Here is a 242,898-nt window from a genome sequence, read left to right as displayed (position 1 = left end):
ATGACTGGAAAGTGGCAAAAGTGCCCATTTGCAAAAGGCAAGGTGGGTGTGGGGAACTACAGGTCAGTCCCCAGGAAGGTGATGGAGAAAATTCTCCTGGAAGCCATTTCCACACACTCGAAGGACAAGAAGGTGATTTGGAATAGTCAATATAGATTTAACAAGGAAAATCTACTATGAAATGGCTGGCAGTGAGGGGCAGGGGACCATGGTGCCTGTTTGTCTTTACTCTGCTGAGGCTTTGGACATGGTCTACCATAACACCCTTGCAGCCAAATTGGGCAGATATTTACTGGATGTATTATAATGTGGGTGTAATTTGGTTGAAGCACCAGGCTTAATGAACAGTGGCTAGTCACTTGTGGCGTTTCTCAGCGTTCAATACTGGAGTCAATCTGCTTACAGTCCTCACTAACAACCTGCAGGACAGAGTAGCAAACACTCCCAGCAGGTGACACCAAAGTGGGGGGATTATTCAAATACACTGGGAGGCAGCACTGACACTCAAGAGGGGTCAGAACAGGACATCTGATGCTGAACATCAAGCTCTAAAACACTGTAGGTCTCTTATGCTGAGGTGTCCCTGCTTATCGTGCTACCTATAACTCAATGGAAGGCTCAAGCAAAAAACTATTTTTTATGAACAAAATGAGAAACCTAACTACTAATCTAAAAAGCAGTGCTGTCACCGGCAAGGATCAAACTTGTGGGTAGATATTAGTGAACTCATCAGTTCTTAGAGGCAAAATCTACTTGTGTCTACCAACATATACATTTTCTTTCCCACCACTTAGAAGCTCAGAAACAAGTCTGCCCCTGGGTAAAATCAACATATAAAAATATGCTAGATCAACATATATACAACTATCACATGCTGAAACAAATGTTTATTTCCCTGCTTTTTATGCTCTGATGTTCAACTTGAAATGGAAATGCTGAAGTTGTTCCAAATATTACACCTGTTGTGAGTGCCAATGCCCATTTTTACATTTTATGCTTTTCTTTCAGTCTGTAGAAGAGCCCTACAAAGTGATGAAAAGTAAGATGTAGTGACACTAACTCAAAAGCTAAACAAACTGAAGAAAGAAAGAGAGAGAGGACATTCATATAATAACTGTGTTTTGTAACTGAGCTGCGTTCTAAGGCCACAGCATTCTGTTGGGGATTTTCCAGTCAGAAAGATATAAATACAGGCCGTGTAGGACAAAGACAGCCAATCTGGTATTTCCAGAAAATGGTAAATTTATCATATCGTGTATGTACAGCACGCACAAATGCACCTTTGGAGATGAGTCAGACTTACTAAGTAAGCATCTGTAAAACCAGCTGTACTGCATAGGTGTAATGGATCATTTCAGTTCCTCCCAGGAGTGTTAGACTTGGTATAAAAGAACATAGAAAAACTTCCTGAAAGCACATCTTCCTGCATGGTGTCACGCAACCTGTGCCTGAGTACTGTGCACATGTTCAGAATTTCACATGTCAGGCAAAGGGATCTAGAACAACTGCTTGTGTGCAGCAGCATCACACTATAAGGAATAATTATGTTTTCCAGAACAAGTTTTCACTTATCCATTGCTTTGTATAATTTTCTTTTTTCTTTTTTCTTTTTTTTTTTCTTTTTCTTTTTTTTTTTTTTTTAAATTATTTTATTTATTTATTTTTTAATGTGACTTGTTGGTATTGTTTTAACTAGGTTATAACAGATCTGTGTCTTAGATGTGTTTGCCTAATTCTTGTAACAGCAGGGCAGCAGTATTAAACTACTGAGTATTCTCTGGTCTCACCATACACAGTCAGGGTAATGATACATGCAGCTGATATAGGTCTATGTGCTCCTATAATTACAAGGTGCTAGCTATGTCTGAAGTGCAGTAGCTGCTGTAGCTGCATTTTAGCTGCTGTAGTTGCATTTTTGGTGTACTTGGGCTACTTTTAATTTAGTAACAGTTTGTGGTCCTACACTGACTCATGCAACAGTAAAAGCTACCCTATTCTATTACATATTCAGGGTCCTCAGTTATTTCACACTTCTGGGGCAGGAGCATCTGGCCCCAGTGGATTCACATTACTTTTGGTCTATCTCAACATACTGAAATTATGCTGCTGATTGCAGATCTGGTTGTTTCAATTCCTTCTGCATTGTTTTAGCTGCTTGTGAATGCAGAAACACAGTTACCAGCTAGGGAAAGTGTGCTGTTATTGTATCAGCTTCCAGTGAATGAGGTAAGACCACATTTGTCTTTATAACCAAACAGGCTTTTAATTTGGCTCCAGTTCTCACCCAGGCATGTGTACTGCAGTGCCTGCTGCAACAGTGTGACAACCACACACCGGGCTACTTCCAGCTTGCTCTTTCCCGTACCAGCCTCTTTGCATTTTGTCCTATTTGTTTGCTAGGTAGTCAACACCCTTACTCTTTCTTTATTTTTGCCTTTTCTTTCTGATTGCATGGATCTTTAGGTCTGTATTTGCTTTGAAAAGAAAAATAATCAAACGTGCTGCAGATCTTTACTCACACAGAAAAACTCTAGCATGAAGAATAACAATGAGGAGAGTGTTTCATTCCCCTCTTCCATTTCTCAGAGTTGACCATCAGCATCATACAAGATGGGATGACAGCTAAAGGCTCAACAAAGGCTTCTTTTCTGAAAATATGCTGTTATACAAGCTTATACAAATTACAATATATATCTGTAAGGCAATGGATGATTATCAGTACTTGGTAATCCAAAGTGCACTCCCATTTTAACCTAGGAACGGACAAGCATTCTGGGAGAAAACCGAGACTTTGGCCCTCTGTTTGATACCACTGGAATGACTGAGGGCCCTTTCTGCCCACCTCTGGCCCCCTCCCCTCCACATCTCTGCATCCCCCTCCGGATGGCACAAACCACACTGCAATAAAGGAGCAAGCTGCGCTTTTCCTTATCCTCACCCGCCACCGTTTCCCCCCTATCCATCAGCAGCCGTGGCGAGCCACCGCCGGCCCCTCCCGGCTTTGGACAGGAGGAGAAGAGCCCTTCAGGCTCTGACCCCTAACAAATTCCCCTACAGTCCCCCAAGCCCGGCAGCACGGAGCCAGCCCGGGAGCCCACGGGCAGGCACCACCGGGGGAAAGCGGGCTTCCCCGCTGCCGGGAGTGCCTCCCTTCTTCCCTTCTCCCTCTGGAGGGAGACACAGTCCAGCTTTTGGCTGCCGGCGCCGCCGCGTCCCTCCTGCCCCTACCCTGCCCCTGCCCCTGCTCCAGCCGCCGCGACCCCTGCCCCGCGCCCCGGGGGAGCCGCCGGGGCCCCCCTGCCCGTCCCGTCCCCGTGTCCCCGTCGCGGGGGTCCCGGGGGAGGCGCGGAGGTGCCCGTCTCCTCCCCGCCGCCTCCCACGTGTGCGTGTGCAGAAACTTGGGAGCCCCCCGCCCGCTGCCCGGCAAGGGAAGGGTGGGCACGGGAGGGGAGGGAGAGCCGAGCCGTGCCGAGCCGAGCCGTGGGGGCGGGCGGGAGGCGGCCGGAGCCCCGCTCCCCCGCCAGACCCTCGCCAAGCGGGCTCGGCAGGGGGGTGACGAGCGGAGAAAGGAGAAGGGGAAGGAGCAGGAGCAGGAGCAGGAGCAGGAGCAGGAGCAGGAGCAGGAGCAGGAGCAGGAGCAGGAGCAGGGCGGGCTCCCCCCTCCGCCCCCCGGCTGGGCGGCCCCTGCGCGGTGCTGCTGCTGCTGCTGCTGAAGGTGAAGCTCCGGCTCTCCAATTACTTTTCCCAAGAGGGAGAAGGAGGCAGCAGGAGGGGAAGGCGAGCCGTGTGGGGAAGGCAGGCCAATCAGAGCCGCGGTAACGGAGGGATTGCTGCAGGACGCCGCGGGTTTTCCTCCCGTCCTCCGCCGCCGGGGCTGAATCGGGACCGCACGCAGCTGGCGGAGGGGCCGGAGCCGCACCGGGCTGCAGGACTTCCTCGCCCCACAGCCAGCCCCTACTTCTCCTCCTCCTCTCTGTGTTTTTTTTTTTTATTATTTTATTATTATTATTTTTTAAATACTCCGAGCCACTTCGAGTCTCCCCTCCCTCCCCACGCACTTCGCCCTCCCTCCCGCATCCCCCCAGCCGGATTTCCCGCTCCGTTCCCCGACAGCCGGGGGACAGCCGGGCACCGACGGCCGCCTGCCTGCCTGCCCGCCTGCCTTTCCCCTCCGTGCCGAGCCGTGCCGAGCCGAGCCAAGGGGAGCCGAGCCGAGCCAAGGGGAGCCGAGGCGGGCGCGGCGCCGCTCCATGCCCCCGGGCGCCGGCGATGCCGGGGCGGTGAGGCCGGGGCTCCCCCTCGCCGGGAGGCGGCCGCTCGCGGGGTGCTGCCAGCTCGGAGCGGGGCTGCAGGTAGGTGAGCCGACAGCCGCGGCGCCGAAAAGTTGCGGGAGGCCGGCTGAGGGGGGCAGCTGCCGCCCTTCTGCCGCGTTTTATTTCTTTTTTTTTTTATGTATTTTTTTTTTCCCTCATCGCTTGAGGTCCTCTTATTCGGGCGAAGTACCTCAGCCGCGGGGGCTGGGGGAGCCCAGGGGTCTGTCAGCCCGGCTGCTCGTGTGGGGAGGGTGGGCGCTTGCTCGCTGCACCCCCGGGGACTTGGGGGTTTGGAGACCGGACGCTTTGTCGGACGGCTCCAGACAGGGGTTAAAAGAGTGTGGAGTCGCTTTGTGAATCCTTTAGAAAAGGAGCGATAAAGAGATGGCTCTTGACTCCCTTTCTGTGTGTAGAGCTCCCCAACTTGTGGTGTGTAGGGCGTGCAGCCCCTCTGCGTGGCTTTCTTTCCATTTTAGGGAACTCATTTACCTACTAAATACACCACAGGCTCGGTCTTCTGCAGTGAAAAGGCTCTTCCCTTGCTCCATGCCATTTATAGCTTTGCAAGAGTGAGTTTTAAAATAACCCACTTTGTTCCCTTGAACTGTAGGATCGGACACCCCGTTACCTGGGCGAAGGATAAAGAGCAGTAGCTTGCGCTGCCTTGTTAGGAGTTGCCTTTCATGTCTCTTCTGTGTGGTTCATTCTTACCAGGAGTTAAAATCATTGCTTGAAGCACTTGAAATTATATGTGTACTTACAGTTGTCTCGTTCCAGCTTTTGCTCGGATATTGTCAGTATTTTTTGAAGGCACGAAGCACTTCACTGCCACCACTCTCCCCCCAGTAGGCTCCAGCTCTGTATTTAAGGAACCGGGCTTTGACTCCTGAAGAACAGCCAATTTGAATAATAAACATACTCAGCCCCTATCCCTGGAAGCCCCATAAAACATTCGGGGTCTTAGGGTCTTCTCACAGCACTGGATACATTTAAATGACTATTGACTAAATGATAATTGTTATCTGGTTTCTCTGTCTTACCAAGTGGTTTCAGACATTAGCATTCAGCCTGCTGTATGTTTAACACTTCAAAGCTGCTTTATGGGCTGACCTAAGTGATGTCAAATTGATAAATTAAGATTATTTTCTGTAGCATAAGGTACACACGAAAAACGAGCAGTTCAATGGTACTGTGAATACAGCTGAGCTGAAGTTGGGAAAGAGCATACTAAGGCATTTTTTTCAGGGGTTGCAAGGGTTACATCTGTTACACTTTTTCACAGTAATTGCACAGTCATTTCATATTGATGTCTCTAATTTATTTTGTGCGTAATTAAAAGTAGTAAAGTAATTCATATAAACTTCATTATGAAAAAATTATTTTGGGGAGCTGATACTGCTGAGGCAATATTGAAAGCTATGTGTTTTTTGGTTTCATAAAGTCCCGATTCCCCAAACTACAGTACTGCTACTGTTATAAATGTAAACTATCCAAGTGCCATAATTTTAGTGGAAAGCTTGGCTCGATTAGTTAATTGCAGATCAGGATTACTGTTCAGTGTTTCCACATGTTGTCTGAACAGAAGGGGGTTTTCAAAAAATGTGGTATTAATTTTAGATATGCTGCTGGTAGTGGGTGACTTTGAGATAAAATCTTGACTCCTGTCAGACAGTTTTAATCAGAGAATGACGTCTAATATGGCAGTGTCTTTTATCATACCAGATATGAGACCAAGTAACCTTTTTCTCCGTCTCTTCCTATGAGCAGAGAGATCTCATGTAGGTGCTTGTGATGCACTTGAGAATTCTGGTGGGGAATACATGAATAACTAGTTCTGTGCGGAAGTAAGTGGATGTGTCTACAGATGGGTATTGGAGATTGCTTTACTGGCAACTTGCAAAGTGATGATTCATTGAACCCCGTCTAGATTTACATAAAGCAAATAATACTTTACACTGAATTGTGACAGCAGAAAAACATGTAGCAGTCAAGAAGTTCCGTAATTTCATCACAGGTGATGACAGGCTTGATAAAGGACCTCTTTATGAATGCAGGCTATATGTTTCTGATGAGCAAAACATACCATGGAATTTTTTAGATCTGAGCATCTTTGCACTTAAATTTATTGCTGGCTGTATTGCTACTTGCCAACCTGTGTGAGGCATAAATAGTGTATTAGCAATATATTGCATTAATTATATCGTACGTTTTACTTACTATAAAAAAGTAATAGAAAAATGCTAACTAGTTATTGTGTTAAAGGAAATCACTGACTTTGGAAGGCAGAAAAATCACATTACCTAATACTGTACATCTACACAAAAATGAGATCACCATCTTGAAAAACTGTTCTGAATAGTACAACTATCAGTGAGCAGGCAGTTCTATGTCCCCGTTTTAACTTCTGCAGTATTTTATTAGAAATGCTTCATTAAGTCACGTTATTCTGCAGCTGTTTGTTCACTGAAAATTAAAACAAAAATCAGGAAGTTTATCCAGCACAGCAGTAGTATTCCCTTTGTTATGTACTGAAAGTTCAAACAACAACAACAACAAATCCTTTAGCCTCACTGTGCCAGAAACACTGAGTACATTCTATTTTTTTGATATATGGATGGCATTTACTGATGCAATTCATCAATGTATTTATTAGTCAAACGTCATCTAACAAAGAAAATAAATGAAAGTAAACAAAGACTGCATGATGATACAAAGGCTACAGCAAGTGAAGACTCCACAAATCTAATTAATTTATGTTCAGTCTCATATTTACAGTCTGTATTTAAATATCTCATTCAAACGACATGTTTGTTGTCTTTCTCCCATTGATTTTCTAGTACAGCTCCAGATAATTCAGGTAGCAAGTGCTTTTCATTTGAAAATGCATTTTCCATTTTTCTTTTGAAATGCTGAATTTTAAAGGGATTGAGACAAAAGTTGGGTTTGGATGAATATAACAGAAGGGTCCTCCTGTGTCAGCAGAGCTCAACACTGACCTGTCCCCATTCATGACAATTTTTATGTGTTAAGAGGGGCATCCTCAACTGATGTGGATTTCCCTTGCTCCATTGAAGTAGTTGAAGCTCTGACATTTTAAAGCAGCTGGAGATTTGCTCCATTATCTTTAGATCACTGAATTTAAGTGTGCCCTTAAAAAAGGATTTCACTTACTTTTTTTAGGGTGAGAAAACATTTACATACTGTATTGAGCTTCACAGAATCCATTGTAAGTGGATTTGAAATAGTTTTTAAATACAGAAGCACAGCACTGGAGCTGTTTCAGCAGGGAATTTGGCCCAGTTATTCAGTTTTGTGAGCCATCAATATATACTTCAAAACATTCCTCATAACTAAGTCAGATTTATAAAACTCATCAGGCATAGGAATGAATGTGGCAACATCAACAATAATGTCATTCATTTTCCTGATGACAGCTACAGAGCTGTTGCCTTTTGCTCTGCGTACAACTTGGAAAGGTAGTGATTTCTGTGCTTTGATTCTTTATACGCCCTTGCCAGCCATTCTTATTTACCATACAGAGTCAGTTATTTATCAAAAGAGAAGACAAAATAATAATGGCCACCTAATGTACTTTTTCCTACTGCTACTGGAAAAAGAGTCACATTTTTAAGATAAACAGTTCAAGGCACTTTATAGAGCTTCTTTCATGCAGTGTATTTTGAAAAACACTTTCAAAGAAGAGAGAAAAAATAAAGACAATGCTTTACAGTACTAGTTGTGGCAGGACAGTACATACTCAAATAAAATGGGAAAGAGTCACTAAAAAAAGCTTTTTTAGCTTTTTCTTGTGTTCTGCTAGGTTGGAATACTGATTTGTAGAAAGCATTGTAGCAGTAGCTATTGCTTGATGTAGCACTAGAAAATGCTTTGTATGGATTTAGAATCAATCGTGTATATAATTGCATGTGTAAAAATTGGGAAGTTGGGTTTGTCCCTTGTTTAAAGCTCATCAAACCTCATAATCTGAATTATGTTACATTTTTGAGTAACCCCACTTCACATCTTGCTGATCTTGTAATAGGAAACCTGCACACCGGTCTCACGGCACCAGGACAGGCTTGCATACAGCCTCCTCTCCTGCAAGCATCCCTCTAACAATGCCGGGGGGAGAGCCATAGTACAGGGAAGCACACAGATGAAAGCACATACAGTTTTTTTTTTTTAGACTGTTAGTTGTTTGGTAGCCTATGCTTAAATCATGAATGTGAGCGAAGGCTGCAAAAGGTGCTGTAGATTGCCAAATGTTGCAGGCTAATAAATGCATGAGCATGGCTCAACAAACCTATTCGGTTGTATAAATAACAAAATGATTAAGAAACGGGTTGCTTAGTATGAGACATTTTTGAAATAAATAACCAAACTTTTACTTTTGGTAGTATGCTGGCCTCTTGCTGTGTGGAAAATTTGTTGCCTCTGTTGTAATATTAACAGCCACTATTGAAGATGAGGGACGGGACTAGATGGACCATTGGCTTGATCCGATAAAGCAATTTCCTTTTTGAAATGCAAGGAGGTATAATTGCAATAGTCTATATTTTGACTGGCTTATTAGAACAAGACTGTAATTGTCTAGCATTCTGTTTTTGCTTTTTTTTTTTTTTTTTAAGAATGATATAATGTATTTTAAAATAAATCTCTCAGTAACATGCAGTCTCACACTAGCTCCTTTGGAGACAGGAGCACAGACCTGACAAGTCTCTCACATTTACAGTGATGCTCCCGTGTTGGATTTTTCCTCATGCTCCCCCACTGCAGTTTCTGCAGCCCATATTGATAAGAGAGCAGTGGCCTCCAGCCCACCTCAGCACAAACTGGTTAGCTGTGTGGTGTATGGCCCTTTGCTTGTCTCTGACTTGTCGTGTCAAGGGATGGGGCAGAGGACAGAGTGCTGCCCCTGGATCACCAAGTGACTTTTCATGCTCCTCTGAGCACCTTTTTATGGGGCACTCTTCCTGGTTACAGTCTCTCCCCGTGACTTCTCCCTCACCAAGTGACACCATGTGTGAGAGAACCTGTCCCAAAGCCTCTGATGTGCAGGCTGGGTGCCTCCTTATGCATGGCCACACAAATGGGGGATATGTGAGCACTGGCTTAAAACCCCACTCTAGATCCCCTTTCATTTGAGACTTCTCTTGTGTTTGTTCCTGTGTAAGATATCCATTTGGCCTTTTGAGTTCTAGGCTCAACCTTAAGTCATCGTTAGCTGGTGTATCATTGAACTTCATGACATGCAACGTACATCACAATGGCTTGGTAGCTCTCAGTAAAGATAATGGTTTTCCGTGCTGTTTGTATGTACCAGTCTTTGAAATTTGGATCTTTTCCAGCAACGGATGAGAGTTGGTACCATCTGAAGCTTGTTTCATGTCTTATCTGAAATGAGTCAGTAGTCTTCGTTTGGATTTTACTGTACAACTGTCCAAGCCACAAAAGTCACCACTGGCAAAAATGATGATGTGCACCTGCTGTGTGCACAGCAAGGCAAAAACCGAGCTCTGATCAAGCAAGGCATTTCAGCTGCAAGCATGTAGCTTCAATGGGACTAGTCAAATTAATTATGTGCTTGCAGACTTTTCTGAAGCGAGCCTGAATAAATGTTGCTAACTGCTCAGAGTGATCGGTGTTGAAGGCATGTGGGTGGGGTGCTGCTGAAACGGCTATGTTTGTGTCTGTATTCTGGGTATAAATTTAAGACTTGAGCTTTGTTTCGATGGATTGTCAGCCCTACACCTTCTATAAACATCCAATCCCGTTATATTCAGAACAGAGACCGTATAACAGCAGGTCATTTTCAGAAAGGTGCAGCAAGTACCTACCCTGTATTATAGCATTAGAAACTACAATTACAATCATGTAATTCTTCAAATGTGATGTTACTGGCATGACACTGAAGTAAAATATCACTTTCTGACGAAGTATATCAGGCTATGGTATTCCTGCAAGAAATGAGGTCATGTTTAAAGCTTAACTACAGAAGAAGGATCTGTTTCTGAGCCATAGCAGGAGAAGAATAGTCTCTCAGGACTGTGTTACCTGTGTTTATTTAGCTTTGATTTTTTTTTAATCTATATATTATAACAAATAAGCTATATTTAAATAAGATGGTAAATTTTATCTTGAGGTCTGGTAACTGTAGTAAATAAAGTGAGATAAGTTCTGGTATATAAGTTTACTGGAATCCAGACAAGAAAGATCGTATTTGTATGCTAACATAACATGCTATAAATTCAGATACGATGTTATCAGCCAATATGGTTAATGTTGCCTGACATTTCTCATTACATGATCCTGCTTTTTTTTCTGTTCAATCTAAAATCACGAGGGATATCGCTTACATTGGAATTAAGATAATACTTCAAACACACAGCCAAAGTGTCCAGACCTTCATAACCAAGGCATTACACTGGTATTTGTGTAATGTTCAAAGAAATAAGTAGCCATGAATCCAGGCGCTGGCTGAACTCCAGCCATAGGAAATGTTTTTTCCCCTCCCATGTGGATTCATTCTCCTTTATGGCAACATGATTTTATTATTTTCTGATTATAAACATTATGATTTGATAGAAGTATTCTTGGTGATTGTACCCCAGTTTTTCCTTTACCACAGGGATAATCTTGCGGTCAAAAGCTAACAAAACAAATAAAAGTAACTCTGGGTAACCCTTTTCCTCTTTTCAGATGCATGTGCTTCATCTGGGAATCTGAACCCACATACTGCTGTGCTCAATACATCACTTCATGCTTTTAGATGACTGTATGAGGATGTATGGGGCTTTAGCCCTCATGTTGTGGAGGTCAGCGTGGCCTGCATGGCCTGATCTGGTTGTGACCAAGCTGGTCATGTGCAATTGCACAGCTGCCTTGTTCCATTCTGATCATGCTTGCATCCTTTCATGTAACTGTTGGGGTCACTGCTTGTGTGGAAATGTATTAGGAGAAAATTTGAGCTTAGCTCAGCCTTTCTGAGCTTTCACTTTGAGGCAGTGATGTAATTTTTTTATTTTTGTTTTTAGCAGTGCAATTATTCCTACATGTTTCAGAATTTCTTTGGCATTGCTTTGATTTGTTGCATCTGTTATAAATACATATTTGATGTCTGGCAAATACACACTTCACACTCATAAAATGAAGTATGCTTTTTAAAGCAACTTTTTTAAAGCAACTGCTTTTTCAGAGCAACTGGTACATAACAGTTACTATGTTTTCTTATCAGAAGACAAATTATAGAATTGCTAATTATTCACCTATATGAATCTTAAATAAAACCCTGTGTGGCAAAAGTGCTGACACAGCTATCACAATAGCTGCATGAATGCACTCTCTTCAATAATCTTGTTCTCATTCCCACTTTAAAAACTGAACCCACAGCAATGACACTTGTATTCCCCTCTTCCTCTTCATCCACCCAGACACTCATCACTTAACTTTTTCTCCTCTAGGTCTCCTTGCCTGTCCTTTTCTCCTCATTGTTCATCTCATCTGCATTGGTGTCATATAATCTTTCCGAATGTCAAGTAAATGTAGTCTGCAGTCAGTATTACCAAATTGCTTTCCTGCCAAAAAAGTCTCTTTTCATATGCCATGACCCATCATCTCACAGTTAGCTGCGAGTCATTCTGATTCCCAAATTTACAATATATTTTCTATTTAATGAGCTATTAAACATTATGCACTTTTAAACTTCATCTTTTCTGACTAACTGCATTCCTCCTGATAATTAGAGCTTTAGAGAGAAACAATTAATTTGGAACCAATTCTGCGATAGAAGTGACATTATTTATATAGCATTCCTCCATATCTGTGCTCTAGGGATTATCTCATTAGCATATATTTATATTTGGAAACTCCTTAAGACCATTATGTCAGTCCAATAGCCACCACGTTGTCATCGATAATATAGACAAGACTACTGCATATGCTATTTTAATGTGACACACAAAACGAAAATAGATACATGGAAGGGTGAGTAGTTTGGTTTTGTTTTGACTAAATTAAAAAAAAAAATCAGTTTATGTCCTTCCTCCAGCTCAGGAGAACATTTTGAGAAAAACTTAAGTTAAACACAAGCACATACAATATTACATACATATTGCACGGAAGTGGTCATTTTGGAATTGGTATGTTATTCCCATGTCTTTTTTTATTAATGGTAATATTCAATTTGTTAGAATAATTTTTCAAATTAAGTAGATATCTAATAAGAATTTTGTAAAAATTGCAGATTACTCAGTGATGATGAGTGAGTTCAATCTTTGTAGCTCATAGCTTACATTACATTAATGTATTTATTAAATCCAATAATGTCTACTAGTTCGGGCTATATAATCCTGTTTCTGTCACTGTGGTTAATTATATCTAGTTAATGGATACGAACTAAATGCTGTAAATGCATATGCATTCTGCTAATAGCTTAGCTTGTGACAATCCCAATAACTTTTCCATGAATTCTAATCTTTTTTTTTTTTCCTCTGCTACTTAGAGTTACACTTTAGCAAAATATGAAAATGATTGACAGAAGGAAACTTTGTCCATGATTTTGCCATGGCAGCAGGTAGAAATGTACATTTTAAAGTCTTCATCTTTCAGCTTTCAACCCTGTGTTCAAGTAGCAGTAACTGTAAGTCTCTAACAGCCTTCCTTTGTTGCCTGCCAGAGCTTGTGCCTGGTTCTCACAGTTACTTTGTGGGAACAATACCAAAAATATTACTGGGGGAAATTTCTTTTCTCTGAATCAGTAAATACTATCAGTAAATACTACCATATTAAATACTGGGTTAAAATGAGTGCAATATACATATGGTACATGATACACATAAGGACACTCTAAGTTCACTGCTTATCTGTTGTGTATTTTAGATGCCTTTCCACTCTCTTTTGAGTGAATAGTTATGTGCACAGTTAAGTGATTCAGTAGACAGCTTCACTTCCCTCATTTCTCTTGAAGCTGGACTGTTTTGGTCCAGCACTGTTTCAGTTCAGTTGCAAACTTTTCTGGTTTCTTGGCAAAGTAACATGACAGGCCTGATTCTGTCACCTGAGGTATTTCTCACCAGTGAACAATTGAGGTGATTCAAAGCTGCATTTATATATATTGCATATATTTTAAGCAAAATATATTTTATACCCCAAAACTTCTCAGCAGTTAAACAAAAGGATAAAAATCTGAGTGTACCAAATCCTACCTAAACTTTACTATTTTCTTGGAAAAAAACAACAAATCATTGTTTAATCCTTATGTCCACAGCTATTCTGAGTTGTATATTTCAGTCTCAGTATGTCCTTCTGTCAGCATCATAACTCAAGCATTTATTGGTTACTCATGGCCCCCTTCCTGGAGACAAAATTTGAAGCTGTTTCTTTTAATTTCTATAGGTAGTCTGGTCTTGACCAGAAGGTCTGTATTTATTAGGACCTGGAAATAACATCTTTCAAATTACTGGCCCACATACCGTGACTTTAAAGTTACTGCCTCTGCATGTATATATCTGTTCTTTTTATTTACATTTGGCACTTCCAGTTGCTTACAAAAAATCTTTTATGTCACAGTAAGTATAACAATCCTAAGAAAGCTATTAACTGCTTATATTTGAATAGCTATGTGACATTCAGAAAATTAGTGTGTATCAGTCTACATTATCATCAGAAACCTAGAGAGAAACATGCATAATTTTGCTGTATACACAATACACTACTGATTCAGCAGTGTGCTGTGGAGTTCAGATCACAGTAATGATAGATTATAAGGATTTAGAGAGGTACATTTCTGTTATACCGCCTTCGGGGTTGTTGTACCATTTTCTTAGTTGGTCTTTGCCACTGGATGATGAGTCAGGCCGATCATGAGGGTTTCAGGTATTAGATGGCTGCTAGTTTTGAAGGCAGAGCCGATGCTGGAACTCACTGCATAATGTTGGCTCCCACAGTGTAATTGTTTCTAGTAGAAATTATCATTTTTAAATCCTTGTTCTCTTTAGTCTGTTCTTTCTCCTCATCTCAGGAGAATTCTTGAACTCATTTAATTGTCCATGAAATAAGAAGCCTGTGACTGGAGCCCGCTAGAAAAGGAAATTGCAAAATGGGCAAATACTTCCTCTGTTTTGTTTTGATCAGTTGCAGCTAAGGTTCTCCAGTGACAATGGTCTTGATAAAGACATTTAGTTTTTACCCAGCAGTTCTCTTGTGAAGTTGCTTTATTAAGGAACTTTAGGTCTGTCCAGAGCCAGAGAACAAGTAGGAACAGGCTCTAACTAAAGAAGGATATCAGAAAGTGAGACAGTGAGAAAAACGCTGCTTGCTTTGTCATATTCTTTCCATTGTTGGAAATGATGGTGGTAGACAGTGTGTCACGTAATGTTACAGGAGGAATTACGTAATGCTAACACTTGCAGGTATTGAACAGTTGTTTCCATTTCGGAGGAAAGAAACTGTCCCTGACATCTGCCTTTTGTTCTATTTCTATTTTGTTCTCTTTTCATGTTTGTTGAAGTAATTTCATTTGTGTTTCCCAGAAAACTCTAACCATACATTGGAGAAAGAAGTGCCTGCCTACAACTTTTCCATGGAACCCTGGTTTGTTCCAGGCTAGTTCATTCTTAACCGTTGTAAATACTGTCTAGCACTAAAGAAGACAAGACCATAATTGGAGAAGAGGAGAATGAGAAAGAAGAGATTGTGCCTGTCCTTCCTTTTTTAATTTAAACAATCTTTAACTTAGGCTCCTGTACAAGAAACACTTAGAAAAATGAAACCAAATCTTTTTTTTTTTTTTTTTTCCATTAGATGTATTTCCAGCTTTATTTTTCTTTGACTGTGATTGAATGAAAAATTGTCTTTGATCATTACCTTCATACTAACAGTTAAGAACTGTATACTTAGAAATACATGCTTCTACAAAAATTGGATTTCTAAGTTAAATTAATAGTAATGCTGGCTTACTTTAGCACTGGTGTAATAATAGAGCACAACTTCTTGCTTTTCTCTTTTTCTGGGCTTACCAGCATAATAATTTATAGTAGTAATTTTCTACATGAGTTTTAATTTACCAGTTAAGTTTCCAATAAACTTGTCATGATTTCTGAAGTAAGCCTATTTTTCTTCTCTTTACTATCTGGGAGAATTTCTTCCCATCTCTGAATAATTTCAAGTCTCTATTACTCTTTGAGTGTAGCTATTATTTTGCCAGTCCATTGTACACACAAACCTTCAACACCAGGATTCCTTGGCAGGTCTAAATGGTCTGCAATTAGTTATGAATAAAATTATAGTTATTTTTAATACTAGGAATCAAGTATAGCAAAATATAAAATGGATTTTAAAACAGGGACTCTCCTCTCTGTCTTACTTTTCAGTTTCTCTCTTCCAGTTGGTAGCCCAGGTTGGCTTGGCTACTGCAGTTGTTCTAAAATTGATGTAACACAGTAGTTTTTCAAGAAAAAGTTAAAGGGCTTCAGCAGCAGGACAGAGATGCATCTAATTTTGTAACTGATAGCAGTCCTGTTAGTGTTGGTTATTAAAATAGCATCATATCTTTTCATGGTTAACTCCATGTGTTCAGTTTCTCTGCTAGAAGTTGAAATCTGAAGGGATTTCAGCCTGAGTGCCACATAACTCCTTTTTAATTTTGGTCTCTGAGGTGATGAAGAAACCTGAAAACCTGCTCAGATGGCCTAAATCTGTCAGAGAAAGGAGAGTGGAGCCCTTCACATAACCATTGCAGATACTCTGAAATTCACTCTGTGAATCTCAGATAATAAAAGCTGTTGGGGTGGCTGATTGTGATTGAAAAGGTGAAGGTGGAGTCACCTTTCCGCATTTTCAACACTAATAAAATTTGTAGCTGGAATTTATCTTTTAACTGATATGAGCAAGTTTGGAAGCTGGAGAACAGCTACAATTGTGTTTTATCATCATCTTTTGTTACTTGATTGGCCTGAAAATCTTCAGTGATTAAATTTTATGATTTGGAATTATACAGCTAGGTGTAGCAGTAGTCTCATAGCACTATGTTTCTTTGCCTGTCCAAAAGTATTGCTGTATTGTTTGAAGTTATTCTTTTTAATTTTGAAGCCTCTGCTCAAAAACATATTTAATCCCCTGGTATTTTGAGAAAAGTAATAACAGTACATCATCAAATAAAATTCTTGAGCAAGCATAAGGAATCTAAAATGAAAATTTTTCTAGACATCTTCCTTTCTTCAAACAAACAAATAAAACCCCAAACGAGTTACATGGGATTAAAAGTAAATTGGCCTTTAGTTGTGATTCTTTTTATTGCTACCTAAAGAACCTTTGCAAAGATACATTCAGAGCTGCAATTTCCTAATTTAAGAGTAATAGAAACAACTTCTTCAGCGACTTAAGAGATGTGCCAAGGGTAAAAATCTTTGTGTGTTACCTTTGTGATGTTGTAAGGTCCAGTGCTACTTGTTTTTTGATGTTGGAAATTTGGTCATAGCCTACTAAAGGGGACATTAGAGACAGGATTCAAGTTGAGACTGAACCTAAAATATGTTTCTACTTGTAACTATCTACTTGTGAGGCAGTTGCTTTAACTTCATAATCGAGGGAGATCTAGGGTAGGTTCAAGTGCATAACATCATTTTAAAGACTCTAGAGCATCTTGTCTGGCCTCCAAGCGCTACTCAAGATGGGTGCAGAACATGATATGCCTTGCCAATTCCTTCCTTTGAGGCATCTCAGCTGACACAAGATGGTTTTGTTCAAGTACCTGAACTGCTGAATCCTGTCCCTTATCAACAGATGTGTAGATTGATTCTACTTGCCCTAAAAGAGATACCTACTTTGTATCAGCTGAACTGTACTTCAAGTCAAAGTCATACTTTGCCCTAAACTTGTGATTTAACAGTCGGTAGTGAGCATTTTTATATGTGTCAACGTATCTAAGATACTTGTATGGGATTTATAGTACTGTTTCAGATCAATAACATGAGACTCATGGGCATGACAGATATTGTGTTTAGTCAATTCAATTAAGTACTTACATTTCAGTGCCCAAATTTAGGTGTCTTAATCTTGAACTGAATCCTGTCGCAAGACCTGAAGGTGACATGAAGAATAATAGCATCATAGACAGCAATTACAAAATTAATTAATCTGGGGGACAATCTCTGCTAAAACTTTATTTTCATCTCTTTCTTTGTATGTTATTTAGTGATATAATCTGATGAAAAATTCTAGCTAGTGAAAAAGTACCTCCACACTCAATTCAAGGTCTGGATCTTCATCTGAGGTTTGAAAAAGCTCACAAAAAAGCTACAACCTGATTAGCAAACTGGGTAAACTAGATTTAATGTTTCTGATAATTCCAAGAGGAATGAACAGAGAATAACTTTTTAAAAGTATCTCTGGAAGGGGTGAATTCAGCTTTCATTCTAAATCATCAACTGCATGACATTAGTTAAATTTTATTTCTGAGGTCAACTTTTGTTGCTGAGAGCATTGTGTAGAAGGATAGTTAACTTCAGAACAAGCATTTATTGTATTGCAGTGTAATAGGTGGAAATGAGAGGAAGAGTTTCCACATGAATGAATAAGTATATAGTGAATGAGGGTAAAAATCTACTTGTGGAGTTTTAGAGCAATAAACCAAATGCATAGTCTTGAAAGAGGTATATTCTATGTACACTACTTTTGTGACAGTGGCGCTTACTTGAACCAGTCAGGAATGTGGTGCTGCACAAATATAAAATGAAAGATTTTGCTGTTATCTATTTCAGTTCAGCTGCAGGACTGACTGCTGCAAGAGAATCTTCTAGTCCTTAGTCCTCATGACAGCCGCCTGCCAGTGGGTCTATAGCTGTAAGTCTTAACATTGTCCCGCATGCAGCAGTGGTCCACATACCTTGAGCTAACAGGATTAAGAAGTATATAATTGCCAATGTCTACTAGTATTTTAACAAAACAAACACTGAGACTGTTATAAAAAGTTTCTTTGTGGTTTTGATTTTCACATTAGTGATTTGACTGTGATTCATTAGGTTTCTTTAGTCTGGCTGTTATGTAGAATATAGGTCTACTGGCATCAGTTCCCAAAGTGTTATTGCCCTCATTGGAAATAGACAGAATCAACCTACAGAACTGGAATTTGAAAGAAAAAAACAAAGCAAAACAAAACACAAACATACACACTACCACCACCAACAAAAACAAAAACCAGAAAACAAAACAACTCTCCTTTGTCTATAATCAGAGTAAATAATGCAAGAAGTACATCTTCTTTAGTACTTCTTAGATTATTAAACTCTTTACTATAGAACTAGAGAATCTTATATATAAGAAGTAGTTTTGCTCGTCATTTCTCTTGTGAAGGGATTCTTAGGGTAGGCAGCAACAGTTGAAGTCACTAGGTTGAAAAAAATGCTTGCGTCCCAACCCTGACATGATGAGGCAGTGTACCCTCTCTCCTCATCCCATATCCTCATTTTTTCTTCCACAGTATTCCTCTCTTCACTCCTTCCTATCAGCAAAATAATTTTTGACTGCATTTTAAGTTGGTGAGGATCTTCACGGCTCCTTACTATTTCTAGACTACTAAAAACATGTCTTGATTTTCCCAGTATCTCTATTTGAGAAGCTGTTGTTGCAGGTCACTTCTATTAGCAGAACGTCAATATGTGACTAATTAGAGATGAAACGTCCAATGAGTATTGAGTAATGTAGTTTTCTAACTTTCTAATTAATGGCAAAACACACAAAAATGTTAATTATGGTTGGAAAGATCCTATGTACCATTTTGTGAAGAGTTCTTTTAATTTTAATTGCAAGAAATGATGCAAATAACTGAAGATAAAATATAAGAAAGAAAAAAAGTTTTCTCATGCCACAGATAATACAGATATAAAATATTTTATAGCATGTAAAATTGTAAACTCCTGCAGGAATTCGAGAATATTAATTCTCTCAGGGAATAAACATTATGCTTCTTACATACTTAGCAGCCTCCTTTTAAATCAACAACAACAAAAAAATCTAGTATATTATTTGTGATAATATGCGATAGCTGTTATTGGAGGTTTCATAACTAATGACCTAATCTGTCTTTAAATGTTAGAGTGGATAGATATACCTAGATTGATGGATACAGTTTAAAACCCTAGGGCCTGTCTATAATAGAAAGAATTAGTGTCAGCAATTTGTACAGCTGAACTGATGCTGAACACTATTTAGGCAAAAATGAATGAAGAATGAACTTTGTTCAGCCCTATTTCAAAATAACTGTTACAGGGTTTTAACCAAGCCATAAGCCCGCATTTGTCTGGAATGCCCATGAACAGTGTGATAACAATTTTAAAACAAGACATCTAATGGTATGTAATAAGGCAATGCTACATCTGCTTTGGGCCTTTTTTTTTTTTAATTTATTTTTTTTTGCTGAGTTCATACAAAAACATTTCACAAAAATGAGTACAAACAGCTGCCCAGCAGGACTTGTGCAAAGTGGAACATTTCTGCTGAACTCACTTCATTCCACTCTTTATGTCATAAATGGGATAAAAGTACTTCAAGGTTTTAACACAAAATCATTTCTAAGAAGCAGTTCACATGATGTATACATGCATATATACCTGCTGTAAACAACCACAGGCTTTGAAAATGAACAGAAAATGAAAAAGATTTTTATACTTTTTGACTGTTTACATGGTGGTTTTTGTAGGACCCATATTAATGAGAGTGTATATAGATTGTATTTGTAGTGAATATCTGCCAGGAGTCACTTTCTTTCATATTCATATATATTCATATATATATTCATATATATATTCATACCTATATTCATGTAAGTCCTTTCTCCATCTTAAGCTGATTTCTCTGTTAACTTGAGTTCATTATTTGCATTAAATTTGAAGCAGTAATTTTGTAGCATTTTGCAAGTTTTATTTAATTTGCTGTACAGATGCATTTATAATTTTGTAATAAAACAGGAGAGAGCTAACAGAAATTTGGAAGCCCTTCTAATTTGGTTCAACATTTTTTTCCTAACAGACGTTCCCAAATGAGTACATTAGCATCTTTTCCTGGAAGAAATTTTGCTACTTTTAGTTCTGAATATAGCTCATCTTCTTTTTCATAGCAGTGTAGAAGTGAGCATCAGAAAAACTCTCACTATAATCTTGACTTTCATCCTATTTCCACTCTAAACACAGACCAAGATGTCTGCTTTCTGGGGAGCTCTCTTCATTTTTTGTAGTGTCCAGCTGACATGCTTATGCTGAGCTACATCAGCAGTACTGCTTAGTGCTAACAGGAATGAAACTTCAACAGGAGGACACAGCAGATTTTACCTTGGGTGATGCAGATGTCTTTCTCAGAGCCAATAAACCCAATCTTACCTCTCCTTCCAGTCAAAGTATTTTTGGACATTTTTGACATTTTGCACATGGTACTTTATGTTGGGGATATTCAGTCCTTATAGCTTCCATTGACCTCAGTTGTAATTTGCAGTTCTGCAACTCCAAGTAGAAACTTTCTATAAACAGAAATTAAGATAGCATGTGTAAATTGCAAGACAGCCTGCATAACTTACTGTCATTTGTGCATGTAAAAAGATTATGTGCATACAACAAAGACCCATATGCTAAAAAAGCAACTCTGTATTTAAATCAAATTCCACAACTAAAATCAAATTTCATCTACTTGTAACACTGTCTGCCCTGAGGAGTCCTATCTCAAATCTGTATGAATCCCTTCTCTGCGCTAAAGAAGCAGACATTGCCAGATCAAAATTTTGAAAAAGTACTGGAGATACAGCTTACTCCTTACTGACTGCCTTTACCGACTGCTTACTGACTGCCTTTGCAGTCATGAAATCCTGGAAAAATGAGATGAACCTTAACAAGGGTTTTGTTCAAGTAGTCCACTCCAAGAAACTGATCCCCATCTCCAATCTTCACCAATATAATGTGTTTGCATAACTTTACTATAATGATAGATGCAGTGGGTTTTAATTCCAAAGACTTCCGCAAAACATTCCCAAGAGTAAGCAGTTTGCTGACTACAAGTAGTGTTGTGTGCTTAATTCCTTCCTTTCCGTCTTTCCTTCCTTCCATCTTTCCTTCCTTCCATCTTTCTTTCCTTCCGTCTTTCTGTCTTTCTGTCTTTCCTTTTGTCTTTTTCTCTTTCTCTTTTTCTCCCTCTCTTTCTCTTCCTTTCTTCCTTTCTTTCTCTAGCATTTAATCGAAAAATTTGGCTGAAAGCCAAATGTGATTTAGAACATTTTTATGTCTCAATCACCGAACAAGCTGTTTTAAGAACTGCATCCTTAATGCACAGAGGATGAGTTGGCATTTCTAGTTCAGATTAGTTAGTTCAGCGATTGTAAGCAATTCTCAAGTACAGGTGACAAGAAAGACCTTTGCCTTGGCATTGTAGTCAGAAAGCTTAGTTAGCCAGGAGACACTGTCACGTCGGTGGAGGCTCATCCAAAGCTAAGAATCACTGTGGACTTTGGATGCTTGGGAGAGCTGTTACAGCTCTGAGATATAATGATGTGGCTCTTTAGTGCTAGATTTGATATTAGATACATTTTTAGCTGTGACATTTACTGTTTCAATCCCTGGTAAACCAACCTTGAAACAATGATCACATTAGCTAATCCCAACAGTATTTGAATCCCTTTTTCTAAACTGGACAAAGCTATCATGACAGCTGTATACTATTCTGAGAACCAAACCTGAGTTTTCTGCAGGGACTTTTGATCTGCTGACATAAATATGCCCAAGCTTGGGCTGCAGGCAGAAGAATTTCAGCTGATCAAACTTGCTTATTTTTCTGTAGTTCGGGACTATCGCATCTTGGCCCTTGATATGTACTGAGTTGTTCAGAATTCTACAAAGGAATGCTTTTATGACCTTGCCTGAAATTATTGAAGATGCTGTTTCCACATCACAGTTTTGGAGAGCAATTTTCCAAATTGTGGAAAATGAGAGTTTGGATAGCTATGCTAGTCACCTGTGATGACCTGGACAATTTGTACTGACCTGTTTTAATTTTAGAGGAAAAAGTATCTCCTTTTACAAATCTTACCTGGCTTACGCATTGCATTTGATTTCATGGTATTGCTGTATTGTTGATGCTTTTGTATATAGGAAGTTTGCCACCTATGTCTGGGGATATATATGGTACCTCACGTGCAGCAGAGCATTATCGAGCCTTAGTGATCACTCACTCAGACTGGAGCACCTCATGTTGTAGAAAGATTGGTGAATCAGGCTTCCCTTTCTTTTAGGGCTGAGCTGGGGTTAGTGTGGTTTGAAGGGCTGAAACTTGTCCAGAAACAGTACAGAGGAGTTGTGTATGAAACTTGTTCTTTTACATAGGACCAGTTAAGGTTGAAGGAAAACATACTCCATTGGAGACAGTGTCTTCCATTTGGGAGCTGCTTGGGGATAGCAGACTCTTGGAAAAATGACTTGGAACTCTCCATAAGTACCCAATACTGAGGAATACTCCAGTGCAGTATGCAACTCCTGTGCTCTGTCTGAAGGCAAGTAAATGCTTTCATCTTTACATTGTCAATTAAAATTACCTACTTCAGTTATAATGTGTCCTTCAAAAGGCGTACAGAGACAATGTCCATGAGATGGGAGTTTGTAGATGAAGGTCACTCCCATGTTAACATAAAGCGTTTTATAGTAAACACAGGGGTCAAGCAATTGAGTCTGTGCATCTCAAAAAAGGTGATAGATAGGACTGTGACAACATTAAATAAATAAACAAACAAAAAACACATAGTTTTTCATTTCAGAGCTTAAGTCTTGTTTTGAGAATAAAATCTGCCCTTGATGGTTAACTTGAAACAGAAAAGAAAAAAAAGCAGTAAGGGTGCTTTTTTTTTTTTTTTTTCTTTTTTTTTGACCTTTCCCACTTCATACATCTCAGCATAATGCTGTTTACAATGTAAATATGGTTAAGTATTTTAGGAACAAGAAGCAAGATCTCAGGTTCTGGAAGGAACTGAAAAATGAAGAGAAACTTTTGGCTGCCCTTCAAAAACTTCAGATCCACAAAATCTTAGATCAATGAGCTTAGCTCATCTAGAGACTTCTAAAAGAAAGTGCTGTATGTATGGATCTGTGGTCTAAGCAGAGATGTTTTCTGAACCACGCCTGTGAAAAATGGATCAAAGACTAGATTTCATGATCTGCTTTCTTTGACTGACTAAAATAGAAGACTGTTCATAACAGTTTTGTTTTGTTTCTCTTTTCAAAAAGTATTTTGTCTGTGATTACAGGGAAGTTACTTAAATTGATATTTCTTTTTTGTAATATCCTAGAGGAAGAATTAATATATAACTTTTTTCTTTACTTGGATATTTTGAGGACTTTTAGTTGTAAATGTCAAAAGAAAATTGCCATGCCAATATGAATTACCTGTAATAAGCTAATGTTGATTAGATTTTTTTTCTTGTCTATTGAAATGCTGTGATTTACCTTCTTTGGTTGTTACAGAAGGGAAGAAGAGCGAACTTCTGTTTGAGTGCTCTTGGGGTATTTATTTGCAACTCAGAGTCTCTCCAAAATGCAATTTGGGGTGTGGGAGAAGTGATTTCCAAGATGACATTTGTGTGTGAAGCCAAACAGATGACAGAGCCCTTTTCACTGTCACATTGAGAACTCACTGAGAGCTGTTGCAAGGGCAGTATGACAGAAACAACTCTGTCACCATAAGTGCTGGTGATTGTGCTCACACTCAGCTAGCTGCTCCCCGGCATGTGGGATGCCCAGGACTAAGGTAAGGGTTTGAATAGACAGTGCATTGCTAGCTACTGGAAAGAACACATGAAGGTTAAAAAGAGTCATGGGGGAACGGAGGGAGCAAGAAGAGTACAAGGTCCCGCACATCAGTAGTATTTGCTTGGAAACATTTTCCAAAGTCAATGAAATGTATTAGTATATAGATTAGAAATAGGGGTTGCAGATGACTCAATTTATTTTTGCAGCGTTTTTATTCCTGAACATATAAATATGTAAGATGTATATGGACACGTAAAAAAATAAATGTCTAAAGTCATAGCTGCCTGTAGAATTTGATGGAAATTGGAAGTGCTGAAGCAGAGGTGTGTCTGGAGGTGTTCTCTTCTCCCTCCCATAGACTACTCACGTCAGCGTAAGCTGCTTTGCTCTCTCCCCACACAGAGCTGACCTTGTTCTGACTGGCCTTGTACTTTCTCATTTCTTTGTCTGTGTTAAAGCCAGCTGGTTCTCTCTATGGAAATTCACAGCTAGGACCCTTTCAGCAGATGTCTACATGGCTTCAGCAGCTCTTTTCCTCTGCCCTTCTGTGGCATCATTAGACTTTTACCCTCACATTACAAAGTGAAAGCTGGGTCACTCAACTTTCTTGAAATGTGTTAGCAATTTGAAGGCTATTTATAGATGGACTTCAGAGCATATGGAGTGAGCATAGCCTGAGTATTTATGACCTCCAGATCACTGCTGTTTCTTCACTCAACAATCAGACTTACGTAAGACTTTGTAGCCTTTTATTTTGGAACAACGATCTGTCCTGGTGCATATTGTGATTATACAAGAAGGTTTTCTACTGGAAACTGCAGATAAGTTAGACTGCTTTCCAGCAGCATACCTTCACAATTTTTGCACTGTTTATAAAAACATGATAACTGTGAGAAGGGCACTATTTGTTCAGTGTGCAAGAAAGACTTAAGATAGGCTTAGGAGATGGTATCACCTGTGAGACAGACTGAAAAATCAAATAATAGCACTGTCAAGTGGGTGCAGCAAAGATGTCTCTATCTCCGCCAGCTTTGGTAAAAAAAATAAAAAAAAGATAAAAAAATGATGGTATGTACTTGCTACATTTATTGCATGTTATATATAATAAAAGAATGTTTGATGATTTAGCAAAGGGCAGGCTCAAATCACACCAAACCAGGTGTTCAGACCTCTTTTAGAACACCTTGCTCATGCCAGACAATGAGCAAAATTTTGCTTGGCTTTTCAGCCTCCAAGAATGACTAGGAAGCTTACCCTTTAATGTTGTGGTGTGAAAGTGGTGTCAAGAAGCTTACTACCTTGTACAGCTCAAATTTTACAGCTATGCTTTCTGGCAACTTGTGTCCATTTAAAAGACCTCAGACTGACTTTTGAATCCTCAGGTTTCCAAGCATCCATCATGGGCCTTTCAAAATGTTCTGTCTGCAGAAGTAACAAGACTTTGAGGTCTTGGTACAAATACAAATCTGGGCCAACCTTGTTTAGACCATTTCAAATCAAAATTTTTTTTAAGTTTTGTTACCGTTAGCAAGAATCTCAACAAAGCTTCATGTGACAGTCTTTCTCTGATTATACTCATTGGAGAAAGAAATAGCTTTGTAAATGGACAATAAACCCAATGGCATAGTGTACAGTAGCAGTAGTAGTAGTAATCATAGTAGCTGTGATTTTTTTTTTTTTGATTAGTATATGATTTTGATGGGCATTTTCAGTGTCTTATATAGCTTTCATTAGAAGATATCTGGGTAGAGGAATGTTCTATATTCAGAACTTATGAAATATTCTTCCCCCGGTATAGGGGAATATCCTTGAGAGTATTTTTGAGATAGGAAAATAGAGTGGCTCAAGACTGCTGAGTCTAGATAGGACCCAGATTCCTTTTATGGAGTATATTGAGTGAGATTCTCAATGAAAGCTAAAAATGAGAAAAAAATATATGAGAAAATATATGAGAAAAAATATATGAGAAAAAAAATGAGAAAAAAAAATCATAACTACTACCGAGAATATCAACTCTATTTCATGTTCAAGCTTTGGGAATTTATTATTCTGATAGGAAACCGAATAAAAACCCATTCCTTAAAGTTTTCCTCCAAAGTAAAAAATCTATTTTGGACCTCAGCAAGAGGTTTTTGAGAGAAGAACAGGTGTCTTGACTAACGTGGCCTTTTGGTTGTGAGAGGTGCTTAGGTTCAGGTTCATTTAACGTGATCATTCTGGAATGGGAGACTGTTTGCGGAAAACTGTTGAAAAGGCATTGTGAAAGGACTTCTTTCCCTGGTTAGTTGCTTGCCATCTGCCTGCAGTGTTATGACCATTTGTAGTTAATTATTCCTTCAGGCTCACAACAGATCCTGTACCTTCCAAGGTGATGCTCTGTGGAGGTTATGGTTTCCTTCAGGCACTAGGCAGAGCATGTTCTCATAGCTGGGGATCTCATTCAGACTCCTGTAATTGAAAATTTTGTCATGACTCCTAGGTATTTGTCTCATATGCTTAGCAATGTGGGTTGTAGGTAATATATTGCAACTTTCTTCCAAGATTGATTGGCTTTTTGTTCACTTTGGTGTTATGATTCAAGGTGGTGCTATTTGATCTCTGCTTACCTGAGCTTGCATCTTAACTACCTGAGAAACCAGTAAGACAAAAGGTGCAACAGACTGCAAACATTTAACCCAAATAAGGGTTCCTGTGACCTACTGTTTCCTCACATAATAAAACTAGAAAATGAAAATATTAAAGATGGGAGCCTGAGTGGTCTGTCAGAGGAGTCCTGACATTCATCTTGATTTAAAGATGACTGTTACAGGCAAATGTCATGTGTAATTTATGTTTGGAAGGATCAAGCTTTGTAGTAGGACATCTTTCATGCAGGATTGATCAGCTAAGAATCAGGAGACTTTGAAGTGTCCTGGTTTGAACAGAGCACTGAAAGAGAATGAAAGAAACCCCAGAGCTGTTGTGGGAAAGAGGAGAAAGGAGCACAGAATCGGGTTGGGTCTTGCAGGGAGGCAGTTGATGTTCTTTGCATGGTTCAGGTTGAGCTGCAGAACTGCTCACTGCAGGATGTTGTGGACTCTGAATGTTTACAGTGCTTTGAAAAAGACTTGGCACTTCCATGAAGAACACTCCACCAAGTCTTATTACAATAACGCCCTCTCTGCCTGATGATTTTCATGAGGTGCAAATTGCTCACGTTCTGGGGAAATTATCACTCTAGGTTTATACCCTGTTACAAGCTCTACATAAAATTATGAGGCACCTGCTGCTGGCTGGCAACAGTTAGAAACTATGTACTGGAGACGTGCTTTCAGTCTGACCCTGTATGATTGTTCTCATGGCCTGGCAGATTGGGTTTCAAGAGTGAGAAATTTGTGAAGAATAAATTTCCCTCTGGTAAGCAGAAGGACTGTCTCATGTCAGCTTTTTGTAGATTATGAAATAAACCGAAAGATCTGATTAAACCGAAAGATCTGAATCAGAACTGGGAATTATATGTTTTCTTGACAAGAGAGAATAGAAAAATGCCTTTAGCATTTTTATTTTATTATTTTATACATACATATATATATATATTTTTTTTTTACCTGAGAAGGGTGATTCCTGGTATATTTACAGGTTGCACTGGACCAAATTCACTTCCCCTAATGTCTCAGTCCAAGATTTGACCCAGTAGCAGCTGTTTCATTGGAGAATCTGTGAGCTTGATGTTTGGGAGAATTTTTTCAATTTCTCTTGTTCCTCTAGATAAGTGTGAATGTGAGGAATGATATGGATACAACACACGACCTCTACAACAAACAGGATAAAAAGTGTTATGCACCTTCATTGATGTTTCAGCTGTTGATTTTCTCTAGTAATAAAATGATTTTTGAATTATTTTAAATGAATCTTACCGGGTACTTCTTTTTAATGATGGATTTTAAGCACAATTCAAGGTGCCCATTTAAACTGATAAACTCTTGCTGTTTCTCCACTGCAAATGTGATTCCTGTTAATTATAATTTCTTCAAAACTTTGCATCGATCTCTTTTTCAAGGTTCCATAACTGACATCAAAACAAACTCAAATCAGAAAGTATCAACCACAAGTGTGAAAAAATCTCCCACTGTACACAGAGGTCCAATTTGAGAAATACAAAGCCAAAATGGACTTTTTAACAGAATGCTAAGGTTAATGAAAGGTTATCTGTTTCAAAACAGGTTCTAGAAAGCTTACTCTCAAGTTTTTATTCTGCTCAATCAAAAGTGGGTGGCACAAAGATTTTGAAATATTTGTTCTTAGTGACTGGGGTTTTAAACTTTGCATTAAGTTTTTGTACTTTTTTTTTTTGGTGGAGAAAATTTTACTTTTTTTTTTTTTTTGGCCTTGAATACAGTTTGTCTAAATACAAATCTAAGCTTTCATTATATCTAACTAATAAGAATCAAAGGTTAGTAACCTTTAAATACTTTAAATGTATGCTTGAGGGAATCATTGCTGTCTCTGGGACTTAGCCATGCAACTCTTACAGAAATCTTCCAATGGACTTGGGAAAACACCACCACAGGAGTGACCAGAACAAGCAGGCACAATTCATATGTGTATTTCTCATTTATGTACACCATTATAATATTATTGGTATGGAAGGACATTTACCCATCTCATCCTAGAGTGAATTCCCTTCAGAGCTTGATTTAGCTGAGATTTTTTTTCCCCCAGTCTTTTACTGTTTTCTGTCATGGTTTTGCTTTGTCAAACATCGGATTACCAGTAAGGTTCCTCTATAGATGTCATCACAGGAGTGCGACTTCCAGGTGACATTTTGCTAATCTTTTATGAGTCATTACATTTGTTTTGACTTGCTCTCTGTATAATCATTGCAGAAGAGAAAAATACTGTTGAGTGTAATGTTTGCCTCACCTCTCCGTCAGCCTTTAAATGCAGTCCTTCAAAAAGGGAATGATAGAAAAGATCAGTGAACAGCAGTATGAAATAATGTAGCAATGATATTTAGAGATTGTAATTTACACAGTGTAGCCTTTTCATTTTACATATCCGGAAACACATTTTCACCTGATTTACAGGTTCAGTGATATTGTGTAAGGAGAGGCTGAAATGGGAAATGGGATGCAATCTGAGAAACAGATTCATTCGGGGATAAAAGGGTAGTTTTGAATTAATTTTTTTAAGGTAAATTTTTAAGGTAAATTTAATTTTTAAGGTAAATGTCTTCATGAATACATGGAATGTTCTCATGTTATAGAAATGAAATTATTTGATTTTTACTTTGAAATTACATTTTTCTTTTGAAGTGACCTGAATTCTAAAATGGTTGAATAACCTGACACCAAAACTATAAAAATCCCCTTGTGAGTCTGATGAAACTTCTGAGTTTATACAGAATTTTTGTAGGTCTTTCTTGTTTGCTGAACAGATTTTTTTTTTAAATTTTAATTTCTTTGACCTCTTTCTTTTATTACTTCTAGTGTTTGTTCAGACTTACTGAGGAATTTTATTTGATACATTATGTGGGGCCTGACTACTTTATCCTATTTAATAAAAATATAAAGGGATTCTTTTTTTCCATATATGTGAAAATCACACGTGATACTTTATTTATTTATCTTTATTCTCTCTCTCTCTCTTTTTTTTTTTTTTTTTTTTGGTGATTTTAGGTATCGATGCAGATGAAGTAAGGAATGAACTCATATATATTCTGGAGTTACTTTCTAAATGATTCTCAGTCTCTCTTGACAGCTACTACTTTATTTCTGAAGGAGGAGGGGTCAGAAGCACCTCTTCCTTCCCAAAGAATTGTGCTGCAAGATGAGAAAGAGTTTTTGGGAAACATAGGTGGCAAACCTATAATTAATTATTTAACCATCTTACCTGCCAAACTTTTCAAAGTAAATTTTCTCATACAATAAGTATGATGTGAATAATTCAACCCTGATAGATAGTTTTCTGTAAAAAGTACCAGTAATTTGAATAAGCCCAAATTACAAATCATCAAGTCACTTTGCAGCATCTGTATTTTTCTTACCATTATGTAGGATTGTTGATATGTATGTAGGATTAAGACAAGTTCTGCGAATCTTATGGACAATAATTTTCCACAGTAATATTTTTATCTGCGATGAAAAGTAGATCCTATGGGATTCCACTAGAAACAACACCACTGGATTTTTTTTTTTTTTTGAGAACTCTCATTTAATCAGTTTTTTAATCCAGTTAAGATGTGCTAAATTGATTTTGTGTAAAGCATTTTCATCAGAATGTCAGTCAGTGCTGTGTCAAAGGTCTCATGGATGTCCACCTATGTTATATCAACTAAAGTTGAAAATACCCAGCTTCTGCAGATATATTTCTAGTCTATAAGAAATTTAATTTGGAGATATTTAATGAGATTGGATCTAATAAAATCTACTTTCTGACTGAGGACTTGATCAAACATCTTTAAATCACTTCCAAGCAGACACACCTTACCATGGCAGCTTATGAATCCTGAGAATATCTCATCGTTTATACAGAAGTAGTAGGGACTGTCGACCTTTCCCTTGTCTTTGTGCATTCCTTCAGGAAAACTCAAGCCATGTTAATCAGAAATAGCATAATGTACTGAAAAACTGTTATTATTTTTGGTGACTGACATGCTAATTTTAAACATGGTCATACGATGAAGCCACAGCAAGTCTTGGTTTTCTTACCCCTGCTATCAGAGTGATTACAAATGGTTCCAAAGTGTGTTTATCAATGTGGTGATAGGTGCTATATATAAATATATATATGGTGTGCATTGGCTAACCTGTGTTACATGTTCCTGTCTGTTTTAGGAAGTGGTTCACCTAAGATTGCTTTAAGCTTGGAATAATTTATGCCAGAGTCCTAAATTTCCCCATATGTTAATATTCCCTGGCTTTAAGCTGAGCCACATTATGGGTTCCTCTTCTTGTGTGCTGCTACAGAAACAAGGGTTAGGGTACACTTATAAATTATGCTTATTTTATAAAAGTCATCTAAACCCTTTGAGCTTTCTATGCAATTATTTTCAAACATGCACATGAACGTGTTTGTGAACACATTTAGGAAAGGCTTCTTCTCTGGTACTTATATTTACTGAATGACAGAATAAGATGCCTCTGTAAAGGGGAAGAAAGCAGATATATTCTTCTGCACATTATTCAAACTGACAGAAGAATCACTGAAGAGTCAAAACCTGTCACATCATATATGAATTTAGACTTATATCTATCTGACCCATTTGCACCCATATCTGTATTAAATGTTTCATAATTCTTACAGACATTTTGGTTTTAACTAATCTGTCTTCAAAGCTTTCTAGTTCCTTGTTCTCTAAACCTGAGAACTTCTCTGAATTTCCCTGACATAATCCTAGACATATTGAAGAGTATAAAACTGTTGATTACAGAGGCTGTATTCAACAGCTCCTTTTGTCTACCTTCCTACTGAGGTATCGCTGCTAAAACCTGAAGAAATATGTTTGTACTTCAGTACAATAGATGAAAACTATCTGCAGACTAATGTTTTTCAATGATAACTTCAATATTGTTGTGTCAGCATTGCTATTCTAGCATAAAAGATAATCTCATCCTTCCTGAAACTTCTGACATATTAATAAAAGCAAACCAAGAGAAAGAAAATATTATTTACTCTTCAGGAGACTCTCTATCTTACTTGTTGTGTTTAATTTATGGTACAATTTACAAATAAAGATTACATGCATCTATATAGACCAGTCAAATTGTTTTCAAGTAGTGGTCTGTACAATTTGTCATTTTCATACACCTGATACAGTGTATGTCCTGTCGCTAGCATAACCTGATTACAATTTTCTACGGGGGCAAAAATAATTGTTAAAAAATCTTAATATTTGAAGTTAAAAAGTGTTAAAAATATGTAGTTTAGTTTATTATTATTCTCTGTCAGGTTGTTTTTTACTTTTCTTTCTCCTTAATTTTCTTGTTTCAAAATGTGGATTCACTGCATAATCTCCTGTTTCACAAGAGTGTGGAAGGCAATTAAGAATAATTTTGGTATGGTTTGGCTCACAAAAGCCTTCCCCTGAGATAATTTCAACATGCTGAAAGCAAGCTCTGATTCTTGGCAGCAGAAAGAATTGAACCTTTTAAAAAAGCAGGCTCCCAGTAAGCACAATTAAGTTATTCGACCAAGCGAAGGTTGAATTTAGCCTCTCAAATAAACAATTCTGCCAGCTGCATCAGTACTGCATCGGTCCCAAATTCCCCCTTCTTTGATCTGGCATGGCAAATCCATGAAGAGGAACTGGTGTGAGTCTGTGTGTGTTTTATAGTCTGTCAGATGGAGGATAGACCAAGGCCAAACTCCAGCGCTCCCTGGAACATCAAGGGGACTCATGCAGAGATCACGGGGAAAACAGAGTTTGCCTCTGAAAATTATGTGTGTATTGTCACTTGGGGTCTCTGCTTCTCACCAGGCCATTATGTTCTTCTTCCTGCATTTTGCTTTCTTTTCGCTATCTTTCTCTCCTTTCTTCTGTGTTGAGACTTTTCACCCCTTCCCCTGGTGTTGTTCCTGTACCCTGTGACTGGAGTAGCTGGTGTGGTTGGCACGGTACTACGGGTGGTGTCTGTCTGACACCCAGGAGAAAGCAAGGGGCAATGAGGTAGTCTCTGCCTCAGGTCCTTGTGCAGACCCAGGAAGCCACAGTTGAGAGGGCCTCCAGCTCTTCTTCCCTTCGGCTGCTGTATAGACAGAGAGAGAGGGGCCAGGTGACAATGTCCCTGTCACTCCAACGATACACACAATAGTTACATGCTGCTTCGTTAACGTTACAACTTTTATGGCTGGTAATACCGTTATCAGTCTTTATATGATATTTGTAGAAAAATAATAGCTGTGAGTGAAATAAGTTGTTTGTACCTCTAGTGTCTCTTGATGCTATATTCTTACTGTTTAACAATGTTAAATCCTCACACATAGGATTCCTATATTCAAATACCTGAAAGAATTAAGCAGCACTGGGGCCTGCAGGTCTACATCGGCACAGGAAAGGCTCTTGGTTCTCCCTTGGTTCCTTTCCTCCTCCATGAGCAGCACTCATTTTGGACAAAGAAACTCCATTTTGAGTTAGAAGGAATTTTCAGTGAAACTAGAAGGAGAGAGAGAAACTAAGAAACTGAAGTAGCCGAATATTTATTCTTGAATATAATTTTACTAACAATTTTACTAATATTTTGTTAATTTTGTCATTTTGTAATTTTGTTCCATCCCTGTTTTCTAGTGAACACTCATTATTCTTAGACACCACATAATAAAGAAGATAGATCTGACTGAACATAGAGGAGTGTACAGTAAATCTAAGCTTCTGTGTATGTGCCCACTTCCTAAAATGCTTTTGAGAGAAGCAAAAACTCAGCAAAGTACACCTCTGTAGTTACACATAACCACAGTAAGACAGTATGCAAATGCAGTGTAGGACACATTGTCACCTAGTATTTAGGTATCCAAAAATCATTGCTATTTTTCTTAAATCTATCACTATTTCAACACCCCAGACAGCTATATTAATCCTTCCATGGTTTTTCTTACAGTCAGTAAAGACCATAGGCACATCCAGAGGGCAGTTCAGAGCATTCACAGTAGGTGTCCCTTTTTCACCCTGCAGATGAGCTGTACTTCATCCTCATCAGCCTTCAGTAATAAATCTTTTCATTACAGTGAGCTGCTGAGAATGTCTTAAGTTTTGAAGATGATTTTATGTGCTAGCTTTGTGTCACTCCAAAATAGTGACCACCTTTCTCTGTATGAAGGAATGCCTCTTATTTCATTTGTCTTTTGCATCTGTAAGAGGAAACCTGAGTCAAAGATAAAGTTTTGCAGAGCAGCACTAAGCAATATAACTGATTGATTCTTTTCCTTTAATTTTATTTAATATTTCAACCTGAAGAATTCTTGTCTTTTATTTTTTTGTGGTTAAGTTTTGTGTGTTTGTGTGTGTGTGTGTGTGTGTGTGTTTGTGTGTTTGTGTGTGTGTGTACCTTCTACCTAAATGGTTAAATGCAGGGATAAAAATTATGTTTAAAAAAACTGTAAAAAGCAAAAGTTTGCCAAATGCAGTCATTTGCCAGTTTAATTTTAAACATTCAGTGGATATTTTGCATAGGATAGAATACAGTAGGAGATTGTCTTCTTCAGATGGGATGTGGAAATTCCCAGTGGCCTTAATAGAGGCACTGATATTTCCATTTGATTTCTGCAGTCCATAAAATGAAGCTGACCCCCCCTCCTATTCATCTTTATGGCAGTATGTTTCTTGAACTGCTCAAATGACTGTTACAGGAGGGTTTCAAGGGCATGTGACAGAAATGGAAAGAGAAATTGGATCCTTTTTCACTAAGGACAAGGATTAGGCAAGAGTTTCAGAGAAGAACTGAGGTAGAAGATTCCACAGATTCCGAAGAAGATTCCTCACCAGCAAAGAAAGGACTTAGTGTAATATTATTAATACTCACTCTCATGGGAGACCTCTGAGATGGAGCATCAAGACAGTCCTGTGTACTTGATCTGAGGCAGCAATAGCTCACATCTACCTATCACCCATCCAGGAACGTGAGAGGATCCCACATTTAAACAGCATACATATAAGGGAAATGCAAGAAGATGAGTTTTGAACATCTGTATTTCCAGAATATGTATAGTTCACCTAAAAGTATTGCAAATTGAATTGTGTATCTACTTAAATATTTTGTGTCCAGACATCATTTTATTCCAGGTATTTGTCATGGGGATAAATAGTACATAGAGAAAAATATTTGAGGTTTATTGGCTTAGACACAGGGATGCAAAGGTAACAGAGCAGATAAACTCTAATATTGGGTTGAATGTTACAATTTTTACCTGGTTGAATTTATTTCAAGGTTGTGATTATGTGATTATGATGGTGATTGTGACTTAATAACTGTTAAAAAGTCAGAATGCTCCAGATAGTGGGAGGAAGATTTGCAATTTCCAGAATGAATGAAAAATAATTTTACATGAATTGGTGAAGATTGCCATACAGCTTACTGTCGTTTATCTAGAAGAAGTTTCTTAATTGCTCGTTTGTAAGATGTGTTGAGGGGTATATAATCCTAGCATGCATTCCAAGAATTCTCAAAAATTTTTGGTTGTTAATAAATGTCAAAATAAGGAAAAAAAGTAAGGTGATCATTGAAGTAAAATCTGTAGTGACTGATCTTTATGAATACAAGAAAAAATTAAAATTTCATCTAATCTTGGAATAGAACAGATGTGCACCTTGGTAGTGCAAAAGGTCATGTGTATTCTTCCTTCTCTTTTAGCCAAGTAAATAACTAAAGAGTTTTTGAAAAGGCCATCAGTTTCTTCATGGTCAGTGAATCTTCAAATGTGGAATATCCAGATGTTTTTCAGAGGTATCATTACCAGCCAGCTGAAAGGGGAGAAATCTGTCCATCTGTGTGACTGTTTTCAAAATAGCAACAAAATTTAGGAATATTTGGCAATATATAAAATGCCAAAATGGAAGTATTTGAACATGGATGGTGTATTCTTATTTATTAATGCTAATTTTAACTTAGAGAGACATCACTCTGTTTTCAAATTAGTATAATTTATTTTCTTCTAGCTATTTAACCAACTCTCATGTGCTGTATTCTATCAGAAGAGTATCAGAGGTATTGGAAGGTATCAGAGATATTGGTTATCTCTTAATCTTAGGATCATAGGCTCATAGGATAATTCAGAGGTCTCAGAAGTCCACTGCTGCTCAAAGCTGGGTCAGGTATGAAGTCAGACTGGGTTGTGCAGGGCTTTATCTAGTCTTGTCTTGTTAATGCCCAAGAAAGTAGATTGCACAACTTCTCTGGGCAATCTGCTCCACTGCCTAACTACCTCCTGGTGATTTTTTTTTTCCTTAAATCCAGTTTGAGCCTCTCTTGTTTCAGCTTACGCCCGAGGTCTCATCCTCACACCATGAAAAGCTTGGCTACATCTCGTTAACCTCCCTGTAGGCAGTTACTGGCTGCTGTTAGGTACCCCCAAAACTGTCTCTTTTCCAGGCTAAAGAAGCCCTGGTCCCTCAACCTCCCCCTGCAGAGCAAATGCTCAAGCCCCAGCCTCTGTGGGGGCCCTCTGCTGAACTCATTCCAGTTTGTCCATGTCTTGTATTGGTGGCCCCACACTGGAGACAGATAAGGCCTAGTGAGTGCTGAACAAAGGAGGATGATGCCTTTCCTTTATCTGCTGGCTGTGGTCCTTCAAATACAACCCAGGGCACGTGACTGGCCCATGCTCAGCCGCCAAACGAGGCCCCCAGGGCTGCTCCCCAGCTGGTCTCCCGCAGTCTGAGCTGATGCAAGGGAGCTCCCCTCCCTGGGGCCATGCTCGGCTTTTCTCCTTGCTGAGTTTCATGAAGTTCTTGTCAGATCATTTCTCCAGCCCACCTAGGCCTCTCTGAATTGCAGCCTGGCCCTCCAGTATATAAGCTGGCCCTCCACAGTTGGGTGTCATTTGAAAACTTGAGAGTCTGTTCCATTGCCTCCTCCAGGTCACTGATGAAAATATTGAGCAGGGCAGGTCCCAGACTAGTCCCCTGCAGTACTCCATTTCTTACAGGCTTCCAGGCAGGGTAAGACACATTAACCACTACCCTCACAGTCCTCCAGCTGCCCTGTGGAATCCCACCATTCAATCCATTGAATAATCATCAGTCTGCTTGCCTGGAGTCCAGGGCCTGTGCTTGGCTGTGCTCCTTCCTCACTCCTAGTAGGATTTTGGACCCCACTGTGGCGTGGTCACTACAACCATAGCTGCCACTTGACTGTTAGTTTCCAAGTTGTCTCTTCCTTATTAGTGAATAGCAGATGCTGGCAAGCATTGGCCTGCCTGTCCCACCCAGTACCCTGACACCTCCCGAAATCTTGACCACTTGTGTTCTGCTGTGTTGCCTTTTCAGCAGATGTCAGGGATTCTTGAGTCATAGAATGAAAAATTTCAACCGTGTTTCTTCATCTACTAAGATACTTCATTTTTCAGTTTTTAAGACATGAAAATATAGAGACATGCCTCTTCGAGGAAATTGTCCCTATAATTCTGCAATGATTCGCTGCAGATGTGGTGATATGTTTTCCTGCTCAGTATTTGCTTTTGTATGCTAGGAGGTGATAGGTTCCTTGTGGAATTTTGAAGAATTTTGAAGGTGGGAATAATGGAAAACCACTTCCTATGTCTGAATGCTACTTCTGTTGCTTCTACATTATGCAAGGAATCTTTTATTATATAATTATAACAATTATGATCATATATACATTGAAGTTTGTGTCATAAGGCATTCACTTAAGTGCGGGTAAAGACAAAGAATCAGTTACAAATCATTTGTCCATAAATGTAGCTTTTCTCCAAAAATGAAAAATGAAGACGAATTTCATTCTGTGGTATAGATAAGTTCTTAGGTCTGGCCTTAGATTTTGATTTCATTTAATGATGTAATGTTAGCCAATAATCATTTCTGTCAGGTTGAAACTTTGTAGATATCTGATCTCTGTAGATCTCCTTCATATGAGGAGCAGAGCGTAGACAGGTTCAGCAGAGCAGATATGCTGCATCGAGAATCTTATGCCATCAAATATTTTGTCCTCAGACCCTGATTCTCTCAATTTTTTAAACATTGGGGAACAGAATATGGTCAGTTCCAGCCTCAAATTCAGCAGTGAAACTAATGTTTTCCCTATGTAAACAGACTTGAATAAATTGCAGATACCAACCAAATATTGATTCTGTTAAGACTGACTTTGAAATTGATTTCATTTGTCCTTGTAAAGGGCTTTATGATCAGATTTAAAAACAAAAATATATTAGAGCTGATAACTAACATTTAAAATAATAAATTGAAGCTTATGATAATATAATTGTATATTTGAGGGTGGCAGAAATATACATTGGAGAGAAACGCCAATAGTGTTTCAGAATCTCTTAAACATAATATCCATCATTTTTTATTCATAAGAGGTCATCACCATATTCCCTTGTTAACATCCTAAACTCCTAAACTCTTAATAGCATTCTAAACAATTGTTGGATTCATTGTTGTTGCTAATTTGCCATTTTTAATAGGAGATTGTTATTGCTGGCTAATAAATGTTTCATGTTTGGAAATTTGTTTCTTTTGCTGATCTTTTCATTAAGTGAAGTTGCTGCTTAAAGTTGTTTTTCTGATGAACATCCTTTTTTTCTCAGGGTGATGGCTACATTATTAGTCTTGTTGAGTTGGATTATTAAAGGGTTTTGAGTGTGAGGAAGGAACAGTTCTCAGGATTCTTGGCTGAGCAGGTATATTGCAGAAAAGTAACATCTTCAATGGAAACTTTGAAGAAGCCTTCCAGACCATTGTGTTTTGTGAAAGCAATTTCCTCGATTTTGTAAGAACAGATTTCAAACTGTAGTGTTTTGGTAGAATCTCCTGTTTTACTGTAAGAATAACTTTGTTTCTGGTCACAAACCGATCTATCTCTATGTAAGTTGATAGGGTGCATGTTTAATTCTATTTATTTATTTATTTATTTTTTCCCTGAGTATAAGAGTGTTTCAGCTTTTGGGCAAAGCTAGTTTGTTTTTTGAGAGAGAAAAATTCAAGAGGCCAAGCTGATGACAAGCCAGAATTGTACATGGCACTGCTTTACATGCTAAATTTTTCCTACAGCTTGAGTATTGACTTAATTTGCCCTTCACAAATATGCACTCTCTGTTAATATGTTGTTTACAATGTACTAATGTTCCCACAAAGCCCACTGAAGTAGAGCAAATTGTCCCATTTCATTAGTACAGGGTTCTAACTTTGAATAATTTTATTTCATATCAAATAGCTTTTTAGCTCTGCATCGTCAATGTAACCAGTATTTATTGTTGTGTAGAACAAGTTGTTGCTGTTTCCCATTTGTCATCTTTCTGCCTTGCTGACTCACTCCAGCCTTTATTTTCTTGTCTCAAATCATTCACACACTCCTAAAGGGATTGCAGCTAAATATAAGTTTACCTTTATGTTTAATTTTCACTCTTTTTAGATATCACATGCAAGTGGAGTCATGCAAAGCGTTGGCTCAGGATATCATCCAGATACAATTTCTGTCTTTATGTAGAGAAGAATAAATACTTTTTTTTTTTTTTTTTTTTTATTTCTTCCGTATTTACTCTGTTTAGGACAGATGAAAATTGCATTTCTTATATAATTACATGTCATACAGGAGCCATGGGCACACTGTCTTTCCAGAGACGAGGCCAGCACACTCGTAACAGGTAGTGTTGTGTTTTGCAATGTCTCCAGGCTGGTTCTCTGTCTCTGCTCTGTAGGTGAATGTTTATGGCATCAATGTGTTTATGTCCTTTGGGGAATGCAAGCTCATTTGATATATAAGAAGCGAATCATATGCTTAAAGTTAAGAATGTGTTTAGATGAAATTAATAATTACGAATGTGTTTAGGTGTTGGCCTGAGGTGTGTGTGGAGGCAGCCTGAGGAGATGTTTTCTGTCAGCCCTGCTCTCGCTGTGTGTATCTGATAGTCCTGTAGGAAAACACGACAGAAATTCTAAGTGTAATGACCATATATTGCCACTAGATGGTAATGTTATATGAGATTAAGTATTTGTTTTGTACGAGGGAATGCTGAAGGGAAGTGGACCTTTGATGGCTGCTAGTCATGTGGGAAGGTGCCAGTGGCTGCTTCTGAGCGAAGTGCAGATGGCCTCAGGAATAAGGCGTAGCAGTTAATTAAACCATAATTTATGATTTTGTTTCATGTTATTTGGAGGATTGGTTGAATAATGCAAGTCATTGCAATTGAGTAACCTCACTATATATGCTAGCAAAGTACTGGAAAATGGGAAATGTTTTCAACTGCTATCGTTGTTTTCCACAATATTTTACATAATGTTGTCCACTCATGATTTCAGTTTAAATGAACACACATCTCCCGTCTTTGAACAAGTGGGAATATTTTCACAGAATCATAGAATGGCTTGGGCTGGAAGGGACCTTAAGGGTCATCTAGTTCCACCCCCCTGCCATGGGCAGGGATGCCACCCACTAGAGCAGGCTGCCGATTTTCTTCAGGAGAAGTATGAGAAGGGCAGGTACCAGTACTGAGCAGGAACATGAGCAGTTATGACTTTCAACCTGTGTGAGGCAGTGATATATTTATATGCTACACATCTGCCAGTGCATTAAAACTTCCTAAAAATCCAGTGGGGGACATATGTGTGATCTATTCCATTGCTTGGCTGTTTCTTAAGGAAAAAGATAAGAATTATCAGTTGTTAGTTGTTTGGTTCTTAGGATGCTCCATTCTGTGAAGCACCAGGAAAGTCTGCACAAACTGTTTTATCTCACTGCTGTGTGAAAGGCATTATTCACTTAGCTTGGGATAGGGAAGCAGTTCTCCTAAGCATAGCAGTGCAGGCTGCTGCCTCCATTTGAAAAAAATCTAAATGAAAGGTGGAGATAAACATTTTGTAGTTTTTGCAATAGCTTTGAAACTTCCTTACAGCTTTGCTTTCTTAAAAATATTGAGAGAAAGCATTTAACTTCAGCTGATTTGGGGTTTAAATTGCTTTTTCATGCCAGGCTTTGTTTGGAAATCTGCTGATTTCCTGCTTGAGTCAGAGGCAGATGTATTGCGGGATCTCAGTGCCGTGATTGACATTTGTATTTTTCCTGTGTTGTTGCTGTGGCAGTGCTACAGTGCCACAGTCAAAGACCAACTCCAGTTTTCATGGGGACTGCATGAACCCAGAACAAAATAAGGTACCTGCCTCAGATTTCATATTAGTTTATGTATTTAAATACAGTTTTCAATGCAGAAAAGTGCCAGTAAGACGAATATTTTTTAGTCAAGCTCAGCCCTCCCTGTGTCCCCCCCAGTCACGAGCAGTTCACTCTAATCTTAGGGGAGATGCATGTGCAGAACTTGAAGTCGCCTAAGAAAAAAGTGGAGCTCTTCACACTTGCTTCTATGTGAAGATTTATTTTAAGTAGACTCAAAGGTGTAGCATGCTTATAATCTATGCAAAACTAAACCCTAGCTTTTCAGAATGCTTCCTTGCATGGATGGCAGTGTGCTCCAGAGTTGCCCTTATCACCATATAGTTGGTCTTCCTCCCTTCGTTCCCCTCTGGCATGTGGTGCTGCCTTAAATGCACCTTCCTGCCTGCAGTGAGCATCTGCAGGCTGGTTGGACAGGTGAGCCCTCAGGGCTTGTCCACATCCTGCTGGCAATGCTGATGTGACACTGATGGCTTCCCCTCTGCATGGTGGCCAGGTCTGATCTTGAGAAAGGCCACTGGGATGCTTAGAGAGACCATGTGGACATAATGATTTCAAGTACCACACACAAAACAAGATTTAAAGGACTGGTCTGCCCACAGTTATATATCACTCCAGTTCTTAATCCATTGGAGGACCTGGCACAGGAAACTCAGTATCAAGCTCTGAATAATTACTAGGCTAAGATGACCTGCAGACAGCAAAGTCCTAAACAGAAATGCTGCATCACACGGTGTTGCATACCAACCTGTAACAAAGATATATTTCATGTAAAAAGTCATTATGAGTATTTTAGAACATGAAGGCCACTGGGATTATCAAATATCATCATATTTGTTTCCTACATAATTTTCATCTTTTGTTTTCTTCCTGTTATTTTTCCCCATCTATTGGATAGTGCTTTTTCTTTTTCTCTGGATTTTATTTTGCTTCACATTTCAATTAATTTCATGATAGTGTTTGTAAACATTTGAGAGCAAAAATGAAATTTGCCCTTCTTCTGTTTTACTGGAGGAATCCAATATTTTAGATCATTTTCCACTGTTGAACAGAGATGAATCATAGTTCAGAAGTAATGCCTGAACAAAGTCAATGGCCATTTCTGAATATGTATTTGTTCTTTAAATGAGTGATTTTTGGATTGACTTTTATTTTATCTTTTAACTATGTGCCTCTGACAGGCAACTGTAATAGGTGAATTTTAACCAAAATAGCAATGAATGTAGTGAAAGATTGCACTTCTGATTAATATAATGATACAATTCAGTTCTACCAAAAGACTCTCAGGAATACAATTATTTTAAGTGTATTGTAAAAAAAAACAAAACACCAAAAACAAAAAACAAAACAAGAACAACAAAAAACCCCAAAACAAAAAACCTTCCCCAAAACAGATCTCTTTCTTTCTCTTTCTCTTTCTCTTTCTCTTTCTCTTTCTCTTTCTCTTTCTCTTTCTCTTTCTCTTTCTCTTTCTCTTTCTCTTTCTCTTTCTCTTTCTCTTTCTCTTTCTCTTTCTCTTTCTCTTTCTCTTTCTCTTTCTCTTTCTCTTTCTCTTTCTCTTTCTCTTTCTCTTTCTCTTTCTCTTTCTCTTTCTCTTTCTCTTTCTCTTTCTCTTTCTCTTTCTCTTTCTCTTTCTCTTTCTCTTTCTCTTTCTCTTTCTCTTTCTCTTTCTCTTTCTCTTTCTCTTTCTCTTTCTCTTTCTCTTTCTCTTTCTCTTTCTCTTTCTCTTTCTCTTTCTCTTTCTCTTTCTCTTTCTCTTTCTTTCTCTTTCTCTTTCTCTTTCTCTTTCTCTTTCTCTTTCTCTTTCTCTTTCTCTTTCTCTTTCTCTTTCTCTTTCTCTTTCTCTTTCTCTTTCTCTTTCTCTTTCTCTTTCTCTTTCTCTTTCTCTTTCTCTTTCTCTTTCTCTTTCTCTTTCTCTTTCTCTTTCTCTTTCTCTTTCTCTTTCTCTTTCTTTCTCTTTCTCTTTCTCTTTCTTTCTCTTTCTCTTTCTCTTTCTCTTTCTCTTTCTCTTTCTCTTTCTCTTTCTCTTTCTCTTTCTCTCTCTCTTTCTCTCTCTCTCTCTTTCTCTCTCTTTCTCTTTCTCTTTCTCTCTCTCTCTTTCTCTCTTTCTCTTTCTCTTTCTCTCTCTCTCTCTCTCTCTCTCTCTTTCTCTTTCTCTTTCTCTTTCTCTTTCTCTTTCTCTTTCTCTTTCTCTTTCTCTTTCTCTTTCTCTTTCTCTTTCTCTTTCTTTCTCTTTCTCTCTCTCTCTCTTTCTCTTTCTCTTTCTCTCTCTCTCTCTCTCTCTCTCTCTTTCTCTTTCTCTTTCTCTTTCTCTTTCTCTTTCTCTTTCTCTTTCTCTTTCTCTTTCTCTTTCTCTTTCTCTTTCTCTTTCTCTTTCTCTTTCTCTTTCTCTTTCTCTTTCTCTTTCTCTTTCTCTTTCTCTTTCTCTCTTTCTCTTTCTCTTTCTCTTTCTCTTTCTCTTTCTCTTTCTCTTTCTCTTTCTCTTTCTCTTTCTCTTTCTCTTTCTCTTTCTCTTTCTCTTTCTCTTTCTCTTTCTCTTTCTCTTTCTCTTTCTCTTTCTCTCTATTTCTCTTTCTCCCTCTCTCTCTCTATCTCTCTTTCTATCTCTCTCTCTTTCTCTCTTTCTCTTTCTCTCTTTCTCTTCTCTCTTTCTCTCTCTCTTCCTTCCTTCCTTCCTTCTGAAACCTATAAAAATGTGACCTAAGAACATTCCATGAAAGCTTTCTTAATCTGCAGGACAGTTCAGTACATTTATGTTAAATGATATTAAAACAGACAATAGTACAACTCATATATAACCATTATTTTTTAACAGACATATCACAGGTATGTGCAGTCTTGGTAATTATAAATTAGATCTCCAGTGACCAGCAGGGAGCTTAACAAAGGCAATAAGGTAAAACCCAGTAATTTCAGAGTAACTTGCTGACTATCCTTAGTAATTAAGGCTGGAGAACACTGCATGTTGTGACTGAGGGAAAGGGAAGCTTATTTTCCACATTTTCCATGATTTGCTGGAGAAGAACAGCAATAATTAAAAAAGATACTTTTTTTTTTTTTTTTGGGAAAGCGAAAGCTCACTCGTAGCCAGTCTGTTCTACAGATGTGTTCTGTGATAGTTGTTTCATCACCATCAGTGTTTTCAAAATATCTCAGTTAGCAAGAGCCTTAGAAGTTGTTATGACCCACATTGCATGGAGTCCTTAGGGATGCTCACGCTCAGATTTCTGTTTTACTGTTCTCTGATGCTAGTGCTAAGCTGTGCATATCCAAAATTTAAATTGAGCTTAAAAGTATTAGTAGTAATAAAAATAATCCTTCTAAATAATCAGACTGACTGATTGAAGGACCTCAGATATTGCCTGTGACTTCTAGTTTGATTCCAGACTTGCCTTTGATATTTTGTAACTCTTTTTGCTCAACCTGCCCAAAAGTAAGATCTATTTTCCCTTAGTGCGTGTGCACTGAAAGTGTACCATGTATTCCCTCTGCAAGTTTAGCTACTGTGTTATTATACTGATAATATCAACAGCTTTGATTTATATTCCTTTAGCAATACTACCTTACTTCTTGTTTGCTTTCTTTACTACAACTGGATACTTGGCTAAGGGCTTTAAAGGATTTTTCTGTAATAACTTCCAATCTTTTTTTATGCCTCAGAATCTTTCTTTTAGCTGATAGTCTGTCAGGTTTGTTCTTTGTTCCAGGGCTTGTCAGTCTGCATTCATCTACATTTGCTTTTGGCAAGACCAAGGTCTTAAATGATAGAAATCTTTTCCTCTTCAATTCTGTTTTCTGTATGATATGCTGTGGCTCCTCATCTAATAACACTTACAGGCTTTGAAATCTTCCCTTTTAAAAGTGTTGTCCAGGTCTTTAAACACAAGAAAAAGACAAAAAAAAAAAAAGAAAAAGGACAAAAAAAAAAAGAGAAAATAAGGCATGCAGGGACACATCTTTGGCTTCTGTAGCATCTTTTAATTCTACTCTTGTTAAGCCTAGATAAGAAGACCTTCCAGACCAAAACGTGCATTTTTTTTTCACTAGATGGTCCACCATTTCTTTTTTATGCTATTCTTCCTTCACTATAAGGATCATGTCTTTTGCTGTAAAAAGCACATCTCAGTGTAGCATACTTTTTTATTTTTTATTTTTGGTCCTAATTCAACATAACATATAGGTCCCTTCCTAACTGACTAGAATGCTCAAATGTATTTAACATTTCTTGAATTCTGTGGAGTGAATGGACTTGGTAAAAAAGCTGAACATGTGCCTGAAGGTCCTTCTGGTGCCTTATTTGAAGCCTGTTGTGAGGACCCTGCAGAGCCATGTTGCAGACATGGTGGGGACAGGTTTGGGTATCTAAGCCCACCCTGTCCATGTGGGAACAACACGCTGCTGGGACATGTGGTGTAACAGAGACTGGCCTTGCTCAGCCCAGGTTGTAGACAGTGTCTTTTCCACGTTGGTTATATATATGCTAATAAATAAGATGGGCTAGAGTCTGTGCTTTGGGGAGGCAAGTGATGTGATTAAACTCATCCTTTCCCATTAAACAGGGTTTGTCATCCTTCTTATTGGGAACACAATTGGCCTGGGCATTGCCTGGAAGACTGCTGGTTGGCACAGGCCAAGACCCTGCCACAGTCTTGGCCTGTGCCAATGCTGAAGCAGCGACAGTGGTTGTGGGACATCCCTTGAGCCACTCTTTGGTCCTGTTTAGGTTCCTGGAACAGAGATGCTGTGGCTGCTCCAGGCGTTGGTGTCGTTGGACTGCTCTGGTCCTCAGGGGCACTATGGCTTGCATAGGGGAAGAGGCCTTCAGCTCTGTCAGCCTGGCACCTAGCCTGGTCTGAGAAAATCTCTTTAGCCAAACAGTGGAGTTTTGGGGGTAGTGTAACAGGGTGGGAGGCAGAAGCCAATAGGATAGAGAGCTAAAACCCTCTGATTTTCCAAGAAAAATTGGTGCCTGCTTTTTTTTTTTTTTTTTTTTTTTTTGTATGTGTGTGTGGTTGCAGCTTTTATTACCAGAGCCAAGTTAAATAGATGTGCAAAAAATAGGTTTATTTCTCACAGCTTAGACATGTTATCTTTCTTATCATAAGGTGTTAAAAAAGTTTGCTGAATGAAATATCTTACACTGAGGATGAGACAATGCTTATCCTTTGTTTCTAGGAAGGTATTTTAAACACCTGAGAACAAGAATGGATATAAACTGTGAGAGGTCTCTTGCTCAGAGATATTTCTACTTGAATCTTTTACAGCCCTTCTGAATTCTGCCCTTTGGCCTCCTTCCAGTTCAGTGGATGTCACAGTCCTACACCAGGGAAAGCTTCACACTGCTCCATGAAACTTGTCAAATAATTCTCCAGATAAAATATAACTGACATTCTTTTTCACTGCCTCTTTTTCACCCTGTCAGAACAGTCAGAGCGGTGATCAAACCATCAAGCCAGTGGCATGGAAACACACCATGCTGGTATTTTTGGCATGGCCCAGAACATCCTTTCCTAGTAAGGCACGTGGAAGGGACATCTGGATAGAGACTTCTTCCCATCCTTTCCTGAGAGATGACCAGTGCATTGCAGGTGATGCCTTTAACTAGGGTCTCACATGTCCACCGTGACCATTATGTGGAAGGCCTGTCGCAGCTTGGGCACCTTCCCCGTGTTTATCTTGCTCCACCATGCACCTCATAGGTCACTTTGGATCATCTGTCAGATCACCTCTGAGAGAGAGGGAGCTGCGTTCATCATTCCTTAATGGGAGGGATGAGCAGAGTGTGGAGATTGCCTGAGATTGCATTATTTTTTTTTTTGTCTTACCAGATTGTGGTGGGCATTGGATAGACGTTGTGCATCCTGGTTATTCCTGTGCTGCCCATTTTAATCTCATCTGTCACTCTCTGGTGACAGATGAACCTCAAGCATTCCAGGCCATATTTGTGCAGCTGGTTCATTCTTGGGTTGATCACCTTTTATAGCACTTTAGCCCTTATCACAGAAAATGTTCCTCATTCCAACAAATAAATGGAGGGCAAACAGTAGGGTGGCTTTGGGTAGCTTAGACTGAAATCTGAAACTTTTAGGCAGAAGGTGAGTACTGAGTTACTTGCTTGATTATCCCCTTAGCAAGAAGAGAAGTCCAGAGCAGCATGTTGTGCCTGTAGTTGAATCAGCATGAGAGCTTCTTGTTTCTGAGAGTGCCTTGCAGCACTGCGCTGCTGCCACTTGAAACCCTTCTTGTGATGGTGTGGAGTGTGTCCCTTCTCCGTAAACCTACCCCTTTTCCCACCAGCCTTCATTTTGGGAAATCAAAATTGGATAGCTGTGCTATTTCACTTCCTTGCTGTCCCTCTGTCTCCATTGCTTTCCTTGGTTTATTTGAGGGTCCTTTACCACAGCAAGGAAGCAATTGCCCAGACTTCCTTGAAGTGCCAGTGATCTCTGGGTCTCCAAAAGGTTAGCTGGGGAAGTCCCAGAAGATATTAAACAGTTTATGTAGCACTAAACTATGGAAGTCTGCAGGAAGGGAAGAGCTGGAAGATGAGATTACGTGAGTTCTTGCAGTCTGTGCTGTCAGTAAATTTTTATAGAGTTGAGATTTATTCTAGTGTCAACCTCGTGTAGCTGTATATAGTGGGGGCAGGATGCAATAGCCTGTCTAAATAAAAGCTGGCAGTGTGTAAAGCCACTCCTGATTTTTATTTTTATTTTCTTTTTAGTCCTCAATGAGTGTCTCTTCATAGTACTTTTTCATTTTTAGCCCCTTTCATGCTGTTCTTCATCTGAGTGATCCTGTACATGTTAATTTTTACTAGAGGAAGATAGTGGGAGACAAATATTTAGTCAAAACTCCTTTTGTTTGGCAATGTGCAGAAGTGATGTGTCAGTTAAGAGAGAAAAACATAGCAACTACCAGTCTCTTGCTTTTTTTTTTTTTTTCTTATCCTTTTAGATGTGCTCTTTGCTACCTGATCGATTGATGTTTGTTCCTGAAGCCAGCTAGAGGAAAGCCCACCCTGCCATCAGGGTGCTTAGTGGGCTGCGGAGGCATACCCCTGGCAGCCTGGCCTGAAGGCAGCATCAGGGACTGCTGGGGTAGGAGAGAGAGAAAAATGTCTGATGTGGCATCCCACGGCCATCATGCAGCGATGTGCAATTCCTTCTCACCAATCACACAAAGCTCTGCAGCTGTAGCACCAGGGAGTTCCTGTGAGCTGGCAATTGCAGAAATGATTTCTTACAGAGTGCAGCCCTTCTGCCAGCGTACAGACACAGTCTTAGCACAAGGAAGATGCTTTAGAAGTAAGGCAAGCAGCGCTGCAACAGAGAGCTTTCCTTGTGAAAGCCTATGTATTACCTGAAATAATACAGAGAAAATGTACGAAAAAGACAGAGGAGTTCAAATGGAGAATCTTCAAACAAGGAGTGGTGTTTATACATAAGCTGAATATGCAGTGTGAAACGCAGCCAGAGATTTTGATACATTTTGCAATATACTAAGTAGAAATCCGAGATTTTGAAATATTTTTGGTCTAAGGTAGAACTACATAGTTTAGACAAACTTGAGTGTTTCTCAGTACGCTTGGAAATTACGGCAATTCTTGATGTTTATTTCAGATTCTCTGCAGACAAATGCCGTAGCAGGAGCTAATATGTAGTCAAATTAAAGAGGAATTTAGTGAGAAAAGTAAAATATATTGAAAATGGAAGGGCCTGGTATTTTATTAAGAAACTCTAAATATATGATATGATCAGAGGAATGTATGACTTGTTTAGAAAAGAAAAATCTATATTTTAAAAAAATACAAAGGAGAAAATAACTTCAAATTAAAATCAGCATCGTGCAAGACAGAGTTACAGATAGAAAATTGAGAAGAAACATCCTGATCTGCTGAAGTCTAGAAGGAAAAGCATTAGCAGCATTGGCATTACAATGATCTTTTAAATTAGCTGTAAGCTCACGTAAATTGAATTATCAGACTTGATGTAGGGAAGAAAAAATAGCAAGTTCTGATTAACTTGTGCTGATGCTTTCTCTCAGCCCCAACTCCAGAAAATATCTAGCAGTAGTGTTAGAAGACATCCTCACAAATTTAACTAATTTAACTCCAAGTCCGCAATGCTTTATTCATTTACATGATCAGAGGATCAGCTCTCACACTATGTGTGTGTGCTGTGTTTCTTGTTCACATATGAAAAAAACATTCTTTTTATATGACATTGAATTTTCTCACAGTTTTCTAATGATCGCAGCTTTTGTTCCCAGCAAAAAGAGTCTGCCTTGCAAAGAGTTGGATAGAATAACTTTGTTTAATAAGATTTATTTTAAGGAATATAAACACATCTGCCTTTACTCACTCAAAAATAGACTTTAAAAACAAACAAAAACAAACAAACAAACAAAAAAAAACAGAAAAAAGAAGCTTTTACAATCTCCTTTTTCTTGCTTTCTCACCGGATCAGAGCTCAGAGCCAGCCAAAGACTCCCACTGACTGAAGCAGCTGTAGAGGCTAAATGAAGTTTTAAGGTGAACACTTTAAAATGAAGCTGGCTAGGAGGTTCATAAAGCAATTTGAACTCTCAGTGTGTGCATGTGTACTGCATAGGTAACAGTATTTTACCCATTATCACCTCAGAAAAAACACTGGGAGCTGGAGAAGTTTGTTCAGACATTCTCATGAAGAGATAGGGTATATATATGTCTGGACTTTCTTGTATGTTTTCTTTCGAAGTTTTATCTGGTCACATTTTGAATACTTTAAAAATATGTCTGGGATTTAGGGACACCAAGTAACGCTAGCCAAATATTCCTGATCCAGCTGCTGCACATAAGCATTACATAGCTGTCTCCTTTGGGACTCTGGACATAGAAACAGTTATATCTGAAGCTTCTGAACATCTAGGCTGTGTTGTACAGGCACCCACTTTAAGTTTGACACTTCTGGAAGGTCTTCTGTGCTTGTACTATCTAGTCAGTTTATGCATGTTCAATAGTTTTGATTGCTCTAATTCTGTATACAGAAGTTGATTTTGTTCCCACTGTAGTCCTCAAATGTTGCTGTAAACATCAAGGGTCAAATTCAAGTACTATACCTTTTCTGGATGGAAGAGTGTTTTTTTTATTATTTTATTTTATTTTTTTTAGGTTAGTCTTTAATTTAGTGTGGTTCTGATAATTGGGCACTCAAGTTCTCAAGTTAAAAAATAGTTTTCAAAGAAATTGTGTTCAACATAGCAAGTGCATTTATTTCTATAACTGGATCATTCATTCTGGTCAGCATCTTGCGGATAATGGAAGCTCTTTTCTTACATAGAAATGATGTGTTTGCTGGTATTGTCTCACATGATGTAGGTGCTGTCAGGAATAAAAAGTATTATCTTTTCCCTGATCAGCCTGTCCCAAGTGGCCTGCATTTCTCCTGACCTGGAAATGAAATACTGAAATAAAAGTATAATTCAGTAATGAGTTAATGTGCTGTAGATTCATTACTATTTTTGCAGAAATTATTCTCACTTCATTAGCTTGCTCTCCCCTTCCACCCATTTTTATAAGAATTATTATGGAGCCAGAACTTGATTAGTGCTGCCTTTGTCAATTCAAGTTATTAATGACTAGTTAATTCTCTCAAGGAATCTATTTTCACTGTAGCAGTATTCATTTTAAATCATTGAGCCTCATGTTTAAACATTTTTAGCACTTACTTTTCAATTATGTAGCCACAGTAGAGTGAAAAAAAAAACAGCAAAAAAACCCACAACCTTAATACTTCCTTAAAGGTGACTTGAGAAACATGAATGATTTATATCTTATTTTTACAGCTCTAAAAATAGTGCCCAATGTTACGCACTGTATGGGATGTAGCTCACGAGAAAACAAAGAATAAGTGATATTCTAGTAAAAAATGTGAATATCAATTCTGTAGAGGGTCAGAAACCAAGCAACTTCTTATTTAAAAAGAAGCTCTCTACTCCTCAACTAGTAGTGGAAATGCAAAAATGTTAAGGTGTTTTTTTGGTTAATAATGTAAATCTTGTCAACATTTTCTTAGCTCTTGGTAGTGCTAGAAGACATCTTTTCCTCCTAAAATTTGCAGGTAAGAGCATCGGTTGTATGTTTAGAATGACCTGGTACATAAAAATAACTGTATTATACTAAAAGTGACTGGAAATTTAAATATGAATCCGTGAGCAGATAATGTCGGACAAAGTAAAGTAGGGCAACTGCAGGGTGAGTTGTCTTTTTCTTGCATCTTTGTGGAACTACAGTCAAGAATAAATAAGTTTTGTATACTTTTTGGAAGTTTCAGACTGACCTATTTGCACTTTGTATACTGCGCATGAACGTGGAGAAGAGAGAAAAATAGAGCTCCCTGCAGAATGTGTGTGAGAATATGTGGCAGATCTCCAGGGAGTGTTTGTATGGCTGTAGGAAAAAAATGCATAGTCTGGGGAGGGACTAGGACAGGTGTCTGAGGAGAATATTTTCTTACTAAGCCTTTGCATTACAGTGCAGAAGGACCAAAAGTGACTCATGAGGATACTTCGTGACAAAGTCTACAGATGAGAGCAGTTGGAAATCTCTTTCCTCACAGCACAAGGGTAACCGGTCCTATGAGAGAAGTTATAGACTTTGTATTTGAAATATAGCAATGCCTGGGATAGTCTGTTTAGGACTCACTACCTCTTGGGCAGCCTGATTGAGCAAACATTGTGGAGATAGTGCTCTCTGTGTTTCAGAAGCTCCATCCTGTGGCCTTTCTCTGGTTACGTTAAAATTTCATCTGTCACTGCTGGAGTCACTGCTTAAGATCCCATGGTTGTCAAACTCTCTCAACTGGCTCTGTGTCCTTTTCTGTGTCATTCAGAGAAATGAAATAAGTGATTAAGTGCATATTTTTAGTTACTGACTGCAGGATCAGATAATGGAAGGTTGCATGGTGTTTTAGGAAATCATCTGCTTTCAGGCGTTGTTAAAAATACCTATTTCCCCAATTTTTTTTCAGTCTTCTCATATTCCTTAGACAAATTACATACTCACAATGCCACCCCCTAATATTTCATGAATTGGTAGTAAACGTTAAGGGTGTTCTACCGGGAAGATTTGCTTGTCTGATAAGGAGGGACATTGTAAATGTACTGCAGCCATGGAGAATATCATGACTGAATAGGCTGGTATACTACTACTACTATTTTCTTTCTGTCCATTGCTTGCTGATTGTTAATGTCACAGTTTTGGATATACCAGCCAAATTAACAGAATTCCCTTGCAACTGTTGAACTTCAACTACGTAAATGGTACATCTGAACTCTTTTGCATGATTTTTTTTTTTTTTTGCTATTCACATACAGTGTATCTAGTATGAAATTTCATTCATTTTGTCAATTTAAGCTGTTTTCCACTCAAAAATTTTTAACCTGCTAGATTCCCTATACAAGTAGGACTTTTGGTGGTATATTTGATATAGGATAGTGGTGATATCCAATATAATTTTAAATTTCTGGGGTTTTATCTACCTCCATAGAATGCATCAAGGCAAACAGATTATGTTGTCAATTTTTGACAACACGATGTTAAAGCCACTGGAACTGACTGTTTCTGAAGGATAGCTCCATTACTTACCTGGACTTTTGAGATTAGCTTTACTCAATGGCAAATTCTTTTTCTTTTTCTGTCTTAATTCATTTCTGATTTGTGTTCAAATAGGCTATGTGCTATCTGAACCAATTCAAATTTTTTGTAATATTCCCAATATGCTTTTTATCAATAGCTATGCTCTACAAAGTTATCACTGTTTTCTAACTCCCTCATCACTTTTTTTCTAGCTATTAGTTGGGATAAATTTGTTCCATGTTCAGGATTTGTCTTAATTTTGTCTCCTTTTTAATATTTTTTTTTTTTTGCTAATCATGTTTTTAAAATAATTTATTCTTCCCCTTATTCAAGGATTAACTAATTTGGTTTTCATTCTCTCTTCTCATTTCTCTCATGGATATTTTACAACTGTGCATATTGCTGCCTATATAAATCACCATTTCCCATTTTCAGCAACATTTCTTTTTATCCTCAAACCTCCAATCAATCTCTCTGAAGCTGAACTGATCTTCTTGTTGAGCACTTATGGAATAAAATCCTGTCCCTATTGAATTCAGTGGGAGTTTTGTCATTCGTGTCAATGACTTCAATGCTCCACTCACAGTTAACATGCATTAGGTTTTAATTATAATGCCTTTTAGGCACCTCCAGCTTTCTTTGTGCTTCATAGCTTTTAATTACTTCCTAGTGAGCACACTATTTACTCCTCTTAATTCCACTCAGCTTGTGTTTTCAAATGCTTACCTTTTCTCATTGCTTGTCAATACACCGGAGAAGGATGATACCTTAGGTAAACATAAAGATAGCCAAAGGGGAGTTATGGCAAACATTTAAGCATTGCTTTTGCACATCACTATGTGAAGGCAACATACCTATTAATTTTGGTGGGCTTTATGGGAAACTGGGACTTCTGCATACCTCCCAGTAGTGGAGTGTAGCCTTACAGAACATGATTATCACATCTCAAACATAAAGTGATAACCTGATTAAGGATAAAGAAATAGAAAAAAAAAAAATATATATATGTCTGTGACACACCTCATGGTCCTAAGATAAGGAACTTCTAAGCTTTTGTTGCTATCTCTTCTAAGATATGGTAACAAAAATGATAAATAACAATTGCCTATCAAAATAAGACAAAGTGAACTTTTAATCACTTGCTGTTTATCACTGTTTTAATAACAATATATTTACCAAAATACTATGGCTTTCTAGTATTAGCTCATTTCTTTTTAGCCTTTCACATAGCGTTTAGACACTTTTGCTACCTACATTTCTATAGAAATGTTCCAAGTTGAAAGAACTGATGAATTTATAGGCTCTCTAAATAAAATAAAATAAACCTGAATCACTGTATTTTTTTTCTGAGTTTTCTCATGGCTGGTCTACAGTTCTGAAGTACATGAATGAAACTAGTAAGAGAAAGAAGATGCTTTTCTACCTTTATCTGTGCTTCTCATGATCATATGGCTTATTTCTTACATGGGACAGTATTTGTCATTTCTTGCATGTCTATATTACACCTGAAAGAAAAAGATCTGGCCTTATTGGTTCCTTCATGTTCTGACTTCCAACATTCCTTCTAGTTTACTGCATGAGACAATACTGCCTTAGGTCTTGAAAAGGACAGATGTAGTAATGTTAAATTTATTTGAGCAAGATGTCCTTCTAAGAAACAGAGCTGCTGGGAGTAGCAGATTAGTATCTTTTTGCTATGACTTGTAAAAAGGCAGAGGAATAATGTCAGGAATAATGATAAGTGAAAGTACTTCCAGTACTTCCAGTGGAAGGGAATATGTTGCCTGTAAATGTCTAAGCAGAAGAAATGACATTGGCTCATGGTAGGTCAGGTAAGTCCAATAATAAGTATAGTAATACAGTGACGTTATATTCTTTTTAAGGAACATAGTAGTTCTAAAAGGCTTTGTCAGGATCTGTCCCAGAGAACTGAAAGGTTATCTAGAATTGCCATATATTTCTCAGACTTCAGAACAGCGTTAAGTAATTCTTGAAGAAAATTTTCTTGTGCAATGACAAAAGCAACTATTCCCATGGAGAATTATTATTATTATTATTATTATTATTATTATTATTATTATTATTATTATTATTATTATTATTATTCTCTAAAGTATTGCTGGTATCTGGAGCTCCATTGCCTGCAGCCATTCCATGGTCCTGGGGTGTCCTGTCCCTGTCCTGGACTCACTTTAGAAGTAGAGAGGAAAGTATTCTTACAACTCAGTCTAAGTACAGTTTTGACAACAGTCAGGTGAAGATAGCTATCTTAAGAGTGAGCAGGCCAATAGTGCATTCCCATTTGCTTCTCACCATGGTTGGTGCTCCCTAGCTAATTCATTTTTTCAACAGAACTAATATCCCCTTTGTCTTCTTGTCTTTGCAGAGTTTAGTTTTTGACAGTCCTGAGCCATACATCAATCACTTTGCCTTTTAAGTACTAAAACATCAACATCAATATTCTGAGATTTCAGCTTTCTCTTTGATGACTTTTCTTTTCTGATGGATAACATTAGTTGAGTCCTCTGAGTTGAAGCCATTGTGTGGAAACAGCTAGAATTAGGTCACTACAGAATGTGTAGTTACTGTTATTTTTTGATTTTTTTTTTTGTGTGTGGTATTGGTAAAGGTGACTTAGCCTCTCTCCATCCTTCCCCATCTTCCTTCAAAACTAAGGAAAGAGATTCCTAGCTAGTTAGAGAGGCCTATTTCCTGGAACTGAACCCCTGGGAAAGAAAATTCCACTGTGATGCCTGCGTCTGATGCTTGATAAAAGGAAACAGGAAACACTAAAGTACTTCTTATGCACTTAGCTATAACTAGTGATAACTGCTTTGTGGAAGCAATTCTGAGGCTTTAAAATTCCCTTGTTTGCCTCTTCTAAGCTATTTCTGGTATCTGCTGTTGCTGTTTGTTAAGGGAAGCTGCAGATCCACTGAAAAAAAATCCTGAAAAAATGTCCTGGGGATTGAGAGGAATAGGGGGAGACTTAAAACATCTGGATGTTGTATTTGCTTTAAAGAAGTCATCTGATCCCTCTTTACTAGCTGGGGGCAGCTGGGTTCTGCATATGGGCTGTAAGAGGAAGCTTCTAGTGAGATGACTTTTTTTTTAAAAACGATTCATACACACTTTCTAGAGTTTAGAATAATTTATTCCTCTGAATGTTTCTTTCTGGGACATGAGGACCTCAGAATACTTCCCAACTAATGGACTGGCTAAAAATCATTCTTGGGAAAAAATTATTTATCTACTGCAAGGAAGGAATTTGGTACACAGAGGTGAGAGAGGGCAGGTATAGACCAACTCTGTCATTGAGCCTAAACCCATGCAATTACTGGGGATTACTGTAATTATTACAACAGATGTCTTGTTCAGAGGTTCACAGAACAGCTGTCTCACAGGATCTGATGTCTGCAGGACATCTGCTGTGCAGACAGTCACATATCATGGACCACAAAACGATTCCTACTGTTTTGTAACAAATGCCAAGTCAAGACCAAAGCAGTAAAAGAAGAAACATGGAAAACTACAGTGCTGCAGTAAAGAAAACGAGAGAGATTGAAATGATTGCCCATGTTCTGTGTCTCTGGGATGTCAAGGAATTTGCCAGCTACAACTGGTCCCAGAAGACAACCACATTGTCAATAGTACAGTGACATTAGCTGATTCTTCTGGAGAAAAAGTTCAAATTCCTTCTGATGTGTAATCTGAGAGTTGTATGAACTTGCTGTGAGGTAGTAGCATCCATGCTATTGGATCCTCTCTGTCTTGTTTTTAACTGGGGTGAAACTCCCAATGATTCAGGAAGAAAATTGAACGGTCCCTCAAAACGAGTCCAAAGTCATGCCAAAGTAGGACCCAGCTCCCTTGATTTGCAGTTTTAACTTCCCCCCCATCTCTCTGTTAATATACCATCCATCTTCATTAGTGTGAGATATCTATGGTTGAAAGCTGTCAGAATTACCTAGCAGCACAATTTCATTTGAGAAATTACTAATATCAGCTCTTTTATACTGTTGTCCCAAGTCTAGATCCTCACTAATGAAATGACAAAGACTCGTTGGCAATGTCAGCACTTTAGTTTATTATTTGTTTGCATTTTTTCCTGAAAATTGAGAAGTTATAAGCACTAAATTCTGCTCATATAAATGTATTTTAAGGAAATGATACAGAAGAATATTTTGTAGGAAAGTCTCATCTAAATCTTTTTCTTTGTCCCGTGAGCTGGACACTATATACATATACATATACTATATACATCCAGGGCCTGTTTAGCCTGGAAAAGAGAAGTCTGAGGGGAGACCTCACCAGTGTGTATAAATATCTGAGGGAAGGGTGTCAAGAGGATGGAATTGGTCTCTTTTCAGTTGTGCCCAGCGAGAGGACAAGAGGCAATGGGCACAAACTGCAGCACAGGAGGTTCTGGCTCAATATGAGAGGGCACTTTTTTACTGTGAGGGTGACAGAGCACTGGCACAGGTTGCCCAGAGAGGTTGTGGAGTCTTCTTCTCTGGAGATATTCAAAACCTGCCTGGATGCCATCCTGTTCAATGCGCTCTAGGTGAGCCTGCTCGGCAAAGGGTTTGGACTAGATGAACTTCAGAGGTCCCTTCCAACCTTGGCCATTCTGTGATTCTGTGATTCTGTGATATAACTCCATATACTGCATGTCATTGAACATAATACTTGGTTTAGTGTTCTTTTACGTAAAGACAAAATATTACATTAAAGAAGTGTCCTGTTTTGTTCTTTAAGGTTCTGGATGTTTAAATACACCGAGGAAGATTTTTTTGTAAAGTATATACTGGAAAATGTGCTTTAAAATAAGCAGTGCTATGGCTGGATGCAGGCATCTTTTTATCAGTTATTTTGCAGGAAAGAGGGCCCCAGGTGCCACTCTGGTATCTACTCACACGAGACAGAAATCTTTTTAGTTTCCTGTCTTCATGACAGTCAGAAACCTTGATAAAACCTGGGGCTCTGAGTTCAGAGGAGGTCCATGAAGCTAGCAGGGAGCTGGAGCACTTGTTCTGTGAGGGAGAAGATGGAAGAATTGGCTGTGCTCAGCATGGAGAAGCGATGGCCTCACAGGATCCTCACAGCAGCTGCAGTCTGCCTAGTGGAGCCATTAAACAGAAGACAGACCCAGGCACTTCACAGCGGTGTGTGGTGGGAGGACAGGAACTAATTGACAAAAGTTGCAACATGAGGCATTCTAACTGGAAATGAGGAAAGACTGCTCCCATCACGACAACCAGGTAGCGGAGCAGGTTAACCAGAGAGTTTTTGCAATCTCCATCCTTGGAGGTCTCCAAGATCTGACTGGGTGAAGTCCTGGGCAATGTGGTGGGACTTTGGGCCCAGCCTTACTTTGTGCAAGAGGTTGAAACAGAGATTTTCTGAGGTCCCTTCCAGCCTGTGTTACTCTATGGTTTATGAAATTCTTTCTCCCAGATGTAAGTGTTTACCTTCAGCCCCAGGGTGGAGGTAGAGATACACGCAGTCCTTATCTGGGCCTAAGCACCTCAGTCCTTTCCAGGACTAAAACCGGTGTCAGCTGCTTATTTTAAAACACAGTCAGATATGTTGTTTGTGCCATTTTATGTTGCCTTTTATTGTTAAGGCACTTGCCTAAGTGGGAGACTTTATTTGAGGCCACTGGTTTCCTCAGGCTGAGGAGGTTCAAATTTACACCTCCTTTGTTCCAGGAGACTACCCTTACCCTACTGTCATAAGCTGGGTGTACCACACACCTTTTCTCTTGAAGCAGTGCAACTGCACAGCTGAGAATGCAAAATCTGGGGATTAGAGAGAGAAGGAGCAAGAGCAAGTGAGATTTGCAGGTGAGTTACCACTGCAAGGACTGTCAGTTTGGGTTGAGTCCTGGGTTCCAGTCTCTTTCTCTTATGCTACATTTGACTTTTAGCTGGTAGCTAATTATTCCCACATATATATGCACTTATGGAAGAAAAATCCGTCTTCCAATCTAATACCTTGATATGGAGCAATATCAGTCTTTTCCCACTCAAACTGCAATTTTTGTATAAAAATGATTATGGCTCCTTTGCTTTGGTGAAACTTTCTGTTGTTATTGCATATTTGGCTTCCTATAGACACTTCCTATATCATACCTCTAACAGGAGCAAGAATGCTTTGTTATGGAAGTCCTGTTCCTATCTTGCAACTTTCTTTCCAATCAAGTATTTAATATCCCAAATTATGTATAGTGATTGCTGGTGACCAATGGTCAGGCCACATTCTCATAAGTATTGCTGGTTTTGACCATGAAGGACACTCTCCTAGAACATCTGCAATATTCTTGGTGTCTTCAGAGAAAGTAATCTCAACTCTCAGTGAAGCCACTGCAGGGCAGCCAGCTGTTTATCTTTGTTTTCACTTGTCAAACACTGCTCATGGCTTCATCCCCAAGAAATCCTTGGGTCTGTTTGTTTTGCTTGGGGAACAGAATGTCTCCACTTACTGAGAAGTACTAGATAGAAGTAGTTTCATTAGAGGGTGTTAAATTTTATAGTTCCTTCATTACATGTGTCAGATTAGTAGTAAGAAAGTGTTTTAAATGGTTGACTTTAATTAGAAGAATGGTGAAGTCTGCCAACAACAATAATCCATTTTTGGTGACCAAGTGTTTAAGTCGTTTAGAAGTTATTCCATTTATTCTTAACTATATTTTCATTTATTGAATTTTAATCTGTTTGGAAAAACACCAGTCCTAATGGTATGCTTCATGGATCATGAAATATGTGACAGAATATTTAAAATATATATTTTTTTCATTTTCTAGTCTCTGCCTTTTGCTATTACCTTCTGTGATGCTTTTGTGTCATTTGGTACATCTGATCACAAATTGTCATACTGCTCTTAGATTTACCATTTGGTAATATTTGCATCTGTTACAAAAACTCCTTTTTACAGCCTTTGAACCACTGCCAGGCTGAGACCTTGATCAGCAGTAAAGATACAGAGATGCCGATTAATTCTTTTGTCATCTCAAGGGCTGATTACTGTAATTCACTCTTTTTGGGACTTTCAGCCCATGCTGTTAAGAAATTACAACAGACACATTATGCTGCCATGAGGATTCTCTTAAAAATGAGATTGTTTGAATGCATTACACTGATTATTAAATTTCAAAAGAATCTGAATTTAAGTAGAGAATTCATATTAATTATAAAATGTATCTTAGGGGATCTTAGAGCATTACCAGTATGAGCCTATCATGTGAGTAATCATTTTGTTCTGATCTTTCCTGTAGATCATCCATTTCACTGAGCTGTCCTGATGAAGTCTATTAAGATTTGTACATCATCAAGAGAGCAAATTATCTATTGATACTCTCTAAACTGAATCTGCATTGCTTTTCAATCAACATCAAAATGCTTTTTATTTGCTTGAACATCTGAATAGCAGGTTTTCCTATTCCTGTTTTTAATTTGTGAGTATAGAATTATGGGCTTGATGAATCTTCCTGAAAGATGATTAATAATAGATATTGAAATTCAACAAATGACTGTCCAGATTGGATGATAGTTTTGAGTTTTAAAAATTAATAAAAGACATAAAAAGTGCTATTTTAATATTTTTTCTCCAGCTATTTAAAGTTTTGTCAGAAAAAGGAGAAATATGTATATTTTTTCTTTTGAGTAACTTTGAAGCATAAAAAAAAATTACATGGGTAAGAAAATCCTGTTTTTTAACTATCCTAAGCAGAATAATCAGAGTGGTTTTAGCAATATGGGTAATAGTGCTAACCTGTTTATGTATGCCAATCAGCACCATCTAATTAACAACCTTGTGTTAGCAAAGTCTTTTTTTCATTTAAGAGGAAGCTTGAAGCTCTAAAAAGTCAATTTAAAATGTCGTTTTCAAAAGGAAAGTGGCTTATGCTTCATATTATGCTGATTAGATGAAAGCTTTCCATTCTAATGTATTCTTGCATACTTATTTTTTGGTCACTTGAAAAAATAAAGGTCTAGAGCAATGCACAGATTTTGGAAAAGCTTAAAGAATCCACTCCAGTGGATTCACTGGATCAAACATAATTCTGAGACTTTAGATTTTAGCTTGGACTCTATAGCATCTCACATCAGTCTACTGTATCTAAAGAAAACATCTACTGTATTCTCGTGGTGTGTGAAACATATTAAGTCATAACCTCAAAGAAAAAAAAAAAAGAGGGAGAGAGAGAATATACACACAGATAGGCTCCAAAACATGGTTTATGCTGAATAACTAGTATCTGGCCTTTTTTTCCCCTGTCCCAGATAGTGTGAGGTGAAGAACCAACAGAAAAAGATGGCCATTTTTCAAGTCTTTTGTCTGTTGAAGAGAATGCTTTATTTGCACTGAAATGAAGAAGGAAGTGAAGTGTGGGAGCTGGGTTTGCCATGGAGAGCAGGGCTCAGAGAAAAGGTAAAGACTTAGAGCCACACTCAAAGGATGGGATGTTGCTGTATAGATCTCTTCTCCGGCTTTAAGCTCTGAGATGAGTTAAAAGATTTTCCAAATGGGTTGCTATTGGAACCATAGAATATTTTCTTTTTCTAGCTTGGTTTCCAGCCTGGTAGTCCAGGGGTTGTCTTGTTAAAATAAAAATATCCTATTCTGTAAAGTATTGTATAAGTCTTAGTAAGGCTGGTAGATGGGATATCTTATCTCTCCAGAGGTAACTAATGCAAGTAAAGCCGAATACATAGGCATTTTGATCTGCTTAGATGTATTTAAGCACCTTGTGTGCTGCAGGGAGCTCAGGGCCTTGCTGAGCACCATGGCGGTATGGGGCTTGGTCAACTGAGTCAGGCTGCTAGTGCAGCAGGCAGCAGAACAAGACAAACAAACTTATTTTAGAATAGATAATCTTCCACTTACAAGAAAAATATTTTCTTCTCTTGAATTTGGCATTTAAAACTTACTGAAGACAATAAAAAGACTCATTGGGGGACCCTTTGACTGGGTGGTTGATGTTTCACTGCTTGTCTACTTTGTTATTTTTGGGCTGTAAGTTCTTTAAGGCAGAGAACATATTAATTTACTTTTAGTTGAGTGTTCTGTGCTTTTTATGGAGATTAAATATGATATTTGAAAGGATTATTCTGTTCACTAGTGAAATCTGTTTTTCAGCAAAGTTAATGTTGAGGTTGGCCTATGTAAGAGCTGTGGAATTTGATTTGAGGACATAATGTTTTGGTGAATGTCTAGGTTTATTATCATAGATTTATAATATAAATTAGTGATTTCATATCTGCCTTGGTCATTACCTAGTTTAGGATGTTAATATCCTTTCATGTTTTATTTTACTGTTATCTAATTTGACAGCATTCCTGAAACTATCAACTAAACTATTCAACTAAGTTGAAGCAAACAAGTTTCCGTGTCCCAAATTCTTGAAAAAACTGTTTCTCACAAAATAGCTGACATCACTCTGCTTAAAATACTTTTTAATGTTCATTATTTATTTTATAAATGTAATAAGTAAAGGTTAACTTTTTAGCTTATGTACTGTGGTAATGCTATGTGAAAAAATTCCTCCCTCTCCCCCCCTGAAAGTTTAGATACTAAGACTGTGACCTATTCAAAGTCATAATACATTGCTGTATAGATATATGCCAATCTTTCTTAGTGCCATTAGGTCTTGTTCTGGTTCAGTCATTTCATTTGCTTTTACACTTTGTAGAATAGAAGTGAAAAAAGTTGGATTTATTAGCATTTTGGGTCATTTATTTTGTTTGGAATACAAATTAGGCAGGATTGTCATTGCAGAACTAGTTGAAAATTGTCTCTTTAAACAGACAGTTTGTAGGTCTGCTCAAATAAACTATTCTTTGACATCATATGTCCTTCTACTGGCTGATTTGCTAAGCTACTTAATTTCTGCTTCAGTTCATTTGACAGCAGTGTGTGTTTTCAGTGACAAAAGCTGTAGACTTGAATCCTGCTGACAGTCGCGTTGTATCTGTACATGCCATTGTAGCTCTGTACTTAGTTGAATGATGCAGATGAAGTAAGAGCAGAGGATTGTGGTCATTAACTTTTCTTTAGTGTTGTCTAACTTTTTTATTGTTTAGTCTTGGCAGAACTTTTGCTGTATTGCAGTTCATAGCACCGAATTAAGGAGGTAAAACTTTGCCCTGATATGCTGAATCTCATCACTGAATAATGGAAAAAAAGGTACAGAATTATATTGATGAAAGAGGTATGCTTGCAGCTGCGTAATTGAAATAAAATTCCTTTTCAGCTTACACAGTATCAGTGGTGTACTGATAAAGGTTATGTTTCCTGTCTGGGAAAAGACTGAGTGTAGTAGATGATGTGCAGCTGCCCTTTTTTATGGAGATGACAGTCTGGGAGGCTCCCAAAGCTGATGGAGCAAGTGTGTCTCTGTCTCACTAAGAGGCTGTTCTACCTTCTGAATGTAGAATAATTTCTGTGTAGTCATTGGTACCTTTTCAGATCTGATAGGAGTCTGTTGTGTTTCACTCAGTGTTGAAATTATTTAGAATATGTTCAGAAATTCAGAAAGGTATAACATACAGCAGCAAGTTTCTTAAATAGTGTCCACAGTGCATGTTATATGAGACTATTTGACAGCTTTCAGTTCTTAGTTCTATTACAAAAGACCACATTCTGTTCTAAAATAATACTTTTTAATTCTCATGAAAAAGTAAGTCACCTGTTTCAGAATGGCTGATGCAGTAAAACTGAGTCTCTTGTACAGTGGAGCTGGAATAGTATTCTTCAGCAAAAGGATAACATTTCCAGGTTCACTTGAAGCTGTTGAATTTCATGGTATGCAGGGTAGTCTAGCTGCTTGTAGAAGGGTACAATGGGACAGGAGCAGTTCCTATTTTTGTGATTGAATGGCTTTATTTATTTAGTCTTGGGTTTAGGCTATGAAGACTGTTCTTATGCTATTCTAGTTTTTACAGTAGTATGTTTTAGTTGATATAAAGGTGCCTTATTTTATAGTAAACATAGTTTAAATTTACCATGTTTCTCTAATGCTCTCCAATTATCCCTATACCTAGTAAATACAACTTTGAAACATCTTCAAAGTTACTTCTACACCACAAAATTGTCCTTTCATTTGTATGGAATTATGAAATAAAAGTTACTAAAGCATTTAAAAACCTTGTACTGTTTCCTAATATTTCAAACAATTATTTGGATCTCAGTGTCCTTGAAGTAATATTTTTTTACATCCATCATTTTTTCCATTTGTTATATACTAGGATCTATAGTTGAACCGTGGCAGCCTTAGGGCTATGAATGTAATCAGGCACTATAGAGGAGGTAATTGAGTTATGAAGCTTGAAGTTTTTAATGGAGTTTTATTTTTTTTCATAGTCAAAAAAAAAAAGAGAAAAGCCATTGACATACATAACTAGGGCTGTGATTATGAGCTATTAAATAAAAATGAATATAAAATGCTCCTACTATTATATGTCCCAATGCTACAGTTAAGCCCTGGGTAACATGGCTCTTTCTGAGGAGCAGCAATTCAGAAATTTCTGACATTCCTCTTCTAAGATGATACCAGTACTGTCAGACCTGTCTTTATTCAACCATGTTCAAAAGTTATTTAAAAGTTGTAGAAGTGAGTATCCCTGGGGATGTTCTTGGAGAAAAAGGATGTTAATTTTTGGGGTGCAGGTTGGACAAAACTTCAGAACATCTTGTTCAGTTTTGTTTCTTACTATCTTCTAAATAATACAATCTGACCAAGTGACTCAAATAACTATAATCCAATGATTTCAGAGCATGTGCTGAATTTTCTCACAGTAGAAGAAAATTTCAGAATTGCTTTATTTATTTGTAACTACATTTTCTAAGGAACTGATGTACCACTCATTTGCAAAACTTAACTTTATGTCTGGAGTCTAACTTTGCTTGTATCCCATAAAATTGTTCATTTGCATCATCCCTCTTTGTGAGTATGGGGCTCATATGGAGGAACTTCTGACTTGTCTGTAGAATTGTCATCTGAACAGGGGATATAAGAACAGCTACATTTTTTTTTTTTGAAGGTACAGTTTCTCATGCCCAGTGGTCAGCTTATACTCAGTTTCCAAAAAAGATTTTTATTACCTTTTATAAAATAGTAATCACATTCCAAATATAGCTCTGACATTTTAGTGATTTACAGTTCATTAATGATCCTTTCAGTACACTCAAATCTTTGGCCAAATATATCTTATATTAAGGCAATGTCTTTGAATTTGTGTGTGAGAGACAGGAAGACAGATAAATAATCAATTTCTGTAGCCTAGGTAATCATTTACCACAGCCTATCTCAGTGAATATTCAAGAAATTGTAATAAGTTCTTGTTAAGTTGTTATTTCCTTCACAGCAGTCAAAAGTAGATGATAGACATTTTAGACAACAAGGTCCTTGCTTTGGCAAAATAACTGAAATTATACCTTGAGGTAGCTGCATAGTGTCATGATGATGAGTGGAAGAGATGCTGAATGAAATGAGAAGAAATAGATTTTTGTCATGAAGTACTCTCTTACGGAATGAAGAACGTAAGATATTATTTGGCTAAAGTATTTGACTGGGAATCAGAAATCAAGCCCAAATTCCCCAGACCAATTCATTTATTGCACAGTGTTTAAAGTAAGGAAACAGGACATAAGGGGACTGACTGGATTATCATGCAAGCTCCACAGTATAGCATCTTTCCCGTTAATTGATTCTTCTCAAGGGGAAAGCCTAATTTCCTTGTTCTTTGACTCCATAGTTGTAAAATAGGATTAACATTTTCCTTCTTTATGGGGGGAAGGAATGTGGGAGGATACCTTCATTAATTAAAGCATTATGCTTGACAGAAGAATGATGAAAGTCAGACCAATAAACAAATTGGTAAGACCTATTAATATAAACTAAGTTTAAATAATTCAAATGCATATAATATGCCTGACTGTCACAGTGCAACTGTGTCTTTTACTGAACTACTGGATTTGGCTGGTAATTTTAAATTTATCCATGAGCCTTGCTGTGTATTGAGACTATGAGAACAGCTGTAGTGGGTCAATCCAGCTTCCTCAGTGGATGGAGAACTGTGAAAGAGCAGAGAACAGGACAGTCTTTCACATGTCCTTTCTGCTAGTATACCCTTGCAACAGTCTGCATTTAGGGACTTTCTGTATCAAAGATTGCATCTTTGAGTTTAATAGGCTGTGATAGTTTTCCTCCATGAATTTATCTAAATGAATGCATATAAGCTTTAGATATCTATATATCCTGTGACAGTGATGTCCATAGCTATATGCTCTGTCCAAAGATTGTTATTTGTATGTTTTTAACATTGTCTTATTAATCTGATACTTATTTTTTTTATTAGTTATGAAAAATAAATGGGTGATAATTCCATATTCACTTCTGTATGTCCCTGAAAGCTCATAATTCTTATATTTTACCATTGTTTTTCATAAAATCATACATTTAATTTCAATTTTCAGTTTCACTGGAGAGAATGGAGAATTCAGGAACTATAGAAGACTGCCCTGTTAAACTGCATACCTTTTGAACACAACAGGGAAAAATGCAGTTTTGTTATTTCAAGAGCTGAAAGGAGATAGTTCAAAGAGTGTAAGCAAACAATGATGAGAGTGTGTTGACAATGCATGAAATCTCTGATGTGGATTGCTTCATAAAATAAAATGATTTTTTCAGGGATGCAAAGGTGGCTGTTAAAACCGCCAGTTATAAACTCACAAGAGAAAAGAATCTTCCTTTGGTTTTAGCATTGCTCCCCAGCTGAAAGAGCAATGAATGATTTTTGATGAACATCTTGTAGTGCGAAGGAGCATAACAGAAGCTATCCTGATGCTGGTAAACTCTTATTATTTCATTGCTGCTGTTGTTGTTTGTTTGTTTGTTTCTGATTCTTCCATCACTTTTTGTAGGAAATTAAAATAAATTAATAGGAGGAGAGATTTTTAGATGAAAAGAGTAGGATTCAGGAAACCAGACTGACAAAATTGGTACTTTATTTACACAGTCATGTAATATTTATCAAAGAATAGACTATTACAACCTATTTCTATATCCACTAAAGAATGAATTATTATCTGTAGAGTGAATGCCCCAGTGGAAACAATGGAACTCTTATTTATTGTGCACACCTTAGGCCCAATTAAGGAATTAAAGTGTTCAGTTTGGTTCCACCTTATAGACACAGCTCTGCGCTGGTTGTGTTGTACTGTGTGCTGTGGGAACACCAGAAAGCACTCTGCATTGGAAAAGTTGTGGTTAAGTCTTCTGCAATTCATGAGAGAGGAATGGAGGTGCTGAAATCTGTCTGCTGCTCTCTGAATTGCCCTGGATTGAGGTCTTCTAACACTGCAAAGACCGTTGCCTGTGAGAAACCTTTCTAACAGGTTTGGAGGGATGGATATGTTGCTTCCTGCCTTCCTGGCTACAGAGAAAGTCAGCACCAATGTGGTTTATTAAAATGAGCAATTGCTTTCTGTAAATAAGCTCCTCAAAAGTCCCATTACTTCCCTGGGTGTAAAGAGGGAATTAATTAAACAAACTCCCATCTCAAATGAATGATGGAGCTCCTGGCACTTAACAGGTGATAGATGTTTGTGCTCCATTTCATAGACAGAGTGAAATACTCAAATTAATGAGCTCTTCTTTACTAAAATAAATAGACTGGATACTTGAAAGTGCTTTTATGAAAAAAACAAATACTTGGAATGAAAATAGCTGGGAGATGGAGACAGTCTTTCAGTTGAGCTTATATTTATGGCTGAGTTCCCTAGAGGGAGAACTAAGTCAACTGACGTTGTAATCTTCTGGGAACAGCTCTGGAAAAATAAAGGTAAGACATGGGATTGGCCTGATCTTAGAGCACTTGATATTCTTTATGGAACTTGTGAAAAGCTTCCTTGAAATACAGTCACACATAGGACCTTACGTTGTAGCAGTCAAACAACCATGCCTTCCAACTGGAAATATCTGCCCTGGAAATAACCACAAGTGTTAAGAGAGTGCTCTCAAAGGAATAGCACTGTTTTTGTTGTGCTTACAAGTAAACACCCATCAGTAGTGTGTAGGAATAGCACTGCAAACACGAGTGTGATATTTGAATGATAGCCTCTGGCGTGGTAGCAGCATTCAGTACCACAAAATTCACTGCAAATCTCCAGAATTCAAACATGGAGATGCAATTTCCATTATGTATTCATTAAGGATTTATTTTGTTGGCACATGCTTGTTTTTTTATTCCTAAACGTTGCTCAACATTGTTAGGATCTGGCTGATAAAAACAGTGAGATGTTTCTGTACAGTGTCATGTACAGACAAGCTCTAAACCAGATGCCTTGCTCAAGATATGATGTCCTTATTCATGTGAGTTCTTTAAACAATGCTAGCCCTTCAGCAAACATCTCAGAACAAACACAAATACTACAGGGAACTCAGCCCCTGGTATTTCTAATGTTAAAAACAAGCATATAAAACAAATAACGAGGGAAAAAATGACACGCACTCAGCAATATTAAGAAGTTATCTTTGAATCGCTTCAAGAAACTTAGTGTATTTGTACCTCTTGGATACATGTTTTGCAGCAGACTCAATTCCCTGCTGTAAATGAGTTTCATTTTCTTTTTCTGTCTCTCAATATTTACATGTCTACTTCACAATACATCATATTCGTATCTAAACCTAATTGCATGTTTATGTATTAATGGTACTTATATGACCCACCTTTGTTAACATGGTATTCGTGTTTTACAATTTTACTTTATTCTATAAGATGTTTGTTTATCTTACTATGCCTTCATAACAGCCAGTTTTATGGTTGCAGTCTCCATGTCTGGCTGAGTTTCATAAAGTTCTGTAGAAAACTTGCAGTAGTTTAGAGAACTATAGCAGATTCTTCTAAATTGGCAGCTTTTGGCCCAACCAATGGACCATCTTTTCTTTCCATTTGTAATAACGCTTGTTTCTCAAGGCCAAGGAAGTTGAAATGACAAAGCTTTTACAGACTACTGTGCTGTACTGAAAGTAATGTACAGGAAAGTGTTCATAATACGTGACATAAATTATTCTACATCTATTTTCTGTCTATCTATATTTTTTTTTATATAAAAGACTACTGAAATACAAATATGGAACTCTCTCTTATCAAACATGCAAAAAAGCTCATCAGGCATCTGTTACCTCTGAAAACACCTCAATAGCAGACACTTTGTTATCTCAAGGAAAAGGACATTTTACAGGATGAGAACTGAGATGGCTGGCATTGGCAAAGTATCTTGCTGAAAAAGTACTGAGCAATATTCTATTAGATAAAATGAGAATTGTTTGAAAGACCTGGATTTCTGTCAAAATTAGTGATGAAAGGGGTAGAAAATTAGATGACAGGGCAGTGTCCTTGATATGGTACTTTCATTGCAAAGACGGAGAGGCTGGACAAAGTGTTTGTTCAAGTAGGTGCAACAGAGAGAGACAGATTGTTAGGTGCAGTGGTACACTTAATTAAAACATTGCAGCTGTTCCATTATTATTTCACCTTCAGATATGACTGCTTTATATAATACATATTTAAGGGAAGCTCACAGCTCTTAGGATCATAGGGTCACAAGATAATGTAGGCTGGAAGGAATCTTAGGAGGTCAGCCAGTCCCTTCCCAGTCTAGGCTACTTCCTTCCCAAGGGCAGTGCTTTGCATTTCTCCTTATTGAATTTCATGAAGGTCCTTGAAAGACCAGTCAGACCTTCTCCAGCCTGCCTGGGTCTCTCTGAATGGCAGCCTTGCCCTCCAGCATATCAGCTGGCCCTCCACATTTAGGTGTTGCTTGTAAACTTGAAGAGACTCCACTCCAATGTCCCCACCAGGTCAATGATAAAGACGTTAAGCTGGACAGGTCCCAGGATAGACCCCCACTTCTTACTGGCCCCTAAGCAGGGTACAACCCATTAACCATTACCCCCTGAGCCCTATCATCTCAGCACTTTTTTACCCATCTTGTCTGAACCTCCAGACCATAATGTCCTAACTTGTATACAGGAGTACTGTGGGAGACAATGTTGAAAGCCTTCCAAAAGCTGAGGCAAATTACATCTACTGCTCTCCCGGTGTACATATGCAGCCATTTTCACCTTCACGTTTTGTGAAATTTTAATCAGAAAACTAAACTATGATGGAGTTGTTATGCATATGTGGACACAAAGAGAACACAAACAGTGAGGATGTGGCAAAGGGCAACTCCTTTTGCGAACAGACCAGCCAGTTCTGTTGTCTGACTTCGTCAGTTCAGCTGGAGAAACCTGTGGGTAACAACACTTAGCACTTAACACGTGTGTTTAACTGTTGAAAAGGGCTGTGCAAACATTAATTTATCCTTCTAATCAGTCGTGTTGGTTTCCCGAAGACAAGACTGGTTTTAGAAGATGGTCACAGAATATGTGCAGTGAAAACACATGCAGAAGAGCCAGTAGCAGATCTACAACTTTGTTAAATTGTGAATCAGGCTAAAACATTACTAGAGTTGTGGTTGAATAAAGATAATCCACGCTCAGGCAAGTGATTAGCTACAACATTACAGGAGTTGTAGTAAAGTAGAGATTATTTTTTATAGCTGGTGTGATCTTTGAGTGGCAATTGATATCACATTGATACTCTTGGTGTATGCTTAAGGCGATAACTTAATAGCTCCTAGAGAAACAAATAAACAAACATAAAATAAGGAAAACTAATAGTTTTCCTGGGTTATTGCATTACTAGGAAATAACATACAGAACTTTTAGCTAGAACACGGATTTCTCTTAAAAAAGTAGCCATGATGCAACAGATTGTCTCTGCTACAGTATATTGGGATTTCAAAGAAGTCTTTTGCTCTGTATCAAGAATTTTCTTCCCAGAAAAGGTAAACCTTTGAATGCTTCCCAAAATGTTAAACCCTCTCCAAATTGGATCCATTTAAAATACATGAATGCTATGAAATGCTATATTGAAATGCTATGATACTTAATCCATTTTAAAAATATCTGTCAGGTTCTTCAAGAAATGGATTGATCTAAAGAAAGGGATTGTGCCTGCTGAATCATATGATGAGCTAGGTTGTGACTGAAAGAAGCAAGGGATGAATTTTCCTTTTACCCTCCAATCTGAGAGGGAAAAGTGGATGATGCTTAGAAGAACTCAGATGGCATAAGAAGGGAAAAGTGGTTCATTGAAAGAGCTCTCATTTATAGCATTGGGACCTGCAGATCTCTACTCAGTAAACAGCTGGCTACCTTGGTGTTAGTGCACAGTCACTTTGTGTAATCCAAGAGAAACATTTGAGATTCCCCAGTTATTGCAAAACCCAAACTTGTGTGTGGTCTTCTATTGTTACCTATTGTTTTTATTATTTTTTCACTGCATTGTTTTTGTCATGTGATGCTAACTTGCTGGTTTAAGATAAGTTTTCCATTCAAATTGACAGTTTTATTCTGTATAAATATGCTGTGTGAAGCTGTGTGAGGTGGCTGTTAAAGAGCAGTGTGACGGTTCTGCCTAGGAAGTGGCCTTTGCCCCATTCCCTCACTAAATGCCTGGCTCTTGTATTATTCTTCATAGCTGACTGTACATTGATTGCTATGTGTAAAGACATCCTAATTTAAGTACAGGTAATGTGTTTTGAAAGGCAAAACTAAACAAAAAAATATACTTTTGCTTAATAAGCCTGCTGAAAAATTTTGTGACAGACATGTTGAGAAAGAGATTAAAATGTACATCCCTTGGGTAATGTATGAGGGTGGCATTTGCAAACTTGTATGCTAGAAGGGTTAGTGCTTATCAGCTGGAAATGTTCTGTATATCCTGATGGAAGCTAAAATGCTGAAGTAGTGGCTAGGTTTCTTTTCACTGCATCGGAAATAAAGAAGATTAAGAAAAAATGTAAGGTGAGTTAGCGTGTGTGCGAAGAATGTCATTAATTGTCTTGGTGGTTTGCAGACAGTCCTTTACAGTAATTCCAGTATCACTAGTAGAATATTAATGGCATGCTGCTTTGACCTGCTATCAGTCATTGTGATTTGCATAACATTTGCATAGTATTTTGCATATCACTCACATCTTAATCACTAGATTTTATATTGCTAGAGCAGTGGATTTAGAGAATGACTGTAGTAGTGTTGCTCTAGAGAAAGAGATCACTTTTCAAGTTTTTTTTCTATTATTTTCCAAAATATTTTATTACAATGTTTTTAGAAAGTGAATGTTATTTTTATCATGATTAATAGCAAATGCTGGATAGACTATATCGATATAGTTCACTGTTAGTCTCATTCTTAGTTCCAGTGCACAAATAAACCACAAGCTGATGATTCTTGGAGATCATTATTATTTAGCTTTGGCTTCCTGTGAAGTAACCTCTTGGGACCTACGCTCAGAAGCCAAGACTACGTTGGAGAGTTTTTAACTTTGTCTGGCCTCCTGAGCTGTGGGCACACTGCAGGCCTCTGAGCGCTGACCCTGTGCCTTGGGAGAGCTGAGCATGGGCTTACTGTGCACAGGTAGATCTTAAGTGCACTTGGTCATGACCTTGTCTCATTGCTCAGACCTTGTAAATAAGAATCTGGGCTTGTTCTAGCTGTACTTAAGTTTTTGATCTCTCTATATTAGTTTGTATTAGTCTGTTTTTTTTTTTTTTTCTTTTTTGTTTTTTCCTTGACAGTAGGAGTAGCTTACCTTGAGAATGGGTTGACTGTAATAGAATGTGCCACAATTCTTGAGACACCAATCTCAAGGACAGCTTTTACATTTAGTTAAGTAGTGATGGGGTGATGGCTCAATGTGTAGTACTTCGCTTTGACCCTGTGTATCTAGATTTTTACAGGGATTTGTTATGAGTATGTACTGGATATGTTGTGAGTAGGTCCAGAGTGGCCAGAAATTTCATTTTACTTCAGTGTGAGGGAAAATTATCGCTGTCAGAATGCCTTTCTTCCTGACTTTTACAGAGTATAATATACAGCAAATTTGAATTCCACTGGCCTATGATAAAAATCCTGGTTGTGCCAGGTCATTGCATCAAATTCAAAGAATGTATATGCTGAAGAGATTACCTGTGAAGCATTTATTTCTTTTTAGTTGAAAGGTTACATATATTTGCATTGACATGATGGGGTTTAAGTTAATGTAAGTGCTTTTATAATGTCAACAGACTATTTTTTCCCCTTCTATTAATTTATATATTCTAAAAGAGCTATTACAATTCTCAGTGGAGCTGTCTCCTGGAGTTCCAGTGACATCAAAGCTGTTTTGTTGTTAATAAACTTTCCTCATGGCCAGGCTTTGACATAATGAAAGTTTCCAAAGAGTCTTTTGTCTTTCAATGGAATATGCATGAATACTTTTCAACCATTTTCTTTTTAAATAAATTTTTCCATCTTTATTTAAAGAAATATATTTTTAAACATCCCAAAAGACCTCTCCTTAAGCAATGTCTGCATTTTTTTTTAAAGTCATTGAAAGAGATTTGTTACACAAATCTTGCTTTGCATTAGTTGATAAGAGACATTTTACAGTGCAGCCAGCTATTTTTGGTGCCTAGTATTGGAGGTACTTTTAGTAGGCCATATATATACTTCTGCTGCCCTTATTCTGAACTGCTCCCCAGTTAGCTGGGAGGTGTCAAGAGCAGTGAGGGAAATTAGACTTGAAATGAGTGTCTTCTTTCTTCTGCCAGCTCCACTTGTATCACTGTTGTCTGGATAAACTTTTTCCATGGATCAGGAAAACATTGTCCAAAGATTACTTCTTCTTTTCATAGTTCAGAACCAATCACTTTTGGCTGGCCCAGGCAGGTCTTAAACCCTGGAAATGCTTGTCCATGCTGGTCTTTTCAGATGGCTGCTATATGTTTGCAGGCTGCTACAGGTCATCTGCTACCTTCAAGTAGTTGGAGACTCCATGCCATTACCAGTTTTACTATTTTTGTACAACTATGCAAAGCAGTTACAATAATAATTCACTTTCTAACCTTATTCAAGCAGTCTTGTGGTAAGACTGGGTGCAAAAAAAAATGGTTATGCTTCATGTTTTGCCTTAAATCAGGCAGGCTGCATGGAGGAAACATTACATTACACAAGTAGGCCTTCAGGCAGCACCGGGGTGGACTGACATACTATTAGTGGTACTATATTGAGTTTGCATTTTCAATAGGACTTTCAGCAATCGTAGTGAAAATGGAAAAGAAGGGAAAAAAAAAAACATGCATTGGCAGGTTGGGAGTGTTTTATTTATATGACTAAAATTTTGCCAGGAAAAGTTAAATTACATCTTTTTTGGGGTGTGTGTGGGGTGGGGGGCGGGGGGGTGGAAGGCACCTAGAGAAAGGATTAGCAGCAAAAAAGATAGGTGTGACAGCAGAGTCAGTTTAACCTCAGAACTCAAACTGTTATTCCAAGATCTGATGTACATAGTGGATGTGAAACTTCTGTATTCAGAATATAGTAAAATAGCTTTTCTTAGTATTAAATAAAAAATTTATATGTCTGTCTTATAGCATGGTTGAGCAAAAGTCTCCAGTCTGCTCCCACAGGATTTGCTCTCAAGCTTTTAACAATTTTTTGTCTTATTTTGAAATATTATAAATGCTACTTTTCTTTTTCTTTTTTTTTTTTTTTCTTTACAAATCCCAAAAGGGATAAATTTAGAACAATATTAGAGTATTTAATTTTAGAACATAAACATGCCTGTTTAGCATAAAAAATGAATTAGAATGGATCTACATTTTCACCAAGATGGATCTTGCATTGAAACAATGATAGTTTTTTTATGAAATTCTGAATACCATTGTAGTAGAGATTAAAGTAATATAGAATTACATTTTTCCTGTTTAATTTCACAGAATTCATATTATGTATTTGCACAGCTCTACTTTGCTCAAATAATTACCTTTAATTCAGATCCAGTATTAACTGAACCAAACATCATTAACAACACTTTAGATTACAAATACTAATTTAATAAGGCATGATGGATTCATTTAACTCAGCACAGTCTTCCTCTTTGGAGAGTTTACTACTTTGTTTTCAGTTTGCAGAGGCTTGTGGCAAAAATCAGGAATAGGTCATGCATGGTTGCTTACTGGTTTCTTAATTAGTAATCCATTTGAATTGTTAATAGCTTTGCATTTGCAAATATTGTATCTCATTTTGCTGAGGAATCGTCAGCGCAGATATTCCAGAATAGGCCCACTAGGGAACCAATAGAAATGAAATTCTGTGTAATCTTGCAAAACATATTTGTTGTATTCTGTGGTCACAGTGAACATTTTGCATCGTAGCCTTCTGGTCTGTTTTTCTGTGACACTTGGGCTGACATACAATCAGACTGCCAGTCTGTATCTTTAAAGATGGTGCTATCATTCATTGTGGCTTTAGCTAGGACGTATTAAATGAAAAAAATCTTGCTACAGGTAGGCTAAATATGTAATCTCTGTTAGCTTTTTCATTTCTACTAAAAAAAGAAAATAGAGTGTTATCAGAAAGAAAGCACCCATAGCGGGGAAACATGACTACATTGCTTACTGTTTGAAAGCTTTCTTAGAGCATCTTCCATTGCATTGCTGAGAAATGCACACGATGATTTTGCATGGTATTGAGAAGCTAGCTGTTGTGTCATTCCAAGTCCTACATCTTGTGGACAAAGGTTGGCTGCAGCTTCACGATGTACACAACTGTGCTGGACCTGTGTGCCAGCGGCACTGCAGGGCGCTCCTGCAGGCAGAGCTGACCCATGTGCTCAGTGCAAAGCAAAGCAGGATTTGGGAGCCCATCCAGCTGGCCACCCATGGACTCTTGTACAGTGTGGTAAAAGGCAATACCTACGGACTAGCAAAATGACAGCCTACTTACACAGAGGACACAGTTAAATTAAATGCTTTAGTGTGTTCAGGAAGAAATCCCATTCTAACATGAAGAATCACCAATATTTATTAACTAGAGAGAATAATAATTTTGTCTTTTATTAAGACAGAGAAATAAGTAGAGTTGAGATGTATCACCTGAACTGGTGATAGACGTTGGTCTTGTTTAATGTTAGTTCATTGGATCATGACGGAGGTACAGAGTATAACAGCACTGCAGTGTGCTCACTCAGCACTTGGTCGAAGGTTTAGTTGAAGCTCAAGCTGCACAGATGGGTAATAGTTGAAAGCACAGATGGAATTTAAAGAACAGCAAATTCAGTGGGAAAACTGCTGTATTGAAGAGAGGGCGAAAACTGAATGAACCAACAGCTTGAGACAGAAATATTCAGATCCAGCTGGTTATTACACAAATTATTTCAGCCTCTCCTAGTGTATAAACTGTGAAGACGACTGGCAAATATTTTAGAAGAATTGGCTGCTTCCACACTGTTCTCTTAAATAAGAAGTGCCTCTTATCTTAATTAAAATCCTTTTTTTTTTTTTTTGAAGTGTTTTATTGGGAGCTAATGGAAGAGAGAGACAAGAAAGGGCCTAAAAAGCAAGGCAGAACTAAGGCACATGAGTAGAGCAAAATCAAGTGGCTGTAGATCTTAATCCCAGGATTTTTTAATCACAAAACTAAAAGACCAGCCTGCTGAGAAAAAAGTGGGGAAGACAATTTGCTGATCTCACCAGTCTGCAGGTCCTTCTTGTGTTGAGAGCTTGCCCCCTAGCAGGACTGATTTCTGCCTGAGCGTTTCAACAGCAATTTCCTTGCACAACCTCCTGGTAGAGGCAGAGCCCAGAAAAATGTCTTGCTACCCGTTCCCGAGAAGAGCAAGAGGAAGAATAATCCCAGACAGTTTTTAGCTACCTGCTTTTTACCCTGAGCTGTGTCCACTCATTAATCCTTTTGCATGTACCTGCTTTCTGATAATGCCAAAATTAATTTGTGTCTGAAGTGACTTAATCTCATGCCAGTGCACTGTAGATTTTAGTTCTCAACTCTTTTTGTTACCTGGGGATCTGTTTAATTTAAACTTCCCAGTCAACTTTAGCTGAAAAGTACAGTCCCTCATTGTAATCAAATAACTGTGCTAATGTTTACTTTCTGATTGTCCTATCACATTTTTTTTTTAGAAAAGTTTCATTCAATAAATAAATAAGATCCGTTAGGCAAAAAAAAGTAAAGTTTGATGAAAATTTGTTTTCTTAGAACATTTACATATTTTATATTATTTTGCAGTTCAATGGTTTTCTAATATTTCAGTAATAAGTATGTGGAAGATGTTTTTTAGCTAAGCCATGGAAAAAAGAAAATTATTTTTGAAGCACTAAATTCCATATATATGAAATTCCAAGAATAATGTGAGATCCATCATTCAGAACAGGAAGAGAAGCTCAGCAATAAATTTATTCCTTCAAGCACTGATTTAAAAAGAGAAAGAGAAGACTAAAATTATATAATCAGATGAATTAACACTGTAATTTATTGCTGTGCTTTGATTTCTCTCCTGCTGCTAGAGATTGTCTCATAAGTGAAGTCTCTGTGGTCGAGCATTTAAAGCCAGAGTTTTTGAGCCTGAAAGTTTTTTTTTCTTCAAAGTTATTTGATTTCTATACATTTAAACTTTAGCTTATTTAAAACACAGAGCTTTCAAGGTTATTTGCTGAGTATAACTAATTTTGTATGCATATTTTCATAACAAAGATGGCTAAGAAGTGTAAAAGCCCCAAACAAATGATTCTGCATCACAGTATGTTAATGTCCTATTTCAAATAAACGTTCTTTATGACAATGTTTCTATGGAGCCCTGCTGTCAGAGTTAAGTCTTTCTTCACAAATTAGAAGAAAAAATATTAAGTTGCTAAGGATTTTTGTATTAGTTTATTGGATCTAATACTGTGGAAGAAACAGTTTCTGGTTTCTATCTTTCTATAAACTGGGATATTTCTTCCAGAACTACATTGAAATTTACTGTGACAGTTTATCATTTTTTTTTCCCTGTAAACAGTGTTTGCTATTTTTTCAACATTAGAAGCAATGCCATTTTTGTGGAGTTGGTTTGTTGGTAGTATGGTAGCATTACTGCCCTTTATGGTCATGATGAAAAAAAAAAGAAATGTTTTTAAATATCAAATTTTAACACTTGTAAAAATGACCCTTTTTTTCTTTTTCCAATCTATTAGGGCTTTTTTATCATAGAGTTTATACTTCCTATCAGATAATAAAGAAAGTGAAGACTGTTTGTTTTCTTTTTGAAGGAAATGTTGAAGCTGACAGGATCAGAGAAGAGCTGACTTTTGAAAGTATCACAGCATGTGATTGTACCTTCCAGCTAAAAGTTTATGATTGAAAACAGAACTGGAGAGGACCTTGCAAGGTCATCTTCCAGGATTTAATAGGGGAAGATCCAAGCATTTATATCAAGGATCTGTTGATTCATTTTCAGGACATAAGATAATAATGGTGTTTTCAACTCTCACAAAGAGTCCTCTGAGCATCTAGAAGGAGTCTGAAAATGAAAAAAAAAGAAGTGCTGGTGCCATCCAGGGAAAGAATTCTAATCCTGCAAGGTTAGCATTTGGTAAAAAAACATTTTGTAAGGGTGCCAGTGACCTAAGCTAGTTTTGTCCATGCCAACGTGAACATTTCTGCATGGGACTGCTCGGAGCTGTGCAGACATACTGCGGGGTGGTAGAGACAGCTTCTTTGATGACTTAGAGTGATACCAGAACTATCTGTAGCCAAACATGGACAGTTAGACACCACTGCCTCCTGCTCCCTGTGTCACTGTGGAAAATTTCCTGCCTGTACTAGCCCAGGCTGGACTCACTGACCTTTCGCTGGATTTGGTTGCACTTCCAAAGAATCACAGAAGCACAGAATCACAGAATCACAGAATTGAAGGGGTTGGAAGGGACCTCGAAAGATCATCAGGTCCAACCCCCCTGCCAAAGCAGGCTCCTTAGAGCAGGCTGCCCAGGTAGGCGTCCAGACGGGCCTTGAATATCTCCAGAGAAGGAGACTCCACAACCTCCCTGGGCAGCCTGTTCCAGTGCTCTGTCACCCTCACCATGAAGAAGTTCTGACACTGGTTTTAAAGAAATCTGACACTGGTTTTAAAATGGCTGTTGTGGTGCCTCAAAGTAGGAGTGGTTTTCTGCTAAGCATTATTCTGACTTGCAGAGTAATGTATGGAGGTCCCACAGTGTGAATCTACATCTGCCTGACATTTAGAGAGTAGACACTTGCAAGAAACATTCCTTAGCAGAAGCTGACTGACCCAGTCTCATTAGTATAATTAGATAGCACCATCATTTATCAATTCCAGTCATCAGCTCGTAAGAAAATAGCAAGGAATTTCTGCCTAAGAGAAATTGATTGGAACTGGCTGTTAACGCTTTGATAACAACTGAAGCAGAAGCTTTATAAATAAACTGGTCTCCACTGTCCTCTGCTAAACCTGACTGTAAGAAAGGGATTGGGTTGAATGAGGTTAAAAACTCTACAAGGCATTTATGTTAATAGGCTTTTGGCATGTCAGGTTCCCCATATAGCTGGTGGGCAGTGTTCAGCAACTCATGAGGACAATGGAAAATGCTGATGCTGGTCAGCCACCAGGCTTTCACCCTTGGTGCTGGGGTCTAAGAAGAACCATCTTTTGCTATTAGTCATACAGTTGCTTTAAGGGACACAGGAGCCCAAAATTAGATGACATGAATAAACAGAGTTGCTCCTGATTCGCCTGCTATGAATACAGCACATATGACTGCAGCTCCCTTGCTGTACAGGAATTCTGGCCACCGACGATGAGTGGCTCTTTCTGTAAACCATACAGCCTTCCTGACTTCTGTGATTATTTATGAGTTCTATTTCTTTTCTTTCTTTCTTTTGTCTTTTTTTTTTTTCCTTTTTTTCTTGTTGATGGCAACACAATATCATCAGCTGTTTCTCCCCTATTTCTGTGCTTTCACTTCGTATTTTAAATATCCTTTTTTTCCACAATCTTCTTTTGTCATAGTTGAAGAGTGACAAAAGAAAAATGAATATGCATGAAGTATAGAGGTACATTCTTTGACGTTTTCCCCTGCATGGTTGAATATCATTTCTAAAGTCCTATTTCCTTCTCCACTGGATTGCAGGGCAGTACTTCCTTGTTCTCACAATCCTGAAACAGAAAATAAAAGACTGTCCTATCAGAAAAAGTTTGATGTGCCCTTAAGGCCTACTTGTGTGAAGTAACCCAATTTAAAAGTCATAATTCTTACTAATTTCTTAGTGCAAGAAGAAAAGTCCCTGATTCCCCAGTCTGAGTAAGCTAACAGTTAACAGCATGTATATGGAGCAGGGATGTTGGCTTGTGTCCTTTCAACCAACAGGGATGTGTCCTTTCAACCTACCAAGCAGTTTCTGTCACATTCAGTTCTGACTTGGGCTGTGGAAAGGAGAGGTCTCTAATGGAGAGCACTGCAGAGCTCCCATTTTTGGGGGCCATCACAAGCAGCATCAAAATGCTGTCACTTCCGTGATCTTGTCTTTGTTAATATCTACACTGAGCACTGAACCGTTTGGGAAACCACAAGTGATTCTGTGTAGGCCTGTAAATTTTTGCTCTTTCCTCTGCTTTTCAAAGGAGCATCAGGGAAATACTGTCTATCTTTTTCTATCAAATTTATTTTTTTGTTTAGTCTGAGTACCTTAAATTTTTTTTTTTTAGTCATTCTCTGATTTTCCTTTCTGTAGAAGAAACAAGTGCCTTCCACTTGAGCTGTGTGGTGTCAAAGTTCTCTCAAGGTACAGAAAAAAAGATTAAAAAATATGTAACTTTCAGTCTTCTTTTGTGGTACAAACCCCAACTTTTTCATCCGTCAAGTGTTTTGTAATTAAGTGTTTTAAGAAGAAAAGGGTATATAGGCTTTGAAGTAATTTGATAAATCAAGGAGGATGGGAATTCAATGGGTTTTAAATATAGGCTTCAAGGAGCTCTTCAGGGATTTTACCAAGGGTGGTTTTAGTGGAATGCAAACAATTGATATAACTGACAGGGGTTACACAAGGATAACTTTATATGTTGTATGTCCCTGAAAATAAGATTTTTAAAGTATATTGGAGATAAAATGATGAAGTGTCAAAATCACATCAAAGAATGAAATATTTTGATAAGATCAGCAATCTGTGTGTAATTATGTTAAAAAAGTAGAAAGTGTTAAAAAACATATAACTTTCTCTTAAGATTAAGCTCATCTTTAGCAATTGAAATCTTTTTTTTTTTCCTTTTTTTTTTTTTTTTTTTCCTATCTGTATTTACAGTGTGCTAGGGCTTCTACTGTTTTGTCACTGATGTACCTGGATTTTTTGCCATATATCATTTTTACTATATTTAACAGACTTAAAGAACTTTTACAAAATAACTTTATTTCTGCCTGGTTTTGGAAAGGTGCAATAGACAGGTGACCCTAGTGCATTCTGCTTTCCTGGTTTTAAAAAATGTTACCAAGAAAATGTTTTTGCTACCAAAGCTACAAAAGATTTAAAACATTGTTAAGTTTTCATATTGATGACAAATAACTCATAAATTCCAACTTTCTATAATATTAGAGATTAATATGAGAGAGCTCAACTTTTCACTGTCCATCGTTGTCCTGCTTTTGAATGTACAGCTACCCCATCCATGGAAGCGTTCAAAACCAGGTTGGGTGGAACTTTGGGCAGCTAGATCTAGTGGAAGGTGTCCCTGCCCATGGCAGGGGGTTAGAACTAGGTGGTCTTTAAAGTCCCTTCCAGCCCAAACCATTCTATGATCTATGATCTAAATCTACTTCCCCAGTGAAGCAGTGCTGCTCTGTGAAAAGGGATATAAGTGTTGTAAGACCAGGACCAAATCAGTAGATTAGCAATGAAGCCGTATCTTGTGGAGAGGGGGTTATTCTCCAGATTGACTCCCTGTTTCTTATAAAGGTTACACATATAAACAATTGCTGAGTAATATGTACTGGAAGCAGACAATAGAATCCAGGATTTGAATTTGCAGATTATGTGCCCACTGAGGGATGGCAGAAATTTGGATGCAGGGATTTTGTAGTTGTCCCATTGTGACTAAGTTGATTAAATGGTGTCCTATTGTTGACATAGACATTAGCTCTTTTGGAAGACAAGTAGGCATTCCCCTGCAGGCTGTCTGCATCTTTAGGTAATTAATCTTAAAATCTTATGTGCCTACATTATAACTCGTAAGAAAAATAGTAGATGATATCGCTTTTTTCTGATCCAGTTATGGATCATATTCAAAGGACACTTTCTACAAAAATATTTAATTACAAATACCTGTTTTTCTGCAGATAGTTTCTAACTGATCCAATAAAATTATAACTCCACCCTGTAGTCACTGACTTGCTATTCCGGTAAAGGGCATGTGTGTCCAGAAGTGACATCTTGACATCAGCCAGTCTGCATTTTTGGAAGTAAAGCATATGGTGCTTGTAAAAGGGGTTCAGTTATCTTTCCATGTACTTTCCATGTATACATATTGAGTTTGGTGTAGTAACTCCTGACAGCAAAGTAAAATATATTTCTCTTCACACTCTAATTCTGTTATTCCATCTTTAAATTGTTCTTTTTTCTTTTTTTTTTTTTATTATTACACAAACTATTACACAATTACACAAATAAGAAATTTTGGAGGGTGACTCTTTATCAAGTACTATAAATAAAATTCATTTTTTAGATCACTATCCCTAGAAAAAATGTTGTGAAACAGTTTTTGTGAACAGAAATTTGTTTTATAAGAATGAAGAAAATAGTAGCTTTTATGTAAACTAATTTATTTATAGTCAGAAACAGATTTCCCCAATCAAAGAGCAGCTTTACTTCTTATTGCAGTTTTAAAATGTGTTTTTGACACACACAAAATGTGTTAAAGAAGATAAACTATCTTATATCTTAATCTAATGTCAAAAGAATACTATTTAGAAAAAAAGTGTAATTTAGCAGTTGGAGACATGTGAAGCCTAATCATTTGTATTCACATTTTTCTCAGCAACCAAAAGAAAATGACCACATTTCTCAAACATTGTTGAAATGGTCCAAATGTTTCATAAACTCTCTGAACTGAGAGCGTCGGCTTAATTGTTGTTAATAAATATGAATAACCAATTACATTTCTGGTATATTTGTTCATTCCATGCTGCCTAAAAATAATCATGGAAGGACATATTCCTAAAAATATTTCTACTGTTGTTATAAGACTATAAACCACCTTTTGACCATTTTGAAGTTGCTTTGGAGAGGACATCAACTATGACTTACAGGAGGAGATCTGAAGCATGATAATTTGTGTTGTGCCAATATAAAATTTGTATGACCAAAATACTTAAGAGACCATTAGTAATGATAGCTTTTTCTCAGTAAAGTAGTAATTATTGCATGGTAATAATATCTCTCTGCACATTTGAGAGCAGTTCTCGTTGTATTCAGACTTCCTATTAGCAACATAAATTTTAGTCAAAAGCATTAGCCAAAGAGCTCAGCTTCTATAGATACAATATCCAGATACTCAGATGTTCCCTGCTCTCAGCAGTGTTCATGCTCCGTCTTTCATAGGAATAGTGGAAACTGCTGGTTGTCAAACGTTTAAGAAAACAGAATATCCTACTTTGGTTGTCTAACCAGAAGATGATTTCATCTTAAACTCTGCAATTTTGGTAATTAATTGTCCACAACTTCTTCTGCTTCTCTCATGCTCAAGGTGGTGCCGTAGTGATGGTTGACAGCTTGGTAGCTTGTCAACCCACTGAAGCAAACTTTTAAAAAATGTGCTTGGTACTAAAGTGGAATTAATGTTTTGTTTGCTATAAAATAGTTGCTCAGGAGCCATGATTATGCAGAGAAATTTACAGTGCAGGTCTCTAGTCTTTCTTGAGTTGTTTTATTTCTGCTGACTTTTTATTTTTATTTTTATGGAAGAAAACTCAGGTCAGAATTTTACCATTGGTGTTTCAAGATGTCAAACGTCTGAGAAAATAGTATTTAATCATTGTCAAAGTGCAACTAAGAGACAAATATGTCATATTCCATTTGCTGAATATGCAGTGTAATTCAATCTTCAGTATTTCTTCTATTTAATTGTGCACTGCGACCTCTATGTAAATCTGTAAACGGCTCTCCTGTGGCTATGGAGATTGCTTTGTACAAGTCACCTTTATAGCACTGTATATTGCTTTTGTACCCCAACTGTTTAAAGTACATCTTCCAAAATAAAACTAGAAGAAAGAAACATCTGACAAATCCTCACCCTAGAAAGGTTAGAAACCTATATTCTTTCCATTTTATTAGCATGCCTTATCCTGGCTGGATTGTGCAAACACTTCTTGCCAACTCCAGGGTGCCTGAGTGACAAAACAATATGCCAAGACTTAATCTTTTTTCTTATTATGAAACAGTTATAGCTATTGCACAGGTAAGGTTGAAGCTAGCTTCCATTACAAACCTGATCTACAACTCCCCATCAACTACTTGTCCCCAAAACAAGCCATTCCCTGTGAAACTTCACGTCACATCTCATGCAGAGTTAAATATTTCTATGAAGACTAAGAAAAGAATACAAAAAAGGACTTTTAAACTTACAAAGCATGATTTTAAACTTACAAAGCATGATTGTCTGTTGCCCTGAAGAGGTGAACAATGAACATGTACCCTGAGTTTGTATACATACTGGAATTGGAATTGCTAGCCCTGTTTATTGTAAGATTCCATAGTAAGTCCTATCATAGAACTTCTCAGTTTCTTACAGATTAGATTAATGTTTACTGTCTTGAGTTTTATTTCAGCTTGATGTTGGTGTTTATGCATTGAGCTATGTGGAAATTGTCAGCCAGCTCAACACAGTTATGGAGAAGATGGGCACTTGTGCAGCAGATTGGCCCTTAGTTTCTGTAAAATATTAAAATCAAATTTTGGCATATGAAATTAAATGTAAATGACACTTGGACCAAAGCAATTTCTCACAAAATGTTTTAGAAGAGGAACGAATGTATAGTGGTCCTGAGGTTTGTGTGTAATGTCCTTTGTTGGCATGGGCAGAGAATAAGCATTGTGTTCTGCTTTGTGGAGTTTACAGCAGATTTCAAAGGGTCCGTGTACATAATACTGGAGGTAAACTAGCTTCTAAAAATATTCAAACTGTAATTTATAATAGCTTTATGTTTAATATCACAGTTCATACATTGTTGCAGAAAACTATATATGAGATTCTCTTGCTCCTACAATTGTGATGTGACATCACAATGACAAATGACAAATTGATGGTTTCTTCTGAAGCTCAGAGATTTCCTATGGATTAGCTGGATGAGAACAGTAAAGATAATTTTCAGTCTGGATTTGAACTCAGTACCGAAGAGCTTTTGCTCTTAACCCTCTGCGTCACCTAGCTTCTCATTAACAACTGTTCTGTAATGCATATATGAATAAGACTCTTGATATCATTCTTCAAAATCTGTTCCATGTTAGACTAAAAGAATTCTCAGCTTTTAGCTACTCAGGAAATATCAGCTATCTATCATCTTCATACATTTAATTATGCACGCAGCTATTTTGCACAAAGGGATAAAATAAATCTCTTGTTATGTTGTAGTACTGAGGAAGACAAATAGCAGAAGATATGTCTCCTTATGTGCTTGGAATGGGTATATCATGAAAATTATCTAAACCAAATAATAACAAATACACCAAACTGGGTCTTTTACACAACTCAATATACAGATATACTGCGGAAATGTAATTACTGTGACTGATAATAGCAGCCATTTATTGCATGTCTTAGGGAAGCAAGACACGTATTGCTTGAATTTTGTTTGGACATATTAAGTATTAATTCACTGATTTTTTTGTACTGTTCTATTTAAACGTTGATGGTGTGAAAGGAGATGGTCTTATCTGGGCTGAGATAAAAACAAAGCTCATAAATTGGTTTAAAACTGTAAGGTGTAGCAGACTGTGATCTTGGGATGACACCACTGGCAAATAAATGTTGAACTGTAGTTCCCTGCCTGAGAAATTAAGACATGACTTTTTTCTCCATTAACTTTACTGTTCATGTACATTAGAGTGGAATGGTACATTTTTAACAATGGGAACTCCTCTTTTTGTCTTCTGTACATTTACTGAACTAATTTATATCTTAAAAAATGTTTTACCATGAAAAATTCTTGTTCTACTATTAAGTTGAACTATGAGGATATAATAAAGTATACGTGGGAGATTCTCTTAATTTCCTTAGTGCATTCAGAGATCAATGTATCTTCTTCAGGATTTCAAAAGTTTGAATTAATTTATTATTTTCTTATAAACTGTAGTCTTGCTAGATTTAATGTCCTATATTTTCCTTGCTATTTGTAAAAGACAGCCCCAGCGAAGCTTGTAGGTGTCTGACAGTGAAATGCGAACACTCAACAATACACTTACTTTGCTTGACAGCATCTTTAGATAATCTAAACATTTCCTTTCAGAAAATGTATAACTTTAATTGTAGGGCCATGAAAGCCTCCTGGGCAAGGAATTAATTTTCAACATTGCAATAAAAAAAAAGCAGTGCGTGTGTCAAGGGTATGCGACTCTTTTGTTAACTGGGAAAATTTTACTGCAGTGTTTGTCTGCAGCAGTGTACTTGCATATCTATTCTGCAGTGAAAATACAATCCTCTCTTCAGAGGACAGATTTAAAGGATTTTTTTTTTCAGAATCTCAAGGAAGTGGTGAAAGGGAATTTTTAAAATGTCTTTCTAAAACAGAACTCATGGGCTTTGTTTATTTTTCACTAGTTGGGAAACCTCTTGTCTTCAATAAGGCATTTTATCTAAGAGAGGCTGAAGAAGAAGGAAATGAAGCACTGAAGAACGACATTAATATAGTTGTTTCCCTCTTTGGGCAGGGAAATATCTAGTGACTTTTTTTTTGTGTGTGTGTGTGTGTGTGTGTCTGAAAAAATTTTGGGATCTGTGTCAAGATTCTGTGTTTGTAATGATTTGAGGTTTTGCCTTTTTCAATATTTAGATATGATTATTTCCATAGTGTTTTTGAAAGGAAAAATACAGGCAAGACTGTCATTAGTTTTGTAATAATGAAAGCAGTAGTCATTGATTTGAGAGGCATCCAGATGAATCTAAACAGGAAAACAATTTAAAGTGTAAAGCATAAATTAAAGGAATTTATTTTCTATTTACTTTGTTTTCATATCTGTAGTCTGGAAAGTGAAGTGTTAGTGTTACTAACTGAATTATGTTAGTATTAACTAACACAATTTTAAGTGATTTTGAAACCTGGATATGTGAAAGAGGGAGAATATATATACATACATATATACACACATAAAAATTAAGTCAGTATTTAGTTAAGATAGCAGGTTTATTTTTGAAAAAAATAAGTTGTGAAAACTCAATAATGTTAGCACCGCAGTTCCTAATATTTAGGTATACCCTTCACTATGAAGATGTTTTACTATGGCTTAAAAGTTTTTCATATATATCTAACAGAAAGGACTTTTAAATTCATTCATCCAGCAGAGTTCACCTAACCAGTGCCAGAGGAGATTGGTCCCAAAACATGATCCTAAAATAATGATGGCTCAGTTTGGCTGCCCTTTTGTTGCTTTCTCTCTTTTCTTCCATGCAAAAGAAGAAATGTTATTGCTGACTGAGCATTTCCACATTTAGCAAATAAAAGGCAAATTACATCAGTCAGCTTCATCATGCCATGCATAAGAATGTGATAGCATGGTGATTGCTGTTTGATCCATCTGCATATTATGATTCATGTTAATGACACATACAAATGTTCTGATGAAGAGGAACTTAGTGCACAAATTCATTTAAAAGACTTCCTCCAAAAGTCTCATGTTCTTTCAGTTCTTGAAGATTTTTGTTTAACTAGAACAGTGATACCATGAAGTCAGTTCATCATCTGGGATAAGTCAATTGATAATTCAATTGATAAGTCAGTTGCGCAGAGGATAAGGATCTGCGGGTGCTGATTGATGCTCTCCTGAACATGGGCCGGCAGTGTGCTCAGGTGGCCAAGAAGGCCATTGGCATCCTGGCTTATATCAGGAATAGTGTAGCTATCAGGACCAGGGAGGTGATTGTTCCCCTGTACTCGGCTCTGGTGAGGCCACTCCTTGAGTACTGTGTTCGGTTTTGGGCCCCTCACTGCAAGAAAGACATCGAGGCCCTGGAGCATGTCCCAAGAAGGGCTACGAAGCTGGTGAAGGGCCTGGATCACAAGTCCTATGAAGAGTGGCTGAGGGAACTGGGGTTGTTTATTCTGGAGAAGAGGAGGCTCAGGGGAGACCTTATTGCTCTCTACAACTACCTGAAAGGAAGCTGTGGGGAGCTGGGGGTCAGCCTCGTCTTGCAGATAACTAGTGATATGACAAGAAGGAATGCCTTCAAGTTCCACCAGGGGAGGTTCAGGTTGGAAATTAAGAGAAATTTCTTCTCAGATAGGGTAGTCAGACATTGGAATGGGTTGCTGGGGAAGGTGGTGGAGTCACTATCTCTGGTGTTTAAGGAAAGGTTGAAGGTGGTGCTTGGGGACATGGTTTAGTGCATAATATTGGTGGTAGGAGGATGGTTGGACCAGATGATCTTGGAGGTCTTTTCCAACCTTAATTATTCTATGATTCTATGACCAGTAGTCTCGCATTCACTATCACACATTGATACAATTGAAATCCAATTTTCTCAAGGGTTTCTGCACCTTTCCTTCCATTCAGAGAGTATTATCCTTTTAGTTATTATTCAAATGTTACCCTATCCTATCCTATCCTATCTATCCTAATATATTCTAGGATATTATCCTAATAGATACCTCCTATATGTTCAAGGCTGTAATTTACATATGAAGAGCAGTTGTTTGTATATAAATTTTGGTTAACCATTAAAGAATGCGAATATGTCTCCAAACAGTATTAAAGGCTGTGGGACAGCGTGCAACTTCTGCACACACCGATGCAGCATTGCATGTGCAAAACGGCTGCCCTGGTGTGAGAGGGAGAAACCTGCCCTGTTGCAAGGCAGCACGTGAGGTGCCCTGGCTGCTCTTTCTGTGATCCTGCAGAACGTTTCACTCTTGGCATGATCTAAAGAAGCAGAGGGGAACAAACTGGAAGGTGGGAAGGCTGTTACCTACTTCTCAGCTCTTGTGTGACCACCCCTGCTGGCAGCAGAGAAATGACTGTTGCTACAGCAGAGGTATGAAAATGGAAACTATTTTAAATGCAAACCTTAATCATTAATTAAATTGATAAATAAAAATGCCTCAATGTATATTAGAATAAGGCTAAATTCTGTCACACATTTAATTTGATTTGACATTCTAGTTCTGAAATTATTTTTCAATATTTCATTTGTTTGTTTTTAATTGCATAGTAATAATATTTAAACACATTATACGAATAATATAAAGAGCAACTTTTTTTTTTTTAAGGCACAGAAAGTGGCAGTTTCTTACTTGTATATTATTTTCTTTGCTTTTTGAATATTTTAAACTTTTAAATAATAAGATATTTTTGTAGGTGCATTATGAAGTGAAATAGTCTTTAATAAGTTACTAATCACAGCAGATGTTTAAATTTTTTTGATTGATTCAACATGAATTCATAAATTGGTTAGTTACTCTGCATAGAAAATGTTCTGCAAAAAAAGTTTTCCTGGCAAGTTTCATGGAGCTGTATTTACGCTACACAGTATTTTTCATTCTGTATACAGCACATATAGTTGTCACATTCCAAAGCTCTTGTTAAAAATAGACTCAGTCTAAATAAAGTGATGAGATTTTTATAGCTGCCATTAATTTTTGTGAACTCTTTTTGCAGTTGGGTGGCCAAATATTTCTTTCTATACTGATACGTGCAGACAATCTTAATAATCTGACCAGTACAGGATACTAAACAATGTGTGAAAATGTGTACTTCTAATCTAGGTTTTATTATTGCCTTGTTATTTATAACTCCTATGGATTCTTAGGATGGGAGAATGGATTGTTCAGTGAAATAGTAACAGGATTTGAAGACTGTCACTTCTGGGTCATTGATTTATGTCCCAGGCTAGATTGGCACTGTCTAAATAGAGTTATCACCTCAGTGTTTTGTTTGGCCTATGTGAAATGCGTCTTAAATTTTTAGTGGAAAGCTGTTCAAGTCACAAAAACACCATAAACTTTTGTGCTAATTATGGACTTTGCAGTTTCAGCAAGGAGGCAGAGGATCAAGTAGACATTGAAACTCCCCTCACATGCCTGGTGAATGATCTTTGTTAAGACACTTTGTCAGTATATCCTTGACAGTCACACTGCTGTCACCATGCCAAAACCTGTTCAATTGGTAATGAAAAAACCTTCAAGACTCAAACAACCACAACATTAATTTAAAAAAGCTATAGAAAACTTTTAGGACTAGAATTTTCAACTGCATAGAAAACTATTATCCCTCAAAGACCTGGGAGCTGGGAACCTCAAACTCAGTCACCTCAAATGGTTGATTATCACCTGTCTGAATTCAGTGAAGAACCAGTAATGCATGCCTACACATTTATGTGTTTGTATCTGCTTCATTACAGACTAATGCAATATAAAAGGTTCACTGGATAGAAACAATTCATGCTGAAACATGATAAAAGTTCTACTCCAAATTTGCCCAGGAGTGTATTAAATACAAGAGTAGTACCTGGTCCACTGAAGAAGGCATTGCATCTTATACCAGCTAGATCATAACATAGTAGGAGAAATATTAAAGCTTTCTTCTGAATTTTCTAAAGCTGAATTAGCCTGGGGAGCAAGAACGTGGATCTGACTGGAGCACTCCCTAAAGGAGGTTAATTACCTCTGAGAAGACAGAGCCACACTCTTCCTGGAGATGCACAGTGGTAGGATGAGAGACAATGGATGCAAGTTCCAAAATGAGAAATTAGGCTTATGTAGGAAGAATTACATTTATTGATTTATTTATTTTGCCAGAAGGATGGTCAAACAGTGCAATAGATACCCAAGCAATGGCCAGTTTTGTAAATCAGGATGTATCTTCCTGTTGGGCTGGCAAGAAAAGGAACAGCTCATGTCATGTGCTGTAACCTTGCAATACTTCTCCTTTTATTAAGGCACAGGGTCTTCCACTGTTGAGTCATCTGTGCTGTGGTCTTAGTGGAACACATGCCCTGGTCTTGATGGAAACATCATGTCCCTGAGTGTTTCACTGCTGTTGTGTCCTTGGTTATCAGTACAGGCCGTACTTCTTTCAACCCTATTCTTCTGTTTCCTCTGGTACGCACTTACACATATTTGAATTCCACTTAATTCAAAAGCAGTATAATAATCCTGTTACAAATCTCTACAGGTGTAGTTCAGGGCATGTGTGTTCTGCTGGGCAGGAAGGCAAAACAGAGGAAAATACAAACTTTTGAGAGGTCTTACTTTGAATTTTGTATGTTCCTGTGGTATGTAGAAAAGGACTTTTACACTCTATGAACATGAGTAGTGAGCATTTTCAGAGAATAGCTCTGGGGCAAAAAAACTCATCAGTGCTGTGCAAGGTGAATCAGTTGCATATTCAGGACTTGACAGTCTTCCAGTGGACATCAGTGATTTTTTTTTTTCTGTAGAATTGGAACACAAAAATGCAATAATATTTCACATTGCAAACCAGAAGGCAGACTCTCTTTTCTCTCCTTAAACTTGAAAAATGCTGCATTTTTTACAGTTGTTTCTCTAGCTGATTCATTTTGCCAATTAAATCACATCTTGTAGATGCTACTATCATATTTACTACTATATTTACATTACCATCTCTTTTTATTGTGTAAGCTACTAAATTGATGATTGGCTCTTTGAAATTAATTGTTTATTACCTCATTTGGGTATTTCTTCTCTATCTTTTTTATTTGCTGTAAGTCACCAAATTGCCTCATTTTTATGAAAGCCAGCTTTTAACAGAGGCTGGTTTGTTGGTTTCATTAAATAAAAGACATTAAATGATTACTGCAGTTGTAGAGAGTTATACAGTGTAGCTCCAACCTTTACTGAGTAAAACTTACTACATTTGCAAAATTTTGCTAGTTAAATCTGTTACTAGCTTCATCAGCTGGCACTGCAATATACTGGCAAAAAAATTAATTCTGTTGGGGTACTGCAGTGATAAAGTACATAGCATAGAGTCTTTTGGAGAAAACAAAGCTCAAAGGGAAATACACTGTGGCTTGTGTTGCTCCTTGCATTTTTTTTTCCCACCTGCGGTGTTGAATGCTCTAGTATTTTTTTTTAATGCCTTGAGAAGATTTTTGGCTGTACATTTTGTATAGATCTAAGTGGATTTCCCCCCATAGGTTTTATCTTCGCTAGGGACCTTCAACCTCTGCTAACAAGCCTCTCTTTTTAGGTCACTGTGCAACACGGGATGTGGCAGGGCCACTTGGGGTTAGAGAAAATAGTTGCTGTAGCAACAAAATTGACCTGGTCACACAACTGGGGCTTCTGAACTGTAAATTACTTGTATTTCTGAGGCAGTTGTGTTGGGTGAATTCCCCAGGGCAGTGGTTTGCACAGGTGAGGGGCAGTTCCTTGGGCTCAGCACTGCTGCAGCCCACATGCAGTTGCCTCCTCATGGGGTTGTATCCATACTGCTGTCACCTCTCATGGTCTGAGCTGCCGTTGAGATGTGCTGTGGAGCAATGGAAGGGCGGGGCCATGGTATTATGGCTTGAATAAAAGAGAAGGGATGCACCGCCTACCTGTTGCTTGGTGAGCAGACACGAATGCTGTGTGTGTGCATGTGAAAGGTGTAACACTAAATCTCAGTCAACACATCCTGTTTCTCCACAGGTCTGTTTGAAAAGATTTGTCACTAAGACAACTCTATATACAGCTTCTGGTTGGAGATTCAGCTTGCAGTGTGAGCAGGGCTAGCTCATGACTGCTTGCAAAATAGATGTTTCCCATACTGAGCTTACTGAAGATGTTTTACCTATTTTGCACGCAGATAGAAGACCTTAATCTCCTGGAGTTGCTGTCAGAGTATTTTGTGATTACACTGAGGTACCTTAGAATAACAGTTAATCATGTTCAGCTCTCAGGATGGGCTCTGTGTTGCTCTCATCACATTAAGGGCTAACAAGGTGATTGTTTTCTCTCTGAGCTCCTTGTTGGACTCTGCCTATTGAGATTGCTGTTTCCACTCCATTTGATAGCCTTAAGCAAGCCTTTGAGTTGCTGTCCGCACCCTTCTTTGGTTTGCCTGAGGCAGCAGGTGCAGGAACAGTGACTGGAGCTGGTACTGTGGGTGCTGCTGCTGCTCTGACCCTGCTGTACAATTGAGTGGTGGTGTTGGGCCTTTGCCCAAGATATTGCAAGAGATTCTGTTCCTCTTCTTGGTGTTGATCTCAGTTTTCCTTTTTAGCAAGGTGTTTAGAGGTGTTTGCTAATTCAATGAGGAGAAATGCAAGCATTGCCCCTGAGAAGGAAGCTTCCCTGTGTGGGACTGGCTGGGGAGCAAGCAGCTTTCTGGGGCCCTGTTGGGCAGCTGAACATAGGCTGGCTGTGTGCCCTGGTAGCAAGGATGGCCAACAGCCTCCTCAGCTATGTGAACAGGGGCACAGCCAGCAGATGGAGATCATCCTCCTTTATTCAGCATTCATTAGACTGTGTCTAACTGTGTCCAGTTTCAGGCCCCCCATTAACAGAAGGACATGGACAACTTAGAGTGAGCTCAGCAGACCACCATGATGGCTGGGGCTCAAGCACTTGCCCTGAGAGGACAAGCTGAAGGACTGGGTCTTGTTCCACCTGGAGAAAAGGTGGCTCTGGGAGAAGCTAACAATAGTTTGCCAGTACCTACATGGAGGTTAATGATAAGATGGATCCAGGCTTTTTGGGAGACTGGGAGATAATGGACATTAACTAAAACAGGAAAGGTTCAGACTGGACTTAAGGAAAAACTTTTTTCACCATGAGGCTGCCCCAAGAGGTTATGTTCTCTGTTCTTGGTGGTCTTTAAGATCTGACTAGATGAAGCCCTGAGCAGTCTTATCTGACCTTTGCTTTGAGGATTGTGCTAGAGACCTCCTGATGTCCCAGGGCTAAAATAACCTTTCAAGGAGGGAAAGGAGGGCAAATGAAGATGAAGAGGGAAACTGTGCTTGTATATCCCATTTGTGCCTAGGCCACCAGATATGGCTTTGACATGGTGTTGCCATTGCCTATGTCTTGGACTATTTTGCTAGTCTGACAGACAGTTGCTTTCATAAGGGTTTAACCCTGTGGATGGCTCAGTGAAAGTCTGTTTCTTGGAGGATTATTGATGATTCTGAGGAAGCTAGGTCCTAATGAACTCATATAAAAATATGACACGATTTTGTTTCCTTTTATTCTGCGTCAGTGTTGCAACCTTCAGGTCAAGCAATGTTTCCAATAGAGGCCAGCTGTTCTCCAGCCTGGGACTGGCTGGCTGTGGCTTTGCCATAAAGAAGAGGGTGGTGTATTTTTCTGTGTAGACATTTATTTGCTCCCATGCTTTTTTTTTTTTTTCTTTTTTTTTTCCTGCTGTTTTATTACCTGACAATGCTGTATTCTGTTCATTCTATGAAATATTTTTGTTCTCCAGTACTGTCTTTTGCATGCCTGTGCCTCAAAAATATACCTTTTACCTAATCAAATACTTTGCAGTTCCTTTAATGCTTATGGATCATGGAACATTAGGCAGCAAATAAGGGCTGTCTCTAATAGTGCAGAATGAATGGTCCTCCCGCTGCAAGGCCTCACTTATCACTGTCATAAAAGAAGCAAAACAATATAGCATGGTGGGCACTGTTTTTTTGCCACTGAAAGAAATCAGCAAGACACTTGGAACAAGAGTTGGGGAATGAGAGAGAGCCTTGCAGCTGTGTCACAGGTGTTATGTACTCTGTGAAGAAATACAGCTCTTTTCACAGGGACATGTGAGTACAAAGCTTTGGCACCTGTATCCTTGTGAAACCTCAGCTGCTTTTGGTAAGGGCCAGGATGGAAAAACGAGAGGCTAAGAAAGGAGATGGCTTTATTTTTTATTACATAAAATCTCTCTGGTCAGAAGTCTTTTGGTTTTGATGAAAAAAGTGCTCATCATTTGTATATTGCTGTCCTGAAATTCAGAAAACAAAATAATAGATTTATTTTGGAGGCTTTTGATCCAGTAATGCTTTCAACAATCTTAGGAAACAGGTTATACCATCACGTGGATTTGCACTAGAGGATACAGAATTTATTTGATCATGTTTCAAATGTCTAACCTGTAGATAACTTTTTCTGATTTTGACAGCCTGCAGACAGAACAAAGGAAACAAACAAAAAACAAAACCAAGCCAAACCCCCAAACAATTGTTAACTTGTGTCTCAGTGATCATTGAACAGATACCAATGCATTTTTTTCAGCAATCAGTTGACAAAATTAACTCAAAAACAACCAGCAGTCTCTAGCTATGAAATATAGTAGTGTTTCCTTCAGACTGCTTTCATGCTGTTTTAGACATCAACTTCACTTGAAAGAGGTTTTGTCAATACACATCATATTAAATGCAAGTAGTGCTGCACACATTTTTTTTTCTTTTATTTAAATTAATTTTATTTATATTCAAGGCTGCATTGTTTTCTAAGTATTTTTGTAGGTAATTTTTAAAATCTCTCCTCTCAATTAAAGACAAACTAATCTGTTCCTTTATTTCAGGGAAACCTATGATTCATTATATAAAACAGCAATGATACACGTTCGTTTCAACAGAAGTTCTGTTTTTCTCAAAATTAAATCTTATCAATGAAAGGGTTGGTTGGAATTGCCACTTGCTTTGTCAGAAGGATTCTTTCTGCTGTTGTTTATTTTACTTCCATAGACGTGTTCACATGCACACAAACACATTTACTTCATACATATGATCCTGACTTTAATAGAGTTACAGTCTAAAGAAATGATATTGGATGGTGCAAACTACCTGAATTTTCCATATGTGGAGCTGATCCTTTATAGGATCTGATTTTCAGGCAAATATTTACATAGTTCTAAGCTCAAATTTATGATTCAGTTCTCCAAAGCACTGTTAAGTTCTCACCTAAAATAGGATATGAAGTGTAATAAAGAATGAATCTTTTACTGTTTTTCGGTATTTTTTAAGAAATATAGAGTTCACTTCCTTCAGTGTTAAATTTTGTCAATGTTGAATTCTTTGAACATCATCTTATCTTGGAAAAAATATACAATTAGATGCCTAATATAATTCACAGTGTGCTCTGATATAAAACAAGAAATCCCAACAGTTGCTTAAGTGTTATACAAATAAAAACAAGGGTTAATTGTATGAAAGACAATAATATTGCTTATGAAAGTCAGTTATGACTTTCCTCTGGCCTATGGATTCTGCATATTATTTGCATTTTAATCACTAAAGTAAATACTTCACTACCATTACTATAAAGTTTTTAGAACAAACAAGCTGGAAAAGATCTCATAAGAAGACTTACATATCAAAACATCATCAATAATATATAAGTTAGAGTAGATCAGAGTAATTTTTTGATGAAATATTTTTTAGTTGGAAAACAATGATGGGACTGAACTCAAACTGTCTGTGAGAATTTCAAAATTGTGGAAACATCCCTTTTTGCCATTTTATTTATGAAGATTTTAGTTTTTCTTAGTTGACACAATTGTTTTGAAATGTGTATTTATTATATTGTAGTATCAACAATGGAAAGAGAATTTAAAATTGAAATATTTTGCCTTGCCAAAATATGTCCTCTGTTGGCATTTTCAAATTGCAGAAGATATTTGAAGGTTTGGCCTTTATTCTCCTGTCTATTGAAGAGGAAAGCTGTTGAAATCATGAATGTTTTTGTGCAGTAGGAAATTAGTTTCCTATTGTTACAATACATGAGAAGAGACAGCATGCAGCTACCCTAAGGAATCCGCTGCATGGATAAACACGAGGGGAGCTTGAGGCATGTGTGGACACTGCTTTCCCCAAATGTTTGATGCTTCTTGTTTATTGTTCTTAGGTATTTCGTGAGCAAACATAAGGTGAATAGGCAACTGATGATGGGAAAAAATGGGGATAAAAAAAAGGGGTTGAGGCTCCAAAATGGATTGAATGGACACAGAAGGAAAGCAAGAAGCAGACTATGTCTGAGAGAGCCCATTGCTTCTAGAAGACATCTGAGAGTGTTTTGCTCAGAGAGGTGAGGCAACTAAGGATCCTTGCCATTATTTATTTCCTCCTGATGGTGTTGATCATCAGCATGCCAGAGGCAGGAGGAGGTGCAGTGATTTGTTAGGATCCCAGAGAGAACATAAGATGAAGAAGTGAGGAGACCTGCACAGCCTGGGTATCTTCAAGAGGATCTGGAGATGCGGGAAGGGAGAAAGTGACCTGGAGCTCATGAGATATATGGGTCAGGGTCTTTGTCCAGTGAATGGATATGAGTCAGGAATCTCTGAACCACTCCACAAAAAACACGCCTGTGCCTTCAGTTTTGGGGGGTTTTGCCCAATGATGTTTTGGCATGCCATGGGAAGGCATCTAAGCAGAGGCTTAGGGAATTACAAATTCTTTGCCAGTAGAGGGGAAAGCAAAGTAGGAACTTATGATAAATGAGTGTTGTTTGGAAGAAAGAAAGAGAGAAATAGAGGTAGAAATTTAGGAATCTGCCAGGGGAAGCTAGAGGATATGGCAGGAGACAAATATATTGTAATATAGAGAAAGTGTGGAACATAAATGTAGAAGGAAAGAGAAACAAGAAATAGGTGTTAGAGCTAGGGTAGAACTCTCCAGACCTACTCAGTTAAGTACAGAATAATAGAAACTAAGAACCAAAAGGTGTCTACTAATGCATACCCCTGCTTCAGCGCAAGGTTATTGCCTAACAATGTATACTTAAATCATTTACAGTACTATATTTCTGGTGAGATTTCAGGAGAAGCATTCAGCATAATTTTAACAAGTACTATACTGTCTAAGAGGTCTTTCTCCTTGGATGGGCACAGAACTACCTTCAGACATTATATTTTTTATTGTCTTGCAGCAGCATCCATAATTATCTTTCCAAGTGAAATTAAAACAAATAAATATGAAACACCTTCACTAAAAATCTTGAGAAAGAATACTTGTTCAATGCAATACCTAGAGAATTTAAGCTGTGTAAGTGATCCAAATGAATAACTGAGAGAGCAAAGAGGATTATAATAGAACAGAAGTGCAAGCATATACTGTTTAGAATGAATTCTGTCCAGGCAGAGCATTACTGTTTGCTGCAAGAGAAGAAATTTCCTTCCTTCCCTCCTTCCTTCCTTCCCTCCTTCCCTCCTTCCCTCCTTCCTTCCTTCCTTCCTTCCTTCCTTCCTTCCTTCCTTCCTTCCTTCCTTTCCTTCCTTCCTTCCTTCCTTCCTTCCTTCCTTCCTTCCTTCCTTTCTTTCTTTCTTTCTTTCTTTCTTTCTTTCTTTCTTTCTTTCTTTCTTTTTCTTTCTTTTTCTTTCTTTCTTTCTTTCTTTCTTTCTTTCTTTCTTTCTTTCTTTCTTTCTTTTTCTTTCTTTCTTTCTTTCTTTCTTTCTTTCTTTCTTTCTTTCTTTCTCTCTCTCTCTCTCTCTTTCTTTCTTTCTCTCTCTTTCTTTCTTTCTTTCATCTTGAGTATTTATGCTTTTAGATTTGATCTTCATCAAATGAATTACTATAACCTTTGTAAACAAATAGGAAAATCAAGTTGTGTTGTTATATATGCCAGTGAGATGAATCAATAATTACTGCAACCTCTAGATTAATTTGCTTTCTTCCACCGACTTGGTCTTTGGAGGAAAAGCAGATTAGCCCTTGATTACTAGAAGTTGAGCAATTCACAGTGAATAATTTATTTGGTAAATAACTTATGACTTAGAATAATTTATTTCCCTAAATGCATCCATTATATTTTGTACAAGGCTTTTATGTGAACAATTTTCATTCTATAGAATATTCATAATTGGTTATACAATTTCCATAATTAGATAAATTTGTAAACTGCAAGCAAGATAACAGATCAAGTTATTCAAGTCTCTTTGCCCTGTTATTAGATGCCCTGCTATGACAGAGGCTGAGAAAAGATGGAAATCTGAACAATCAATAGGAAGTCTACAATCTGGGTCCAAATTAAACAATTTCCATTAGTTTCTTGCTATTCCATGTATGTATTTTTGCTAACAAATATTTAATTTCAACTTGTACCTGGCCAGCATGGATAAATGTTTGTTGCAACTATGGAGCTATTTGTGTGATATATTTGCTGTTTATATGCAGGTGCTTAAGGAAAATGTTTACTACTAGTATTGAACAGCTTTTGTGGTAGTTTTGGCAGCTGCTTGTAGTGGCTGAAGCAGCAGTAGAGTGGTGGAGAGCAAGGACAGTGTGTGGAAAAGGAGCACAAACAAGAACTGTATCTGAAGGACTACTTCTTAGATCAGTTTTGTTTAAGGCAAAATAGAGGCCTGGAGAGAAGCATGGGCTGGTAGGTGCCAATGATGGTGAAGATCCAGAATAACTTTGTGGTTTCCAAGTATGAGAGTAACCAAGGCTGTCTTTAATATTTCTGGAGCTCAGCATGAAGCCATACACCACTATGAGAGCTCTTAAATTTTTTAGGAGTATGTGGTAACACTGTCCGGAATTGCTACCATTCATATTAGTCTGAAGGTAGCAGTTAAATTGTAGGTAGATATACAGTTTAAGCTTGATGGGATGGATGTATATGCTGATAGAGAAACCAGTACTCAAGCACTGGTTCAGGCATTTGTAGATTTGAGAATGTGTGATTGCAGAATTACAGTAGATAAAACCCTGCTGATAAAACCCTATACATATGAGTTTGTTAACAGAAAGATGTAATTTTTCATTGAGCTGCAAGGTACAGTTGATCACATTTGCAAGGTACAGTTGATCACATTAGAAGACTAAATGATCAAACTTTTTTTTTTTTTTTTTTTTTTTTTTTTTTTTAGTGGGAGAGGTAGGGGAGGAGAAGGAACTCAGTTCTTCATTTGGTGGACATTAAAGTGTTGTGATTCTTTCTGCTGTTCTGGGTGAAGCAATGACCTTTCACTATCTTGATTGAGTCTTGTTATACAATTGGATTGAGGAAAAGGGTTGCTTAACTGTTACCTGCACCCTGGGTAACTGTGCATCTGGGAGAATGTAAGGGAAATGGTGCTACCTACTGACAAAGGTAGGATTTTCTGAACAATAGTGCCTGGAACTATGACTGTCTGACGTGTGTTGCAAAATACCTGGGAGTGCAGAGAAAGCTTTACTACAGTTTGAGAAATAATTTTGGAGACTTTCCAAGACTTACAGGTGACCACTGAGATATTGATGCAAAATTAAAATCTCTAGGGATATCTCATCGGGGATATTTTTTATTTCTGTTTCAAGCAAGTAAGAAGATTTAAAAAAATAAGTAAAATTTCTTTCATTTATATTTAATATTTATGGAAATATCATCAATCATGAAGCAAGTATATGAATGCTTCAGGGACTATATCACAAATTGTTCAGATGTCATTGAAATGTTTTAAGTATGAGCACACTTACCTAATGGGAATTGGCATAGCTGACACTTAATGACTGTACTCATACTATTTTCTTCATGTGTTATTACAGGATTTGTAAAAGAACTAAAGATGGTCATGAGATGTTGCACAGCTTGTGACAGGAGCTCATCTTCCCACTTCAGACTTTATTTATTTTCATAATGTTTTGTGTAGCTTCTCTTGCTTGACTTATGAATATTTCATGAAGAAAATCAAGGAACATTTCATGTACCTTTAAATATTTTTAAATGAAAATTTGTTCATATGAGATTATATTTTCCTTCTTGGGAATTTTAATGGCACTTTGTACAGATTTTATGTCAGTTTTATTAGATTAAAAAATAATCAGACTGAAACTAAAAGTAACAATGAAAATACTTTTATTGCCCTCAGAACCTATGCAAATATACTGAATTAGAACAGGAAAAAAATAAACAGCTAACTGTAACAACAAGTCTATATCTTAAACCAAAAATGTCTACTAAAATGGTTTGAAACTAGCAATTAGACACTTAGAGGCAGAACGGAATTTGCAGGGCTGAAGACTTTCAGCTCACAAGAAAGAGCCGCCATATGCTCTGTGCTTAACTGCCTCAGAAGAACCTGAAGGTATGAAATGCATTTAGCTTGGATGGCTGCTGATGCTGGGGAGTTGCTTGGAGAGATCTGTATGGGTTACTGATTAAATTTTGGAAAGTTCTCTGCATACAGGAGTGCAGGATCTGAAAGCAGTGATGGCACAAAGCAGAGGAGAAGATCAAACTCTATTGCTACAGCTTCATTCTGTTCATGACAAATATGTTTTATTTTCCTCAATTCGTTACCTCCCTTTATTTCCTCACCCCTGAGACTCTGACCTCTCATTCTCATACCTCTTTGTTTCTTTGAGAATTTGAGGAGTTTGTCTCTTGTCGTTCCATTTCATTTTTTTCTCTTCCTTCTCCTACAATTAGCCAGATACTAGTTTAGGTGCCACGTCTTTGGAGTTCTGGCCTAGCTCACTGCAGTTCCTGTGGAAAGCAAGAGGCACAGAAAGAGAGCGAGTCTGTTCCATGTCACTAAAAATAATTTTCCTCATATTTTTTCGTATACACCCTCAATTTCCACTGTCTACACACTTTTGAACTTTGTTCATGTGAATTACTACTCTTGCTGCTGAACTGAAGTACCCTGAGGTGCATGGTTTGTTTTGATATTGAGAAAACTGAGCAGTTAAGGCCACTGGTGGTTTGAGGGGAGGAGGTGAGTAATTGTGCTTGAACGCCTTACAGTGTTTTGTATTTTGGGCAGTGTGTAGCTACTCCCTGTGGTCAGAAAGCAAAGAAGGTGCCTGTCTAGGAAAGCAAAGGGAAGCACTGACACTGATGTCATTAACCAGAATAGTTCTTCTAACTTCCTCTCATAATTGGAAAGACTATCTCTTCTGGACTGAGTGACAAGGTTAGTTTACTCTATAGTGTTTCAAGTACTACCGAAAAATTTCGATAGCTAAAAGTCCTGAATTTTTTGTGAAGTAACTGTCTTACAGCAACTGCTGAAGTTACATATTTGTCTTTTTACAAAGAGTGCAAGAAAGCATACTGACTGAGCTCAATTTGTTTATTGATTAGGGGTATGAAGGCTGTGACCAAGCAGAGACATTTTCATTTTTCCTTTGGGATGCTTCACTGACTGAAATAGAGAAATCTCTGCATACAGTTTTACAAATCCTATATATATTTTGTTTATAAAATGTAGCACTACAGATTCAACTGCTGATTTGAAAAGCAAAAGCACAAGGAGGTACTACGTGCACAGATCATCCAAGTTTGGTATTTGTTTCGCAGTCTTGAAAGGGTAATATGAAACCACAAGATATACAAATCGTCTGGCTGCTCCAAAGCAGAAAAAAAAAAGTTTTAAAAGCTCTGAGAAAATAAAGGTTTTACAAAGTTCAGCTAAATCTCATGATAAAAACCCTTTAATGTTGTGGGGTTTGTATTCATGAAGTGGCAACATATTTATAAATTTTTGAATTATAGTGAATTAAAATATGGTTAGCATAAAATAGTTTGAAGCTATAGTACTAGCAAACATTTAAATCATAGGAGAGGAGCTAACAATGACCTGTGCTCCTGGTATTTTTGCAGGTTACTAATGGTACATTTTCATGCATTTAAGAAACATTTTATTTGTTGCTAAGTTTTACACCACAACTTTTTGAACAACAAGAAAAAAAAAGTCACTGCTTTGAGAAACTGAAAGGTTAAGATAGTAAGACAGATAGAAACTGTGTGTGTGTTGTGTGTGTGTGTGTGTGTGTGTGTGTGTGTGTTGAAGAAGGAGTGGTAAGGAGTGATATTCTTATTATGGGGGAGTTAGTTTTGAAACCATGTCATAGTGTCTTGGTAAAGCAGCATTATGAGTATGTAATGCAAGAAGTAAGCATGTCATTGTGGGACAGGGAAGAGTGAGGCCCGTCAGTGACATGCTTTTCAAGATTTGTAAATAGATATGTAACCACTGAATGATTAGTTCATGATGGGATTTTCTCTATTGCAAAGTTGCCATTTTTAGCAGTTAATAGGAAGGTTAGTACTTGGACATTCTACTAACTGCTACTAATGTAGCAGCATCTAGAATGCATGAAGATCCAGAGTTACAATGGGATGAGTCCAGAGGGGAATGAGCTGGCAGTAATTCTTTCCTTGAGCTGCTGTGGTGTATCTGTATGCCATCCTTTTACATTTCCAGCATCCTCTTGGACTCTCATGTAATGAAGGGGCCCTTTTGACTGTTTGGATTCCTATTGGTATTGGAATCCTTGCCATCCTCACTTGCCTCTACTCACTTGGCATTTTCTCTATTAAACTATATCTCACAGCAATATCCTGGGAAAAAATCCTAATATGATTCCTGTTTCATATAGAACAGTGCTGTGAGCATTACTATTTTTAAAACTTAGCTAAAGCTTGTAAGTTGTTCTGTATTCTTTGGTCTTGATCTGGTACTCCTAGGTGTCCTCAGTTTTGACTACTCCATGCCATTGGTTTTGGTAAAGTTTAAAAAGATTTTTCAATGATGATTTATCATCTCACTAGTAAATTACTTATAAATAATTATATGGAATGTGGTCATTTCAATGTGTATAAATTGAAATTACTGAGAACTTGCATCCACTCATCCACTGCCATGTATGTAAAACTCTGCCCCCCCCCCCCCCTTTATTACCTTACTGCTTAGCCTAATTTGTAAAAAAGTTCAGTCTTGTGAAGTACTTTTCTGAAGTACTTACTTGAATAGAACTACTCATATACTTGAAGTAAAGCTTCTTGCCAAATGGAGACCAGAGAGCTTTCAAAGAGGTCTCTGGAGCACTTCCAGAGCAAATACTGTTATGAATCCCTCTTTATTCTTGGATTTGTAGTATAGCTTCTGCTTTCCTTGAATATTACAAGAAAGATTTACTTACCAAATTTGCATGAGTAAAAAAAAAGAAAAAAAGGAACATTGTGTAATATTACTGAAATGAGCTGCTAGGGTACAAAAAGGCCCAAATATATATATATTTATATATAATATAAATTTATATATATTTATATATTATAACATATAATCATAATTTATAATAAATATTATAAACGTATATATATTTATATTATAACATATAATCATAATTTATAATAAATGCTATAAATTTATATAAATTTATATATTATATAAATATAATATATATATATATTTGTTTTATTCAGCTAGCTCAACTGTTGGCCAACACATAATTCAGCCATCTACTTTCAAGTAGTTGTATTACTCGCCCATCAAAAAAAAACAAACAGAAAATGTCTAACTTACCTAAGATTTCTGTCTAAGAAGAACTTTATTATAATATAGTTATAACTTATAAAGCATAGCTTATCTGAGAAGATTAACTGAATATTGCTATTCTCATTATCAGATAATGAAACCAAGCAGGACTATACGATCCTGTGTTTTGAATGGTTTAAGTGTCATAATGTCACAATGGACAAAACTGTACCGGAAGATCATTCTGAGGCAACAAAGTAAGCAAGAATGAAACAGAAATAAAGACTATCATCAAAGTATTTGATTAACATATGTAGTTTTATGGAAAAACAATTTGGTCAAAAATTCAGAAAATGAAATTCAAATTCAGAAATAAGTTTAGTTTTGCCAAAAATCACACAAACTATTTGCAAATTATTTCTCAGCTCTATTCTGAAGAGAGAGGTTTCTAGAAAGATTGTTCATCAAAGCCAGTGCAAAACTAGGCTACAGAGAAATAAGAGGGAAGATATTCTCTAGGACTAAGAAATGGTTAAATGTTAGGAAAAAAAGAATAAGAAATTATTATTATTATTTTTTTTTCAGTAGGGAAAGAGGGTTGGTGGAGTCTAGAAAGAACCTGTGATAAGCCTCTCTGTTCATAAATGATCTGGAAAAAGAGGAAAATAGCAAGGTGAAAAAGTGTGTGGATACTAATCTATTCAGTGAAATAAAACTGGAAATTAACTGCAGAGAGTTGCAAAAAATTTTACAATACAGAGGAACTGTGTGAAAAAATGTCAGATGAAATTCAGTGTTGATAGATGTATAGTGATGCACAATGGGAGAAAAAGCTAACTTTACATACATAATGTTGGAGTCTGGATGAATTATTTTCACTGAAGGAAGAAATCTTGGAATTATAATAGATCGTTTTATGAACAAGTCAGTTCAGTGCTTAGAAATAGCCAATGATTCAACAGTGCACAAAGAAGGCACATAAAATGAGAAGAAGTTCTAGGAAAGGAACAGAGAACAAAGCCTGCAACATCATTACAGTATTGTACAAATCTCTGGTCTGTCTTTATCCTTCATAATTTGTTCAGTTCTAGGGTCCTAGTCTTTAAAACCATATGCGAGAATTAGAAAAGCTAAAGAGAAGAATGATGTGACTAATGAATCGTAGAATCATAGAATATCCTGAGTTGGAAGGAACCCACAAGGATCACCGAGTCCAGCTCCTGTCTCCACACAGGCCTACCCAAAAATTCAGACCATGTGACTGAGAGCACAGTCCAAACGCGTCTTAAACTGACAGGCTTAGTGCCATGACTACGTCCCTGGGGAGCCTGTTCCAGTGCGTGACCACCCTCTCGGTGAAGAACCTTTTCCTGGTATCCAGCCTGAACCTCCCCTGTTGTAGCTTGATTCCATTCCCTCAGGTCCTATCGCTGGTCACTATAGAGAATAGATCGGTGCCTGCCTCTCCACTCCCCCTTGTGAGGAAGCTGTAGACTATGATGAGGTCTCCCCTCAGCCTCCTCTTTTCCAGGCTGAACAGGCCAAGTGGCTCAGCTGCTTCTTGTATGTCTTCCCCTCTAGGCCCTTCACCATCTTTGTAGCCCTTCTGTGGACGCTCTCCAATAGTTTCACGTCCTTTTTGTACTCTGGTGCCCAGAACTGCACACAGTACTCGAGGTGAGGCTGCACCAGTGCAGAGTAGAGCAGGACAGTCCCTTCCCTCGACCGACTAGCAATGCCATGCTTGGTGCACCCCAGGATACAGTTGGCCTTCCTGGCTGCCAGGGCACACTGCTGGCTCATATTCAACTTCCTGTCAACCAAAACCCTCAGATCCCTCTCTGTGGGGCTGCTTTCCAGCGTCTCGTTGCCTAGTCTGTACGTATAGCCAGGGTTGCCACTCCCCAGGCGCAGGACCCAGCACTTGCTCTTGTTAAAATGAAAGGTATGAAAGGAATTTAAACCTATGAAAAGTGACTTTCTGTTCCAGTCTACTTCAATCTGAAAATGAGACATTTGACTAGCCTCACAAAGAAGGCTTCAGCAAGTAGGGAGAGTTTATCATGAAATTACCATTACGCGCTTTCTCTTATACTGTTCATTATTCTAGGCATCGTTATTCATCATTGCCAGAGACAAGATATTGAGTTATATGAATGTTTGGTCTGACATGCATGTCTCTTCTCCTTTTGTTATGTCATGTTACTATGAAGAGAAACAAGATTAAACATTTTCTTGTGATTCAGTGTTCACTTGTCACCGAGATTGGACCAGTAATTCTGGACTGAAAAAAAAATAAAAAGCTAGATGTCTTTCTGTCTATCTGTCTATATATCTGCACAAAATTATCTTGACCTTGACAATATAATCTGTATAATCAGTATTTTCTGTTGTATGCTTGAAAGACAGACATTTCTCTCCAGATATGACATGGTAATAGCATGTACTAGGGACTGAGAACCAACGAAGTGCATATAGAGGAAAAGATTTTATCGTATTCTCAACCTCAGTTTGAAATGTAACATTTATAGTATAAATGTAAACCTTCATTTTATCTGTCTACCACTTCACTACTGTAGATTATTTTTTAATTAGTTGCAGTTTGACCAGTTTACTGTTCTGATTGAGCTTTCCGTTTGAGATTTCCATTCAAATAAAAGATTCAACATAAATTAATATTGCACAACTTGAATTAATAAGAAGACAAAGGAGATACACAGCCATAACTTTTTGCAAGTGAGTAGCAGTATGTAGAAAGCCTATTTCAGTGTCACAGCTTGACTGTGACTTGACTGTGACTGTGACTTCAACTACATGAAGTGACACAAGTGTAACACAGTTTTTTTGTGTACATTCTTAGAGAAAAAAACCTGATGTCTTTGAATATTTATAACCCAAAGAAATTAAGAATTTGGTTGATGAGAGATATTTCTGAAAAACTGTTTGTAATATATTCTTTCTGATTAATGCCATATATATATATACACACACACATATATACATATATACTTTTTTTTTTTTTTTTGAAATTAAATATTTTGTACTGACCTCCTGTTTTAAAATAAGAAGACCAACACATGGAATTAATCTGATATAGTTAACTGGTAAATAAACACCTTTTTCTCAGTTAACGTTTGTTTCTAGTCTTTGAAACAGCGAATAATCCTGTACTTAACTTGAGTAATTAGAAATAAAATGATATTCCATATACCTGCCTGTGTATGCCTTGCAGGTTCATTTCCATTTCTGCATTTCACGTCTAGCCCCCCAGACTAATACATGAAAATGGCTACTATTAAATGAGCATATCAGTATAAGAGGCATCTTTGAAGTAAAATGGAAAGAAGATAATCAGAGCAAATTGTATCGGTGCAGTAGAAAGTAAATAGAAATGACATAGTAAGTCATGATACGGTTCAGTAGGAGGATTAATTCCTGTAAGGTACCTTTATTAAAATAAATCACAGTTTTGCTATAGGCTGACATGGCATGCCTAAATAAGAAAAGTTTTGTAATACTGTTTTAATGAATACCTAACCTAAATGCTGACAGTGAATTCCATATTCTGAAGACATACTGGATGAAAAGGGCCCTTCCTATTCACAGAACCACAGAATCACAGAATCATCTATGCTGGAAGAGACCTCCAAGATCATCTAGTCCAACCTCTGACCTAACACTAACAAGTCCTCCACTAAACCATATCACTAAGCTCTAAGACTAAACGTTTTTTAAAGACCTCCAGGGATGGTGACTGAACCACTTCCCTGGGCAGCCTATTCCAATGCCTAACAACCCTTCCAGTAAAGACGTTCTTACTAATATCCAACCTAAACCTCCCCTGGTGTGACTTTAGCCCATTCCCCCTTGTCCTGTCACCAGGCATGTGGGAGAATAGACCAACCCCCACCTCGCTACAGCTTCCTTTAAGGTACCTGTAGAGTGCGATAAGGTACCTGCCTATTGTCAAGTTGCTACTTGACAATTTCACTTGAATTTGTGAAAACAGAAAACACAATCATATTTAGAGATTTCACTTGCCACCATATATGTTATCTAAAAATGATAAAATATTCTACTGTACTATTAACATTAAAAAGATGACATGAGAAATATGAAATGTAAAGAAGATCACTGAAGAGAGCAACAAGAACAAAAATACTTGCAGGTAACCTTGATACATTTAAATAAATGACAAACTTAAGTACTAATTAGAGAATACTTTCAAAATACTGTAATGGTGTAAATAGCAAACAGATAGAAACTGTTAGAACTGTTAGAACATGCATGTCATGTCCAAATGAGGAAAGTAGAAATAAATGTAAACTTACCAGTTTAAATATAAAATTATAATGAAACAAGCCAAAAACAGTTTGAGGGACATCTTGCTGAAGGAGACCTACAAATTAAAACCAAACAAATGAAAAAGGCGCAAAAGAACACATCAGAAATGGGAAGTATGTTACAGAGTCTCTGAGACAGCTAGATAAGTACATAATCAAACTCACTGTGTGTAAGAAAGCCATTGTGCAGAAAATCTGAATTAATGGTATGCATTTATGTTCACTGTAGATAAGGTCAGGAAAATACCTACTTCTGAGTCATTGTTTATGGATGATAAGTCTGAGAACTGTCTCAAATTTAAGTGTCAATAAAAGACATTTATAAGTCAATAAAATTAATAATAATAAATCTCACCCTTTTTTCCTTTCGTCCAAATGTTATATGGAACTTAAATATAATATGCAACCTACAATTCTGAATGAATAGAAAGGAGAAAATGTGGTGCCTGCTTTTAAAATAGGGTCCCAGGACAACCTTGTGAATTTACCTACCAGGAAATCTTACATTTGCATTAAGCAATTTGAGAGATGTTATGACAAAGAGTAGAGTTAGTGGGCACAAAGATAAATATATATGTAATAAGCATCAAAATGGCTTGGATACTAGAGGAGATTCATGACTCAAAAAGATGCTAGAGTTCTTTGAACTTGTCAACAAGCATGGGGTAAAGGTTATCCAGTTGACAAAATGTAGTTAGAATGGCAAAAGACTTTATGACAAGTTCCTTCAACAAGGACTCATACACTGCCAATTTATTAAATTGCTAGATAGAAATCAGTGGTTTCTTCTTATAATGGAGTGTAGTTAAATAAAATCCTGTAGAAGTCTGTACTGAGCCTGTGTAATTCAGTATATTCATAACTTGGAATTTAACAAACTTATAAATTATTCAGAAAAAGAGATGAGCATTGTAACATTGTAATGACAAAGTCTGAAGACAAAACAAAATGATGCCTAGTATTTATAACAGTCTGTGATGAGATTCCAATGGTACAATACTCAGTTACTGGGAATTAAAATGGCAAATGAATCATAGAATCATTAAGGTTGGAAAAGACCTTCAAAATCATCTGGTCCAACCATCCCCCTACCACCAATATTACCCACTAAACCATGTTCCTAAGCACCAAGTCCAACCTTTCCTTAAACACCCCCAGGGACAGTGACTCCACCATCTCCCCAGGCAACCTGCTCCGATGCCTGACTACTCTTTCTGAGAAGAAGTTTCTCCTAATTTCCAACCTAAATCTCCTCTGGTGCGACTTGAGGCTATTACCTCTAGTCCTTTCTCTAGTTACCTGTGAGAAGAGGCTGACCCCCAGCTCCCCACACCTTCCTTTCAGGTAGTTGTAGAGAGCAATAAGGCCTCCCCTGAGCCCTCTCTTCTCCAGACTACACAACCCCAGTGCCCTCAGCCGCTCCTCATAGGACTTGTGTTCCAGGCCCTTCCCCAGCTTTGTAGCCCTTCTCTGGACACGTTCCAGGGCCCCAACGTCTTTCTTGCAGTGAGACGCCCAAAGCTGAACACAGTACTTGAAGTGCGGCCTTACCAGAGCTGAGTAAAAGGGTATGATCACCTTCCTGGTCCTGCTGGCCACACTATTCCTGATCCAAGCCAGGATGCCGTTGGTCTTCTTGGCCATCTGGGCACACTGCTGGCTCATGTTCACGTGAGCATCGACCAACACCCCCAGATCCTTTTCCTCTGCACAGCTTTCCAGCCACTCTGCCCCAAGCCTGTAGCATTGCATGGGGTTATTGTGGCCAAAGTGCAGGACCCAATGTCAATAAATACCAGGTGATGCATGCAGAAAAAATGGTCTTAATTACACATACAGAATAATGACCTCAGTGGTAGTGTCAGTATTATCATTTAGCAAGATTAGAATCACAGCAGATATTTCACACAGAGTGTGATGTCGATGATGAACACTGGAAAGTGAAAGTAGGTGTTGGAAATTTAGAAGTAAGATTTTGAGAACAAGCATCCAAACTTCATTAAACTGCTATGATAACATGTTACATGCAGAGTTCATTTATTCTGTTACAAAAAGGTGTAGCAGAACTAGAAAGGGCATGGAGGATTTAACCAAATATGGACCAGAGGCCTGGAGCAGCTTCCCAATTATAAGAGACAAAGTAGATTAAGACTAATTTGTAAAGCAAGCAACTGTGAATAAATGTGAAAATATCTAAGAAATCATAAATGACCACTCTTTCCTGTTATGCTACAACTAAGGAGCACCAACTTAATTTAGCAGTTTAAGAAGGAGAAATGGAACTGCTTTTTCCTACAGCTACTAAGTAAATTCTAAAACTCACTGATATAGGATGTTGTGAAGGGCAAACACAGATAATTTCTGAAACTGATAAACCTAATTTGTGGAAAATAGGACATTTATAGTTATCCTCAACTGTCTTGTTACAATACAAGACCCAGACAGTCCATACACTGCAGTCTGAGGGAAACATTATGTGTGACCTCTGTCTTTTGCTGATGATTTTTCAATACATAACAGTGGCCAGATCCGGCAGGTCTTAAGTTGATAACATTTTAGTTAAGAAACAAGGTAGACGACCAAATTCTCAACAGCCTTGTGCACTCCTCCCCATGCAGTCATCAGCAGTCATGCAAAGTATATCTAATATACTGCCATTCTTTGGCAGTTTTACAGTACTGGCAGACTTGTAATTATGTTTCCAAACAACAGAGACTTGAGTCCAGCATCTTGTTGTCTGTGATGATTTAGGTATTTAGTCACATCTGTTCATTGTGTAAGAATCCATTCAACAATGAATGCTTTTAGTATCGTGCAAATGATTTTTAATGGCTTGTTGTACTGAAGAACAAACAAATTCATTTTAACCAAAAATATCTGACAGCATAGTATAGGTTCAGATGCATCATGCATTTAAAATTTTACTCCAGCTAACAGAGTATATGTAAGGCAATGCATTCTTGTACATCACAGAGATATTATGTACATGTTGTTTACTTACAGGGTAATATTAATACTTAATTATGTGTAAAATCATGACAAAGCTGGGTAATTATTCTGAAAGGACAATGTAATTATCCAGGTCTGGGCCTCTCCTCCCTTTGAGGAAAGTAAAGAAATAGAAAGTTTATTGTCTGACAGCTGTATTTTGTCTGCAAGGAATTTCCTCAGCACTTGGACTCTCTCTAAAGTTACCAAGGGACTCTGCCTTAAGTCTCATTTGTGCAACATAGAGATACTTAATGTCGTGCTAAATGAACTAACTTGAGTAACAGAAGTAGTCCAGCTGCAGTGGCATGGCTGGTCCACTACATACAATGTACAGTCTATCTCAGTTATTGGTAGTTTCAGAGAGACAAGTGAGACTGAAGGAAAATCAATTATCTTTTTTCACAGTGCTACTTCAGTGGAACAGGGTATTTGCTACGTTACTTTTAAATTATTGGTATCATGAGTGAGATACATATTTGGAAGTATGTGTCATTTAAAAGGGAAAGACTGTTTAGAGCCAACTATATTTAAATAAAAGTTTCTCATTCTTTTATTCTTACATGTGTCCAAAGCTCTGCCAATCTGGAACTCTCCTGGAAGGATATCTAAATTACAGTTTCCAAGCAATGAAGGGATAACAGTCTGGAAAGAGGGGAGCATAAGAGGAGTGCTTCAGGTCACCAGCACTGTGTCCCTACACGGTGCTTTTGTCCATCAGAAGCCAAATGTATCTGTTGTGTTCATGTGCATGTAGTTAGATTAACTTGACTAGGAGTTTTATAAGGCTGATTATGCAAAAGAGAATCCTATGAATCTTATTTACAATTGGTACTTTCCAAATAATTTCAGAATCAAAATTTCTGATTCATACACACTGGTGAATGAAGAAAAGTACTCTAGTTTACACCCCAAACCCAAATGAAATAAAAACTGCATCTGCACCTGTCAGTGTTACACATTGTGATAAAATATAGAGGAACCAGGACTGATTTCTGTGTGGGTGCTGTTTTGCTTTGCTTCTATCTCTGAGCAAGAGGGAATGAAAATTAATTGAATACCATTCTTGAAAAAAAAAAAAAACACGCACAGAAGAGCAAAAAAACCCTCCTAGATAACAAAATCTGCTGTATTTTTAAAACTTCATATTATCTGGCCTAAAAACTGGGATGAATACTGCAGTGCATTTTTCTTCTTGGATGAGATTCGGGACTAAATTACTGGAAGGAGTGTCTCGGTAGACTTTGCTGGTGGTTGCAACTCACTCATGGATTTACTCAAGGCAGAATCAGTACTGTTCACTAGTTTAATGAATAAGCTCAGTCTTATGATTGTGGAGTAAACTACGTATCTTTCTTAGTATGTCTGATGACTTTCTGAATATTTTTGCAAGACAAAAAAGACAATACTTAAGCAAAGCAACATCCAAAGAACCAAGTCCTCTCTTTATTGGTGTCTAGTTTGTTGCCTGAAAAGATATTATCATTTTTAGCATTTGTATTGCAATCATTATGGTCAGAGTCTTTGGGTAGACCTGTGTGAATCCAGGAGTTGGATACTTATGGGTCCCTTCCAGCTCAGGATATTCTATGATTCTATGATTGTGTATTTTTTTTTTGTGGACTAAAATTTTGTGAATCAGTCACATGTCCCAAGAACCACTATGGACACTTTAGAGGAGACCAAAACAGTCCTTTCCCTGGTTTGCTGAGCCTGTTTTGTAGTAATGGCCAAATGTTAGCCAAACTATAGGTTTTACTATGTGCCCAGTGAATACCAGCATTGAAGCTGCTGGAACTAGTTCTCAAAATCCACCAGTGGAAATTCTGTGTCACTTCGCACAGATGTAGAAGAAAGCAGCCTCTGGCATTGCTTCACGGAAAAGTTGACATAGCCAGCATGTCACAAATGATGCCATCCTCTACTGCCTTACTGGGGGTGGTACCATGTGTGCCAAAGTTTAGTAATATCATTTAGATGACAATAGAGTTTGACTTTGTAAATAATAAGCTTGTAGTGTTCTGCGGTTAACAGGCAGATGAAAGCACATATCACATCACTTGAAATTTACACCTGATGGTTTTGAAGACTACAAGTCTTTTCCTGGCAAATTATTTTGATATCCTATTCCCTCTGGATGCTCAAATTAAAGACTTGCCATAGGTAAAATTGCATTGTTCTGTTGACTATAGGTTGTGCCCATAATCTGGCATTCATCAGGTCTTCTGACAGGCTTATGCACGGCTGTTTATATTTACAGGACCTAACGCATTCTGAACGTTTAATTGGCTGCATGACTGTTCTGTCTTTAGCATTATTTTAGTATACAGCTTTCTGTTTGACAGCATATTGCTATTGCAACTGCGGGTAAAACTACCTGGTAACAACCGATGCTATTACCAGGCAGTTAATTTGCAAGGGGCCAAGAATTAACAGTTTTGCTATTTATGTGGCACAGTAATTTTTCTGCAAAAGGAAATCCGCCTTGATGAATAATTTAAATCCCTGTCTCCCTGCAAGTCTATAATCACGTGCCCTGTGGAGACTGGAGTACATTTTACTCTGAGCATTGTGCAAAAGATTAGTACCTACGTGGTAGCAATGCTGCTATAACAGTGTGAATTGCACTTTTAATTTGTCTTCCCATCTGACAGAGCATCTCATTATACTTTACAAAATCTATTTTAAATTATACTTTTTAAATTCTCATTTGAAGGATATTTACATAAAAAGGTGAACATTAAATAAATTGTTTTAAGTCATATCAGCAAATCATTTTAATAAGAATATCCTTTTTTCCTGTATTTGAAAAAGACTGTGCATTTTGTTCCCACCATGTTCAGTTCCAGTCAGTCAAAATTAGCAATGACTGGATACAATTTCTTTACAATACAGTCTAGATGTTAAATGTGTGATAAGCCCTACTTTGTGTAACAAAATTATGCAAGCTCTCTAATAACTAACTTGTTAGCTATCTTCAGTCTGAAAAACATTTTATACAATAAGACCAAAACTTTTCTTTCACAAGTAGCATCGAGAAGAAAATTATTACTTTTTGTTAATCAGATTAAATTGTGGAGGGGTATACATGCATACTCCTTATGCACAGATTTTAAATAATAATGTTATATTTCTTTCATTCCTTTTAGCCCTATTCCTTTTTTTTTTTTTTTTTTTTTTTTTTTACATTATTGAAATTTAGGAAGTATAATAGCCGATCTATTTAATGGCATATAATTGTCTTCCCATAGCATAATGCATATTATTCATCCTACCATATTATTCATTAATCCATTATATTTATTCTCTCTTAGTCTTTGTGTGACTGTGTAAAGAATTAGACTTTCTCTATACAAATGGGTAACATTTTCCCAATACTTAAAGATCCCAGTTAATATGTCACCTGTTATTTAGATGGCTCATTTGATGGTAAGATTTCATGTTACTTGGATAACATTTGTTATATTTCTTGTTAATTTCTCCGGGCATCTATATATTAGAGTTTAGTGCTGTGCTAATTGTGGTGCAGAAGCCATGGACTGACAGTCTCAAAAATACTGCAAACTCATTGCAAATACCGGTGACATGTTAACAACCAATGGACATTTTTATAAGACTTCTGTGTGAATGAGGTTATATTTATGTGAAACAATTGTTTTTAATACTTTTTCTTATAAAATATATGGGCCAGGCCCTTCAAGGTAAGAGGAGGCTTAGGAGGTTGTTGCCAGGGCATGTTGCTTCTAGCAATGCTTTTCCAGTAAGCGCACCTTGTGGGCCACAGCTTCTGAGGTGGCCTTTGCCAAAGGCTGCCCATGCCTTAGTGGGGTGGCAGGAGCTTGCCTTGCTGGGGGGACAGAGGTCTGAGAACTCTGGGGTCAGGGAAAGACAGATTGCTCTAAGTCTTGTCCCTATTCCTACTCCTATTCCATTTCCCATTCCCATTCCTTCCTTCTTCCCTTTCTTCCTTTCTCTCTTACTTTTTTTTTTTTTTACACACAAGTTATTCTAAAATATTACTTCACAGTTATTAATAATTGGTAAGGCACAGTGCTTGGGTTCAGATCCAGATTTAAACTTCAGAGACTGCTAGGAGATATTTGGACAATACTTGTGATTGATATCACCTAAGTTTTTCATATCTCTCATCTGCTAAGGTAAAAAAAAAAAAAAAAGAGTTTATGTAAATTATTTTTTTTTTATCATTGTCTTAGGTTACTTCATTTTGCAGTACCCAAACATTTAGGTTGGGATTTGAAAAAGAATTCATGTAAAAATGATTTTTTATTATATACTTTTTTGAGATAGATTGCTGTAAATTACCCATATTTAAAACTAATAGCAAAAGATATGTATAATGAAAGGGAAATAATAAAGTCCAAAATGGGTACAATTATCATTAAGACCTCATGCCTCCCAGGAACACAAGCAGGAGTCCTAGTTCCACAGATATTGGAACATATGCTGAGTTTTAAGTACAAGAAATTGTCCCTGTGCAGACATCTGGGCTAGAGTGCTCAATGCTTTGCATATTTGGCCCCTAACTCCATACATGCTTATGAACTGATCTTTTGTGTGTGTACTGAACAGAGATTAGACTTAATAAAGCTATGCAAGCATTTTGGAAAAGAAATCTCACTACAGTGTTAAAAACAACTTCTACCATCTGCTTGGGAAAAGCACTGGATCATTTCTTGTAAATTTGGCAGTTAAATATGCTAAAATATAGTAGTAGCAAGATAAAATGTCTGCCATACCTATTAGCAACAACAACTAAAATCTAGTTAAATAACAACAAAACCTGAGAGAAAGAGCTGCCATCTGGTTACCAGGTAAAAACAAAACTCTTGATACTCTTAAAACAAACACCCTCATTGAAATATATTTTTAGTGAGGAATTTTAGAGCAACAGGAATTAGGTTCAGACTGGAAAAGCAAATTTCTTATTTGAAGTCTTTAAAAAGCTGTAAAATATTTAAGGCTGTGTAGTATGTGCTGTTTTATTTAGACTGCATTTTTCTGTCTCTAAAAAGATGAGAGCAAAAACTGCAGAAATTGCAGCAGCTCTCTGAATTTTTACAAGTTGAGATCTGTGCAGAGGCATAGTAGACTTAATGCTCGAACTCTTGGAACAACAAAATCACAGCTTTCACTGAGTGAAATGTAATTTCTACTCCTTACTTACCTTAGCTTTCCTTGCTAAGGAAAGCTACCAAACTTTTTAGGGATATGCCAGGACTTCAGATATCCTGGAAAATGGTGTCGAAGACTAGGCTGCCATCTAACACTCACTGGATTGTTCAGTTTCCAGAATCAGTGCATTGAGGTATTCTATCAAGATTATTTCACTGAAGAGCTCTATGTACAGTAGAAGAAGAATAAAGTGAACATAGTGCTCTCAAACAAATACTTTTTAGTAGCTGGCATAAGTATGCTGTTCATTGCTGCTGCTTCTACCAGGAGGAGGTAGTTGTCATAATGATGTGAAAGGAGGAGGTCACAGCTCTTTAATCTGCCCTTACTGAATAAGTACTCAGTGAGTGGGCTTCTCTCTCACTGTGGACCTCTAAAAGGCAGATGTGTCTGCCCATACTAGTTTCTTTAATTCCATTTATAATAAATGGAGAGAAACTAGCAATTGCAGGTATCATTCAGCAGACCTTAAATACCTATGTTAAGCTGCAATGAACAAGCTTCTGAATGTCTTTTCCCCTCCATCAACTATAAGAGAAAAGTACTTTCTTAGATACCTAATCTGTAAAGTTTTTGGTTAGAACAGGTAAATCCCAGTTTATGTTCCTAAAACTATGTTGGCTCTATGTGAAGAGCAGACTACAGCGTGGCTGAGACTGCAGCTGTCTTTCCAGCAGTGTGCTTGCAGGCTGGTTCCAAATGCCTTCCACAAACACTTCTTTCGTGGATAATGTCTAATTGCTGTGTTTAATAGGGCAAAGGGTACTAGTACACAGCTCAGCTCAGTGACGTGCTTAAATGTTCTGAACCAGTTTGCCTGAAGTTGTTCTCACCGCTTTAAGCCACTTATCCTTTCTGATGATGTGACCCTCATGGCCTAATGTCCCTTGGAGGAATCTGTTGTTGAACATGGCTTTTCTTCTGGATGTTCATCCCTTGAAATATGCTTCTATAGTCTCTGGAGGAGTGCTGGATGGGTCCATGGTCCTGGTTCTGCCTTCCCTCTAGTTTAACAAATTCTGATGTAGCACTGAGATTAAATACATGACCCTGACTTGGCTGGGAGAGAGTGGCAGTTTTTGCTGTCAAAATGTTATTGCACATCATAGTCAAGTGTGTCAACTATTGAACTAAAAAATGTCCCCTCATAATCTATCCTGCACTTAAGAGATTATTTGCATTTTCTCACTGGAGTCGGAAAAAAAAATATATATTTGCACGATTGGCACCAGATCTCATTTCTTTAGTTAGAAATGATTTATTCATTTAGTGTTTTTGGGATTACTCTTGGTTTGTCACTTCAGTTTAGCTAAGCTAAATACAATATAAGTACATCTAATTGCATATTCATGAATATGCCATCAACCTACTTTAATGAAAACAAACTGAAAATTTAGATGTTTTTAAAGAGAGTGCTTCCATGTTGTTTGGTACAGGAAGACATGTCAAAAAGGTCAATTAAATCTTTACCAATCTTTGATGAATGACCTGATCTCATGAAAACAAACTTGCAAATAATATCAGTACTTATTTCAAACCTTCTGTGTGTGTCTGCTGTGTAGGTTCTGTGCAGCCTTCTGAACAGTGTTTTTTCATCTCATGAAGTGTTAAAACTCTTTAATTTTCACAAAAAGTTGACAGGCTTCTTGTCATTGGGTATGTTTTCAATTTATGTTAATACTACTCTGACACTCAATGACGCAATCAAAACCATTGATCTAGTTTCCCAAACCCAGATTACTTCTCCCCAAACTGTTCTTTCTACAGAATATCTAGATAAACTTTCTGAGAAATAAGAATCATATTAATCAACTGTTATGGCACATCCAGGGATTTATCTTAAATATCCTTGCTCAATGGATGTATAGAACAAAATTTAAAAGCAAGAACAAGTCAAAGTATTTGCAGAAAAGTTGAAAAGTTCAGGTTAATTTAAAACATATTGACAGCACTTATGTATTTTTCCTAGAGAAATGAAGTTTCATAGAATTGAATGCTCTTTTCTTCAAATTATGAAGTTCCAGTACTTTGTCTCAAAAGTACATTTTTTCCTGTCTATAGCCAGACAAAGGCTTTGTGTACAGTTAAAACTTTAATGTGAGAGATACCAGAATTCTGTGTTGTGTGGTCATCAGATATTTATATTAAAGATGTACAATGCATGAATAGAATATCTAGTTAAAGAGAACTCTTTATGTTCATGAAAAAAGTCTGACCTACTTCATCTCCTGTACTCCCTGGTAGATATTGTGGTGGAAACAGGATTAGCATTCTACTCCATCCCGGTTAGGATATTCATAAATTCTGAGCTATTCTGCACTGTCAGCCAGAAGGTTCTACTGTATCCTGGGGTGCATCAAGGGAAAAGATTGTCATGCTTTACTCTATGCTGGTGTGACCTAATCTTGAGTTCTATGTGTAGTTTTGGACACCACAATATAAGAAGGGTATAAAACTATTAGAGAGTATCAAAGGTGGGCAACAAAGATGGTGAAGGGTCTAGAGGAGAAGACGTATGAGAAGTCACTTGGTATGTTCAGGCTAGAGAAGAGGTGACTGAGGGGAGACTTCATAGTGGCCTGCAGCTTCCTTATGAGGAAAGGAGGGGCAGGCACTGAGCTCTTCTTTCTGGTGACAGCAATAGGACCCAAGGGAATAACATGAGGCTGTGTCAGGGGATGTTCAGACTGGATATTAGGAAAAGGTTCTTCACCAAGAGGGTGGTCAGGCACTGGAACAGGCTCCTCAGGGAAGTGGTCATGGCACCAAGCCTGAAGGAGTTCAAAAAGCCTTTGGACACAGATCTCAGACGTAGCTGAGTTTTGAGTTTGTGCATAGGTTTGATTTCTGGTGGTCCCATGTGGATCCAGGAGTGGGACTTGATGATCCTTGTGGTTCCCTTCCAGCTTGGGATATTTTATGATTCTATGATTCTATGATGGTGTTGAAGTAGTGGGTACTTTTGAAAGTGTAGGTAGATGTGCATGGCTGAGATTTCTTTTTAGTAAGTCTAATCACCTAATCACTTTTGAAAAACCTTTATTAAAAAAAAAAAAAGCATAGATCTTTTCTTTCATTCTACTGAGGAAATGCTATAGGGATAAGAAACATAGTGAGTTTTAAAGCTGTTTCTCTCTTTTTTTAATGTAACGGTCTTTAAAAACCTAAATGCTTTTTATAATCACACAATATTTTTCAAGAATGAAAGTTTGCAGAGAGACTGAGTGGATTTTAAATCAGCATTACACAGCACACTAGATACATCATAGACTCATAAATAGAGAAGTGAATTATTTCCTTGATTCTTCAGTTATAATGGCATTTTGGTGTGGTATCTTTTTTGATGAATATAGCTAGGTGATTCTTTTTTCTGATGAGCTATGGGGTGGCAGTTGTTTTCTACTGATTCTTCTACTGATAGAAAAATAGTACTTCTGGGAATACCAATTTGAATCATTTCTAATTGTTCTGATACTTTCATGTCTTGGCATGCATTACTGAATGTATAGTTAAATATGTTTTTCATGGTATATATATATTTACAATGTAGCTATAACACCTATTCTTAGTGCTTGAATTATGCTGTGCCTTGACTTTTAAATTCTATCTATATCCAAACTTGGCTTTAGCTTTGCCAACTAATACATTTTTCTATATATACTCTAGAATTCTGCAAAAAAAGGGGGAAACTGCCTATGAGATTTAACAGGGACTAGATTCACAAGTGTATAGTACCTTCCACTGTTTAAGATAGACTGGTCAAAAATTAGCAGCTAGATCCTGGAGGTTTTGGGTCACATTCTGAGAGATCACATTTATGCAGCGGATTTTTTTCAGTGCTATCCAGTGTTGGCATGGAATGGGTATGTCCCATCCTCTTCCTTCACACACATTCAGATACAGTGGCAATAGCTATGCTTATTTGTGGCCAGTAGTTTTGTCCCCCAGAAATGCTGGAAAAAAGAAAGTAGGGCAAGTATAAGTAGGACAGATAAAGAAATCTGCAAGACAGATTCATCATGGAGCTCTCTGGTTGGACCATGATAAAGTTATCATGATAAAGGACGAGGGCTTTTTCTCCAATTATTTACAACTTTCCTTGTTATCTCGAAGGGATTTTAGTCATTTCTGCATAATTGCAACAAGAAAGACTTCTACAGGTACATCAGTGATAAAAGGAAGAAAAGGGAAATTGTGGGCCCTCTCCAGAAGGAAACGGGAGACCTGATTACCTGGGATATGGAGAAGGCTGAGGTTCTCACTGACTTTTTTGCCTCAGTCTTCATGGGCAAGAGCTCTAGCCACATAGCCCAAGCCCTAGAAGGCAGAAGTAGAGACTGGCAGAATGATGGACTGGCCAGTGTAGGAGAAGATCAAGTCTGAGACATGCTAAGGAAGCTAAAGGTGCACAAGTCCATGGAACCTGATGAGATACACCCACGGGTCATGAGGGAACTGGTGGATATAGTCGCTAAACCATTATCCATCATATTTGAGAAGTCGTCACAGTCCAGTGAAGTTCCCACTGACTGGAAGAAGGGAAACATAACTCCCATTTTTCAAAAGGAAGGAAAGGAGGACCTGGGGAACTACAGGCCAGTCAGTCTCACCTCTGTGCCTGGCAAGATCATGGAGTAGATCCTCCTGGAATCTATGCTAAAGCACGTGGAGAATAAAGAGGTGATTGGTGACAGCTGACATGACTTCACTAAGGGCAGATTGTGCCTGACAAGTCTGGTGGCCTTCCACGAAGGGGTTACAGCACTGGTGGATGAGGGAAGAGCAACTGACATCATCTGCCTGGACTTGTACAGAGCATTTGACACAGTCCCCCATGATATCTTTGTCTCTAAATTGGAGAGACATGGATTTGACAGATCATAGAATCATAGAATGACTTGAGTTAGAACGGACCTTAAAGATAATCTAGTTCCAACTCCCCTGTCCTGTAATTATCCTATAATTACAGGTGGATGAGGGGAAGGCTGTGGATTTGATCTACCTTGACTTCAGTAAGGCTTTTGACACCATTTCCCACAACATTCTCCTCAAGAAACTGGCTGCTCGTGGCTTGGACTGGCGTACGCTTTGTTGGATTAAAAACTGGCTGGATGGCCGGGCCCAAAGAGTTGTGTCGTGAATGGAGCCAAATCCAGTTAGAGGCCGGTCACTAGTGGAGTCCCCCAGGGCTCAGTACTGGGACCAGTCCTCTTTAATATCTTTATCGATGACCTGGATGAGGGGATCGAGTGCACCCTCAGTAAGTTTGCAGATGACACCAAGTAAGGTGCGTGTGTCAATCTGCTTGAGGGAAGGAAGGCTCTGCAGGAGGATCTGGATAAGCTGGACCAATGGACTGAAGTCAACTGCATGAATTTCAACAAGGCCAAGTGCCGGGTCCTGCACCTGGGGCGCAACAACCCCAAGCAGAGCTACAGGCTGGGAGATGAGTGGTTGGAAAGCTGCCTGGCAGAGAAGGACCTGGGAATACTGGTTGATAGGCAGCTGAATATGAGCCAGCAGTGTGGTCAGGTGGCCAAGAAGGCCAACAGCATCATGGCTTGTATAAGAAGCAGTGTGGCCAGCAGGTCTAAGGAGGTGATTGTCCCCCTGTACTCGGCTCTGGTGAGGCCGCACCTCGAGTACTGTGTTCAGTTTTGGGCCCCTCGCTACAAGAAGGACATGGAGGTGCTCGAGGGAGTCCAGAGAAGGGCGACCAAGCTGGTGAGGGGTCTGGATAACAAGTCTTATGAGGAGCGGCTGAGGGAGCTGGGGTTGTTTAGCCTGGAGAAGAGGAGGCTCAGGGGAGACCTCATTGCTCTCTATAGGTACCTTAAAGGAGGCTGTAGAGAGGTAGGGGTTGGTCTATTCTCCCACGTGCCTGGTGACAGGACGAGGGGGAATGGGCTAAAGTTGCGCCAGGGGAGGTTTAGGTTGGATATTGGGAAGAACTTCTTTACTGAAAGGGTTGTTAGGCATTGGAATGGACTGCCCAGGGAAGTGGTTGAGTCGCCATCCCTGGAGGTCTTTAAAAGACATTTAGATGTAGCCCTTAGTGATATGGTTTAGTGGAGGACTTGTTAGTGTTAGGTCAGAGGTTGGACTAGATGATCTTGGAGGTCTCTTCCAACCTAAATGATTCTGTGATTCTGTGATTCTATTGAGCAAAGAGTCGCTCTCCATCTTTTTTATACATCTCCTGTAAGTACTGAAAAGCCACAGTGAGGTCACTCCAGAGCCTTCTCTTCTTTAGGCTGAACAACCCAGCTCTTTCAGCCTTTCTTTGAAGGAGAGGTGCCCCAGCCCCCTGATCGTCTTCATGGCTCTTCTCTGGACCCACTCTAACAGATCAACATCCTTATACTGGGGGCTCCAGACCTGGATGCAGTACTCCAAGTAACTACTCTGCCCCACGCATAGAGTAGAAGGGGACAAGTAAAGTAGAGGGGACACCTCTCCTATGAGGCTGAGGGTGTTAGGGTTGTTCAGCCTGTAGAAGAGAAGGCTCCAGGGAGACCTTATAGCAGCCTTCCAGTACCTAAGGGGGGCCTACAGAAAAGCAGGAGAGGGACTTTCTGTCAGGGAATGTAGTGATAGGACAAGGAGTAATGGTTTTAAACTAAAAAAATAAGGTAGATTTAGATTAGATATTAGGAAGAAATTCTATACTATGAGAGTGGTGAGGCACTGGAACAGGTTGCCCAGAGAAGTTGTGAATGCCCCATCCCTGGAAGTGTTCAAGCCACAGAACTTTCCTCTCGCTAGAAGAAAATAAATTCTACCCCTTTTTTAATGCATTTCATATGCTGAAAACAAGAGTTAGGCTTTTATTTTTAGTTAATTTGGATTAAGGTTCTCTTCTGGTTTTGAGCTTTGCTAAGACATTGTCGTTCTTTGATCTCAAGTTTTAGTGTTGGTTCATCTTTATTTTTATCCCCTAATTTTGAGATCATTAAAGCATATATACCTATAGGAATCACTCAAACTAGAATAGAAAAATAATGAAATATAACATTTACATAACATTTTCATTTTTAAAATAATATTTGGCAACAACTATATTTAGAGGAACAAAATAGGAAAAAGAAATGCTGAGACCCAGACAGGAACTTTCTTTTGGTGTGGAAACTCCTTTTCATGCTGCATTCAGGTGAGTGTTTCTGAATTACAACAATCATGAGAATGTCCCATTTGTCTTCTGTCCCACGTAAAAGGTCTTCATTATAACTGAGAAAGAATTGATATTTGATGAGCTTAGTCTGCCTGAGAGTACACTGCACTTTATATTTATGGAAACAATACATGTTTGGCTGAGTTACTTTCCCACTACATTCCGTAGTTTGTACATGTATATGTTTTGCACATCTTGTAGTTAATGAGACGAAGAATAGTTTGAGATGACCAGTAAACTTTCAGATCATGGCACAAAACTTAGGTCCATCAGTTCTTTTATAACTTAGGTGAAATACAATGAACGCATACAACTAGATAATGATACTGGTCTTGTTTAGTGTGCAAAGAAGTGTCCTTTAGACACGTTTCTTTCAACTAGTATTTGGTCTTATTTGTTCTACTAAGGAAGCTTGAATTGCCACCATCAAATACAGTATATAAGGATGAGCATAAAAAAACATCCCAGGTGCCACTGAAAATACCTGAAAACAGTAACGGTACAATTTTGTGGCTCTTCTTTCTCCAGAAGCATGCCCATGGGAATTCATTCCCACTACTGCCATCCACATGATACTGAGTTTTAGTAGCATTTGGTTTTGATGGTGAAACCAGTACATGCATTTCTTTGATTCCGGCAAACAGAAGAAGTAATTATCACCATCTATTAAAAAAATAACAAAACAGGAGAGGTGAAAGAAATAGTCTAATTTAATAAAATTTTATTTTCTATTCTCTCGATTAGCCATTTATCTTAGTGGCTTTTTAAAAAAGGTATGTATTTCTGAATTAAATACTTTTCATAGTTTTGACAGCATTTTTGAATTCACTTGTGGGCTGAGCCATCTTGACCTTAAATGTTAATTCCACTTTCCTCTGAGGAAGTTCAACACTTACATAGGGAAATGAGGGGATAATTCCTCTCTCCTGAATTTGTGACTTATTTTATACAAATCCCTTCTATTCCCAGTTGGACATTTATACTAATTAGACATGAACAATAGTGATGAAAGTGAATTCATCATAGTTAATGTAGCTATTCAGAATAAATTTTCATTCTGCATCTGTAGAAAATCTGAATAAAGAAGCATAAAACAAATATATAACCTCCACTAATTGTTTCCAAAAACCAAATTTGGTAATACTTGCCAAATTTGATTGTACAGAAATTTAGGTTCATCTGTCTTAAATTCTCAACCCTTTAATACAAGAAAATATATCCTTTTGTTTTGAAGCCTTTAGAAATAATATTTTCTTTGCATCTACAAAAGAGAATTAAAATTGCAGTTCCTATCTAATTATTGGACTCTCGGAACTTTCAGAGAAACACCAAATATCAGAGGACTTGAAAAAAAAACTGGGGAAAACTGTGCTTGGTTACAGAAATAGGGACTCGTTAGCAATTGCAACTGCAAATCATGCAAGGAGGAATATACAAACAACATACAAACAGCAAACATCCTTTATTGCATCAGTGTTGTAAGAAAAGTTTTCACCTTTCACGAGCAAGGATTGTGGGAAACGCAAGGTAGACAGCTCTTGAAATGAAAAAGAGAGAATTAACTGATGCAGAAGGAAATACAGGTTAGCCTAGATTGTGCTTTGTTTCCCTTTGAGTTATGAAAGTTCTGATTTTACAAAATTATAACAACATATAATGAACTCAGTGTGATGGATATAGTTTCCTGCAAGTCTGGCAAACACATAATAATTTATTTTGGTGGTGATTGCTTTGCAATATCTATAACTGTGACTGAAATGAAAGGGGAGTATTATAATATCATTTTTTTTTCTTTGTAGGTAATGTATATACAGTATTATACCTGTGCTCTAGAAAATTTTAATGCTCCCTCATTAAAATTAAACCTTGATTTCATAACGGCAACCTTCTAAACCTTTCTATTTTAACATTTATCTTCGGAAGTTTGTGTAATTTCATGCTATTTTTCATTCATGGCTGTTCCCATATTGTACTATCTAATTATCATTGTTATTTAAAGACAGTCTTCAAGCCTTGTACATTTAGAGAACTATTCCCTCTCTTAGTGTAGAAGAAACATAGAAATCCCTTTTAAGACAGCAGCAAAAGTATTGTAGTGGACTGCAGGTGCTTTTGTATAAGCAAATTTAGATTGTTACTGACAGCACAATAGGCATTATTTGGCTTTGTTCCTAGACAGTGCAAATTAATTATTTTAAAATGAAGACTGAAAAAATAAAAAATAGCTCCCTTTAATCATCAATGCTACAAATGCTGGCTGTACCCCTTCTTTTGAAACAAAATTTACAGAATCCTAAACAACCTTATGTCTAACTTTGGTGGCATTAATGAAATTATTATGAAAGTATAATGACATAACCTTCTTTAATAATGAAATACAAACGAAAATAAATAATATTTTTGTTCCGCTGAGCGTGAATAAGAATGTAAATGTGGAGTTTGTTAGAAACAGTTAATCCTCTTGTAAATATGGTAACATCTGAGGATTTCCTTGGCCAAGGCTGTATTAGGGAAAAAAAAACACAAAAACAAACAAAAAAAAACCCACAAAAAACAACACATTCCTGATTCAGATTTAATTTACTGTAATAAACTTCTAATATAAGAACAGTTTAGATGGCTAGGCAGGAGTAAAAGAATTTTAATCTAATTATGAATATGACTTTTATTTTTTTGGATAAAGCAAGCTGAATTGTACTTGGACTTGGTTAATTCAAATCCTGTCTGCTAAGGATCACAAAGCTAGTGGCTCCCTGTGAGCCAAGGGACTTAGGGGGGTCCCCATGGGGTGGGCAGGGCAGGTCCTCCCTAGCTGGGGCCTGTCCCATTTTCAGCCAGTGATTTTTTTTTTTTTTAACAGTCATTTACTGTTCATCTAAAAAGGTCCACCCATACATCTTAACAGTGTGGTGCTTATTGCTAGTGTGACTACCAGACTCAGGGAAATACTGTCAACAGTCTAATATCTGGGAATGGCAGGTATGGAGCCAGTAAAGTATTCAGTTTGACAGTTTTGTAATGAGTTGTACTTTTCTTCGACAGTAGAGTTTCTTTTAGATTAGGTAGTACTCAGTGTGAAAAAAGACAGCAAAACTCTGGTCTTTAATTTTCTTCATTGAAAAACAAAAGATGTGCTGTTTTATAAAATAGGAACAATTCACTGAGTAATTTGAAGTAATTTATTCTGTAGTCAGTGCTCTAAATGAGGGGGATGCACTGCAGGTAGCTGTTCCCTGAGTTTGGTACACAAGCTGTCCTTCCCTTTGGTCTAATGTCATGGTAGGACTAATGGTCCTAAAATGCAGTTCAGAACTTGTTTAAGGGCCTCCTGAGTGACACAAACAAGTTCCTTTCAACACACTGTTGAGGTGTGCTGAGGATCTGGAAATGCTTTTAAGATTAATCACAACCATAAGGGCATTTTATCCAAGCATAAAATAATAATAATAATAATCTCCTTCCTCATCAGACTATAGGACTGTGTCTACCTTAGCAAGTAGTTTATTCTTATAAAGTGATTCTGTAGACCTGAAACAGCAACTGTTTTTGCTGAGGGTACAAAGTCCAAATTATATTCATTTGTTGGAAAAGAAAGTTGTTTTCAACTAACTTGTCCCCTGAACTGAACACTCGTGAAGAGTTGTAGTGTATTAGGTGCACTCCTCGATCTCATCATTAATTTCATTTATAGGGAATTCATTTAATGTCCTTCACATTGGATCAGATTCCATGATGTGAACCAGATCATAACAAATGGAGAGAATTGGGAAATTTGTTTGAAAAGTGCAGTCCAGGTCCAAACTGAAAAGCTAACATAAATGCACCTCATTGCACTTATGCAATCTCTGATCCAGGACAGTAGAGGAACTGAACACTGTATTTATTGATTTGTTGTGTCATTCACTCTACTGTTGTTTTTCACCTGCAAAACCCAAGCTATAAATCACACAGCAAGAAGCTGAGTACAGACATCTGTAATAGACACAGAGTTAGCATTTGTAGGAGGAAACAAGAAAAGTCAAAGATCAAGTTGAGTCGACACTGGCCAGTATGATGTCTGACTCAAACGGAAAAAGCTTGGATGCTTCATGTAGATGGTCACTTAACAAGTAGGGATAAAGAAAAGGCAGAGAGGCATTTAATGCCTTTTTTTGCCTCAGTTTTTAACTTTAATGATAGATCTTGGACTGCCTGATCCTATGAGTTGGAGGATCATGACTGGGGGAGCAGCAACTTTCCACTTCTGGTCACCAAAACTGAAAGTGACCAGTTATACAAACTTAACATTTTGAAGTCCATGGAGGGCATCCTTAGCAAGTTTACTGATGACACTAAACCAGGAAGTGCTATTGATTCCCTGGAGGGATGAGAGGCCTTGCAGAGGGATCTTGATATGTTGGAACATTGGGCAATCATCAACAGCACAAAGTTCAACAAAGTTCAAAATGGCGGGTGCTACACCTAGGGTGGAGTAATGCCAGACACAGGCACAGACCGAGAGACAAGTGGCTGGAGAGCAGCTCTGTAGAAAGGAGTGGTTGGGTGCTGATCAACAGCAGGCTCAACATGAGCCAGCAGTGTGGCCTGGCAGCTAGGAGAGCAAACCTCGATTTGGGATACATTAAACACAGCCTAGTCAGCCAGTAAAAAGAGATGATTCTCGCACTACACTTAGCATTGGTGTGCCCTCACCTTGAATATTGTGTACAGTTCTGGTCTCCACAATATAAAAAGAATATTAAGAAACTTGAATGCATCTGGAGGAGAGCAAGAAAGCTGGTAAAAGGGCTGGAAGGTAGGTGCCATGAGGAGAGGATGAAGATGCTTGGTTGTCTAGCTTGGAAAAAAGGAAGCTAAGAGGTGACCTCATTGTCTTCCACAGCTTCCTGGGGGTGGGGGTGAGTGGAAATAAAGAGGGATGTGCTGATCTCTTTTCCCTCATAACCAATGACAGGACATGCAGGAATGGCACAAAGCTTTGCAAAGGAAGGTTCAGACTGGATATTAGGAATAAATTCTGTATTGTGAGGGTGATCAAACACTGGAAGAGGCTTCTTAGAGAGGTGAATGATGCCTCATGCTTGCAAATGTTCAAGAGGCATTTGGGTAATACACTTAACAATCTACTTTAACTTTTGATTAATCCTGAAGTGGTCATGCAGTTGGATTAGATGATTTTTGAAGATCCTTTCCAACTGAACTATTCCATTCCATTCCATTCCATTCCATTCCATTCCATCCCATTCCATTCCATTTAGGAAGCATGGTTTTTGTCTGTCTTTTAATGAGCTCCTGGCCATATTAAAATGCCACTGCAAGGCTGACATAATACATGACAAAGTGAGCTTTGTTTCTGGAGGTACGCTTTCCTGGATGAAACTCGGTACTATACAGTCAATATGTTTCTTATATAGCTGTCGGTACCCTTCAAGAGAGGGTGTTTCAAAAGGGGCTAGTAAATGAATTGGATTTTTCAAGGAAGACTGGGTATCATTTATATACTTTAGCCATCATTATGCAAATCCTGACCTGACTTGAATCTATTCCTAGCAAGCCATAACAGGAATACTCTGATTTTTTTCAGCATGAGCTGGTTATTAATATTTTCCTCACTGTTTCAGAACAATGATGGGGAAATAGATACTGAGAGGAGACTGTAAAATTGCGTGGCGTATAGCATGATTCTCAAGACAGCATTAGTAATTATAGTATATGTGACATTAAATAGCATGCCAGGGCCAAAATACATAATATTTGATAAAACCCTGTGCACAGACAGAAAAGCTGCCATACTTCTCTATCAGTAATTTAAGAATACAGGTTGTCCTTGTGTGTGTATGTGGGCATATCTTTGCTGAACACAAGGCTCTGTTTCTGGATTAGCTGCAGGACTTTATTTTCCACTTCCCAGCTGGCAGCTGAATGTTGTTTGTGCATCCTGGCTTCTCTTCTTTATCATCTCTCATGTTTCCCTATGCATTCACTCCAAGTCATAGAAACTTGCTTTGTGTACCAGATACATGGGATGTCTGGGAAGAACCTGGCCTAACTTTGGCATGCTCTGTTTTCCGTGGAAGTTGTGCCTATGGTGACCTGTTCATATCATAGAATCATGTCATAGAATCATATCATAGAATCATATCATAGAATGGTTTGGGTTGAAAGAGACTGTAAAGATCATCTAGTTCCAAATGTATGAGCATGTGTTAGGACTTGATATTAAAAGAGTGGAGGAATGTGTTCCAGCTGTTTCAACTACCTTTGCTCCCAGTCAGCAGCTCTTCTGTCTTCCTAGTGTATTATGTGAGCTTTTAAAGCTATTTGGTCATCGTACAAGAGGTTTATATTTCTGTGATTTTAGCAACCCGCTGTTTTTTACTTACCCTTCAACCCTTACCTTAAAGCATGACCCAAAATGCGTAGAAGGCAGAAATAAAACATATGTTCATGTTCAGACATGCCTACTGTTTGTCAGAAGTGCTACTGTGTCTACTGACAGATGTAATTGTCGTGAAAATAGCAGGGGAGAACTTAGTGTGACTCTTGCTTCCCTGTTCATGTGCAGAGATCTGTCACAATATTATTTACCAGAAGAATACTTTGGAAACAACAACAACAACTAACAACAAAATTTAATCTTCACCAGGGAAGTCATGCAGTAGAAACTGAATAGGCCTGTGGACACACCAAACTTCAGTCTGTCAAGATTGTGTAACATAGTCATAGTACTTCATCCATACTCTTATATACATGTAAGAATCCCGGAAACAAGCATCCAATATTGCTTAAAAGGCATAAAGTTTAGGACGGTATTCTCTTTAAATGGATTTAATAATAACAGAAATTTAAAATGTATTCACAATTTTAAAATGCTTTTAATTTTGGACTAAAATGTTATTGTTTCCTTTTTTTTTTTTTAATCTTAAAATGCTTAATTAATTCTTGAAATCATATAGTTTTTGTTTTCTACATTTGGACTCTTGAAGAAAATAAGACTCTTTTATATCTTCATAATTGTGCTGCTTGCCAGTTTTATGTTTTGATGATGTCAGAGTTAAAAACATGAGGATAATAAGATTTTCAATTTAAAGCAAGAGTGATGGAAAAGAAAATGAGTTCTAAACAAAGTGAGGGAGTGTTGATCATGGAATGATCACCCATATTCAACAATATTACATTAATTTACTGAAGTTAGTCAAAAAACAATTTTAGTACTGAATAGTCTTCCAATACAATTACTGTAAATGGGTTGACTTAAATCTTATGAAACAGAGACTGCAATTACACTTTGATAATGTTGAAAAATAAAAGGAGGGATATTCATCTTAATCAGATGTTCATCAGCATGGCCTTACTTCAGTGAATTCAGTTACAAAGCTGGTATGGTTGCAGATACAAAGCAAGTATTAAAAATAATAATTCCAGAGGAAAATAGCGATGCAGAACAATTAAAAAAAAAGTCCATCAAAAAAAAGCTAATCAAAAAAAGTCCAAGAAGTTTTGATAGTGGAGCTTAATATCTGTGTTTGACATTTTAATATATTTTTTATGGAAGTCAACATGGGTTAAAATATTAGTGAGGAGTCTCACGTTTGTTCTCACATAGGATATCATAGACAGAAATGCTGTGATATGTTCTTTGAGGAGAGCGAAACGACTTGGAAAAAAACACTGCACTAACACACTTGGAAAGAACTGGCTTATTGCTTTCTTCATGAAAGAACAGTAGCACTTGACTTCCTGTACTAACATACAAAAAAGGGATCATGGTATTGATGTAGAAATAAGTCTGGAAGCGGCTTCCTGAATCACTGAGCTGAGTGTTCTGATCCTTCCTGCTGGCAAGTTACTATTTAATCCATTTCTTATGGATATAATTTTTGCTCTCACTGTGTTTATTTTCTTTACTCAGTCTCTCCGTTTCCCTTCAGCCTTTGCTTTGCTCCTTTTCTTTGCTGCACAAACCAGGCTCTTTTAATCTCCTGCTGGGTTAGAGTCTTCATTTCTTTGATCATCGTAGAGGACTGTCCTCATATGTTTTGCAGGTCCAGTTTTTCTTTCAACAAGATGGTTGGCTAGAATTATATAGATAAATCTGGGTGATAGTTTAAGAAAATGCATGTTAACCCATCAATATCTTTATTAGAAACATAAAATTTAGTAATCTGCAAGATTTGTCTTTTTGCCTTGTAGTGGTTTTACCCTGCAGGACTCCACCACAACTGCTCTCTCGCTCCTCCTTTTCCTCTGAAGAAGAGGAGAGGAAAGTATGCTGGAAAGAAAAAAAAAAGGCTTTTGGGTTGTGATTTGAGATAAGGATAATTTAATTAAAGGGAAAAGGAAGAGGGAAAAGGTCCTCTTTAATATCTTTATCGATGATCTGGATGAGGGCGTCCAGTGCACCCTCAGTAAGTTTGCAGATGACACCAAGCTAAGTACGTGTGTCGATCTGCTCGAGGGCAGGAAGGCTCTGCAGGAGGATCTGGATAGGCTGGAGCGATGGGCTGAGGTCAACTGCATGAAGTTCAACAAGGCCAAGTGCCGGGTCCTGCACCTGGGCTGCAACAACCCCAAGCAGAGCTACAGGCTGGGAGATGAGTGGCTGGAAAGCTGCCTGGCCGAGAAGGACCTGGGAGTATTGGTGGATAGTCGGCTGAATATGAGCCAGCAGTGTGCTCAGGTGGCCAAGAAGGCCAACGGCATCCTGGCCTGTATAAGAAGCAGTGTGGCCAGCAGGTCGAGGGAAGTGATTGTGCCCCTGTACTCGGCTCTGGTGAGGCCGCACCTCGAGTACTGTGTTCAGTTTTGGGCCCCTCGCTACAGGAAGGACATGGACGTGCTCGAGCGAGTCCAGAGAAGGGCGACCAAGCTGGTGAGGGGTCTGGAGAACAAGTCTTACGAGGAGCGGCTGAGGGAGCTGGGCTTGTTCAGCCTGGAGAAGAGGAGGCTCAGGGGCGACCTCATCGCTCTCTACAGTTACCTGAAAGGAGGCTGTAGAGAGGTGGGGGTTGGTCTATTCTCCCACGTGCCTAGTGACAGGACGAGGGGGAATGGGCTAAAGTTGCGACAGGGGAGTTTTAGGTTGGATGTTAGGAAGTACTTCTTTACCGAAAGGGTTATTAAGCATTGGAACGGGCTGCCCAGGGAGGTGGTGGAGTCACCATCCCTGGAGGTCTTTAAAAGACGTTTAGATGTAGAGCTTAGGGATATGGTTTAGTGGAGTACTTAGTGTTAGGTCGGAGGTTGGACTAGATGATCTTGAGGTCTCTTCCAACCTAGAGAAATCTGTGAATCTGTGAATCTGTGAAAAAATAAACAAAGGCTGTACAGAAGCACAGAGAGAGAAAAATAAAATCACTCTCAGCTTCCCACCAATGAATGATGTTCAGCCATTCCTGGGAAGCAGGGCCTTGATACATGTAGTGACTGTTTGGGAAGATAGACATCTTCATAATGAGAGCCCCCCCCTTCCATCCCCTGTCTCACCTTTTATTGCTGAATGTGACATCAGATGGTATGGAATATCTCGATTGATTTAGGTCAGCTGCCCTGGTTACGTCCCCTCCCCACTTGCTCATCCTCAGCCTGCTGGCTCTGGGGGGTTTGGAGGGAGTCCTGATGCTGTGCCAGCACAGCTCAGTGATAGACAAAACACTGGTGTGATACCAGTGCTGTTCTAGTTACAAGTGCAGAGCACAGCACTGTATGGGCTGCTGCAGGGAAACTTAACTCCGTTGTAGCCAGACCCAGTACAACAATCACCTCATGTCACCTTGATCCTAATGTACAGTTGGTGATCAATTAAAACAAACTAGTTGGTTTTTATATTAGTTGTTTCAAATGATGAATTCCCAACATATATCAGAAATGTCATTAATCTCTGATACCCCCTTTCAGTATTACTTGCTGTTATCACACTGGATCCACCTTTCAATTCTTAAAGTAATCCACAGAGTCTCCAGCTTAATGTGTAAGTTCCAGAGTGACACTGGAGAAAATGCTTCATCTAAATCCAGACAAATTATACCTACTTTATTTCTTTGTCTAGGAAATCAGTTACCTTATCAAAAAAGCTGTCAGGCTTGTCTGGCACCATCTACCCTTGCTAGCACTGCTGCATTTTATCCCATGTTCTATTTACTTCTCTGGTTTTAATTTATCTTTTTCTTCAAAGACTGTTCTAAGGTCTTGCAAACTGAAGAGGTCAGACTAATAGGCTTAGGCTTGCCCAGATCATTTCCGTGTTGCTTTTAAATATGGGCACTTCAGTTGCCATTCTCCACAAATATTTGATGCTTTCTCTGCCTTGATAGATTTGGAGGCTTATCTCTGCCACTGCAATGGCCTTTATGAAATCACAGTATACTTAACAAATCAGGTCTCAGTGAGACATTTTGTTTAAAGCCTATTGAACTCCTAATTTTTTTTCCCATTTAAACTTTTGATTGGTTAGTAAGATATGAATAAAGAAAATTTAAATAACCATCTACAAAAGGATCACATGTAAGATATAAGCAAATACTATTGCCTTGATGATTAAGTGAATAGATAATACCCCCTACAACTTAAAGCCCCTTAAGCCCAGAAACTGGGAAAGAAAGAGCTTAAAGTGGCATAATAATATCAGAGAAAATGATGCAAATTGGAGCCTAAGTACCTTCTGATACTGAACACTTAACTGTGAGAATTTATTTCACAAGGGTGTAGATCATCACTAGGCAGATTAAAGATAGTAGAATATTTTGGATGTTTAAGTATTTTGTATATGTTAGGCACATCAAAGCATAATGAATGGAAAATGCAGGTACAGTGCCAGATTATTACTGTTAATTTTATACATTTATTTTCATAAATACATAGAAGTACAAAATATAACCCTACAGAAATTTATGACATTTTCTTCCTGTGTATGTAGTAATATGCCAGCATCAATATTCATTCAAATGAACACTCTTTTGCTTGTCCTGATGAAATAACAGAGAAAGAAATGTAATATATATATGCAACTAAATATATGTGTATTGTTTGAGTTGAAGCTGGCTAGGAGGACAGTACATTTCTTGTTTGTTCTTTCTTTGTTTTCTTTATTGCTTTCAGTTAGGTGTTGCATCTGAAAATTAATGAAGGTGAAAATTGCAATCAATTGTGTCTACAAAGAACTGGTGTTAATTTGAAAGCTAGTGAGAGTAACATTGATAACACTTTAAAGGGAAGACCATTCATCAGTAACATATGAATTTTCAAGGCAATATCATCACAACCATACATACCCATTTGGAAGAAAAAAATTTCTTCCAAAAAGGTTCACATCTAGGTGGCTACAGCATTTTATAACTCTGGCAATTTAAGTACCTATGCTTATCAGATTTTGGAAACAATATATATATGTAAAGTTAACATCCAAGTGCTATGAGATACTGTAAGCATGTGTAATGTCTGTCTCCAGAGTTCCAGCTAACGGGAAAGTAATTACAGTGTGTAAAAAACTGTCTATTTATTTATTGCGTATTTTCATGTATTCTATAACTTGTTACTTTTCAGATACTTGAGATATTTTCCTTCAAACTGTCTTCTTACAAAGTTCACTCTGTAAATACTTCTTCAAAAATACTTGTGTGCATCTATCTCTGTTTGGGAAAGTATGTGCTTAAATATAAGTGTGTGCTTAAGTCACAGAGATTTAAATAAAACTTAAGTATGGGCATGTATGTCAATTATATGCTTATCTAGTTTTGCAAAGAATTAATTTGCCTCAGTGTCTTGTCTTACCTTTCAAAAACCCTTCTTATGCCTTTAGCCTAAAATTCTTCAATATGCTTCCACTGCATTTTAGCTGAAAGTAACAGTGACAATGTTACCTGTATTGATCTGCCAGCAATGTTTTAACTATTTCTGAATATTACTCAATAGCAGGGCTAAGATCCCTAGTGCTAATTATCCTACGGATAGGATCCTGTGGATCCCATTAAAGGATTCACACTAGTAAATAACTTTTTGAAAAAAAATAATCAAAAAACCAAACAACCACAACCTACCACTTCTGCTTTGTATACAGAGAATTCCTGTCTGACTCCCATCTAAGACTTGCATACATTACTAATCCAACCACCTCTTCTCTTTCTTTTCTTACCCACTTAGATCTAACACAGTAGCTTATGAGAACGGGTCTGTAATTTTTCCCCCAGCTTCATTTCAGAATCAGAATGCACTTTGTGTCTGTTACAGGCTGTGATGTATGAAGCAGAAAGAAGATTGATTTTCACAAGCTACCATGTACCTGAAGTAATGAGAGTGGCAAATTACTTGTTCACTGAGCAAACATGACAGGAATGTCATAGAGGGAATTTATATATATGCAAATACACAGGGGTCACATCGGTGTTACTTTTACAAAGTGACCTTATCCACCAGAGGGGCATTTTTAAATCTGCATTAGCTTACACAGGAAAGGCTAAATAAAGCTGCAAATACCTGCATTGTGTGGGATGATGAAACTAACACAGCTAATAAATAATGTAAGATTCAACACAGCACGGAACATAATTTAAATGGCTGCATTATTTCTGTAGGAGAGACGTGGGGTCAGAAGTGATTTCTACTAATTTAGGGTTTCTCTGAAGTAGAAAATAAAATATTTGTTGTAAAAAGAAAAATGAGAGAATGTGGGGCTAATTTTCTCTGAATTTTTTGTCTTGCATTTTATCAGGATTCAGCAGAGAAATAGGCTTACGCTTCTCTTTATGAACACTTGCATTCAAAGGGCATATGTGTTTGCAGAAGACAAATGGATCTCACTGACACTGAAAGTTTCTGCATATGTAAAACAAGAATGAATGAATTCTGAAAAGCTTCACAGAGTCTGATGCTTGTAAAGAAGAGAAACAAAAGGAGAAACAGAAAATTGCTGTTACTCCTAGGAAACAGATGAGAGTTTTATTTGTATATGAGCTCTAAGGGGAAGAATGAAAGCTATTATTTTCTTACATTTTTCGCTCCTCAACAATAGAGATTACATGAGGTAATGTAATTATTTCCTAATAATTCCTATTTTCACTTAAAATAGGAATGCAAGGCAATTTAGCATTGGACATACAACGTAAGGCAACTCCCATGTGATTCTCCTCTATTTCTGAACCGTTGGCAAGGTGGCTGATCTCAAGCCCAGATGCAAAGAAGGAGGAAAGTAGAAACTCAAAAGGTTATGGAAGCTCTATTGCTGCAGTGGATATTGAAAATGTACATCTGCTCACAGTAGTTTTAGTATAGCCAAATAGTTGATCCACATCTGCTGTTGGGAGGGGGCTGACAGGGGGGAGCAGTGATGAGGGCAGCCTGTGCAGCCTAATAGTGCATTTACAGCTGGCATCTGATGAACCACAGAGGCTGGGCAGAAGAGTTTCTGCTAACATGGTGATCTGCAAAGCTTCTCCGTAGCATCAGACATCAAATGTGGTTTCACCCTGAGAAAAAATCCTGCAATTTTTAAGCATTTTATTTTATTTTATTATTTTATTTTATTTATTTTATTTTTGTCATTTATTGCCAAAACACTCTATCCTTAAGTCCCTGATACCAGACCGATGATGGTCTAATGGGTACATCAGGGGAAAGGAATGTTCTGGAGCAAAAAGTAGCAAATTCTTTGAATTTATTCATTGTGTTATGGTGTTGGTGAAGAGCTGGTCATGGCACAATCATCTCACACTCAAGTTATCACCTGTTTGAATTGTGCTGGTGACATTTATTTGTTTATTTTGAGTGTATTCCTGGGACCAACCACAAAAGGACCTATCTTTCTTTTTCCTTGCCTCTCAGAACATTGAAAATGAACTCAAAAAAATAAGCCTTTTATTTTCTTTTCTGAGTGAAAGCTCTGAGAATTCATTGGGCTTATTTCCAATATTTTAGGGCTAGAGATTGAAGGAAATTTTTGTTACACATAAAGATTTTATTTTTTTTGTGTAAAACTGATTTACAAATGTAAACATCTCCTATAACATGGCTGTTCTCAGCTTTGTTCACCTCTGTCTTATATGGCATTACTGAGGGCTGTAAGGATCACTGTGAGAGAGAGGTTCTGCAGAAAGAAAGGAAAACAGGAGAGAAAAATGTCTCACAGAGAAAACCATTCAGGTTAACAGCTATAGTTTGTGCAGCTCTGAATCACCTCTAGGAAAAATAGACCTCATTTCAGACCTCATTTGTTCTATTTAACACAGCCTGTTATGTTAGTGTAATAATGGTACAGTAATAGACGGAATTTTATTTCCTGGATCCACTTACTTGACATGGAGCAGGGTTGCAAGGGGCTAATAGTTATGTTTCAAAGATGAGGCCAAATGTTTATTAACATATGAGGCTGCCTTGTTCCACTGTCTTCTCAATGGTACATCTTAGGCAGCTTTGCAAATCCAGAAAAAATAACCAACATCACAGTTTCTGAGTTCATGTGGTAATGCATACACTGAGATACTGAGCATAGGTATGCTCAGTAGTCTCTCCTTGTTATCTGTTTGCCTGCTTTTTCTCAGAACTGGGAAACCTGGCAATGGCAACCAGCCCAGGATTGCTGCATCAAAGCTGAAACCTTCCTTTGCTTTGCAGAACAGCCTCTGCTAGATTCATTGCTGGTTTATTCCCTGTTGGTGTGCTGGGCAGTGGGGAGAGGTTTGTATCCTCACTCTTCCACTTGCCCTGAGGGGCTGTTGTTCACAGGCATATAGGTTAGTTTTCTCTTTTTGCTCCTACTGCTACTGTTGTTTCAATGTGTATTTACATTTACTGCTGCACATTTTCAGCCAACCTCGCAGCACAGTAAATGAATCCTGCATCAGCAGAGAATACAGGAAGCGACTGCATTAGAGTCAGCTTTGCTTAATGGTGCAAGTCCCACAGGGCTTTGGGTAGGGCTTTGGGTAGGTGAGGAAGCAAAATTTGATTTTAATGAGAGATGACTTGGCACCAGCATTGTAACAGGTGCAGTAAGAGAATGAGGGAGTGAAAGAGTTAATTCATATTCTGTTCACAGCAATAGCTGTGGAAGAACATATGCTGAATGTGCATTCCAGTTTAATCTTTTTTGTTCTTATCTACAGTGACAAATAATATATTTCCCTTTAGCTTTGGGTGCTTCTTAAACCTGGAGGTGATGATGAATATGTAGTTTACACTATGAAGGCACTGGAATCAGTGCAAGAAGGCAGAACTTGGTGTGGTTCACAGCCCACTGTGACCTTGGCTGTGATTATTAATCAGTCAGGCTTTCAAGAGCACATCCACAATCCTAGATACAGCACTTGCTTATTCCTCTCTCTTTTTCCTTGATAAATGTGGTATCTGATCTTCTGGGAAACATACTATAGAAGTGTGACTTCTGTCAAAGGATGCTGAATTGTATTTGCTCTGAATTCAGTTTTAAAAGGGTTTGGAATGCTCCTCAGTGGGTTGTTAATTTGAGTCGTAATGTATTGTTGCACATAGCCTGGTGTGGAATCTCATCAATGTTTAACAAGATTGTATCAACGTCCTGGAGAGCAAGGTAGACAGTTTTGGGAGAAGTGGTCTGGTTATGAGTCTGGGAACTATGAGCTGGGTTGTGGGGTGTTGCGGCTTGCCTCAACAGCATGTAGTGTTTTGTTAGAAAGCACTTTGCTCAGAGGAAAGGAATTGCTTTGAAGAATTAAAAAGAATTTTGGGACTTTGAACGGGCTACTGGTTATTTCTGCACTACAGCAGTCTGCCTTTCACAGAGCTTGTTGTTGCCCAAGATATTGTTGTACATGAACAAAAAGAGATACTTTCAAATTCTTCCAGACTTCTTACGAATATAATGGGAGACACATGTGAAATCATACTGAAGCAATGAAGTTTTTTTTTTCTTCTCAGAAAGAGAAGGCAGCCTAGCTCCAGGCATTATAAAACGGCAATAATTTTGTTCAAGTGATCAAGTTTGCACCTTTGCTAGTATAAGTGATGTGGAATAGGCATCATTGTTCTATTGACTTATCAGCAGAAACGTGACCATCGTGCAGAGCTGTTTCTTAGCCAGCTCCCTAGGGCTCTCCTACAAAGAATGAAAAGTGAGTGAAGGTTTCATTATTATACCTCTTGCCACTCTCTGCAGAGCTGTAATACTTAAGCACTAGAGCCTATGTTCTTGAACTTGTCTTCTTGGCAGGTGGAGAGGTATTTTGTCTTTGAAGGAGGATACTGAGAAATAAGCCATGTTACTGTGTACTTGAACCACCACAGTAGCTTGCTGTCACAGTGAAAACATCACTGAAGGTAGCTGTGTGCAATTTCTGTGGGTGCAGTAACTCAAATTCTTTCATTACCCCTGGACAGATAGGAGAGACACTAGAGAATCTGCCCTGTTTGGGTTCGTATTTCCAAACTACTCACATCTTCCTAACAGGATTTCTCCTGTGGGCACATTGGCGTAAATCTTGGAGGTCTATTCAAATCTGTTTTCTCCTTGTGACTCATGGGCAGAATCCAAAAAGAGCTGCAATTCCAAAAGCTAAAGATTCCACTGCACATGGGCACCCAATTGACTGTGACTGGCCCAAATACGCCAGTGGAATTACACTGTTCAGGGAAATCTATTGCACAGCTACAACTGCTTCTGTATTGGTATAAACCTGATGCATGGAGGTGTTGAATTCTCCTGGTACTGACCAGGGTAGAGGAATGCTGATGAACCAGGGAGAGAGGTTGTACTGATGTTGTATATGACATAACTTATTTAGAGCTAAGCAGAATATAAGACTTGAGGGTTGTCAACCAGAAACTTTTAAAAAATTCTTGAATTCTCCTTAATTTAAGGAAAAAAGTAAAAGAAGTCTTAAGAGAAATACTTATTTTTGTGTATTTTTGTTTCCAGGATGAATAAGAGATACTTACAGAAAGCAACAAAAGGAAAGCTGCTAATAATAATATTTGTTGTAACTCTGTGGGGGAAATTAGCGTCTGGGGCAAATCATCATAAAGGTAAGAAATACTTTTTTTTTTTTTTTAATTATATTGCTGTATCTGAGGTTTCTGTCAACAAATTCAGAGGTGTCTGGTTTGTGGGACACTTTTTTTTCCCTAGTGCATGTTTGTGTGTCCTGGTATTGGTTCACAAATCAGTATCTAAGGGAGGAGATTTTCAATGGATAGACTTTTATCATTTTTTTTTTTTTTAATTTAAGTATTTCAGAACCATTTTCAGCATTCTCTGACTTCAGCATCTTCAGCATTTTCTTGGTCACTTTCTAATGATGGTACAGTTGAAAAGATAGTAAAAGAAGACAGTAAAGTCAAGAAATCAAATGATAAAAAATACTTCTATCATAAAAATAGATATGTTAGATAATATCTATATGTGCCTCTGAGGAATTCCTGGAAAGAACCTTAGAAACATGTATACTGATACTGTATGTAGTCATCTGCCAAGGCTAACTTCATGGACAATGTGTGTTGCGTGCTTTTTTCATCATGAATAACAGACCATTGTTTTCCAGTGTTGTCCATCTCCTTTGCTTCATTCCTAACACTGGAACAAAAACTAGAGCTAAACTTTAACAATGTGAAGTTTCTTTCCTCTTGGTTGTTCCAGCCCTTACAATGTATACACACAAGGGCAGGACAAGTACCTGTTTAAAAGTTATTATAATTTATCTATCTATTTATTTATTTATTTATTTTTGGTGTGGCTGTGAAACCCAAATGCAAGAAACAGGGTCTCTGGATTCATGAACTAACATCTTCTTGTATGCCAATAGAGCTTGAAATGTGATCTGCAGTATAATATGATTTTGAAGTCTACTTCTCATGTTCATATAGTGTCTGTTATCTGTTCATCATCTTATTCGAGACCAGAATAAACTCTAACAAGTTAAGTAAAGGAAGAGTGGGACATACGTTTTACTAAGAGCTCAGGAATTAAATATTACAGAATGATTCTAATGAAGCAAAACATTTTATCTGACTTCATTTTATAATGTTCCCTTTGATGAGAGAGTTTTGTGAGCAGGTATTTCATATATCTAGCTGCTAGATATTTTTCTGCTATGTGAAGATATTTTTCTTCAAAATACCCCACTGTTTAAAAACTTCAGGATGCAGAGGAACTTTCTGCAAAGTGTTATGTGAGTTATGATTTGGCTACAGTCAAAACAGATTTCTGATAAAGTCCTGCAGGCCACCAGAGATAAGCATCATGCCAGAGAGGAACCATGCTGACACCTTTTCTCAGCCTTTGTTCTCTCTCTGAACTAGAATGTGGATTTGTGCTCTAGCTTGCCAGTTTGGTTTTCTATTGGAAAAGAGCCAAGATATCTTAGCATGGATTCAAATGTATTCTGTCTTTGATTATCTTTCTTTAGAAATCAAAAAGCCTATATCCAGATCATTTTGATTCCATCCACAAAGGGTGATCAAGATGTGTTTGCCTCAATCCAATTCAAACTTTGCCAAAGTATGTTTGCCACTCTTGCCAACTGATTAGTAAAAACTGTCAACAGGTACTTCTTGGAAAAAAAAAAATAATCCCAAGGACTGTTTGGGAAATCAGTGCTTCATAATTGAAAATCAAATGATCCCCAACCAATTTTAGCTTTTCAGATATATTTAAACAAGGGAAACCATAGAAGAGCCATACAATTTTTAAGTTTATTAGCTTTAGGAAATTCTTTACATTACAGGAAGTTAGCAAAAAGATCTGTCTTTAAGTTGCAACTTGTTAGGCCTTTAGCAAAATATATGAAGAAGTCTTGCAGGGAACCATAAAAAGAAAAAATATGGCTTGAGCATTTGATTTAGAAAAGCAGTGATTGTGCATGCCCAGACTATTCTAGAATGAAAAAAATATTCATGAGGATCTTGTTTTGTGGATTTAGTAGTTCTGCGAAGCAGCTACAGTCAAGATGTTTGAGTGTATTATTATTATTTTAAAGCACAAATCAGAGATAGGCAACTTAACTACCACTGATAGTCAACAAGACTGGGAGTTTAACTTCCATTGGGCCAAAGAAAATTTTCCTCCTGCTCTAGAAGCAGAAAAGGGAGCTAAAGTGCCCTCAAGGAGAACTTGGCACTGTTCGCCTTTGCCCAGTGTCCACATACTGAGAAATGTGCGAGTTTCTTCAGCAATAATTATCCCTAGCATCATTAATCTTCGTTTATAGAAGTCCCTACTAACGTATTAACATAACAAACCCTAATGACTTTGAAGGAGTCCCTACAATTTTACAGATCAATAATCTACATTTAAAAAAATCTTTACTTTCCTATTGACTTAGTCATATTATGCATCAGTTGCACCAACTCTTAAACCCATCTCTTTTTCTGAAGACTAAAGAAAACAGAAAAAAAAAGAAAAAGAAGGAAAGATCATCAGTGTGTGAAAAAATGTTTAATGAGCATTCTGCTCTCCAGACAGACTTCAGCTGACTCTGACTGGCTTGTTGGGCTTATTTCAAGGATGTGGTACAAACAAGTATTTCCAGGCCAGCAGCAAGAAAAACCGAGGCTCAAGCAGGCGATAGAGAACCAGCCTAGGAGGTTGAGTTGAGGCTGCAACCACCAAAACTGCAGTCTGGGATTTCAGATTACAGTTTTTTGGTGTCACGTGAGTGAGTGGCAAGTACACCCTTTTTTCTCTTGAGAAGACTGCCTTACAGACAGTCCTGTTCCCTTGTTGTCTTTGCTGATTGTTAAAGGTCCTTCAGTCTGGACAGAAAGACTAAGAGCTAAAAGAAATAAGCACTCATGGTGTTCAAAACAAAACACAAAGCCTTTATTATTATTATTATTTATTTATTTATTTTTATTTTTATTTTTATTTTTATTTTTTATTTTTTATCCTGTATTCTGTGAAGAGGCAGGAACTCTGCTTTTTTCTTTTCATCGCACTGGGGTCTTTGACACTATGGAGATGTGTGCCTTACATGAGCAAGTGCGTCTATGAATCAGCTTGCAGTACCAGACACATTTGTGCTGCAGTAGCTGTGTATGAGAAGACAAGTAAAGCGTGGAATATCAGTATACAAAAGGATGTTGTCAAGGTTATGAGTCTGAAAACTGATATACCTTGAGGGTGGCTAAAAGATTTTTACCTCAAGAAATCCATAAGGGTATTATATTATAAGACTGATCCTGATCCTCCTCATTGCTAGCTCTTGGAAAACAAATAAACCTGTGCAAACATATCATGTTCACTGACAGATATGGCAGGCAGGCATCAGTTCAGCTTTACTGCCTGCTTGCTCCTTCTGTCATAGGGAACATGAAATGATTTGGTGACCGTTGTATCACAACCTGCTTTAAGGTTTCAGGTGTAGGAGTGGTCCTTTGGAGAAAGAAATATACTCTTTGTATGCATTCCTTTGCAGACAAGAAGCTATCGTGAGACACAGTTTCTAACTTAAAAATAAAAGCTCTCTCAGAATTGGAATTTCTTTGAGCTTTTTGTGATTACTAAGTCTTCTAATTTGATAATACAAAAAAATAATGTAAATAAATTAAGGATGTTTTATATCTGAACATAGTTTAATAATTGTCAAAATAGAAAACAATAAGCTTAATATTAATTTTACATCCCTGGACAAAATTAACATTTATTCAAAAATATGGCTAATCATGAATGCCTACCTGCATAGGGGAAAAAAAAAAAGTAAAAAAAAAAAAAAGTAACCAGAAACCACTCCAGGTAGATAAAAAATATAACTGAGTATTTTTGAACTTACTAGATGAAACTGCAAGATAATTTATTTTCATTTAAAATATTTCACTTAGAAGCTGAAATTATTTATCTGATGTTTGTCATGTAGTTAAAACAAACTAAACTCCTTATAGTTTGTGACGCAGAATTGCTGCTCCTACTTGTCTGTGAATTTGCACTAAATTAAGTAGAAGTTCGAGGGAATGTCTTGGAGAAAATGAATCTTGTTTTCTCTTTTAAGTGGTGTAGCTTTTCTGAAGCCCAAAATTTCTGAACTGTTGAAAGGAGCTAAGTGAGCCACTGATGCTGCTAAAATAATGGCAAGAACAAGCTTTGAACATGAATGAGATGCAAAATTGTGACATTATACTCGAATTCCTGCCTTCAACACCAGTAAGCTGGTCAATAGAAGCTCCTGTTTAAAAGACAGCATTTGGGGTTACTGACCCATCGAAGTGAATAAGGCCAGTTTGGACCTTCTTTGAGGCCAGGGTCTGGCATTCTTTCCACCCATACTGAAATAATAGCAGGATAATTCAGTCAGAAGATTTTTGTTCTAAGTTAGATTACCTTTCCTGTGAGAGTCTGCCTTTCTTGGTTGTCTTGCTGGGGCAGAAATACTGCTGACACCAGTGTTGTGATGTACGATATAGCCTGTGCCATGAATGTGCCTGGGGTTTGGGGACAGCTATGACTATATAAAATGGTAGCAGCAGCGTACTTTCAAGAGGGGTTTTTTGACATGGCTGGACTTTCATTAGCTGTCATCCTTTTGTCCGATCACCAGTTCTCTTTCCTTTATATTGTGAAAAGAATATAAATAAAAAGTGCAGGACAGTCTGGGAAATCCCAAGGAACAGGATGAAAATTTAAAATTTTTATGGAACTGAGTTAGAAATGAAGATTAATTGTAATTATTGGCCTCAAGTGTTTCAGATTCTTTGGATAATTCATCATTTCTGTTTGCTCTGGAAGAGCTTTTAAGTCTTGCATCTAGATTTGTCATGTTTTTTATTAGGAAAATGAGCCAAAGGGCTGCAAGCCCTGAATAAGGCTCCGTACAGTCTAACAGAAATGCCACATGTATTTTGCATTGTGAATGTAAATATTTTTTTAGGGAACAAAGCCTCATAGTAATGAACAAATGATCAAATGTGATACCTTAGAACAAACAGTATGGGTGGAACTATGACTGGTTCTGGAGAGCCACTGGAAGGACTTGTGGCCCTTGAAGGCAAATAGGGTGAGGCAAGTTTGTTCTTTTGGCTTCTAGCGCTCAGTGGGGTTCTCTTAGGGAGTGCAATAATGCTAACACTGCGCTGAATCAGCATGTGACAGTCTTCTGACTCTGCCTGACCCCTGGACTGTGGAATTGATCTGTTCTGAGGAGAGATAATATAGCACTTTGTTAAAAGGTATGGTAATGGCCTGTGTACATTGCCTCAATGCCCTCGTATTTGATCCTGCAAAAAGGGTAAAATTCACTGGTGATTTAGGACAGCTTTCTAGGTGGCTTAATGGGTGATTTATGTCATATTTACTCTTTCCTTGTATCTCAAAGAAAGTGTGAGGGACTTGAGGCACGATGGTGAATCTTGTGCAATGCTTTGCAAACTCTTAGTGTTGTGAATTGCACCTTAAAGATACAATTGATTATCTGATCCTTGCAGTACATTTTCTTCTAGCTAAACTTTCTCTTTACAGTTATCCATTGACTGACATTTATCTCATCACCCTTGTGTAACTCTAATATTATACATGTGATTCCACGCTTAGCAGATGTTAGTGTTTGAAGTCTAGTACTGGCTTGCATGCACTGGGCTCCCTGGACAAAACGTAACCATCAGAAGTATCATATATTATAGACCCATGTAAATGTACCTTTGAAGTTTACTAAAGATGATGCCTAAGTGGAGATGATTCTGAGCACAGATGACTGGTTCTGCTTATTTTTCTTCCTCGTTTGCTGTTTGCTATATATTTAAATCTGAAGCAACAGAGCAGAAGACACTGCCTTGTGCTGACTACTTGCTACAGGCCAAATGAAACTTCCTTGAGTGGGCTGGGAGGAAGCCTCCAGAAGACATGGGTGGTCAGGTAGAAAAGGAAAGGGACTTGTTTGCAGAATGCCTACAGAAGGAACAAAGACTTGGGGATGGCTGAGAAGATCAATGAACAGACAAATAGCTAGCCTTTTGAGGTGATGGAAAGAAAGGTACTTAAGGAGCCATATGTAACTGTGTTGAAGGTTTCTGCTCTGAGGGCAGACTTGGAGAAAATAATCTGTCTGATTAAAGGCAAATTTGTTTATAAGTTTTTTTTTTTTTTTTAAATTTCTGTTCAGCTTTAATCAGCACCATCGAGTATTCTCTCTTTTAAAATATTTATTTATTTTTTTATTTTATTAATAATGACTTTGAATTCAGCCCTGCTGAAGTTTCAGAGTGTTCTGTTAAAAAAGACCCACCAAAAGACCTGTGACTTACTTTGGTCTGGTTTGGTTGCATACAAAATGCAACCAAAAGTTCTTGAATGTTATGTAAACTGGAATACTGCAGAATATGTATAACTGTTTCTACTGCTGAGAATCACAGTGGGGGTAACAGTCATTCAGAAAAGCAGATGAACGACTATATCCTATATCAGTCCTTTACTCTGGTGTCTTGTTATTGAGTTCAGACAGTGCAGGTTTTTGGCAGTGATGTTCAGAATCTTGGGTGAATACCTACAGCACATTGCAGCTATATAATGCTGTCTAGCTTGCTTTATTTAGACAAAATAGGGGGTTGCCTGTCTTTTTGGTGTTTGAGATCTCTATTCCTAGTGTTTAGAGTCTCAATATCTAGATAAGAATAGCCCTAATTGAAACGTGGGAGTCCTCTGAAGTATTCAAATTTTTATCTTTTTATAGAAGTGTCTTAATCATGAGGCTATACTGGTTTAGTATTAATGTACCTCCATCCTTTCTGTTGAGGATTTTACACTGTGTAGAAGGCAGTATTGATAATGCAGAAATAGTGTGTTTGCATTGAATTTTAAAAGCAATATCTACTGCAGAGGACATATCCAGGTCAAAGATATCCCTCCTTCCAGCTAAGTAAGAACAAGATATCCACATGCTCCTTCCCGAGGGAGACCTATTGGAGGTAATGGCATTCTCTGGGGACATAAGTGTAGTTTGAACATTTCTGAGCTAAAGGGTGCACTGAATGCAGATCTCCCAGTTCCATGATACGGGCTCTAATAGGAAGGATTGGCAGCAGTAGTACCATGTCTCTCAGTTTGCACTTTTTGGAAGTGCCTGTACTATTTTGCAGTGCCTGTACTATTTATAGCATTTTGTGAGGGATGTGATCCCATGGGTAAATTGTATGCATCCAACATGTGTCTTGATGTGTGGGCCTATCGAAGGATGTAAAAGTTGTTCTCCAGATTCTTGACTGGAATTAGGTGAGAGAAAACTGTATTTTTAGATGAGGGAAGTTGCAAATATGCAGAGGTGTGTGGATGCATTAGGAGCTATCAGGTGAGGCTGGAAAATGTCAGTGGAGTCTGTCAAAATATTAGATGGAGGCATCCACTCCTCTATTGTTGACCTGTCAGTCCTGCTTCATGAAAATCTTTTGTCATATTTGCTAAATGTGCTCAAACATAGATAATCTTATCTCTTGTGGAAGTTTGTCCCAGAGATAGATTCTCTTAAATGAGAATGCTTTGTCCGCAGCTTTCACTAACTTAATTCTGAGTGTAATTAATGTTTAAATATAGAAACAAAGGAATATGATAGTCATTTTAGCAGACATGGGGAAGAAAGCTATTAGATGTTCTTATCTGGCTTCAGCATTAATTGAAACTTTCAGTTATATCAGGATCAGAACCTGATCCCAAAATTGCCATTTGCTTGAAGATAAAATAGAACACAGTCAGTCAAACACTTTTGTATCAGTATCTGTCATTGCAATCTAAAATGTTAATACAATATCTGTTAGAATTCAGTAGATAGTACTACTTGGCCTTCTGCCATGGTATAAAAGAAAATAATTTTCTCTGATCACCAAGATGCCAATAGTTCTGATGGTTTATGGGGACATATGTACAGAATTCATGGCAATAGCAAAATTATACCTATTTTTTCTCTGTGCTACCAGTTCCATTGCTGTAAATGGCTGCCTTCATTTTTGTCTCCCTTTCTGCTACCACCCACCTTTAGGAAAAAAGTTGCCTGTCCTTGAGGTAGCCATGGAGAGAGAAGTTGGAGAGTTGCAAAGAGATATCATGCATTTTCCTTTATACTGAACACTTTTTTTTTTTTTTTTTTCCTTTTTATGTTTGGTTAGTGTTATGGATTCTTGATGCTTTTCTGAGATAAGTGAAAAGGAAGTGCATAGGGGTTCTTTATTTTGGGCCTGATTCTGTAATCACAATGTCATTTTTTTATTAGCTATCCGAGTGAGTATCCAGAATCTTTTCCTTAAATACGTTCACATTTTGTGTTGCAATGGGAAAGAGATGATTGCACAAAAGATTATAATCTTGTAAAAATTACATACTTCATTGATTTTACAGTTAGAAATAACAGACTTTTTAACGTTTTTCAGCCCTTTCATTTATTTCTAATGTTATCTTCCCTTGGGTATCTAGTCCACCAACCAGGCAATTTTTTTCCATTTTGGGAGACTAGTCTTTCCCTTGCTTTTTTTTTTTTTTTTTTTTTTTTTTTGTTAGGAAAATACTGTAGGATGTCAGGACTGGAAAAACACTGATAGGTACCTTTCTATTACTTGTCCTATCATGAGTAAATATTGATCTTTTCCTAATACTGGAATATGATCTACTTTTCCAGTTTCATATTCTTGATTTCAAACTAATCCTGCTGATTTGTTATGTATACTAAGTAAAGCATTCTGCTAAATTTATCTTTTACTTAAGAAAACATCATGCTTACATTTGCATGTCATGGTTTTGATGGACTGTGTTTTGCCACAGTTTTGACCACAAAAATAACATGAAAGAAATGTTTAGACCCCTAGATAGTAGTCTTTATTAAATTTATCTTGTTTTATTAGGGCAGCTATAGGTCAATTTTACCTTTGAATTAAAGTCTAGTCTTATGGTCTCCTGCACTACTCCTCAGATTTTCAACTTGCATTCCATACACGCAGTGATGACTACCACATACATATCTTTTGCGCACACCTGTTATCCTACTCGGGGGATTTCACATACTGAGGTTAGGGGGTTTGTGCTTGAAAAGTTTTGTCCCACATGGAGATTACTTCTATAGCATCTGGGGGTATGTTAATCTAACTTTCATCTGCATTAATTTTCTGCTGATGATGTCTAAAGATTATGCCCTTCTCTCTTGACACTCTTCACTGAATTTACTCTATAGCAACATTAAGTGATTGCTTGTACAATGTCATATTTTAGAACAGCTGTTCTTTAGTCATGCAAGCGCCAAGAAAATGTTCAGAATCAGTCAGCTATTCTGGGGAATAACAGGAGAAAAATCCTTTATGTGTTTCTGGGTTGCAATTTATAAAGTTTCCTCCTGCTACAATTTCTTTAGTTTTGTTCTTTGGGGGATTGGGAGGGATTTACCATTTTAATGCTCACTGCGGCAGTCTTCACTGTAGCTGAGATTTGTAAAAGATCAGGGGATTGATCTGAGCTGAAGCTGCACAAATGAACAGCTCCAAAGCAGCAAAGCCTGTGTCTGTATGCATGCATATGTGCATGCTTATGAATGCAAAGATAGGAGACTTGGATGAAAGAGAAAAATGCAAGGTCTTCACTGACGAAATAGCTGATGTAGACAACTTCAGTGTTTTTAAAATATTTTTCATTTATTTATGATAGCTTTGCAAAACATTAAGTGCTTTTCAAACATAACTGAAGGCTTGGAGAATTATTCATATCTGGTTTTAAACATCTCACTTAGGTTCTCTGAAACACCTTTCAGAGCTCATCTCTTTCACAAAGAAGGACTTTAAACCTTTAGTCTAGGTGTGAATACTTCCCTGAAATCATATATCAATGAGTCTGCAAACCAGTGTAAACAGTCTGGAAATTTTGGAATGTCTCTTAGCAGGAGGACTCTGTTTGGATGTTGTTCTTTTATCTGCCTAAAAAGTCTCCTTCTGTTACAGAGTCATAATGTCCAAATAAAATTGTAAAGATCTTATTTTATTTCCACCGTTCAAATGGAGTCATGTGTTACAGGTCAGAAGCCAATGAAATTTGGTCTGTGATGGGCCCACTTATATCTGCATAAGATAAGTTGAGAAAGTGTTGGCTGTAAAACCTAGATTTGTCATTTGCTTCATATCTCCTTGTTGAGCTAAAATACACAGAAATACAGGAAGAAATATAGAAATTTGCAGAGAGATAATACTAAAATGTTACCTTCACAGCTCAATTGGAAGGTCACCTTTTGACACAGAGGTGACTGCGACTGAGAAAAACTTACTTCTCCACATAGGTGGGAACAAAGCTACAGCATACTGACTGGAGAATGGAGGCTGGCTTGGGGTTTAGATGACAGAAAGCAGGAAAATTATAAAAGAGCAGTCTGCTTTGTGCAGCTTTCTTTTGCTAGGCTGAGCAAGAATTCTGTCTGTAGTGATGAGGAGGCTGAGGCAGGAGCTGCCAAGTCTGTCTTGTTCTTTTTTTTCCCCATAGATTTGTATAACTCTTGTACTAAAATTGTTCTCAAGTAAATGCAATAGACTTAGAATTCTTTTTGCAAAATACTTCTGGCTTCAATATCAAGTGTCCTTGAATGACTGAAGTATAAAGCTGAATGCATAGGTTATTCTGGGTGAATGAGGAGCTGTGGAAAGGATATGCCAGAGAAAAGCATTCTGTTAAGTCCAACACAACTTAGGTGCATTGTACCATTGGATTTTCAGGTGCAAGTTATAAGAATTGCTTTGGCTGAGTCTATGCTCCAGTACCATGTGTGAGAGGAGAGTTAGGGCTCAAAGGAGGCTGTCTGAGTTACTTGGAAGTCCAGAATAGTTCTGAACCCAGTATTTGAATCCAGGTCTATATATGTGTCCAGTGAGAGGGGGGAGCAGGGTTAAAACAGGTAATACTATAGTTTAGTTTTAATGAAAAGAATGAATCATAGAAAAGACTAGAAACAGCATTAAATCCTTCAGTGAGCTGAAAGGTTATGCAAAGCCAAAGTTTAGAGATTTAAAAATGACAAAAGAAAACATTGTACCTATGAACAACAAAATGAAAGGATTTTCATTTTGAAAGGAAAATAAAATCCTTATTCAAAGCTTTGCTTGGTTTTGTTATGTTATGTAAATTTACTATCAGTTGAAAAAAAAAATTCTGGTGCTAAACATTCATCTAAAATGCATTGGCATGTGTCAGATTAACTGTGGAAATTTTGTAAAATGGAACCCAGAAGGTGTGCTAACTGCTAGACACCACAGAGTGGAAAGTAAATATATTTCCAGCGACTGAATATTGAGAAAATAAGCATCTGGAAGCAATGGGAATTTTGGATTCTTAATTGCATCATTCACACCAGAACATCTGCCAGAGATACCAAGAGCATATATAACTGTATCTGAGAGAAGATATAAGTTTAAATAAGGAAAGAGGAAGAGTAAAATTGTGTTGTCTTGTTACACTGCTGCATACTGTGCATATGAAGGCTTTGTTAATCTCTCCTTTCCTTTTCCTTTTGGTTCAAAATCACTTTAGGAAAATGAAAGTACAGTTTCCATGAATAGGTTTACTTTTCCAGAACACTAGAAAATCCAGAAAAGCTCACCTACAATAAGTAAATAATACAAATTTTTGCATATTTTGTCCCTCACTATTACAGTACACAATATACTAAAAGGTTAGATTGCAGAGGACAAAAGGCATCCTACATGCCCTGGAAACAGCTGAGAAAATAATTAACCTTTCATTCTACCTATGCCACTCCTGTTCATAACATAGTTTAGATGAGCACAGATGAGCCTTTAACTTTAGATGCCTTTAGATGAGCCTTTACCCCTTACTCTCAAAGTAGCCATTGGAACTGACCTGTGGGGACTGCAGGAAGGCAGGGCAGTCAGAACCTTTGCCTAATGCTGGAGAAGAAGGTGTAATGGTTCTTGCACTTGCTTCCAAGTGCAAGGCACTGCACCTGGGCCAGGGCAATACCAGACAGGAATACAGACTGGGAGAAGAACTCATTGAGAGCAGCCCTGTAGAGAAGGACTTGAAGATTCTGGCGGATGAAAGGCTTGACATGAGCCAGCAGTGTGTGCTTGCAGCCCAGAAGGCCAACTGCGTTGTGGGCTGCATCAACAGGAGAGTGTCGATCAGGTCAAAGGAGGTGACTGTCAACCTCTACTCTGCCCTTGTGAGGTCCCACATAGAGTACTGTGTCCAGGTTTGGGGCCTCCAGAACAAGAAAAATATAGACCTTTTAGAGCTAGTCCAGAGGAGGGCTATGAAGATGATCAGAGGGCTGGAGCACCTCTCCTATGAAGAAAAGCTGAGGGAGCTGGGGATGTTCAGCCTGGAGAAGAGAAGGCTTCAAGAACTCATTGCAGCCTTTCAATACTTAAAGGGGTCTTATAAAAAGGATGGGGAAGGATTCTTTGCTTAAGTAAATAATGATAAGAGAAGGGTGAATGGTCTTAAATTAAAAGGATAGATTTAGAATAGAGGAAAGGAGGAAATTCTTCACTGTAAGGGTAATGAGGCACTGGCACAGGTTGCCCAGAGAAGTTGTGGATGCCCCATTCCTGGAGGTGTTCAAGGCCAGGCTGGAGGGGGCTCAGGGGAACCTCATCTAGTGGGTGGTTTCCCTGCCCATGGCAGGAGGATTGGAGTTAGGTGATCTTTAAGGTCGCTTCCAACCCAAGCCATTCTATCATTCTATAATTCTATGATGAGATGGAAACAGCTAAAATGTGAGAAATTAAGACGATGAACATTATGCCAGTGGACCATTATGGACAGTGCTCAGCAGTCTCATCTCATCCTAATTTTGACTTTCTAGTTTTTGCTTCACATCATTAGATGTGTTTTTCTGCTAAGCAATTTGAGGACAGTATATATTTCCCACCCTCCTTTTGTAATGACATTACCTTCATTACATTTTCCTGGGTTTAGTCTGAAAAACATCTTTTGTAGAGGAAAAAGACTGAAAAAAATGAGCTTAGCTACCATAGAGGACTTAAGATATCGTGCTTCACAGATATGAAATAAAACCTAACCTTTAGAGAAAAAGAAAAGATTTTTAAAATGGAGCCATTTAATTTTTATTTTTATTATTATTTTTTAATACCAGAAGGACCACTGCATATTATTGCCTCTAACAATGCCATATTCTAGAACAGTTGTTCTTTAGTTATACAAAATGTTCAGAATCAGTCAGCTATTTTTGGAAATAGCAAAAAAATAAATCTTAAAGTATTTTTAGATATTAATAGATTATTAACATTTTATGTTCATGTTTTAGGCATTTTTAACTTGAGCTTATATACAAAAGCCAAAGCAAAACTCAATGAGTAGTCTGAATAGCACATGGAAGTCATATTCCTATTTTTTCCAGCTCATGGTTTATTTCATCATGAGTGACATTTTTTCATCATAATCTTTTGTCAACTTTTTGAAATAAACAATGCTAGTCTGTTGGTTACTATTGAAAGTAAATACTGAAAGTACTTCTAAAAATAATAAATTCGTTGAGGCAAGTGACTTCCTCAAGTCTAGTTCTTGCTTCTATTAGCAAATATTTCTTAGTCTACTGAGGATTTTTTAACCTATATATATAATAATTATTGTGAAACACTCACATTTAAAACCATTACAAGAATTTGCTCATGAGCTAAACAGCAGTGTAAGGCAAGATCCTTGATGTCAGAAAAGCTCTCCCAAAATCTGTTCTATTGTCTGAACAGGTCTGTAGGAGTGATTATAAACTAATTTGCTGTTTTCCTTGGTGCTAGGAATACAACAGTTTACATTTAAACAGCATGATGACACTGTAACATTAAAAATATGAGAAAATGTTATATTATGGCTCATCCTAATGGCCTCATTGTAGGAGAGGAGTGTTAAACTATAAAATATCACTCAATTTTTCACAGCAATGATCACTGGGAGGTAACAGTTTCAATAGCTTTAAATGAAGTTTTTGTTTGGCATTTATTTTTTACTTTATTTATCATATGGAAAAATCTCGTAGGTTCATGCATAGCGAAAATGAATAATTAAAGAGGAGGCAGATGAGACGCATGAGATTTTTTTCTTACAGACAACCTGCAGAAAAATGTGGAAATGTTATTTTACAGTTGTAGAGTGGGATTTGAAAGCTTCAAACTGAGTCTGTGTTCCCTTATTAAAATCAGTTTACAGTGAGTAAATAAATGAATGATGTATTTTACATCCAGGAAATTTGAGATTTTAATTCCTTTTTTTTTTTTTTTAAAAAATTCCTTTTCATTTTATTTTTTTTTTTTGAAGGAGGAGGTTCATCATATAAAGAGAGCTTTGAAAATTTGTCTAGATATGCTGCTCCCATAACTGGTAACATTTTAAAAGCTCCTGAAATAATAGCTAGGAGAGTGTATTCCTCAAATGTCCTTTTGCTTCTTCCTCTGACTTTGGTGTTATACTTGGACCTGAATGTCACCCCTCTGCTGAGTCTTGGCAAATGTCTGAGATCTTAGAGGTCAACTTTACAGTGGGGGCTGAATCAGTGGATATATTTTAGCTTTTTTTAGTTATACACCTATATTATCAGTGATAAAGTGGATGTGGTCATAGAGCAGTGACCTTCTGTTAGGTCTGTTTCAGTGTCATGGTAATACCAGATTCTTATGGGGGTAACCTCCTGAAAAAAATTACTAACCAAAGACCGACTCAAGAGCAAATTCCTGTCTCTGCTGATTTATCTTTTTCTGTTAGGGTTTTGCCTTATAATGGATCAAAACCACGTCCCTCGGGGAGGGATCCAATCTTGCTCAGTTAAAAATTGTGTATTACCTCCTGGGGATTCTTCTGTCTATACCTCTGCATTGATTATATGAACATATCCAACTTAGATTAAATACCAAAGTTATATATATCCAAGATATGGAGATGTGTATCTTTGCTTTTGTAGAGAACCACGGAAATCTCACTTTCTTTGTTGTTATAATAATGTACTAAATGATGGTCTAAAGACTCAGAAAGTGAACAAAAATGCCTGTTGTTTTTTAATCCAACAGGCAGCTGAATACCACACAGCTGCTTGCTCACTCTCCCCAGGTGGGATGGGGGAGAGAATCGGAAAGGTAATAGTATGAGAACTCATGGGTTGGGATAAAGATGATTTACTAGGTAAAGCAAAAGCTGTGCATGCAAACAAAGCAAAACAAGGAATTTGTTTTCTACTTCCCAGCGGTGGGCAGGTGTTCAGTCACTTCCAGGAGAGCAGGACTCATCACGCATAACTGTTTCTTGGGATGACAAATGCCATCAACTCAAACATTCTCCCCCTCCTCCTTCTTTCCTCCGGCTGTTATTGCTGAACTTGATGCCATGTGGTATGGGACATCCCTTTGGTCAGCCTGGGCCAGCTGTCCTGGTTGTGTCCCCTCCCAGCTCCCTGTGCACCCCCAGCCCCCTTGCTGGCAGGGCAGCACAAGAAGCTGAAACGTCCTTGTCTCTGTGTAAGCCCTGCTCTGCAACAACTGAAACACCGGTGTGTTATCAACATTGTTTTCACCAAAAATACAAAACACAGAATTGTGTGAGCTTTTATGAAGAAAATTAACCTTGTCAAAACCGTGACAAAGCCATGGTGTGTTGCTGTGTTAACATTTTGTATCCTTCTACGTAGAGATTCTTATACACCAATGACTGTAAATGTATGCATATATGTAATACTTGATAAAAATAGGGAGGGAGAAAACTCTAGCAGTCTCTTAGGTTTGCTGGCTTCAGATGCTGCTGTGTATTGCTTTCAGAACTCTGAACCTTGCATGCACTACTGAAATTTGGTTTGTGTTCATTCAGCTGACAACACCTTTATGCAATACATGTATTGATAGGATCCACAAAAGATGGTGGGGGAAAGGAAATGTGCATGAACATGCCATTCCCTTGAAGAGGTGAGACAAATTATCAGAATTTATCAGCTAGTATCCATTCAGTGGAGCATATTTGCCAAAGTAAAAATCCAAACGAAGAGCAGTCACTAACCACAAATACCAGGGCAGCTGTGTGTGAAATATCAGACTATTTGCAGAGTGTCCGTGTTTGCTCTGATTGTTGTGTTTTTTGTTTCTTAGAAATTATAGGTGTCCAGCCATAATATAACTCCTAGGCATTGCGGTAGTTCCACATAAAGAATTAGCTATTAAAGCAAGGCTGTGCTACTGAAGTCAGGAAAAGCTGGCTCCAGCTGCATCTTCTATTTCTAATTTCACTGTCTTTTTATTTTGTCTTAAAATGCTCTTCTAACTATGGCTACACCTGGGGGATGTGTGCTAAGATTATTCTCAAAACTTCCCTGAGTTGCGAGCCCTGTGAAGATGAAACTCCTGCTAGATTTGTGTATGCGATTTGTGTGTGTGACAAGGTACCTCATGAATAGCGTTTTGTCAAATCCTACAGTGCATCCCTTGCTGTTCAGCTTTTTAAGGTGATGAATTGAAGGGGAAGGCAATTCTTGTTTTGTGACAGTCTTCTACACATTAAAGAAGATTACTCCTGGCTCTCAACATATCAGTGCCTTGGACTGGGACAGTTGATCACTTATTTTTTCTGGTTTGGATTTTAGAATTAAAATGGTATAATATGTTATGAGTCAGTGTAGATATTCCTAAGGAACTGTGGGTAATGGTTATTTACCCATAAGAATTTCATTTAATCTTGAAAATATGTAAGGCCTTGTGGATAAATGGTCACTCATCTGTCATTTTTTTTTTTTTGAAGAAAAATACTTTCTACTACTGTGTGTTGTGCATGGCATTCAGCTTCATCTGTGGGACTTAGAAAGTGTACATGTAAACTATTCCACACATAATCTCCATCTACTGATCTTTCAGTTATTTAACTAAACTTCAAACAGTTCAAAGCAATCTGAAGGGTGAAGTTTTGAGGTTCTAATATTGACCTCTGTGAGAAAAACCCTACGTTAAAGTATCAAAAAGATCAAAGAATTTGTAGCCCTTTAAATGTGTACAGCTAGAATATAGACACTGTATATTCTGTGCAAATTTTCAGTTACCTATACATTAAGTATGATTCCTTGCAAACTCTTATTAGTAACATTTTAATTAAAATTTGATCATTACATTTATTTTTCATAACCTTTTCATTGCTCTCTGAGGGCCCATCCATCTCTTTTTGTCCTCTCACAGTGGTGAGAAAGACGTGAGAATTATGGATTCCCTCTTCAGATTCTCTCTTTGACAAAAGAAGTGTCTTTGGCATGGACAGCTTGGAGGGTTCCTCATTCTCTGCATCTGATGAGCACTGCTTTGGCTCTTGTGCGAGGAGGATTCATCTTGGCAGTGGGTAACATGGAGAGGAGGTGCTGTGGGAGCTGGACCTGGTGAGGTGTGGGAAGCTTGCCTTGAACAGAGGCAATTAATGTACTACTAATTTTCTTACATAGTGCTGCAGGTGTGCCTTTTCTGGTCCTGGAAAGCTTATGCCTGCAGGATACTCAGTGAGCTCTGCTGTGCTCTGTGCTTGCATTTCTGTAGCAGCCTAGGCACACACAGTGCCTGGCTTATTTCATGGAAAGGCAGTAACCAGAAGGGATCACGAGCTGGCTTGACCTGGCCTCTCACATCCCAATATGCAATGGATGAGGGATGAGCTTCTGTAAAGCTTCTGAAAAGGCCCCTTAATAATTATGAAAATTTTTTAACTTTATTTTTTTATTTTTTTATTTTTTTACGTTTTCTCTTGAAGGTGTGAATTACTTCAGATGCTTTCATTATCTAACCCTTGTTGCAAAGCATGCTTATGGTGTTCTGGGAATGGCGATATTTCTGCAGCTTCTGGCTTTGGATAGCAATGAGAGTGGTATTTATGTTTCCTATCAACAGCTTCTATCAACCAGGGCTCCTTCAGAAACAAGTGCCAGGGAGTCTGCTCGGAGCATCTTAAAAGATACCTGTTCAGCAGGAAGAGAGAACTGAAAATGCTATCTGCTGGGAATCCTTGAGCAAAAATATTCTGGATTGTGCAGCTCTGAATGGTTCTCCTGGCACTTTCTCCCCTTTTATTTTGCTTGTTGAAATGTGCTTACTTTTTCTCCGTCTTGAAGGATGCCAGCTTCTTCCCTGGCCATCCAGTTTCAATGCATAGCCTCTGTCTAGATACTTATTGATTCATCATGCTTACAGACTTGCTATTTATATGGAATCAATAATGTAGAGGGAAGGTTGTGGCCGGGGAGATCCCTCTAAAAGGGGGGATTTCACAGGACTATACATGTGCCTTGTTAGCATTTTTTTTCTAAAGGCCTGAGTTAAGTTCCTCCCATGACTCTGTGCTTCAAAGAGCTTGCCTGGGGCTCTACAGAAGCAAGCTGAAACTTAAAATTAAGATCTTTCTTTCAGATGGTGAACTGTGTGCTGGGACATCCTACAGAGTTTCTCTTAATACATGTGGGGGAGTCTGAAGTACAGTGGTAAGTCCTAGAAGGCAGGGGTAGAAAAGAATAAGGAAAACAAACAAACAAACAAAAAAAACACCCCTGTAGCATTCAGAAGGCAAGTATGCATATATGTGCTTGCAGTTCATGGGAAGAATATTTCAAGGCAGATATTTGATATTTAGGTTAAATGGACAGACTAAGTGAAAATGCATTATAGAGCTGCAAAATAGTATGTGATGTAGTTTAAAAATATGTTATAGAATTAAAAAATCTTTAAATTAATACAGATACACCATTCTATCCAGATATGAAAATAGATAAAGCAAAGCAAAGTCAAAACACACCCCAAAAGAAAAAGTTTGACACACCAACTGAAACTATCTATAAAAGACAACAAACCAACCAAAAATCTTGGAGAGTTTTTAAAGTGTGGAAATGTGAATGTAAAAAATCAAATGTCTTTTATGGTGAAGTTTAGTTAAATTTCATCACATATGTATGTGCTCATTTTACGCACATGAATGTAAAAATATTTTCAGATTTTTTCAATGTATTTTTATTTATTTTTTATTTTTTTAATAGATAAATGGGTACACAAGTGTATGTAAACACCTTTCTGTGACTGTATTATGCATATTGTGTTTGGAAAAATCCTGCAAGAAAATGTGAATCTTGAAGTTGGGAGAATTTTTGGAAGTTCACCTTGACTTCACTGAGTGGTTTATATCAGGTCATCGCTAGAGTGTTTCTAATGCAATGTGTATTCTAGGTCTAATCAGCTTAATGATCCTTCAGTACAGATATCACCTGTTAAACAATTGATGTTGTCCTGGTTTCATCTGGGGTAGAGTTAATTTTCTTCGTAGCGGCAGGTATGGTGCAGTGTTTTGTATTTAGATGGAAAATAATGTTGATAACACATAGATGATTTCAGTTGTTGCAGAGCAGGGCTTACACAGAGTCAAAGAGGTTTCAGCTCCCCATCCTCCCCTGCCAGTGAGGAGGCTGGGGGTGCACAGGGGAGGGGAGGGGACACAGGGAGCGGACACAGCCAGGAGAGCTGGCCCAAACTGACCAAAGTGATGTCCATACCATGTCCTCTGTTGTTCCCCCCGCCCCCCCCCCCCCCCCCCGAAGTGTCCTAGTGTGGGGTGAATAAAAGGGGTGTTAAGCACCATTTTTATTATTTTTTTAAGAAAAGTGGAAAAAAACATAAAGACTTTGATAACAGAATTCATGGTAACATTTGGGTGCTTAAATATGAATCAAGCTTATCAAAGATATCTATTACCTAAATACACTTTGCACCTTACTAAATAAATAAAAGCCTTATCTGTGGAAACAACATCACCTGCAAGCAGCTAGATGTGTGTTGAGATGGAAATAGAGCACAGGGACTTAGACACATTTTTCTTTGATGAAACCATGTTTGTCCTTCCCTAAGCTTCTGCTGCTCTTTCCACAGAGACACCTAAAGCCTACTGAGGTGCTTGAGCTATTTTCTAATAAGTGTGGGTAGCCTGGAAGCAGGCTGTTCAAAAGAACTATTGAATTTACCTCTCCACCTTGTTACACTAATCCTATTTTATAAAGACTACCATTCACAGCACTTTTCTTAAGATGTTACTTCAGGCAAGGGCTATGTGCCAGAGGGTCATTCAAATATGAGAGGGTAGAGAAAACCTTTCCTTCTTCCTCTGATGTATGCCTGAGATCATGTTAATTTGTCATAGAGTACAATGTACCCTGAGACCATTTGGGTCAGCTGGAAAGAAAAGAAGATTAATAATGAGAGTCATCTAAGGAAGCAGGGGAAACATATTTCCCATAAACTGTGTAAACTACAGGCTTCTGAAGCCCTGAGTCTGAGGATTTTTATTTTATTTTATTTTATTTTTTTGGTATTCAGTCAGATGCTGAAGACTGCTCCGAGACATGTGCTACTGCTTCTTGCTGAGTTGAAATATTTGGCAGAAGGCCCACAGAGAGAGAAAGAGAGAATAAAAAGTCCTTGTGCCAAATGTTCTTTTGAGTGCCTGAGAGCTGGATTGGTCTTTTTTTCTCCGAGAAATCATATAATTAGTAATCTCAAACCTCGGCCTGTTAATTTACGAAATGTCTGCACACTTTAATATATCGTTTGCTTAACATGTTTGATAACAACCTCGGAGATACTGGGGCTTTTGACTTCTTGTAGTATTTATAAACTGCATCTCTCCCTGGGTGTTTCTCTGCCAGTTCTGCACAGGCTTGTCTTGTGGATGGTGTCAGCCTGCAGCAGCTAGGAGGAAAGGCAGGAAGTGTTTTGCCTGCAAAGAGCAGTTTCCATTTCTGGCCCATAAGGAAATACACAGCCTTTGCTGCCATCAGCGTCTTCTGCTGCCCAACAAATGGGACGGTGAAGGTACAGCTGTTCTACCTTGGCACCTACGGTGGGAAGTGGTGAGCTGCCTCAGCTGCCTCATGGGCTGGCTCCAGCAGGGGAGCTGAGCTTGTCTTGAAGTCTCAGCAAATGTGCAAATGCCTTTTCTTATCTTCCCCTTCCAGTGGGTTGTGCTGCACCAAAGGTCTGGGGTTGGCAGCTGGCAAGAGTCCACACAGTAGTCAATAAGTACAACACAGTTTATTTCCACCTCAGATGTGGACAATCCTGAAAAGTGCAGTGGGAACCCTGGGAGCTCTGCCATGATGAGGAGAACCATCAGGCACTGCAGAGCATTGCCCCATGGTTAAGGCTTGCTCCTGCTAAAAGGACAGACGTTTTCTAATAACAGTACATGCATATTCATGTTTTGGTCTTGTGGCCACGTCAGGCAGACCAGTGGGGCCACTTTTACAGTGGGCACCCTGTGCGATAAGATTCCACATCTGGCAAAGTTTATATAGAAACACAGAGGTGAGCTCATATAAAGAATAGAGAATCAAGAGCATTGTGTGGGCTTGACCCTTGGCCAAGTAAAATATGGCTGGCTACTTGAAATACACGAGAGAGAGAAGCAATAAAAGTCCTTGGCCGATTACCTTACTCCTAACAGTATTTTGTGCCGTGGCCCGTAGACTGGGTGAACACACAAAGATCTGCAAGAACCCATACGATCGCTGCATGTGATCTTGACTCTGAACTGTCTGTCGTTTCATAAACCTGGCAATCACCTGATTTCAAAGTTGTAAGGGGGACCTATGAAGGGCAACCCTGTAGGCTGAGTAGGGATCATTTGAAAAAGAGATTATCCTTCAGGTTACCTGAAAATTGGTTGTGTTTTGAGTTCCTGTGTATTTGGAGAAAAGTTTGCCCTGAAGCTTTCATTTGTAACCACTGCCATAAAAAGACCCTGGCTACTGTGAGAGTGGAGATAAGCTTATTTGAGTAACACTGGCTCACTCCTGCCAAAGGACTGATTAAATAATTAGCCTGAGTAAGGCCAGGAAGATGAAGTCACATGGCTGTGAGCTTTCCAGGTCCAAGAGATCCTACATGAAGTTCTCCATCTGTGGTTTTATGTTTGTAAAGATTGTATGTCCAGCTGGGACCATGCCAGCTTGCTGTGCTATTCCAGTAAGTCTTTTTCTCTCAGAGGGGATAACTCAATCCTTCAGACCATGGCAGATAGTGCCATGGGAATATCTGAGGCTTGATCTCACTGGGTCATTAGTGAATTAGTGAGCTCTTCTCAGGGGTAATCCTTACATTGTAGGTTTTTTTTTTTTTTTTTTTTTTTTTTTCCAAAAGGGAAAAATTCTTCCCACACAGATGGCGATAACCAGTGGCTGGCAGACAAGCTGATGGATGAGACTTTTCTTTGGCACCATGCAGCAGAGTATGCTTGGCAATGTGACTGTGGCAAACCATTCATTAGCTCAGTTTTTAAAAGCTACCAGAGATGCTGTCAGCATAGTGTTTTCATATGAACTCTGCTAGCCAATTTCACCCAAGTGGACTAAGTGGGTTAACTGCAGTAGAGGCAGACCTGCAAGAAGAGCTGGGCTAGCATTTGCAGGATAAACACTTATCAAGAATTGCTCTTGTAATTTTAAAGTGGTTCTCTCAGGAGAGAAAACACCATATTGAATCCAAGGAATCTGGGAATGGCAGTAGTTAGCAGGATCTTTTGTGTACGTGTTGCCAACAGGTGGCAGTACAAAAATAATTTGTCCAAACAGGCAGCTCAGTTTTCTAACAATTCACCTGAGGACACGTGCCAAGTTCCAAGAGACATCACAGCAAAACAGAAATGAAAAGCAATGCTGTACTTTTAAGCTAAACTTATTCTCCAGCAATGTAAGTAGTGCATAGCATGCATTCTGTTTTTCTGGATTTTGCAAGAGCTCAAGGTGACCAAGTGGCTTTTAATAGCTATAGCTAGAGTGCAAGGCATGGAAAGGTGCAAGCAGATAAATAAGACCTCAAAGCCCTGTCAATAAGGTGTGCTTGTAGGGGCTTAGGAGATATTTGCACGGGAAGGAGTTATTCATATCATAGCATTATCCAAATCAAGCATAAAAGAGGTTGCATGGCCTCTGGCATGGAATGGGCTGCTCTGATCGAATAGCGTGACTCTTTGGCTGGGCTCACTGCAGTGATTTGGCATGTGCCTCTCTACAGATATTGATCTGCTGATCTAACAGGTATGAGAGGATTATCTCGACAGTCAGTGTGCATTTCTTAGAAGGAAAGGTTGAAGGTTAAATGTTATTTTGCCAAATGCCATCTCTGTCTTCCTTGCTTAATTTTTCTTTCCAAAAGATTTCTAATGCTCATGTCTGTTACAGGCTGCTGAATCCAGTAGCTGGGTAGATATGAGGCTGCTGCAGCTCCTTATTCCCAGTTTTTGTCAATGGTGAGGCTGAACATCTATGCTCCTTAGAAAGTAGTTGAACACAGACAGACATGTGTGCCATACACACTCAGCCAGCCACGCAGATCAGAGCAGACATAACAAACCACCTTTCCTGGCACCCACGTCCATACACACAGTAATCACTCAGTGGATGGGCCAATCCTTTTCCTCATCCCCAGCTATCAGGACTGAATCTGCTGGCAGAGAGAGCTACGCATACATGCATATATATGCACACACATGTAAAATGGGTCACTCATAAGATGGTCTAAGACAGTCAGCCTGATTGGTAGCTGATCCGAGGTGCCCTCATGTCACCAGTTGCTTTCACTTGGATTTACGATGTTTGTGATCTCACTCCGGTTCCTTGTAATCAGATCTCTTAATTTACCCCCAACTAATCTGGCTTGAATTTCCCTAGTATTAATGCATATCCACTCAGAGAAGAGAGTATGCACACAAAAACAAACAAACAAACAAAGAAAAAAATGGATAGAAATAAGATTTAATAAGAATGTAGCAGAACTTGCAGTGTCTTTTTATCCTTACCCCTTTATTCATTCATGCTCATTCCTCTCCAGTCCGCCCTGACCCCCCTCCATTTCCCTTCCTTTGGTCCTTCTGCTAAACATCCCATAGTGAGCCTCACATGTTTCCACAAAATATCTGATGGAAAATTTTATGATCCTCAGATTCTGTTCCCCCTTCATCCAATAACAGGTCCAGTACTCCTGCAGGCAGTAACACCCTTTAGTCTGCAAGATTTCTGGGGAGGCAGTTTATTGGGTTGACCCATCTCAGTGGTTTTCCCACCAGGCCCAGGAGCTGATCACTCCCCATGGATGGCTCTGGGAGCACTGAGTGAAGGTGCCTTGTTGGTAGACACTGGCTTGTTGGGCTCCTCTGGTCCCTTGGGGCCTTTGTGTTTAGCTTTTGGTCATGCTGGCTAAAGGTATCATTGGCCATCGGGTGCACAAATAGTTTTTAAACAAGTTTTGGTGTTTCTGAATGCCTTTATCTCTACCCTCTCAACTCTGGCCCGATCTCATCATGGGACAGTTTCATTGCTTATTGAAGCCAAAGTCCATTCCTTTGAGATCTGCCCACAGCACTTTCCCAGTTATATATTCTCCTGTAGCATGGCTGTGAAGCATCTTCAGTTCTAGTTACTTGGAAAATGGATGATTAAGAGACTTAAAGAGCAGCTTCTCTCTCCAGATGTTGTCTTTTCAAAGGAAAATTTGGTGTTCGTTTTCAGCTTTACAGTAGTTTTGAATTACCTGAATGTTTTAAATATACGTGGCATCAATGGAATAGATAACTAAATAATTTTAATTAGTCATGTGAAATGTAATGATAAAGCACAATAAGGTAACATAAAATTATCATTTTGTCCTGCTGATTCTATAGTGCTACCTCATGTGTCATCTGGAAAATAACGCAGCATGAATGCCTTTCCTGAGATGCACTACAACCGTAGCATGCCTCATGCCTCATTGTCAACACTGAGGACACAGGAATTACTGCTGTGTCTGTAATTGATTTTTTTAGTTCACTGGCCAAACACCGTGAAAAAAAAAAAAAAAAGGTATTTTTTTTTCCAAGTAAAATTAAACATTTTGCCTTGATTTGAAAAAAAATTACAGCTGTAAAAATACCTTAAGTTAGCCTTAGCATTTAAAAAAATAAAGTTACAGATTATAAAAAGTCATGTGGAAACATTTTTTTTTTTTTACCCTCTCTGAGGATGTTTACTTTTAGATTCAATTGTACCCAAACTTGACTAGATTTCAGAAATAGTTACATTGGTTGGATACTGTAGTTTCAGCAAATGAACTCTTCAGTGAAAAACGTGACACCTTTAGTGATGGTTTAAAACATGATTTAATAACCCTAATTTATCATATTTTCAGTCACATATTTAGAATATATATTATCATTTGCTCAATCACTATAATAGATGCTAAATAAGCAATCGACGGAATAAGTATCATAAGTTGCAAATCTAAATGTCACTTCCATTGAAAATACAAATTTTTAACTCTCTCTCTGAAATTCTGACCCAAAACCACTGATCAAGCTAGAGTTCAAAGGGCTTTGAATCTGATCTCCTTAGTAAAGTTCCTGTCAATGCTCTTCAAGTGCTTCTTTGGGAATCAGTGTCTTGCTGCATGCCAGAGGTAATGAGATGAAGACTGGTATGGGAGACACCTCTGCTTTTTTGCCTTCTGTGCTGCCAGCTCTCCATCTGGCCTATGGAGCAAATGTTTTGTGTTCACATAATGAAACTGAAGCTTGTGTCCCTGAAAGCTTGTCTGATTTTTTTTTTTTCCAAATATACTGATGGCTGATCAAAGAAAAGATCTTACCTCTGACAAAAAGCTTTGTGTTGCTTATGTTCTTAGATCACCACAACTGCAACAATATCACCCCTAGTACCAACAGAGTATGATTAAACCAAATTCAATTTCTTCTTTACCTGATTTTAGGTATAACAGAAGGATAATGAAATTAATGAAATGAAGGAACTGGACAGTTTGTTTCATTTCAAAGATCATCTATCTTTTCATAGAGAAACTTTCATTGTAAATCTTGGCTTATCTGTGGTTGCGCAGTATTTTTTTGCTTAGTTGTGGCAACAACTAACACTTCTTAAACTACCAAAAAATATGCAACAATACTGTGTCTGTGTGCTTATGTGTGAGAGAGATTTTGCAAGTTTATTTGTAATCCTTCCTATCTACAATGACACACTGAGACTGACGTGACATACTGAAATTGCTGAAGTGTAGCAGAAATATAACCTACATTTGTTTTCTATGTCAATCAGAATAAAGAAAGCAAATAGACTATGTGAACAAGAAAACCTACTTTTTTCCTGGTCACTCTAGAGTAGGACAGTGATTTAGAGCCTACACTGGAAAATAGTACATCATAACCACAAATTTTATTTTATTTTATTTTATTTTATTTTATTTTATTTTATTTTATTTTATTTTATTTTATTTTATTTTATTTTATTTTATTTATTTTATTTTATTTTATTTTTTATATCAGTACACTCCACCACCCCTCAGTTTAAATATTTTGGTGGTATACAATGACAGATCACTTGGTGGGAAAGGAGGAAGCACATTGGTAATCTGCTGAAATATTGTTTGTTTTCCCTTGTAGATGGTTATTAAAAACAAACAAAGAAACATCAACAACAACAAAAAAACAGTAGTTGTATTATAGTCCTTAATGTGATTACTCATGTGAACATGTTTCACATAAATAAAGACTACTTACGTGCATAGTTTGAAAGACTGACTCACTATAGTATTTCATATGGGACATATTCCTGATTATCCAATAGATAGGCCAAAGATAGGCCAACAATCCTCAAAAAGGCCAAAGTTTGATTAATGTTAGATGTAATTTCGACAGAAACTCATGGCTAAAAGTCATTTCTGTTTCTCTCCTCATTGGTGATCTGTTGCCTCTTGTTTAAACTAAAGCCTTGTTTTTGTGAAGAGCTTTAGAAAACGCACAGATGCATGCAAATAAAGCTTTGTACATTTTACATAGGCTCACTGATCTCATAGGAATTACCTGGAATGTAATAAGAAGATACATTTATCTCATGTAAGGGTGCAGAGCTTGTAAGCCGATATAGAACTGGTTTCTACAGAAGGAGGTGATCATGCATCAGTGGCTGCCTGCTCCAGCTGCTTCTCTTTGGCTGAAACTGCTTCTCACTAGTCTCTGCACTCAGGTGTAGGAGCTAAAGTGGTAGAGAACTAACCCTACAAAAGAGGGGTTATTTTTCTGTCCACCTAAATCCTTGGTTTAACATTATCATTGTTAAATGGCACTGTTCAGGCAAGCAAGTGATCAGTGTAGGAATAGAGGTAATGTATTTTTTATTTTTCAGTAGTGTTAGTCATTAGGTTGGCTTAGCTGTATTACCCAATTATGCCTGTCTTTGCAGAGAATATATAAATGAGACATTATTATTATTATTATTATTAATTTATTTGTACAGTGGCTACTACAATGATGGAGAGCCTGAATATAGATATGGTCTGTGGTTTTATTTATCTAGGCCATGGCAACATGTTCTTTTTTTTTAATGGTCCATGTATATGTATATGCATTACCTATGCAACTTTAAGCAAAGAAAAGATTCAAATGGCCTAACAGAGAGTTGTCAGATTTGGTCATGAATGATCAAGTGACAAGGCTGAGAAATAGTGATCATAATGAAGAGTGGAATTCAGAAAACTTTACTTGATTTAATGCTAGATTTATCTATGCTGCTACAGTTATGATAAATATATCTTTTTTTTTTTTTTTTTTTTTTTGGTGTGAGTTACAAAATAATAATCTGGAAGAATAACTAATAACTTGTCTTCTGGTCTGGAACAAACTTCTCACGGAAGTAAAGGAGTCACAGCTATAATTTAGTGCCATATGTGCTGTGCAAATATGACTAAAAATTTCACTCATCTGAAGGGAAGGAATGTAAAGCTGTTGTGAAAGAACAAGAATAGGTAGAAATTATATATATTTAAAGTTATTTACTGTGTATGTTTAAACATACTCTTTAAGCACATTCAATGTTGTGTGCTGTTGCGTACAATGAGGAATAATAATTACTTAGCTTTATATTTTCTAGGATCATAATTGTGAGCACTGAAATTTTTGTAGCAATAGCACACTGATTAATGAGATAGCTATTCAAAATTTCACTACATGAGAAAACGCTATAAAAGTGGCAGGCTAATTACAGGATATACTGTTAATGGGTAAGATATGATCATATCTATTTTCCAAGTTGCATGCTCATATTACAGTGTTACATCTTCTGTAACATAATGTATACATATATTATGTTATACATAATCATTGGAAAAACTTCACAGTCTGTACACATAGATATTTCTCGGTCTCTTTCTTCAGTCCTTCTTCACATTGATTTCAGGCAGGATTACTTGCATTAGCAGAGGATGCAGGGCTGAGGGTTTGCAGTGGTTCTGAATAATGAATTTCCGAAGGATTCCAGAAATGACAGTTCCATAAACATTTTCTGAAAAGCAAGCAGCACACTTTGAAGTCTGTGCTTGAAGAAGAAGAAACAAAACCAAACTGTGAATCTTCCAAAGTACTATCTCCTTTTTGTAGAATGGTTCAGTGCCTTAATGAGGTTAATTTGTATTAGGTTGTGGGAAATCCTTCATCTGCGGCATAGAGGCTTACATTTCACATGAATGTGACAGATACTGTACTTACTGCACAGGAACTTAATTATTTGATAGCATAAGGAGCTGAAATCCCTGCATTTCCTCTCAAGGAATATTCATAGCATACTCTAGATGATGAACAGAAACTAGAGGATGGCTAGCCTAGATTTTCAGTGATTGAAATATATGTATATGCTTTAGTAAGTTGTTTTGTTTTTATACCTAGAAAATTTCAAAGCAGTTTTATTAATGACAAGACACTATCAGTAGTATATGATTATCTTTTATTCAATCCCATTTTCACATCTCTTCATCCTTTGAAGTGCTTTTCTGTACTGTACATGAATATAAGTGACCATTTCTTCTAATTATAGTCTTTTTCCAATAAGAGCCTTTAAATGCCTGATTTCCTGTTTAGTACAAAGTGAGTCTCCTTCAAAAGTTTTGTTTCAGGATGAACCTTTCTCTCAAAGCTTTTAAAAACAACTCTTTTAACTGGCTTCCATTCCAGATGGCTATTGGTGTACACAATACCAATACGCTTAGCAGGTATATTATGGCATTTCACAGAATCATGGAAAGATTTGAGTTTGAAGTGACCTTAAAGACCATACAGTTCCACCCCACCTGCCATGGGCAGGGACACCTCCCACCAGACCAGGTTGCCCAAAGCCCCATCCAGCCTGTCCTTGAATACTTCCAGGGATGGGGCATCCATAGCTTCTCTGGGCAACCTGTTCCAGTGCCTCACCACCCTCAGAGTAAAGAATTTTTTCCTAATATCTTATTTAAATTTACCCTCTTTTAGTTTAAAGACATTATTCCTTATCTTACCACTATGCTCCCTAATATGCTCCCATTTCTGAATTCTCCGTTTCTGGAGACATGGAAGAGCTGTGTAAAGCTATGTAGTGAGACACTGAGAGGACAAAATTTCAGGGTCACTGAGACACATCAGAATACAGAAAAGAACTGAAAACTAATATAGTCAAAAATTAAGTGGGAAGAAATTCACTACATTTTCTTTTTAGATTCAGTGTCCTTTTTTTTTTTTAATGTACCTTTCATAACACAAAAATCATTAATTTTTTGTTAGCATGTGTGTGTAGAAAATGTGCAATTGCCTATCAAAATAAAAATGAATGTGAATTTACAGAAGCAGTATGTGTTTGCTGTCATATATTATGCATATGAAAGATATCCTAGATTATTTTTTGTTATATTCACAAAAAAAAAACAAAAACCAACCCCTATAATAATTGTATTAAGAAAAATGAATTTATCTACTTGGATTTTCTTATTGGCAGAGCAATCTGTGAAATGGTTGGAAAATAATTAAAGTATATAAAAATATAAACTTTTATTCACTCAGCATCAAAGGTATCAAAATATCAGAGTTCATATCATCTTATAAAAATATGCAAAGTGCTTCCCTTGCAATTGAATTAAAATTCTAACTTTTTTCTCCTAGATTTCTGATTTATGTGTTATATTTCAATATCTCACAATATGATGGATCATGGGTTAATTGAATTTCACTGTGTTATATAGTTTCAGCTGTAATACGGCATGATATGAGAGAGTATAATCTAACCTGATGTAGCACAATGCAGTGAGTGACTACAAAGATCACAGGCTGTTCAGTGGACTTTGTTCTACTGAAAAATGCATAATTGCCTGAATGAAATGTTTAGTAGTTTATGTTTTGTTAATGAAGATCCAGAGTCTAATTGCTGCCTGTGGCTTTTGTCTCTAGACACATTCTCAGGGGCCATATCCTACATTAAGCATACTTTCTTTCCTCAGCTCTTTTGAGAGTTGATACTGTGCAATAACAGCTGAGCAGATCCAGTCATAGATGTTGGGCTCCTGAAAGTCAATTGGTAGGGCCTTTACCTTGTAAAAACTCTCAATTTTGCCATTAGGGTGTGAAAGGTAGATGTGCTGTTCAGTACACAGGCTTTGCATAAAGCATCCAAAAAGTTAACCAGCAGATGAAATAGAGGGGCTGCCGAAATACATATTGTTTTGCATAATTCATATTCCTTCCTGTACAAAGTTGTAGGTCAATACCAGTTAAAATTTCAGATTCTTTCTCTATTCCTTCTGATGGAAATGAACTATCCCCAGAAATACCTTGTCTGTTTTTTATTTTCTTTACCAGTGACCACTGCAAGTTCTGTTAAAATTATTTTTCTGAATTCTGGATCCTTTCATAACTGACTGCTGAACCAGAAAGGTAGTTTTCTTACCAGTCTTAGCAAACTGGTCCTCTCATAGGACTCCAGTAATATGACTCTAGTAATGGGTTAGAACACCACGTGGATACTGGATAATGAAGATTGTCCTGTTGCCCCCAGGGCTTTGAAAAGCTTTGATTCCTCATGTTTCCAAATTACCTTTGCAGTGCCAGGCAGAGACTTAAAATGTGATTCCCTAGTTTGTTTGTTTGTTTGTTTGTTTGTTTATGTATTGGGATGCGGCTATAGAAAATATACTAGTGTTTATGGAAGTCCAGAAATTAATATAGTGTCTAGGTTAGTTTTATAATGTCTTTTCTTCCCACTTCACTGGAACAGTCCTGTACGCAACCTTCTCCAATTGTTCTTTAGCCAGCATTTTCTGCCTGAGATAGTTATACTACATTTGGAAAAGAAATCATCTTCACATTGTAGTGTTAGTACATTGTAATTCTAGTTTCGTGCTTGGCAGGTTGCATTACTGAGCCAAGTTTAATGCATTTCTGATTAAAACAAACAAACAAACAAAAAACAACAACAACAAAACAGAAAAACAAACAGTATGAGCCTACCTTGCGATGTTATCAAATTGCTCATCTTATTTTCACAGCTCACCATGTTAAAACCGGGACCTGTGAAGTGGTGGCACTCCACAGATGTTGCAATAAGAACAAGATAGAAGAAAGATCACAGACAGTGAAGTGCTCCTGCTTCCCTGGGCAGGTAGCAGGTACCACCCGGGCAGCTCCTTCTTGTGTTGATGGTGCGACTATTTTTATTGCTTCCTGTGGTTGCATGTTCCTAGGGTGTTTTGTTAGCTTAGAGACATCCATAAAAAAACAGTTTATTATAGTTAGCTATTTAAAATAAGAGGAAGAAGGCTTCTGCATTTTGAAGGGCATGCCCAAGGTGAACGGGAGGAAGATGTGAAAACAAATTATTTGCTATTACTCTGTGGAAATGCTAAGTGAAATTATCAGATGCCAGTGAAGGAGACCTCTTGAGAAGCTAAATTTGACCTAACTAACAGAGTGCCCTCAGAGTTGTATGAAATTCACTTAATTAAAAGTGTTTACACAAAATCTACATGAGCATATCATTTTCATATGCTGCAGTCTTACATTTTATTTATATATTTATCTTTATCATAAAGCAGTAAACAAACAAACAGAACAGAGTTCTGCTTTTTTTTTTTTAAGTCTTTGTAGACCAATATATATATATATATTTTTCTGTTCACAGTACAGTATTAATGTTTTACTTAACAAATCTGGCATTGTATTTTCTGTTTTAATTGGGAAAATACCAGCTCATTTTTTGCATCTATTTCTATGAAAGAGGAGCAGGATGGATTCACCTTTTACATGATCTCTTTACTGTTGATATGTTGTTGGCTGTCAGAGAAGCAGTAAATATGTCATCTTTGGGGAATAAATTTAATCAGCCTGTGCTAAACTATAGAGTAGATCAGGCAAAATGTACTAACTCAAAAGAAGAGAGCTGGCTTAAAACTTTGAAATCTGTCTGAGCAAGAAAAAATGAGAGTTGGAAAGGAATGCTACGAAATTACTTTCTGAATTGCAGTAAATTAGAAAACAACAACAGCAAAAAACACCACCACAGTACAGAAATTGACTTTGAAGCATATAACACCTTGTGCAAATTGCAGCTTCATTTCTTATGGAGATTCTGAGCTGGCTGCAAATCACAGAATAGCTGTCACTTAATATATTTCAAATATTTTCCTGGAAAATAAATGTTGCAATATAATGACTTATTAATATGTCAATTTTGAGAACTTGCAGATGTGGTTATTTTCTTCTGTTGTAGCTTCAATAGTGGAGCAGAAATGGTGGTGCCACATGCAACCATGTCTTGAAGGGGAGGAATGTAAGGTTCTTCCAGATCGTAAGGGATGGAGCTGTTCCTCTGGGAATAAAGTGAAAACAACTAGGGTAGGTATGATACCAAATTTACATGCTACCAACAGGTAAAAAAAAAAAAAAAAATTTGTGCACAGGAAATTGGGTCCACATGGAAGACAGCAGTTGAGAAGAATAGAAAAGTGTGAGAAGAAACTTAGTGGGACTGGACTTCCTGCTCCCGCGCACTTGTCTCAACATACTTAGCAATTGCTTGATTATGGTAAGCAGTATGCCAGACCTTCTCAGGTGAGCAGTGGAGATGATAGAGTTGAGCTCTTTTTCAGCTTCTGGTAAAGATCACATCCAATATAATCTGATATATATTTCTCTCTGAAACCAGTTGCACGAAATCTATGGACCCTGCTAAGTTCTTTATTTACAGGATAGCAAACAAGAACATTTTATCAGTAACATGGAATTACCATGTTTCAACGTTGAAACGGCTGAGTATGGTAAGCATTAGATGTGTAATATAATACGATCTGGTTCTCTCTGTCTTGCATGACTGATTTACTACAGAATTTTGTCAGAGTTTCAGTAAATCCTTTTTCTCCATTTGACACTTTTTGTATCATTGGTTCAAAATTAGATTAACAGAAGAATATCTAACATTCATCAAATACAAAGCCATAAAACAAAGTAAACCTGCTGTCACCTAAGCTTTTTAGTACCTAACAGAAACACAATATTAACAGATTCTTCAGATAAGCAGTAAGCGTTCAAACTTCCTAAAACTCCAGAATTGTATCTCTACATGGTCAATAGTTCTCCATTCACATAAAACAGGAAAGATGTACTCTGAAGACACATATGCATGTGTGTAAGCATAAACATGTTCACCCGTCCACTCCTCCACGTGTACTTGATGATTGTTTTGCTTATAGTCAGGCTATAACTTGCTAGTGTGGTGTATTCTTTATGTAGGTGTGCTTGAGTGTCTATGTCATTTGAATGAAATCTGCCTTAATGTGGACACTAAATTTCTGGTACACCTCGGTTGTAGTGATGTAGCGTGTACTGGCTGAATTATATTCCTTTTGTTCAACATAGAGATCTGCATGTCTCAGTTTCTGTATGCATAAGTCTTTTGTCTTTTTGACATTCTTCAAAGGAAGGATACTTCCTAGATGTTTGATATACAATTCCACTCCTGTATCCTCTTTCAAACGTATTTCTTCTGAAGCTAGCCTTGCTTGAATTCTGCCCATACATAACCTAGTACATGCCAACACAAACCTGAATTTATGCATGTAAAATGTGTGCACATGTGTAATACAGCTGAAAAAACTTTATAACCATCGATAATGACAATAGAAATAGGAAAAAAAGTGTGTGCGTATGTGTGTGTGGCGTGCATGTGTGTGTGTTTTGAAATTTGTTGCAGTTACTACTACATTATATATGGCACTATTAGTGTTAAAGAATGCATTACATTTCATATTTAATACGACTGTTTAACAAGCAGTAAATAAAAGTGTGGGTCTGGATTACCCTCCTGTAGGAAAAAAAAAAAAAGTCACAAAAAGGGGAGACATCAATAAGAATCTCCTTGAGGATACTTCTTCCTCCCATTTTGTCAAAAGACTTTTTTTTTTTCTTTTCTGTATTGGTAAAGGCTATGAAGTTCCACTTACTAAGTTGCCAAGTTGCCACTTGGTCGGTGGCAATCCTTAGGACTCGTTTTAAGGCTTTTCAGAAGTGATGCTATGAAAAAAAAAGGTCATCAGGCACACTAATTCAATACAATGGCCACCATAACCTGCTTGCCGAGCTATCACCAGTAAAAGTAAAATACTAACCCCCTTAAATCCCCAGCCATTTATTTTGCCTTCTAGTTTGTCCAGGTACTATGCGTTTCTCCCTTCTCCCTTCATTTCCTGTGCTTTTGCAATACTGTTTTGAAACATTCCCAAATTTGAATTAATATTTCTGGCTGAGAGTTGGTCTCAGTCATTGAAACCAGGTGGTAGGGAAATGAAGGTTTCTGTCTTTCTGGGTAAAAAATCTCAGGAGAGTGAGATTTTAAGAGATGTCATTCTGATGCCCAGTAAAATATACATTGCCATTAGGAATGACAATGATTGTGTTGAGAGTAGCTTGCTTTCAAAAGCAAGTACTTTTCCCTAATATGTAGTGACTACAATTATTTTTGTAGATCCTTTTTCTGCTCTCCCAAGTCTATAAATAAAAGGAAAAATTCTAAAGTGCTTGGTGGTTTCAAACCCCCTTTTTTTTTTGAGAAAAATATAAAAGAACTGTACAGAGAGTCAGTATTAAGAAGTCATGAATAATAACCTTCTGATTGTCAAATGAAATAACCCATATGTGATTGTCATGTATAATGTAAAAGCATAAAGAAACAAAGGGAACTGAACAGCCTGGGTGAGTTAAGTGTACTCCAGAGGAGCCTTGTGAAAGCCTTCCAGAAATGTCTAAGTAGGTCTATATTCACCTCCAAACATTTTATGTAAGTTTGCCTCCTTCGTGTGCAGAAAAGGTAACCCAATTAACTGATGAAGTATTACCTTCTCAGTTACAGGACACCAGATTCAAAAGCAGCACCTACATTTTCACATCTCAACCTGTTAATAGTTAAGCATTATGTTAGAGATAAAAGCAGTAATAGAAAAGAAGGTATTTATCTTGTCCACATCTGTTAGCATATTTAGTCACAGCACTGTAAAGATTGATGACACCAACTTCTTGATATTTATCAGTCGCTAAGCAAAAAGGCCAAATGAATGATAGGAGAAAAATAATTGTTTTTTAAAAATGTGGTTTACTTGAGGTTTTACATCTTGTTCAGATATGGGGACCTAATAAAGTTATATATTAATAATAAATTGTAAATAGAATGAACTTTATGGTACTCAGAATTCACATAAGAAAAGTCAGGTGGCAATTCTTTACCTTAGAAATGCAAAATCATATAGTATGGAAAAATTAAAGTTTGTTTCCTAATTTGTCTACATATTAATGGGAGATTCAGATGTTAGGGGTTAACCATGGAAAAATAATGAAAATGAAGAGGGGAAAGCGTGCATGAGCAAACTGAATACTAAGTAAGCTTATGCAATTTTAGAATTGACAATTTTGGGCCTGGGTAATATGCAAGTGGGGAAGGATATAAAAGGGAGCGACAATTTAACTAAACCACTATTTAAAAAAAATATTTTTTTTTCATATAGAAAAATGCATGTTCCTGAGCATTTTACCAAAAAAAAAAAAAAGAAAAAAAAAGAGGATGTTCATGAATACATTAGTAGAATTACGAAATATGAACTGTTATTAAACAAAGGAGCCCTTTACAAAGACTGGAAAGCAGTCATATAACATACCTGAAGAGAAAAAATCCTGTTTCTTATTTCTGTCTAGTACGTGGTGTACCTCTTCCACATCTGAGGTCTCTGGTAGGGACTTTTTAAAGGGAAATCCAAATGCCAGGCTTTACTTTTATTTTTAAGAACAGTATGTTTTTTACTATCTTTATAATGAAGGCTTACCTCAAATAAGAGCACCAGAAGATACATGTGCCTTGTGTAAACATGCAAGCTGCAATGCTTCCTGGCGTTCTGGTTCTTCAGTCATCCACCCTGGGAGTAGATTGGAGCATGTCATAGCTCCTGGACAGCCTACAAATCCAGGTGTCTTTTCTGCAGAAACTGGGATGCAGGAAAACGTGAAATGGTGCACCATAATGTCTTTTAAGTGTCTTACATTCAAATCCAGGAGCTTTAACTGAGGAAGTGGGAAAATTCTCTCCCATTCACGCCTGGGAGTCAGGAAATGTCCCTGGACTTCAGTTCAGGGACAGTCTGAGAGTCTGTTTCAGAGAAGGTGGGCTGGTATTTTATGAAGATGTAGGGAAATGTGTTTTGATGTTTTTCGTGTGAAATACTACCTTGTCCTTAAACTTTTAACTTGATTTGGTAGAACTGCAAGGGGAATAGGGTACAATTTAATGCTAAGTTCTGGTTAAATTACTCAAAGTGGAATTCACCTGGCTTTGCTTAAATTGTAGGTTAATTTGCTTAAATTTCTTATTAGTATTGGAGAGAACTGTCCCCTTCCAGAGGTCAATTTGTTTTGTCCTATGATAGGTCAGATGAATTATCTTTTGGATATGCTTATGTCTCCCTATAACTCCGAAGGAAAGCTGTGATGATTAGCCTAGGGTCTAACATTTAGATGCTTATCTTTGAAAAGAAAGATGCTGTCTAGGACACTTTCTTTGATGTAGTCTTCAGTAGGAAGCTGATCAAAAACCTCCTTAATTGTCTGTTTGGGAATTTTTGGGCTTTGACCACTATCAGATGCAATATAATGTAAAAGAAGCTTCAAAACTCTTCATGCTCTGAAGACATACAGCCATATGCTAAAAAAGTGAATCATACTCTGATGAGCAACATCACCAGTATCTATTATTCAGCAGAAATTGGTAACCAGTACATATCCTTTTGGGACAGTCTAGTTGGAGTATAAATGAACCAAAATGATCAGATGTATTTCATTACAGGTGTTGATTATTAACCTCTGAAAATCTCTAGAAGGTGAAAGTGAACAAAGTAGTGCTTTTCTATGAACAAGTACTAGCAGTATTTTCACACAGATTGCATAAGGCCATCTTTTGGAAATGTACATGTAACTTCTGGAATAGCTGAGTACCCACACTTTTTTGAGAGGCAGAAGGAACTGCAATTGTCACTCAGAAAACTAGGTATTTTTAATGTGTGGGGAAAAGCACAGTCCAGAACAGACAGAAATCAATAGCTAATATATTACTATGTAACTATATGCCAAACCAATATTAGAAATAGAGTACTGTAAAAAAATAAAAATAAAATAAATATTCCAGGGACAGAGAGAAATAAAAGAGAAATATTACAAGGCCAAAAATAAATCCATATTGAGTCTATTTATCTGCATTCCGAATCCAAATCTGCTTTCCAAATCAATACCAGAGATAGATGACTAGTGAGAAAAGAACAGAAATATTGCCAGGATGTAGAGAAATCCATACTGAGAGTGTTTATCTACATTCCAAACAATATTGGAGAGAGCCCGGAGTCAGATATTTGTAATATTCCATTTAATCTAATTTTGCATTATGGCATCTAGAGTTTAAAGCAAACTAAAAATTGAATAATATTCTTGGAAGAGGAGAAAGTATACCATGCAAACATACCAACTGGCTGCATGTGAAGCCAAATGGTGTTCAGCATGTGTATTCCACTACTCTGAATCAATGCAGTTCTCCTGCTACCTATAAATTCAGCTTACATTTTTACCCCGTCTTCTCTTTCTCACTTGCAGATGCTGGACTGTTTCTAAATTGATTACAGCTGCTGATAGGAGAGGCAGTAATTGTGTTTTTGTTTCAATTTATAAAATATGTTGTTCATAACTCTTTCAGAACAAAGAATGAAAGAGCTTCCTTCAGATACCTTTATGTAGTAATGCTTTGTAGGGGGCTAAAGGAGGAGGGCTGAAGGCCTGAGGCTGATTCCTGAGTTTCCCAGTATCAGAAGGCAGCATTAATGGTGACTCATAACCAACACATGAATAAGACAATGCAATAATAGAGAGATAAAATATGTCCTGGGATACATGAAGAAAAGGACATTTTTTTTTTTTCTTGAAACTGAGCTTGATATCTATGTTAGTAATGCAGCTGTTTGTTGATCTTTGCTCCTCCCTATCAGCAAACTATTGTGGAACTTGAGGCTGGGAATGATAAGGTTGAGTCCCTATGGGTTAGGGTCAGCGGGAAGGCCAACAAGGCAAGCATCCTGGTGGGGGTCTGTTATAGACCGCCGAACCAGGATGAGGAGACGGATGAGGAGTTCTACAGGCAGCTGGCAGAAGTTGCAAAATCATCAGCGCTCGATCTCGTGGGGGACTTCAACTTCCCAGACATATCCTGGAAGCACAACACAGCCCAGAGAAAGCAGTCTAGGAGGTTTCTGGAGAGCGTGGAAGATAGCTTCCTGACGCAGCTGGTTAGAGAGCCTACTAGGGGAGGTGTCCCGCTAGACCTTCTGTTCACAAACAATGATGGACTGGTGGGAGATGTGGTGGTCGGGAGCTGTCTTGGGCAGAGTGACCACGAAATGGTAGAGTTCTCTATTCTTGGCGAAGTCAGGAAGGGGACCAGTAAAACCGCTATATTGGACTTCCGGAGGGCTGACTTTGAGCTGTTCAGGACACTGGTTGGCAGAGTCCCTTGGGAGGTGGTTCTGAAGGGCAGAGGAGTCCAGAAAGGCTGGGCACTCTTCAAGAAGGAAATCTTAATAGCTCAGGAATGGTCTGTCCCCATGTGCCCAAAGACGAGCCGGTGCGGAAGAAGACCGGCCTGGCTGAACAGAGAGTTGTGGCTCGAGCTTAGGAGAAAAAGGAGGGTTTATAACCTTTGGAACAGAGGGCAGGCCACTCAGGAAGACTATAAGGACGTTGCGAGGCTGTGCAGGTACAAAATTAGAAAGGCCAAAGCTCATCTGGAGCTCAATCTGGCTACTGCCGTTAAAGATAACAAAAAATGTTTTTACAAATACATCAACACAAAAAGGAGGACTAAGGAGACTCTCCATCCTTTACTGGATACGGGGGGGAAACTTAGTTACAAAAGATGAGGAAAAGGCTGAGGTGCTTAATGTCTTCTTTGCCTCAGTCTTAAGCGGCAAGACCGGTTGTTCTCTGGATACCCAGTACCCTGAGCTGGTGGAAGGGGATGGGGAGCAGGATGTGGCCCTCACTATCCACGAGGAAATGGTTGGCGACCTGCTACAGCACTTAACATGTACGCAAGTCAAAGGGGCCGGATGGGATCCACCCGAGGGTACTGAGAGAACCGGGGGAGGAGCTGGCCAAGCAACTTTCCATCATGTATTGGCAGTCCTGGCTATCAGGGGAGGTCCCAGTCAACTGGCGGCTAGGAAACATGACACCCATCTACAAGAATGGCCAGAGGGTAGACCCGGGGAACTATAGGCCTGTTAGTTTGACCTCAGTGCCAGGGAAGCTCATGGAGCAGATTATCTTGAGTGTCATCACACGGCACTTGCAGGGCAACCAGGTGATCAGGCCCAGTCAGCATGGGTTTAGGAAAGGCAGGTCCTGCTTAACTAACCTGATCTCCTTCTATGACAAAGTGACACACTTAGTGGATGAGGGAAAGGCTGTGGATGTGGTCTACCTTGACTTCAGTAAGGCTTTTGACACCATTTCCCACAACATTCTCCTCAAGAAACTGGCTGCTCGTGGCTTGGACTGGCGTATTCTTCGTTGGGTTAAAAACTGGCTGGATAGCCGGGCCCAAAGAGTTGTGGTGAATGGAGCCAAATCCAGTTGGAGGCCGGTTACTAGTGGAGTCCCCCAGGGCTCAGTACTGGGGCCAGTCCTCTTTAATATCTTTATTGATGATCTGGATGAGGGGATCGAGTGTACCCTCCGTAAGTTTTCAGATGACACCAAGTTAGGTGCATGTGTCGATCTGCTCAAGGGTAGGAAGGCTCTGCAGGAGGATCTGGATAGGCTGGACCGATGGACTGAGGTCAACTGCATGAAGTTCAACAAGGCCAAGTGCCCGGTCCTGCATCTGGGGCGTAACAACCCGAAGCAGCGCTACAGGCTGGGAGATGAGTGGTTGGAAAGCTGCCTGGCAGAGAAGGACCTGGGAGTACTGGTTGATAGTCGGCTGAATATGAGCCAGCAGTGTGCTCAGGTGGCCAAGAAGGCCAACAGCATCCTGGCTTATATAAGAAGCAGTGCGGCCAGCAGGTCTACGGAGGTGATTGTCCCCCTGTACTTGACTCTGGTGAGGCCGCACCTTGACTACTGTGTTCAGTTTTGGGCCCCTCGCTACAAGAAGGACATGGAGGTGCTCGAGAGAGTCCAGAGAAGGGCAACGAAGCTGGTGAGGGGTCTGGAGAACAAGTCTTATGAGGAGCGGCTGAGGGAGCTGGGATTGTTCAGCCTAGAGAAGAGGAGGCTCAGGGGTGACCTCATTGCTCTCTATAGGTACCTTAAAGGAGGCTGTAGCGAGGTAGGGGTAGGTCTATTCTCCCACGTGCCTGGTGACAGGACGAGGGGGAATGGGCTAAAGTTGCGCCAGGGGAGGTTTAGGTTGGATGTTAGGAAGAACTTCTTTACTGAAAGGGTTGTTAGGCATTGGAATGGTTGAGTAACCATCCCTGGAGGTCTTTAAGAGATGTTTAGATGTGGAACTTAGTGATATGGTTCAGTGGAGGACTTGTTAGTGTTAGGTCAGAGGTTGGACTAGGTGATCTTGGAGGTCTCTTCCAACCTAGACAATTCTGTGATTCTGTGAAAAGATGCATTGTGTCTTTAAGAGGCAGCAGACAAAAAAAAAAAAAAAAAAAAGGTATTACTGTTTTCTTCTGTCAAAGTTGAATAGAAATATTGCTATTGTGATAACTTCTTCCCTTATATCTTTATTCCTCTTCCTTCCTCCAAGCTTTTCAAAAATAGCACTGGTGATGACGTAACTAAAAAAAATCAGAAATTATAAGCATAGTGTATAGGGTATTTTAGGATGTTTCTCATAGGCTGGATGTATGGTAGTTATGGTCAGTCTGCGCTAATAAGGCAGTGCATTTCTTGTGTGACATTTGTTTCAGTGTAAAACTACTGTTAACCTCCATCACATGGAACACTTTGCCTTTTGCTTTGACCACTGTGAAACTTGAAGTACTTACAAGATAAATCAATGATGTGGCTGTAATAAATAATTACAGGAAGTGTTTCTTCTAATGTGTTTAAGGAACTGTATTAATAAGTTTAGAGACTACCTTGCTTTAAAACTGCTATGTCCCCCTGCCTTACTTCAGAGTCTCTATCTATAGACTCCTCACCTTCTACCTTAAGTTTGGGTGAAGATCTATAGCAATAACTCACAAATAGTGACTAGCTATACTTTGTGGTTCATAAAAAGCATGCAATTACAATACACTTAAGTGCACAGACTGTAGCAAAATATTAGCCTTGGAAAGGAGCGATTGCACTTGTGACAGCCTCTTTGTTGCTATGGTATCTCTTTCCATGCCTTTGGCTAATATGTCACTAGCAGAAATTTGCAGCTGTCTCAGCATGTTTCTCATTGCTAACTCAGAGACCCATTGTATCTAATCTGTCATTAAAATAGTCATAAATGCTATGTATACATTTTCTTTAAAAATGCACACAAGTCTCAGGGAGCAAATGAACTGGGAATGGAAAATGGATAACATTTTCTGAGGTCAAGCTAGCTTTTTATATTTGTCAGTGATGATTGTTTTGATCTACCATCATGATTCTTTCTTACTGAAGAACTGTATTTTTTGTAGGATGTTGAAACACTAATATTTTGGACACTTGGACATTTTGATGGAAATAGCATCCCTGGACAACACATGTTGTAGTTTCCCAAGTATATCTTTTAAGAAAGTTTGAATGAATTACCAGTTTTCAGGGCTACGCAATTCACTGAATCCCTTAAAAATAGCTACTGTATGCCAAATTTACTTTAACATGAAGTTGGCAGACCTAGTTCTACCCTATGAAAAGGTTCCTGTTTCAAGTCTGTTTCAAGTCTGGTTCTGTTTCAAGTCTGTGTCAAGTCTGAATAGGTTCCTGTTTCAATGCACTTAACATGAGTTTTGGCCCACAGAAATCTAGACAAGCCATATTCCTTCCCCCCCCCCCGCCTCTCCCCCACTGGAAATGCATACTAAAAAACAAACAGAACCACAAAAAAAGCAAAACAAACAAATATAAAGCAAGTTATAATGAAAAGGGTTAGAGGAGGGATTAAAAGGGGATTAAGGTAGTGACAGAGGCCACTTTTAGTGAAAGAACATGCATAGAGAGTTTGCCACAAGACCAGATAACAGAGATAGTACAACATGCTGTGCAAATGCTTTGAGGTGGAAGTAATAGTTCAGTACTGAATTTTCTCAAAAGCATGTGACCCTAAATACATGAAATCTAAATCATTTACAAAATTAATTACAAAACTTAGTGAAATGCAGAAGTTAGCAATCCATTGCTGTCTGATGTCACATGCTGGACCTAGTTTCCAGTTTTGCCTTAATTATCTTTCATTTCATACTTACCACTTCTGCAATATAAATATGAATGGACTTCTTGACTTGATTACCAGGTGGAAAAAAGGATCTGTCCCAAATCCACTGAAATATGACAAAAAAACATAAAATAAAATAAAAACAAATCCAATGCATTCCAGAAAGTTATGAAATAGGCTCATAAAAATTGGAATGTTGAAAATTTTAAGTGCTTTTTATTTAAAGTGTGAAATGTTATAAGCAAAATCATAGACTGCAAAAGGCAATGAAGCTTGTTGGACACATCAAGGTATGCAAACATTCAACCAGGAAATTTTCTATCTCAAATTTTGTTTGGTTTGAGTCCTAAAGATACTGATATTAAGGGCTGAAAGTGAGGAACATCAAAAGAGAGACTGGGTTAAGGGCAACATTTGTAAGTATAGCTCTTTTGAGCAGAAGGATCTTGTTAGTGCATTACTTCATTACTTGAAAGAAAATAATTTTGAAAAGCAGAATGGTATTTATTTTTTTTTGAAGTAGCAGAACTTAATTGCCTAGATTTGCAATTTGCTTTTTTTTTTTTTTTTGAATTATTTTTATTTCTATCCCCAGCTGCAACTCCTTGTGAGTACCCCTGGATCTTGTCTCTGGGTTACACAGGGCTTTTTCTTTCTTTTTTTTTTTTTTTTTTTTTTTTTGAGCAGGTACACTGTACAAATCATGAAAAATGAAATCTTTTGCGATCCTTTCATCATACTCATAGTATTAGTAATATATGTATATATGTTATGGTATATACATTTTTATGAGGAGATAGTTTTCCCTAAGGTAAGACTGCAGCTAGCATCCATTGTAAAGAAGTATTTTAACTTCTCCAGAACCTGAAAATTAATGGAATTAATGTGAAATCAAATGAAAATATTTTGCCACTGCCAAAGAAAAAACACAAATGGATTCAGTTGCATGTCATTAATTAAATAATTGCCGATTTTTGCAAACATTACTTTCTTCCATGTGGGAATCCTCCAATCCATCAGTCCAGCTGAGAGGTTTTCTGCCTTTGTCCCAAAAGATTCTACTTGTGATTTTTTTTTATTTTTTCTTCTTCTTCTTCTTCTTTTTTTTTTTTTTTTTTTCTCCCCAGTTTTTCCTTTGCTGGCATATTTGAGCAAACTAACCTCACGTCTGAAGAATAATTTTCTGCCTCTGTGATGGAAAGTAAGAATGAGTTCTGAAAGCTGTATGTAAATTACTGGTTTTCTCCACTACTCTACAAAGTAGAAAAGGTCTGACACCAAAATCAAAGATGTTTCCACTCTCATTTGCAGTTTCCTTGCCCTTTCAGAGCTGTGCAGAGGATATTCTTTGAATATCTAGCAGTCCTTTTAGACTTTCATGGGAAATCTTTGTCATTGTCTAGTACCTCGTAAGTTGCCATATAGGAAGATGATTTTCAAATGTCAGTATGATACGAGTCATGCTGGGATGCTCTAAAACTAGTGCCCTTCCTTGTCTCATCCTCCTTTTTGGTTTGTGAGGGCTTTGGATCATTTCTGCAAGTCAGAAACATTGCATTTCAGCTCAGAGGGATGAGAGTATTCTGAAACTTGGCATTACATACTAAAATAGCTGCAGGCAGAAGTCTTGCCTCTATATGGCAGAGGCTTCACGAACTATATATACATCACTGATCATCTGTAGAAATGATGTGAGGGGTGGAAAGGTGGCCCCCAACTGTCCAAAAGGTATTACTTTCAATTCTCCCAAATCTCATAATATTCTTGAGGTATTTCTTTACTCATTTGGACTATTTATAGAAAACCTCATATGTTCTACCCTGTTTCAGATCTGCTTTTCTTCCTTCTAATAGTCAGAAGGAAATAGAGAGTAATGAATACCGATTAGAGAAAGTGTCATACAAAGCATTATACACAGTCATCTTGTGGAGTAGTGAAAAGCTCTCAAACCATTTGGAATCAGATTATTATTATTACAGTAATGAAGATAGTCCTGTCCTATCAAAGAAGAATTCAAATTTAAGCAAAAAATGTATTTAAGGCATGAATAAGTGAAAGACTGATCTCTAGGACTAAATTAAAAAAAATAATAAAAAAAAAAGAAGAGGAACAACATCAAATTTATTTTCATAAGAATTTCAAAATTGTTCATGTTTTCATAGCTTATCATTTACTCCTTCTTCCACCTTAATGAAGATCATGTTCATCTGAGGAAAGACACTAATGCTGTACATAGAGAAAAGACTCCAAATGACTTTATATGTTCTAAAAGTAGATGTTGAGTCTTCTTATACTGCTTTCTTATACATTATTAGCATGTACAGATGATTTAGTCTCAGAAGCTACAGTCCTAATGACTATCATCGAACTCCTTCCATATCTGCAGTGAGAAATGTCACAGAGCTCTGAAGTGGAGATTTGGGGTAAAGCTATGAAATATCCAGTTCACCATGACTTCTTTGTATCATGTGACCATATGACCTGTAGCATTATGTTGGCAAGACCTCTAAAACCAGAAGTGAATATGTGTCTCCCAGTTTATGAAGATGGATATGATATCAAGTGAACAATGAATTGTGTCTAAACAACCTGTATCTATACACTCAGTACAAATAGAAGATTCAAGAATTTTAATGGAGCTTCATATTTTAAGAGGTCCAAAACATCTGCGCCTCTTCAGGTTTAAGAATACCAGGAAATATTTTACTCATGCTAGAAAGAAGAACAATAGCTTTTTCCTGCATCTTGAATTCAAGCTTTGTGGCTCAGCAACACACCCCTGCTAGAAGACCAAAGGATTTACCTCTGCTTGTTCTTTTACCAACCTTGGCAAATGCACTGAAAAATCACAGAACTTGTTCTAGAATTTTGAGATCCCTCTCTCCTGCCTTGTTTTTAGAGTGATATTGGAAAAGAAAAGCATAGCATATTTATCATCTTCAAGGCATCTTTCTAATTCCAGTTGCCAATAATTATTGTTCAACATTATGTACAAAAAAGGAACAAGAAACTTTTTCTGGAATGCAACTTGTCATCTTTGAAGCTGATGACTTGCAAAGCCAATTTATTCTGGACAGTCATTCAAGAGATTACTATTCAAGAGTCCTTTGTATTTCTCTTGACCTTAAATCACAGCATTGCTACTTACATTCCAGAAGTTTTTGAGCCTTTAAGTCTTTCCTTCTTTACTTGAGATTTTAGAATGCTGGTAACTAATTGTGATTAGTTACTCTGATTCATTCATACTTATCTTGTCTTGGGTTGTGTACTAGTCAGGAGATAATGAGAAGACATGGGTATAAGAACTGTCCAGGTTCTTTAAGAAACACAAATTAAATGGAATACCAAAGCAGGTTCTTAGTTAAATTTATAGAGTTTGTCTTTTCCTTAGACGGAATATTTCTTTTCTGTGTACTATGAAGTCCAAAAAATAGTATTAAGGTGATCCCCAGTACACACAAGTTATAGAAAGTTGTAACTTTCACTTGGAAATTTCCATAATACTCAAGAAAATATTTCTGCTCAGTTCATGCATGAGTGATGACAGTAACTTGCATCAGTTTATCTTGAGTTTGGAAAAATGCCAGGGAAGACCATCAAAGGCATCATTTTCTGAAATTAATATCAACATGATAAGCTATCTGCTTCTAAGAATGTCACAGAAACTTGTGACTTGTACATGTCAGAATTGCAGAAGAATGACAGTGAAATTTGTTGTCTACACACTACTTCAAGCATGGATGGTACATTCGCTCTGTTTTGTGCTTTATGTATTTATTTATCTTATTTAAATCAACAATAGTGGTTTCTCTTTTTCATTCTTTTTCTCTAATGACCAAGATGACAACGATAATTAGTTGGGAATGAGCAACCATAACTCTGACTACTTCTTAGTGAACCAGACTTTACATATTTTTCCCTAGGCAGTGAGAGATCATACTAATTGTTCATCTATGACAGCTTTTAGGTGAAAAGCCTTTCAATCTTCACTTTTCCTGCTTCTATTAAGACTTCTATTAAGGGTGATAGGGATTTTTCTGTTATCCTTTAAATCTGCCACCTTTCTTCTGTTTCTTACCTGTATTAGAATGATAGTGTGATGGGTACTCATACTGGAGAAAGGTAAAATTAGATTCCCTTAAAATAATTTTATATTCTCTAGATGGGTACCCACTACTCTGTCAGCACCCACTACTTCGCCTAAAATTTCTCTGAACATGGGAAAGTCTCTTCATTTGGAGACTCTAAATGGATAGAAAAAGAGAGGAAAATGATCAAAGTGTTTCAAGTTGATGACTGATTCATTGTTTTTAAACATTTTTTTTTTTCCTGCCTGGATATTGCTCTGCTGTTTTCTAACTTGTTTTTTAGTTGTCTTATATTCCCTCAGCTGTGGCAGTATTCGTGGAGCCAAATGTGAGTGCACTACCTCAAAATGCCAGCAGTGGAAGCTGGTAATCAAGTGGGGAAAAATCACCAAAGGAATCTCTGACGCTTGGGACAAAGGCAGAAAACACATCAGTACTGCACTAGCAGAGCAGCAGGTATCCTCATAGAGAAGATAAAATTACAGGTAAGGAAATAATTTATGTTTCTGTTTTGATCTCATCCAAATGGCTTATTGTCCATTCAAAATACCTGGAAAAATAACACACCTAGGGATAACACATTACTGGGGATAATTTGAAATTGAATCTTACCCAAATTCTGGAAAAATACATTACAAATTGGAAATACATTTTACCTATTATGCAATTTAAAACCTGAACTTTTTTTTTTTTATAGTATTAGAATATTAGTTTGTTAGAGGTTTCCCTTTCCAGTCAAGAAAGTAGGCATTTCTTTAGGTTAGTGAGGTAAGATTAGTGAAAGACAAAAAAACTCTGTTCCCATCTCTGCTTTTCCCTTCACTTTTCTCATAGTTGGTAGGGTAATATGACTCTTTATAATGCTTCAGTTTGCCTATCTGTTAAAAGGAATGAGTTTATTTTTATCTTCCATTTGAGGTGACTAGATGGTGTAAAAGAGAAGAAAATTACATTTATTTAATTAATTGTCTTGCAGTCTTTTATGCCACCATGCCGCAGTCCCACTATGGAGTTGTGATCACCACAAAAACCACAAGAGGATATATCCTTGTCTGAATTACAACAGTTGTTATCTGTTACAGAAAGTAAAATAAGGTTTATGTTTAAGTCTTCTTTCAATATAAAACTATTGCCTGTAAATGAAAAATTTTGTGAAGTTATAAGAATTTTAACATAAACTTGATTTCTCTGCTGAGTTATAGAATCATTGAGAAAGTTTAGTTATTTGCATTGTAGTGGCACTATTTTTTGGAAAAAATAATAATGAAATACATTTGAAAAACTAATGAATTAAATTTATCCTTGATATAACTCATATGTCTTCATCAGTTATACACTATGATAATTGTCCCAGTGAGTTGTATCAATTATGCTGATTTTGTAAACTATCACGTTCAAGGAAATATAAATCCAGAGCCATATTTACTTGTTTTATAGTATTTAAATGTGTACAGATTTTATTAAATGAACATGCTATCCAAGTTATGAGTTTAAGACTGTAATAGAGGTTTCAAATGATCTACAGTAGGACATTTAAGTTTAAAGATATAAAAGAAAAAAAAAAAAAAAGAAGAAAATAATTATCTGTTGTAAGCATTGTTTAAAGAAATTTAGGTGACTTTTTGAGGTATTGTGTACCCCTTTTCAGAAGAAATCTTTATCAGCAGGTCCAAAAACTATCTCAAATATCTAGATCGGGAAGTAGCTGCCTGAATTGAATAGCATGATTTGAAATGTGAAAAGTCATCTGTTCTTGTATGATGTTTCCTGTAGCTTAATAACCATAGAAATGACTATAAGTAGAGTTCTCAGAATTATCAAATTTTTCAAACTTTATACTTTTTTTTTTTTTCTTTATATATATATATATGGGAAGAACACACTTAAATCTTTCATTTAAAAGAAAACACATTCTGACCTCATGCCTCTTTTCTGTGTCACAGGTCTATTCATGGACTTATTTTCAAATACCTTTTCAATTACTGTTTTATAATAGTTAAGAATTGCTGATATGCTTGCAAAAGTGAGAACCAATGCTACCTATCCACTTCTATTTGATTTTGGTGACAAATCAGTGAGTTTGAATTTGAGTATCTTTAAACCTTTTCCTTTGAGATTATTGTTATTGTTTGGGGTATTTTTTGAGACCATGCTCCTTTGCTAAGTGAATTTACTCTGGTTCTGCAATGTTTTTTCCTGTCTTTCTGCACTTTTACTAATAACTTAAAGAAAATTCCATCTAACCCAGTTTTGTGTTCTATAACTGATTCCATAATAGTGTAGTACTTGACATGTGTTTGTTTCTTAGGCAAACGTGTAAAACTCTTCAAGTCCGAATGGAGAAGTAGAGAAAGGAGGGTTCTGCTGTGCCTGATGACAATTTTTGATTTTTCCACACACACAAAATATTCTGGCTCCACGTTGGAGCACTAGTTGCACTAGTCTTGGTCGGATTCTAAGGAAGGGCCAGAACGTTCGTTGAGGAATAAGGAGTCAAACCACTCCAGAAAATGTGTTCCAGCCCTGGTTTATTACTCACAGAGCAGCAGGTGTGTACAAATACAGGTTTACACAGTATTAACAGGAACTGTTGTACCTTACTCTTCATTGTAGTTACTGAGTTTGCTACAGGTGCCCAGGAATCATTGCTTATTTGGGCAGGACTCCAGGAGGGTGGTTGTGCTGTTCAGCAGCTCCAGCGCATCAGTCAGATGCTTTTGGGAGCCTTTAAACATCTTTCTTCACTCCCTCTCCTTTCAAAGGTAGATCCAATTGATGAACGTGTGTTTCTCACTCTCATAGGAAAGCATGAAAAGAGAACAGTGCTTAAAAAGGAAGTACTTCTTGGTACATTCAGCTAGGTGGTGCTTCATAGTTGAAAGTTCAGTATTTCATATTGGATTACTTAGAATTTAGAAAAAGATGGGAAAGGGGATTTCTACTATATCCCTAAGATATAGTAGATGTTGTCTGTTTAATCTAAAAACCATGCTTAAGATGAAGAACTTGGTTGTTTTCAGAAATGTATGCCATGCTCTAAACCATTTTACTTCTACCTATTTTTCCAGACCTAGCTGTAAAATCACTTGGCACATGCTTAGTATACGTGGAGCAGCTGGAAAGCTCAATTTACATGTGAAAGACCTTTTAGTTTTCCTTATAATTTTTAACAATGATTGTCTAGGTCTGCATTTTTTAACCCCCAAAATTTCCAGCTGAAATCATTAAGAGTATTGGAAATGAAATATTTGTATCATGAAATACAGAATTATACTTCAAATGGCATGGTGTGCAATGAGTTTTCAATATTTTGTTTCTTTCTAATGGACAGTCCTAAGCATGAGAATTATCACAAATGCAATTCTGATTAGTAACAGTGTAATAAAAGCACGAAAGAATTAAGAACTTTAGAGTCTAGTACTTATCAAAGCCCTTAAAAACTTCGGGGCCATTTAGCTCTACTGGGAAATGACCTGTTTAATTGACAAAATGAGCTACAGCTGTTTGCCAAAGGACATACCTGAGGATCTAGAATTCTAAAGTGCTCTGTTACAGGCTTTCAAACATGTTTAGACACACTTTTCAAACTGCAGTGCCTACAATAAACTTGAGAGAAACAATTAATGCTTTTGAGTCTTGATATCAAAAGATACGTACGGCTGAAGTATTATGGAGCAGGAATAAAACATTTGAAGACTTGAAAAAATGTCTATCAATACTTAACCCTTACTGAAGGTAAATTAATTCATATAGTTGTCATTACATATGTTTTCAAAACTGCTCAGAAATGACTCAAATTTTGCCTCTTGTCATTAACCCAAGCCAAATAATGGTCTGTGATATTGAAACAACAACCTGTTTCAGAATGCTCAGTTCTCTGCTGCAGTTACTTTATCAAACATACGCCTGGAATATGGCTGAACCACTTTAACTACTGTCAGACTTTTGAAATGGTTCCTTGTGCCTCCAGAAATTATCATAGACACCCAAATCCACACCTATCTACTGTTAATTGCATATTTTTGACCTATTGCAAAAATATCCTTAACAGCTCTTTTTGTCCAGCTTCACCATTAATTAGAAAATAAATTACAGGATTTGCATGCTGTGAGGAAATTGTGAGCCTGTTCTTTGTTTACATTTGCTAAGTACTTTTGAGTATCATAGGTACAAGGTAGCACCTTCCAAGTTTAGAATGTTGATCTGTTTCAGGAAATAAACATGCACAAATTGCAATGCAAATTGTCGCTTGCCTTCATAAGCCACATATGAATAACAGTGCATGACAAACACTGTATGGATTTTGAAGTCACAGGAATTAGTAGGCTTCCATATGTTCAAAATATTCATTTCCATCCTGGACTTTCATTTGTAGAGGGCATAGGAGAAAAAAAATCCATTGACAGATACTTGTTTCTGGTTATATGGGCACTTCTGGGCATTTTAATATTAATATTAAGCTTTCACTAACAAGTTGTTTCTGTCGTGGAAAAATATGACTGATATAACTCTCTTCAAGTCTATTCTGTTTTAGGAAATATTTGCTAAAGAATTATTTTTTTCTGACTCTGTTTTACTGATTTTTGGGTGCTTCTTTATGTTCAATATGAGAAAGAATATAAAAATAAGGACACAAGATACATCAAAATGAACTGCATAAAAATAAGGGCTTTCTTGGTACATGATCTCTGTCTAATCTCCAAGACGTGTCTTGGAGAACAATCCATAGCTAGGCATTGTCATAATGTGTTGCTTTCTTAAAAAAAATTATTTAAGGGATTCTTGTGACATTCCCTGTATTTAGCTTGTCTCATGTTGTCCATTAAATATATTTGCGAGAACCTTTTTATTTTTTAAGAAATACCCCCACCATCTTTGTTTTCCATGGTCTTTTAAAATTTTGCAGAAGAATGCTATGGGTGCCAAGATGGCTTTTCTTTGCCTCATGAAATTACACTTAGCACAGGGTGAGCTATTCATTGTTAAAAATATGTGATTTTGTTTCTCTGTCTTACATATCTGAAAAAGAAGAAGAAGATAACTTGACAATTCCTGAGTGTACTCAGACAACACGCAGGCTATGACCATACACATAATCCTATACTATAAGGTTGATGGAACAATTCTGATTAAAAAGGAAACAAACAAACAAACAGCACCCCCCCCCCCCAATAAAACAGTATTAAGTTCTTACTGTCTCTTACATTTATTTATATTCTTTGGCTAAAATCCAGAACACAGGATCCATCATCCTGCTGAATCATATTAGGGTTGTAAAAGCACCCATAGATGTCAAGTTCCTAACTTTTAAGCGCTGAACTTACAAACTCATGAGTTTGTTTTAATATAGATTTTGTGTACAGTCTGTGGTAAACATATAAAAAAAATTGATAGAGCTGCCAGTCAAAAAATTAGTAATGTAAAAAGGTGTGTTATGAAATATTCCAGCATACACTGACATCAACATATCTATTTTCTTCTAACAATTATTAAAAAAAATAATTAATTTCATGCCTCATTTGCATGTATGTGCTATTATGTAGTTAGAAAATATTTTATGATAAATTTATTTCTATAAGAAATAAAAGATTTGTGCTATGCCTAATTGTGACCCTGTAACTTTGATGCTTGGGTGTATGACAGTTAGGAAAAGTGCTTTCCTATTTCAAGAACATTCACTCAGTCATTCTTTACATCCTATAATCTTGATTAAAAGTATCTTTTTTTTTTTTTTTTAATGGAAATCTATTCTGATGAAAGAGAAGGTGTTATCTGCTGGATTTCACAAGTGAGGACATTTTTCACATGTTGTCAGCAGCCCTGGAATGGAGGCTGTCCAGAAGATCTCCTGAGCTGGTAGCTTTTCTAATGTGCTGCCTTTGAGATCACTTCATTTCTGGTCCATTCTGGGTTACACTGGCAAATATGTTTTACTGGAAGATTGAATCTGTTCGGAAAATTTAGTGAGCAGAAGAAATGTGGAAAAATTCTGTTATATTTATTTATATATTTTTGTTTTAAAATAAAACAAGTGAGTTCACATACAATTACAACCAATTTACAGCGGCCACTCACTAATTTAAAGTCTGCAACAGCAAAGTAATTATATTTTAAATGTACATTTAGCACAAGAAAGTGAAGAGAGTCTAATGTATTTGTGATATAACAACCGTGTGAAAAATATATTAGCATAAAAGGAGTAATTATGTTCCAAGATCGAACAAATTAATTCAAATCAATACCTAGGATGCTTAAAGTTCTAAGTATTTTATTTATTTATTTATTTATTTTTTAAATTTGTGTTGTTAAGCAGCAGCAAAGTTAATATTCATACATATTAATTATTAACTGAAAAATTGATTTGCACCCATTCACTGTGTTACAGTTCTCTTAGAATTTTAGAGATCAGACATACCACTCTCAGTCCCTCTTTCGTTTTAAAGACCTTTGGCACAATACCTTGCTTCCTAGCTACTCAAACCAAACAGCTTTTACTTTGTCCAAAATTAAGCATTTCTGGGAATAGCATCACTAGATATTAGCTACAATTTCCCTTCTTCTCTATGAAATTTCCTTTAACATCTGAGAGGTCTCTTCTCTCCTTAATGTGTATGGACTTATAAGTTCCATTAATGGTAATGGCTGATGTGTACTTGCTTATAACAGGTATTACCTTACTACGTAGAGGCCAATGCAGACCACTACGTGTGTGTTACTCAGAGTGGCAATGTATGAACTGTACATTAAGGAAGAAAAAAAAAAAAAAAAAAAAAAAGGAGGGCAAGTGGAATAATAAAAATTCTGTTAAGGTGTTACGTTAAAAACTCCAATTACGTAGTTGTAAAATCTAGGAATACACAGCTTGACTTCCTGTGCTGTTTGTATAAACAAGATGACCTTTGTATAGTGTTAAACACCTGATGTAAAGCAGAGATTTGAATGGCTATCAGATTTTTTTTCTTTACATCTGCTGTTTATCCTATGCAGTAGTGTTTGTTGCTTGTATAGGGATATTTTCACAATACAATTGTAGAGCTAAATGCAGGGAGCAAATAGGCCTGCAGATTATGATTTTAATGTGTTTCACTCTGTCTTCAGTGACTGAAGAGGACACATTTAGACTTTCAAACAGCCATGTGACTGAGCAGTCATATGTGTCTGAAATTACTCTTTCTGCTAGCTACCCATACCTAAGAGCATACGTTGGTAGAGCTGGATGTTATAGAAATAATAATGGTTGAGGCTGGGATCTGGTCCAACCTTCTATTCAAGCAGGGGCACCTAGAGCAGGCTGCCCAGGACAATGTTCAGGCAGCTTTTAAATGTCTCCACAACCTTGGACAGCCTGCTCCTGTGCTCACTCACCTTCAGAGTGAAAAAGCATTTTCTCAAGTACAAAGGGAACCTCCTGTGTTTCAGTTCTTGTCCTGGCATGGGCACCACAGAAAAGATCCTGGCTCTCTTCACCCTCCCATTTCGCCCTCCCATTAGGTATTTATATATATGGACAGGATTGCCCCGAGCCTCCTCTTCTCCAGGCTGAACGGGCCCAACTCTCTCAGCCTCTCCAAGGACTGGTGCTTCTGCCCCTTGATCATCTTGACGGCCCTACATTGGACTCTGTCCTATATGTGCATGATTCTCTGCTTGGGGGGCCCTGAGTGGACACAGCCCTCCCAAGTGTGGCCTCACCAGTGCTGAGAAAAGGAGAAAGAGCACCTTCCTTGACTTTGCTTAATACAACTCAGGTTACCATTAGCCTTCTTTGCTACAAGTGCACATTGCTGGCTCATAAGCAACTTGGTCTCAAAAGAGAACTGTTATTCTCTCTTTTCAATAACAAATATTTACTCTGTGTGTATGTAGGCAGAACAGATAATTCAACTGAGTTGCTGTGACTGTGCCTGTCCAGTTATGCCTGTGAGGAAACCTGCCTCTGGTTCTGCTTAGTTTCTGGTCTACTATGTGGTGCAGAAACGTAAGGTGCTTTGACCCTGCATCTACATGGCCTTTCTGGGAGTCTCACATCATTTTATCTATCTTTGGTGTGCTTTGCATCAGCTGATTTACCAATTTTTTTTTTTTTTTTATATATCTATATATATCAAGTGAAGTGAATAAAATTCCACCTGCAGATAGGATCAAACTGCATATTTTACATTATGTATCTCAGTGGCACCTGGGTCCATGAGTAGAATTCCAGCTTATTACAGTAACACACACACAAAACCCCAAACAAAACAAAGCAAAACACAAAACAACTACCAAAGCAAGCTAGCAAACAAGCAAACAAACAAAAAAAAACAACCAACCAACCAACCAAAAAAAACAATAAAATGCTGCGTCAGCCTTTTGAGCTTTGTTACAGGGCATAGAAATATGTTGCTTAACTTTTAAATTAATTCTTAATTATTTATTCAGGCAATCTTCCACTATAGAAAGGCTCACATGAGGCAGTTTCCAACAGCAAGAACAAAAAAGAACAATTAAATAAATTAGCTCCTGTATAATAAAACCCACATAGCACAATTTTATTATGGCCTCCCTAAATGCAGTTCCTAAGGAAAAAACTTAGTGAAGGCAAACTGAAGTAATGAACTCCTAGAACAATCCTTTTAATATTCAGCTCCATGTTCTCTGCAGAGCTGATGAGAGGTGTATGCAAACAGTTTTGCTGAGGGCAAAAGAATGTTTCATCATTAAGGAGCATGACCCTTCTCTCTGAGATCAAAATGAAGAGCATATGCCCTTTGATGTCCTCAATTGTTATTGTGACTGATCCAATTGGGTTGCTCATCACAAGTTGGAATGTTGTCCCCTGACACTACTAGATATTAAAATGTTACGTGATCATTAATTGTACCCACTGACACAGCAGAAATATTCCTCAATGTTATGTTTCTTTGATATGATGGATTTATTTATTTATTTGTTTGTTTGTTTGTTTCATTCAGTGTTTTAAATCATAACCAGACACAGGAAAAGTCCAATTACTGTGAAATGCTTTGCCTTCCTCTCTTTCTCTGTGATCCTTCTGTTCCACTCTTGTTTCACGCTAGGCTAAGTGAAACCTCTCTAAGTGAACTCCTTGATAGCTATTTTCTACCTTGCATATATCAAAATATATCTATCTTTTGTTTACGTATGCATGGTTTTTGTTCTGTTTCACCACTAAGTGGTTATTGCTTGCTAAAATATATTTAACACTTAACAGAACATTGCATTTTCAAGTAGCGTGCAAAGAATGGTAGAATACATCTCGAATATCAGTCACTGTTACATATAATGGCTAACATTTTAAAAGCATTTTTGTTACCATGCAGTTCTAACCCTGAAAAGGATGAACAAGATATGAAAAGTTTCCTTAAACCAATGCTTTTAACATTTGTGGGTTGATGATTTGGGACCTTCAGATTTTCTTTTCCATTATATTTTTTATGTATGGTCACATTTTGGTTTCTCCTTGTCAGGTCCAACTCCAAAAAAACACTTAAACACACATTTTAACTTGGGGAGAATCCCTGTCTAAAATAATTGGGAATTATTCACTTATTTAAAAACAATTGAAAGTCCTTTGCTGGATAGAGATCTTATTTTTCAGTCTCAGTTTCCGGTACTTCAGAGGTAGATTCTCTATGTACATTTTGATTTTCTGATTTCTTTTTTTTCTTCTTTACAGGTAACCCGATAGCTAAAGACAAATCAAGTCAGTCTCAAGGCTGATAACATTAAATGCCACACATAGGGATTTAATTCCTCCAGGCAATCATTGAAGTGAAATTTTATACTGCTGGGGTGTATCCTTCAGAATCAATGAGAACCTGGTTTGCGATCAGCAACAGCCTTGAGATCAAAACTACAGGAAAGTTATTTTGAACTTCTGTGTCACAAAGATTTCAATGGCTTGAACTGTATACACTTGTAAAATTGCACTTGCTGAGGAATTTGCAGCTGTAACCTCAAGAGGTGATATTCAAAATGTGCAGAAAAGCAGCAATCATACGGATTCTCCATTCCAGACCAGTGACTTCATCATCCTGATGAAACCAACCTCTGAAATGTATTGGTTCCTTCTCTTTAAAATGATCCCTGGTCCACCATTCAGATTGCTGGTGGGACTGCACACTGCTTTAATTAAATTTCCGTTGCAGAATTTGTCCTCTGGCATGGCGCAGTTTTAGACATTTTTATCTGTATTCTAATCTTGGGGCTCTGAAGGGTACATATTTCAACATCTTGAAGTTGCTTTTGTTATAGGAATGGAAATATATATCCATTGTTAATAATTATTGTTGACAAGTAATAGTTATCGGAATACATCAATCATATTAGAATGTATAGTCAGGTTGACATGTTTCCCTAAGGCTAACCAAGTACTGCAGCTCTTTGGCAGTTAAAAAAGTAGTGGTCAAAACTCAATTACCACTTCCATTATAAGGCATTTTATAACTTTAAGATATACATTTCAATTTAGTTTGAAGGAGATGAGTGTTCCTGTACTTTACTTTCCTAACCTTTAATTCATTGAAATTCATGGTAAGCAGTCAAAGACAGTATTTCATCCCTTTTTGTAAAGGTAGGCAGGGTTGTAAATGAGGTTTGCAATTATGAAATTAGATGGTAATCATTCAGAATTTGTCTCTTTTTATTAAAAAATAAAATCTCTTGCTTGAAACTAAATACTGTTGGATGCTTATGTAGATGTCTGCTCACTCTCTTTGGTATGAAGGAAAAAAGTCCTAGTGCTCTCCCAGATTCACAGTTCATGAGTATTTTGCTTGCTTACTGTCATCCAATTCATACCTGATCCATGCCAAGATCACATTTACTTTTTTTTTTTTAAATTTTCCATTTCAGTAGCAATTTTTTGAACTTTGTGATGTGCTAGTACGTGAAAAATAATCCTCAATATTTAAAGGCCTTAAGCATCTATGAGCTTTTTACTAAGTTATTACAGAATGTATAATTTTATACTCCATTTAATGTATATTGTACCATCTGTAATATTGATAGAACAGAAATTTGGCAATTCCTTTTACTGACACTACATAAGCACGCTGGCTTACAGAGTAAGGGAGTTCTGACTGTATGCTTTGGTGCATTAAGTGAAAACCACACACACTTAGTGGTAGGCAAAATATATATAGGGTCAAGCTTATTTAAAAGTCCTGTGTGGTTACCAGACTTTCAGAAAAAAGAGAGAAACAATTTTATCATTACAAGCCATTGACATGGCTAGGTAGTTTTATATTAACTTCCATGATGGATGAACACCCTGGAGTGCTCTGCCTCTCACAGAATCCCCTGCTGTTCCCAAACCATTTCATTACCTCTGTTGTATTACTGCACAGGAGAGTTAAATAAAATAAATGATTGTTTGGAATAAAATTGAGGAGTATATCATTCTGCTGAAAAATAGTCAGAAATGTTGTCAGAGAAAGATATTCTTTTCTGATTAAATTTCAATTAGGATAAACTGTAGCAGCAACTAGGTATTTCAGTATGTTAGGATGGATTAATATTGTATGGATTTGTGCTAGCAGGTGCAGGACAGAAGGTAGCATCTTAAAAACATTGAGACAGTACAAAGTATAAATGTGCTATTTTGTAAAATCTGAATATGGCCTGTCTTTGGTCAAAAATCTGCATCATGCTTCTCAATATTTGTTTTATTTGGTTCTTTGTTCTTAAACCAACATTGAAAATACTGTATTATATACAAGTGTAACACATGCATATCAATAAGTGAAAATAAATGGATTTTCAAATATACTGAATAGATTATCTGCAGTAGATTGCTGTTGTGAATATTCATGACAAGTGAATAAAATTGTGATATAAAATAGAGTAACCTACATGGATGTTCGCTTTGAAGATCTATTCTGTTTACCTATGTAACAAAATAATTTTGTTCAATGAGTAGGAATCTCAAGGGTTATATTAATTCTGTATTTCTTCAGTAGGGCTGGGCATATCTCCCACCACATTGAAAGGTCCTTCTCCAAAGGAAATTGATCAAATGCAACTGTTCTAGCATTATCATGGGGAATTCAAGTGAGCATATTGTTGTTTTCAGACAAGATTGAATACAACTTTGTTTCTTTTTTTTTTTCCCCCAGAAAATTCATGAAAATTTCTAATTTATACCTTTTCAGTATCAACATAACATGGTAGATATTCTTGAAATGGTAATGTTTCAGTTTAACTTGTTGAACTGTTTAAAAACAATCAAACCAGTTCAACACTGATCTCTGGTGGTCCATCTCAGAGCAAGCTGGAAAGTTCAGATGTCCATAGTGTCTGTTTTAGTAGACAGTGTCTGTCTTTGGACACAGTATGTGTGACTAGATACATTGTGAGTATTCATATCATAGGAATCTGGAGATTAGTTCTGCTTCAAGTTATTTTATGTTTTATTCCTTATATTCTACTTCCTAGATTATTTGATGTACCCAGCTTCATCTGATGACAAAGATGATCAGGCATAATAATCAGAGGAAAATCCATGTTACCTTTTGAATTTAGTAATCATCAAAAGCTCTGAATCATAGGAGATTATGTGGTCTCAGTCTGCAGTTCCATATGGCAATGCACTCTCAGGGAAAGAAAATTCACTGCTTTGTTCAAGCTTTTTGAAATGACATGTATTGGATTAGTTCAACTAAACAAAAAGGAAATCTTGATACGAGTCTTAATGAAAAAATTTCCAAAATGGATCTAGTAAATATAAAATAGGGCTTAAAAAATTTAAAAAATCTGCATCAGATAGGTCTGTACTGAAACTAAAATTGTATTATAAAGCTTGATATTTTGTTAGGTTTCATAAAAATATAAGTAGTTTTGTTGTAGTTGTTGTAGTTTTTTCCACATTATGAATGTACGGCTGGCTTTTATAACTATCCAGATAATGCATGGGTGTCTGTAACAACAAAAAAGAAAAATGTGATTGGCATCCCTTTCTGTTGATTTACTGCCTCCTCCTTCATGCCCTGAATTTTACAAATCTGTTGTTAACCAAGATATTGACAAGGGAAAGTAACATAGTTTTGGGCTATAACAGCAACATTGCTGTAATCTCTAGTTTCTTTCTGCCAATAGATAGATAGGTCTATAAAAAAACGTCACACCTGAACAATCTGATGTCACTAAATGATTTCTCATGGTTTCAGTGGTATTAAATGGAATAATGAGAATTATCTAATCACTTGGTTAGTCTTCATAACACAGTTTGTGTCCTGAAAAACTTTTGTTTATTCTTTTATAGCATGAGAAAATATTCCCAAATTATATCTTTGAACTTGTTTCCATAAGAGGTTACATAATTTTCAGCTACCACTTTACAGTTGGTCATTGCAAATATTTTAGAAAAAAGGTCTTCTATGGCTGGTAGTTTTGAATCTTCTGTATTCATATGGACTTGTTATATGGTGATTACAAGAGGTAGTATATAAAAAGGCAGAATTATCCACAACTTTATTTTGACAGGTGATGACAGGTGTTGCCAACATCTGTTAATCCAAAACTAACTTAAGACCATCTGGCAGGAGGACCATTGCTAGTGACAGCTGGGAACTATTTTATAAGGAAATGATTCACTTCTTCTTTGTCAGACTTCTGTGAGTGGGATGCCAGGCTAGGAAAAACCATTGTAGTATGTTTTCATCACCAGAGATGCAGGTTGTGGGATGTGGATTCTGCATACTGTTAGCATCATGTAGAAGTCCAGGCTGGGGCTTTGTGTGATGGTGGCAGAAGGTCCTTTGGTCTGTTCTCCACAGTGGTAGAAAGGTCTGTCTTCTGTCTCCAGGATTTGCTCCAAAACCAGACCAAATAAATGGCGTGGTGCCTTGGTGATTCCAGCCAGGTTTGGAAAAGGCCTTAGGCTGGAGTTGAGAGTGTTCATCATTTTACTCAGAAAATTCTGAATGAGCAAGTTTATTAAAGTTCATGTGCCTATTGATGTTAATGATTAAACAGCCTTCCCTCTATTTTCAGTTCCTCCTTGCTACCACACAGATAATGTTACGTGGCAATGGGGAGAGAAATCCATTTATTCTTTGCTCATATATTTTCTTGACTAAATATCACTAATCAAATCAATATTAGCTGTGACTGAACATATAGACTTGAAATATAGCTGTTTTTTTTGCTCTGAAAACATTTACTGCCCAACCAAGTTCAAGAAATAGCTTCTGTAATAGAAGTATTATTGCCCATATGTAACCCTCACTGTTAAAATTCCATATTAAAATCCTTACATTACATTTATATTCATAATTATAAAATTCTATTAAGATTTTCTACAACAGAGCTATTCTCTCCCCCCTATACCCTAATAACACTGTAGTTTGTGATTTATGGCTTGCCTTAAATTACTGCAACTGCACCATGGGAAAAAACATGTAAAAATTCTGATATTACCTGTACTGCTGAGACAATACAAGTTTTATCTTGGAAATGATGAGTAGGTGGGGTTTCAAGTTTATCCCATATCAGCATATTGTTTGTTTCTCTTGATGTCTTTTCTCCTTACTGTTAGAACAAACATGATAAAAACTGATTTTAAATTCTCCTGCCTTTTGTCTTAGTGTTTAGATTTCATATCAAGAACTTACAAAATGTATACTGGTTGCTCTAGTTACTATGTTTCTATATAAAGGAGTTTTTCTTTTCTCTTCTCTCTTTATGATTAATCCTGGATGCCTTGCCAATATTTGGGTGTACAAAGTATAACTCTTCCTATTACTGATTTAGAGTTTGAGTCTCTTTTGTTTTGTTCTTTTTATTTTTGTTCAGACATTTTCTCCTTAGCTGGGATCCATTCAATTCTTACAAAACTTCCACAATGAAGATACAAATTTCTTTTATAAATAGTGTCCTGGAAATGAACACAGGCTCTTTGTAGTTCTTCTTGGAGAGAAAGGAAAAAGATGATGTGTCTCTATCATTAGCTTTTAAAGTGGTTTCCAGCTCAAACTGTTCTGTCTGGTTCTGTCTGAATAGGAACATTTTTTTTTTCCCAACTATAAATGGTCTGTGTTTCAATATGCTCTCTGATCATAAAGCTGATGAAATGGTCCTATCTGTATGGCAGATTACCTCAGCAGAATTTACAAATGGAAGATGATGATTTTGCTAATGTCCATGGGCAGGTAGACAGAATTTGGTCCCAGATGCTCTGCCTAATGTTCATGGCAAAAACGACTCAAAAACAATGCCTCCATATGCCGTAATTGCTCGAATTATTTCTCAGGCATATTCCCTTGTCATCCCTCATATGTAGAACTCATTAGATTCCTAGTGGGAGAACATATGGAGAGAAGAGATGATGGAAAACATTGTAAAACAGATTGTATATTTAAATTTATATTATAAAAGACCTCTGTGCACAGGCAAACTTAATGGAGAAAGTCCAAACTCATTCTTCCAACTTCATCAGGAAGTCCACATTTATGGAGCTGTTATCTGAGAGCATTGAAATACGTGATGGGTTAAAGCCTGACCTCAGGGATATTAGTGGGAATTCTGCTGTTAATTTGAATTTAACCTTGTATTTCCTATATTATTTTCCACATATTTAGTTAAACCATAGATGTGTAATTTATTTTGGCTAATAGAAATGACCAGAAGTCAAAGTTCCACCTACACAAATCTTTTGGCAATACCAGGTCTTTGACTGTGGGTTTGTGAATTGAGTGTCAAAACAATGACTTTAAGGGCTATTCTTTTTTTTTTTTTTTTTTTTTTTTTTTTTTTCACAAAAAGAGTAAGAAAAAGTAAAAGAAAAAAAAAAGAAAAAATAAAAAGGAAAAGGAAAAGCTCGTTGATGAATGGGGATCCATATCCAGTGTGGAGATGACTACTGAATATTAATAATTAATTATTTATCCTTATTGTTAGATTAAAGAAAAATAAGCTAATAATACTTGAATTCAACCATTATATGCAGAATTTTGTGATGCTTTTTTAAATTATACTTGAGTCTTGTTTTATGGCATTTTTTTTTCTTATTTTTGACTCACGGCTGACCATGAAGCTGATTTCAATAGGGAGCATCTGGGGTATTATAAAAGGTCCCAGAAGTGGAAGTGGGCACTAGCAAAACTTGTCCAGTGGACAGGCTGGAGTTGGATAGACTGGGAACACTGTGACTTTACTGCTGTGGTTGGTAAAATATGGCTATCACCTACAGAAATGCTTCTGCAAACATTATTGTTACCCAGCTCCTAAAGAAACTATTGTGACAATGTCTTACAGCATGCAGCTGAATCACATCATACCTAAATGATTTTTGGAAGGACAGAGAGGAAGAGTGTGGACATCTCTTAAAATGTGACTCTTCATGCCTTAAAAATGTCAGATACATCCACTGGATGTTTCTATATAGGTTGTTGCCTTTCTAAAAAGAGAGACAAAATGGCTGTTTAGGTAGCATTTGCAGTGGAGGCATGTGTGCATGTGTATGCACACATGCTGGCAAATATCCCTATCAAAACACAAGATTTTGTGTCATGTTTTGAGAGAGGGCCTCCAGAAATGCAGATCTGACCCTTCTCAATTACTACTGAAATTAGACTGCATTGCTATACTGTTCTAAATCAAAGCTCCATGGTATGCTACTGGCAAGCTGCACCACTTGGCCTACACCTTTCAGAGCAGAATAGTTGTTCTGATGAACCTTGTCGGGAAGCAAAACATGCATTACTGTACATGCTCTTTTCTTACACTAACAACCCTGATTGTTTTCTGTTTTTACAGTTTATCCACTATATACGTATTAGCCTTTCTGTTACTGATGATACCTGTTAAAATACTGTCATCATTTAGGGACTTTTTAGACACTGCAGGAAAATGCTGTTTGGGTTGTAAGTCTTTCATTAACATGTTGTGGTTTTCCGTTCCCTCAGTACCAGCATTAGAAACTAGGTGATGAAGTAGTAAAAGAGCCTTGAAGATGTACTGATTTATTTACTCTCAGGCAAGCAGTTAGACCTTGCTCAGTTAAGGAAGTTACAGCTCCTATGTGTTCTGTCAGTCATAATATCCAGCCCTGTGCTTTGATTGAAATTTGATTATACAGAAATTTGTGTGGTAGTAATATTAATGTAAAAGATTAATAGCTACTTGAAAGATGGATCCTTAAGTATTGATGCATGCAGTGAAGTATCCAGGACTTCCAAATTCAGGGTTTTACTTAATGTTCCTGATGACTAGATCAGCATAGTACTAATTATTTTCCCCATTTTTTATGTCTTTGGAAGGATATACAGATATACCAGACGACTGGAAGCTAAAAAGCTGACTTAACTGGACCTCAGTTAATAATGTGTTTATTAGCCAAATCCATATAGCTCGACTCTTCCCTCACATGTTGTTAAAGCATCTAACATAAGGACCTTATATTGCAATTATAGTTCTGAGAGGAAACACAATAAGGATCAACAAGGCAGTTTGTGTCTGTGTTAGCTCCACTATCTTTACTAAACTTATTCACTGGGCATATCTGGTTTTAAGCATTCTAGCTCCATAATTTAGAAAAATAAGCTGCAGTTCATTTGAACATGTAGATGAAAGGGCATATTAAAAACCAAAGGCTCAGGTAAGAAAAAAATAATGTGGGTGACAAAAAACTTGAATCTGCTTTACAGTTTTACAAATATCATATTGCTATGTTGAGTCTGGGAATTATGTAATCTTGGTCCTGCCTCCAACAGAGCAACACATGAATACCATTCCTTCCCTTGTCCTACCATAAAACATACCTAAGGCAATTTAAGAAAGGCAAATGACAGTCCTCTCAGTACAAGATCTCTATTCCATGCCTTTGCTCCTTAAATCCTGAAAACAGAGCTTTCTGAGAACCTTACTGGTGACGAAAGCTTCTTATGGACTTTTGTTCAGGTTTAAATTTCATTCTGCCTACCTGTGCCAGCCCTTTGAAAAGCTTTATCATTGGTTCATACACCCTCCAGGCCCTGCTTTGTTGTTTCTCAATATGGTCCAAAGTATACTTTGTAAATATCGTGTTTATATTTGATGTTTTTGACTGTCTGCAGGAATTCCAAAATGGCATTTCTTGCTTTGTGTCAAACTTGAAAGTTATTAAAATATCCTGAATAGTCATAAACTCAGTCGACTTGTTCACAATAAAGAGCTGTGATGCCTTAAGCTACTTTTTACCAGTCAGGGTATTGTCAAGGTGACCTTTTGTGCTGTTTCAATTGCATACCCTTGCCATTATTTAACTATTAGAATGATGGAAAGCTTGCACTTTGCTATTTGAGTGGCAACATTTCCAGACACAGGGACCTGAAAGAATGAACATATGAGAGGCTATAATTAATGTGCCACATTAATGAGTTAAGGATAAGGAGCCAAAGAAAGGCTAGCCTGGTGGAGCAAAGCAGTTGCAGTCTAGTCTTGAAAACTAAAAATCCATTTGCAGTGCTTTCTAGAATCCTAATATCTCCTGCTGGTGACAAATTGTTAATGATAGCTCCTTTTTCCTGCACTTTGTGTTGACCATCCATCATTATTGAAATGTACAAGAAAATGCAGCCTCTGGAATGCTATTAAAATTCCTCTCAAATTTCACTGTTAGTGAAGTTACAGCACAAAATATATTTTTACCTTCTATATATAAAAAAAGTTGATTTTAAAATGTCCATATATATTTATGGAAATAAAAATTCATAAAATACTTGTGTGTGTGTGTCTATAAATAATGAGTGAAAAAAAAGCTTTAAGCTTTAGAAGCCACAAAAAAGCGCACTACATACTAATATATTAGGGCAGAATTAGTGATATGCCGTGTGGTCTAATATTATCTGGCCTACTCAGGACTGACCCACTGTTTAAAGAGGAAAAGTGAGCTAAAACAAATAGGACCTATTTTACACTACTGTCATTCTGCCCCTGGATGTCTGTGTATGTCTTTGTAGGGCAAGGGATTTTGTATGATAAGGTAATGTGAAGCAATCATAGATGGGAGTGAAAAACTCATCATTTTTGAGGAGGGGATAAAAAAAGGAAAATAACTCTTTTTTGTAAAGTTAAAATGCAAATTTAGGAAAATTAATGTTTGCTTTTGTATGTGAATTGAAAAGAAAAACAAGTATTGTTATTGTACTTTCTAAACAAAAATGAGAAATAGTTGACTTATATGAAATGATTTCACTGAATTTTAATCCCATTCATAACTATGTAAAAACAGAATTGTTTTATGACTGCATAGTTAAATGTACTCTGTCTACATGAAACTTGACTCATGTTGATATAAAGCAAAATCTTTGGAAAGTTGTGGCTGTTGGTAAACCTTTTGTCTTCAAAATGCTGTTGGAGGAGTGTGAACATCACAGACTGTGGAAGCTGTGTAAAAAGCAGAACTGAAAAAGGTTTATTTTTTCATCAGTGGTTAGGTGATTTATATGCATGACTCTCATTAACATTAATGGGACTTATCTGCCTCATTTTTTATGAGCCGGATGTGAAGTTAATGGCAGTCTTCCCATTGTCTCTAGTGGGCTGTGGATCAACCACTAAGTGCATAAATGAGTTTGTTTGAAATATTGGTGCTTGTAGACTTAGAATGTCAACATGCTACATTCACATTTCCAACAAAAAAATGCGGTGGGAATACCTAAGAGTGTGAACTGAGGAGTTAAATACTGCAGCATGCGCTGATCTGTGTGCACTTTGGGGCATCTACACAGCAGATTGTAGAGATGCCTGAGCCAGCTCTCAGTGAGCTAGTGTGAGCAGAAACAGTAATCTGCTAAACAGCACGAGCTGATTTACTGCTCAGAGATCTGATGGGGGGTAGGTGTAATGGGGTCTGTGGTCCAGACCACGTGATGGGGGAGTTGCTCTGTCATACTACACTGTACTCCCATCAATAACATGGTAATAAGCAAACCTGTTTTTTTTTGAAATCTACCCTTACATGTGTATAAGCTGAGCTCTCTCTCTCTCTCTTTTTTTTTTTTCTCCAGCCTTTATTTTTTATTTCTTATTTTATATTGTAATAGTAATAGAGGAATATATATTTTTTTTCTTCCCAATAACCCTTTCATTGGGTATGTAATTGGGTATGTATGTGTTGCAGTTTTAATGAAACTAGACTGCACTACCGTTTTCTTCTGTGGGGGAGGGAAAGAGTCCTGATATTTTCAGCACAACTGGAAGGATTTCTATTCAAATCCAGGTTCCTTATTGACCCAGTCACTACAGGCAGCAGTGACCGGCCTGGTCATCTGCGGAGAATGTCTGTGGCCACACACAGAGCAGCCGGTATAGCTTGGCTGTGGACTGGGAACCCTTCTGGCTCACCTTAATTCTGGCAGATCCCCAGCAGTGACAGGTTTCTCCTTATCATAAAGTCGCATTGGCGTATGCATGCAAAACTGGTCTACAGAACTTGCATTGTGAAGCTGGTCTTCTGTTAGTGTTAAGGGAAGCTGTGTCCTGAGTCTTTAAACACATGGGGTTTCTCCTCCCAGTCTGGCATACGTGTCTGCTGCTGGTCCCAATTCCAGGATCAGCCTCTAGTAAGGCTACAAAATGAAGATACAAATTGGAGATACAAATGTACACACAACACAAACATGGCCAGCCACACAGCTTAATGCAGACTGGAGACTGGTGCCTTTGGAGACCTACTTAGAAACAGACAAAGCATGCACATAACCATGCACAACACAAACTGCCAAATCCCTCCTTCCTCTCTGTTTGATCAGGATCGAAATTTGCTAGTGGGGCCTACACACACCCTCAGTCTCCCAGTTTCCAGTCACTAACACATCTGATATTCCTTTGATTGATAGTGTGGACTTTAAGTCAGTCCAATATCCTTGCTTGGACACTGATCCCCTTCCCAGTTACAGTCTATGACCCTGGGGCTTTCCAAGCAGTGGTGATCAGACTTGGATAGGCAAGTGTATTGACCAGAAATCAGCTTGCACATAACTGCCCCCTTGTATCCTCACCCTTCTCCAATTTTCCAATGCCCGTTCCTCCATGATCTCTCCCTTTTCCTTTTTTTTTTTTTTTCTTTTTTTCCCAGACATCCCTTAAGTATCATAGGCTCTTTCAATCCCCTTGAAATATATTTTAATAAGCTTAGCTTGGTTCCACAGTCCCACTGAAATATCCCAGAGTTTGCACTTTCACATAATTATCTTTTCCCCTCTTTCCCCCCCCCCCCTTGCTTATCAGTTACACAGTTTTGGTTGAACCTGACCAAGGTCATGTCTGAGCAGTTCCTTCAGTGGCCCATCAGTCAGACATAAGAGCTCTGGCTTTTAGTGTGACCTCAATTATGTACTGTTCTTTAAACTTGATATATGTATATGTTTAATCCACTGCTTTTCCCATGTCTTTTTTTTTTTTTTTAATATGCTGAATAGCTGTTAATCAGATATCCTTACAAACCAGATATTCTTAAATTTCAGCCATATCATTACAGCTAGGTTTATTTAGTTTAGACAGTGGCTGCTGACCTGAATTCCTTTGTGCACCCTCACCTTGTCCTCCCTGTGGAAAGTCTCACCTCCTCAGTGTGGGTATATACAGTACAAAAAAGTAGGGAGAATACTTCTTTCCTTTAAAAGAAAAGGGTTGGATTTTAACTTTCCTTTCCAGGTCCTCTGAGATCAGATGGACCAGACATGCTGCCCTGAAGCCTGAGTATGAAACTGACATTCAAATCTTCAAAGAGGTATTAAAAAGAGATGCAGAACACATTATCTTCATGACCTGAGAGTAATGAGAGCATGGAAACCTGAGCAGGCTTGTGGAGCAGAGGTCTATAAAGGAGAGCAGGTGCTCAGGATGCTTTCATCGCAGCCATTGATTCAACACATCCTTGTGCAAGCACATGGGTTTTGCTCCCTTCAGAGATAATCTCAACACTATTGATAATTTATCTTTAGGATCAGCCTCATATGGCATATTGTTTCCTGGGCCAGCCTCAGGAAGACTTAAGTCTTCACAAGCTATCGAGCAGGCATGTGACTGTCCCATCTGACTTATGCAGGAGTGGTGGTCCTTCATTGTGCCAGTGCAAGTCAAGCCTCTCAACTTAATCTAGGCAGCCTAAAAAAAATGGCCTAATCCAAATGACCTAAAGGCACCTATATATAGCCTGCTGCAGCTGAAAGGCGCAACAAAATACAATTAATTTCCATCTCAGGTTGAGATTTTTCTCTGGTTATTCTATCTATACGACACCTTGTAATGTCAGCTTTTGCGGAAGAATTGGATTTCCCCTAGCTCTGGATTCCTTAAAATTTTTCAAAATACGAGCAAAGAGAATTAGGAAGGTTACTGCTGTACAGTATTTGTAAATCCACTAGGTAGGATAGAAGCAAGTAGCCAGGTATGGAATTTACTGGCTACATTCACATATTTTAGGGTATGTAGAGCTCAAGTAACTACAAGAGGAACAGAGGAAATACTCCTCACTTATTCATCTCTGGGATGACTGCACATTGTGCATAAGAGAAAAGGTAGGAGCCTGGAAGAAAATAGATCACTGCCATTGCGTTTGCCTGCAGCAAATTTTAAATTGTTATTTACAAGCTGTGTGTTAGTTTTAATTAATACTTTTTCTTCTTTTCTTTTTTTTTTTTTTTAGATTAAACATTGTTTCATTATTTGATAATTTTTAAAGTCCTTCTACATCTTGTTAACAATCAGCAGGTTGGACTGCATTGATTCAGAGTTTCTTCTTGCATATATTCACAAGTTTAATAAAGTTCTGATTTGTATTAAAGACTTGTAGTCTGCTTAATTGTAAGGAAATGGGAAACCACAGTAATGCCAAAGGGTTTTATTAAAGTATCAAAAATCAGCAAGCAATACACAAACCAATTAAATAGCTCTCTATGTCCCTGAAGTAGAAAGCACAGAGGCTTGCACTTAAATTGAGATTTTCTGTGACAATGAAATCATCCCTTACCTAATCTAATATGTACAATTTATCAGATGCAATATGCCAAATGCTGTCCTTCCACCACAAAAATTAAAATAAAATAAACACAGTCCCCTAAAAACACATCCAGCAGTTTTAAAGTATTTCCATTAAAAATGTGCATTTACAGTCAATGACTGATCTAAATCACTGTGTGCACTATATAGATGCAGGCATACATCTGAGTTCACTTGTCTGCATTCACCCTGGGACTGTGCTGCTTCTAGGGTGCTTTCTAGGTGGTGTGATATCTCTGTGGAGTGCACTCCAGTACGTGGAATGGATTCCACAAGAAAAATTGCTACCCTTAGTGATGCAGAAGTTTCTTTGGTGCCTGAGAGTTGGTGCAGCCGCTCTGAAAGGAGTCTCTCTATGATTAACTTTGGAGTATACTTGCAGAAAGCTCTTCCAGAAGATCATGCTTTTGACTTTATAGAAGAGACAGATAGCAGAATTAATGAGTGTGTTTAGCTAACAAAAAGTCCTATCACACTAATAAGAGTCCTTCCCACCATACACATGCTTTGTACAGTGCCATACCTTACCGGTAAACTGGGGATGGTCGTCACAGCAATCTTGTGTTAGATATGAGAATCAGTAGGAGTATTTGAATGTGGGTACTCAGTGTTATGTATTTTTTACACAATTTTTTGAGGATGGGGGTGGAAGTATTTTGCTCATCATCCATGTGCTGGATATGGTTCTAGTAAGCCTTTCCAGGGCTAGAGGAAAATCTACCGTAGAGTTAATAAGCAATACAAACTGGACTAATTCCTTCTGGTCTGGCTGTGAATCAGAAAGTGTTTTCCAACTCACGTATATATATTTTTTTGCAGTGGATCTTGCAAATTTCTATTGTATGGATGTTTGTATTTCAAAGCAGTCATCATTAACACATTTTGCTGGCAGATTTGTCCCAAAGGGTAGAATGAACATGAATTTTTCCATCTTCACTTCTGAGATGACCCTTTACTGTTCGACAGAAGCACAGAGTGTGATCTGTAGACATTATTTGCATGCACTAAATGTCACTTAGCACTTCAGTGGATTGGAAGACATTTTTAAATCCCATGACCATTAATAATCAGCTGGGTAGCCAAAAGCACTAAGGCAGATTTCTTTTATTATTTCCTTAAATATTAAGAGCAAGAAAACTATTGAATCTCTTAAAATGTTTAACAAGTAAATGGGGATTTTTTTGTTACATCATCACTACAGTTTCCTGTTTTCTTTCATAAAAACATTAGAAATGAGACTCAAATTCCAATTAATGTTCATTTACCCCAGCAATGTTTAATATCCTCAGTCCATGAGATGTGAACTGATGTACTTTAATGTATGTTAATATATTAATAATTATCACAACTGACCAACAAAATATGTACCATTATTTGATCCACTCATATTTAATATAAATTTCAGATTTGCTAGAGAAAAAGATTGGCCTCCAGAAAGCTGTGAAATTGTCTAATTTGACAGGATTTAAAGATTCTGAGTGGGAAATTAATATACAAAGACTAAACACCAGTGTATAAAATAGATTCATGATCTACATACATGTATTTAATGTTCCATATGTTCATCTTCTAATATTTTTAACTCCCTATTCTGTATTGTCTTTGCAAAATCCTTCTATATATATTAATAGATAATATGCTTTCTTTGAAGAAGAGCAATGAAAAACACACATTGACAGGCAACCATAAAGGCACTCCACACCATTGTAAGAAAGTTCTGTACTACTGCAACCATCCAATTGAAATGATAAGTAATAAGACAAGAAAGAGCCTCTAGAAAAAAAATGATATGCTTTTCCAACTAAGGCAGTGTACTTAGACTTTCTTGGTGCATATATATATACACCAGTACCAAACGCTTTCTCAACTGATTCATAGCTCTTAATTGCCATGGCCATAATTTAAATGGAAAGAATAACCTTGCTCTCAGGACAACATTAAGAAGTGTAAATCTCCCACACCACAAAACACTCCTTAACTCTATATTACTTTTAATATATTTACTCTTCAAGGCTTTCATGTTCTAACGGAGAAAGCACGACATTTGAGCATCCCACCAGCTGCTGATTGTTCAGCATAGTGAGATTTTTCTCCCATGTCATGAATGGATGCTTTTAAAGGGCATCAATTTCTCGCCTGAATGGAAATCAGAATCTTGTACACAGTAAGCCTTGTTGTTCCTGTCAATACTCATAATGCTTTATTTATGGAAAGGACATTTTTTTTGTCAGTAACTGTTCCTATTGTTCTTAATTCTTTCATTGTTTTATATCTCTTGGATTCTCTTCCACATTTACAGAGACTTTTAAGGTAGGACTAAAGAAAGTTAGAATAAAAATATGAGCTATTCACAGTATGCTATAACCTAACCAAATTAAATAGGGACAGCAGGAGCATAGTTTTATTTACATCTGAGCTTTACTCAGCTGCAGCGAGGAGATGTTTACAGCTTTTCATTTGTGTTTCCTATTGCTGGTGAAACAGTTCCCAAGAAGCATTTGGAGTTTCTTCATGAGTACATCTTTCTCAGCTGACTTTACACGCTGTTTCAGCATTGTTTCATCACATCACTGTGAACTTTTTCTTCTTATCCAATACACTAAATAGGAAGCCATGGGAAGTGGCAATTCCACCATCACCATATTTCTGCAAATGGAATGCTCCCAAGCATAGGCATTATTCCCCCCAGCAGTCAGTCATAACATTCTTGCTGCTTGAATAGTGGAAAGTAGGTTTAGCTGACAGAAGAGCCCATCCCAGGAGGTCACAATGAACTGGAAAAAATAATATAAATATGAACTTTGCAACAACACTGTTATGGCAGCCTCAAAAAGCAAGAATCTGCTCATAGTGGATTGTCAAGAGAAGAGCTTTTGATACATGTCCAGGATCTGTTGCCTCATCCCTGTATGATAAAGAGGTTTACAACTCCTCTGAGTGGATGACTCCTCCCCCAAACTCACCCTCTTCTTGTGTCATACTGTGATGACATTTATATTGTGACAGATGTCACAAAAATGACGTTCTAAGATAATTTGAATTCAGGCTCAACAGACTCTTTGGTTCAATTTCAAAAGTTCCTGAAGTAAAAACACCCCAAACCTCTATGTCATGCATCTATGTGGAATGCCTATGTCACAGTCATAACTGATTGTCTGCAGAAAGAGACATCCATAGACATGATATGCTTAAGAGACATCCATAGACATGATATGCTTACAAACTTTCCAAAATCTGCTTGCTGCCTTGGCTGCTTTCAGATATTAAAATTAACTTTCTGATGTACCAAGTTTTTTGAGGATCACGAAACCACAGGACAACTCAGGCTGGAAGAATACCCTAGTGCAACCTCTAACACAAAACAAGGTCTGAGGTCAGACCAGGTTACTCAGATCTTCATAGACTAGTTTTAAAAATCTTCAGGGATGGAGACTTCACAAGATTTAAAAAAAAAAAAACAAACAAACAAACAAACAAAAAACAACACTCATTAGCATTTTCATAGGGTGTGTAATGAGAAAAAAAGGGAAGATTAGTATAGAAAAAAAATTTATGACAAAATGAACTTGACACCTTTTCCCTCTCCAATTGCTCAAAATGTCTGTTTCTATTACACTTTCCTTTTGTTTGCCTTTCACTTGTACAGGTTTCTCCTCCATTACATATAAAATGCTGCAAAGAGCCATGGCATGAGGCATGTATAAATCGGCAAACATCTGGCTGGCTTTCTTTGGTGTGAGCTGTAGGGCATCTCCGATGTTGTATAAATATCACAGTCCCACATTTTCTTTGCAAGTAATGGTTCAGAATTTTATTTTTTCCATATGTTGCTTTTCCAATCCCAATCAAATCTTTAGAGAAGTAACTAGGATGAGTAACACTCCAAAACACCAGTCTGAGCTTCTTCCCACTGCATGTTTTAGGAAAGCAAGCAGGCATCTATTCAAACCATAAATGTTCTCAGGGGGACAGACGTTTTCTCTGTTTTCAAAACTAAACCAAATCCCTAAATCCCTATCTCTTTTCTTCTGCTTTTGTCGAAGAACCTTCAGCTTTTCTGCAGATCCCCCTTCCCTCCTTTATATTCCCGAATGTTCTTCTCTCCTGCCTAATTGCCTACCTCCCTCCCATTTCTGAACATGGTCACTGACTGTCTTCCCTCTGTTTGGTTATGTGATAAAAGCTGGTCTGCTTGTGCAAAAAGGAGCACAAAGAGGCAATGGTAGATGGGAGATCCAAAATAATACCCTGTCTCTGCTACTCCCAGTACCATCACGGGCCTATCTTCAGGTTCCTGTAGGAGCACAGGGGCCCAATGGCTGGTGGGAACCCAAATTAAGGATTCAGAGGAAGAAAGGCACTGTATATGGCCTGCCAGGGCTGTTGGAGGAGGAGACCCTCGGCCCCGGGGTCCATCTAGATGACTCAATGATGGATTAACTTTTGGATGAGGGTGGGATTGCTGACTAGGGGTATGGAGCACATTGTGGGCTGCAAGGGAAGACCATTTCAGGATTGCACAAGACTTATTACGGGATGTCTAGAGGTGGAAGTGGGGAAAATAAAGGGATAATGGGAGGGCTGTTTATGTTTGAGTAGTTTGCTAGTTGGGATGCTTGGGGCTTGTATGTTCCCAGGTGCTATTAGCTGAGGATACTGGGGGTTACATGGGCCAGTTACTGGGCAGCCTGGGTGTCTAAGTCCTGCTGCTGTCTGTGTTTGTGTGAATACTGCGTGTGCTATCTCTGTGGCCAGACATGAAGTGCATACACGTGCCTACTGTGAATCCATGCTTAGCCTCACTGTTGACTGGACCTCGGTCACAGAAATGCAACAGCCTCACCACTCTTTGGCTGCAAGATCCAGCCTGTTTCCTCCTAACATTCTTCCTTTCACTGTGGGCTTTCTGCTTGGGAGCTGATAACATTGCATTATTTCAAGAGCTTTTTCACTCCTTCAACATAGTTGTATGTTTCAAATTCTCATAAAATGTGGAGCTCACTGCACTGGTAACTATGGATAGGAGAATCCCTGATTATCAGGAAAGAAACAACCAGATTTAGGAGCATTTATGATATCCATCTTCTTTACCCACCCTCTCTCATCTTCCCCTCCCTCCATTTGAAACAATTACCTTACTGCTTTTGTCTTTCTATTTACTTAATACCTCTGTCTTCCTTGGATTCCCTACCAAATAATGAAGATGTGCTAGACGTGCTATCATACCAGAAAGCAGCTCAGAGAAGAACAACAATACAAGAAAACCAAAATTTACTTCCAAAATTCTAAAATAACTTTCCAGTTCTTATTCACATGTCTTAGTGGGTCCCCACTCTGTCCTAATCAGATGTCCAGAAGGTAGGAAGAAGACTTTTCTCCATGTCAAGTATATTGTGAAATCTGAAGACACTCTTTCCCACAAAGTAAAACCAAAACTGAAAAGAAAATACAGGCTTACCCTAAAATATCTGAAGAGAAACACCATTACCTGACGAAACAGTCAGCTTTGCAGATTGTCCATGTCTAGCACCTGGGGTTTGATCTGCAAATTTCCCAGCATTTATCTAATCCTTACCTGAACAAAAAACATGTTCCTTTTGACTTTATCCTTACTGAAAAAGGTTCGATGCTACATCTAGGTCATTGCATACAGGATGATGTAGTGCCATTCCTCCATCTTCATCTTCCAACATAAACACGGGAATATGATCTCCCAGCTGAAATACCTTACTTACTGAAAAAGTTGATAAGAAGTGGGGGTTATTACCACGTACCTCAAATCTTGTAAGGAACTTTACTGTGCTCAAGTATCACTAATGAGCAAGGTTACTTCTGTGAAAATGCACAATTTGTTTATGGTACTATTGGAGTAAGGTAGCTTCAAAGTGGAAACCAGATGAGAAATGTCATTCCAATTGATATGATTTTGGAGCTGATTTAGAATAGCTTCCTGATAACAGACTGTACTTTTGCTTTTATCTTGCATATTTTAAGGATTAAGTGTATTATCAAGTATCTAATCCTAAAAATTACAGAGAAGCTTATGCTCGTAAAAGACCCAGTTAATAAATCATGTGCTGAACTAAATCTCAGTGATGATGCTTAGTTCTGCTTTTACAAAGGCAGATTAATTTACATGTTATAGGCACAAGGTTATTAAGAAGAGTTGAAAGAAATTAGGATTTAGGTGAAAAAGTCTAAATATGGGACAGTTGTCTTGTCAAAGCAAATGAGGTATTTCTTTTTTAATTCTCCCAGCTATTGTTTTGCTGGTAATACGGAAGAATGTAGTCTAGATTATTATTATTTTATTTATTTATTAACTGACAAACAAATGTGACAGACTCAGGAGGAGTCAGCTGAGCCATGAAGATTGTGTCAGACCACGGAACAGCAATGATGCTGATCTTGCTCTTCCTTTTGACTTTTCCAGCCTAGAAATATTCTGTTCTTTCAATCTCTTCTTATAGTTTGATTTTTTCTAGACCATTTCATTGTTACTGCCACCTTCTGCATTTTCTCTGGTTTTTCTGTGTTTTCTGAAAGTGTGCTACTGAAAACTGAACTCAAGCGGATGCCTCTGTGGTTCCTTGTAGACCAGGATACTTGTCTTCTTATATGCCACACTCCTAGTAATACATCCCAAAATTAGACTTACCTTCTTTACAACAGCAGCACACTGTTGACTTGTGTCCAGTTTGGGGTTCTTCTATCTCCCAGATCCTTTTTTTTTTTTTTGCAGTGTAATTACATAGGCATTTCTTTCCCACGTCATCCCAGCTGGATGTGGCTCTGGGCAGCCCTGCTCTAGTGGTTGGCAACCCTGCCCAGAGCAGGGGGGTTGAAACTAGATGACCTTTAAGGTCCTTCTCAACCCAGGCCATTCTATAATTCTATGATTCTATGATATGTGTGCATTTGAGTCTCCTGTAGTGTTTTGCAAGTGTTGTTATTGAATTTTATTGTATCAGTCTCAACCCATTTCACCAATTTATCATGATTATTTTGAATTTTAAGCTTACTCTCCAAAATGCTTGCAGTCCCTCTCAGCTTTCTTATCCAAAATTTTATAAGCAGCTTTTCCTTTCCATAATTCACATTGTTCATGAAGACACTGTCTAGAAGTGTGGTTCCCACCTAATACCATCTTCCAGTGTGATGCAGCCTACTGATAATTGCCTTAAAAATGGCTCTTTGACCTACAATACATCTGTGTTCAGGCAAAACTAAAATGTCAGGCACTGATCATGCTTATTAAATCTTTCAGTGCCTGGGGGAATGTCATGGCAGACTGTTTCTCCTGCTTTTTCTCCTGAGAGAGTGACTGTTGCAAAAGTATTCCCGAGCTTCCTATGCTGCTTGGCTTGTTCTTCCTCTCTGTTCATTGGGCAAGAAACAGCCAGAAAAAACAAATATTGTCATGGTTTTGTCTCAATAAATGGGTGGTGGATTCTTAATGTTACTTGTTTTTAGGTACTTACAAATTGATTACTTAATCATTTGCTTTGGTATCATTCTGCATAACAAAGTTATGTTTACTGATCTTTAATGCCCCAAGTGTTTGTTTTTCTTTTTCTTAAAGGTAAGATCAATACCTATCCTTCTCCATCCATTTCAGATGTCATCTGTTTTCCATGAGGTCTAGAAGATAATCACTAATGATTCAAAGATTGCTTTGCTCTAGGATAAATTTCCTCAGGCCTTGTGACTTGAATATATACGTACCTTTTCTGTATACCTAAATATTCTCTGATGTGTTCTTTTTCTTGACTGGCCTATGTTCACATCCCTATGTTAATAGCAATCTTGTGAAGCATCTGATCACTATTAACCCTTTTGTGAAAAAGGAAGCAAAAAAGCCCGAGACATTTCTGCCTTCACCATGTCTTCTGTATATAGGTCACCTTCTCCATAAAGCTCAAGAAATTTTACTTTGCCTTGCCATGTTCTCTAATGTTTTTATAAAGTCTTTTTTGTTTGTTTGTTTGTTTTATTCTTATCTATCTTTTGCCAGATTATAATCCATTACTTAATTTTACACATTTGCACTTATCCATTCCTGTTTTTGTCTGTATATGCTTCTGTACTACTTTCTTAATCATTCTAAGCAACTTTTTTCTTTTTCTTTATTTTTTGGACAACTCATTTTTGTTTCTGAATTACTTAGAGAGTGCTCTGTGATTTCATATCATTCTTACTGCTCTTCCATTTTGGAACTGTATTAACTTCAGTATTGTTTGGTTTTATATGTGTTGCCATCAGCAATCAACAATCGTTTCCCCCATTATTCCCTTGCCCAGGACTTTACTTACCAAATCCTGAGTTTATTTAAGTCTGCTTTTTTTTTTTTTTTTTTTTTTTTAGTTTCATTACCAATAATTTTCTACTCTCATTCTTACTTTCTGAGAAATCACAATTTCTGTAGAAAAGAAAGCTGCTGTTGCAGGAGCTATAATTTTGAGAAATCTTGGGTGTTTTTTTTCCAGTGTTCCTGCTGGGGCATCATACTACTGAACAGAATTAATCTGCCATGGTAGGTACTTTGTGACACTGAACATAAGAGAGAAAAAGGATATTCTGTAATGTGACAGCTGAAAAGTGCTAACTCTGCTTTATGAAGAATGGTCTGGAAAGGAACTAATAAGAAAAATGACAGTCCATTAACATGGTAGTTTTTTTGGTGTATGTATTAGGGAGGATATTATTTCACCTGTCATTGAAATGCAACCATTCCAGAGTGGGCAGAATGCAACAATGCCATATATTTTAACAGTGAAAACGATAGAGCCATTATCAGGAAGGATGAAATCCCTTTTGTGGAATTGCAATTCACAGATTATTATCTTTGAAACAAACTGACCAGGAGTTCAGCTCCTCCTTCTGAAAATGGATATGCTACTTATTGATACTTCGTATTAGAAAATGAGTTTTGCATTCAAATGTTCCATAATTATTATATGTTGAAAGCAGTGCAATTTCCTCCAAATGTAGAGTAAGAATTCCTAATTGAGTCTGGAAATAGAGGTATTATTGCTGGCAGGGAGTTTATGAGCTCTGGGAGAACATACCCTGTTTCACTCTGGGAATGGAACTGAAGGGTTAAGAAACCATGTAGAGTATGGCAGTCCATGTGTCTTTGGATCTGACCAGGATTGTCGGTATCACTGCACTCAAAATTCAGTTATGAGCAAAAGGCATTAACACCATGTATATGTAAAATTTTTATAATAGGTAATATTTATATATTTACAATAGGTATTTATAATAGTTAAAATTTTTTTGCTAGCCCAGTTAATGTTTTAACAGCCGGATCTTCATCAATAGCATTAAAGTTTTTTATAATAAAAATTCCTATTATCTCCCCCTGTTGACCGGTGTTTTTTTCATCCTTTCAATGTACCTCTGTTGTCAAGGTTGACTCTCTGGTACTCCTGAAGAAAAATGGTGGTGTTGTTTTTGGTGCTGGTCAAGTCATCAGACTCCTGAGGTCTTTGTCAAATGGAGTGTTGATGTTCAACTGTTCAACATGGTTTTCTTCTTCAGTCTTGCATCTGCTTGGATTCATTTTTATACATTTTCTTCACACAGTCTTATTATATGTTGCTTATTTTCATTGGTTCCAGATTACTCTTTTTTTTTTTTTTGAACTGGTGTTACGTGACTCACAAGGCTACACTGATATAGTGACTGCTGGGTGCCCATTTTCATTGGTATAAATATCATCCCGTTGGTCTGGGACCTCTGATCACTCTTCCACATCACTTTTTGTACTGGTGTACTAAATTGTATAATCCCCACAGAATAACTACTTGCTGTTATTATAAACTAAAGCTAAGCTAAAACAAATTTAGACAATAGCTACTTTACTCCTAGAGAACTGTTGTCATGGCTAAGCCAGAAAAAAATCACCTCATGCCAATAAAAACCCTGGCAGGTCCTCAGACCCAGCACCTTAAGGGCAATGAAAAGTCTGTGACTGTTTGCCACAGACTGGCAATAATGACAAAATCATATTTATTGGGCTGCTCTCTACCTCCATGAAGGGAATGTGGTTTGACTGTACTCCTAACTTGATCCAGTGAAGTGCTGTTAAATGAATCTGTGCCATCATCTGTTGTTTTTGGTCTCATACTAGATTCACTACTTATGTTTGGTTTAATAGCATCTCTATTCCTCAATTTCCTCAGTAAAATGCAAATAATGTTATTTCCTGGACACTTATTTGTAAAGTAATTTAACAGCCCTTGAGGATATGTGTCATTAACTACTAATATTACCAAAGTGCTAATATAGGGAAGGTCCTAAAATAAGTTTCTAACCTCTGTTTTAGACAACTTAATTATCTGGTATGATATTTAGAAGCTTTAATATAACCCTTCTCTTTCCAACAATCGTTTGTGTTTAAGGTACCAAGAGAAGTAGTGGAGCTCTGGGAGACAGAGCATACATTGCAGCTGACTGATTTTATTTGGGAATTCTGAAACAGGTAATAATAACAAAGTAAGTCTGTCGAATCGGTTTGTCATATGGTATTAATTTATCTTGGGTAATGGAACTGCAAATTGTGGTATATACTATAATTTTTTGGCAGCTATAAAATGCATTTTATCTAAATATTCAAAAAAAAAAGAAAAAGAAATGATGAGAAATCTTAAATCTTCATCTACTGTAGAATTAGTTATTACTTTTCATCTTGCCTTTGGGCAAGAAAATCAGCCAAGTGCCAATGGGCACTATTACATTGCTACCGCATATATTTCTGCTGAAATATTTCTTATACCTGTCAGTGGTGCCATGAGGCCAGTTACGCAGACACTTCTGGTAAACACGGTGTTAATGATCAGTGATGAGATCAAGCAGTTCCACACCAATATATCAGTAAGAAAATCAGATTTAAGGGAAGGAAAAGACAAACTGTGAGCAAGTGGAACAAGAGAGAACACAGTCTCATGGGTAGTGCTGAGGCAGGACTGCTTAAAACAACTATCTCTGCAGTGGCTGTTTACTTGTGTGCTTTTTCAGATGGAGCAGGGGTCCTGTGCCCTAACCCATGATTCAGGCCGTGAGTCCCACCAGACAATCTCTAAGGGGCAAGAGTTTTGCTTTCTATTTAGTTCTGCATCTGTTTTCCTTCTGATTACTGATAAGCCTGGAAAGGAAAGACTTTCACGTCAATAGCTGGAGGGCTAAGTTTCCTGAGGTAATAGTAGAGGACCTTTCAGATGATGCAGGCTCAATTCTGGTTGGAGACAAAACCTTTTTATCCCTTTAAAGTGTCAGGAGAGGGAGCCCATTAGAGCCATGAAACGATCTGCAGTTAGTATGCAATTGGACTAGGAGCAAAAAATGATTGATTTTATTCATTAAGGCAACCACAAGAAATGCTGTCAGATTCCCTCTAGAAACAAACATCTCCCTGATCTCTAGTGGTTCCAAATTATATTCTGACTTATAAGATGCATTATTGCACATACTTATATGTTACATTATTTAGTACATGTATGTTTACCAGTTATACAATTTTTCCATTATATCTGTAGTACTCTACAGCTTCTAAATGATTGTATGAAGTAATTCTGTTCAATGTGGCATCTACACAAGTGCAGCAGCCTTTCTGAAGATCAACTTTTTTTTAATAAAAGAAGCAACCAGAAAAGGGCACAAGAGGACATTTTAAAAAATACTTGAAATCAGACATGAAAAACACCACTTCTGTACTTATAAATGCTGGTTGAAACACTCTGTGCTCTCCTTCCATCTCTTCCCAGCCTCCTCCGATTATGAAGGCAGTATTACTGAATCATTAAAAGAGAAGGGCTTAGCCTCTAGATTCACACTGGTAGTTTGTTAAAAGGAAGGGCTCAGCTAGTGTTCTTACAGTAGCGTTTAATGAGCTGATATGTCTATAATCAGAGGAGAGAAAGGTACCAAATGTACCTGTAACATTACATGAATGAGTTATTAGCCATTTTTAACTACTGCATTTGGTACATTGGAGTATAATCAGTGAGATGACATATACTTAGCAACTGGGCATTTTTATGAAAAGCAATCCTGAAATATAATTGGTGATAAAAAATATATTAATGTCTTATAATATGTTAAGAGGGTCTTAGCACTGAGCTGGTGAATGATGTAAGTAGAAGGTAATAGTTAAGAAGTCAGAGGTTAGAATGTTATTAGCAGCCATATGCATGGATACAGAAAGCCCCCCAAGGAAGAGATCATAGAGTTTGACTATGTGCAGCAGATCTATACATGCTGACTCAGGGTGAGATGGAAATATCGTGTCATGTCACGGGCAATTTTTAAGGACAATTTCTTTTTTATTCTCTACTTTCTGCAGCAGTAGAGATGCAAATTTTAAAGCATGCTTCAGTTTCTATTAGCAGCAAAATGCATTTCTAAAATATTCACTAGAGAGGATGAGAAACCCTGAATCCTCATTTACTGTGTAGCTTGTAATCACTGCTCATCTTGCTTTTGGCCAGGAAAATCATCCAAGTATAAGATGGCCACTCTACTGTTTACTACTTCATATGTTGCTACCATAATTCTTCTGCAAATATATTGTACCCTGTAACTCTGTTAATAAGAAGCACTAATTGATTGTAACCGTGAGTAGCATCCAACTGAAACTCTAAAACAAGCAAATATTATATAACTGGAAAGAGGCTAGGTAAGAGAACAGTCACTAAACCTTGGGAAGGTGGACTGGCTAGCAGAAGCCTCTCTTGAATCAGAATGGTTTCTGATGTTTCTTCACTTACTGGGTGATGTATCAGTTCTTAGGGTCTGTAAACGTAACTGGAGACATTGTTGGTCTTGCTTTCAGTTCTTAGAATTTACCGTGTGATTTCAATATTTCTGCTCTCAACTTTCCAAGGACATTGATAGAAACAGATTTTTTTTTATGAGATAAGCTAAACTGATGTGACACTTGTTGGTCAACCTGGGGTTGTGGTATCTTAGCAAGCTCCATGGTATCTGTACGCAAAGCGGTGATTAAGTAATTAAAAAGTACATAACGAACCTCTGTGTTACCACTGTCTTCATCCAAAGCAGAGAGTCAAATGTGATGCATTTACCCCACAAAAATCAGCCAGTTACACCCGAGACTCTCTCTGAAACTAGGATCACTGGCAAACCATAATAAAAAACAGAGCACAAAGTAAGGCTTACTGCTACCTGCTGAATTCCCCAAATAGATTTTAACTGAGGACAGAATGCACTTCTCAGCTTTCTGTATTTCTCTTGACCTTTCTACTTTCTGTCTGGACCATATTTAGGACAGAACTGAATGAAGCTTCATAGATGTGAGGCTGAATTTTCTCTTTTACCACCGAGGGAACCCTTTTGGTTTAACAGGTCAAAAATTAATGCCCTAGATTGGAAACACTTGTCACAGAATCATAGCCAAGAACAAAACCCAACTTCCTTGCCAATATTGTGTGCTAGCAAAGATGGCTAATAAAAGCAAGCACAGCAACATTAGTGGCTTCCCCAAACTGCAGATTAGAGTGCAGTCTTCTGGGACACCCTTGGTTCCTGTCAGGCTGGGACAGAAGGCTTAATAGGCGAGAACATATTGCAAAAATAATCCACTTGACTCACTAATCCACTAAAGCAGCCAGCCATAAATGAGTGTTTTTTGAAATGCTGTCATACTTATAGTAACATGCCATACATTTCAATAGCAGAGGAGACATAAAGTGAGCTCAGACATGAGTTTTGAAGCAGAAACTACATAATGCTTAACTAAATTATCTCCTCCTATGATTTCTTTATGAATCCCCATGACTGCTTCTTTTGTCCAAGGAATTTTTTCTCAATTTTAGGGTTGTATGAACTCACAGAGAGAGTGTGTAGGACAAAGACTCTACCTGGCCTACCCAAACAAAACCTTACAAAAACAAGTCAGAGTGATACAGTATCGCCCGGCAAACAATTATTTTGCATACATTTTCTAGTTTTGTGATCACAGAAAGATCCTGAATATGCAAGACCTAAAAACCCATCATACATGTAATCTAGTAGGGGAAGATTAACATGTTTAGACTAGATTATAGAAAATACTCCCCCCTCTTCCTCTATAGTTCCGTTTAAGTGCCAGCTATGTATCAAGAAGAATAATAAGAATTGTCTTTAGATGCAGGCAATGACTGCACCTTGCTGCTGCATTCTAACATGTGATAGATTTAATTAACTCTGGAGCTTTTCTGCTACACCACTCTACTTTGTAGAGTAGATAGACTTTTTTTTTTTTTCTTCCCAAAATTTCCAGCCTAAATTTAGTCACAGCCACTGTATACTCATTTGTTATCCCTCTGTTCTGATAATGTATATCATCACTCTGTTAGGCTAGGCTAAACAACCTCCTTTTCATTTACCTTTCTAGTGACCATGCTCTGTAACAGCTATAGTTTGAATGTATCTTTCTTAAATGTGGCTGCGTACAATTACATTCAGAATCCAGATTTCTCATTTTCATTTTGTTTCCCTAATTAAAATGTGACAGGCTCAGTATATCTTATCTTCTGCAGGGTAAGCATTTGGACTCCTCCAAAATTTGGATAACTCTACCTGAGAAACAGATATTAAAAATTTTGTCTTCAGAAAACTCCAGAAACTTGCTCTCTGAGCTCTCTAAAAGCTATCTGAGTACTCAAGGGCCCTAAGTTCCTAATACTCTAAGATGCTAAATCTATTTAGGTATTTGTGTAGTTGATCCATGTCAACCTCATTACTAAAGTGTTTATTTGTATGTATATTGCTTTCTGGATAAACAATAGAATTCTTAGTTTGTTGATAACACCATATATTCACTCTTGGAAATGGCAAATGGAAAACAAACAAACAAACAAAACAAACAAAAAAAAAACATAGAAAATCCATGCTCTGAAATGGTGTTAACTAGTGTATTTACTGGCTTGAAAACATAGCAGTTCATTCTAGCATAGCACATTGACACTGCCAAAACAAAGTATTTGACTTTTTTCTGACCTGAAACATGATGTTGTCCTTGGTTAATTTGACTTTAATTTTATTGCACCATGGGGAAATAACTGAGTAATAAGTTGAAGATTTAAATCCTGTTCAGAGAGACATATACACGTAAAACCTTGACCGGAGTGGACATGAACTGTGTGAGAATGTGGAAAACAGAAAGCTGAACAAGTGTACTACAGAGAAGAGAAGGTTTTAGTTCAGGAAGGTATCTGTTCTCTGACCGTTGATCAAGTACATTGGAGCATTTGTCAGTGGTGGTAGATGTTGCTGTGTGCCACCCCTTCTCACTTAGTCCTGTTCCTTTGCATATCTGGATGCAATATCTCTTTTCTGAGTGTGTGCATCTCCCAAATGGTGCTTGGATATATTCTTGAATGATGAGACAAGGGATGACTGTGCTTGCACTGGAACAGGCAAATTGGCATACTCCTCACTTCTCAAGGTGTAAGAGAAGGTTCAGGCTCATGTCGTGCTGACAAAGGGACATAGGAATTAATGTTTGGAAAGAGTGGATTTTGGAGTCACAAATCTGAACTAAGGAAAGGAAAGATGTTTTTCCCAGGGTCAGGGGTGGGTGTACCAAGTTTCTAGATCTGGCTGTAGTCACGAGTTCCAAGCTGTTCTGGATTCATCAAGACATAAATTATTTCTTTTTCTCTGTATATATGTATGATAAACAAAGAAATTTTATTATTTAGATGCTATGTGTTAAGAATTTTCTTTTCTGTATTTCCTTATTTGGGATTGGTACCCCCAAATATTAGACCACGTTTAGATTATAGCATAAGATTCACCCTTACATCCTACACTTCATGCTCTTTCCCCATGTTCTCTGTGAATTCTACCTTAGCATCTAGGACAGAATAGAAATAGAATAGAGTAGATTCTCTCTTAGCATCCAGATCCAGACTAAATGGGAGAAAGTTATAACAAACTTTAGAAATGGATTTTTTAATGAAATGAGTCCCATAGAATAAGAAGCAAACCCACACTATCATATCTGTGGGGCAAAAGAGGTAAATAGTGAAGAAAAAATGTTGTCTCTTCTTGGTACACAAGCAGTCTAATACTATCTCCATTCAAAAGAAATGAAAACCCAGAAGATACAACTGCTCTGGTAGTGATCGCTTTGAGCCATCCAAAACAAGTAAATCACTTGCTGTCCTCTATTATTTTGAATTAAATATCTCTGGAGAAGTTGCTTCTGATAAAAGGGTGCCAAAAAAAAAAATTATTGGAAGAGAGATGTTTTACACTGGCAAATATGATAACCATTATACCATCTCCAGAAGCTGGGAAAGCATCCCATGAGATATTTTTCTTTGTAATGAACTGTAAAGAGTATGGATTTGAAGATTTTTTTACCCATCAGAATTTTATTTAGCTTTTTAAAATAAGTTTCCTTGCAAGTTGCCTCCTCAGACTTTTCTGAGATGTAGTACCAATGTATTCTTTGAAGAATTAACAACAAACAAACAAACAAAAAAGCAGGTAGTGTTTCTACATGATTTCAAAATTGATTTTATAGGAAAGAATGAGACACAGCAGTAGAAAGTGTTTTGAAATAGCTAGAGGTTTCCCACCAAAAGGGGATTACCAAAATTGTTACTAAGGGTGAAACAGTAAGGAGTAATCATTCATTGTTTTGGTCAAATTAACCGGAGTTAAATAGAGCTGAAGAAGGCATGTTTCTTCACTGAACTCTCCTTTTCTGTTTCATACCTAGAGGGCTACATTTCGCTAAAAAGGAAAATAAAAGGAAACAAGTACCTTTCCTTCTTTTACATGGTCTCAGAATTTTTAGACCAGGAACAGGTGGTGTTTCCTCTTGTGCTCAGGTTGGGTTTTGTTTTTATCATTCTTTCTTGAATCTGAAATTCATTGGATGTTTTCCATTGAGATGTATCTGTTGCAGTTTTTGGTCTGTGTTGAATTCAGTTATGTGCTTAGTAAATGCCTGCTGGTATGCAAAGCCAGTAGGAGGTGATAGATGCAACACTCGAGCTGACAAAGTCAGCTGAGTCAGTGTTCTGGGTCTGGCTGGGATGGAACTAACTTTCCCTGCAGCAGCCCATAGAGTGCTGTGCTCTGCACTTGTAGCTAGAACAGCACTGGTATCACACCAGTGTTGTGTCTATTGCTGAGCAATGCTGGAACCATATCAGGACTCCCTCCAAACCCCCCACCAAGAGCCAGCAGGCTGGGGCTGGGCGAGAAGTGGGGAGAGGACATCACCAGGGCAGCTGACCTATACCAACCAAAGGGATATTCCATGCCATCTGATATCACACTCAGCAATAAAAGGTGGGAAGGGGGGTGGGGGTGGGGGCAGCTCTTGTTATGAAGACATCTGTCCTCTCAAACAACCGCTACATGTATTGAGGCCCTGCTTCCTGGGACATGGCTGAACATCATTTGTTGATGGGAAGTACAGTAATTTCTTTTCTCTCTCTCTGTACTTCCATGTGGACTTTTTTTTTTTTTCTCTCTCCTCCCCCCCCCCCCCCCCATCTTCCTTTACCCTTTAATTAAATCACCCTTATCTCAACCCACGAGTTTTATTATTCTTTCCAGCATACTTTCTTCTCCCCTTCTTCTTTTAAAGAGGGGGAGCGAGAGTGCAGTTGTGGTGTTCAGCTGCCCAGCAGAGTAAAACCACCACAGTCAGTCACCGTCAGTGTGACCACCTCCACTCCACCAACCTCAGCATGGTAATGGCAGCGCCCAGTTGAACCAGTCTGTTGTCTTCTTCCCTGTGCTCAGTGACCAAATACCTCATGTTTTGTCATTTAGCAACAACCATGTCTTGTCACTTCCCAGTACACAGGCCTGATTTCAGTGACAGGATTGCACAAGGTTATTTTGCTGTCCCCCATGAAACTCCAAGTACTGCATCCTCTTTCAAGAAGTGGCAGTAAACCTGAACTCTATTTGCTGCCTTTCTGTAGCAGTTTGTTGGCTTCCAATGACTGACATATTAATAAACTATTAAAGGAGTTCTCCATAGGACAGTAACAGAATGATTGTTCAGTATATGCCTATCATTTGTTTGAGTATGTTCCTCTGTGCGTGTCAAAAATTTTATCACTTAATTACAAAATCAAAGTTACTATTTTTTTTTGCTACATTACTCCACACCAGACACATCTACACTTCTCTGCTGCATTTACATGCAATAGAGCATTCTTGTTTGAATAAAGCTTAAACTTTGTCAGTCTGTGTAAGTGAACAGTCCATATTACACATTGCTATCTTCAAAACTGTAATGAAAAGATATTGTGCTGTCACTCTCCTGTATCATTCTAATAGTACAAATAACTTGGCTAAATTACGAGACGCAGTAAAATCCTGTAACTGTGAATGCTAACAGAATAGAGACAAAATGCAATTTTATTTGAAATGGAAAACACTAATTTATTAACTGCAAGCAATTTCCTCAAATGATATATTAATAGACATTTTTTTTTCATTCTTGTTCCTTAAGTTTCCCCAAACCAAAAGTACTACTGTTATTAAAACTTTATAGGTGTGCATCTGTGTATATATTATGTCAGGGAAGAGGATGACAAAAAAGACACTCTCCTAGAAAGAAAAAAAAGTTAAGGACAATCTTAATATCAGTTTTCAAGACTGATGATTTTTCAGTTACATTCATGAAGGCCTGGTAATTATATGCTACCTAACACTGAATTAAAATGTTCACATAAAGTTATATGAAAATATGAAAACTTTAATTAGAATGTACTCTGTTATTATACATATAAGTTTGTTATATCTTCTAGTCATTTTGCCTTTGGAATAATTTAGCTTTTTTATTATATCTTTTATGTTAAAGCAGCACTATAAAAATATTCTGTACAAACAGGCCAAATAATTTATGCTTATGTATCTTGCTTTTTAAAATTATATAGTATTTTATATTGTTCCCCCGTCCCCCCCAAAACAAAACAAAACAACAACAACAAAAGACTATGTATGTAAAGATGACAGATGATGAAATTGGTGAAGCACTACCCTTTGCTTTCCAGTTTTCATTAAGGAAGAATTGCCTTAGACAGCGTACTCTACTCGTCTTAAATTTCTCTTCAGAGGAAAATAAAAGAAGAGATTCTATTTACCTATCTGTCTGTCTGTCTATCTAGTTATTGCTATGTTTCCCTCTTTGTTTTTTGGTCATCCAGATTTCTGTACTCAATTGTGAGAAATCCTACTTGTCAAGCTATACAGGCAATAGCTTGTGCTGGTCATTTCTCAAACAAACAAAAAAAAGATGTGTCCTTCAGCAGGCCTTTTCTTGGATTGCTAACCCTGCCAAGAAAGGTTTCCTAGCACACAGCACAGCACCACAGCTTCACTCATTTTCCTCGATAGAATTGTGCCAGATGTGGAATATCACTGTGTGGTAGAAGAACATAAGTGGGAACAATTGCATTCATCACAGAAAGTCTGAGTCTTGATACACCCCTAACACACACAAGAAACCAATGCAGAAAGCATTTGTGATGTTTGCAAATCCACAGACTGGTCCCCCTGCTTGTACTGTTGTGTTTGCTTTCCATACTCTGAACCATTGTGCTCCGTGTGAACTAGAAGACCTTTTAGGGATGACCTCTGTCAATCTTTGCTTGTAAAATCCCTGGCTTAATATCATTCTTGTCTAAGTTTTCATCATTATTATATTATCATTATTATATTGATAGCAGTGTTAAAAATGTAGAAGTAAGCATATGAATTTAAGGTTCCAACTGGCCTGAATTTATCTCATAATGCTTTTGTTTCCCAATTCTCACACATGGAAAAAACCACCACTAGTGACTGATTTTTTTCTTAGTTTAGCTGTTTAGCAGCATGCTGTTTAAGTAATTATATTGGTATTTTGCTGTTTTAGAGTGGCAAAATGTGAAAAAGTAAGTAAATCTTAGCACTGCAGCACAGTCTGTGTTCCTCCAGTCTCCTGAAATTTTATATATGTTAAAAGTCCATGTGACTGAAGTTCCTCAGTATACATTCATCAATAACAGAATGCTGTTCTGTAGTCACAGAAATGTTAGTCAAGGTATCTGCCCATGAGTAGTCAAACTGGAACATACAGTTATTCATAGAAATAGTCTTGTTTGAGATGCAATGATGTTGCCTAATTAAGGCAGTCAGGATATGGACCCCCAAAACAATGGCATTTAAAAGGGAAAAATAATACATATTGTTCATGAAAACATATATTTTTTAAAAATATTTTTTTAAGGACCCTTGTCATATAATAGTTTCTGTGATAATGTTACCAAAAAATCTTAATTTTTATAAAGATAACATATTTGAAATTACTCTTTGGACTCAGTTTTAGGTGTTATACAAAGGAATACAATTGTTACTTTCGTATTTTGCACTTATAATTGCAAAAATAAAAATGTTACAGAAGACACAAAATAATAATTTATACAATAATATCAAAACTTTATGATACACTACTGTATAGAATGTCATAGTCATAAGCATAAATATCTGGGAGTTGACACATAAAGTTCTCAAAGACACAATGAATAAGATTCAAGATAATTAAAACACAATCACACTTCAAGGACTTACAGAGTAAGGAAGAATAAAAAAGATAAAAAGAAACAAGTAGAAAACACTTTCATGCCACTATTTTATAGAGTTCATACTTGTCTTACCCACCTTAGAAGAAATGGTAGTTCAGGGAAAAACAGGATAAAAACTGTAAGGCTATGTGGATGGAGACAACAGCTGCTCCCCTAAGTGTATCTTGTGAAGGACCTGTTCCCTACAGAAAACAATAAGAAAAGGAGGAAGCAATAAATAGAGTATACAGAGACACAAACGTGACAGAGGAAAATAAGGGAGACAAAGGTAAGAACAGACCTTGTCAGGTAGGCTAACTGATGGGCTATATAGCACCTGCAGGCAAACCCGCAGGCAAACCAGGACTTTGCAAGGGTGCAAACCTGTGGGTCCAGAATTATGTATCTGGGGGTTGGTGGGGCATTGCAAACTGATGGAATAAGCAGGGGAAGGGGAGCAGGGAGGAACAAAGGTGAACAGACAGAAAGTGAAGTAAAAGGGCTGGTTGCATGTAAAGCGAGGCCGTCAGAACACTTGTCTGCTTGTGGCTGGTCACTGCAACCTGTGCTAAGAAGTTGCTAAATAAGAAATCATTATTTAAAAATAATTAAATCTTTTGTGGACCATAGTCTGTGTAATCTCACTCTCTGATCCCTGTGTGTGCCCTGCAAGGGTTCAGTGTCAGCTAATGGAAACAGGTGTGAGGGACAGGGCACCAACCTCTGGAGCTGGGCCAGCCTGTGGGTACCCTAGGCTGTGGTGGCAGCTGCAAGTCTGTGCATGCATGCAAATTCAGTCTCGTGTATCTCGTGTTCAGGGTGCCTGTGTGGGGACGTGCTCGGTTTCACTACTCGTTGAACCTACAAGCACTGGGCTGGGCCTAGTAGTTGGGCAGGAGTGGTCCTGGGCCACCCACAGCTGCTGGAGGAGTCAGCCCCTCCCAACATTCCTTAACAAGAACCACAAAAAAGCTTCTAAACGAGGAGAAAATTGAGCACAAGTCCAGCTTGGAAAAAGGATATGATGGAGAGTTATAAAACCATGAATGGTGTGGATAAGGTGAGTAGGTGATGATTGCTTATCTACTTTTAATCATATGAAGAAACGACAAGCAAACAGTCGGGCCTGCAAGACATACTCTTCTTTCACATATTTGTAATAAAAGTATTGCATTTCTTGTCATAGAATGCTGTGCAGGCCAGAAGCAAAAATAGATTCAAAGACAGATTAGACTAGCTCATGGAACGCAGTTCCCTTGATAGCTATCAAATGTGATGGCCAGAGGCAATGTCCAGCGCATGGAACCCCTAAGCACTTGTTGCTGTAAGCTGAAAGACTATACTTGCATCACACTGCTCCTATTACAACCTTTCCTAAAGCATCTGTTAGCAGACCTACTACTGGAAGCAGGGCTGGTCTAGTCTCTTGGTTTTTATGCCCTTATATTACTGGGGCCTGAGCAAGTTGGCAGTTCTGAATTAATCTTGACTCACCCTGAGCATTGCTAGAAAAGCTTTGAATCTAATCCACCAGGACTGAGAACAGATGTGTCCTCCAGGTCTTTTGCCAGGGAATAATGTTAACCTGGTGTGCAACAGCCTGTGTTTAAATTTGTCTTTTCTCTATGTGTTGTATTTAACTCGTGAATATGTTTCTTTAAAAGTCTGTAGTTTAGGAAAAGAGAGACAGGCTGCCTTTTTCCTTTGTCAGGTGGAGTCCTATCAGGGCAGAAGATGAGAGCCTTTTTCTTGGTAGCTGGGTATGGAGGCTAGAAGAGGGAGCCATATGAGAGATAGACACACTCTGTGGGGCTTTTTTTTCCCTTTCTCCCCTCCCCTAACCCTCCCCTCCCCTCCCCTCCCCTCCCGTTCGTTTTTTTCTCCCACGGACCAGAGGAGACTGTATTACAGAAAGCCATTACAAGTTTCTGAGAACAAAGCTGATCTATGAAGTCCACAGGACCAGGGGAATTTGATTATTTTTTAACTCACTCTGCAGAGCAGTGTTTTTCTACTTAAAATGTTGAATTTTTCTATTTTGAGTTCAAATAAAATGCACTGTTTGAAATTCAGATTTGGTGAAGGGGCCTAAGTGTTTTTTGCTTTAGGTATAACATGCTGGAAACCCACCTCAAAGCTTTGGCTGACCTGGAGTCCTGTCACATGGTTCAATGTAAATTGGATGCTATAGAAAGGGGTTTGCTGAAAGACACAAACCTAGACTATACTGAATACAGCGTTTATTAAATTTGCTGCTGTCTAGCTAATTTTCCTTTCAGTTGACTTGGGCTTCATCCATAACACAACTCTTTAATAGTAACTGACTGTTCAAATAGCATTAAACTATGAATGACGAGCTTTAGGTTTTGACATACTATCATTTAGTTCATCCTTGTAGATAAATTCCAGCATACAGTGGGTGTTAGGAATCAAATTATTTTCCTTTTTGTAGTCTTAATTTGTGGCAAGGATGGGATTAGAAGTGAGGAGAAATACATATTTTGTAGGTAGCAGCAATTTAACCTAGAAAAAAAAGATCTCTAGAAGGAGGGTTTTGGAATAGAGAGAGCTAATATGTATGTGCATGGGTTAAATGCTGTCTGCAGTTCCCATAAGTCATTCTTATAGTGGGGAGTCAGTTTAGTTTTGGGAGACCTTTTCTTTGATTAGCCTGCATGTATACGAAATGTAGCAACAGTCAGTCAAGTGAGACTCACAGCAGGGAGGAGAGAGGTATGAGAGAGAACAGCAGTTAGGGACAGAGCAAGTCAGTATCCTTAGGAAAAGATAGATTTCTGGACAAAAAGTTCTTCATAGGATTTCAAAACAGTGGAAGTGAAAACTGAGTTGGTGTGCAGAATTGACCACTGGAAATAACGGTGAAAAAAAAAAAATTATCATTGCCAGGAGTAAGGCTGCTGTTGTGGGAAAGGCTGATAACAGTATATGTGTATTGGACTGAGACTGTAGAGAGAGAGCTTACTTTGATTTGATTTAATTTTTTATTTTTTAAATCTGAAATGAAGAAATAGAATATTGAGTTAATACATCAGAGAAATTAGCATCATTCTGTCACATCTGTCTGCTTCTCTGAAACCTTATACTATGAAATCCTCTAATTAGAGAGAGGCATGACTGCAGAAAACTTGATTCCAGGTTATGCAAGAAACTATTTGGAGTGGAAGAGAGCTAGACCTAGGTATCGGACCCCAAACAGCAAGGTTTTTGAGCTGTCCTAGGAAAGGATTAGTACAAAGACAGCTGGCAGTGGAAACCCCTGTCTGTTGAAAGAAATCTTGCATTTGGAACAGGGGCAGACTGTGATGATGTTCCTATTGCAAACTTCAGTGAAAGGGACAAAGAGGAATGCCAAGTTTACAGTAACATTGCTGGGATTATGGGACACAAGTGCCCTTTTCTTTATCTTCTAGTATTGCATGAACAAGAGGAACCCGATGGAATAACTGGGACCACAGGCCTTTTTCACCGTTGGTTTGTAGCTGCAGGGTTACTTGACAGATCCAAAGTTTCTTGAAATACATGTGAAGACTTCTGGCCTTTATGCTGTGTTCACATGGCTCTAGAGCTGAATTGAATTTTATAAGCCCTAGTGAGAAGCTGAACCTTGTGGGTCTTCTGAATGACAGTTAATTTGGGGATATTTGCACTGAGCTCTGCTGCATGATTCAAACACATACAGTAACTTTCTGGGTAGTGAAAATGTCTTTATAGAGGAAATCATTTAAATCTTGCAGAAAAGCTAGTAATTGAAAGATAAAGGCAGTCAAATTCATGGAGACACTAGTTACTAATTTTTAATTAACTGAAAGATTATTTTATTCTTTAATATGATGGATTATATGTCGTGAAAATTTCAGATCAAGATTCAACATCTTTCTAAAGGTATCTGGCCTGAGGTTATTGATTTGATGCAGGAAAGAGTAGGTGGAATTCAGTGACATATATTATGCAGGTCAGATTACATGAGCCCATTAATGCCTGTTGGCTTCAATATCCTTGAATCTATAGAACTTTGTGCAGTGGAGTAGCTAACAATGCTGACATTTTAAATTGTCATCTTCAGATTTCAGAGCTGGAAAAAATGGGGCAGTTCATCCGTGTGTTTGTTGTTTTCTTAGCAAGCATGAAGGTCAGAAACTTTTCAAATATAAAATCTTTGATTATATAGCAAGAGGTCTTTGTGCTAGACAGGATGAGGAATTTTTACTCTGGTATTGTTAAGTGCAATATCATGTAAAAAACAACCTATTTCAGGGGGAAGACTTGTAAGAGCATCATGGTTTGCTAGCTATACAAAAGTGATTACATTAAACCCTGTTGTGCTTCTGGTCCATTAGGATTCTGTAGCAGGCTAACTCCATTTTAGCATGGTATATGCAGTGGAATATTGTCCTGAACTGGAAGAAGACCTGTATAAATATGGGGCTTCTATTCAAAACGCCTGGGTTATGGTAACTCCCTGACCTCTGATGAGTCATAGGAAGAATATAGATACAGGAACTGGAGATAAAGAAATTCAGTCCATTCAGTCATGAAAGTAAGTTACAAAGGTTGGGTAGTTAAAAACATCCAGGAGAAATCTGTCCAACATGTTGATCTATACTGCATTAATGACAACAGAAGCCAGTGTGACCTAGGCTGGCAGTGTGGGCCAAGTAGGATTGCTGTGGCTTCATTTGCTCCTTGTGCTTCTCAAATATGACAGTTAAGCACTATAAAGCAGTACAACTGTCCATTGCTGTTTTGCATAGCTACAATACGGTATGCCACTATTCCCTACAAACGAGATTCAGGAAACTCCTACAAAAGAGAAACAGGACAGTTCTTATGGGTCTGCCAACTTAATTTACTCTTGAATGATGGGTATGCAGTATTCATCCACCAAATGTCTTTCTTTTGACAAGAAACAAAACCTACACTCTGTTTCTTCATCATATTAAAACTCTTACATTATTGCAAGTTTAATTTAATCCTTTAAGGCATGGTGTAAACTATTAATGTTAGAAATAGACACATTTCATTTGATTTTCATCACAGTTGAGTCAACTGTAGAGCTATTTTGATAATGAATCAGCGATGCTGCTATGACTAGTAGATACTGGTGGCAGGTGAATACCAGAAAATTGTGTCTATGTGCACCTGTAGATATATACATCCAATGGATTTTTTATTTTTTTAGACATAAACTGTTCACTGCCTCTAGAACACAGATGTATGTATGCCTAAATTATGTTAATAAAACTTTAAGGTGTGTTATCAGGAAGCTACAGCCTGAAGGCCATTGAAGAGAAACAGAATTTTAACAAATGCCTACAGAGGTACAAGAGCCAGATGGTAGCAAGAGCTTTAACAGCACAAGCATGGACTGATAGCAGAGGTCCCAGGGCTATAAACACAAATCACAGACAATTACAGGTCACTAAAGGAATGTAACCTTGTGAGCTGGGTAAAACTGGTTCTAGGGATGAAAAAGAAAGCAAAGAAAAATTCTCCACAAACCATACAAAGTGAAACTCAGATATAACATTGAATTAGAGCAAGTAGTCTGCGTAGCAAACATAAAGATAACCCTGAACAAACCCAGGAGAGATAAAGAGAAACCTCCCCCCAACAATTTCATGTTCGTTATGGTGAAGAGCTTGGGATGCTGACAGCTCACTACAGAGCCTTTCACCTTAAGGCAGACTAGCACCTTCAAACCTACCATCATGAAGGACATAGGAAAGGTGAGCAGAACACATCAGGAGAAGGAGGAGATAACAGAAAGTTTGCTTACATAATTTCAACTATATCATTACTAGTAATGAGCTGCAGAAATTTCATTTGTGTTAGTATTATTGTAACAGGACTAATCTTTGATTAGATTGCCTTTACTTTTATTATACTAACAATGAAATCTTGGTTCTGCATATAAGGTATGTTTCTTTAGCTCACTGAATTACATGAGATGTTTAGCCTTCTACTTGCCCGTGAAGCTTGATTATAATTTGTATGCAAAAAGTATCTTGGGGCACGAAATTTAAACAATAATAATTTCAAATTTTCATTCTAAATGAGAAACGTTATTAAACGTTATTCTAGATAAAATAAGGGAAAGGAAGAGAGGAAAAGGAGAGAAAGTGTAGGAGGAAAAATAGAAATAAAAGCTTCATTTGATTCTCCACCACACTTTGATTTAGATTAGGGAACTAAAAGACATTTCACATTTACAGAGAATTTACAGTACCCTGTACTGTACATGGCATTTTCTTAGTCTTCAGTGATATGTGCCTAAAGCCTTCTCAAAGCATGCTCTTTGTGCTTGCTTCAGAGATCTTGTCCATGTTTGAAGGTAGTTGACCATAAGTGAAAGTGATTGAAAGACTTAATCAGTCAGCTGAACCTTGGCAGCTGATAGTGAGCCAGTTGTTACAGGCACCTGATGTGTCTGTAAAGTAAAGCCTTCTAACCTTACCTACCTTTTTGATGGAAATGATTGGGAGCAAAGGAGAAAGGAAAGATTGAAATGTGTTTAAGTTTTTAGAGGAATTTTCATTTGACGTCCTTATGCATGTATTTTCTTTGAGTGTTTATTTCACTTAGTGTATAAATGTTTAATTGTTATAGCAGTATGAATAGCACCTGCTAACTGTTAGCAACTTAACCTACAGTGAAAAATCTAAGGGATTCAACCATGCAATGTATAAATATCTCAACTTTATCTTGAAGGCTTTCAGCAGAATGTAACATTGTTGGCTTCTATGGAAGAAACCTTATAATTACTTGAAAAAGCTATGCAATAATTGAATAGTTTTAATAATTCTCTGGGAAATCATGATAAAATTCATATTTTATAGTTTTAGTGTGCCTAAGAAGTACTGTCTTACCAGAAAGTCTTGTTTATGGCAACAGATATGCAATAGTTTTATTATCCAAGGCATCATTTCTGAGATATCATGAGAAGTGAAACCGTTGTAATAGCAACACTACCATAAGTTTTATACTTGCAATATTTGGTAAAGAATTGAAAGAAAAGGAAAATTCTAGAATTGTGTACATAACCTCATTTATGGATGATTTAAAACAGAAAAAAAAGTACTTTTCTGCCAACAGATTATACTCGGATCACCATGATAAGCAACAGATTGAGTTTGTGACCTTTTTGGCTAGGCGGTCATGGATCTTTGCACTTAGATGTGGAGTAGAGGTAGGAAAAAAGTGACTGATGAGGTAAAGTTTCATGTTTAGGGAAGACTAATGTGACCTTTTTATGGCAATATTTTCCAACATACTTTTAAAGTGTTCAGGCAAATAGGTCACTTAAATGATTTTTCAAAATTATTTTTCAGATAAGCTGATGTGCACTGAGCTCCATGAGAATTACTACATATTTGCAAATCTAGTGCCTTTACGAAAAATTTAGTTCCATCCCTGAGAGTTTTCCGCCTGGCTGCCTTTTCTTAATTTGTCATTGAAATATATAGGGACATTACTTGGTGGGGATAGATTTAAATATAAGGAACAGGCAATTGTCTTTTTCTTGGCAAAGGTAAGATGGTTTCCAAAAATGTTCTTTTCAAAACTTTAAGGGCTTCTAGCAAAGCACAACCTGATGGATCTCATTTCTTCTAAAAATGTACAACCCAACCTTGTATTCTGCCTAATTTTAACATTTTTTTCTCTCTACCCATGTAACTTCAGGCATTTTTTCTTAATCAGTCTATGGATATTTCATGCTCTGACTCCTTCCTCTTAAATTATTCTCTTCACACTCTCAGATTGCTTTCATGCTTTTGGCCAAACTCCCCTCAGTTTTCTAATGTTGAATGGGCTGTGCTTCTTAAAATTGAATATGTTAGTCTAAATTCTACTAGTTTTGTAAAAACAGATTATTGCTTCTTTGCTGTAAATCAAGATAGTCCTATGTGCTGCCTAAAGTCATATTGACCTTTTTGTGTAAAATGCTATTCACAAAATGCTATTCTGAAATAATGTTGAATTAATTTACTCATGTTTTGATAAACAACTTCATCTTGTTTCTTCATGGTTTTTCTTCATGGTGAGGGTGACAGAGCACTGGAACAGGCTGCCCAGGGAGGTTGTGGAGTCTCCTTCTCTGGAGATATTCAAGGCCTGTATGGATGCCTACCTGGGCAGCCTGCTCTAAGGAACCTGCTTTGGCAAGGGGGTTGGACCCGATGGTCTTTCGAGGTCCCTTCCAACTCCTTCAGTTCTGTGATTCATCTTCCACCTGTTCAGTCAAACATGGAGAAATTCTATATTTTCTTTGTTACAGAGAAGTCTTTTACTATATTTCACAATTTATTATCATCCACTAATTTATTATGCTATTTAACCTCTTCCCAATTGTTAATGAAGATGCATCTCACATCTTTTCTATCTTTGATGATCAATTTTATGTTTAAAGAGTATAAATTTAACACATACAGACCTTGAAAAACACTTCTGAGCTCATCTGATTGGTATTTATTTCACTATTCAGCTTGTATTTTCCTCATTTGGTTTTCCTGTGATGACCTGATTATTTCCAGGTCAGCCTGACTGAACATCACCTTACAGATGGAAAATATGAGCAACGTTTTTCAAAAATTTAGAATTCCCTCTACATACTCATACTCTATAGCATATTAAATATGTACAGCATAATAAGCTTTTAATAAAAAACAAGATATTTCTTCCTTATTGCTCAGTTAATGTCTACAGTACAAGCATTTTTTTATTTTTATTTTTTAGGTTACCTATTTTATTTTCTTGATCTGAAGTTAAGTTTGCTGGACTGCAACTGGCAGACTCATTTACTCATTTTTGAATACTGGTTCCTCATTAGTCATGTCTCAGATTAATCAACACCTGCACGTTTCTGTGTGTGTCCTCGAAAACCTGCTGGTAGGGTAGGGAGTACATTTACTAACTATGTGTCTAATGGATTTGCTAATTTGACTGCTTTTCCATTTCCTTGCATTCCTCTTCCTGCTCATTATTTCTAGATATGTTTATTTTCTTGTCAGTTTTCTCCTGCTAAGAAAGTCAAGAAGAATTCTTAGAGGGCAGTTCAGCCTTTCTGTTCTGAAGGGTAGTTTTTGATTTCCTTGCCCAAACAGTGCTCTCTAAGGTCTTAAAGTGATGTCAGTTCATGGTAGCATGACTTTTCTTGTAGTAATAAACCAATGTTCTGGGATATTTTCTTCATGGGTTTATCCTCTCCCTCATAAATCTTGCCCCTTGCATACCTCCTTCTCAAGGAAATTAAAATGCAATAATTATTTGTACCACGTGAGTTGAAAATGGCTAGCCCAAATTCTCTTTTGGGCCTAGAATAAGAGAAATAAGTCCCTGTTCCTAGGCAGCCTGTTGCGCAGAGTGAGCCCAGAGGAGGAAGGACTGATATAGGTAGTTCTCCATTCTAGTTGAGAGAATAAGAAGTAGCAGCAGCTACTAAAAATGCATTGAAATGATAAAGCTCTTTTCTGATCATACCCTTGCTGAGATTTGTGGCGATGTCCATTTTCAGTAGATATTTAGCAGCATTTAGGCTCCTGAGCTCTATGCCTTCTGTTATCATGATTGCAGAAGAATGTAGGTCATTACTTATGAGATCTAGGCTTGCAAGTCTACCTTAGGTATTTCTATAGTTTATGGACAGAAAAATACTCTTTCAGAGAACTATTTGAAAGAGAATCCTATCTGAGATGCTCTCTTTGGTAAAGCCTATTTTGTTTTAGAATGTACATGTAGCCTTTGGTGGCTAGCAGCTACAGTAAGTGGTGTAGGTGTCCCACTACAGCTTTAGCAAATCTCATATTTTACAATGCTCCTAGACTTGTAATGAATTCATGAGTTTTAAAAACACAGTACAAGATTAACTCACAGATGCAGTATCATGAATAGACTCAGCTTGTATAGAAGTGTAAGCATTGACTAGATGTGGGAAGGCCTTAAGGAAAAAATAATACAGAGAGCAGAAAATATTAGTTGCATCAAAAAATGAAATCACATCAGAAACAAAAGGATTAAGTTATTAACAGAGAAAAATCCAGTAACTTCAAACCAGTCTTTCTTGGCTTATCTTTAATCAAATGTCACATTGATGCTGGTAATAAAAATTGTGGTTTAAATGCCTTGCAGATCTTCATCTATAAGGAAAAATGTTATACAAGATCAATGAAATGAAATGTTAGAAGAGAACATTGTCTCCACAGCTTGCTGTTCATGGGCTTCTCCATTCATATTAGTACATTTCCTCTGGTGAACAGTTTTATATAGAGTATGGGAAATTAAATGGTGTCACTCAGAGATCAATATCTGCTGTCTGATGTTGATGGCTCATTAGTTTTTTGAAGTTTAGCTAGGTCCATTACCACCTAAGACATATGTAAGGATAACTGTCAAGAAACTATATGTGTTTCTGAACCTAAATTGGAAATTATCACTCTGTAGTAGAAGGATGCTGTATCATTTTAAAGCCATGTCCTTTAATTCACCTGCAATGTTGCAGAGATTAGGGATTCATGTTATGGCAGCTTTGATTTTCAAAATGTATGTTTCTGTTTAGATGACTTAACAGAAGCATTGTCTATTTTCTAAAAGCAGCAACAGCAGCAGCTTTTGCAAGATTTAGAAACATTTAATAGAATATGAAAAGTGAGGATTACCCATATATTAGTGAAATGTCAATTACACTTCTGCTTGGAATAGTAGGTAAGGATTAATAGTAGATTTTCACAAATGCTGAAGTGGGACTGAAAACACAATCTGATAGTCAATTAAAAGAAATGAGGTCATTTTGAGGAACCATCAAATACCATTGAAACTACATGCCTTACTGTTCTGTTAAAGCTTCCCCTTCAAGCAGCTCAAAAGATGTGCCTTTTGAACAGACTTTGATATGCTAAAAAGCATTTCAGCTTAAAAATGTTTGTCAGCAGTTTTAAAATATTCAAAATTCAACTCCTCATTCCAATCGCTTTCCCAGAGTTTAGCAGTATGCTTGGGAACATCTGTCACAAAGCTTTTCCATAAAGAATCACAATGTGGTAGCTTCATTCCTATTTCTGGTGATAAAACAATACAATAAATAGTATGATGTGAAGTGATTTCACATAAAATTCTTCTGCTGAACACTTCTCATAGAAACAGTTACTCTGATATTCAGCAACTGAAAGTATCCTTAAAGTAATGGACCAGCTCCTCAGCTGTTGTATACTCAGAGCTTCACTGACTGTGAATTCATATGATGTTTAGTGTAATTTGCAGAATTCTACTGATATAGTACAGTAAGAGAGTGTAAACAGTTAAACATACTCTATTTATTTATTTATTTTTAAACAGGGTTTACCCCGTAGTACTGTTTACCACAGTATCTAACCTCACATTTATTACTTTCAGTAGGGAATAAGAGCAATACTTCAATTTTGGAAGTTCTGGAATTATCTGAAGATGAAAAGTGTAATTCACCCCTCTCTGCACAGGGTCAAATGAAAACCTGGGATGTAATTTGCTTGTCAAATCTTATGTTTGGTATTTTCAAATTGTAAGGAAAGAATATAAATCCTCCAAGTATAGTAAAACTATTGATGAAAAATATAGGGAAAAAAATACTTTTCCTACTGTTTCTTGCACTCCAGCATGACCATATAGTATGACTTTTAGCCACTTCATATTCATCTGTGTATGGAGTGACAGTGTTAGGAGCTGTAAGGTTCTTTAGTTATTAAATTTTACATTTTTAGAGCCATCTCAATAAATCACATATATTATAAATTGAACTGGATAAATGGTAAGTGAATATGGGAGCAGAATTGGCATGTGCTTTAATAACCGTACATGGACTAATCCAAGACTAGATGTCTTCCATAAAGTTGAAAGCTTTGGAAAAGGGGTGCCAATTTAATTGCTAATAATCCCCTGGCATAAGGTAGTTTAAAAATACGGTGTAGCTGGTGAACTGTGAAATAAATGAGGGAGTGAGGAGCAAATCACTCCTATGCCAGTATAGAAATCAGACTGGGGAGGTGGTACAGGCATTACTTTTCTTTGTCTC

The 242,898-nt window shown here is 37.6% G+C and overlaps 1 protein-coding gene across 7 annotated transcripts; it reads left to right on the top strand.

The window, feature by feature from the left end:
• Window positions 1–3,063: 3,063 nt before the first annotated feature.
• TAFA2 (TAFA chemokine like family member 2) lies at window positions 3,064–200,830 on the top strand. 7 transcript variants are annotated; one of them, XR_007163805.2, is made up of 9 exons: window positions 3,065–4,352; window positions 140,428–140,534; window positions 171,786–171,938; window positions 173,006–173,130; window positions 187,550–187,751; window positions 188,243–188,361; window positions 189,210–189,340; window positions 189,575–189,815; window positions 196,946–200,830. XR_007163805.2 is itself a non-coding variant. In XM_048065420.2 (5 exons), exons 2-5 carry the CDS (start codon window positions 140,429–140,431, stop codon window positions 196,955–196,957), a joined length of 396 nt encoding a protein of 131 aa, XP_047921377.1. In that variant the 5' UTR covers window positions 3,326–4,352; window position 140,428; the 3' UTR covers window positions 196,958–200,830. The 7 variants fall into 7 exon arrangements, 1 of the variants encoding a protein (XP_047921377.1); XR_010829405.1 differs by having other exon boundaries at window positions 3,322–4,352; window positions 187,569–187,751; XR_007163804.2 differs by lacking the exon at window positions 189,210–189,340 and having other exon boundaries at window positions 196,946–200,829.
• Window positions 200,831–242,898: the final 42,068 nt, after the last annotated feature.

The sequence above is a fragment of the Anser cygnoides genome, chromosome 1, assembly GCF_040182565.1.
Source record: "Anser cygnoides isolate HZ-2024a breed goose chromosome 1, Taihu_goose_T2T_genome, whole genome shotgun sequence".
NCBI classification, from domain to species: domain Eukaryota; kingdom Metazoa; phylum Chordata; class Aves; order Anseriformes; family Anatidae; genus Anser; species Anser cygnoides.
This window is presented reverse-complemented; position numbering and strand designations above follow the sequence as displayed.

Bases quoted from the DNA above. Each gene is read 5' to 3' on its own strand.
- TAFA2 (XM_048065420.2), top strand. From the start codon at position 140,429: ATGAATAAGAGATACTTACAGAAAGCAACAAAAGGAAAGCTGCTAATA. The intron at 140,535-171,785 runs GTAAGAAATACT...TTATTTTCACAG, and splicing joins TGGGGCAAATCATCATAAAG to CTCACCATGTTAAAACCGGG. The intron at 171,939-173,005 runs GTGCGACTATTT...CTTCTGTTGTAG, and splicing joins AGCTCCTTCTTGTGTTGATG to CTTCAATAGTGGAGCAGAAA.